The sequence below is a fragment of the Dipteris shenzhenensis genome, chromosome 2 (genome assembly GCF_047967505.1).
Source record: "Dipteris shenzhenensis isolate YYH24624 ecotype China chromosome 2, Dip_SZ_1.0, whole genome shotgun sequence".
In the NCBI taxonomy this organism is placed as follows: domain Eukaryota; kingdom Viridiplantae; phylum Streptophyta; class Polypodiopsida; order Gleicheniales; family Dipteridaceae; genus Dipteris; species Dipteris shenzhenensis.
In genome coordinates, this window is record NC_141597.1 from 57,810,734 (window position 1) to 58,099,091 (window position 288,358).

Here is a 288,358-nt window from a genome sequence, read left to right on the forward strand (position 1 = left end):
TACTGTAGATGACCACAATAGATGGTTAATGCTGCAATGTTGTGTGAAGGAAATTAATCTCTCAATTTTCTCTCTTTATGCTCCTAATTCAGCTACAGAAAGGAGGTCTCTATGGGAATCTCTATAGTGCACAGCTGGCAACTGCATTCTAATGGGAGATTTCAACATGGTAGAGAACAAGATAAACATATGGATGGAAAAGGACACATGCATCAGAGGTTCTGAATTGCTTTCTTGGGAAGAGTGCAACTGATTGATGTGAGCACAAGTATGGATTTTACATGGTGCAATAGTCAAGTTGGGGATAACAGAAGGGAGGCTAGATTAGATAGGTTCTATGTCTCCTAAAGTTCATTAAATAGTCATCTATCTTTGAGAGTGGAAACATACTCCTCTTTAAGCTTGTCAGATCACAAACTTGTTTTCTTTAAAGGTGTGATTTTGGCTCTGGTGAGAGAAGTCCCTCCTAATTTAAAGATGACCCTAAACTCTTCCACCTAAAGAGTCTAAAAACTTTAATAAATAAGGCTTGGCATTAAGCACACCACAGCCTCAGATGCTTGGGCGCTTGCTGTCAACAACAAGGATACTCCAAACATTCTAAGAATAGCTAGAAAGAAAAGGGCACAAATTAGAGCTCAAAGAATGGATTGCATTCAAGATAATATCATAACATTAGAACAAAAAGCTAAAGCTGGAGACGAGGAGGCCCATGCAGAAGTAAATAATGTAAAAAAAGTTCTCAAAAAACAAGAACAGATCAGGTTAAATGATTCCAAACTTTATTTTAAAGATTGGTGGGCTGGCAAGATTGATAGACCCACTAAGGAAACATTCAAAATAATCAGAAGAAAAAGGTGTCAAGAGGAGATTCCTCTCCTTAAAAGATGAAATGGCTCCCACTATAACACAGAGGAGAATATTGATTACATCCAGCATCATTTTCAGGAACTACTCTCTAGTACATGTCCCCTTAATGATGATACTCAAAGAGCAAGACAACTCTGTCAAATTATAAGGGAGAAGGCTGTTAAAACTTTTGATCTACCCTACTTAGAGAGACCCTTTAGTTTGGAAGAGTTGAAAGAAGCTATGGTAGTCATGGCAGATGGCAAGACACTAGGGGAAGATGGGTTACCTAGTGAGTTCCACAAGGCTTTTTGGGAACTAGTTGGCCCATATTTATTACTATTATGGCAAGAAAGTTCAGTGAAAGGTTTTCTTCCCCTTCACATTAATGGTGGCATTATCAAACTGATCCCTAAAGAGGGCCCCAAAGATGAGATCAAAAAATTGGAGGCCTTTAACAATGTTAAACTGCAGCTACAAAATTTTTGCACAAGTCTTAGCTCTAAGGATTCAAGGCAAAATGAATGATTGGATTCTATCAGAGCAAAAGGGGTTTATCAAGGGACATCACCTTCTTGAAATAATATGTGTGAAGGATTTGAGTATGCCAAAGAAAATAAACATGATATTTGCTTTCTTAAAGTTGATTTTGATAAGGCTTATGATAGGCTGGAATGGGATTTTATAATTCAAACTCTGCAGGACATGGGAATGGGACCCTCTTTTGTGTCAAGTGTTAAACTTCTACTCACTAATGCTACAACTAAGGTCGATGTCAATGGAATGATGAGTGACACCTTTTTTCTTAAGAGATCAATCATACAAGGCTGCCCTTTAGCTCCTCTTCTTTTTGCTATAACTGTAGACTCTCTAGGTTGGCTTCTTAGAAGTCAAATTCAAGAGGAAGTCTGAAAGGCATAGAGCTTATTAAAGGTAAACAATTGGTATGCCAATAGTTTGCTGATGACACCAGTTTGACTCCTAGAAACACTGATCAGGATGTTAGATGTGTAATGGATTGTCTTGAAGTTTTTTGTCAAGCCTTAGGATCTTCTGTCAACCACTCAAAAATAGGGTATGACACACTTAGTGGCAAGGAACAAGGTGTTCTCCAATAGCTAGGATGCCTCAAAATTCAAAAAGGGACAATTTTTAGACTTTTGGGAATTCTAATGGGCTTTGAGGTCACAATGAGGTAGAGGTGGGACTGGGTAATGGATAGATTTTAGAAGAAGTTGGATAAATGGAGAAGCTTTCAAGCCAACCTGGTTGGAAGAAAAATGGTTTTTAACCATTGCCTCTACCCCATTGTTGCTATTTTTTATATTTCTTGTTGGTTTCCTTCTAAAAGAGGTTTAGACAGATTCATCAGATTATGCAGATAATTTTTATTTGGAGGGATTAACAAAATTTCCAAAGTGAGATGGGGCTATTGTATCAAGCCCAAGGAAGAAGGGGGACTAGGGGTGATAGATATTTCTTTTGTTGCTAAAAAGCTTTTTGCTACTTGGATTATCAAAGCAACACTTCATCTAGAGGAGGATTGGGAATAGTTGCTTTTGAGAAATATGAGGTATATTAGACCTTGCAAGGCCCCAAACTGGAAAAAATATCCTTTTATCTTTGCTCTTTTTAACCCTAAACCTTGTAAATCCAAGGGGACTCCCCTGTGGAAGTCTATTTGGGGGGCTTTTGAAGAAATAAAAGCTTACCTCCTTTTCTCTGGCAAAGGAACATTTATGGCCATTGACTCTATTTGGGTGTCCTCAATATTTAGATCTGACATTCTGACAGATGAGCAATTTATAGTAGCAGCTATCCTATTCAAGAAAGGTCTTCAATCTTGGGGTCAGCTTTGGAATAAAGAGCTTTTCGTGTGGAAATCTTGGCTTGAAATTAGAAGGGAGTTCTCCTTAACCAACCAACATCACAGATTGATCATGGAAAGACTTGAATTATGGAAAGGAGAAGTGAGTTGGAAGGGAGGCTTAGTACTGTGCATGCACAAAGAGTTTAGCTGGGTAGGGTGCTCCTCTTTACTACCTATTCCAACTCCCACTGCAGATATGGAGGATCTTTTTAGAACCCTTAACAACAGGTGGAAACTGAATGATGATAGATCTAAATGGTATTTCAGATTTCACAAAACATGGAATAGGAATGTGCCTAAGAAAATGTCTTTTCTTGCTTGGTTAATTCTTCACAAAGCAGTGTGGTCTAATTCTAGGGGACTCAACATTGGTAAAGGTGATGGCAAATGTATGAGATGCCTAAAATCTATGGAGGATGTCGTTCATTTATTTGTTGCTTGCCCTCATGCTAGAAAAGTATGGAAGTTCATTTAGATGGAGTGTGGTGAACCTATAAACTAGAAAGCCATATTGCTAGGAGATGCTTGCAAAATAAGGCATGAGCCTTGGTTTCTAATAAGGGCCTATGCTCTCTGGTCCATCTGGGTCTCTAGAAATAATTTTCAATTTAATCATAAAGATATTTGTATTGATGCTATGTTTGCTTCATGGTGGGACAAGAAAAGAGAAGACTTCTTTATTACTGCATTCAATCTTGAACACTAGAGACTAAGTTCAGACATCTCCAAACATAAACGTTCTTGTTTCATATTAGATGATCATGCCAAACTACCCTCCTTCCTACAAAGGAAAGCTACAGCAACTGGTGCTCCCTTACAGATACCCTCTTCTCTATATCAACCTCTCTACATCTTGATGGCTCTTCAAGAAAAGCTCCTACCACTTTTGCTACCTGATGCTACTGTCCCTCCCTTCCATCCTGATGTGGTTAACCTCTCCAGCAAATTCCCCTCCTTGACTGTGGACTCAAAGATCAGCCACATGCTTCCTCTCCTAGATCCCCAACATTCAATTCCCTTGTGTTAGCTTCTCTACTCAATTCCCTTCTACCCTTTCTGATCAGACCTAGGGTCTTGCAGTGGTTCTTCCTATTTTAGGGCATGATTTGGTTTCTATGTCTATTGACCCTTCTTAGGGCCTTGCTGTTGCTCATGGTCACTCTTTAGATTCTACTGCTACTGTTGCTTCAGATTCCAAAGAGGAAACCTCAAGCTTCTCCTTCTATCTTTGAGAAGCCCCTCTTAGGCATTTTTGAAGTTATTAGTTTTGTGTTATTTCATGATGTAAGCATTGATGTAATCAAAATTGACATTCCAAGGGATATCTTTTGATGTATTAAATGTTATAGAGCAATAAAGACACTATATTTTTCTACCAAATAAAAAAGAAGGGGCAACTGTGCCTGACAAGGGACAATGCCATGCGGTAATGATGATGTGGCAGATGACGTGGTAGGTTGATTGGTCAACGCTTATTTACTAGGTCTATTGATGATGTGGCAGTGGGGTGATGTGGCAAGATAAGGGTGACATGGTAGGTCAGTTGCCACATGTCACAGTGTTGACCAAGTGTGGTGACCTTGAGATAAGGTAAGTGATCTACCACATGTTGCAAGGATGGAGGCAAAAGATGTTGCTGAAATCTCTAGATTCTGTCGATGCTAGTTTTCCTCTGTCGATGGCACGTCATGGCATGTTGTATGCTACTAAAAGAGCTAGCGCTCATGCGTCGCCAGTGGATGGAGGCTCGTTTTAGTCGTGTCAATGGAGCCTAAGTGGGAAGCCCATGAACCACGCTCAACATCATGTGATCATATGTGCATAGTACTAACCCAATAGAGTGGTTAGATGTCCACCGTAACCCTAAAAGGGCTTGTATATATTCTACATTTTCAACTAGATCTAGTGTATAGTTAGTCATTTATAATGTGCTCTCTAATTGTGCCCTCTCTCATCTCCACTCTTGTCCTCTCCCCTCTTCATATTTTGTCATGGTATCATAGCTCCCTTGCATATAGCTGCCGAGGCATTGCGATCCTTGTGCAAGAGAGATTGATCGAGAGATTGAGTGAGCATCCTTTCATTCTATTCATGAAAGAAGATTTATGTCATACAATTTCATCCATGTGAGAGAGAGAGACTTATGTTCATTGAGAGTCCATTCCTTTGATTTTCATTGCAAGAGTGTCGAAACTTTTAGTTGAGAAAGATTCATCGAGTTTATGAGAAAGATAGGGAGAGTTCTTCATTGAGAGAGATCTCATTCCATTCATTTCTTGTGGAAGATTCCAATCATTGTTCTTGAGAGATTTCCATTGCACGAGAGAGAGTGAGAGCTCTTTCTTCCATGAAAGAACTGATTCTATTCATTGAGAGACTCTATATGAGTATTTTTTAGAAAAGAAAGAGAAAGAGTTCTTGAGACAGAGATTGAAAGAGCCTCTGATTTCTAAAGCTATCGAAGCAAGGCAGTCTATAAGCTACTACTCTACAAGCAGCTTTAATAAGCTCCCTACAGTACTTGGGCCTCGACTCACAACAAAGCCACATGACTGGCTCAATAATCAAACAAGAGGTGATGACACAAGGATGACCTTCAGTAAGTCCTACAGCTGAACTAACAGCTTCAATCGACCTCAACGACTATCTACACAAGGCTGCCGGCAACGCTATGGCAAAGGCGACCTCCAACCAGACGTCCAATGACTCCTCAATGACGACCTTGCAGCACGACACAACAACAACATCCTTTAACGAGATCAGCTCCCATGACTCTAAATGGTGAGCTATATACAATGCATCCAGCAATAACTGACATACATAAGTTCATGGCTAACAATACTCGATTCCTTGCTTCGGCAGCTTTAGACGTCCACGACTCTAACCCTGCATCACCAGTGGCTCCTGCAGTGCCAACACCTCCATATGACTCTCATCCGCCCATAAACAACGACTCACATGGCTCCATCCCATCAGTTGCCTTGCATGAAATGACCTGCAATCTCGCCTTCTGATTGGCTCCACTAGCACCAGCCTCGAAAGCCCAGCACTCCAAAGGTTCCTACATGGCTCACAGTCCACACAACTCATGATTGACATGCCAAATTCAATTTAGTGCGCCATGCTTAACAGACAAGAGTAGTGAGCTAGAGCCCGCCTCAAGGCAATGTCTCCATCTCCATCGAACGCTGCAAGACACCCCTCAAGATAATGATTATGGGGAATCAAAGAAGGACCGAGCATTACATTCCATCAAGTTCATAATCTCTTCATCCATAGAGACTCCATACTATGGAGCATTTTCTATCCACAACAGACCATGATCATATTGGTTGCCATGGTTTTGAAATTCAGTTATGAAGATATAGTCAACTAGTTTTCCAACAATTGTGTGGTTGTGCTTTAGGGACCTCTTCATCGCTTGGAACCTATTGACGTAGTACCTTGCTGTGGTCATAGGATCTAATCTGATGAGATCTCTTAGTGATCTTTGTGTCTGCGTTCCCTCTGGACTTCACAACGCGTTGTCAAGTTCCTGCAGGCATGTCGTCAGTGGTTCCCAAAGTCTCTCAGTAGAGGAGAAGGTAATAAAGAATGTAGGTCATCCTAATTGTCAAATCATTGTGAATATGTTTTTCTTTAGCTTGTACTTATAATCTAAGGATGTGTGCAAGCATGTGAAGTCTTGATACCCTATGTTTGATTGTAGAAGTTTTTCGATGTTCGTGTCTCGTGTTATGTCTCTTGCTTTGAGTGTTTTCCCTCGTAGTTGTCCTTTTCTCATTCAAACCCACACTAAAGAAAGAACTTGCCTAGCAAGAATTTTCACTATCTTAAAGAATAGGTTCTCTATAGAGTATGTGAAGCGATGATTCTTGTTTGTAAGCTCCCATCAAGCTATTTCTTGGTAACTTGTTCGTGCAAAAATGTTGCATGTTCTCTATTGTCCATAAAATTGTTTTGTCCTCAAAGTCAACAACTTGTTGAGCGGTATATATGCCATGCACCAATGAATCTGTGTGTACCTTGTCTTCATCGATGGCGTTGTCAGTGTTGATTCTCAATTCTTCGTCTTCTTTCATGTACTCTTGCTAGTTAAGTATATGGTCGACCCACAGTGGATTTAGTTTGACATTGTTTTCTTTGTATAGTTGTGTTTTTAGTAGTTCTTTCAAAGCACAGATAATTAACATTGGGCGGACAATTCCACTCATATATTTGTGCATATACTCTAGCTTCCTTCTTATTGTGACTATTACTATTGAATCATCTATAAGGAACCTCGGGAGTACTCTCTATACTCTATCACCATCAACAAGAATGTTAATGATGCTTCCATGCGAACCATACTGCCCATCGTACAACAACTCTCTTATTTGAGCAAATGGAGTTCGTACCAACCTCGTTTAGCCTGCATGCGTATCTTGTTTTGATTGGTAGCCGCATCCGTGATTGACAAAAAAGGGGCATCGTATTACATTTCATCTATGTGGGCAGAGTGAGAATGATTTTATTTCAAAGAGATCGGTGTATTGTTCAAACATTACAACTTGTTCCACTAGGAAAGTGAAACAATCATATCGGTTTTACCAATTGTCACTTGAACATAAGCGGCCCACAGCAAAGGCATGGGAAGCGAGGGGTGTCACGAATTGTTTTTTCATACTCATCTTTAAAGCGATAGTTGCGTGTTCCTCTAGTGTACTTCCTTGATTGGCTTAGATATGAAGAGGGTTCTGTTGTTGGTGGTGCATTGTTTGAATTATTGCTATTAACAGTCTCGTGATTATTGGATGCTGTAAGGGATTTGCGAATTCTATACACTTTTCTCTCTATAGCCTTCATGCTGTATCACTCGTACCAAAATTCATTGCGATATAGTAGTGCTACTTGTGTGGTAGGTAAGGAGGCATGCCTTCTAACTAGGCAACAAAGGTCTTCCTCATCATTATGTGGTGTAGACTCATGAAACTTGATTTCTTGCTAGAGGAAGGATTACCGGATGGGTAGAACTCTGGTTGACTAGGATGTCATAGCATTTAGCACGTGTGGATTTCTTTATTAGAAAAAGTGTTGATAATGCTTTCCCGTCCTATTTTAATACCTTGAAATATACATCAAATGTTGTTGAGAAAAATTTAAGAATATGGAATAACAACTTTGAATTAACTCCACTTTCAAGTAATTGAACAACATTTTGAACGGGCAACAGTTGATCGCTAGGATAATTTGCTAACAACATGTACCATGGAGTTGTTCAATCTTGTTCATTGTAGACGCTCACATAAAGTAGTTCAAAAAGTCAATTAAGTGAATACTCAAAAAAGAAAAATCTGATACAATGAAGGATGTTTCTAAATTTCATCCAATTAATTTCTCTGAATTTTATACAAAGTTGGATGTTCTTTGAATTTTTATGTGTTTTCTTTCACTCATTGGTGAAACAAAAAATTACGTGTGGCAACAACTTAAACAGCTCGGACATAGGCAGTAACACTAAACTCTTTCTGTGCATATCATTGATTTTTAAAGCACAGGGGAAGTGAATGATTTCCAAACCAAGCTTGCCTGATTTGTCTTTGGTATTCCTCCGATGCACATCAATGCGTACTTGCTTTGCCAGTAAGAATTCTGAAGAGAAGAAGGAAACATTTAATGAAGTGAATTTTAACAACTATTGTATATCTAGGTCCATCTGTTAGCCTCCTCTACGAGTGCCAAAGTGCAATGCAAGAGCATTGGTTGCTTTTGCATCCAACTTTGTGCGAGGTGGGAATTCATTGCTAGTCTTATGATAACGGAGCTGTTGGAGTTTAGATGCTTCCGCTCCGTGTTCGAAGGGAGGTTGTTGGTCAAGTATGGGACTTTTAAGGCTAGGGAGCCATCATACCACACATGTTTGAGGTCGGATTTCACTAACGATCAGAATTGTGACATTGTCACAATGGTAGTACCACATGCCTATGTGCCCCAATATCGAGATAGCCTAGTGACTGACTTCTTCTACTGAATCGAGGGTGCCACCATCGTGCAGAAAGCTGTTGGGGAAGGTGGAACATCCAACTTCTCTCTACACGTAGATGCCATTATGAATGCTATCACGAGAGAACCATTTGATGGTGTCATCACAATGCTTCTTGAGACCACAATTGCTTGCTATGTTCCTTGGGCATCATCGCTTGTTTGCACAACAAGGGGTACAATATCCACAATAGATGGGTACCATTGTGTTTGTGATAATCAAGGTAGATGCAGACAACTTGATGATTGCCAATGGATCCCTTGCTGAAGACTGAGCTTCTATAAGTAGTCATTGACTTTAACAGCTATTTTTGCCAACGTTGCAATCTTGCCATTAGCGTTTCTTTTGATTCTTAGAATATCGTGTCGTAGATTCACTTTCATGACGAGTGCAAGAAGGTGTTGTCACGCTTAATCCAGGAGTACCATGAAGAGGGCATTGTGATGTACACCCTCAAAAATGTCTCTTACATGCGTGGCAAGAATTGCTTAGTTTTTTTTTTACTTCACTATCTTGGCCGAGATTCCAGAGGGTCAAAAGAGAGCCGAACTTCAAGAGGCATTCATGAGCCAAGTGTCAGACTTGGGTTATGGGCGAAAGGTTAAGTATTGTGACTTTTAAAATTTTGATGTTGCATACACAATATGTTGCATTGAAATGCTGCTTTATTGGTGGTTGTAGGTGACGGGCGTGTTGCATTTCACTCACCTAAATGTACAACTTATTGATTACCAATGCAATTTGTGTGGTGGGGTCCAAGAGCCAAGCCATCCTTTTTGCTTCACTTGCAATTTTGTGCAGCGTATACTAAAGATCCCTTGCCTCACAGGGCAAATCTTGTTGCCTGATGTGTTTGGCATTATAATTGAGATTCATGGGAACCATGTTGATATGCTTCTAGCATAGGCACTTCATTCCTAAAGCTTCACGCTAATAGCGTTCTCCATACTCGCTCTCTTTTGCTTGACATCAAGCCCAATGGCACCTTCACTATCAATAGCACTGGCTCGATCATAGCATTCGAACCGAATGCATGATGCTACTACGTATCATGATGGAGCAAGTTGCTTGAGCTCCTTACGGAATAAGTTGTATACCAATAAGTGGTTTCACAGCCACAAGAGTGCTGAATTTCTTTTTTTGTTGAGCTAAAGCCTTTGGCTTCTACTATATAAATAGAAGTTGCATGCGTAGTGAGTTCTTTTAGTATGTGTCCTGCGAAGCTTGAGGCATAGCAACCTTTAGTGTTCCCATTTTAATAAACTACAGCCACACTTTGGAAGCCAATGCCACGTTGTATGATTGGAATACTTTAAATTGACGAAGCCTGTTTGTGGTGTAGCAAAAGTCTAATGGTTTACAAGCTTTAACCACTTTGTCCTTCTCGTATTTTGTATAGCAATGACAGATTTCTAATTGTTGACTACTCTATTTTAGTGGACCAGAACTTTGCTGGTCTACATAGCTTCCAACGTTCTATCATTGTCATATTTCTTATGACAATGGTACTTTTCTACTTGCTGAATAGTGTATTTGCTATGTAGCATAACTTTTCCAGTCTATGTGGCTTCGAACACTGTTGTTGCAAGGGATAATCAAACAGTGGCTTGATTCAAATTTGTCCCACCTCACAAAATTGAAGAGAACCTATGTAACAGTCCGCATGCTGAAGCAGTCCTTCTCAACTCAAAAAACTTTGAATTTATGTTCTCAATTTAATATGTGTGTTTAAAAAAGTTCATTGCGCAGCAAACTTTACTGTTGAAAGTGTATTTGTTTCCCCACAAAAATTGATAGTAGCAGTAGCCTACATTCCAACAGCAAAAGCATCTACAATACCTTCTTCAACAACCCCTATGGCAACCTTTGCTCCAACGTAGATTTTGACATATGCCACCAAGTTGCATTCTTCTTCCACCTTCTAGTTCAACCTTTGTTCCGCCCGAATCTTCAGTCTCCAATGAAGAAGTTCCAATCCATTTGGTGACCCCCACATCAACTCCCACTTGACATATCAGTGGAGCATGTCATTGACTTGATTCTAGCATCTTCTCTTCCCAACTGACCTCTCTACAAGAGAAGCCACGTACAAATAATTGATCCCAAACATGGTGCTATTAGTGTCCATCGGCTGCACACACACATCAACCTTCTTCTTGCCTTCCATCGTCACTATAATCCGTGAACCCAAACACAGAGCGCCTGAACTAACGATCAACAGATTTGCTAGAAAACACATTGCGATCGAAGTCCTACAGTAGAAATGTTTATATAGAAGGTCCCCCATCCAAAGATGCATGAACGGCCACACACACCCCCAAGAAACCTCATGCATGATGAAAGAAAAGATCCTGCAGCCACCGACACAAGAGTGATACCTCCAAAATAGGTGTGCAAGGAACCCGAGAAAGCTTGCCATGGAGCTGAGGAGGCAACCGAGCTGAGAACGATCCCGCACAGAACGGTGAGTCTTGAGGAAGCTTCCCCTGAAAACCACGTCAACCCAAGGAGCCAACCTAAATGGAGAGCAAACACCCCCACAAAGAGCGGTGAGGCTAAAAACCCTCCCATTGAAGCTACGAATCTCCTCTTCCTTTGCCTTGGGCACTACAACTTCGTCTTGCACCAACTCGTCCCGAAAGGATTGCGACACAATTATAGATCAACTTGCTTTACTACACCAAGCATCTCACCAATCCATTCACTGATTCACATAGGCCATGAATCCCCCGAGCCATTCACTCATCAAACTTGCCACAAGATACCTGTGCACTGAAGCAAAAAATTAGGGATTGAATGAAATCAAAAACTCCACTAGCCAATAGGAAATTACTACTTTTTAAAAATAAACAAGGTGGATGATTATAAATCATTCGTCAAGGGCCACGGTTGGTGGAAATGAGATCTCCACCATCTGATCTCAAGGCTTTCTAATCTAAAATCGGGTAAATTGACCATCGAAAAAGTGAAAACCATAGGGTGAGTGCCTTAAATAACGCCACCTCACCATTCCCATGGGCGGAAAGAGACCCAAGACTAGATTACCAAGAGACACGTGCCGCAGACAAACACAAATAGTGGCAGACAACTCTAGTTGTCCGTGCCGCGCTGTCATGTGTCGCGCAACCAGCGCCAACTGAGCAACAGTCTGCTCAACGCACAGATGGACCAGACCTGCTCCAATCGCCATGTGTCATGAAAAACTCTAGTCCCGCATCAGTAAATGGTGGCGAAATGGCACCGCCACCCCCTCCCGTCAGCCGGGAAAGGGCCATGGTCACCCTTTTCGATCGGGATGCCGTCGGAAAAGATGGCTCGTGGCCTTTGACTGCTCGCCTACCTTCTTGATGCTTCCCTCCCAGGAAAGGGCTCCTAAGGCCCTTGCCCTTTCCCTCCAACCATAAGGCCTGCCCTAGATTCAAAATAGCAAGGAAGATGTGCAGTGTGGAAAAGAGGGAGGAGATGATGAATTGAAAGCTCATGTGTATGTGTGAGAGAGAGAGAGAGAGAGAGAGAGAGAGAGAGAGGCCTAAAAATGTGGAGGATTTCTAGGCCTCAGCGGAGGATCGTAAAATCATTTCAAATTTTTTGAAAATTAAAAATAGTATTTTGGCTTTGTTGTGAATGGCCTTCACTTAGGGCCTTATGTCATGGAAGGGAAATATGGAAGAAACGTCTTTGTTATGCTGTGCAAATGCACCATGGGAAATAGAAGGGAAATAGGTGTTAAAAAGGGTGGGACCATGGGAAATAGCACTCCATGCTCTAGACCTCAAGTACTATTTCCCACACTCCCGAGAACCATTGATACCATTGATGTGACATTTCCTTTATAGCATGTCTCATTTTCCCTTGGATCATTATGTCATGCATCATAGGACAAAGATCCAAATTAGGCTCTTTCAAGAGAAAAGCATCCAAAATAGCCATCATTATTTCCCCTTTTTTCCTCCACGACATAAGCCGGTTAATCATTCCTTTCGTCGAGAGGCCAAAAATTGAAGCATTTTGCCTACGCATTTGGGGGCAGGACAAGAAAGACAACTAGGCCTACTACTTAAAGAAGGCCAGTGTCGGAGAGACGTTCTAGAAAGTGCCGAGTTCACGAAACTTCCTCTAAGGGCTCTTAAGCTCACAATTCTTAAGCTTCATCCGCACAAGAGGAGAGAGAGAGAGAGGGAGAGCGTGTGAGTTGCTCTTATCTTAAGCTTCATGTTTATCGCCCAGATGGTTAAAACTTGCAAGCTCTGGTTTTGAATTCCATCTCAGTATTTCTCCTCTCTTTGTGTTTTGGCCATTTGGGTTCTCTCTCTTTGTTTTTCTAGTTGGTTGAACCTCTCTGTTTTCCCCCGCTGAGGAATTTGGAATCGATTGCAGGCGTTTTTCTGGGTGCCCAATTCGATAGATTGGACGTTGAATGCCTTTGCTGCGATTAGAGTATCTTCCATCACGGCTGCATTCTCCAAACTCGCTCGCCGGGCTCTCTCCGAGTCCCGGCTTCGCCTCACAGCACCTCCTCACCAGCTTCTGTCCTCCCATTCGCTCCCTCTATGTCGCCCCACTCCGGTGTCCCCGTGCTTTTTACCAGGTACGTGGAGCTCCACGCCGATTGGGTTGGTGAAGTGGGGCCCCCATGCTCACGGGGTCCTTGCACGCCATTCTCTTCATGCAATTCAGTATGCGGATTCAAGATGTGCAGGCCCAAGAGCATACCAGACATCAGCGGAGCGAGCAGAAACTCCGGTAAACCTTTCTAACTCTTTTTTAGATTACAAACAGAGCATACTGTATTAAAATTCTGGAGGACTAATATGTACGTGACCTTTCTCGCAGATTAATCCATCTGAGTTCACGGAGATGGCATGGCAGGCCATTGCCAACTCCATTGAGGTGGCCAAGCAATACAGGCACCAAATTATCCAGCCAGAACATCTTCTCAAAGCCTTGCTAGAACAGAAAAACGGAATCGCTCGCAGGATTTTTGCGAAGGCCGGTGTTGACAATACTCAACTCCTTCAAGCCACGGAACGGTTTTTAGAGAGCCAACCAAAGGTTAGTTTTCTCCTTGCCTTGGACAAGCGATAGAGTGCTGAGGACATAAGCGTTGCTGTGTAGGTTCTGCAATATTATATCAGTACCCTCACGGTACATGTACCAGGGCACGTAGTTTTATTTAGATTTTGATTTAGAAGGTGGGAGATGTTAAAAATGAGGAGGAAATGAATCACTCGATCCTCCACCCAAGATCTCTCCAACTCTTACATACTCAACTCAGATAGATGATCACAGATGCAACAAACACACTCAGAAATAACAGCAAGTATAGACGGAGAGAGAGAGTATATTCATCGGTGGGCAGAAAATGGCTCCAAGGGAGCAATACAAATCACAGCAGGGCACTGGAGAAAACTGATGAACTCTCTCTCACAAAACTGTCCCAGATCTGAGTGCTGAACACTGCCTTGGAGAAGGGCTTTCTGTAATGCACTGGATGCTGGGCTGAATGCAGAAGTGGGCCTTTTATAGGCTCTGCCCAGGCCCCTTTAAATGACCGACCAGCAGGGTCGATTACCCTGTCTGGTGGCCGACCATAGGGCTCCATAAACCGACCAGGGTTGGCCCTGGTCAGTGGCCCTGGTTGGGCTGACTTGGCCAGCCACAGGCCCCTATATAAGGGTGCCCTGGGCGGCCAGGTTGGGGTGGCATGTCATAGGCCTATAAGAGGTCGTCCATCGGGGATGGTATACCTTCCATGTTTTGTGGCCAAGTAGGAAATGAGGGGACTTTGTATGTAGGGGTTGTGGACCTCCTAGACCACTCCTTTGTCCACTATGTCCTGGCATTTGAAACTCTTGGGGTGGTCTAGAACCAAATTCACCCCTATATAACTAGCTTTCCTCAAAGGAGGGATATGGTGGCAGTTCATTGCTAGTAGATACAATGAGACTCGGTTTCCTAGATATTGCTTCTGACACCTCTAGTTAAGCTAATACCTAATGTTCTACTGGCACTCTATTTTGCCTAGCAAATGGGTTTAGCATGTATGTTGGTTCAGATAGTCCAAGCCTCCCCATCATGCTGGAGAAGGTTTCCCTCAATCTACCTACTGTAGAGGGGGTAGAAGACTGTGGATCATTAAAGTTGGTGCTTAGAGCCACTGAGGCTCTAACATTGGAGGGTACTCTCATGTCTCCACCTAGATTCATGGACTCTTCTGAGCTAAATAGTTCACCTTATGGCCCTCATACCTGCTGTTGCAGGCTGTGACCAGCCCGTGTGCTGGTTGCCTCTATTTACCATGCGATCCTCCCTCTGATCCCTGCCTAGGTCTCTCCCCGGCCCTACTACCGCTCACTGCCCCTTGTCCCCTCAAATCGGGGGCTCACAGGTGGGCACAGTGAGGTTCTAACACCCCCCCTCACAGTGAGTCTTGTCCTTGACGGCCTTCGTCTTGGTCTTGTTGAGGATGTGTACTGTTGTATTGACAGCTTCACTCCAATAGGCTTTAGAAAGGTTCCTCGCTCGTATCATAGCAAGCCCTGTCTCCGTGGTGGTTTTGTGCTTCCTCTCGGCTACCCCGTTCTATTGAGATGTACGTGCTGTGGTGAGTTGTTGCTTGATCTCATTGCGACAAAATGTGTTGGACTCATCGGAGGTGAATTCTCCCCCCTGTTTGTACGGAACATCTTGACATTCTTTCCTGTCTCCTTTTCAACTCTGGCCTTTCAATCCTTGAATTTCTTGAAAGCCTGTGACTTTTCAGCCAAGCAATACACCCAGGTCATTCTACTGAAATCATTTACAAAGAGAAGTGAGTACCTGGATCCTGCCCACGATGCTGTAGACATTGGGCCACAAATGTCGGCATGAACCAACTCAAGTGGTTTGCTGGCCCGAAACGAGGCCTCTTGTGGAAACTTGTCCCTGTGCTGCTTGCCTTCTAGACAAGACCTACAGACACCATCATTGCGTGTAATGGGTGGAAGTCCATCCATCATCTTCGACTTTGACATTTCAGTCAAGGTTCCATAGCTGACGTGTCCGAAGCGCTCATGCCAAAGTTTGGACTTTATGTTGTCTCCATGAACCAACATTACACTGAGGCGGTACATTCCGTTTTCTTCGACTCCTTGGGCCACCATCTGTCCATTTGCTTTGGATGTCACGGTGACCTTGCCGTCCTCAAAGAGAATTGACATGTTGTTATTGTCCATCTGACTTACAGACAGTAAGTTTTTGCAAAGGTTGGGTACATAAAGTACTCCAGAGATATCCTTCTCCTCTCCCGCAGTCGTAATGAAAGGAATGCTACCAATGCCCTTTACAGGACATGTATTTATAGACTCGGGCCCCAAGCGCCAAAAATAGCGAAGACCTCTAACTGGTTCGTACCCTTGCCACTTAACCCGAGAATCAAGCCTGCCTAGCTCTAAGCCTCCCCAGGCTACCTGAGCTAGTCTTGTGTACCTAGTACATGTCAGATACTAATCCGTGCACATGACATACTTCCCCTCCTCTAAGAACTCACTCCTGAGTTCGCTAAGAAACCCGGAAATGTTCTTTGGAGGTTTTGTAATGTCTCCCATGTTGCATCCTCCTCAACACGATTTTTCCACTTGATCTTGTATTCCGTGATAGATCGATTACGAATCTGTCTGTCACGAAATTCAAGAATACACTCAGGTTCGCGTGAAATAAAAGTCAAATCTGTAACTTCTATTATCTCTTGAGGAGAAACAAGTTGATCATCTGCACCCAAGACTTCTTTCAGTCTACTGACATGAAAGACTGGATGTACTTTAACATCAGAAGGCAATTCTAGTCGATATGCAACTGGTCCAATTCTTTTAATGACCTTGAACCATAGTATCTGGGGGATAATTTCGGAACCAAACCAGTACTTAGGCTCTTGGATTCCTTGGGAATTCGCAAATATACCATCGTTCTTTCAGAGAACTCTCTAGGTGAACGATGTCTATTAGCATAAAATCTGTCCCGATCTTGGGCACTTCTAATAGACTCCTTGGCAAACTGCAACATTTCCTGCATGTCTTGCAAGAAGTTCTTTGCAGCATCATTTTGAATCCCTTTTAATCCAACCATAACTGGTGACTTAGGTTGAAACCCGTACATAAGCATAAAAGGACTGTAACCAGTACTAGAATGCTTTCCTTCTCTGTACTGCCATCGGATTGTGCATGATCTGAGGAACTCATACTTAGAGTAGTTTCTAACTTCTCAAAAACAAGTGTCCAAAAGTTACTCGTAAACTTTGAGTCCCTGTCACTGACTATGTCAGATGGCAAACCATACAGCTTAAACAAGTGGTCCACAAACTCTTGAGCCAGCTAAACAGCTGAAATAGTTGTTCTAGTAGGTAAGAATCTAGCCATTTTTGTCAAACGGTCGACTATGACCCAAATGGAGTCATGACCCTTGCGCGTTCGAGGCAAACCAGTAATAAAATCCATGGAAATACTTTCCCATTTATTACCTGGAATTTGTAATGGCTGTAATTAACCCACGCTTCTAAGGCATTCTGCCTTAGTAACCTGACAAACCCGGCAACCTACTACATAGTTCTCAATAAATGCACGCATCTTAGGCCAATAAAAGGTATGCTTCACAAGAGACAGAGTCCTATGTATACCCGGATGTCCAGCACTAGGAGAATCATGACACTCCCATAGAATCTTGGATCTAAGGTCTAGAACATCTGGCACACAAATCTTTTCATTCCAGAACAGCAAGCCGTTCCTAATCATCCACTGACCTCCCGCCGCCTGTACCGTAGCCCTCTCAAGGATTGAAATAGGTCTGAGGATATTTCCGTAAATGACATAGCATTTACAAACTTGACTCGACTTAAGGCATCCGCCACACTATTCAACGAACCCTTACGATAACGTATTTCAAAATCAAAATCTTGCATTAATTCTGCCCATCTAGCTTTCCGTCCCCTCAATTCAGATCCATCACACACATACTTAATTGAGTGATGATCAGTCAATACAAGGAACTTCGAACCATACAAGTAGTGTCTCCAAACCTTAAGGGCATACACTACAGCATAAAGTTCCTTTTCTAGTGTGGGCCAACGATATTGGGTGTCGTCTAGTTTCTTACTCTCGAAAGCTACAGGTCTGCCCTCTTGGAATAGAGCTGCCCCAATCGCATAATCACTCGCATCGGCCTCTAAAACATAAGGTCGGGTAGGATTGGGTAATGCAAGAACGGGTGCTTCCTTGATAGAAAACTTCAAGGTTTCAAAAGCCTTGTTCATTGCATCATTCCAAGAGATCGGTTGGGTAGACCTGCGTCCATGACCTTTCAATATGTTTGTCAGGGGTGCCGTGATATGTGAATAATCACGCACAGACTTTCGTAGAAATACCGTAAATCCTAGGAAAGAACGAAGTTTCACAGTCTGAGGGATAGGCCATTCTAAAACCTTCTGGATACGATCCAGATCAATGCTAATACCTTCAGAAGAAATCTTGTGTTCTAAGTAAATGATCTCCTTCATAAAGAAGTCACATTTACTCATCTTGGCATAGAGCTTATGCTGTCTTAGAATAACTAAGACAATCCGGAGGTGTCTTATGTGATCCTCAAGCGTTTGACTATATACCAAGATGTCATCTAAGAACACTACAACAAATTTGCCCAGAAAATCTCGGAACAAATCGTTCATCATTTGCTGAAAGGTGGCAGGAGCATTGGTCAAACCAAAAGGTAATACAAGAAACTCGTAACGACCATACCTAGTTCGGAATGCGGTTCTATCTATGTATTTAGCATAGATACGGATTTGGTGATAACCCGTACGCAAATCAATCTTAGTGAAATACTTCGCTCCGGCCAAACGGTCTATCAGATCATCAGAACGAGGTAGAGGGTATCGGTTCTTAATTGTCACTTTATTTAATCGTTTATAATCTATACACATTCTCCATGTAGAATCTTTCTTCTTTCTTAAGAGGACAGGTGCATCCCAAGGTGATTTACTTGGGCGTATATAGCCCATATTCAGGTAATCCTGTAGTTGTGTAGCTAACTCATCCTCCTCAAGCTGGCTCATCCTATAAGGTGGTACACTAATAGGTTGAGCCCCTGGGACTAAGTCTATGCGATGATCTACTGCCCGTTCTGGAGGTAAACCTTCCGGCAGTTGAGCAAGGAATACATCCTTAAAACTATCTAACAACATTCTCAGTTCACGGTGTTCAAACACACTTAAATCATTCTTGTTATTTACAGAGACAACAAATGAAGAAAGTGGAATCAAAGCACACTGATAAACATCATAATGAGAAGTGGTTAATATATTCTGAAGCTGCATCGCAGATACAATAGGTCCCTGAGAAGAGGGAATTTTATCACACTGAATACAAAATTGGGTGTCCTTATCTACAAAAGAAAGGGTATGCTCCGTCCATCCAATCCGAATATTGTGGGTTTTAAACCACTCTATTCCGATTAACAAGTCTACATGCTCCAAGTGCATAACATAGCACGTAAGAGCCCCTGTGTATGCTTGAATCCGGATAGGAAGCGCTTCAATCTTGCGATCCCAAAACTGCTTCCCAGCTGGAAGCTGCACCTCATAGGTGTGATCGCTAGGTATCGTGGACAGTCCCATCTTCTGCACAAATTTGTAATTAACAAAGTTGTGAGAGCTGCCCGGATCAAAGAGAATGTGAACCTGTTGGTCCCTAACTTCTCCATAAACTCGGAAAAGATCATGGGAACCAAACAACGAAGTATTGAAAGTGCAATTACAAGAAAGTGGGCAGGCAATGACATTTACAGAAATACCTGTCATCGAAACTTGGTTCGCTCTCTTGGCTGTGGTACGTGGACCCGCCTGGAGCTTTGGTCCGAGCGCTAACTTTTGATTCTTGCGCTTTGGACATTCATTCTTGGTGTGGCCCCGCTCCTCGCAGTAGAAGCAACGTCCTTCCTAGCTTCAATGTGCGAAGGAAACGGACTCGACCATTCTTTGCTTGAGTGAAGTGTTTCTTGGAGGCGTTGTCTATAAACTTCGTCTCCCTGGTACCAGTCGTAGGCTGAAAGAACTTTTGTTTGTTCTTTCCACTCATGTCGGAAACTGTAGTTGCCTTTGCATCGGCCATGGTATCATCATAAATACGCGCGTAATTCATGGCCTCTTGTAACGTTGTACAGTTGTTGTTCTTGATTTGCAACTTGTACGAATCTGGCAAACCATCCACAAAGAAACCGAACAAGGTCACTGGATCCATCTTTGTGGCCCTGGTCTGCAGATCTCGAAACCTTTGAAGATAAACTTCAAATGACAAGTTCAGCTTAGACATATCGAGGGCTTTAAGCTTGCCAACGATATCATAGTCGTCCTCCTTCTTCAGGAACTCCTTCCTGAAGACCCCTTCGAAATCTATCCATGTAATCGGCTTAGGTTGAAGTTCCTTCCACCATAGCAAAGCTTTTCCAGACATGAAGCTGGCTGCAAGCTGTATTTTCTTTTCCTCTGGGTACGGGTGGAACTGGAAGTGTACCTGCCACTTGTGTAACCAAGTGTCAACAACCTCCTTAGTTCGAGACTTTTGATTTTGGGAAAAGGGTCTGGAGTTATGTTCGGGCCTAGCACGGAAGCCATGGCATCCACATGCGTGAGTGCCTGCACAGTGCTAGTCAGAAGGGTGAGAGTCGTCTGAATCCCTTGGAGTTGTGTCAACCCCGTTTGATTCGCATTAACCTGCTCGAATTTTCCATCCGGAGCAGTGGTGAATTCACTGAAGGCCTTCTTCGTAATCAGATCGTCATAAAGACCCTGGTCTTCCTCAGCAGGGTAATCCAAATCCTGATCTCCCATGGCAAACTCGGGATTTACAGAATCAGACATGTCTGAAATCTGATTTGAAAAGAATATAAAACTGAGAGAAATAACTGGGGGAATTGAAGCTGGAAGGAGAGTGGAGCAGAGAAAAACCGTCCCAAGTGATGCTGCCGAAAGAAGAGGAGCCAGTCGAAAGAAGATGCTGGAAACTGGCGAACAGCGGGCGTACATGATCCCGGAGTCTTCCCTTGCTGGATTCGCTGCAGGCTGCATTGTACGGAAACCTGCAGCAGACCGTACTGTACGGAATCCTCCCGCTGGCTGTACGGTTACTGACGCAGTCTGTACGGATGCCTGTCGCGGGCTGTACGGATGCTGACACAGTCTGTACGGATGCTGATGCAGTCTGTACGGATGCTGACGCGAGCTGTATGGTAGCCTGTCGCAGGCTGTACCGAGTTCTGACGGAGGCTGTACGGTAGCCTGTCGCAGGCTGTACCGAATCTTGATGGCGCAATCAAATCGATATGCAAGGAGGACTTCTTGCGCAACTAGCTGAGGCTATGGCTGAGCTTGGGTCCTTGCCAAGCTATATTGGGAATAGTGCAGCTAATCTAGGAAGCCATGCTCCCCAGAAAAGCTCACCCTCCCAAACTTGGAGGGTGGTGCTTTTTCAAAAAAAGCAACACCTCCCACAGAGTGGCCGCACCCTGCTCCAGCCCCTAGCGCACCTCCCTGCCTGGCCGAAATCCCTTCCACCATGGCGCGCCACTCAGCCACTCGCATGTGCGTCCTCTACCCCTACGCAGCCCTGACCAGCAACGAAATCTCCACGCCTGCCACCCAACTCTTCTCACGCCTCTCCTACCTGCATCTCCACTCTCTCCTAGCTACGCCTCAGCCCTCTCTCACCTAGTCCCTTCAGCAATTCCGAAATCACATACTCTCTTTCTCCTACCTTTTCCCTACATCCTGACCACCCCCGATAACCAATGAACTAACAAGAACTTGCAGCAGCAAATTTCGAAATTAGGGCATACCTAGAGGAAGAAATCGTCCAAAGTTTTCGCATCAGAAGTTCCTACCTTAGGAGTTGGCTCTGATACCAACTGACACGTCCCAGCACTCCTGAAACCCCTGATCTGCAAACAAATACACACAACGTGAGAAACTGAGCAGGCTGCTCACCACCCAACCATGACATCTACGGGATGTGATCCCGAATCAGGAGATGTCCCCTCCAAGCCACGAGCTGAGCTACTGGCACGAACTCCCAACCAGATCCAACCAGCATGGTGTCCCATACCACCAGGTGGCGCTGTGAAGCCTGGGATCTGCTACTGGGCCTTGGGCTACGCTAAGATGCAGGCGTGCGTCCGCGACTCAATCCAGGATCAGACCTAGCACTTGGGAATGAAACTTGCTCCCATCGGCTCCCTGAGAACTGAACCCCTGGGCCCCTTTTATAGACTCGGGCCCCAAGCGCCAAAAATAGCGAAGACCTCTAACTGGTTCGTACCCTTGCCACTCAACCCGAGAATCAAGCTTGCCTAGCTCTAAGCCTCCCCAGGCTACCTGAGCTAGTCTTGTGTGCCTAGTACACGTCAGATACTAATCCGTGCACATGACAGCTTCTCTCTTCCGCTTCTGATCCGCCTTCGTCTTTCGGCATTCTTTGGCAGAGTGGCCAAGCTTTTCACAATAAAAGCACTTCATTTTCTTCTTTCTGTCTGCACCCTTTGACTTGCCTTTTTCAGGCTTGTCTTTGGCCACTAATGCCTTTTCGTCGGTTTGCGTAAAGAGTTTCTCTCAAGCCTCCTCTTGAAGCAGTAGTGGGCCAAGCTCCTCAAAGGTGAGTGGTGTAGTCCGTTGACCCGCAGTGACCGTAGTCACAAAACTTTTGAAACTCCGTGGCAATTTGTGGAGTGTGAGCATCGCCAATTGACTCGAGTCCACCTTCTGACCAACCGCTGCGAGCTGGTCCCGCACGACTTTCACCTTTGTCAGATGGTCATGCACAGTATCACCCTCGTTCATATCAAGATTATAAAGTTGATGCTGAAGAGTAATGATATGGGCTGTATTGTCGGTTTCGTATAGCTCCTTCAGTATGGCCCACGCCTTTGGAGATGTCTCTGCCAACTGGATATGAGGGATCACAGCATCTGCTGTCGTGCCGATTAGCATTGCTAAGGCTTGAGCATCCCTGTCCTCCCATTCACCGAGTTCATCCGCATTTGCTTCAAATAGAACATCACCTCTTTTGTCCACAATGTCCTCTAGCTTCACCTCGGTCCCAATCACTATCTTCCACAGCTTCCGTGCCACCAGATGGCTTCGGATCTTGACTTTCCAGATTGGATAGTTCGTCCCATCGAGCTTTCCAGCTTTATCAAAATTGGGAATGAATGAAGAAGGAAGATGACTGGAGGAGGAGGAGGGACGAGCAGTGGGTGTAGAGGCTTCTGAACTCAGACCCATCTCGGTGAATAGCAAACTGAAAATCTGAAGCAAAAAGTGTTGAGAATCAGCATCTCCAGGCGTGGCCAGCCGACCAGCCCCCATGCAGCAAGAGGGGCTAGAGGGGGTAGGCTGGTCGACCAGCTGGTCGGCCCAGTTGACCTGACCGACCAGGCTGGTCGGTCCAGCCAAACTGGTCGACTCCCCCCCTGGCCTGCCCTATAAAAGGGCCTCCTTCCCTTCACTTCCTCTATCACTTCTTGCAGCTCCTCAAGGCTCCAGCATACAGCTTGCTGCTCCTGACCATCCCCTCAGAGCCCCCTCTCAGCTGCTCAGTTGGCTGCCCACACTCCCGCAGCAGATCTTGCCTCTTCAGGGCTCTTGCCTCCCCGCTCCAAGCCTCTACAGTTCCCTTGTTCCAAGGTTCCTGCCTCTTCACCCAGGCTCCTTCAGCCTCCTCTTCTCTAGGCTCTTGCCTCCTCAGTTCAGGCTCCTCTAGCCTCTTCACTCCAGGCCCCTGCCTCTTCGTTTCAGGCTTCTCCTGCCTCCGTGCTCTCAGGCTTCAGCTTTCTGTGTTCCCCCCCCTTTTTCTCTGCTTCAGTTCAGCCTCTCCTGCAGCTCCTGTTTTCTATCTTATTCAAGATATCTTGTATTTCAGTTGCTGCCCTGGTTTAAGGGCTGATTTACAGCAGATCAGTGGTGGTACATTTTGTTATCTCTATAATTTCAGTTTGTTTGCATCTTCCGCTGCCATTTTAATATGGTATCAGAGCACCAGGTTACTCTCTGATCTGGGAACTTCTATATTGATGAAGTTGAAGAAGTTTGTCCTCGTCAGCAACTCTCCTTCCCACTGACTACAGAGCTCTCTCTCTTCTCCCCTCCCTATATATATATATTTTTTTGTTTTTTTTTCCCCCGTACCCCGGGCTATCAATAGCAGCCTACTTTTTCATGAAGGACAGCTTCATACCTTCATCATTCTTTATGTGGATGATTTAATCCTCACCGGGAGTCATACCAATCATATCCTTGCCATTAAAGTTGCTCTTCAAACTGAATTTGAGATGACGGATATGGGCCTTCTCCATTTTTTCTTGGGTCTTGAGATTTGGCAGACTAAGAGGGGGTATTTTGTCTCTCAGCAACGCTATGTTCACGAGCTCCTCGAAACTTTCCACATGGCTGACTGTCGGCCCATCACCTCTCCCATGGATCCCAACGCTAAACTCTCTGCTTTTGGGTCCACTGCTTATCCTGATGCCTCCCTCTACCGCCAGCTTGTTGGATCTCTTCTTTGGCTACTTAACACTCGACTGGATCTCGGCTTCTCTGTCGGCACCCTCAGTACCTTCATGCAAACCCCTTCGCTTTCTCATTGGCAAGCTGCTCGACGTCTCCTCCGCTATCTTAAGGGGACCTCTACTTTCGGGCTCTTTTATGCTGCCGGTGGTTCCTCTCCTTCCCCGCTCACTCTCCGAGGTTGGAGTGACTCCGATTGGGCTGGCGACCCCGATTCTCGCCGTTCTACCACGGGCTATGTTTTCTCCTTTGGCTCTGCGGCTATCTCCTGGTCCAGTAAACGCCAACCCACGGTCGCCCTATCTTCCACCGAGGCTGAGTATCGGGCTATGTGTAGTGCCACCTGTGAGGCTGTGTGGCTTCGGCGCCTTCTTCTCGATTGTGGTTTTCAGCAATCCCCTTCTACCACACTTTTTTGTGACAATCAAAGCTGTATTGCCCTTGCTCGCAATCCGGTTTTTCATGCTCGGACAAAACACATTGAAATTCAGTACCACTACACGCGAGAGAAGGTTCTTGACGGTACCATTGTGCTCCTATTCAGCACCACTTCCGACAACGTCGCCGACATATTTACCAAATCTGTTTCTCCTCCCCTTCTCCAACGTCATACCAGCTCTTTGGGTCTTGTGCCACACCCTGGAGCTGAGAGGGGGTGTTGAGAATCAGCATCTCCAGGCGTGGCCAGCCGACCAGCCCCCATGCAGCAAGAGGGGCCAGAGGGGGTAGGCTGGTCGACCAGCTGGTCGGTCAGTTGACCTGACCGACCAGGCTGGTCGGTCCAGCCAAACTGGCCGACTCCCCCCCTGGCCTGCCCTATAAAAGGGCCTCCTTCCCTTCACTTCCTCTATCACTTCTTGCAGCTCCTCAAGGCTCCAGCATACAGCCTGCTCCTGACCATCCCCTCAGAGCCCCCTCTCAGCTGCTCAGTTGGCTGCCCACACTCCCGCAGCAGATCTTGCCTCTTCAGGGCTCTTGCCTCCCCGCTCCAGGCCTCTACAGTTCCCTTGTTCCAAGGTTCCTGCCTCTTCACCCAGGCTCCTTCAGCCTCCTCTTCTCTAGGCTCTTGCCTCCTCAGTTCAGGCTCCTCTAGCCTCTTCACTCCAGGCCCCTGCCTCTTCGTTTCAGGCTTCTCCTGCCTCCGTGCTCTCAGGCTTCAGCTTTTTGTGTTCCCCCCCTTTTTCTCTGCTTCAGTTCAGCCTCTCCTGCAGCTCCTGTTTTCTATCTTATTCAAGATATCTTGTATTTCAGTTGCTGCCCTGGTTTAAGGGCTGATTTACAGCAGATCAGTGGTGGTACATTTTGTTATCTCTATAATTTCAGTTTGTTTGCATCTTCCGCTGCCATTTTAATAAAAAGATGTACTGACCTCCCGTGCTAGCCTGAGCTGAAAACGGAATCGCCTTTCTGCCAAGGGACTCCTTCCTTCAGAGAGTGCTTTGATGAAGAAGAGTTGAGAGCCTATGGCTCTGATACCATGTTAAAAATGAGGAGGAAATGAATCACTAAATCCTCCACCCAAGATCTCTCCAACTCTTACACACTCAATTCAGATAGATGATCACAGATGCAACAAACACACACTCAGAAATAACAGCAAGTATAGACGGAGAAAGAGAGTATATTCATCTGCCGGATGGTGGGCAGAAAATGGCTCCAAGGGAGCAATACAAATCACAGCAGGGTGCTGGAGAAAACTGATGAACTCTCTCTCACAAAACTGTCCCAGATCTGAGTGCTGAACACTGCCTTGGAGAAGGGCTTCTGTAATGCACTGGATGCTGGGCTGAAGGCAGAAGTGGGCCTTTTATAGGCTCTGCCCAGGCCCCTTCAAATGACCGACCAGCAGGGTTGGTTACCCTGTCTGGTGGCCGACCATAGGGCCCCATAAACTGACCAGGGTTGGCCCTGGTCGGTTTATGGGGCCCTGGTTGGGCCGACTTGGCCAGCCACAGGCCCCTATATAAGGGTGCCGTGGGCGGCCAGTGAGGCCTAGAGCCCCCTCATACCTGCTGTTGCAGGCTGTGACCAGCCCGTGTGCTGGTTGCCTCTATTTATAATGCGATCCTCCATTTGATGCCTGCCTAGGTCTCTCCCCGGCCCTACTACCTCTCACTGCCCCTTGTCCCCTCAAATCGGGGGCTCACAGGTGGGCACAGTGAGATTCTAACAGGAGAAGCTTGGTTGATATGTATGTATGTATGAGAGAGAGAGAGAGAGAGAGAGAGCGAGAGAGCGCAAACTCGTTTACATGAAAGACCAAACTTGTATACATGAAAGCAAGTGCAACTAATGTAGTATTTAAATGAAGAGCCTCGAAGCTTCTAAGATTTTCAATCTCTAAGCTGCCAGTATGCATGTATGCTATTATAGTGAGAGCATGTACATGCTCCGGTTCACGTGCAGAGCATCCATGCATATGCACGCAGTAAAGATTTGCGTACGTTGATTTCTATTATCTGTGACTAAGAGTCAAAACCTATCCTCATTACGATGTATCAAATACTTGCCACGATGTAGTAAATCTTTTTTATCCAGCGTTTGTACCAAAAGTGGCCGCCTGAGTCCATCTTCCAATAGGTACAGAGGCCCATACCTTCAAGGTCTCACAGAGTGTTGCTTGGTTAGTTTTTTGTATGAATGGACCCTTGTGCCATGGGATTGCAATATGTGATTGAGTTTTAAAAATGCTGCTACCGTGTGCCTGATTACATTGTTGGGTGGGATAATCACTGCTACTTATAAAAAAGCTTCCAAATGGTGATCTGTATCAGTGAGTCAGTATGTGAAGTGATGGTTCAGAGCAGAAACTTGATAATTTATTATTTTCTGAAGTGGGACCCTCCGAGGAAGTGCTTAAATGATCATTCAAATTTGCTGCTGATAATTGTGGGACCTCAAAAAGCTTCTCGTTGGATTGCTTTGCAATACTGTTTATGATCATCCATTATATTCTCCCTGTATTTTACACAGAGAATTATTTCAGTGACTCACCAATTTCAATTAGCTCAGAGAAAATTTGGTAATCTACATTTAGCTGTTATATTCTGAAGTGAAACCTTCAGAGGAATTGGATGTTGTGCTCTTTTAATTTGGTAATCTACATTTAGCTGTTATATCTGAAGTGAAACCTTCCAAGGAATTGGATGTTATGCTCTTTAAAAGACCTTCCAATAGTTTTGCTAGGAATTTTAAGATGCTTTCGTTTGGATTGCTTATGACGTTACTCTTCCATCGATCATATTGTTCTCTCTTTTCCAGAGTGTGTATCTGACAGATTGATGATTTCAATCACTTCCATGTTCTTTATTGACTATCCTATGTATGGAATAAGGGTTTGTGTATCTGCATCTCCTAGGTTACGAGTGGAGCAACTGGGACGGTTTTGGGACCTGATTTTGCAGCTTTGATAGAGCGAGCAAAACGATATAAGTTAGAGTTTGGAGATTCATTTGTCTCAGTCGAGCATATGCTGCTTAGCCTTCTACATGATTCACGTCTTGGGAAGCAGCTGTTTGCGGAGTTTAACCTGACAGAAGAGAATCTCCGTGCAGCTATCCAGGCTATCAGAGGCCCACAGAAGGTTATTGATCAGAGTATGTTGAACTGCAAAATTCACTTGGTTGAGCAAGTGAGCTTTGGGTGGATGCCTTTTGTATGCTGGATCAGGATTACATATTGTATGACCGATTAAAAAGTGGAAAAAACGTACTGGGCGTGTTTGTCAATCTCATATAAGAATAAAGCCCATGTGTTTTGCAGATCCAGAGGGGAAATATGAAGTATTGGAGAAATATGGAGTTGATTTGACGGAGTTGGCTAGGCAGGGAAAGCTTGATCCTGTTATAGGGCGCGATAACGAGATTCGGCGTTGCATACAAATACTTTGTAGACGAACAAAAAATAACCCAGTCCTTATAGGAGAACCTGGGGTCGGAAAAACTGCAGTTGTAGAGGGGTAAGTTGCTGATATCTGCACTGCATTGTCTTTGCCTTTTGTCTTGAATGTAGTGTTGCATGTCCAAATTTTGCATGTCTCGTTTTTATTTGAAAAAGTGATGAACTATGGACTTAGTTCACTAAATTACCCTTCGGGTAATTTTGGGTTAAGATTTAGTAAAAGGTAAAAAAGAGTGGTAGGTAGACCTTACAAAGGGCCACATGATGTGGAAAGCCTCCACATACGTATATCATGGATGAAGGGGAAGGTTGTCACATGGCACCATTCCATTGGTCTATTGCGTGTGGCCTTGCCACATGTCACCCAGACATTCACTCACCATCTCTCTCTTTCACTCACTCTAGGGCAGCCAGTCAGATGTAAGTATTGCATCTAGTGCATATGTTGATGCATTCCAATGGGTACATTGTGTTATTGTGCCATGTGGGATGGGGCTGAAGCTTTGGCTTCTATTACAAGCTACTGGGAAGCTTCTCCCTCCTCGAGCTGGGCAGGCCTCCCGTTCTTGTTTTCTTTCTTGGTTCCTTGGAAGACCTGTGAACACCCCAAGCAGTCTGGCTTCTTCCAAGAAGTCATGAGCCAGTGCTCGGCACTCCTCTGTAAGCCTCTGTAACAATGGTGTAAAGAAGAAGGCCTAGATAAATCTAGGCAGCTCTTGTGAAGAAAGACCTGCAAAAGCAAGCCTCTACCACTCAGGTGTGGAAGATAAGCACAAATGCCGAGGAAAGGTCCTTCAAAAATTCTACGCAAGTGACCTGCATGGAAGACTTGCAAGAAGTTTATGCTGCAAACAGAGAGGGCATCGAGGTTCAATGCAGCACTTTACTGCAATAATGGCATCAGCAAATGCGCAGCATGTCAGGGCTGTACTTGGGGCCTGGAGCATGGGCCAGGAGGCGCTGGAAATGGCAACACAAGGCAGGGACAGTCCGGGGCAGATGGCAAGGGCTATGGGCAGGTAAGAGGCCTGCAATCTGAGGCAGCAAGGACCTGGCCAGTGGTGCAAAGCCACGTGACAAGCGGAGCCAGCAGCAGCACAAGAAGGGCCAGTGAAAGGCCCTAATACAGGGCAGGGAGGCAGCCAACCAGACCGACTGGAAAGTCAGCTGGTTAGGGCTGTGTAGGCCTGCCAAAAGTCGGCTATAAGGGGCCTGCCTGGGTTGGCCAAAGGGGATGCCTGGGTCCGTCCTCTTTGAGGGGGCCTTCCCTTATAAAAGGAGGTCCATTAGGGCCTCATATCACATCATCTGAGCAGCCCTCTGAGAGCAGACAGGAGCAGCAAGAAGGGGAGCCTTGGGCCTATCCACAGGTATTGTATTTGTCCAGTTTGTGGATGAACGGAAATATAAAGTGTTGCTTCTATATTTGTCTCTGAGCAGAGTCTATTTGCTAATCTGCACATGAATGTTGTGTGAAGTACACACACTTGATGAAGCTTGATTCCATAGTGAAACACTTCCACGTGTAATTCTATCAGTTTTCCGCTGCTGCGGGATACCCCCTGGTGGGATTTCACTTTTCGAACACTACGAAGGTCAAGTTATTGATCGAACTCTCAACTACTGAGGACGGACTTAGAATAATCTGATAGGCTCAATCTAAGTCATGCATTAATGACTAGGACAATCCCAACTGGCAGACAGGAAACCATGAAAGAGGAGTAGGATAGTATCATAAAAAATAAAACTTTAGATTTACCAAGAGGAAAGACTTCCGTCGATAACAAATGGGTCTACTATTTAAAAATGAAGAGTGATAGAACTGTGGAAAAGTATAAAGTGAGGTTGATTGCAAAGGGTTATGCCCAGATAGAAGGCATTGACTATAATGAGACCTTTGTGCCAGTAGCTGGAACATATTACTATTGGAATGATAGTAGCACTTGCTACTCATTATGTTATGGCTGGCCTCTTAAAATCGTTTTTTTGAATGGTCATCTAAAAGGGGACGTCTATATGAACCAGCCACGTGGATTTGAGATCAAAGAAAAAAGTCTACAAACTTCGAAAAGCTTTGTATGGTTTGAAACAAGTACCTCGAGCTTGGTATTTGAAAAATAATGAGCTTTTTTATGAAAAGCACTTCAATAAGAGTTCATCAGATTCTATCCGATACAAAGCATGATAACAAAGGCAATATAATCCTAATTGTCTTGTATCTTGATGACATTGTCATCACTAGTAATAATAGGAACTAATGAAACAGGCCAAACAAGACTTGAACAAAGTCTTTGATATGAAAGACCTTGGCTGTATGCATTATTGTTTGGGAATAGAGGTCTGGAGAGACCAAGTATGCCAATGAAATCCTTAAATAGTCCAAAATGGAAGATTGTTCACATGGCTAATATGAAAGAAATCCATTGGGAAGGCAGCCAAGAGAAACACCCAGATATATCACGAGAACCTTGACTCATGGGATTGAGTACAAAAGAAGCAATGCTCTAAAACTATCAGGGTTTACTCATAGTGAGAAGATCTACTTTTGGATATCTAACATTGGATCTGGCCTGGTATTGTGGAGCAATACTAAGCAAAGTACTAATTGCTGTACCTTTCACGGAAGCTGAATATACAGCATCCACTGATGCAGCTTGTGAGACTATTTGGTTGAGGAGGATCTTAAATGATATTGTACTTATTCAAAAGGATCCAACTCCGTTATTGATCAATAATCAAAGCTCTATTAAATTAGCAGAACGGTAGGTAGACCTTAGGTCCTAGGATGGGACATCCATAACTTTCTATCAAGGACAAGGATTAGAGATTTTTAAGGGGCCACACGATGTGGCAAGCCCCCACATACATCCATCATGGATGAAGGGGATGGTTGCCACATGGCACCATTCTACCTGTCTCTCTCGTGTGGCCTTGCCACATGTCACACAAACATTCACTCGCCATCTCACGCACTGTAGGGCAGCCATACAGATGCAAGTATTGCATCTAGTGCATGTGTTTGGTGCGTTTTGATTAGGTACATTGTGTCAATGTGCCACATATGCAATGGAGGGGTTCTAATTTAATAGGACTCTGGTGAGAGTTAGAGGGAATTGTGGAGGGACTATGTAAGTCCACACCCACCACTTATCCCTCTCTCTCTCTCTCTCTCCCCCCCCCCTCCCCTACGTCCACTCTCTCCTTCCTCTTTTCCACCTCCTCCTAATTTTGCCCCGACTCCTTTTCTACATTGGTATCAGAGCTTGCTTCTAGCACCATTGCTTCACCTTCCTCCTATTCCCAAGCACAATGAATTGCTGATTCTTCCTTGATCAACATCGACCAGGAAGGGCCAACTCTAGCTACACCATTGAAATGCCATGGATGACTGCAACAATGACAATGACAAACAAATTATCCGACATCCATAGCCAGGCACAGCAACAGATGAGGGGAGGAGTTGACTTGCTTCCCTCTCCGAAAAGACAAGCCCTCCTGTGTTTTGACAAAGGCTGTCTATTGAACTCGGTGTCTCTCGTGCCATCTATCAACCGGATGTCGCCTACACTTGCAATTTCAACAATCTTTGAAGCATTGAAATGCCACCTAATTGCAGCACCATTAGCGCAAGAAGGCACTCGGGTGGGAAAGAAACCAACAGAAGAATATGACAATCATCGTTGCCCTCTGTGAATCTAGGATTGTTTTGTTGCGCATATGATTTTCGCCACCCGTCAGCGATTCCGCCCTTGGTACTGCCCGCTATCGCCCTTTGTCGCCCACCTTGCAAGTCTTAGAGGAGTTGCACATTAGGTTAGCAGGCTTTGTTTAGGTTGTAGGTTAGTTGGGTTAACCTAATGGAGTACTAGTTTGGTTGGGTTAGACTAACTAGGGGTGATCCCAGCTGTCATAGTAGTTTTGGGTTAGGTGTCCAAACTGTCTTAGGTGACTTAGTACTTCCTTTCTAAAAGGGAAAAAAACCTCGGGCCTTCACAATGCAATTTTGCAGAGTCCTTTACCAAGCCTTACAAGGCTGTTTTCGGTCCCATTTGGGCACCTTTTCAAAGCTTCTTTGCCGGCCTCTCTTTTAAGCCTCTCTATTGACATTTCTAGTCTTGTGTTGTGCACATAGTATCAAGTGCTTACTCATTGTCTATTTCATTGAGTTTGATCCCTTTCATTGCACCGCGGTCGTACTCACTTCTTGGGGCACAACTGTGTCTATTAGATAGATTGGGACTTTCTTGCAAGAAGCTAGCCACTTGAGCTTCTATTTTCCTATGATGACAGTTCACCATGGCACCCAAGTGTATACACTTTTGTGATGAGTCACTACCTTGCAGTTGTCACGGGGGCGTGAAATTCTAAGTACTTTAATGTACTCAAGACCGTGACAACTTTGGTTTTAAAAGTCCAAGCGTGGGCTTAATAATGTGTAATTAAACGCGGCATGGTGCCTAGCACATAAGCGTAATTAATCCCTAGGCCCAAAGGCATTCCAAGGAATTAAAAGAGTGGTTGTTGGGAAATGATGATGTGGCATTTTTAATGGGCCCCTAGAGGGCCATGTACCTTCAATGGCCCCCCTAGAGTTCCAGGTGGCTCTAGTGCCTTCTACATGCTCCTTTGCCATTTCTGGACCTTCCTGGGTCTTCTAAACTTCACATGTGTGGTTTTCTCTCTCATCTTTTCCCTTTGTTGAGATTTTGGACTGGTTTTTCAGCCTCCTTCAGCTGAATTCCGTTTTTCTTCATAACTCCTCACCCGTTTGGATTCCTCGACTTCCGTTTGGCCCGATGGCTTCCCCTCTGCCTCCCCTTCGTAGTGATATGCTTTTCCCTCCGTGCGTTTGGTAGAACGGGCAGAGCTGAGCACTTCTTTTGTTGGTCGAATTTGCAAAAGTGGCTTTTTCTCGACCTTTTTGCTTCTACCGCCTCCTGGGTCTCTCCTCTTGCAAAGCTACAGCTTTCCGTTGAATTTTGAGTAGTCCCACGCGCTGGTTGACTGGTTTTTCTCAGTTTTGGAGGACTTTCCGGCGATGAAACTTCTCCAAAACCTTCTCAATGCATTCCTCTCTGAAGCACGCTTCTTTTGAGCCCAAGAACTCCCACTTCTTCGCGACAGAAGTGCTTCTTTTCATAATTTTCAGTGGAATTCTTGCTGGTCGGCTCTTGTAAATGCTCTTTCTTCATGCCTTTGCACTCCTCTTTGGCTGAGAATGCAATTGGGCATTGGCTACTATGTCCTCTTCGCGATTGAGGACTTGGTTCGAGTTTTTAGGGCTTGGTGAGTTGTGATTTTGCTACTGTAATTTCTTTTTGCCATAAGCTATTGGTTGGCCTCGTGTGCCGCCTCTTTCTTGGCTCACAGGTGCCCAGGCAGTGCTACATGAGTCATTCTTTGGTTGGGTACTTTGCTGATTTTATTTTGGAGCTTTGAAAAGCTTTGTGAATGCCATTTGGAAACCACTTAAAGAGAGTGCAGCTGAGGTGCAGTGTGATTGCATCTGGACAGCCAATGGAATTGCACTTGGAAAAGAGAATGCCTTTGGGTTGAGCCTATGGGTTGAGTGCACTTATGTGATGGTGTTCTATGCTTGAAAGCCTTGCGAAGGTTTAGTGAATTGGGGCTGCGTGCTCAGTTGCAGGGAAGGTCTCCCAGATGCAACTTGTAATCATTTCACTGTGAAATATAAAGAAATACCGAAAGGGGCGCCACGGTGTTTGGGGCCAATCGGGTGCACTTGTCTATGTCTGTTGAGCAGGGGCATTCTAGCCTCCATCCCTTTTTCAGTGGTTTTATTTGTGAACAAATGGGTAAATGCCAAATGGTGATCATGCAATGGTTAATGGTTGTGATATATGCTTTGTGAGCTGTAAATAAGTGCTGAAGTGATTAAAGGTTTAGTTCCACTGCCCTTTGAGTGATTAGAGGCCGGTTTCATTGGTTCCATTGCCGGGATACCACACTCTCTTTCTTAAGAGGTGGGCCTCGGTAGTTTGGTGGAAGGATATCTTTGTTGCACTTTTTGACAGCTGAATATTAGAACCATAAACATGGTGAGTACCCATGAGCAAGAGAGCTCCACAACTCCTCAAAGGAGAAGGCAGGAAAGCCTTAATGATCCAGCTAGTGTACAGCTGCAGGGAGCACAACAAATGCCTTTTGAGCAGGCCACACATGAAGCTACAACTGAGCTTAACGGTGATACTAGTTCTAGCAGTGAGTCAGATGAGGCTACTATGTTGAATGCACAGCTTGCAAGTGCAGTGACTGCTTTGACTCAGCTGGCTCAAAATTTGGCTCAGATTGTGCAAACAAATGCCAAGAAGAAGAAGAAATCAAGAAAGCACAAGCACGGAAAGAGTGAGTACACACATGCATCAGCTTCTCATGGCGGACCGCACACTCATGCATCAGTTTCCCATGAGGGACAGCCATAAAAAATGACTCAGAAAGTGACTTCCAAGAGAGAGGAATCGCCCAAAAGAGCACTTGAGAAAGAGGTACAAAAAGTACAGCCAGTGCAACAGTATGAGCAGCCAGCACAAGGCCTTGGTTTGGGTACTTCTACTCCTCAAAATAATAATGTGCAGTCCATAAATGTGGCTCAACCACCTCAGCCATATTTGAGGCAGCAACCTGAATATTTTGGTACAGATTCTATCTTTGATGCTATGTTGATTTCACCGCCAATTGGGCATAGCAAGCCATGTATGACAATGTGGGAATGCAGCCAGGCATGCAAGCCATAGCATATGCTCCCATGCCTAATGTTCAGCCAAGCATGGCTCTCCCTAGTGAAGGGAATGCTGCAAATATACAACCATCTTTGGGACAGCCAATATCAAATGTATATAAAGAATTTAAGGATGGTGGTTCTCATGTCAGTACAAAGCCCTCACATTCCTTCAACAGTTTGATGCTGCATTTCTTGGGGGTTTGTTTACAGAAGCATCCAAGATGAGGAAGGTTGCTACATTTTTGAAAGGCAATGCACTTAAGTGGTACACCAACCTTATGCTTCATGGAGATGCACCTGCTACTTGGCTGGAATTTAAGCAAGTGTTCTCTTCTACTTGGCTTACTCCAACTTTTAAAGTTGAAGTACTTTCACACTGGCATGACTTGTCATACAAACTTTGCAAGAATCTTGATGATTACACCTAGAGGTTTTGGGATTTTTTGCTGCCATTGAGCTCTTACAGGCATGTTTCTTTGAAAGAGCAAATAGAGTGGTACTGTTGTGGGTTGCCTAGTGAGCTACGTGATTATTGCATCAAAACCAAGGTGGGTTCTATGACTCAATTAATTGAGAATGCAAGGACAGCATATGCATGGATGCAGGAGAAGAATTTGGGCTTTATGGACAGCAAGAAAGAAGACAACAAACGGGCTGCCAAACACCAAGATAAGGACATCAAATCTGAAAATAAAAATTGTGGCAAACGACCGTTTCAAAAGGGAGGCAAAGCCCAATTCAAAGCTGGTCAACGGCATGGACAGCCTAATAAACAGCCCTGTACCAAGTTATCTGATGAAGAAAAAAAGTCACTCATGGAGCAAAACAAATGTTTTATATGCAAAGGAGAGGGACACCGCTCTTATGATTGCCCATTCAAGAAAAGAGACAGGTCAGATGATGATAAGAATGGTGATAAACAGGCTGATCGGAAGGGCAAAAAGCCTAAACCTTCCGCAGGACTTCTTCCAGATGTGATTGGGAGTTTGCCACATGCACATGATGAAGAGGAAATGAAAAAGACTGAAATGTGCAGAGCATGGGGAAAAATCAGAAATCAGAATTGTTTGTTTTTCTTTGATTCTGGGGCAAAGGCAAATTTCATAACTCCTGATATGGCAGGAAGGCTTGGCATCAAGCCTGAGGAAATGGGGCCATCCGGCGTGTGTGATATGGCCAACCTTGAACTCAACACACCTGTCACTCCTATCATTGGCAAGTTGAGGATGCATATCCAGGGATATCAGGATGCAGAGGACTTCTACATTATGCCTTTGCCAGAGTGGGATGCTTTGCTTGGGATGCCTTGGATGTACAGGGTGGGGGCTGATGTGCAGATGAGAAACAAGAAGATTTCTTTAACTTATAGAGGCAAAAATCATGTACTTGATGTAAAGTTGAAAGGGGAGTCCATCCCTGTCGTTTCAGCTTCTTGTATTTTCAATGTAATAAAGCGTAATATTTCAGCATACTTGATTTTTGTCAAAGAGGACAGCCAACCAGTTCAGGAAGGCTCTACTCTTTCTGCTTTAGATAGAGAAAGGGTTGCTTTTATTTCAGATTTTCAGGATCGTTTCTCAGATGCACTTCCTCAAGAATTACCGCCCAAGAGGCCCGAGGATCATCAAATTGATATAATTCCAGGAAGCTCACCGCCTAATATACCTCCCTATCGTGTCAATAAGGCACAACAAGAAGAGATAATGTCACAAGTGAAGGAACTCTTGGAAAAGGAATTAACACAGCCAAGTAATTCTCCTTACTGTTCCCTTGTGTTGCTTGTACAAAAGAAGGATGGCAGTTGGAGAATGTGTATTGATTATAGGGCTTTGAATAAAGTCACAATTAAGAACCGTTTTCCAATTCCACGCATTGATGATATATTGGATTGGTTGGAAGGTTCCTCAATGTTCAGTCGTATTGACCTTACAAGTGGATACCATCAGATAAGGATACGGCCTGAAGATGTCTACAAGACTGCTTTCCGCACTTCATTTGGCTTATATGAGTTTCTTGTGATGCCTTTTGGTTTGACTAATGCACCTGCCACTTTCAATAGAATGATGGACAGAGTTTTTAGAGCACACAGAAAGTTTGTGGGCACTTTCTTCGATGACATCATTGTGTTCTGTAAAAATGAGCAGGAGCATAGGAAACACCTCACTATTGTGTTTCAAGAGTTGAAAAGACACAAGCTATTAATAAACACCAAGAAAAGTGAGTTCTTTATGCATGAGATTCATTTTCTCACACAGCCAGATATTTCTTATGCAGTAAGTTCACTAGCACAGTTTATGGCAAATCCAAAACAATCTCACTGGAATGTAGTTAAAACAATCTTGAGATACATTAGAGGTACAAGACAGTGACAATGACTATGCCTGAGATCATGAGACCAGGAGATCCATACATCACACAGCCAGATATTTCTTATGCAGTAAGTTCACTAGCACAGTTTATGGCAAATCCAAAACAATCTCATTGGAATGCAGCCAAAACAATCTTGAGATACATTTCATTAAGAAAGGGACATTAAAAAGAAGCTTTTATGCCCAGATACGGCACCATACTTTCCTCCCTTAGATGAGAATGAAGATGGTAACATCCCAAGTGATGTTGTGCTCAAGCATAGGGAGAAGGAAAGGATCAGTAGAGATCATAATCTCAGCAAGCCAGTCTACGCGAAAGAGAAGAGCAATACGTTGTTGAAAGAAGATCTTGCGGCTCAATATGACATGAACTAATATATATCAAGGAGCTTGAAGGGGCTGATTGGGCCGGATGGGTAGGTTTCGAGAAAACATTGCACCTCCTTCATAGATGCCTTTACACTTAGCTTAAAACACTCTACAAACTATCATTAAACACAGAGGCCTATAACTTTCGATAAGCACCGCAGGGAATTGGTATTCACAGAAGGTGATTGGGTTTTGCTGCATTTTCAGAAGGCAAGGCTGAAAAATAAGAAAGGCAAGGAAAGGTTGTACACAAAGCTGAACATGCGTTACTATGGTCCTTTCCAGGTTTCTGAAAAGATAAACAAGGTAGCTTACAGGCTGAAGTTGCCTCCGCATTGGAAGATACATAATGCCTTTCATGTGAGCTTATTAAAGCAATATCATCGAGATATTCCCGAGGATTTACCTGATGAGGTGCAGCCTGAAGTGGAAGAATATGATGAACTTCTTGTCGCAGAGCAGATTCTGGCACACATGGATAGAAAGCTCAAGGGTAAAGTTATCCGTCGCTACTTGGTAAATTTTCAAAATTACCCATCACTTGATGCGAAATGGATGGAGGAAGGTGAACTGGCAGATTCACCTGGGATATTTGATGCTTTCCAATTAGAGCCGACTGCGGTCCAGGCTCCTACAAGTAGTTCAGCAGAGCGAGCGTCTGGAGCATTACCTGGTGTTCGAGAGGGGGTAGCACCTCCACTCCCTCAGTACAGACGGGCTCACTGTGATTTCATGAGGTCGCTTGATGACACTGTATGTTTCATCCGAGATACTGAGCTGACAGTATTTCTGCTATGAGACTTCATGATATTGATGCATCTTGACTATTGATCGCTGAGCATCACATAGATTTTGAGCAGTGTATATGGATGGATGCATGCCTCTCCTAGCCATATTTTCACTGTCTCTGTATACTATAGCTGCGGCTTTCTTGTATACTCTTTTATGCTATATTTCATGCTCGCTCCTGTGTTTTGGGGCAGCAAAACTGTGGTTTGCTGTTTCAAGAGGGGTATGTCACGGGGGCGTGAAATTCTAAGTACTTTAATGTACTACAAGACCGTGACAACTTTGGTTTTAAAAGTCCAAGCGTGGGCTTAATAATGTGTAATTAAACGCGGCATGGTGCCTAGCACATAAGCGTAATTAATCCCTAGGTCCAAAGGCATTCCAAGGTATTAAAAGAGTGGTTGTTGGGAAATGATGATATGGCATTTTTAATGGGCCCCCTAGAGGGCCATGTACCTTCAGTGGCCCCCCTAGAGTGCCTTCTACATGCTTCTTTGCCATTCCTGGACCTTCCTGGGCCTTCTAAACTTCACATGTGGTTTTCTCTCTCATCTTCCCCCTTTGTTGAGATTTTGGACTGGTTTTTCAGCCTCCTTCAGCTGAATTCCGTTTTTCTTCATAACTCCTCACCCGTTTGGATTCCTCGACTTTCGTTTGGCCCTCTGCCTCCCCCTCTGCCTCCCCTTCGTAGTGATATGCTTTTTCCTCTGTGCGTTTGGTAGAACGGGCAGAGCTGAGCACTTCTTTTGCTGGTCGAATTTGCAAAAGTGGCTTTTTTTTCTGGACCTTTTTGCTTCTACTGTCTCCTGGGCCTCTCCTCTTGCAAAGCTACAGCTTTCTATTGAATTTTGAGTGGTCCCACGCGCTGGTTGACTGGTTTTTCTCAGTTTTGGAGGACTTTCCGGCGATGAAACTTCTCCAAAACCTTCTCAATGCATTCCTCTCTGAAGCACGCTTCTTTTGAGCCCAAGAACTCCCACTTCTTCGCGACAGAAGTGCTTCTTTTCACATTTTTCAGTGGAATTCTTGCCGGTCGGCTCTTGTAAATGCTCTTTCTTCATGCCTTTGCACTCCTCTTTGGCTGAGAATGCAATTGGGCATTGGCTACTATGTCCTCCTGGCAATTGAGGACTTGGTTCGAGTTTTCAGGGCTTGGTGAGTTGTGATTTTGCTACTGCAATTTCTTTTTGCCATAAGCTATCGGTTGGCCTCGTGTGCCGCCTCTTTCTTGGCTCACAGGTGCCCAGGCAGTGCTACATGAGTCATTCTTTGGTTGGGTACTTTGCTGATTTTATTTTGGAGCTTTGAAAAGCTTTGTGAATGCCATTTGGAAACCACTCAAAGAGAGTGCAGCTGGGGTGCAGTGTGATTGTATCTGGACAGCCAATGGAATTACACTTGGAAAAGAGAATGCCTTTGGGTTGAGCCTATGGGTTAAGTGCACTTATGTGATGGTGTTCTATGCTTGAAAGCCTTGCGAAGGCTTAGTGAATTGGGGCTGCGTGCTCAGTTGCAGGGAAGGTCTCCCAGATGCAACTTGTAATCATTTCACTGTGAAATATAAAGAAATACCGAAAGGGGCGCCACGGTGTTTGGGGCCAATCGGGTGCACTTGTCTATGTTTGTTAAGCAGGGGCATTCTAGCCTCCATCCCTTTTTCAGTGGTTTTGTTTGTGAACAAATGGGTAAATGCCAAATGGTGATCATGCAATGGTTAATGGTTGTGATATATGCTTTGTGAGCTGTAAATAAGTGCTGAAGTGATTAAAGGTTTAGTTCCACTGCCCTTTGAGTGATTAGAGGCCGGTTTCAGCAGTGATCTACCATCTAAGGTTGCTCAGCATGAGTGCCCTCCATAGTGGGTGCACCCATTGGTGGCACAGATGTTTCTAGTCGGCCCAGATCTCCTACTACATATCTCCTACATCTCTGCATGAGTTTCTTGAGGCATTTTCTTCTATGCTTTAGGGGACGTTTCAATAGTTGGGGCAATAGATTGGTCAATAGATCTCTTTGCAAATTGGCCAACAATTCTACCAAGTTGCCGCACAGGCATTACCGAACATAGACGAGCAGCCTATATTCCAGCACGGGGATCAGGTGGACAGCCTAGGAGTGGAGAATCCCTAACATGTCTCAAAATACATGCTTTCAAGAGGATATTGAGAAAGGAGCAATGTATGCAAAAACATAAACAAAAGTTTTACTAAATAGAAGTTGATGTTCTCCGTAATACGCTGACAATGACATAGCATAATTGAATGAAATGTGAGTACTGAGGGAAACACTTGTTGATATTTTTACCATTCCTTCCATGAAACTGTGGCTGTCATGTCAAGTTTCTAGGTGTTCCCATGTCGCAGTAACACACCTATTTATACTATGTCCAAGATGTTCCATAGATCAGGGATTTTGGAGGGGACTACAGGCTGCACTCGGTTGGAGAGAGGCTGAAATGCTGAGGGACTGAAAATGAGGAATGAGGGCTCCTTCCCTCTTCACTTAGTCCACCCTTCTGGGCTCCTACTCTAGGCTGAGACCGAGACCTAGCTAAACCCTAAGATGGAAACACTAGCCTACTGAGCTCTCCAGTGGATACCAATGAACAAGGACTGATCTAAGGCTTGAGAGACTGACCTAGCTTGTGCGTGACTGTCCTTGGATTAGGGCTCACAAAGGGTTCACGACATACTTCAAAATCACCTAGATTAGGGATCTACCAGCACTTGATGATGTAGGCAGGTGTACCTTGCACCCAATTGCAAGGGTGCATGTGACATTTACGGAAATAGATGATTCATATAGAAGGGAGATACCCTTTCATTAATGTCCCTTTACTCAAGTTCCATCTTCCCATTTACACCTACCATTCAATGCACCTTATTGCACCCTTCCCTTCCTATTGCCCTTAGGACCTAGACACGTGTGTGCACATTTTTATTAATAAAATGAGTGTCACATGTCCAAATTCGATGCCGTCTGAAGTAGTGGCTCCAGCTCGACTAGTCCTATCTACTAAGATGATCCACCGTCATAACAAATTGGTTGGTGTCCATCATAAATACAAATACATGTTACACCATTGGCGTATAATATATAATAATGTTTTAACGTCTACTAATCACATATTATTACTCCTCTTGTCATGACACTCCCTCCTGCTTGAATGGGCAGAAGTCCTCTTCTGGATCCTCTCGTCTTGCCTGAACAATTGGACCTCCAATGGGGAAGAGCACTCTTGTGAGAGTACTTGTTTCTATTTTGACCTACATTCAAGGTGTGAGAGATGGTGGATGAATGCAAGGTGAATAGAGAGAATTGCTATGTGAGATTCACAATGAAAGGGAGATATCCTTTCATTAATGTCCCTTGAGATCACTCAAGTTCCATCTTCCCATTTACACCTACCCTTTATGTGCCCTTGCCAATGCATCCCTATAGCTTCTAGGCTACATTCCTTGTAGAAATAATCGATCTTCCTACCATTTTGTTGTCCCATGCGACCTTTCTTGAAATTGTACTCTTTATAGTGGGCTCTTTGCAAATGCTGATCTACATGTTTACAAGTGGTTGAGGTCTACAAGAGCTAAAGAGCTTGTGGGTGTTGTTTGGTTTTTCCTTTTGAAGAAAGTGCCAGATCTATAGTATTGTGTCGGGGTTTCTATGGTACACTTTAAGTTGGTCTACTTCCGGATATGCACATGAATTTGGACATATAGTCATAGTCGTACCTAGCCATTATATGTACCTTGTGCGTGAGGTTCTTAGACATTATCCAATTCAAAACTCTGAAATTACCACATTGCATCTCCTTATTGTAGATGTTTGTTGAAAAAAAAGTAGGTTAACCCTAGTGGGTAAGTGGGTCCCATTCACACCCCATTTGTGCTACAACACCCATGTAGATGACATTTTTATGGTTATTTGTCTTAATTTTTAACCCAAAACTTGTTTTTGTAACAATGCAAGTGCTACACTACTTGAATTTGGCAGTGGTATCAAAGAATGACTACATCAACTCATGGCAAGTGTAATAGGGTCTTGAAGAGGTTGAATCCCTTTCTGAGCCCAAGTCAGGGGCTTTTGTGTTATTGGCTCATTTTTATTCTCAAACTATTTCAGTTCAGTTATAGCCCTTGAGCGTACACTAGCTACGTATAACCCCTCTTAGAATCCCCATGGATAGATAGCATATGCATTTCTGAAGCAAAAAAGTCGTAGCCCATCTAGAATGATGCTCCAAGTTTATTTTCTGGAACTTTTACACAATATTATTTGCTTCTAGTTGCAGTTGCCTTCATGGTTAGGCACTAATTTAACATTGATGACTTATACACTATGAAACTTTTTTGTTGGCAGGCTGGCACAACGTATTGTGCAGGGAGATGTTCCTGAGGCTATAGCAAATAGAAAGGTTTGAGATTTATTTTTTTCAATGGTCGTCATATGTTTTGTATCTTTGTGTTCTGTGATGGTATCTGTAAAGTATATTGTATTATCTCAGCCTCCTCTCCATGTGTATAGTAACTGTGTACATGTCATAAGTTTGGATTTGCCAAGCCTTCTCTCGACCATTATGTTGACTTCTATGTGCCTCTAGTGTTAGCAAGTTTGACTTTGTGTACATACCATGAATTAATTTATATAAAGAGTTGCAGGCTTGTAATACAGAACTCTGCTCCCTTTCCTCCTTCATTAGCCAAAGCTGTAACTGCTTTAGATAGATTGATTGAACACATCTTTACTCCATAAATAAATACCTTGACTGAATATATTTTGAGTCTATAAAAGAAGATGACATAATATTGGAAGGTGTTGCAGAGAAGATGAATGCAAAAAAAGAGGGAAAGATCAGGCAGCTTTCCTCGATGAAGCTCTCACAATTACAAAGGCATTGGAGTGTCATTGACCCATCTGTGAGCCCCCAAATAAGGACGACATGGGGTCAGGGCACTCTAGGGTGTAGGCGTACCTGGATAGGACAGGTTGGCATCATCTGGAACAGGTTCGGAGGATCAGCAGCACCAGGAACCGCCTCAAGAACTGCCTGTTGACACATGGCAGGTTCTGGATGGAACACAGGATCTGTACCAAGGTTCATGGCCTGGAACAGACCCACAATCTTTGTGACAGCCTGCATGGCTTATATCAGCAGGTGGAGCAGAGAAAAACAGCACGGGATGACCAGAACCAGGTGGGGATCTGCTGCAGTTTTGGGCAGATTCAAAGTGGAAATCAGGGCAGATCTGGTTGGGACAGATCTGCTGGTGCAGATCGGTTTTCCTACACACCAGGTTGGCTGACTTGGGTCTGTTCACTGCCTATAAAAGGGCTGGCATTTTAGCCAGCCGCCTCATACAAACTGAAGCCTCTTCAAGGCCCCGTGACAGCATAGTCTGTGGCTAGTTTTCCTTATGTAGTTATCACTACTTGCAGTCTCCTAGATTGCGAGTATCCTGGCTGGTGGTTTACTGCTCTGTCTGAGTAGATTTTGCCCACGTGTTGTGGACGAATAAACTGAGTTCTACTCTTTCTATTTGCTGTGTATTCTTTGAGTTGTTTCAGTAAGTGTTTGTTGTGATCCTGAGGGAGATTCTTGAGAGATTAGCTGAGAGATCTAAGGTGCTTCTGCTCAGTTAGGGGTTGCTGTCCAAACAGCCCCATATTCTAACAAAAGGGACAGCATGCACGATGAGTGTAAAAGAGATGCGAGATTAAACAAGTCTAGACCTATCTAGGGCAAAATTAGGGTTTTGAATCCGAAATGACACATGCCAAGACATTTTTAAATCATCCCGTTGTGAGCAAAATGGAAGCTGGAGTGCAAGGGGAGGAGGATGGAACCTGTAGTGTGATTGCAGCAACAAAAAATGAGAAACTACACTAGGGTAATCATAGAGACAAAGGCTAGGATGGACTCTAAGTAGGGTTAAGTAGGGTCAAAACATGTGTGATGACTGAATCGCCCACAAACTCAAACCACTGACCGTGGTTAGGAAGTTCAAAAACCTTATGAAGGGAAAAAGTGCTCCTAATCCTTATTACATTGCATTGCCTTAGAGATTAATATTTCTAACAATCCCTTGCGGTGACTATGTCAAAATGTACAAGAATAATATCAATCACCAAATAGATAGAAGTTCAAAGCTCTATCAAAAGATTCAAACTTTTCACGATGAAGAGATTTGCCACATTTTGATGTGGAGGGCAAAAGACCTAGCTGATCTCCCTTGCATGTAGTCGCTTCCTGATATAATGATAATGTATCTCTATTGTTCTGGCTGAAGGACCTCCTCCAGGTCATCCACTTATGGTGGATCCTTTGTTACTGGCTCTGTAGGCTCCGATCCCTGATATTTCTTTAAGAGGCTCACATGAAAAGCATTGTGAATCCTCCAATGCTCTAGTAGTGCCAACCTGTATGTAACCTTATTAATCTCATCTATAACCTTGAAAGAGCCATAATATCTGGGAGACAACTTTGCATACACTTTTCCCCGCCTTTAATTTTGCGAAGCCTAGCTTTCTCGAACTTTAAAAGCACCCAATCCCCTTCCAACAATGTAGAATTTGCTACCTCACTTTGATAATCTACCTGGGGATGGAAAGAAGAAGAAAAATTCAGATTCGTTCCCATATTGTCGAAGAGAGCTCTCTAGAATAGATTGGTCATTTTGGGATCTCGGTCACTAACAATGGACTTCGGCATACCATGGTGCTTAAAGATCGGTGCCATGAAAAGCTTAGCCATATGATTTGCCTTTATAGTTTTGTGTACCGGAATGAAATGAGCTTGCTTGCTGAATCTATCAATGATAGTCCAAATCCCATCATTCCCTGACTTTGATCTTGGCAGATCAAAAATAAAGTCCATTGCGATACTTTCCCATAGTGCTTGAGGCACGGGAAGAGGCATAAGTAGGCCAGGTGCCTTCCATCTGTCATATTTGACTGTCATATTTGACCTTCTGACAGGTTAGGCATTCTGTAACAAACTGATGTATATCTTTTCGCATCGCTGGCCAAAAGAAATACCTCTCTAATGCTTGAGTTGTTGCTGTAATTCCTCTCTGCCCAGCATAGGGAGGTGCATGGCATTCCTCCAAAATCTTTGGAGATACGGTCTGAGCGCAAGGCAACAGTTTCCTTGGCAGATAAGGTTCAAACAGATCAAACAGCATCAAATTGATGGGAACCCGTATTGTGCTGCCTATTCGTTGATCTACGTGAAAGTGTGATCGGCATGGCAAATTGAGGGAGTGGGAATGAGGAATCAGATACGCAGGCGATGGCGTGGGCACTTGTTGACTGGTAGGCCTGGGCCTCATGACAGTGACCAGCGTCGTCAACGAATTCGGAAGGCAAGGGGTAACGTGACCATCGACACCTCTAACGGAAAGTAAGCACAGGCAGAAGTGACCGTGGTGATTCTTGGCCTCCTGCGTCGATTGGTGTGCTAATTGGTGCGGGAGATAGCGCTCGTGAAGGATAGGCAACGAATGCATAGTAAGCCTTCCGCCTTGCAAGAGCACCCATGGAAAATGCAAGGCCAAGCATTTAACGGGATCAGAGAATGCACGTCGACGAACACTTGACGGCGATATCTTGACGATCCCTGACGTCTCCATGCGCAGCGACATTCTTCACGCAGTCGCACGTTGAGAGGCTTCTGTTGTCATATGAGGTGCTGATGTGGCAATCGCCAGCTATGCGCTGACGTGGCATAGCAAGAGCACTTTGCTAACATGGCAAACCAGGGGCTAATTTAACCTAACCTTGGTTAGTGACTTGGATAGAGGTCCAGTTAGTTTGGCTCAACCAAACCAGTCTAGTTGGTGTAACCAGACTGTAACCGGCTAGCCATTCAGTTACCCAATCATTTACTCTGGTTAGAGGGTCAGTTACATACCAACTAGTCTGTTCACGTAACGAAAGCTAGTTTGGTTAGTCTAACCAGACAATTACCCATCCAGTTACTCAAAAAAAAAGAAGAAGGGAACAGTTGCAGAGACAGTTTTGGCCTATCAGTTTCCACCCATCTGTCAATCGATTCCTGTCAGAAATCAGCAGAAAAACACAGAAAATCAGAGATTTGCATGCTTTTCGAGCAGAGAAAGAGGGGTCAGATGCATTCTGAATGCCATTTGCAGTAACCAGTAAAAGGAGCGCACAGTTTTGAGGCTATGTTACAACCTTGACAGCCAGTTTTTGGCATGAATTTGGGCTAAGTTGTGAGTGCATTTTACACCTCTTGTTGAGGTATTTCTCATTCTGAAAAAGGCAGGCTGAGTGCATTGGTTGCATAGACTCCGTGTGTGAGTTTGCAAATCTCAGGGAAAGTTGCAGAGAATGGCTTCACAGCAAGATGTTATACCCTCCCACGAGGAGAGTGCCAGGAATGATCAAGCTATGCAAGAGCAGAGTGTGCAGTCAAAGACTAAGGCAACTTACAGACACTTACTGGCACGGCTCATGGAAGCATTATTTTTTGGGTGTAGACTCTACAGTTAAGACAGATCACCAAAGTCTGAGACATTTCTTGACTCAGACTAAGCTCTCCGAGAAGCACATGAAATGGGCAAACATGCTGTCAATGTACCACTTTCAGATTGTCCATACTCTGGGAGCTTAGAATAGAGTGGCAGATGCCTTGTCTCGAAGACCCGAGGTGAACAATGTATCTAGTGCTTATCATAGGGATCTGGAAGACATGAGGGAGGAATATGCCAATGATGCAGATTTTGGTGAGAAGAGGGGCAGTCCACCAGTCACTATTCTCTGAAAGATGGGTATCAAATGAAAGATGATTGCTTATGCATCACCGAGGAGATTAGGAAAAAGATCTCTCTCCTCTCTCTCTTACACAAGCACACTAGGGCCTAGGACAATCCTCCTGCTGAACCCTCCTGAAGTTTTTTATTAACAGTAAAAATTCTGAGTACAAAGTTCAGCTCACGGGCTGCTTGCTTAAAAACATACTTGAAAAATCTCTTTACAAAGATCTCTCAGCTCATTTCTTTTGGCAACATGCCAAGTGTCAAAAATCTAAACTATCTCTAGTTACATTGCTTAAAGGGCAAAAACTCTAGGGTCTTCGTAGCCCTCGGTCACATGGACATCTCTTGGCTACCCACCATTGGGCTCCATAGCACTTGGCCAATCAGTCCCTCTTAGAACCTGCAACCATTAATTAAAGTGCACATAGCCATGGCATCCATTAATTGTTGACGCTTTTTGCATGCAAATAAATTCTAGACCAATCCTAGTCTCTGTGGGCATTTCCACCAAGCAAACATGTGTACATAAAAAATAACTAACTCCGTGGTTGACCAAAGCCAATCCTTCTAGCCGTAATTAAGGACTTTGACCAGGGGTCAAGGTGCCTTAATCAATACTAGAACTCTCCGACTAGAGTCGGTAATGATCTAGGTTGACCAGAGTCAGCGTGCTTTGGTCTTGTTGATCGAAGTCAACTCTTTTTTACTAGAGTCAGAGGTTCTTTGGTTAACCGCAATTAACCCTCTTAGCATACGTCAAGTCTTCCTAATCGAGGTTAGGCTTACTTAACCGAGGTTAATATAATTGATCGAAGTCAATACTTTGACCAATTAAATGTAACTTTTTGAACATAATTAAATAAACAAGAGACTCTTTAATTATGATCAAATAAATGGTCAATTGAAACTTTGACTTTGGAGTATGTATAATTTGGTGACAATAGCCAAGGGGGATGCAAAGGCACATAGAGTAAAACACCCTTTATAGAACTTAGTTACCATAAGGTTGAGACGATTTCTCAACCTAACGGACACATTGTCCATGTCACTCTAATAGGCAAAGACAACTTGTCGACTCAGGCAGATTTCACCAATGATGCCTACATGGTGCCTCATTCGAGTTCAAAAGCATCTTGATCTCTTAGTGCCTTGGGGTGTGTATTGTCTTATGAAATCTTATTACATTTGGACACACACTCATCTTAAACTTTCTAGATATGGCTAAGTAGTGTCATCATTGATGAATCAAGAGATCATTTAACACTCTCAAATGTGCCAATGTGCCCCCTAGTGCTGTCTGTGTATTGGCTGATAGGATGCAAAGCCATGTGTTGATCTCATGCCCTAGCTAAGCCCCATAATATGTTGGCTCTGCTATAAAAGACCATCCAAAAGTCCTTTTGTCCAGACTCTGGTCACTTGGCCAAAGTATGTTTAAAGAACAACTCTCCCACAAAGAGACCATGCCTACATTAATATCCATCACTAAGATATGGCAGTATCTCAAGCTGATCTAGCTATCACAATACTCTCAAGTTTTTCTAACCACAAACAAAAGAAGAAAAAGGCTCGTATTACATACGCTAGACCAAACTCACGAGATGGTGAGTAGCATTGATCTATCACCCACCATGCATCACCCAATTTTTCATACCTGGGAAATGGCACGAGATGTTCCAATCTATTATGTAATCAAATTTTTGTATACAAGACAAAGTTGCACATCAAAGCCCCTTTAGCTGGCAATCTTTAGAGGTAGACACTTTCTAGCAATCAGTTATCTTCATCCCATTTACACATTTAGAAACCAACAAGTCAAATCTCTTTTCCAATCCCTCAAAGCCCCTTTTAAAAACCGTGGAGACAATGTCTAACCTTACATAGATCTTCTGAATCAAGGATGAGGTCATCAAGACAATGTATGCTACCTATTATACCTGCTTATGCTTGGGCACTAATGATGACATAAGTGTTGCTTTGCTTGCCAAGTACGTCTTTCATCAGCAAATCTTTTGTTTTGAGTTGTCAAATCTAGTTCAAAAAACCACATTACTCCCTTTGTTTTTCGAAAAAACTTGTTACCTCTTTTTTCTTCTCTTTCGTTTTCTCTTTTATTTTTTGTGTAGGTTTTTGGACTTTAGAACATAAAAAAATCTAAATTTGTACGATTGGATATATTCTAGTCTTACAAAGGTATATAATACATGCTACAAAACACTAGCATCTCCTCACCGCTAGTATATAGGTTGTCTCCGATTTTGTAGCCTATGTGTCACAAACCACGAATCAACATTCCTCCCTACCTTTTATAAAGGCCTCATATACAAGTTCTCCACGTGCATTCATCTTCTCAACTAAGGATGAGGCATTGGTAACCATACATGCAACACATTGAATAGAGTCACCAGTCCTAAATGATATTCATAGCTACTATATAAGTTGGCTTCCATTTTTTAACTTGTGTAATAACCATGGATCAAATTTCTCCATGCCTACATGAAGGCTATGTAGACAATCTCCAACCTTGCATAGATCTTTTCAACTAAGGGCCTAGTATAGCTATATGTGTAGCCATTTGCTTGAGCTTCTACTAAAAGAGATTGGGATCCACATATTTTGAGATGAATCTACGAACATGCCCAAACTTGTCCTTGAAAACACAATGCCATGTATATTTTCAATCTCATGACAATCACTTACAAGATTGAAAACCATAAACTCCATCATGCATAGCAGGGACTAGCTACTATTACATCCGCACCAACGTCATCAGCGCCCCAACAATGTTTGTAGCCATATATAAACATATGCTCTCACACATAAATATCCACTCACATTTTGTCACCATTTGGGACTTCTCCTAAGAAAATAAAGGAATAATTCTTAAACAAAAACTGACTTTGGCCAAAGAAAGTTAAAGTGGTTAACCAAGAATGAGTATTATTGTTTTAATTTTGCGTCGCATTAGTAAAAGAGAACTGTGGGGACGCTTACAAGGGATTAGAAATAGTCCAAGAACTAGAATGCATGCATTAGACTAACCTTTAACGGGTTAAATTGTTGGATTTTGGATGTGTAGGTCCAAGAAGGGTGCAAAAAGGGCTCAAAAGCCAAGGGAAAGTGCCAGAAAGCGGGATCTAGGAGACAAAAAGCACCAGGAGGAGGTGGGGCCCACATATGGAGGGCCCCATAGGCTAAAAGCCAAGATTCCGGCCCAAAAAGTAGGCGAATCAGCTTTTAGAAGCTCTAGAAAGCTAAAAGTGTAAAAGCCCAGCTTAGCACTCTTTCTTGAAGGTGACTGTGTCCTCATAGCTTCTTCTTGTAATCCAAGCAATCCCAGCACCAGGCTTCTTCCCCAGATGATTGCGATTTGTCCCAGAGTATTCCTGCTGTGATTGCGATTCAATTGCTGGATTCCAGGAGCTGCCCTAGTGCTGCGATTTCATGCCAGGTGACCTTGTTTGCTGTGATTTGTGCTTTTGGCTGTGTGCTATGCGCTGAGGTACCCAAGAAACATTCCCAAAGCACCCAAGGAGTATTGCGATTTGAGGTGATCCTTTGCTGCCCTTTGCTGTCCAATCAGTCCAAAGCATCCGTAGTTGCATTCCCAAAGTGGACTTTTGAGGTCTAGGTCCAATTTCACATTTATGCAAAGCTTTTTGCACTGAGTTTCTTTCAACTCTTCGGAGGTGAGGGGCAAACTCAGCTATGACAAAGGCTAGCACAAAATGAGAAGCCAATAAAAAAGTAGTCCACATTTTCTTCATTCAAGGTGCAACTACTTTTGAAGACCATACCATTTCATTTTAGTCTCTCTTAAACAAGCATTAGCTGATAGGGCGACACACCGCTTAAGATAGAGAGAATTCATTGCAATATCAGCAAACTGCAACATGGACAAAAACTCCACAAGGTGAAATTTGCATGTCCATTAATACAGCGGGAACATATCTCTAGACGGATCCAAGAACATGCCCAAACCCATCCTTCAAAAACACAACACATAGTGCAGTTTCAATCTCGTGACAAGGCTGAAACCCATAAAAAACTCAATCCATCATGCAAAGCAAGGACTAGCTAACTATGACTCATCATCAGCATCCAACGGAGGGTGTAGCTCATAGTATAAACATATGCTCTGGGACATACATATCTACACACCCCCACACACTATGCAAAAGTGTTCGTACTAGTTTCTATTAGCACTCCAGAAATGAAGGGCATACTAAGCTGTGACAAAGGCTAGAATTAAGGAGAAGGCTAATTAAAAAGTATATACCTAGATGAATCCAAGAACATTCCTCTAATTAAAAAGTAGTCCACATTATCTTCATTCAAGCTACAACTGCTTGTGAAGACTCTACAATTTCATTTTAGTCACTACTAAACGAGCATTTCTAACCAAAAAATGTTTAGACAATCTAGCTGATAGGGCAACACACCACTCAAGACCAAAAGAAATCGACGAGCTGCAAGATGGACAAAGGTGAAATTTATATGTTGGCTAATACAAGGAAAACATGTATCTATATGAATCTAGGAACATGCCCATACTCATCCTTTGAAAACACAACTCACACTGCAATGTCAGTCTCATGAAAGGTTGAAAGCCATTATAAACATATACTTTCACAACATACATATGCACACATACTTGATATTGGATGCAACAGAATATATAGCTATGTTTTGTAATAATAGGCCTGTAAATATTGTGTATATATGTGCCCTGCTTCCTGAATAGCTCTCAAGCTTTTTAAATGCATCCAGAAGCCTCCTTGACCTTCGACTTTAAATGTTCCATAATTGCACAATCTTAAATATCCTCTCTAGAGCTGACGTTATTGTGAGGCCAACTTTATCAAAGCAGTTGCATGTTAACTTGTAAGCAATGCGTACTCTATGCAATTGTTTTATCTGTTTTGAAACAAAATGTTGAAGTTACAAAGAGACCATCTAATGGCTGACATGCAAGTGTGTCCATGCTGAGTTCCTGGACGTAATCAGAATGCTTAGCAAATGTTTCTTCATAAATAAGGTGGCAAAGCAATATTGCTCAGAGTAAGTGTTGTGGCTCATTGCAGATAGTCTCACTTGATATGGGAGCACTTATTGCTGGTGCCAAGTATCGTGGAGAGTTTGAAGATAGATTCAAAGCTGTGCTTAAAGCTGTTTCGGAGTCTGAAGGACAGATCATTCTTTTCATTGATGAACTCCATACTGTTGTGGGAGCAGGTACCACCTTTCAGTTGCATCCCCTATTACCTACCACCTACTGTCTTTACATGTTTCTATTCAGATAATAAGAATCTGCGATGAAACGATATTTAGGAATCATAAAACGAGCAGCGAAATCAACTACAATTGCAATTGTATTTTTCTTTGCTGCTCTTGTGCAACATACAGTGGTCTTTCTACTTCAGACAATACACTTTCATTGTTACGCCTAAACTCTCTACTTCGAAAACTGAACGTGACACTTGGATTCACGGGTGATGGCATGCTTCTTGTTCCACCCAGCCTTTCTCTGTAGTAGCATTGATCCACGTTGAAATTCCTGCATGCTTACAATTCCCTAGAGGGATCTAGTTTGCCACATGTCATCATTCTAGGGAACCTCTTAAATGCATCATTATACCCCTCACTTGGGATATCAATTAATTCACTTGTCCCTAGGCACATTTACACGTTTAATGCATTTAAGACCCATAGCCTTAGACCCATCTAGTCCGTGCCCTATCACGCTCATCAAGGACCTTGACATTGATTCCTTTGACCATTTACCTGAAGCCCAAAAAAATATAATACAAATATTGATCCTCTAAAGGAAAATGTCCACTGACCCTTCCGAGGTCACGTTACCTCAGCTTGAGCGTAAATTCATACAACCTGAGTGTAGCTTCCCTTAGGCACTCATAGCCTTATTATTCATTCCCACAGCTTCTTTGTAGTTACCATATCTAATGCTTTCTTAAAGGCAATGAAACAACAATGATCGTTACCCCTCCTATTGTTTCTTTTATTGTTTTTGTGTACGCATCCGAGAGAGAGAGAGAGAGAGAGAGAGAGAGAGGGGTCCGATGTGAGGGGGAGGTAAATTTGCAAACCCTAAGCCTTTCTTGATGTATACAAGAGACTGTGAATTCCAATAACCAACAACACTAATAGGGCCACAACTCCCTTATATCTTTCTCCAATGCTTGTTGATGTATACAAGAGACTGTGAATGCCAATAACAAGCAACACTAATATCTTTCCTTTGTTTGGCAAGCCTTTCTTGATGTATACAAGAGACTGTGAATGCCAATAACAAACAACACTAATAGGGCCACAACTCCCTTATACCTTTCTCCAGGGCCACAACTCCCTTATATCTTTCTCGAGTGCTTTTTGATGTATACAAGAGACTGTGAATGCCAATAACAAGCAACACTAATATCTTTCCTTTGTTTGGCAAGCCTTTCTTGATGTATACAAGAGACTATGAATGCCAATATCAAACAACACTAATAGGGCCACAACTCCCTTATATCTTTCTCCAGTGCTTGTTTGACAGCTTTTTTGAAAGGTCTGCACTCTATACATGACTAAAAGCTCTGATTTATGAACAAATCCGTTTGTCTCTGTATCCTTGATGATATGTTATTCTTCTCCAGAGATTTGTTCGAATGATAATGATTTGTGTGTATGCATGTGTGGGTCCAATTACCATCCTAGGATTTTGTAAATTTCGACCATTAGGCTCATTGCAGTGTTTTGTGCTGCAGGGGCAACAAACGGAGCACTAGATGCTGGTAACCTGTTGAAGCCATTGCTAGGACGAGGAGAACTTCGTTGCATTGGGGCAACAACAATTACTGAATACAGAAAATACATAGAAAAAGATCCTGCTTTGGAACGGCGGTTCCAGCAAGTTTATGTCGGGGAGCCTTCAGTGGAGGATACTATCTCAATTCTTAGAGGCTTGCGAGAAAGGTATGAGCTACATCATGGGGTTCGGATTTCAGATGATGCAATTGTGACAGCAGCTGTACTTGCTGACAGATATATCAGTGGTCGTTTTCTTCCTGACAAAGGTGAGAGACAAAATTCTTATTGGCTAATTATTTGCAGCTTCAATTAATCAAGATCCCTTCTCACATTCTAGGGAGAAACAAATCTCTTGAATTGTCTAAGGAAATTTCTCATAAAATCTATGAAGTTTATCAAACTTGGAGTGCCAACTAGACTATAGGAATCGATGAATGAAAACTATTTTTTCTTAAAGAATTGTATCGATGCACTGATTATAGCTTTTCCTTTGCTGTAGCCATTGATCTGATTGATGAAGCAGCTGCAAAAATCAAAATGGAACTCACATCAAGGCCCACTGCCTTGGATGAGGTCAATAGGATGGTGCTGAAGTTGGAAATGGAGCGGTTGTCTTTGCAAAAAGAAGAAGATAAAGTTTCGCGTGAACGCTTGAGCAAGATTGAAAAGGAATTAGAAGTTCTGAAGCAGAAACAGAGAGAACTTACCGAGCAATGGGAAAAGGAGAGAGCATTAATGAATCGGATAAGATCAATAAAGGAAGAGGTAAGTCTTCATATCAAAGAAATCTGAGCTGTATTTTAATAAGCAATTGTACTTTGGCGTGCAGAAATCTATATCTGTACGACACATTGGATTGTACAATTACAAATTGTTGTAAGCAGCGTAATGGGGTAGTTGGGATAGTGTATTTTGTAGGATAACATCTCTCTCTCTCTCTCTCTCTGACCCTCAAATACAGTCGCATTCCAACCAACATTTCTGCCGCTCAATTCAAGCTGACTCGTTGGTTGTGGTGTGTACTTAAAAAACTGTGTGTTGTGTGTTCATCCCTGTGGATCGAGGTCTGATGAGTCATGTGTGGCTTCTGGCTTGTGCCCTGACATAAAAAGCCCTTAGACCCTCTCTGTGCAGAGGAAGACGCACATGGGGAGGGGTGGGATTGATTATGGTTTAGAGTATATTACACAACAGAAAATCAATAGCATTTTTTAATTACTTTCTGAAACATGGATGCAAATCAGTGCTTTGTCGGGTGAGTTGCAGTACACTATATTAAGGTGTGTTTGATGAACAGATCGATCGGGTGAACCTGGAAATTCAGCAAGCAGAGCGTGATTACGATCTGAACCGTGCAGCAGAGCTCAAGTATGGCACATTGCTAACATTACAAAAGCGGCTGGAAGAGGCAGAGAAAGAGCTGGCAAAGTATCAAGAAAGTGGCAAGTCGCTTCTGCGCAAAGAAGTGACAGGTGATGACATAGCTGAGATTGTCAGCAAATGGACAGGCATTCCAGTCTCAAAGTTAAAGCAGTCAGAGCGAGAAAAGTTGCTTCATTTAGACGAGGTGCTTCATAAAAGGGTCGTGGGACAAGATCAAGCAGTGAGAGCAGTTGCAGATGCCATTCAGAGGTCACGAGCTGGTCTTGCAGATCCTAACCGTCCTATTGCAAGTTTCATGTTCATGGGACCCACAGGTGTGGGCAAAACAGAACTGGCTAAAGCATTGGCTGCATATCTATTCAACACAGAGGAAGCTCTAATTCGAATTGATATGAGTGAGTACATGGAGAAGCACTCAGTCTCAAGGCTAATTGGAGCTCCTCCAGGTTATGTTGGATATGAAGAGGGGGGACAGCTAACAGAAGCTGTTCGACGGCGGCCATATAGTGTAATCTTGTTTGACGAAATTGAGAAGGCACATTCTGATGTTTTCAATATATTCCTCCAGATTTTGGATGATGGGCGTGTGACTGATTCCCATGGTAGGACTGTGAGCTTCACAAACACTATTATTATTATGACTTCAAATGTTGGCTCTCACCTTATCCTGAGTACTCTTGACAAAGCACCCGTTTTCAAAGACGAGCTGTATGAAAGTATGAAGCAAAAGGTCCTTGAAGTTGCAAGGATGACGTTCCGTCCAGAGTTCATGAATCGCATTGATGAATACATTGTTTTCAAGCCCCTTGACCGTGAACAAATTAACAGCATCGTCAAGCTTCAGGTTCTCTCTCTCTCTCTCCTCTCCCCCCTTAAAAAAAAAAGAAAAAGAAAAGGAAGAAGAAGAAAAAACACAAAAAGAAAAGGAAAATTTCCATGGAAAAAAATAGAATTCTTTTATATGTTTGTACTTTTGACCTTTTGTTCTTCTGAATTCCTATTAAGTCATCCTTCCTCGTCCAAGGTAGGAAGATGGCTTTATTAGTCGATCAAATACTTAGCGGGTCTCTTGGAGATAAGTTACCTTTTGGGTTACCTATGGAAAGGAATCTTTAACGTAAGATTGAACTTATTCCAGGCAAGGGAATGAATGCAGAGAGAGGGTTCTTTTGCCTTGTCAGTATTTAAGTGCACCTTGTGCCTTAGTACCAATGAGTCTCTTCTCTGTTGTTACAAATGAAGCATTTCTTCTTGTATTTGTCACATTTGCTATTTAATGTTTTCATCTCAAAGTGTGGATCTATTGCGAATGACCTTTTGTTTGTTGGCAGCTTGAGCGTGTGCAACAAAGATTGACTGATAAGAAAATTATTATCAAATACACTGACAAGGCAGTAAAGCTGCTTGGAAGCTTGGGCTATGATCCTGTATATGGAGCACGACCAGTGAAGCGTGTGATTCAGCATTACGTTGAAAATGAAATTGCAAAAGGGTTTCTTAGAGGGGAATTCAATCCGGAGGATGTGCTTCTGTTAGATGTAGAAATCAGAGTACTAGATAACGGAGTTCCTCAGGAAAAGTTTGTTTTCCGAAAGTTACCACGGCTTGAAGCATCTGCTGAGGAAGGTGAGATTGATACAGTGGCTTATGCTGAGAGCCATTGAATATCCAAAGCAGATGATGTATGCGAGTCCTTCTAATATTTTGCCATGGCCTTGAATATTTGTCGTTAGATGAGTTCATAGGATTTTGCCATGCGAATTTGAAAATGTCAAAAGTGAATTTGAAGATGTTTGGCAAGCTCATAACATTCTGATTTTATTAGAATTCACCATTCAGGATAGTGTGACAGAAAAATGTATTTATTCTGAATCCTGTTGGAGGAAAAGTAATGTGAAGCCTTTTATTAAAGTTTTGGTAATCTGTACTGTAAGCTCCTTTATTGAAAACTCACATATCCAGTTGTCTTCCATTGATATTTCTAGCCATGAAGGAAGACCAGTTGTACGAGGGGAAAATATTTTAAAGCACACTCTATTATAGATAAGCAAACTGTTAGATATCAATGCTCCACTCTCGTGTAACTATGCGGGAACCAGCTAACTCTACTTGTAAGTCCCCCATATGAGGAGAAGGCATTTGAGTAGCTCGGTTATCCAAGCCCATATTCATTACTGGCTACAACCACCCTGATTCCTTAGCATCCAGCCTCCGTCCTCTACTATTTTCAGCACGCCATCGAAGCTTCTCACACAGGAGCGCACAGCTGGGAGACAGCGCCATCTATTCTATCAGTTTTACAGTAATCAAATTTTTGATTCTCCATACTATCTGCTTTTCTCTCTTGCATACGAGATCCTGTTATCTATTGAGCACGGACGTTGTATTGTTTTCTTTTATGGTATCAGAGCTTGGGCTCTAGCAAGAAGATTTGGTAGTGTGTTTCTGTTTGCGAGGAGATTGTGAGAGATAGATGGCCTAGCTCGCAAGATTGCGAATCCCACCGTTCGGCGAAAGCGAAAAGTTAGACGGCACTAAGTATCCACTTTGGAAGTTCAAGATGAAGACCATCCTAAGCGCATGCGAGCTTTGGGATACTGCTACTGGGATGGACATGAAGCCAGTTGCGAGACCGAATCGAGCCAATGCATGACAACATATAGTATCAACTGCGGATGAGATTCTCGCGTGGACTCTCATCTCGCGTGGACAAGAAGAAATGCAGATGCGCTGTGTTCTATTGTCTGCAGTGTAAGTGATATGTCATGGTGTTAATTCAACATGTCACCACAGCAGAGGAGGCATGGACAGTCTTGAAAAATAAGTACGAGACTATGAATCAGACGCGGATTCAGAATCTGGAGACTCAACTCGCGAACGAGAATCTAAGTCTGAAACGGCAGAGAAGTTCATCACCAGGGTGAAGAATGTGCGCGATCAGATGATTGCGATTGACATCACCATCACCAGCAAGAATCCAGCACGAAGGTGCATATGGATTCTCTCACTAAAGTACGACGGTCTTGTTACGGCGCTGAATACGCATAATAGAAATTCGTACCTCAACTTTGAGGATTTTAGCGCAATGCTTTTGGAGGAGGAGATGCGTCGAAAGACGAGGACTAGAGAAGATTCGGCTTTCTTGGTTGGATCAAAGAAAGGTGAGGGTAACGACTCTGCTAACCCATCTTCTGATGATGATAAAAAGAGAAAGAAGAAGATCAAGTGCTTTTATTGCAACACGGCAGGACACAAGCAGAATGAGTGCCAGAAAAAGATTGCAGATGAGGACGGAGTAAAGAAAGAGTCCAGCAACAGCGCGCAGGCAGTACCAATAGAGCTATTTTTAGCAATTGAGGAGATTTGCACGGAGGCAGTTCATGTAGCTGCGGATGAACCTTAGATTATTGACAGTGGTGCATCGCGTCACATGACCAGTCGGAAGGATTGGTATACCTCTCTACATCCAGTAGGAAATGACATCTTGGTAGCAGTCGGTAATGATGCAAAATGTTCAGCAAAAGAAAAAGGTACGATTGCTCTCAAGTCAGATGGAGTTATAAAACAGTTGTCCGATATTCTCTGTGTGTCAAATATCAAGAGGAACTTGTTGTCCGTTTCTGCGATCATGGATTAGGATCTCAAAGTTCACTTCAATAAGAATAGCGCACAAATTTTGGATCTTCAAGGGAAGGTCATTAGTAAAGGTACACGGCGCAACATCTACGAACTCTCAGCTTCCAGTACTCGAGCTGATGCGAGCAACACTAAGTTGTGGCATGAGAGGTTTGGTTATCTAAACCTTAGTTCTTTAAAGGAGATGCATAAAAGTGGAATGATTGTAAACCTACCAGAAATTACAGACGTGTCCGATGTATGTGAAGCTTGCATGATGAGCAAGCAGCATCGACAGACCTTTCCTAAAGAGGCCAGCAAGGCAAATGCTTCTCTAGAGCTCATTCACACGGATCTCTGCGGAAAGATGGAGACGGAAGCTTTGGGTGGTTCCTACTACTACATGACGCTGATCGATGACTACAGTAGAAGGATATGGATATACTTCCTGAAGACTAAAGATGAGGCTTTTAGTAAGTTCAAAGAATGGCATGAAGGTGAAGAAGTTGAGATCAGACAAAGGTGAAGAGTTCACATCAAGTAAATTCGAAAGTTACTGCAAAAGTCACGAGATCAAGAGGCAGAAATCCCCGTCACAGACACCACAGCAAAACGGAGTAGCAGAGCGCAAGATGCGCATCATCTGCGAAATGGACAGGAGTATGATGAAAGGAAAAGACTTGCCAAAGACTTTCTGGGTTGAAGCATGTAATATGGCAGTTTATATTTTGAATCGTAGCTACACAAAGGTTGTGAACGGGATGACTCCACTGCAGGCTTTCTTTGGTAAAACCTTCAGCTGCATATTTCAGAGTTTTTGGATGTGATTGTTTTGTGCATGTCCCTGATGCTAACAAGATCAAATGGGAACCGAAGAGCCGGAAGTGTATTTTCTTGGGCTACAGTGAAGAGGCGAAGGGTTATCGTCTCTATAATCCTATTACCAAGAAGGTAATAGTAAGTCGCGATGTGGTCTTCTCAGAACAGCCGCATCAACTCGAAGTGCGTAAAGCAGCTTTTAGATGGCAGAGAACCTCCAGCCATTGAGGAGGAACCATCCGAACACCGCTGGTCCAAGAGATTAGAGGAGCAAAGGGCGCAGGAACACTTGGTCAACTACGCTTTGATGATAGAGGTGATCCGTGCTGAAGAACCTAAGTGTCTTGAAGAGGCACATGGTGATGATAGGTGGATGGAGGCTATGCAGTCGGAGTATGGCTCCATAATGAAGAACAACACTTGGGACCTTGTGGATCGACCATCAAAACGCAAGATAATCGGCACCAAGTAGGTGTACAAGACCAAGTACAAGTCCGACGGCACGTTGGATAAGTATAAGGCTTGGCTCGTAGTAAAAGGATTCACACAGGTACATGGTTTTGATTATCATGATACTTTTGCTCCCACAGCTCGACTAACCACAATTCGCGGTGTTTTAGCTTTAGTAGCACACAGAAAAGTTAACCCATGTTTTAAATGGATGTAAAATTTGTCTTTTTGAATGGAGATCTCAAGGAGGAGGTATACGTGGAACAACCACTAGGTTTTGTGATCCCCGGTTCAAAAGGTAAAGTTTGTAAACTAAAGGCACTTTAGGGCTGAAACAGGTCCCATGAGCGTGGTACTATCGGATTGATGCTTACTTTTTGCAAAACGGGTTCAAGAGGATTCCATCTGATGCGAATTGTATATCTACAGAGGAGGCATGTGTATAATCATGGTCCTGTATGTGGACGACCTTGTCATAACAGGGAATCATGAAGAGAATATCTCGCAGATAAAGCCGTTGCTAGGAAGAGAGTTTGAAATGACAGACCTCGGACTGATGCATTTCTATTTGGGGATTGAAGTTTGGTAAGAGCCAAAATAGATCATCTCATAGCTGAAGTATAGAGAGATACTAAAGGCATTTGGCATGGCTGAGTGCAAGACAGTTGGTACTCCTACGAAAGTTAACGTGAAGCTCTCAAACGAGGATTCATCACCACTGATGGACGAAGCGAAGTACAGAAGGCTTGTGGGCAGTTTGATTTACTTGTGCAACACGTGGTCGGACATCAGCTTTGCAATTGGTGTACTAAGCAAGTTTTTCAATAAGCCCCGAGAGAACCATTGGAGGGTAGGGATGCGAGTGCTGAAATACATCAAAGACACACTTGATTATGGCATTACCTATACCAAGGGCAATATCTCTGGAGTTGTCGTGGGTCAGCAAAAAGCAACCCACAGTTGCTCTTTCTACCGAGGCTAAGTACAAATCAGCATGTTTTGCTTCTTGTGAGGTAGTGTGGTTGAGGATTTTAGGGGACATGGGTGTAGTGCAGAACAAGCCTACGCAGTTATCATGTGACAATCAGAGTTGCATGGCAATTGCAAAGAATCTTGTGTTCCACACTCGCACAAAACACATTGAGATTCAATATCACTTTGTATGCGAGCTTATCATGGATAGAGAGGTCGACTTGGTGTACTGTCCAACTACAGAGAATGCTACGGACATCTTCACGCAGGCTCTTGCAAGACTTGCTGGAGAGGCATCTTCATCGACTTGGCATTGGGCTGAAAAAGTAAGTTCACTTGCGGATGGACATTGAGGGGGGTATTAGATATCAATGCTCCACTCTCATGTAACTACGCGGGAATCAGCTAACTCTACTTGTAAGCCTTCCATATGAGAAGGCATTTGAGTAGATCGGTTATCCGGTAAGTCTTTGTTTGGACACCAGACGGGGGCCATGTGTAGTCTGATGGTTGGACGACTTCAGATAGAGTTGGCACACTATTTATCAAGGTATGGGGGCACATTCTCGCTCATATATATATATATATATATATATATATAAAATATGTACCCCTCTCAACAAGTGAAAAAAAAAAGTGGTCTCATAACCATATGCTCAAAGATTAATGTGTAGCCCCCTTTTCCCATGAGAACACATTAACGTCAATTTTCAAACCAAAAAAATAAATGGTTGTTAGCCATAACTTTAAAGGATTGTTATGTTCTTTGAGAAGATTAACCTATGTAAAAACATAGCCTAATTGCAAAACCTAATGGACGAATTTAATGGAGTGAGGCCTTTAAAAATTAAAAGTTTATATGATTGATTAAACAATATTAGAATAAGCATTTAAGAATTATACTCTTTTGATCATGTATGTGATTCTTATGGTCATGAATCCAAATGCGATTAGTAAACAACTCTAATGCTTCAAATTTGAGCATCATGCACTTCTAAGTTTTTAGTTTCAAGCAATTAAAAACTTAAAACACATTATGCATTTCTTGTGTCATTGATGATGTACCAACAAGAATAGCAAATTAAATTAAAACAATCAATGCCCATTAGAACCAACTTCCCCTTACAACATGTTAGGCGCACTTTTTTTGCATTAAGTTTAAGAAACACAATTTTGATTGAACAAATTTACACTTGGATTTAAACGTTGGCCTTGCACTTTGAGGAATTAAACGTTGGCCTTGCACTTTGATATTCATCACTTTTAATCTTCAATTACTCCCTCTGAGTGAGATATATAAACCATAACAAATTAGAACATGTTAGTTTGCACATCATTCAAAAAGAAGAGTATCCAATTATGATTGAAAGAAAAACAACCATTGTAACTTTGGTTGCATAGTATTAACATGAGAAGGTATTGTCATTTTCTACACATCTCCCACTACTCAAGAGCTTGCTCAACTTCAAATGTCATTGTTCATTGATAGCTCTTTTCTTACATTCACATTCAGGTTTATTCGATGTTTATGTTCAGCTAAAGTTGAAAATCAACACTAGCATGTTTTTATTTTTGCATGAAAATATATAACTTTATTACTTGGAAAAAAAAGGCTACCTCATCGAGTGAGTTATAAGGCCAATTAATACGTGTAATTGTTTTTAGGGAATCTTCAAGATCCCTATACGAACTTTCGACCTTTCTATTCTTTTGGAAAATCAAACTATCATGGGACTTCCAAATACAATGCAAAACGCTCTCACTACCCGCCACATCCCCCACAATGCATCGTTCAAGGAGCCTTTATCACCCAGTAAAGCCATTAATGGGAAATTCATAGAGAGAAATCTGTCACTATCAAAGCACAAGTTATTCAAAAGTTTTGTCAAGGGCTTCCATGAAGAAATTAAGGAGCAATTGGATCACTATAACTACAAAAATATAACAGAGGTATATGATGTTGCAATGATGATTAAAGAATCAATTGGTAAGGATCGAGAAAGAATTGAAGCAATATTAGAAAGACATGTTTCCAAATCGAATAATGACACAAGTGAAGTTGTCTCTAACTCCATTGATGCACATAATGCAAAGCCTATAGAATCATCAAATGCACTAAACAATATTGAGGATAATTTGGCAATGGTTTCAAGAGAAACCATTGTCACTAACATGGTAATGGTTTCAATTAGGAAATTTGGCAATGGTTTCAAGAGAAACCCTTGTCACTAACATGTGCACAATGGAAAGTCAACTAACAAGCAAAAAGAAAAAGAAGAAGAAAGCAGCTAAGAAAGGTAATGTGAATGTGCAATCAACTGATGACCCAGAACGAACCTCACAAAAGCAAATTGCACAAAGGGGGAAGAAATCCAAAGCATTATACCAAAATTTTATAACACATGTCTCTTGGGTGATGCAAACCCAAAGTGTGTCATCCAAGAACATCTTGGTCACTAGTGCTCTTTAAGTGTAGCACGTCTACATGAAAAGGATGTACAAAGCATCATCTATGATAAATCTCAAATATGGGTACCAACCATGGAAGAAGAATTACATGTTGGCCATGCACTAGAGGATCCCCCAAAGACAACTACAAAGGTTCTTCATGTGTGAGTGGAGGATCTACCTGTAGCACCTTAGCATCTATCTACGAGAAGATGGGGTCTAATGAATGGTAGTTGTCGATGGTTGCCAATGTCTGTGTCCAGTTATTTACATTGTTTTGTAAATCGCCTGCTATGGCATGCTATTACAAGGGAACTGATTTGCTTGAGATTGTCGTTGAAGATGTGTCATCCAATGCTCTAGGCACAATTGGTTTTATAGCTCCTATTCCCACATTCACCCTAACTACGGTGTCATGATTTTGGATCGTCAGTCTATCAGTTTCCCAGTCATGGAGGGCTGATGTTTCCCGTAACCAAGGACATCCTAGTAAGATTTGATAGGATTTTTTGGGGAGATCCAAGATTGTGAATTGAAGGGAAAAGTGGACTCCTGTGACCTTTGTGGACACACCATTCACTATTACCAAGGGTTTAGCCGGTGAATCATCGGCAAGGCATATGTTGAAATTAGCCTTTTGCATTGGTGGGAGACCCCATTCTTCGTAGAGCTCCTTTGATAGTACATTTACACCTGCTCCACCATCTACCATGGCTTGGACTTCATTATATGCCTTGTGGATCGAAGGCATAGTAATGTTGCGTATGTCATCTCTCTCACCCATCCGCACAGGGATATCTTCGATGTCATTCATAGGTGGAGGGGGATTTATGAGTTCAATCCATCCTTTGAAACTCTCCCAAAGATTGGGACAATTTCGTAGGAGGATTCCGATGGGAATTGACACAGGGCAACTCAGGATGCTAGAGAGTGTGGCTCCTTCAAGTTGACATGGCGGGACATTATGTTGTGGAGTCTGTTGTTGGAACAGAGGCTCGAGTACAGTATCAATACTTTGTGGGGCCAAGTCATGGATTGGGTCTTGAGCTTGTTTCTCAGCCTCAATTTGAGCTTGCTTCTCGGCCTCAAATTGAGCTTGTTTCATTTGTACCCATTGTTGAAGTGCTTGAAAATGAGCCTTCTCCACCTCTGCATTTGGGTATGGAGCTTCCTTTATTTGAGGCTCGAGAGTTGATGTGGATGAGCTCGGCTGCTCATTGCTTGGTGGAGGTGGAGACACTTATGCTTTCTTTTTAAGAAGTCGCTTTGGTTGGATTGGAATGTTAGGATCTTTGGTGGCCTCTTTCTGTTGGCATGTAATTATATTTATAAGTTGTGATATTACACTTGCTAGACCCAAACTTTGATGGTCCGCCCCAATGATGCGATTGGGATGTCAAGCTTAACCTTTGTTTGTTGTGGGGCTTTATTTTTCATGGGGCAATCCATACAGGCATGTCCTATGCCACGATCTTTGCAGAGTGATTGGAATGTAGCGGGGCTACCACGATGAGGGCCACTCTATAATCCTATGATTTTCTCCACAATCGTAGCACTTGATAGGTGCTCGATATGTGTTGGGATGTACTTGATTTGCATAAACTAGTATTAGACACTCTGCACGTTCTAGATAGTACACTGGGTACTTTGTTTCATACTCAAATGACGAGTCTCCTTCCTCAACTTGTAGTTAATGTATTGGAACTGTGTGAGGAGCTGGATTTGGTGCTCTTGGATATGGTCGTGGATTCGGATTCCTGAGTAGTTGTGGGACTTGTGTCTAAACGGGAACAAGATTTAGCCTTGGAGCTAGGGGTGCTTGTGCAAGTGCCGGTTGCCTGTACACTAGCACGGGTGCTGCTTGGTATTATTGAGGTCGAGGCGGGTTGCTGCGCATGTTGAAGATGCAATTGTTTTCATCATGGCCGCCGATGATCCGGATATGGCACCACAACCTTGGCTGTGGATTTGCTTGTGCAGTGATCCTGGCTCTTAGGACCGGGCACTCATTTGCTATATGATTGGCCATGCAATGTGGACTCCAAACATTTTCTCACTGTGGATATGTCTGAGTTGGCAGCTGAGACAAGTGAAGTTTTTGTTCCATGGCTTGCATCATGTCTTCTTTTAGCTTCATGGTCATGGCCTTTAGGTGATCTTCATTTGATGTTTTGGTAGTGGACTTTGATTTGCCCTTTTTGGAGTGCTTATCTCGCACACTAGGTCTACCGTCATCACTGCTAGTGTCTAATTTGGTCATGCCATCCTCAATGTCAATGGCTGTCGCATGAGCAGCACTGAATGTTTCATAGCTGCTTATCTTTTTCATATCCTTTCGGATTTTCTTTCTTAGTTCTGCAATGAACTAGGCCATGAGGTACTTTGCATCTGGGCATGGGTCACATTTGGCAATTAATCTTTTCATCTTACCCAGGTATGTGCATACATCTTCTCGCCAACCTTATTTGATCTTGCTTAGTTGGAGAGCGGGATCATCTTGTAGCCTCTCCATTTGAAAGCATCGTTTAAATTATGTTTGAAGTAGGTCCCATGTGGTATGCTCTCCTACTAGAAGGTCTAGGTACCATTCAGATGCTTTATCAGTTAAGGCCATGGGAAACCAAACCGCCTTGGTTTCATGGGATTGATCTCCACCTACTCGGCATGTGGCATCAAAATGCTGGAGGAATTGGGTTGGATCTCCGCTACCATTATATTTGGGAAGTTCCAGTTTTCCCAAGGGGTTTTTGCCTTGATTGTTATTATTTCTTCGATTAAAGAAATTGTCAACCTCTACATCGAGGTCGATATCCCCATCATTGTCACGACAGCGTCCAGCCATGTTGTGGTGTGTAGGAGATAAAGGGAGTGATTGAATCTCAAAGGGGGATTTGAGGTAGAGGATTGGTGGGGGTGGTGGTTACAGTAGAGTTGTATGTAGATTTAGTGAGCGTTGGAGTTGGAGGTGTTGGCCGAAACATAGCTACATGCAGATTGGGTGAGATTTGCAAAGGGTGTCTCTGTCGCAAGTGCGGGTGTGGATGTAGATTTGTTGGGAGGGTTAGAGTGGTGTTAGTTTGTGTAGGGATTGTCGTGTTAATAATATACCTAAGATTGTCCTACATGTGTAGGGAATTGTGCCGGTGCAGACGGATCGTTAATCGGAGGTCTCGATGTGAAGATACGAGCGAATATATGTGAAACGAGGCTCGCACGGGGGCACGATTGAGCGAGTGCAAGGATGTCAAAATGGTGTGCAATGGGCTGGAAAAATACCCCGTAGCATGTTGTCTTCATGTATGAAATTTTGGTTCAAACGGGGTCCAATTTGGGTCCCAAACGGATGAGTTACGAGGAGTTAAAGTAGGGATAAAATTGGCTTTTTGGGGGGGGGGGGGCTTAAGGGTGGTGTGAATGGACTTTAATTCCAAGAGGGGTTTGAACCAAGTTAATTCTAGTTAGATTAACTAGCCTATATTCTCCTTAGTTACTATAACTGGGAGGCTAATCTAACTACTCTTACTAAACTACAGTTAGTCACTAACTGAAGGTTAGTTAAACTAACCTAGCTGTTAGTAACTAACCTAGGTTAATCCTAACTAAGTTAGACTAACCTAACTTAGGTTAAGCTAACTTAACCTAGGATATACTAACCTATGTTATAGCTAACCTAACCTAAGTTAAATCTAACCTAAGGTTAGATTAAAGGTTAAGGGTTTTTAAATTTTAAATAATAAAATTTAAATATAATAATAATTTTTAAAAATGCGTTGGGGGGGATTTCGTGCGGTGGTGGCAGCGGTTACGGGGGGGATTTTGCATGGTGGCCGAGGGGGGGGGGGGGTTGGTAGGGAGGGTAGAGGGAAGGGGAGGGTGGAGGGGAGAGGGAGGGGGGCGGAGGCAGAGGGTCGAGGGGAGGGTAGAGGGGAGGGGGAGCGTGGGTGGTGGCAGAGAGGGGTGCAGACGGAGGAGGGTGCTGGTGCGGGTCAAGCGGGGGAGGGCATTGGCATGGGGTGAGCAAGTGCCATTGCTAATGGGGCGAGCATCGCTAGCACGTCGTCACCGACGAGCATTGCAAGTGTCGCCACGGTTATAGCGAGGGCTTAGGCCCTTGCTATTAAGAGAGGTTAGGTAGTTTTAGGGGAGAGGGAGAGAGAGAGAGAGAGAGAGAGAGAGAGAGAGAGAGAGAGAGAGAGAGAGAGAGAGAGAGAGGGTGGTGGTGGTGGAGGGAGAGGGGGTGGGGGGGGGGGGGGGGGGGGAGGGTGGTGGAGAGGAAGGGGGGGTGGCGGGGGGGGATGGTAGAGGGAGGGAGGGGTTGGGGGGGGGGGGATGGTGGAGGGAGGGAGGGGGTGGGGGGGGGAGGGGATTGGAGGGAGGGAGGGGGTGGGGGGGGGGGACAAGAAAGGGTGGTAGTGGAGGGGGTGGAGGAGATGGAAGGGGGGGGGGGGGGGAGGGGGTGGTGGAGATGGAAGGGGGGGAGGGTGGAGGGGGAGATGGAGGAAGGGGGGGGGGGGTGGTGGAAATGGAGGGGGGGTGGGGAGGGAAGGGAGGGAGGGAGGATGGAGGGGGAGATGGAGGGGGGGGGGGAGGGGGTGGTGGAGATGGAGGGGGGGTGGGGGGGGAATGGAGGGAGGGAGGGGGGATTTGGGTGGTGGAGATGGAGGGGAGGGTGGAGGGGGAGATGGAGGAGAGGGAGGGGAAAAAAGAAAAAACTTGACTGACAGAATACTTTGACGGAAAATGGAAAACTTTGATGGAAATCAAGTCTTTCTCGATGTAACAGGATTGTTGAGGACCAATGGATGGTGGGTGGATGGCTAGGTTATCACTCTGCGAGATGGGCTTGAAGTAACTTACCATGTGAGGATGGGAGTAGGGTGATGGTCGATGGAGAGGGAGGAGTGTCTTGCATAGGGCTCAGAATGGGGAAGAGGATGGAGGCAAGATGTGAAAGAAAACGTATGAGAGGGATGGGTGCTCTTTTATAGGGAAGGAGGGGGAGCTGTGGATTTAGTCAAACACAGGTGCACCTTTGAATTTGTCCAAGTTTGACTAGGGAGGTGGTTTTAATTTTTCTTTTGGGTTATGGCATTTAGAACCTTTAATCATCAATTGCCCATAACTTTTTGTGGTTGTGTCAGAATGTCCGTAAAAAGGAGAAATGTTTAGAATTTCAAGCTCTACACTCTGACAACCATCACATGGTTTGATTTATTCCTTAAGGTGTTGTTTTTCCAGAAGACATGCATTTTCCTAAACCAATAACGAAGAGTTTCAACTAGGAAATTATTATTATTTTTTACTTGAGTTGGAAAAATTTTGGCTCTCCTAGCTCTTGAGTGATATGTTCATGAAAGTTCAAAGTAGTTTGCTTTTTACACATACTTGTGTATGTTTACTCGTTACTTGAGACGCTAGTCTCCCCGACAGTGGTGCCAAATGTTGGCTCTTTCCCACAGCTTCCACTGAGAAGAGTAGGGTATTTTCAGTATGCAGGGTTGTGAGGCTTTTGTCACCTACGGATATATCGGGGTTGTCGTTTGTAGTATACATGTAGCTTAGGACCTCGAGTCATGTTCCAGTGAGAGACGTAAGCTTAAGTGTGGTAAGCAAACATAGTGCATGCATGTGTAAAAGGAATGTGTATCATCATGGTTGCAGGGTTTACGAGGAGTTTAAGGGTTTAGAAGGAGTTCCAAGGTTTAGAAGGAGTTCCAAGGTTTAGAAGGAGGTTCTAGGGTTAGAAGGAGGTTCCAAGGTTTAGAAGGAGTTTCAAGGTTTTAGAAGGAGTTCCAAGGTTTAGAAGGAGGTTCCAAGGTTTAGAGAGAGGTTCCAGAGTTTAGAAGAGGTTCCAAGGTTCAAGGTAGAGTACATGGTGGAGAACTTATCTCCCTTGTAGATCATGGAGGTTAAGGGTTGAGGAACTAAGAGTTTAGGGGGAGCATAGGAGTGGGAGAGGAAGAAGGTGTAAGAGCATGGGGGAAAGAAGAGAGAGGAGGGAGGAGGAGGAGGAGGAGGAGGAGGAGGAGGGAGGAGGAGAAAGGAGGAGGAGAGAGGAGGAGGAGGAGGAGGAGGAGGAGGAGGAAGAGGGAGGAGGAGAAGGGAGGAGGAGGAGGAAGGAGGAGGAGGGAGGAGGAGAGGGAGAGGATGGATTGCAAGGTTGGAGGAGAGGGGAGGAGGAGTTGCAAGGTTAGGACATGCTTTTGGACGTGGAGTGCAAGGAAGCATGGACACTTGAGACAATTGCTTGGAATACCAAAGTAAAACTCAACACAATGCCCCAAAGAGTGTGGGCTTCATTCCATTATGGGGTATTTATACAAGTTGGAGAGCTTCTCTCTTTGCATGTAGGAATTGTAAGACATTCTCTCTCTACATCTAGAACTCGCATGTAGGAGTTGCATGTAGGAGTCACATGTAGAACTCACATGTTGAACTTGCATGCAGAACTCGCATGTAGAACTTGCATGTAGAACTCGCATATAGGAGTTGCATGTAGAACTCGTATGTAGGAGTTGCATGTAGAACTGGTATGTAGGAGTTGCATGTAGAACTCGTATGTAGGAGTTGCATGTAGAACTCGCATGTAGGAGTTGCATGTAGGAATCGTATGTAGAACTTGCATGTAGAACATGCAAGTTGGATTTCTAAGAGGGATTATTTCTAGCCTTATGCAAGTACAAGTGGAGGTCTGCTGCTACTCTACACACACATTCTATTCCACCTAAGTCCATGTTGGCACAGAGACAACATTGTTGAAAACCAAAACGGATCGAAAATTTGAAATCCAAACTAGTGGGACTACTACATGGTGGTCTTAAAACATTGATAGTTTTTGGTATTGGTATCTAGATTCACCCTAAAATGGAAGAAGTTGAAAATGTGCAATTTGTGCATGTACAAAGTATCTTTTAATAAATCCAACACTACTCATATGCCACTCATCTTCACCATGCCTACTACCACCCTTCGATGCACTATGAACCCAATGTTATCTGCCTTCTCATATAAGGTGATTGTGTTGCACTCACCTGGAGTATAAATGTTGGCACTAGTGGACACCCTTCATTCACACGGTCGATTTTCCCCATATCTACATGTTGCCACCTTAGATGACATGCTTATCTCTAGCCTCTATGGCTGTGCTATATGGGTTCCCCCTAGATGTTGATGAAGGCCTCAATATTTTCATAGTACAGTACTCTCAACTTGTTGGGGGGGCATAATCTGAGTCCTAGCAATGTGCATGTTCTTTGGCCTCTCCATCGTCTCCTCCATTGGCTCCCTAAAAAATTTTGATGCAACAAGCTGGGCTAGTGGAACTACTGAGTTGTACAAATTTCCTCTTGCTCAACTAGGCTCATAACCACTCAGCAATGGTTGGATGTAATCTTTTGGCCTCTAAGGCTCTCAACAATCTTTTGGCTCACTAGATGTAATATTTTGGTCTCTAAGGCTCTCAACAATTGCTGAGCTTTTATTACATTTATGTACTCCCTTTTTGTTCAATTTGAGGCTCTCAGTATGCACTGTTGTTAGCTATGGTTATGGTCGCTAGATGTAATCTTTTGGCCTTTAAGGCTCTCAGCAATTGTTGAGTTTTTATAAATGTAAGATCCTTTATTCAATTTTTTCTCAGTATAAGTTGTTAGTTTTTATATAACATGTTATTGGATGTAGATGCACATTTTAATCGAGTTTTAATCTCTTTTGCTCAATTTTCACTCAATGAATTGTAGTTGATTATCTCGATGGCACCACGAGGCCTCCAGTCACCACAGTGGCTCGATACACTTTTGCCCTCATTTAGGATTTACTGCAACAAGGACTAAAATACTAATAAAGTAGGACTACAATTTCCTTGGTTTAGGACCAAAATAGGATTAAAATAGCTCCAATGTCCCACCATTGTGGTTGCATGGAGATACATCTAGAAAAATAGAATTAAACTTTTAGAAAATCCAATTGACAATATGGACCTTGAGGGGTCCCCTCTAGGGAAAAGGGCCATATTGATATGCATTATACAATATCTAGGATGCCACTAGATAGATATGGCATCTTGATATGGCCCTTGCCCCTAAAGGGCCTAAAGGGGACCCCTCAAGGGCCATATCATTAATTTTTATTTTCCTTGGTACACAAATATATAACTTCAAGAACCATTGTAGTGGCAATCATAGATCTCCTTCTATTGTCAGTGCGGTGGTCATCATAGACCTCCTCCTATTATATGTAAAAATAGGTAATGGAGCTATAACTCTAAGAACTAGTGAGGTGGTTGCTCCAAGACAACCTTGACTGCTGGGCGATGACAAGTCATCAGGCCAAAATTGTGCTGACACCTGATGTTCAAAATGATAGATTGTGTCTCATTATTACATAAAAAACTAGCGTGGTGGTCTCTCCAAGCCAACCTATGATCTACATGGGTGTGCTTCCTAATGGCAAGTGGTAAAGCTATGGTAAAAGGCTATGCGATGACAAGTGGTCAGGCCAGACACTGCATTGTGATAGTGTTCAGAATGATAGATTGCATCTCATTATTATGCCAAGAACCAACGTGGTTGTCTCTCCAAGCCAACCTTGAATTTTAATGACCTGCATGGGTAAGCTGCCCAGTGATAGATGGCAAAGCTGCAATAAAAGGCTGTGCGATGATAGGTGGTCAATAGAGAGTGGACTACATGAAGCAGTGCAGTGATGCATGATGTAGTGCAGAGCTATCGTGTGTCGAGCTCTATGGTGTTCAGAATAAATGGATTGTGTCTCATTATTATGCTAGTGCGGCATCAAGATGTCAAGAAAACTTTTGGCGAGAGCGCGGATTCACGTAAAATTCAAAAATTCACCTAGGAACATGTTGCATCACGGCCCCAAAATGGCCCCGAAAATAGTTTTGTAATTGGCTACACCCAAGCAAATGTTGACCCAGGAGGAGAGAAAAAGAGGATAATATAAGTAAAGTAAACCAAAAGATGAGGGTATGTAGGAGGGGCTAGAGCAAGAGGAGGCATGGAATAGCAAGAGAACACAGAGCAGGAGGGGGCATAGTAAGAGGGAAAAGACCAGGAGAGGATAAATCAGTAGCTATAGGAGGTGCTACAACCCAAATTTTGAAAAGTGGAGGGAGAAAACACTTGGACTAGAAGAGATGAGTAGAGAGAGAGAGAGAGAGAGAGAGAGAGAGAGAGAGAGAGAGAGAGATGGGCACAAAGGAGAAGAGTATTTTTTCAAAAAAAGCCCACAAATACTTGAATGCAATTTGGAGCTAGTGCACATATAGTGACGTGGGAGGAGGGTCAAGATTGGGTTAAGGGGGGGAATTATGGTTTGGGTTATCCCTAGAGCAAGAGGGAAAATAGTACAATAGGGGTTATTTGCATGATTGTCCACCCTCCACATCAACATTGCATCGCCCCATAGAAAGGAGCACTGCATTGGTACACTTTAAATCCCTCACAAATCCCTTGGAATTAGGAAACACTAATTTGAGGCCCTTTTGAGTCCCCACATTTCCCCCCTAATGATAGTTATATCTATTCAATAAAAATAAAGGGATAATGCCTATACTGGTAGATTAACTCGAGCTTACAATGGGGCAACAAACCTCGATCAAACAGAAAAATATCTTACAAAACTTTTCCACAAAATAAAGCTGTGCTAGTCATCTCAACTTGTATCTATGTTTTGCTACCTTTTTTCCTTTCAATATCTCTATGCATTAATTTTGATTCCTCCTATAATTGGAATTCATTTTCCACAACTACTATGAATTCCATGGCTTCAATATCCTAGAGCACATAGTGGTACATGATGTTATTAAAAATTTTCCATGCCCATCCTAGTACATGATGTAATTATTGATTTCCAATGCCCAATCATAGCAATTCTCCAATTTGCATAACATGTGGTGTAACTTTTCTTGAGTTTCCCGACCATAAATATCCCATGAATGTATACTATAATGGTTTTAAATCTTTTGTATCCATTCCTCTCCTTCCTAAATGCCCATCTCAAGGATTTTATCTTTAAGAAAAACCACATATTCTTGATATAAATCCATTCTTGCATACATTTATGGTGCAGATTGCTTCTTCTAGAGCTAGGTACGTGAGTTGCTCTTTCAATACCAATGATGCCCATGTATGACTTCCTATAATTCATATCGTCTTTTGCATACCTTCGATGTTTTCAAGGAATACTTATCCATTAATTTGTAAAAACTTTATATGTGGTATTGAATAGACTCAAAAATCCCCTATTATTGGAACTTACACTCTCAGAATGGGTAGTGATGAAGATAGATCCTGCCTTCTAATTGCACCCTCACATTTTCCCAATTCTAGAATCTACATTACGAGAGATCTAGCCTTTTGTCTTTGCTAATATTCCACCTACACAATTCACCTTTATGTTTTGACTTGGGGGGTATTTGATCATATATGATGTGTCCGAGGACACCAAACTTCACAAGTACATTGGTTGTTATTCCATGCTTTAGTCACATAGTTTTGGATGGAGAAAATCTGACTATTGCATCTTGATAGAGTTTTATTGATCCTATTTGGGAAACTATTACTATGATGTATCATAGTTGTATGTACTCCTTAAGGATAATTTGCTTTAAAAATGATGTGAATTTCCCAAACAATGAAGCATGATCTAGTGTATTTTGTCAACTCAATAAATATTTCATTGATGGAGTTCTCATCTTCAAGACAAGCTTAATTCTTAATTAAAATATGGTTGTTATCTTGCAATCATGTGAATTGCCATGGATATAAATTCAAAAGGGTTGAATCTATGACCATGGTACTCGAAAAAAAAATGTTGTAACGTTAAAAAAAGTAGATATTGTAATGTTGAAATTTTAATAAATTAGATTTGTATGAAAGTTCAAAAGCAAAAGAATATGGTAATCATTTAAAGTTCAAAGTTAAACGTCTACCAATTACACTTTGGTTTTAATAATCCTTATTGCATTGCATCATACAACCCTGATAAGGTGCAATTACTTAGCATTTTATCTAGAACCATAGCCCACTTCTTTGATTTAAACAAAGAGAACTATACAGTTGACATACCATTTTGCTTTAGGAACAAAGAGAACCATTATGCACACAATCTTTCTTTTTATAGTTCCTTTTTTGTTTTGCATAATGCCTCTCCAATTCTCTTGATAGCCCCACAAGCTTGCATATCAAATTTTCCTTCCTATTTTTTAGAAGAGCCATTCTAATACTACACAACTAAGCAATGGGAAACCAATTTACCTTTCTTACTATTTCTATAAACTTTAGGAGATTCAAAAGGCATCAATTACTATTAAATGAAATTTGCAAATAATAAGTTTTAATAACTTAATTTCTTATAATTATTTCTTGCTATGAGCTTTATTCCTCAAAGAAATGGTCAAGAGAAAGGATGCTCTAGTCAAGAGAAAGGAAAGCATCATGTCATAGCATTTAAAAGGAAGGATTATTGCCATTTAAACAAAAGAGAAGTTTATATGCTCAAGTTCAACATGTTTATAGAGTAATACTATTGACAGAAAATGAACAAAGGCAACCAACATTCCATTGACATTATCATTATTGATCTACTCTTTCTAGTATTTCTATATTCTTTTAGTTTTTCAACATTGTATACATGCATCATCTCTTGGCAAGTGTGTTCTCATTAAAAAAATATGATTGGCACCAATTAAGTGTACCCTTAGGCTCTTGAAATTTTGGCACAATGATGTCATTGTAGAAGAAGAAGAATTATATCAATGTTGAACTCTTACAAAAAAGAGGCATATAATGTCACAGATACATGTCTATTGTCCTAAAACAAAGTTAATTTGTTTCCACTCATTTCTTTGTAGCCTCTTCCGCTTCTAAATTCTAATAGCCAATGATGGGACTGTTCTTCCATTCATTCAAGCACTTGAGGCCCATCGATCGGGATGGTGAAAATTTCCGTGACCACTTGAATACAACATTTGGATCCAAGAAGTATAAAGTGGGCTCAACATATGTAGACTTCTTTGAAAGCATTATGATGCTTGTTTACAAAAATTACCCCTGATAACAAAGATGGAATAAGAAAGCTCTTGATCTTGGTTCAAATGATTACAAAGTATTCTTTTCGAGTTTCTTTACCTTGACAGTATGGAAATACCTAATTAAAAGGTTAAAAAAATAAAAACTTAAATATCAAAGCTTCTACTCTCATGTTCAAGCAAAATATTGAGTCCTTGAAAGCCTTTTGCAAGAGATGAGATGTTGATATTCAACTTGGATCTATTTGAAGAAAGATAGAGACATTCATTCTCTTCAATGGCCTTGGAGAGCCCAAGATTAAATATCACCTATTTGTACACCCAAGAATGAATATCACCTATTTCTATACCTATTTGTACATCCTTATTGTACACCCATTTGTAGACCCCTTTTGAGATACATTGACAAATACAAGAATGATCTCTCCTATTGTCACATGGATAATATGATAGTGATTGAAGAGTGAGTATGATTTTGAAATTGAAGCTCAATATTTTTTCAAAATTTCATTAAGGTACATATGTACTTCTATGCAACTAACCAAAGAAATCATGTCTTTCCATAAAAATAATTAGAATTAAAAGAAAAAGAAGAACATGTGTGCCTCAAAAGTGCTTGTCTCTTCCTCAAGTTCCATGCATTTTTCTCTCTTAACCATCTTGTAGACTAGGGCAAGCAATGGAAGCTCAAAGAAACAAGGAATTGAGGCAAAAAATGAGATGTTGTAATGAATGAGTACAACGAAAACCCAATTTAACAAAACCCTAGTACAAGGTGTCCTAACTGGACTAAGTGTCCTAACTAGTGCGTGTACTAACTGTACCAAGTGTCCTAATTGCCTAAAACTAAGTCTACAAGGCACATACCAAGGAATGAGTTGCACCTATGGATAGCCCATAGAATGGCCTGCAAACCCCCCTCCATGGTATGGGCTAAAGTGTCCTAGACATGTCTCTGAATACTTGAAGACCTAATGTCATGGTTGCAAATGTTCATCCTTGTTAACCGCCGCCACGGTTAACAATTCATGTACCATGTAAAGTAAATGGAGATATAGGAGAGACCGTGAGGATTGGAATATGACATTTTCCTTGGAGAAAAATGGGCCCAAGTGGTTGTAAAATGAGAATGGAGAGGTATATAAGAGTACAAAAGTTAGCCCTCCTTTCAAAGGTGGAAATGTATATAGGGCCAAAAGTTTGACTTTGGTATTCATTGTGTACTAGCAATTTTGGAATAGAATCTCTATCTTTCTCTTGCATTGAGTCTTCTTGCTTCCTCTTGCTTAGTTATCTTGTGATTTTCACTCTCTCCATTCCCCATTCCCTTCCCCTTCCTTTCATCCCCTTCTCCCTTTCCCTTTCCCCTACCCCTCTCTCTTTCCCCCTCATGGAATCACTCGCAAACAACCTGGTAGACGCTTGGGTGACACAAGTAAGAGGCTTGTGCATATGAAGCTCCCACAAGGAGTTGTTTGACAGTAGATGCTTTGATGACATTCTTCCAAGATCCCCATGACATGTGAGTCACCATTCAGACTACACATTTTTGGCAGATTGCCAGGAAGTTTGAGGTGTGCTTTTGTATCTCACAATCCCTTTATCATTATCCACCCATTGCACAATTCTACTAGCTTATCTGGAAGCTTTTTAGTGGAGTATAAGCTAGGTTTGAAGGAGGAAAGTGTGAGTTTGGAGTAGGAAAAGTAGAAACTACCACTTCTATCCATAGAGTGTTTTTCACACATTTGAGCTTGTTTTTTATTGTTTTTTGTTGTCATGTTATAGGAATAGCTAGTAGGGATGATTGCTAAAGTATTTGTGTTGTCACATCTCACTTACAAACACTAAAAAGTGACTTTGGATTGGATTGAGCTGACATAAGAATGAGTTCTCAGCCACCCCCTTCAAAAATCTCCTGCTTGATGCTTTTAGGTTGTTTTTTGTGCTTTTTTTGTTTGAATAGGTAGAATAGGTATTATTGCACCCATTTGTGCTCATAAACCTTGCATCAATACTCAAAAATCTTCAGAGAGTACCAAAAACCATTCAATGGACTGTGAATTTTATGGATAACACAGCAACTTAGTCAGTCGTTCCCTTATAACGCAACAAGACTGACATGTGGATTATCAGTTGGCCACCCACCCCCACCCACCTCACCTAACACCACATGGCATTTAATGAACTCACAACTATTACTTCAAAGGTCAACACCCGCCTTAAGGCTAATGCATTGACCTACAACTCGTTGCTATACTCATCACTGCTTTACCAGTTTGCTACTATACCACCCGTCATGTTATTCAATCATGCTACTTTAAGAGTCACTACTATTTTGCTAACGCAACAACTGACAATGCAACGACTCTCTGAGTTGCTTCTCTAAGGCTAACGCACTGACTGCTGCTTTAAGGGACAGAGGGGCATAGAGACTAATTTTGACTGGGTAGCCAAGTGGAGTAGGTGACACATGCACATGAGGTCTAGGAGGGTGATAGGTGTTAAACATGTACCAAATGATAGCACTTCAAACAATGCCCTAACCAGTCCATCTAACATTGCACTATTAGCTCCATTTGAGATCTCAACCTTAAGTTCATACTTGGTATATGGTCCCACACACACGGAGTCCTTGAGCTCGGCGGACGCTATGAGCTTCAAAGCTGAAATGGGAGAAAACTTGAACCTGAATCCTAGGCCCTCCATGGCTCCTAACTCTAGCTCCATAAGACCCCACTCCTTCCTCTGCAGCCTTGCATTTGAGGGAATCATTCTCTAATCTCATGGGATGGTTCGGCTTGTCTAGCCCCGACCTAGTCAATCCCTTTGCCACAGGAAAACTAGAGTAGCCAAAGGACTACAAGACCCCCCATCAACGTCAGTATCAGGCAATGCTCAAAGAAATCCCATACCAATCTCAACTAGGGGACCTACAGGGCACGGGTTCAAGTCTCTGAGGGTGAACCATCCTTTACAAGAATGTCTGATCCCTGGTTACCCAGGTTCTGGCCACTAAGCCCCCCAACGGGTAGGGAAATTATCAAATGGACTTTGGGGAGAGCACCTTACCACATCCAATAGTCCCTCATCCAAATCTATACACCACTTGGGGAGGAGCTTTAGAAGGTACTCCTTTCCCCATGGCTCCAGCTTATAGGCCTATGCCTAACGTACGTGTATCTATGCCAAGGCCCATATCGATGAGACTAGTAGATGCGAGCCCACCACACATGCCATGGCCTCAGGTCCCATGAGGCTAAGACTAGCAAACCCAATTCTTTTCTGACGTACAAACTTCTATAACCGACCTAAGCGCCACCCAACTATGGTAGATACTACAATGCTAGCCTCTCAAGCACCTCCACCTACACTGTAGATAGTGCTCACGGATGAGGCAATGAGGATCCTAATACAAGCACTAGGAAGGGGGGGTGTGCCCCAAGTGGTCATGGGAAGAGACCACAATGCTTCACGAATCCATGCGCCACTATCTCTAAGCTCAGCACTAATTTTGGGGGAAGGAGATCCAGTCTCCCACGTCAAAAGGTTCAAGCAAATCTATGAGACCTTTGGAGACATTGATGACTTGGATAAATTGAATGCATTTGGACTTAGCCTTGATGGAAAGGAAAGCCAATGATACAAATCCTTATAATCTGAGGAAAAGATAACCTGGGAACATTAAGGAAGGCTTTTATAGTGGGCTTCACCATCCCATGGGACCGATTAACCATTTGTACTAGGTTATGCAAAAGGAACACAAAACCCTATGGGAATACATCACCAAGATTAAACACCTAAATTTTTGCTATTAACCGCATGAGAGGATGAGCGATGAACATTTTTTGTCTTGATTCCTCATTGGATTCAGGGATGCCAAGTTACATGACCACTTGTTTACCCTAAATCCCACATCCTTCAAGCTTTCCAGCAAGACCGTAGTGCTCCTTGATGATAATATGAAGGATGAAGCACAACCGGAAAAATTATTCGTTGCTCCTTTTGTAGTATATCATACTAGATATTCATTAGCACTGTCAAGGCCAAGGACACCACCTACATGTTTAAGAACACAAACGTAGATGAGGTAGCCACAGATCTGTTAAATTGAGTGGCTCAATAGCTCAAAGATGAGCTGGATAGAGAAGGTCCAAGTAATTGGCACTTGTTTCCAAGGTGGGACAACTTGTGGTGTGGTATATGTATGGGCAACCACCCTACCAATGAGAGCCCTTGCCTTCGAGCAAGGCCAGTTCTTTATTGTGCCCATTGTGCTAGATGGGGAAACCATAAGACTTCATAGTGTAGATACCCCAAGTCAATTCCCCCGCCCATGTACCAGTAAAGGCAACCATTGCCTCTCTATGCACCACCAAATCAATACAATTAGGGATAGCTAGCCATACAAGGAGCCCCCTTGGCCAACCAAGGGCCACTATGAGATCAAAACCTATCATTTCCACCACCGCTTCTAGGTCCACAATCCCCATTGCCTCGGATTACTCCCATAAACCAAGTCATCATTGAAGAGCCATCGAGCGAGTGGAAGGACCCTAACTATGTTTTACCAGCACCACATGACCCCACTTCTTATGAATTCTTGAGTATTAAACAAGCCAAATAAGTCATTAAGTTATGCAAGATGAGCAATATATTCTGGTGTATCAGATGACTCTCGAAACACAACAAGTCAAGGACATGAACACCATGAATCACAGACTAGCAATCCAATGCTTCACTTGCCAAAGTCTACATTGTGCAAGTGAGTGTCCATATAAGGCAGTTGCCAATCATACCATTGCATGTTATAAATGCTAAGGATGTCACTTTCTTAAAGACTGCCCATTCAAGGATGACCAACCTGCATCCAAAACTATAGTAACCAATTCAAACACCCCCCTTATGCTTCGATTGTGGGCTGGACCATCTTTATAAAGACTGTCCCATGAGGAGGCTCCTAGATTGGCTCCTAACCCTAAAGCTAGCATTAACCTAATCAGTATTGAGAGAGATCGAGTGCCCTCAGTATCATTGAATGTGATCACGAGGGCCCAGGCTAAGGCCATGAGTAAGGAGCTCTACAAAAAGCTAATAGGGAAAAAGAAACCAACTTACAGTCTAAGGGTAAGGTATGAAAAGGCCCAGATCGGACGATTCATCATCCAATGCAGCTTAGAGGAGGAGACCGCAATGGTCTCCATCAAGACCTGCACGGTTGATCTACCTTTCTCCTCATGGCATGAGGAGAAAGGTAGGTCAAGTGAAGCCCAGCCACATAGATGGGATGTAAGACTAGTGGGTCAAAATGGATTCCCCTATCCAGCCATGGAAAAGCATTGCTTGGTAGAGGCACAACAGTTAGTCTGGGAATGTTAGGAGAGATTTGAGTAGCGGCTCAGGACTAACAAAGGCATGGACACCATCCATCCCAAACATCAGTCTAGAAAAAGGGCCTTAAAGCCTTTTCCTGCCCTAGATAAGGTGGATGAGATAGTCGCAAATAGCACATCATCGAGAAAGTCACTCCTACATCATAAGATGTTTGATGAACACCCTACTATGTAATAGACTGTAGATGAGGACCTCGCATCCTTTTATTGGTTTGAAGAACCACAGTCTAAAGGCCAAGAGCCAATTTGCCAACCTCACAATGATTTCCACCTCGACATCATCAGGACTTTCATGGTCAAGCTTAAAGACTGAGAGGACCTGCTTGTAATGAGGAGGACATGAAAGAGGATCAGGATGAGCACTGGTATGCCCCACTGCCAGAACTGGAATTCTCTCAAATTGGATGCATGTCCTAGATACCATCGATGCAGTCGAGAAAACAAGAACCAAGATGGTGGCTTATGATCCCAAGGTGCCAGGAATGGCAGTTCCCCTAAATATGTTGAGTATTTTAAAAGCACATGTGGATGATCAGGGAGTGCGAAAGGTGAAGATGGATCTTCATCACTGGTTGAGGTATCATGAGTTCTCATCTAGTTGGGGAGCCAGGTTGGATAGGATTAAGGCACCCCTTGAATCTCCTAAGGTTGAAGAAGCTCCCCTCGCCAAAGTTAAGCCTCTTATGGAAGCAAAAGCACCCAAAGAAAACAAGGCCTCAAGAACCAAGGCTAGGCATCCTCCAAGGAAAAGAAAATTGCTCCAAAAGTTGTAAAAGAGGATGGAGATGAAGAAAAAATCGATCAACGACAAGTCTCGAAGCATTTCAAGGCTGATATGGTATAGGATTGTAAGATACTCCTAGAATAGGCCAAAAGGTCGACCGAGCAAGGTGACCAATATAGCTATGATGGGCCCTCCAAGGTCAAGTAGGTGGACCATGCTAAGGAAGATGAATACCCTAAGTCAGTTTATGTAGTCGATGATTTGACCCTTGAGCCAGAACAAGCCTTGCTTGCTTTGCTGCATGAGTTTCAATATTTTTTTTCTTGGAAATATATGGATATGGAGGGTGTACCGCCCAAAGTTGTACATCATACCATCCCTATGATGGATGACATCAGACTAGTGCGGCAGCAATCCTATCCAATGAACCCAAAATATGCGATGATTTTTCAAGAAGAGATACATAAGCAAATCAACGCATGGTTCATTTATGAGACGAGCATACGTATTGGGTGTCCCCCATCAGTAAGTGTTGAAAAAGAATGGCAATGTTAGAGTATGCATTGATCTCAAAAAGTAATGTTGCAACTCGTATTTACCCACTGCCCTTCACGGAGCACGTCTTGGAAAGAGTCACAGGCGAAGAGGCATACAACTTCCTAGATGGGTTCTTAGGATACAATCAGGTGTCCATAGCACAACAAGATTAGCATAAAACTACATTTGCATTGGAATGGGTATTCTTTGCCTCAAAAGTAATGATCTTTGGACTTATGAATGCTCCCACAACATTCCAAAGGTTGATGATAACAACCTTCAAAGAGCACCTTGAAGATTTTCTAGAGGTTTTTCTGGATGACCTGTGTGTCCATTCCAAATGGGAGGATCATCTCAAGTATTTGAGACTCACATTCGAGTCTCTACCATATTTCCCTCAATCCCTTGAAGTGACAATTTTGGGTTAAACATGAGGTTATACTCGAGCACATAGTATCTAAAAATGGAATTTCCATTTTAACAAGTTCAAACTTATTACCCCCAGCCACAAATGCAAAGGGTGTACAGTGATTTGCCCGCCCCTTATACAAATTGTTGATAGTATTCTATTGGACAAAAGAATGTCAATTATCCTATAATACCCTTAAGTTAGTCTCGGCATCCGCCCCGATTCTGCGAGCATCCAATTGGGACTTAATCTTTCATGTCCACATTGATGCTTCTAAATTCATCATACGGTGCATATTGGCATTGTCAGGTAAGTTTAACTTGGATTGTCCAATATCTTTGCTAATCTCTAACTAAATGATGCCGAGATGAACTACACTACAACCGAACGTGAAGGACTGGCCATGGTGTATGTAGTTACAAATTTAGGCATTACTGTTAGCAAACAAGTTTGTCTTCTTTCTGGATCACCAAGCTCTCCTTTACTTAGTCAACAAACCATGCATGACTAGTCGCATCAAGTGGTCTATGCTCATCCTCCTAGAATTTGATTTCACAGTGTGGCGATTAGGAAGGGTTGCACACATACTTCATGGTTGATCATTTTTCGTTAATTCCCAATGGAGAACCCACAATAGGAGTGGAATATGATCTTCCAGATGCCTCATTATTTCTGATTGACTTGGTTTCGAATTGGGCACAAGAAGTTGGACACTTCTTGGCCAACGAATTTCCTCAAAACCCTACACTGAACAAAGATAGGGCTAGAAAATTAATCAAGGATGCAGACCCATATCAATTAATCCCTAGAAAACTTACCGAATGGGAAAAGATAGCATTATGATCGATGCATCTAGGAAGATGAATTTGTAGAAATTCTAGAGGAAGCTCATTCACGCATTGTTGGAGACTCCTTCGCGGGAGATCTTGTGACCTATAAAGTATTACAACCTAGATTATGGTGGCCTACTCTCTTTGTAGATGCCATCGGGTTCGTCAAATTCTATTATCCTTGCCAATGCATCTCCATACCTCATAGCCAAGACTATACACTTTTGATCGGAGTTCTCACATAGACCAGCCTTTTGAAAAGTGGGGGATAGATTTTGTAGGTCTGATTAGTCCAGCTACTAAGGGAACTCAAAACTGTTACATTATAGTGGCCACAAACTATTTCACCAAGTCGATAGAGGCAGAGCTACAAGGAAAGTAGATGCGAGAGCAACCACCAAATTCCTATACAAAAATGTAATATCCCGCTTTGGCCTTCCACTTGAAATTGTGAGCGACCGAGCGACGCACTTTGTAAATGACACAATTAGAAGATTGATGAGTGAGTTCCTCATTATGCATTGAAAATCCACCCCATATTATACCCTAGCGAATGGCCAGGCCAAAAGCTTGAATAAGTTTTTGGGCCGCATTATGACATGCATGATCAAGGCCAGTCGCAGCAAAATGACTGGAGCACAAACTCACAACAGCACTATGGTCATACCAGATGGCCTACAAGGTTGCTACAAAATGCACACCCTTTAGCCTAGTGTTTGGGGTAGATTGCGGTTATGCCCATGGAGTTTATTGTGCCAAGCATAAAAGTGAAGTTATGCCATAAAAAATGGTTTGACCACAACCTATGAAACAAAGAACTAAAGGAAGGTGATATCGCACTTCTATATAGCGTAAGGAACATCAAGCAAAAGTTGAAATATCAGGGCATGGGTCCATATCAAGTTGTAGAGATCACACCTCAGGGGTCATGTAGAATTGTGACCCTTGACGACCCATTGACATTGCAGATGTTATAGGCCATCCATTGGGAACAAAAACTTAAAATGGAAGTTTCTCGAATGAAGCAAGAAGCATTCGAGAAAGCTAGAGCATGACAAGCCAAAGCAAAACATTTAGGGCTTATATCAATTTATGAAGTGTCCGTGGAAGGGCTAATTTTTGACTATGTAGAGAAACAATATGCTCAGCCAATGGTGGTTAGCCCATTGACTGTGATGGGAAAATCCTCCATGACCCTTATGGTAGCGAGTCGTCTTCCATCTGCTACCTTGATCCAAGTAGAGGAGCACCTAGTGCATTTTATATTTAACTTTTTCATGATGTGGGGTACCATGATGTTGCATGTGGCACCACCATCGATGCACACATTCTTGATGTACCAGTTATCTATGATGACATCCACGGTGTGTGGGTGTCAATCGATATTTTCTGAGATAGACAAGTGACATTTATTGGGAGAAACTTTCCCTCTTGGCAGCTTGCAACCAAACCTGACTTCTATTCATGTAGAAGAACTTGTGGAATGTGGTTGCTGGGATAGAGAAAAGACCAAAGGAGAGGTCAATGATGCGAACAAAATCCCAGCATGGGAAACAAAAAATGAAAAACCATTGGCTATATGGGCAAATCTTTGCGTTGTGAATATTTTCACCACCTCAATGTGAAGCTGACAGTAGCAAAAAATTGGCAAATTCCAAAATCTCTATTGGGAGTTCGATTTCATTCAAAGGCTAATCTCAAATAAGATTTGTTTGATTTGTAGATGGACCAATCAGAGTCACTTAGAGTATTTCTCAACCGCATACAAGCACTACTATGACAACTGAACGAGCTGGGAGCCAAGGTCGAAGATGAGGATAAAAATGCTATCTTACTAAAGAGCCTGCCAGTTGAGCAGTTTGGCGACACGGTGAAGATACTGTGCCTAGATGATACTATGGACTTTCTAGATTGTGTGGGTCTTTTACTTAGTGAGGAGAAACGTCATTGTTCAACCATCTATGATTCTAGAGCTTATTTGGTCAATGACAAGAAGAAGCGAACTACTCATGACACTCGCAAATGCTCCTACTGTGGCAAAGATGGTCATATAGAAAGGTTTTGCTATGCAAAGAAACGAGATGAGGTTCTAAAGACAGAGAATAGTAAAGAAAAAGCACTGGCGGTCGATAGCAAGGAGGAAGCAACTATGCTAGTCGAAGATAATCTTTTCAAGGATCAAGATTGGGCCTTCTGATGAACTCATGCTCTTTGTGAGCAGTCAAATATTGTGTTCTTTGTGAACAAATACTACAACTTTAGCTCTTTGTGAGCTACTAAGTTCTCTGTGACTGATATTTTGAGACACATTTGTTCTATGTATAAGCTTCTTTATGAGCATATTATTTTGTCATTGTTGTTGTAGCTCTTCATGAGCATTAGAAGTAGTCATGTTTTCGTGATTGGATATTTTCTCTCATTTCGGTTGGGGGGGGGTTTGTTGGGGGTGGTTCTCATCCTCATGTGGTAAAATACAATGTAAGGTTGAGACATAGTTAATTGCATGGTGGAGTTTGTGTATGGCCATGTAGTGAGTAGACATGCAATCAGGTACGTAGAAACTTGCATGTAGTAAGCCGCCTTCACTTGTTCTCTCTAGTCGATTCCATGAGAGTTGACCTCCAAAATTTCAGGGAGGCAAAGAGACTCCTGATGTACTTAAGAGGCTGGGCGACATCAATGATAGGAGTCTTGCTACTGGGAAGCACATGAATGAGGTAATTATCTACAACCTATTAGGTGTGGTCATAGGTCAGCATTGCAACATGTGTGTTGTATGAGTTAAGCCTTTGTGGCTAACTGATGTAGTAGTTTTTGAGGTTGCAACATCAGAACAGAACTAGTTGTGTTTGTTTCTTAAAAAATAACTCCGAGCCCTTTCCTTGTGAGGTCATTGTTTCCCATATTTGAAACAAAAACCAAAAGAAATTAGAGTCTCCTTATTTTGCAAATGATGTGATGGTTTCACAAGGATTTAGGCTAGTATTTTGGAATACAATTGAAGAATACAATTGAAGGGCAAAAAAATTTAAAGATGGCAATTAAAAAAAAATGTTGCCATGTATCCATGTTGTGTGCATGTTGAGTCATTTCTTTGTAGGTTTGTGCACTATCATTGAGGGTTTATATCATGCCATGCATTTGATTTCATTTGCTTGCATCTTGAGATCCATCCATTTGTGATATATTGTGCTATAGAGTGTTTTACCATGCCCTCTAACTCGGCTAGGGCTAAGTAAACCATCATGTCGCCATACCTAAGAAGCCATGAAGCACGTAACAAGGAACCACCATCCTGTTGGAACACCAACGAGCTCCACTAGTCGATAGTGGACTAAAAAGCTAGCGTAAGTGTCTCCACCTCAATCCATACAATTCTTGAGAAAGTAGATCAACATCTCTTAGTGTCACATTTCAAGGCAATTTTAAGGTAGAGCATTATGGAGGTTAATTTGGGATAGAGGATGAGAAGTTCATCTTTTAAATGCTATAAGAAAAACAAACATGCATGGACGAGAAGCACCTTTTCCTTTTTTAAAGGACAACACTTTACACAGACACAGACACAGACACACACACACACACACACACAAACTTCTTTTTTTTTGGGTGAAATCCATTAGACTTTAATTACAGAGAATGGTCCCAAACCAAGGGGCTAACAATTACAAGATCAGAAAATCTCATTATGAGATAAGAAAAGAGTATGATTTGTCTGACGAGCACGCATGCAATTAAAGAAAGATTGCCTCAATGACACCCGAAAGAAGGAGAGCCTAGAGAAAGTGGGATCTTGAAAGACTCTATTATTACGATCCTTCCAGAGACTTCAAAGTTCCCATTGTGAAAATAAGAACCAAGTCTTGCTGGTTTGGATGGATTTGGAACAGCTAGAAAAACTTTCCAAAGGAAGTTGTAGGAAAGTTAGGTGTTGCTATAGAAAATAAAGAAAGTCACGAGTGTCACGGCAATGCCAAAAAAGATGAGCCAAAGATTCCCGGGGAGCTTGACATCTGTGACAAATAGGAGGAGCAATACTACTACAAGCCAATAGTTAACTAAATGGAATGATACCAAGCATCACCCACCACAAGAAAACTTGTTGATGAAGAGAAACTTTAGAAGTCCAAAGTCACCTCAATCTTTTCTGCCTTCATGTAGAATCACGATGCATACAATCTTTTCTAAGTTGTCGTGTGATTGCCACTCTCTCCCTTCCCCTTGCTCTCATCCCCTTCTCCCTTTCTCTCTCCCCTTCCCCCTCTCTTTTTCCCCCTTGTGGAATCATTCGCACACAATATGGTAGACATGAGTGACACAAGCATGAGGCTTGCGCATACAACGCTCCCACATAAGACAATTGAATATCACCTATTGATAATCTCTTTGACATAGTGATAGTGAACCTCAAAATTCTTTGTGTGGGCATGGAAAACTAGATTCCATGCAACAACCAAAGCACTCTGACTGTGAGTGAAGATGATAGTAGGAGCAACCTGACATGCATGAAGATCTGCAAGTAACTTCCAGAGCCAAACACTCCATTGTAGTTGTAAAAGTTGCTCTGTGCTCAGTCTTATAGCTAGAAGTAGCAACTGTAGTTTGCTTCTTATTGAACCAAGAGATGCATGAAGTACTAGGCATGAAACAATTGCCACTATGTGACACACAGGTGTCAGAATAGCCATCCCAATCACTATTAGTGAATCCATGCATAACAAGTGAAGAATCAACATCATATAGAAGGCCCAAATGTTGAGTGCCTTTGAGGTACCTGAAGACACGCTTCAGGACATGCTAATGAAGTGTAGAGGGGCTATGCATATATCCGCTCAACTATGCAATAGCATACTGAAGATTAGGTCTACTGTGGCATAAATAAATCAAACAACTAATCACCTACTAATAGAGGGTGACATCACATGCACCACTACCATCCTCATATGAGAAGCAAGAACCGGGCTCTAATGGTATTGATACTAGCTTGCAATCCTGACATTGAAAATGCCAAAAGCTGTCCAATATACCTGGATTGTGACATCAAAATACCCCTGTCTCATTGCTAGCAAATTGAATGCCCAGATAATAATGCAAAGGACCAAGATCAGATATTGCGCAAGTCAAATTTTGAAGCTGTAATTTGCTCAGCATGTGTCCTAGTCACAAGCATGTCATCCACATAGAGTACTTAATCAGCAAATATGTCCCATTCTTTTGGATGTAAAGAGTAGCCTCTGTAGGGATGTCCTTAAAGCCAAGAGTAAGCAAATGAGCATGTACCTTGGAATGCCAAGCCGTAGGTGCATGCTTCAATCCAGAGAAGGCTTTATTTAAGTGTCATACCTTCCTTTCAGGACTTCAACCTCAAATCTAGAAGGTTGGGTAACATAGACTTCTTCCTACAAGTGCCCATGAAGAAAAGTTGCCTTAATATCAAGATGATGTACCTCCCAATGAAAGTGGGTAGTAACGGCAATAACTATCCTGATAGTAGTGATCCTAGAAGTGGGGGCAAAAGCCTCCTCAAAGCCAATGCCTTGTTGCTGGTGCATAGCCCTTAGTAACAAGACAGGCTTTGTAACGGTCCACCGAACCATCAACCTTTTGTATAATCTTATAGACCCACTTAGTTCCAATGGCATTCTTGCCAGGAGATAGAGCCAATATACCCTTGGCACACACAATAACCTCTGAGGACACAAACTTCATTACATCCTTCATCCTCTCCAAACCAAACTTGGCCCCTAGCCACTCAGTAGCCAACTTTCACCAATGAATCATAGCAATGTCTATGGCATTCAAGTGCACTCGATGCGTGATGGACCCTACAACGTCTCTAAGCACAAGGCACCATGGCATCGAGATGGCCACTCTAAGGGAAAGCCTCTTAGACCTCTTCAAAGTAAGTCTAGTCCTTGCTAGCCCCACACTCAAGTTCTCTCCAAGATTTGTAATGTGACGACTTAGTTCGAGATAAGTTCAAGCAAGTGTTGACCCCTAGCAACCACATGAGAAGACTAGGTCAATGTGGCAACACAAGAAGACAATGGCAATGTGGCCGAGGTGGCAATGGGTGGCATACAAGAGTGGAAAGAAAGAACCAATGTAAAAGTGGAGAGCAACCATTAATGACACCAAAATTCAAAAGTAGACAATGGCATTGGGCATGGGTAGACGGAGGCACTAGACACTTCTATAAAGAGGTGATTGTGATTTAGCAAGGGCTAGCTAGCTAGACCCAACTCAAGCTAGCACCTAAAGGAGACATCAAGAGTTAGTTGTATTTTGTGACAACTCCACCAATGCCACAAGTGTTGCATGCCCAAGAGACTGTACTCTGTAGCTTGAGAGATGGCCCTCGTGAGTAGTGTGAAAGGGATTCATCGCTTAAATGAGCCAGCTACAAAGAGCATGTCATTTGATATTTTGGTTTCCTTTGAAAACAAACATGAAACGGCTTGAGTGCACAACATCAATGATGTTAATCAAATGGACCTAGATCCCCAACTCCCCCCGCCCCCCAAGCCACAAAACTCCCCATCCCCTGTTATAGCATTAATTGCATAGGTCTCTCATCTTCTCCCTAGGTTTCCAATCCTATGTATGCCCCTCTCCCACATTAAAAATTTTTTCCAAATCCCCTAAAATTTATCCCAAACTTCCCTCCAAATTGTCCATATGCACCCAATACAACATCAAAATAGAACTAGTTGTGTTCGTTTCTTAAAAAATAACTCCTTGTAAAGAGCCCTTTCCTTGTGAGGTCATTGTTTCCCATATTTGAAAGAAAGACCAAAAGAAATTAGAGTCTCCTTATCTTGCAAATGATGTGATGGTTTCACAAGGATTTAGGCTAGTATTTTGGATTACAATTGAAGGGCAAAAAAATTTAAAGATGGCAATTTAAAAAAAATGTTGCCATGTATCCATGTTGTGTGCATGTTGAGTCATTTCTTTGTAGGTTTGTGCACTATCAATGAGGGTTTATATCATGCCATGCATTTGATTTCATTTGCTTGCATCTTGAGGTCCATTCATTTGCGATATATTGTGCTATTGAGTGTTTTACCATGCCCTCTAACTCGGCTAGGGCTAACTAAACCATCATGTCACCATACCTAAGAAGCCACGAAGCACGTAACAAAACCATCCCATTGGAGCACCAACGAGCTCCACTAGTCGAGAGTGGACTAACAAGCTAGCATAAGTGTCTCCACCTCAATCCATACAATTCTTAAGAAAGTAGATCAACATCTCTAGTGTGACATTTCAAGGCAATTTCAAGGTAGAGCATTATGAAGATTAATTTGGGATAGAGGATGAGAAGTTCATCTCTTAAATGCTACAAGAAAAACAAACATGCATAGACAAGAACCACCTTTCCTTTTTTTAAGGACAACACTTTACACAGACACAGACACAGACACACAAACTTCTTTTTTTTGGGTGAAATCCATTGGACTTTAATTGCAGAGAACGGTCCCAAACCAAGGGGCTAACAATTACAAGATCAGAAAATCTCATTATAAGATAAGAAAAGAGTATGATCTGTCTGACGAGCACGCATGCAATTAAAGAAAGATTGCCTCAATGACACCCGAAAGAAGGAGAGCCTAGAGAAAGTGGGATCTTGAAAGACTCTATTATTACGATCCTTCCAGAGACTTCAAAGTCCCCATCGTGAAAAAGAGATCCAAGTCTTGCCGGTTTGGATGGATTTGGAACAGCTAGAAAAACTTTCCAAAGGAAGTTGTAGGAAAGTTAGGTGTTGCTACAAAAAATAAAGAAAGTCACGAGTGTCAGGGCAATGCCAAAAAAGATGAGCCAAAGATTCCCGGGGAGCTTGACATCTATGACAAATAGGAGGAGCAATATGTCTACAAGCCAGTAGTTAACCAAATGGAATGATACCAAGCATCACTCACAACAAGAAAACTTGTTGACGAAGAGAAACTTTAGAAGTCCAAAGTCACCTCAATCTTTTCCGCCACCATGTGGAATCACGATGCATACACCAAATCTAATTTGCTCTATCTAAAATCCAAGGTGAAGGCATCAAAACCTTATAAAGCTTAGCAACTCTTATGTGAGCCAACCTTAAAGGACAAGTGAGTGAGGCTTGACATTGCAAAACCCAACCTTCAAGACGATATTGAAGTTCAAGTCTTGGAATGACATGAAAGATTGAAGCATCTATGCAAGGTACTGCCATAAAGGTTGATAATGCAAACCCAAACCATATTTCATGACTGTTGAAGGAAAAGATAGCAAGGTACCATCAAGTTGAAGAACATCATCAAGAGTCCTTATCCCTTTAAAATTGATAAAATAAGAACCTTGAGGCTCTTGCAAGGCCAATGGATGAGCAAACACTTTGGACCAATGAAAACCCTCATCCCTTAGGGAACTACCATTCACAAAATCACGGCCTTGCCATTTAAGATGAGAGAGAGTATCCTTACAGTACGAAAACATGCGAGAAACAAAAGAACATCCCTTAACTTTGCCATCAATGTATCCAAACAGAAAATCTCATTGAGAAGGTTGCTAGTAGTGGACAAATGCATGAGTGGATAAATATGAGAGCAAGTGACGCATCATAGCAGCCCAAGGCTGATTTCCCTGCATAAATTCTAGCATAATCTTGCCTTTGTATGCTAAAATGTGTATATAAATATTGAGAATATTCAAACCACCATGCATTTTTGGTGAACAGAGGTGTGCTGCATCAAGATCAATCTGATGCTCTTATGACCATGTTTTGACCGCCAAAAGGTCTCCATAAGAGTAGACATAAAACATGCAATATCCTTCTTGCCAAACATCATCAATGGCAAAAAGAATTGTATGTAGGCAACCAAAATGGATTGAGGAATATGAAGTCGAACATGAAGTGGCCAAGTAGACAATTTCCAATATGCCAATTTCTTTTTAAGCTTTTCAAGTACCCAATCTGTTTGTTGGCGGCAAGTGACCATCCACAAAAGATGATGCCAATCTTTACCGTGCAATGGCAGCAACTTAGCCAAACCATATAGAGACAAAGCACTCATGAGTTGCGAAAGAGCCTTCTGAGTATTTTTTGGAGTGAAGAAGGAATCATCAGCATAAGCTTGCACAATTGTAGGCATGAAAAATTTTCCATTTGAGAAGATCACACCTCTGAGAAGAACATGATGTAATATTCCAAGGCCCTATTGATGTATGCACACAATCATACAGGAACAATATATGAAAATTAAGTCTACCCTTACAATAAATGTGATTTTCTATGATTCATCTTCATTCTTGCTGAAGTGCATGTCTACAAATGGCCGTCTTTAAATTGTACACAACCTACATTATTTAAGTGTATTTTGAAGAACATGCACACATAGATACTAATTGATAATGTTTGGAGATGTCGTACAAACATGCGAAAATGCTATGTACCAAGTTGGATGTTGGGGCAAACACACACATCTATATCTATATATATCTATATCGTGTTGAAGAGGATGCAACATGGGAGACATTACACAACCTCCAGAGGACATTCCCAGGTTTTTTAGCGAACTCAGGAGTGAGTTGTTAGAGGAGGGGAAGTATGTTCTTTGCACGGATTGGTATCTGACGTGTATTGGATACACAAGACTAGCTAAGGTAGCCTGGGGAGGCTTAGAGCTAGGCAAGCTTGATTCTCGGGTTGAGTGGCAAGGGTACATTAGAGGTCTTCGCTATTTTTGGCGCATTGGGCCCAAGTCTATTAAAGGGGCTCAGAGGTTCAATTCTCAGGGAGCTGACGGGAGCAAGTCTCGTTCCCAAGTACTAGGTCTTATTCTAGATTGAGACTTTGTCTGGTTTGGGATTGGAATTCCTCCCGAGGGTCAGGACAAGAGTGTTGGAGGCTCCTGGGTCCTTGTGATCGCCTTCATTGAGAACTTCCTTGCCTCTTGCTGGTGGTGATACCATGGGGGGAGTGGGATGAAGTTCACAAAGCAGAATTACTGCAGTCCTTCCCCCATTCATGAGAGATGCTGTTCTAGACCTCCAGTCGATTTGGTAGTTCACAGCATAGCACTAGGTCCTTCCTAATATCATCTATTCGTCGGTTGCTTCTTTGGGGAGAACATAAAACAAATCTCTATTGCCTAGCGAACAACCATTAGTTTCAAGTCCACATACCATAATGTGCTTAAGAGTTGACCATTGATGGCACATACCAAAGCCACAATAATGTTTAGGGGTACCTGTACCTGTATCTATATATAGAAATATATAGATATGTGTGCGTGTGTGTATATGTTTTCATCTATAGGTAAATACACAAGGAGGCACAGGCTGCTAGGAGCACTGCCCTCATCCAAAGTGATTCAACATATAAGGGCTGGACACACAGTCATATGAGGGCTACATACAAAAGCCGAGCATGCATTGTAACACTAGACGCAACAGTCCAAAAATAACCATGTGGGAGTGTAACTGGAGTCCTCAAGGATGACCTTAGGAATTTCAAAACGTTTCCATTACCACTGCCTTATGGGCAATGCTAATAAATAAAGAAATAAGCATGCGCACGAACACACGTATATGAGCTAGTACACACATACATGTCTAGTGTCACTTGCAAACTTCACAAAATTCAGGTTTGGGGCTGCTAAGGAAAGTCAAGATCTTAAACAACAATTTTATTCAATAATCCAAGATGCATGAAGTTTTCTAAAAGGAAACCACTATCTAGGGTGGAGGCACAAGAGAAACATATCTTCTAACTGTAGCAGTTAGGAGGATAAAATGATTATCATTAGCATTCCTCTTGCCGAACAGACAGTGGTTGCTATGCCACACATGTATGATGTAAAAAAAAAGGAGACCCATGGTGATGCAAAGAATAGGGGTGAATAACTATTACAGAGTCAACTTTTGCAGAGCTGATCATCCCAAGCCACTTGACATTCATACACAGCTGTGCATGAATACTTGTTAAGGCCAAAGCACTGTCCTTGTAAGTGACTAAAGTTTCCAAGGATGTCTGGCTCTCTGCATCTGCATGATTTGTTTATGTGCTTACGAGCATCACAAGGCTATTTTCTTGCATCGTTGCCACATTTGCTGCAAACTCCTGAAACCCTGTAGTCCCATTCCTTGGCGCTGACATGAAGAGGAAGTGCAACTGTTTCCCGAGTAAAACATCAATCTCTGACTGGGAGTTTCCATAGTGCAGCTATGAAGTTGACAAGGATCGCCCCTTGCATCATTCCCACAATCCATGAATACAAACATGCTTTTGTTTTCCAAAACGCATATATAACGTTCCTCTGCCTGTAAAATCTTAGACCACAACTGAAGCTTTAAGGATACTAATGATCATCCAGAAAAAAAAAGACCCACTGTCATTCAAGTGAAAATAAGTGAAAGCAATCACTTCGATGCAAACAACACGAGCACACAGAGTGGATCTGTCAATGGAAGAGATAGATACTATATTATTCAGAAATTAATTACAATGGTGGAAGTTGCTCTCAACCAATATCACATCATAAGATTCAAGAAAGTAAATGGGAATCCACGATAAACCCTTACCCCTAAAGCAAAAATAAGCTAATTAAATCCTGCATGACACCCATGTTCTGCAGGTACATCAAAGCACCCACCCTACAGATAGCTATGTCCCTGATTCTATGTTCAAATCCAGACATTCTTCATGTGCCTTGTGACACGTTATTGTAGGTCATCAATTAAAAACTAAGTGCTGCAGATAAAGCCCATCAAGGCAATTACAGCCATAAAATCAATTAAAGGGGATACAAAACTTGGGAATTATCCTACAGGCTAGGCGGAAATGTCTTACATATGAACTCCTGGAATCGTTGAGAATAAAAATGAGGATTCACAGCAGATATGGAATCTGAACGAAACTTTAGAGACTTGTAAGCATGTTCAACCCTCTTACGAAAGTTGTATTTCTGCAATACATCAATGATACCAAAATAAAGGATAACGTCATATACTTCAGGAAAGAAATCCTCTGCATATTGAGCTCCGTCAGGATGATGATGTCTATGATCAGCCCTTGCTGGCATATTGAACCCCAGTTGTATTTGTAACCTGGCAAAGACCAAACACCAGTGAGAATATTATGACATGGACTTTTCAAATGCTTCCTGTCTCGGTCCTAATTCATCATCGAATCAATTTCCAATTGAAGCAAAGCACTTCTGTATCCTCACCAAAAATCATGCCTTACGTTTGCAACACAGATCTGAATCCCAAAAATGTCACTGTAAGGAGTTCACCAGTGTACACATACATACAGGTAGCAGAAGTGTTCCAAAAGAAATCAGAACCTCAGTAAAATCATCTTTAAGAAGCACATCAACCTTGAATTGGTTGCTGGAAGCATCAAGTCGACTTCTTCATGCCCAGCTGCCTCTGCTCTGAGAGGGCTACCACGAACATGAGGACCCAATGGGCTCCCTTTACTAGGCTCATGAGGCACGATAACCAAATCTGCTGGATGTGTCCAGCCCTCTTGTATACTCTGGATTGCTGGGAGTGGACATAACATAACCTCTGTTAGAAGAATCACTACTACTGAAGAGGGAATGGTGAGCTGCAAATCAAACAAAGCATGTGTCTTGATGCTACAGTAATACACCTCAGCAAACATACGTCTTTAATTTACATTGAATCTCCAAGCTTGTCTACATATGATAGAGTGGCAGTCTACCCCAGTTTTCGTGTGACAGTATACTGTGTTAGCAAGAAAAAATAAGGATGTACGCAGACAAAAATAGACAAAAACAAAGGAGCTTGTTCTGGTTATTTGTCCGAAGTCAAATTCACTCGTACTAAAACCACATTAAGCCTGAAGATAGAAGCAATGCACTAATCGAGCCCTCAACTCAGAAAGATCAAGGAAAGGGGCAATGAGCTTGTACTGTAAATATTTAACTCAGTTGGTACCTCAGCAAGATTTTAAAATGAGAAATAAGCATGCATAAGCATCCCTCCCTGTCATATTTGACTCGAACAGTACAGGAATACTACAGATATACAAGATCAATTTAGGGTTCATTCACTTCTTATAAACTGTAGAGCTTCTCATGCCAGATTGGAAGACTGTAAAATCATCTCATTCCTTCATCATAAAACATGTCAAAGCCAGATAAACATAAAGAATTACTGTGGTTGACAGATGACCTTCCCAATGTACGCAGTGCCTGTGTCACCAGCATGCTTAATGGTCTTGGAAACAGCCACACTATCTGTCTAGGGATCACTCATGCTCCTTTCCTCTCAACACACAATATGTATCAAACATTAGAGGCGTTTGATCAAGTTGGGTGTGGTGCACAACTCGAATGCTGTTAAAGGCTAGAAGCAAACGAGGTGTTGCTTCTGTATTCATTTGTTTCTTTCAAAGGGGGAGAAAGGAAGAGGAGGGGGGGCGCGGGGGGGGGGGGGGGACATCAAAATTTACCATAAACATGCACACAAAGTCATAGGGAACATTAAAACAATCATGGTGTTAGCAAGAAATTGCTGCTAACATATTACTTCATTCGCTCGGACGTGCATTTGGCTGTCTAAACTCTAGGCGCCATGAAGGCAATTGTTGATTTAGTCTTGTCCTCATTGCTCTGATCTCTAGTTGCCGTGTCATGATTCGCCACCTTGTGTTCTCATTCCTGCTTGGGATAGGCAGGTCTGTGTAGTCGTTCAGCAAGTCCAATATTTGTGTGGCTTCAACCTCTGACAGTCCATACATTTTGTACTAATGGTCCTCAGCAAGCTAAAGTAAATGGTCTACTCCATGTCTGTTTGTGGTGTTGCCATGTTAGGGATGGTGTCTAGGACTGTCATTTGGTGTTGTGCTGCCACTGCCCTAATCTTCTTCACTTTTGATACGGAGCTGAGCCATACTTGTTCTGTGTTCATGGGAGTTCTCAGGGTGATGGGAGACATAAGCTCTCTTAGTTGAACCTCTGACTATCCCATTTTGGGGCAGTCTACTGCCTTGTATGACGCACAAGAGGTGGAAGAATCAGTTTGGCCTCTGCTTTGAGCTCGCCTGTGGTGAGGTAATCGACCCCGATTGCCTCTTGCACACATTTCTTTGCTATACGTATTAGCTCCATCATGACTTCGCTGGCTTGGTCCACAGTGGGAAAGATGCTGCTTCTCTCCTCCTTGTGTCATCTAGGTGTCGCTGGGCCGAAAAAGTTTTAGGTTTCAAGGTTTCTATGGTGGCCCCAATATTGTTTGTCGAACCCCTCTGTGCCAAGTCCAGGTCTTGGTCATCTTTTTGTATGGCACTGAATATGGATGGCTCGGATGGCTTGCTTAAGAGTCATAGTAATCCTCCATTTGATTCTATAGCTCAGCCAACTGTTGTTGAATGCCCTCAAAGATCTCCAAGGATTCATTCACGAACTTGATTGAGTTGCACCTCCTTCAGCTTTAATTTGGATACTGGAACTGTCTGATGCCAGGTTTGCTTGAGCCTCCAAGCACCTTTAGGTCAATATATTCATTCCTTATCTTGTCCATATTTACAACTATGGCCTTAACACAATGCTTCCTTCTCCATCCAATCTTCTTGGCTTTGGTCAGCTTGTCCTTGAGCAAACCGATTTCACAATTTACTTGTTTCTCCCTTTCTTGTACTTCAGAGACTTCTGCCTTTTCTGTTTCCAGTGTAGCGAATTTGACCTCCAACCTTCACATATCAGCCTTCACTTCCTGGAGGCCAAATTCCATGACCCCAAAGGGCTGGAAATTTTTCTACACCACATGGGTTATGACATTGACAACTTTTAGAAAGTAGGCACTGTTGTACTGCTTGAGATCCTTTCGTGCAGCCCTATTGAGGTCAATCCGCAGAATTGATGGCAACCCTTCATTGTAAGTAGCAGTCACGCAAACTCCAACGACCTTCTTGTTCGCCTTCTTGGCGGGGATGCTTCCCCTTTGAGGTCAGTTCGAAGATTGGTGGCAATACTACATAGGGGATCCACATGTCCAGTTATAAGTAACCGACCCGTGAACTCCCTTTCATTCCTTCTTGTTTGTCTTCTTAGATGGGTTGCTTCCCCTTTCCGTTCAGTTTCCTGCAACTCTTATTTCTTTGCATGTAGCTTGGCACTATGAAGAAAAATCAACATGCCTTATATAAATGTTTGCTTTTTGATGCGGCAGTCATGCCACACCTTCCTTCTCCAGGTTGCAACCAAGCTGCCCTCAGTTGCAATTCATTGAGCTTTGTCAATTCGTCCAGCCTCCTCCTAACCATTCCTATGCTACACTGCCTTAAGCTGGGTATGAGAAAACGATACCAGGCCTACACTTGGTACTTGCTCATCTTGGTCACATACCCTTTGCAACATATCTAGATGGTTTTTTCACAATCTGCAGTCCTTCCGATGACCTTTATTTCCATAGAAGAAACATGTAGTGTTGACATTCTTGGGTTTGTCTGTTTAATAGGATCTTTCGACGATTGACACGTCGTAAGAGGCGGCAGGGCTTCCTCACACATAGGATGGACGAGATTGTCAGATCTTTTTGAGGAGACCCGACCACTGGATGGGGGTTTCTATCGGAGGGGAAGCCACCTATTCCCATCACCGATACAGATGTGTGCCACACTTTTGCATGTCCCCTCTATGATGCCTAGATGCAAACACACCGGATATGTCCTCTATGCCCAGGCTCACTACTTGCCACTTGCTCACCACACAAAATGTACGGGCAGCACTTCGCAGATTACACAATCGAAGAGCGCAGGACCATGAGGGCCTACAGACCGAGCACTTCGCACATGGACAAGAGGTCCTAGCTCCGGTCCTAGCACAGATGTTCAACTGTGCTATGTGCCACGGTTTCCCACCTACTTGGAGCACTACTACTTTTGTTCCGATACACAAAGCCGGAGACCCTATGGAGACTGGGAACTACCGTACCCTCATGATCGGTCATACTCTGCCCAAGATTTATGGATCCGTTTTAGAGAGGGAGCTCAGCAGCCACACAGTATACGCCGATGACATAGTCCTTATCTCATCCTCAACAGAGGGGCTGCAGAGACACTTGGAGGCCCTAGAGGTGTTCTGCAAAGAGAGACCTGACAGTCAACCTTGGGAAGACCAAGGTTATGGTCTTCAACACCTCACATGCAATGCTCCATTGACTCAGTTTCACTCATCGAGACAAGCCAGTGGAGATGCAGTCCTACACCTATTTAGGAGCAGTCTTCACAGGACCCCTGTTCACTAGACACATGCAGCCCATGCACGGCTCACACGGGGACGAGGTGCTCTAGCCCGATTGGAGAGACAGTACTTCAAAGCACACTTTCAGGATCCATTGACGAAGTGTTGGCTCTTCGATACACTAGTGCGGCCGTCTGCCATGTACACAGCACCCTTCTGGAGATGTGACCTACCAATAGCAGAGTGGAGGAGATTTGAGCGGCTGCAGGTGACTATGGGATCTAGGATGATTCGGAGAAAGCCCTCAATCCCGCATGAGATAGTACAAGCAGACTTCGCCATGACACCACTACAGACTAATGCCATCTTCCAGACAGTGACATTCATTCACAAAGTTTGGGACTTACCCCAGTGGAGACTATCGAGGCTAGCTCTGAAGTCATCCAAAGGACTAGCTGAGAGCAGGGCGGTGGACACATGGTATGCATGTATATCCACATGGTTTGCCAGACACGGGATTCAAATGGACAAGCTCCCTCCCTTTCAGTACAAATAGGATGCACCCCCTGAGTCGATTCCACGAGATGAGATTAACCGTATCATACAATTAGACCTCCTTCAGCTACATACATCTCAGGCTTAGGGGGGAGATCACGAGCTCCCCACCAAGACCCAGTTCTACCGCGACCATTTCCTGAGAGTCTTGGAGGAGGGATTCCTTATCACACCCCCAATATCTCGAGGACAAAGGAGTCTCATACGCACTGAGGATCGCGATTGGGTAGATGCCGGTTTCATCCCATCAGTTGAGGATCGAGACAGGGAGAGCAGCACGAATACCCAGAGAGCAGCGGGTTTGCATGTTATGCACACTAGGAGAGATTGAGACACAAGAGCACTTTCTCTACAGAGGCTGACCAGAAACAGCAGCATGTCACAGATTTCTATGCATTTCAGGCAGCCCCAGGACACAGTGGGGTGGAGGAGGAGAAACTAGTTGATATGCGGGCGGTATGGATTGCTGAGAGAGGATTGCAGAGGCTACCCGTGACATGAGAGCGACCAGGGCACACTTGATTGAGGTCCAAACTTTCCTCAGAGGAGATCGCCGAGACAAGGGGTCACTCTGAACATAGCTCAGTGGGTTCAGATCAAGGAGACCAATCCGATGGTGGAGGAGAGCCTGGTCATCTTAGAGACATCTTCGCTACTCATAGACAAGCCACCACAGTGCCAGGTTTTGGTTTCTGAGTTCCAGTTCCAGCTCCAGCTCTCTTCTACATACTTCAAATAGCACATGACATGAGATGATATGATACGACATGCTTTGTATTTGATTTCAATTTTTGCTTCAGCTATTGAGCTCTTTATTTCAGCATAGTATAGTACTCAGCAAGGGCCTTAGCACGCCCTTTGCTCCAGCCCTTGGTGGATTGTATGAGTTTTTTCACTTTTTGGTGTTTTCCGCACTTTGTCCCATAGGCCCGCGAGGCCTCCCGCAGACGTTAATTTATCTTTCTTTCTTTCTTCTTTCTCTACATGATGAACCTTTGCAGGCCTTTTTCTTTTGTTGAACCAACACTCTTCACTCGTATGGTCCAAAGGATTCTATATGCAGCGATATCATCCTAACTGCCGATATTTAATGTTGATATGTCCATCAACTTTGCATTTGATGCACCAAACTTCTTTTTCTAGAGCTCCTCTTTGATAATCTTTTTCAACTCTTCCCTTTCTATCTTTGCTGATCCGTTTTAACAACTAGCTCTTCTTCTTCATCGTCATCGCTATCCATGAAGACTAACTTTTTATCTCTCTTCCACTCACTGATGATCCCCTTCTTGATCACAATTGCCTTGTGCAGCAATTTGCCGTGTATCCTTGTCAAACTTATGGTTTTTCCTTCGCATGTGGCTGCAGCCCTCTTTGGTGTTAGTGATTTTTATCATACTATTGCTAGCACAAGGAGGCATGAGATTTTCAGTCGGAAGATGGGCCTCTGACGGCAGTTAGCATCCCTACAGAGAGAAGAGCAAAAAAGGCCTACAAATGCTTGGATTCACAAGCGCCTTGCTGCAGCAAGGGCTCATCAGTAGGTTTTGTTAGACCAAAGAGCGAAGTATGCTTTCATGCGCGGGAGTCCTTTTGGATTCAGATGCAAGGAAGAGTCAATAAATAGTTATTCTCTACTCTTGGCCCGTGATATAGTAGAGAAAGGGTTTCTCAGCTTATTGAATCTGACGAGGTTTGCAAACAGATCCCGACAATGTCTTACGTATAGCTACAAAGTTTTAGGCATCCCTTCTCTCAGTAGATCCTGATAGACCTGCCGCAGATGATGCCAGACACAGAGTTTGGCACGATATTCTAGCATTGGTCGAACCAAACATGAGAGTCTCACTTGATGCACCTTTCAGCAATCCAAAATTCAGGAATGCACTTCTCGCCCTTCACAAGGGCAGATGCCCGGGTCCAGATGACTTGATGACACCTTCCTTTTCCAAACTTCATTGCTTTTTGAGACATCATTGGGGACCATGGTAACTCAGCCCTCCAGAGCATTTGGGACTTTGGTACTATGCATGATCATGCACGGCTTGGTCTTCTGCCCTACACAACAGAATGTGGCAAATACCAAAGCGTTACCTCATCCAAAGTTTGAGGCTTTTCGCAAATATTTAAACTTATATCCGTTTGTTTATTGATGTTTACCTTGTACATTGTGACATTGTCACTGCAAAGAGTATTAGAAATATTTATATTTCCTAAGGTAGTGGCTAATGTTATGTAATAAGGGGCTAGGGGCACTTTTTTCCTATATTAAGGTTTTTTATCCCTAACCTCAATTAGAGGTTGAGTTGGTTGGTGAGTTAGTCACCACACATCTTTAACCCTAGTTAGGGTTCATTCTAGGGTTTCATCACTATGACTACCCTAGCTTTGTAGTTCATTGTTGTTGCTGCAATTTCATTCCAGCTTGCTTCAGCTCCATTCTCTCGCGTTCTCTCACTTCCATATCCAACAATGGGCAAGATGTTTGATCTCATTACCTACAATGGTCTGGAAAGATGGCCGCCTTCCAGCGGGCTCAATGTTGTCCACATGGAGGACATTCTGACGTAGTTGACTACCTCATGGGATCCCTGCCTTTGCCTCTCAGATCATTCTCAATCCCACCCCCACCACTTGAAGCCGACTATACCTACTTGTTCTTTAGCTTGTCCATCCCACTCTCGTCATCGAGCACAAGGACCAATCCGATGGATGGCATCTGGTGGTGTGGCAAAAAGACCGGAGAGCGGCATTATGAAGGGAGCAGGTGATCAGACCGGCTCTATTCTCTAGGAGGAGGGTATCATAAATATCAACAAGCATGGCACAGAGGCGGGCAGCATATGCAAGGCCTAATTTGAAATCAAAGTGGATCTCTTGATAGGTGATGTATGTGATGGAATTGCTGTAGCTGGTATGATGATGAGTGTCAGGCCTTGCGCCATCAACTCAAATTTGAGGCCAGGCATCATCTTTCGATTGAGATGGAGACCAAACAAGAATATCATTATCTATACTAGCAGAGACATGCATCCTACTATCAGAAGGGGAAGCTCTATGCCGACACATCCACTAACTCATTACAATTGTAAAGAATGGACACAAATAGACTTCCCTGCAAGGTAATGGATGCAACAAAAGACAAGGGTTGGTATATGGCAAGGGTTGACTGGATGAATTATTGAGGGGCTAGAAGCATTAGATCTTCATAGAGAGCTTGTAGCATAGTAAGTCCTAAACAAGACATGGCACGACTTGAAGGAAAAGATAGCTTTCTACAAACAAAAAAGTAATCCCATGCAAGAGGAGACATAAATTTTGGAAAGTTATTCCATTGGGGTACTGTCCCGTGCGGACTTTGAAGAGATACTTTTTGGGCCTGTGGGCAACACCGGTCTCTTATGATGCACCTGTAGAATACTCCCATCATGAGTAATGGGGGAGATATAAGGTAGGGCAATTTATGATAGACAGAAATATCTCAATAATGGCATCTCTTCAAGAGACGGCTCATATGGAAACTGAGAAACCATGAGGTTGAGGTAGAAAGGGACAGATGGGATAACATATCAAGAGAGTAGTCTACAAAATATGCCCCTCACAAGTATGAGCACCATACTCATCTTTTGTGTTGTGCTGAACAGCAATCAGGGAACTCTTGGAACACTAAATGGCCAGATTGGAAATGGGAGATAGAAGAAGTCTTGGACAAGGCACAAATCCTGGCGAGATTGGTCATGAGCACAAACACATGAAAAATATACATAAAAGAAGCCTTGGACAGGGCGCATACCCTGGCCAGATTGGTCAGGGCGCATATCCTTTGATACAAGACCACCTTTTGCCCATTGACAGCTATCTGTAGAGCTTCAACTTGTACTCTTGTATCTGATACAAGACCACCCTTTCAACTTGTACCCTGTACCCATTGATCCCATCGGGTCTCCAGTTGGACATTAATATCATCATATCATATCATCTCTCTCTCTCTCTCTCTCTCTCTCTCTCTCTCTCTCACTCGACATGAGCTCAGCCAGGTTATCAGGGCATATTTGTTGCAGCTACACACGTTTCGCACTTGGGTTCATCCCACGGAGCTTCCTACGAAGATGGCCACATATCGTGACCATTTTCTCAGGATTTCAGAGGATGGCTTCATCATATCCCCAGGATATATCGGCGTTCATATGTCGCACTCACTCAGGATTGCCTTGGGCCAGCTCAGGGTATCTTCCCACAGATTAGACGTTGAGGCCGGCAGGATGCGTCGTACAGCTACCGGACATAGACCCAGGCGAGAGACTAGGATATGCCCTTGTTGCACTATGGGGGAGGTGGAGACTGAGGAGCACTTTGTTTGCAGATGCCCTTTATATTATGAGATCCGTGGCAGATTTCACTGTTTATTTGGGCACGGATTTGGACCTCTCTCTCGGATTATGGAGTATGAGGATCAGTATTGCTTAGCGTTGTTCATCAGGGAGATCACCAGATACAGAGAGAGATTCCTCAGAGAGCACCGTCACATCCCTGCCAGAGACCTGGTTATTCATGAGGAGCAGGACGAGGCGCAGGACCATGAGCACAGAGATAGCCCATCTTGCCAGAGAGCACCGATGGTTCCACCCCGAGGATGTACATATGACATGATCCGGCAGCACCGCAGAGGATGATCTTACACAGAGGCCGTACCCGTCGCTTTATTTCTAGACGACGGAGGATGATGGCAGATTTTCAGAGGAGATTGCTCCATGGAGACTTGGCACCGCCAGCAGACCCCTTAGGGAAGACGATGTTCCTCATATTTCATATTTTACATTTTGTATCTAGGCATTTTTGGTACTCTATTTCATTTCATTTTGTATCTAGGATTTTTGTAGCCATTTTTGGCATCTTAGCGGTATTACGATGAGGCCACCTAGTTGGCGCATCGTTGATGATGTATTTTCCTTTGGATGATTTTGTGTCCCATAGGCCATGTATGGCCTTCCGTGGACCTTTAATAAAATTTCTTTCTTTCTTTCTCTCTCTCTCTCCCCCCCCGTTTCACTCTATTTTTATTGTCAATGGGGAGAGTTGAGGCACTACTCACTGCACATACCAGTATCATTCGATGATGAGGTCTCCCTTTCTGACAATTGAGCATCCAAAATGTCTGCATATTGAGGAGCTCTAAAGTGGAGGCCCAACAAAAGACTGTAATCCATGATTTGTTGGGACTCAAGAAAGCTGCAGTCTTCATGAATCTGCCTGTAATATGACCTTTGAGAATCTCTCTCTCTCTCTCTCTCTCTCTCTCTCTCACACACACACACACACACACACAGAGCTTGGAGTTTGAAGATTAAAATAAGCAGAATCTATGAGCTACAAATACTAGGGGTATGAAAGAACTCTTCGGTCTCTAGAATCAATGCACAAAGGTGCACATTTAGAATTCACACACACACAAACACACACAGGAAAGGAAGGGGCATTTTTTCAATTACAGAAAAATCTGACAAATTCAACAACTTGTCTTGTGTGTACTCTTGGTGTACTCGATGTATAACCAAGAACTAGATCGAATAAAAATAGAAAGAGTGGGTATTCATTGTTCCTTAATACAGGTGTGCAAATACCTTGTAGTATGAAGGATATTGTCACCATGGTCCATCCTGGAGATCATGCTGGGTCTTAGAATCTAAATGAGCTTTATTTTCTTTTTAAATCCCTCATCCCCCCCCCCCCCCCCCTCTCTCTCTCTCTCTCTCTTACACACATACCAGAAGAACAGATGGAATTACGCGGTATAACAGCTGCTAATATACCAGAGGATACATGTGAGATCAGAGAACTAGTGACACAAAAGTTCCTACAGAAACTAAGGCAAGACCCAGGTGCAAAAATGCAGTTCTAAAACAGGAAATTCATCCAAAGGATAGCTATTGGATGCAATAATACCTTGGGGAAGACATATCCCTGTTCCAAAGGCATCTAATATGCAAATTGAGAACCAGCTTACATGATTTGAAAGCCGAGAAGGGAAGGTGGACAAGACGGAGGGTCCCAAGAGAAGAAAGAAATCTGCCCCACAGGAGAGGCGGAAAATGAGCAGCATGTACTCCTAAGATGTCGGGCCTATGCACACATTAGAGAAAGATATAATGACAGCAGAGGCAGCCTGGAAAATCTTTTGGAACAGCCAGCTACAAAAGCTAGGGAGCTATCTAAAAGAAGTTTTGGAACTCTGAGACAAAGTACTTGGCTAGCACACAAACTAGCCCAACAAGTACTAACTAAATAGCAGTCTACAATATTATATTTCACAAGATGTAAAAGATCAATATTTGTTGATAGTGATCACCAATCCCATAGATCCTGAAGGGTCTCAAGTGGACTTTAATACAATCATTGGCTAAGAGTGGGGTCAGCACAGGGTGGCATGCACGCATCTCCAAATGGTTTTGCAGTCAGCGTATTCAAATGGACCACCTCCCCCAATTTCAATACAGCCTGGATGCCCCCCACGAGATGAGATCAATTGTATCATATGGTTGGACCTACTCCAGCTCTATACATACAAACTTGGGAGGGGACTAGGAGTTCCCCACCAAGATCCAGTTCTATGTGTGAGCTCCTGGGCTATTCTATCAGTCTTCGGCTGTGCGTACCCTCTGTTGGTCGATTTCTAACAGGCATAGCGCAGCCCATACATTCTATGCAGTGCCTGCATCGGGACATCAAAAAGCGAAGTCGCATATGTGTGCCAGACCCCTAGATCGGCGGTGATAGGAATGGGTGACTTACCCTCAGAAAGGAGCCCCCATGTAGTTGGTGATAGGAATGGGTGAATTACCCTGAGAAAGGAGCCCCCATGCAGAGGTCTTTGGATTCGTGATAGGAATGGGTGACTTACCCGCAGAAAGGAGCCCCCATGCAGAGAGAGACGTCTTTGAAAGGCCTCGCAGGCCTATGACACAAAGTACAATCAAGAGAATAACTCATACAAGCTGTTGTGGGCTGATGCAAAGGGCTCAGTAAGGCCCTTGTAGAGTGCTATACTAAGAACCTCAAAAGCTCAAAAGCGCACACTCAGAACTAGTACTCAAAAGGCTGAAAATGCATAACTAGGTGCCATGGTGGCTTTCCGGCGGGAGACGAGGATATCTTGTGAGTTGTAGCTGTATCCATCATGTCGTCGCACGTTGCAGTGGGGGACATGGTCTCCATGATCTTTGTATCTGGTGTGCCATGTCAAGAGTAACCTCTCTGTGGATCCCCCTGAGGAAAGCTATGATAGGTCGGACCTTTATAGAGTGTGCTATGGGCACTCTCTGTCTCGCGCCGCGCGGTCTTTGCGTCCCTCTATCAACGGCACCATGTCGGCTCTCTTGGCTGATCCAAGCTGCCCTCCTATCAGCTAGCTCCTCCTCCTCTACCCCGCTGTGTCTGGAGCCGACTCAAATGTGTAGAAGTCTGTGACGCGACGCTGTGTCTGGTCAACCTCTATGTCATGTGGTCTAGCCACCTCCTGCTGCTACTTGATCCATCATAGTAGTGTCTCCCTATGTCGGCGCATCTCCATCAAATAGAGCCCAATGCAAACCCGGTCCTCGAAATGGATCAGCCGTGATAGCAGGCCGAAGCCACTCCCCTCCAAATAAAGACAATGGTAGCACCCTCAAATCTCATAGTAGGCTAGGCAAGTACAAATAAAACGTTCCTCTGTCTCAACCGCCCCCATCGTGCATAGCATGCAGATGCTCTGCCCTCTAGGTGTACCTGCATCTCTCCCTGGCTCAATCCTCAGCTAGTGGGACAAAACCCACAACTGTCCAATGGCAATCCTTAGTGCATTTAGACTTGGGGTACTAGGGTTGAGGGAGAGAGAAAGAAACAAAGAAAGTTTATTAAAGTCTTCGAGAGACCATGAAGGTCTATGAGACTAAAGATAACTGATACAATGAGCATAACAGTGGCGGCAGTCTCAAAATGGGCCAGCCAACCGTTTCTACAAAAAAGAGGTTATGAAGGACGGTGTGTCTAGTCCTGATACAAAAAATATGTGTCTACCTCCAGATGATACAAAAAAGAAGGGGGGGGCACCAAAAATGGGGCAGAGGGGGGAGATACAGTATATATGTGCAGGTGGTGATCATCAGAGACCAATCATAGAGGGGGCGTCAAATGGGAGGCCGGAAAAAACCCTGCGATAGATGATTGGCCTCTGACGTCACGCGGCCTAGTCGAGCTCGGTCGTCGGGGGCGGCGGGTGGCCCTGTGGATGAGGGCAACGGTAACCCCGGTGGGGCGGGCAGAGAGCAGAGACGAGATGTCATGGACCCGGATGTGTGAGTCTGTCCGCTGGCGCAGCTGTCGTGGCTCTGGCTCTCGCTCACGTACGCGTCGTCGGCTAGACTGAGGAAGGTATCTTGTGACTGGAAGAAATCAGTAATAGGCCGCTGGGTGTCCTCACGCTGTGTGTGCTGCTCGTGTCGCCGTGCTCGGAGAGAGGTATCTTGCTGGCGAGTCATCTCATGTAAGAAAGCGGCTAGGCATCGCTGATCCGGATACTACAGCATGTGTGGGAGGGGGCCGAATCCGTCGCGGAAGAGGCAGTGGTACCGGCCTCGAATGGCATAATAGATAGGACATCTGAAAGCAAAGTGCTCCTCCGACTCGATCTCCTCCAAGTCGCAAAGTGGGCAAAGGCGGCCCTCTCGTGGGATACCCTCTGCGCGTCCGCTCTCGATCCGTAATCGGTGTGACGAGACCCTAAACTGACCAAGGGAGATCCGTAGCGCATGTGGTAGATGAAGCTGTGTGTAACCCGGAGGTGTGATGAAGCCCTCCTGTGAGATCTGGAGGCAGTGTCGGCGGTAGAAGTCGAGCTTCACAGGAAGCTCAGAGTGAAGAAACCATGTCCGCCAGGTGTGGAGCTGGAGCAGATCCGCTCGAATGAGCCGGTTGATCTCTTGGTCAGTGGGGGAGAGGGGAGATGGTGGAGCGTCGAGGCTGTACTGAAAAGGAGGCAACCGGTCTAGGTCGAGGCCCAGGGTGAACCAACTGGAAAGACGACTATACCAGCATCGCTGGTCCCCATCAACGGATAAGGCCATAGAGGAGGATAGGGCTAGCCAAGGTAGGCGGAGGCGACCGTCGGCGGAGGAGCTGAAATCCCTGACTCTGTGGAGATAGGTGATAGCCTGAAAAGCCGCATCAAGCTGTAGGGGTGAGGCGCCGAACTCTCCTAGAATGATCTGGTGTGGTACCGATGGTTTGCTGCGGATCATCCAAGCAAACATCAGTATCTGTAGGCGCTCGACTCGAGCCCACTCTGTGTCTGAAAGGTCGACTCCCCACCACGGGCTATCGTACATGCCTGCTGGGCGGACCAAAGAATAAAAAAGGAGAGACTTGGTCCGTAGAACCTGGAAGTGGGAGTGGTAGCACTGTCGCTCCAGCCTGGCAAGAGCGGCGTAGCCCCGACTGATCCTGGCCTGCATGGCCGGGCGCATCGTGAAGATCGGGCCTGAGAAGACAACGCCCAAGATAGGTTGGATCTCAATAGAGTGTGCTCTGGGCACTCTTTGTCTCGCACGTGGTCTCTGTGTCCTTCTATCGACGGCACTGTGTCGGCTCTCTTGGCTGATCCAAGCTGCCCTCATATCAGCTAGCTCCTCCTCCTCCTCTACCCCGCTGTGTCCTGGAGCTGCCTCAAATGTGTAGAAGTTGGTGACGTGACGCTGTGTCTAGTCAACCTCTATGTCCTGTGGATTAGCTGCCTCCTGCTGCTTCCTGATCTGTCGCAATAGTGTCTCCCTATGTCGGCGCATCTCTATCAAATAGAGCCCAATGCAAATCTGGTCCTCAAAATGCATTAGTCGTGATAGCGGCTCCCCTCCAGGTAAAGACAATGGCAGCGCCCCTGGATCTCATAGTAGGCTAGGCAAGTACAAAGAAAATGTTCCTCTGTCTCAACTGCCCCCATTGTGCATAGCATGCAGATCCTCTGCTCTCTGGATATACCTGCAGCTCTCCCTGCCTCAATCCTCAGCTGGTGGGACGAAACCCGCATCTGTCCAATGGAAATCCTCAGTGCATGTGAGACACCTCTGTCCTCGAGATACTATGGTCTCATGATGAATCCCTCCTCCGACACTCATAATGGCCGAGCGAAGGATCATGAGGGACTATGCACTAAGTTCATTGCATATGGGATTAACCTCCTAGCCCCGATCTTAGCAAAGCTTTTTAATGAAGCGGTTTGTTTGGGATTTCCACACACTTGGACCATTAACACTATCTCACCCATCCACAAGGCAGGGGATCCCATGAGCCCGGAGAACTACAGGACCATTATGATTGGACATGTCATGTCCAAGATTTATGCATCAGTACTTGACTCCGAGGTTAGCAGACTTGCCGAGTGTCGAGGACTCAGAGCAGCAGGACAGGCCGGATTCCGGCGTGATCATGGAACCATGGACCACATTCTAACGCTCAAATGTATCATCGAGGAGGCGAGATCATGGAAGCAGAGGGTTTATTGTTGCTTTGTGGATTTTTGCAAGGCATTTGACACGGTCCCGAGAGCCCACCTCATACAGCGCCTACATGACTTGGGTTATGACCAGGATATCATTTGGGTTGTCATGGCACTTTACGAGAGAGTTTTTGGTAGAGTTTGGGTAGGATCCGGGTGGACAGACGAGATCATGAGTACCATCGGCGGGGTCAAACAAGGGTGTCCTTTGTCACCTACCTTGTTTGGCCTAGACAGTGATGCAAACACAGGGGGGTGTAGGTTGCTCTCTTGCGGGCACGCTGATCCAGATTTTGCTCTATGCAGATGACGTTGTGTGGATAAAAATGAAAAAATATTTTTCACTTGTTGCATGTTGTTGGGTGAGTGCATAGCTATGTATATAGCTAGTTGGTTGTGGAAATGAGCTATGGATACTCTCATGAAGGACTCCACATTGATGATATATTGTCTTGAGATGGAAGACACTTCTACAGGGACTCTAGGAGATAATGAAGTGCAGTGTGGTTGCAGCAGGCAATCCAGAGCAGTGTGACGGGGTTTTGTTGTGGGATGACATGTACTCTTCATGGTTGTCCAATGCCATATGTGCATGAAAGCTCGAGTTTTTTTGTTGAGAATGCCTTGCTTCCAGTGTGTCAGGATTGGCTTCATGGTTGTGTGATAGTCTGTGGGGAACTGAGCATTACATGCTGGTTAGCAGGTTATGTGCATTGGTGCCTAAGGTAGGAGTATAGGCACTAATTGCCTTGGTATAGTTTGAAGGAAAGAGTGGGAGAGTGGTGAAAAAGTAAAAGGTGACGTGGCTATAATCAAAAAAGCATGCATGCAGGTGGCTACGTGATGAGGAAGAGCAAGCTTCTCGACGACGAGCTGGCATGCTACGTGATGGTTGCTGAAAGGGGAGGTCCATGGTTGCTTCTGGAGGGAAGAGGATTCGATGCGACTCGATAAGAGGGGCAAGAGGCTGCTGGGTGAGGGGGTTTTTTTGGGCCACTATACGAGCTGAGGGAACACAGAAGGAGAGGAGAGCTTGGTGTTCGGTGAGCTCGGGTGGCCGGTGGGAAGCGGAGGTCGGTGTGCTCGGTGGAGCAGAGGGGGGGTTCTTCTGGATGAAGCTGACGGCAAACGAAGCGTAGGGAGAGGAAGGAGGCAGTATCCGACGAGATGGCAAGCAGCTGTCGTGGGAGCTCACAGAAGGAGGAGTCCCTTCGATAACTAGAAAGGAGGACCTTAGACGATAGAGGCTCGTAGGGTGGTGAGAGAACCGTGAGCGACTGAAGGTCTTGAGAAGAAGCAGGTTCGGTGGGCAGGAGGGCTCTGGAATCCGGCTGAGGGAGGCTTTCGACAGAGAAGGGATCTTGATTATGGGTTGCTGGGGACCAAGGCGTTGTGGGAGTTCTGAGAGCAGTCGATGAAGACTGTGAGGATCGCGATTGCATGGTTCTGGAGGGAAGCGAGGAATATACGTGAACAAGGAGGGACCAAGGCATTGTGGGTGCTCTGAGAGCAACAGAGGGGCTATGAGCAGCTATCGTCATGAAGGAGAGGTCGTCTTGCTGGAAGATGCTTGAATAGGTGAAGAGTCTCTACTATGCAATTTAAAGTCCGTGAGCTCTATGAACAAGAGTGAAGCCGCAGAGTAGCTATCGTCGTGTGAAAGGAGATGGGCAGTGAAGGAAAGTGGTGCTTGTAGAGATGCAATCTATGCATGGAGAGAGCGACTGGAGTGGCGACGCAATTATAGACCAGAGGATCGAGTTGGAGGTCGAAGATGGCAAAGAGGAAGGGATACCAGTGACCTTGGAGAGGAGAAAGGGTCCGTGATCCTTGATGGACGGTGGGTGATGGGTTCTTGAGAAGTTGGCATCTCAGTTCGTTGTGGGTGACGAGGGGAGTTTTGTGAGCAATGAAAGCTACGGTGAAGACTATTGTGTGCAGAGAGTGGAAGCACGTAGAAGCGGAAGGTCTAAGGGAGGAAGTAGGTTCGGTAAACATCAGGTGACGGATGTGGAAGCTTCTGAGAGTGGAAGGGCTACGAGAGAGCAGGAGAGGTATGTGAGCTCGTAGGAGGAGCAGAGGTCGAGGAGTTTAGAGGGTGAAGATCCCAAAAGAGAACACATGAGCTGAGACGGAAGGTGAACTCAGTGAGCAGGAAAGAGATATGCAGGGAGATAGACATGAAGGCTGTCTCAAATGATGCTAGACAGTTGAGCTGTAGCAATGGCTGTCGGGAGTTTTCGAATGGGAGAGGGTCTCAACCACAGAGGTTTGGATCAATACCGTGGATACAAAAGGGCCGTGAGTTGGTATGCTTTGTAAGGGAAGCTTGTTTTCCAGAGAATCTGAAGGCCTTGTGAGCTTGAGCTCAGTCATCAGTAGAAGCTTGTGTTGGGCTGTGTGGTCCACTAGGTTCTTTTTGAGTTTCCTTGGCTTCCGGGGAAGTGAGGCCAGAGTGTGAGTTGTATCAGAAGGTATATGTAGAGACAATGATATTGAATGGACGCCTTTTACATTGTGATTGTGTTGTTCGGGTGTTTTAAACGTGGATGTAGGTGGCTGTGAAGGCGGATTGGGCTCTACTGCTTTTGTCCATCCAACGTGGCTCTCTTGTCTTCCTCAGCAGAGGGGCTTTAGAGACACCTAGACGCACTACAGTCCTTTTGTGAGTCTCATGATTTGAAGGTCAACTTGGGTAAAACCAAGGTCATGTTCTTCAATACATCTCGAGCCATCATGCGTCAGGAGCAGTTCACATTTGCGGGGTCATCTGTTGAGATAGTTTCATCATACACTTATCTTGGGGTTATCTTCTCCGGACCGAGCTTCACTATGAGACCCGCGATGATGCAGGCACGCTTGAGTAGAGGGTATGCCTTATTGGCCACGCTAGAGAGGCAGTGCTTCCGCTCACACTTTCAGGCTCCATGCACCAAGGGGTTGCTTTTTGACTCCTTGGCTCGCCCAGCGGGGATGTACGGCAGTCCTCCCGTGTGGAGCGGCTACAGGTTCTCATGCTATCACGGATGATTCGTGGTAAGTCATCCGTTCCTCACCAGCCGTTCCTCACCAGATCATTCAGGCTGAGTTTGGGTCACCCCCTTTACAGCTAGATGCTGCATTTCAGGTCATCACATATCTGTACCGAGTTAGGGAATATGGGGATTATACCTCGGGGCGTAGCAGGCTACCATGGATAGCTTTATTCTCTTCTATGGCACTTGCAGCAGGAGGAGATCAGAGGTGCCGGTATGCACGTACAGAGAGATGGTTTGAGCGACTGGGGCTCCACATGGATAGACTACCTCCCTTCCAGTATAGCATGGATGCTCCGTTCTCTCCCCTCTTATCACACGAGGTCAACCAGGTTATCCGTGAGGATCTACTACAGCTACACGCTTTTCGGACCTGGTTGGAACTGAGTGAACTCCCAGTGAAGCTTAGCTTCTATAGAGATCACTTCTTACATATCACAGCGGAGGGTTTCATTGACCCACCAGGATACACACAGATTCACCTACCCAACTCGATGAGGATCTCTCTTGGGCAGTTCTGGGTCTCTTCACACAGACTTCGCATCGAGAGCGGCAGACCAGAGCGACTACCCAGGGGCAACGCATATGCACACTATGTGACATACAGGAGGTTGAGACAGAGGAGCATTTCATCTGCAGGTGTCCTATGTACTATGAGATCCGAGGACGTTTCCACTGCCTCTTCAAAGATAGTTATGGGATTTTAGCCCATTTCCTCTCCTACCCAGACCAGTAGTGTTTGGCAGGTTTCATTCATGAGGCACTTAGACACCGCGAGAGGATACTCCGAGCACGGAGACAGGAGCAGACTTCTTCCTCGGTTGATCCCTCTCAAAGCTCTATCACGGAGTTCTTTCAGCTAGATCACATGGACCCCAACGAGACGAGGCCTCAACATGACCGTGACCCAGAGCCCGTGACCCGACAGCTCAGACAGAGGGTCGACACACAGATCACACTTGGAGACATCCCCTCCTTGTTTAGAGTTGGAGCCCGACCGACGGGGGTCACAGTAGCCCTAGTTAGACGTAGAGCTACGACCAAGAGACGTGCCAGGACCGCATCTCTAAGTGGCCGACAGCACTCTATTGCCGACTTCATGCCTCCACTGCCTCATCCATCCTGATATCTTGCTGTTACTTGGGATGATGATGATATTGATGATGATGCTGAGATTGATATATAGTCGACCACTGACATGACTATGTTGTACTTAGGACTTAGTACTGCCATTCTGCATTTTTGGCATTTTGCATTTTGCATTGGTATGGACGCTCGTTTAGTAGCTCCACTACCACAGCTCGTTGTATCAGGATTTTCACAGTCTCATAGACCCATCGGTCTTCCGAAGACTTTAATAAACTTTCTTTCCTTCTTTCTTTCTTTCTTTCTTTCTCGGGAGATGGTCATGGTAAAATTGGATCTTGATGGGGAACTGCTAGTCCCCTCCCCAAGTCCGAGATGTATGGAGCTGGAGGACATCTAACCGTATGATACGGTTGATCCCATCTCGTGGGATCGACTTAGGAGGCGCATCCATGTTGTACTGAAAGGGGGAGAGTCTATCCATCTGGATACCATGCCTGGCAAGCCATGTGGATATACGTGCATACCATGTATCTACCCCGCCCTCTGCTAGTCGTCTAGATGACTCCAGGCCAGCCTAAGAAGTCTCTAATGAGGTAAGTCCCAGACTTTGTGTATGAATGTCACTGTCTGAAAGATGGCATCAATCTGGAGAGGTGTCATGGTGAACTCTGCTTGTACTATCTCATGTGGAACCAAGGGCTTACAGCGAATCATCGTGGACCCACTCAAATTTTCTCCAGTCTGTCTTCGAGAGATCGCATCCCCAAAAGGGTGCTGCATACATGACAGTCGGCCACACTAGCGTATCAAAAAGCCAACCCTGGATCTTGGAAGTGTGCCTGGAAACACTGTTGCTCTACCCGAGCTAAGGCACTCCGCCACGTGTGAATCGTGCCTGGGTTGCGTGGGTCATAGTGAAAGGGGGTTCTATGAAGTGAAGTGAAGTGAAGAATACTGCTCCCAAATATGTGTAGGACTGCACTATCTCCACTGGCTCATCACGATAGGTGAAGCTGAGGTGGCGGGTCACTGCATGTGAAGTGTTGAAGATCATAATCTGAGGTGGCGGGTCATTGCACGTGAAGTGTTGAAGATCATAATCTTGGTATTCCCAAGGTTGACTATCAGGTCTCTTTCTCTGCAGAACACCTCTAGGACCTCTAGATGTCGCTGTAGTCCTACCGAAGATGATATAAGGACTATATAAGGTCAGCCAATAGAGATCCCTCGCCTCCTAGGCGGTCTATAAAAAATGTGATCCCATTGATGTAAAGTCCGAAGATAGTCGGTGAGATGGGGCAGCCCTGTTTCACCCCGATCATGCTATTGACCTAATCCGAGAGACCACCCGGGGCACGAACTTTGCCTCTAACTGACTCATATAGGCTCATCACACCCCAAATCAATGTCTTAGGAATCTACATCTCGTGTAGTCTCTTGATCATGTGGGATCATGGGAGCGTGTCGAAGGCCTTCCGAAAGTCTACGAAGCATGTGTAGACTTTTTGGCATCTAGACCTCACCTTCTCAATGATAGCTCTCAGAGTGAAGACGTGATCTAGAGTAGAGTGTTGTCTTCTGAATCCTGCTTGTCCTAGTGCCCGCTGCCCCCGTGCCTTTGTATGACTGTTGATCTCCTTCCCTAGTACCAATCCATAGATCTTGGCCAGTGTGTGGCCAATCATGAGGGTGTAGTATCCATGGGGTCTCCTGCTTTGTGTATCGGTACGATAGTGGTGGTGCTCCACGTCGGTGGGAAGCCATGGCATACAGCATGGTTGAACATCTGTGCTAGAACCGGGGCTAGGACCTCCTGCCCATGTGTGAAATGCTCAGTCCGTAGGCCCTCATGATCCCATGCTTTCCGGTTCTGTAGCCGGAGGAGTGCAGCTTGCACATTCGTGGTGAATAGGTGGCAAATAGTGGGCCTGGGCATAGAGGACATGTCCGGTGGTGCTTGCATCGGAACATCATACAAGGAGCATGCATAAGTGTGCCACAATGCACATGCATGAATTTTCAAGCAAGAGCTCCTGCGAGCCCCCCTCCCTCCCTCCCGCAGCCTCTACCTCCCTAGCCTCCTTCGCCTCTCTCCCTCGCCCTCGCCCCCCTCGCTCTCGCCTACCCCCCCTCGCCCTCGCCGCACACTCCCGCCTCAGCCTGCCTCCACGCCCTCAACCCCTCGCCCCTCCGCCCCTCGACCCTCGCCTCTCCTCTCACCCCGCCCCTCGCCTCACCCCCCGCCTCCCGTCTCGCTCCTCGCCGCGCCCTCCGCCCGCCCCTGCCTCACCCCTCGCTACGCCCCCCCCCGCCCCCTCGCCTCGCTCTCCACCCGCCCGCCCCTCGCCCCTCCGCCCCACCTGCCCCCCGCCCTCGCCCTTCACCCCCCCTCTGCCCTCCAACCTCCGCCCCCGCCCTCGCTCTCCCCCCCCTCCCCCTCCGCCTCCCGCCCTCGCTTCCACCGCCGTCCCTCCCCCTCGCCTTCGACCCCCGCCTCCGCCCTCCGCCCTCCACCCCTTTTCGCCTTCTGCCTCTGCTTCCCCCACCCGCCTCGTTTCGTTTCGTATCGCCTCACCCTTCTTCGTCACACCCAGGCTCCACCCCCTCGTCTATCCCCCCTTTTTTGGGTGGCAGCCTCTTCTTCATCGGAGGTCTCGCAGTTTGTCTTGGCGGTATGGCGGCTCCCTGCCCGGAACCGGAGGCCCAGTCGGACCCTCCCTCTCCAGATGCCTACCGCGTTATCTTGACAGAGCAACAGTCGTCTCGGGTACAAGAGGTTGCCAATGACTTTGCCCTTACTTCCGTCTATGGCAGAGTCATTGGACACTCCCCCTCCAGATCAGCCATTAGGGACTGGCTCCAGTCCACTCTCATGCTAGAGGACAGCCACATTGAGGAGGTGGCCCTTATGGGAAGGGGCATCTTCTGGCTTAAACTCTCCACTGCGAAAGCTGCGAGCAACCTGATTGCTGGTTCCCCCCCATCTGTGGATGGAAAGATCATTATGATAGTCCCTTGGTACCGTGGATTCAGTGTAGCGGATTTTGATGCTCGTTTCCGCATACCTCACCACCCAGTGACGCAAGTTTTTCCAAGCCTTGCTGCTGAGCTGGCTGGGTAATGCATGACACTTTCGCCGACGCGGTTACTACGGCAGGAGCCCCCCGAGTCCGTGTGGTTGTGGCAGACCCTGCGACTCTCCCTGCAGTGATTGAGATCGTGACAGACGCTGGCAGCATTACCCAGAGCATGGTAGTCACAGGACAGCCAGGCCAGTGCTTGAGGTGTCACGGCTTTGGACACCTGGCTGCTATTTGTCCACGATTCTCCAGTTCCTCTCGGCCCCCCCCGCCCCCTCCCCCTCCGCCCCCTCCCCCCCCCTCCGAGCAGCCACGTCAGGAGGAGCAGAGGCAGCAGGAGTCCGGTCCAGAGATGGCTGGCGGCTGGACTGAGGTCAGAAGGAAAAGAGGAAAGAATAAGAAGATTTCTGAAAAGGCAAGGAGGCAGAGGTTACCCAACCTGCAGCAGCGCCTCAGAGACCTGATAGGCAGCCGCCCCAGGGTCCTGGGAGAGCTTCTTCTTCGACGGTAGCCCGCCCTCCGCAGCCTCAGGTCCCCCTCTCTTCCGCTCCCCAGCCCCCTTCCACTCAGTCCCAGCCTCTTCCCCAGTCACACCCCCCTCTTCCCGACCCGCAGCATCAGCCCCCGCCTCTTCCTCTTCAGCCCCCTCCTCTTCCTTCTCAGCCCCAGTCCCAGGTTCAGCCCCATCCCCCTCCCCCCGCCCCTCTCAGCTCTCCTGCAGTGTCAGCTGTACCGATGGTTCCTCAGCCGCGGGCAGCCCCCACTCCCCCTCCTCCGCCCCCCCCGCTAGTCGCCTCCGTGGAGTCTGAGTTGCCTACACCATCTCCCCCTTCCCCTCCCTAGGCAGGACACCCCGAGTCTACACCACCCTGGAGCCCCGACCCCCTCAGTTGCAGACTCTGGTGGGCCTCAGCTTCAGGAGAGAGAGCTTCCTCGCGACTTCTACAGATCTGGCCCCTGGGACTACTTGGATGTGGCCGACCTTGGGACCTTCCCTGCTTGTCTCGACATCAGTATCTTCCTGCTCCGTAAAGGGGCGGATGGGAAGATCGCAGCCTTGGCCCCGAGGGATGGCCCTAGCTTTGCTTTCACATTTCTCAGCGATGGCACCGAGACTTGGACAGACGGCTCGGTCTGGGAGGCTCTCAGAGAGCAGACGCACGCTCAGGTTTGCTCCTGGATAGGCCCATCGGGTGGACAGCTTCTCGAGACTCAGTGGTCCGAGGGTGACGTGCGCCTGCGGTGGCGTTGCGCCGCCAAACGCTTCAGATTGATTGTGATCCTCAGGCCCCCTCTGTCGTGGCCCCTTCCCCAGGATGTCAGAGCCTGGACTCCTCAGAAACTCCGAGCCTTCTACGGGATGACTACCTCAGAGATCTCGAGTTGGCTCGAGAAAGCGTTTGTCCATGGCACTAAAGGCCTTACGCCTTTGCTAAAAGTTTTGAAGAACGGGCAGGACGACCCCGCCTCCCCCTCCAAACCCTCTCAAAAGCGTCAGCGCCTCCATTCCGAAATGTCAACTTCTTCATCGACATCAGCCGCGATCAGACAGTTGTTCGCAGCCTATCAGTCCTCACCATGAGCTTACACCTTGTCTCCTGGAACGTGAACGGGTTTCATTCTTCTGGCACCTGTGGTCCTAGGAAGCTCATCTTGAGACAGGAACTTCAGCCAGCAGTGATTGGTCGCTTGGATATACTTCTGCTCCAGGAGCATAAGCTTTCAGTGGCTCATTCCCGTAGCTGCGGGAAGATCCTCCCTGGACGCTCTCACACTTATTGGGAGCCCTTGATTGGCGCACAGGGGAGGAGTGGCGGTGTCTGTACTTCCGTGTGCAAGTTGTTAGCCCAGGGAGTTTTTGGTCATGGTACGTTGATTCCAAGCCGTGCACTTTGGGTTGGCCTAGAGTTGGAGGGTTCCAAAATAGGAATCCTCAACATCTATGCTCCCACAGACCTCCGATGCAGAGCCACTTTCTGGAGGACACTCACAGGGATTCTCCTAGACATGGATTCCTGGATTGTTGGAGGTGACTTCAACAATTTGGAGACCTTGGAGGACCAGCAGGGCAGAGGACCAGAGTTTACAGGTATGGCCCAGGCAGAGCAGTCCGCTTGGGACTCCTTTATCTTCGCGATAGGAGGTAGGGACAGCTGGAGAGACCCGTCCTTCCGCCGTTGGCACGGGAGCTTGGACTTCTCGTGGGGCTTCCGCAGGGAAGGAGGCAGACTCCTGGAGAGACTGTGTCAGTGATCAGCAGAGGTGGCCAAGCAGGTATAGTGCTAGGGATGACACTCTCCGACCACGCGCCTGTGCTCTTATCATTAGACTCGGCAGCTCAGTCCCTTCCTCCCCGTTCGTGCCGGATTCCCGACTCCATCTTCTCGAGGGAGGAGGTGCGCAGTAGTATCGGTAGCCTTTGGGACAGAGATTGGGGCGAGTGCGTGGATCTGGTTGATTCGGTGGCGCAGGCTTTGCAGGAGTCCAGCCAGATTTGCCAGCTCGCAGCCCTTCAAACTCGCCAGGAGTGGTGGGGCAGAGAGAGAGCTCTTCGTAGGGACCTCGCCTCCATTCAGTGACTCCAGCAGGCAGCCCCGGGCTCGGAGGAGCTTCGGATCCAGGCCCTTCGAGCCAGAGCCCTTCTTGAGGAGACTCTCCAGCGCCGCTCAGAGTTTTCCTATCACGCCTCCCTCTCATACTGGGCTCCGAAGGGCGACCGGATGAGCAGGGAGTTCTTCAGGACGCATGGCCAGAGAGCAGCAGGTGATCAGCTACGGAGTCTTAGGACAGCGGAGGGGCACATCGTTACTGATCCGAGTGAGGTCTTGGGGTTGGCTACCGACTTCTACAGGACTCTTTTCCAGCAGAAGCAGCTTGCCCCTCGTACTCGACGTTCCCGCGAGGAGGTGTGGAGGCACATTCCAGCCCTGGTTCAGCCCAGCATGCAGGCCTTGATGGCCATCGATGGGCAGAAATGCCCTGGCGAGGATGGGCTCTCTCGCGCTTTCTTCACCTCCTTCTGGGATCAGATCCATCAGCCCCTCCTAGCAACCCTTCAGAGGATTTTCAGCAGCGGATATATGCCAGAGAGCCTCTCCTCCGGACTGATTTGCCTCATCCCGAAGGGAGGAGATCGACAGGAGATCCGTCAGTGGCGCCCAATCACTCTCCTCACCACTGCCTACAAAATCCTTGCCAAGATGATCAGCGCCAGAGTTCGGCCTCTACTTCCTGACCTCATTCATGACACTCAGACACGCTTTGTCCAGGATCGCAGTATCCTAGATAATGTCTTCACCTTCTCAGAGGCGACGGAGTGGGCTCAGCACAGTGGGTCACATTTAGCCATCCTACTTCTCGACTTTGAGAAGGCCTACGATCGAGTGGACTGGTCCTTCCTGGAGGGTACTCTGGAGCGACTAGGGTTCCCAGCAGGATGGATTCAGGGTATTTCAACGTTATACAGGACAACTTCCAGCAGGGTCATCATCGGCTGCAGGATGGGAGAGCGATTTCGTTTGGAGAGATCAGCGCGTCAAGGTTGCCCCCTTGCTCCTTACCTGTTTCTCTTCTTCGCCGAGGCCATGACATACTACCTTCGGGCGAGGTCGACCGGGATCCGGGGTGTTCGCCTTCCCATCAGGGAGGACACGGAGCTCTTGGATTCGGAGTATGCAGATGACACAGCACTGTATGTTCAGGATGATGAGATGATGCTGGAGAGGGTGAGGCTGGCCCTAGAGGTCTTCTGTTCGGCAGCCGGTGCGAAAATCAACTGGAACAAATCAGTTGGTTTTCTCACAAACCCCAGGGCGTGCTCACAGTGGGGGAGGTTTTTGGGTTTCAGGTGGATCCCGCGGGGACAGACAGCTAGATATCTCGGCTTTCAGGTCGGCCTGGATATCACGCCGGCTCAGCAGTTTCTCCCGGTGCTAGATTCCATTCGACGGAAGCTAGCTTTCTGGAGCATTGCTAAGCTCTCTTGCAGGTCGTGCTCTTGTAGTCAACCAGGTTCTCCTTGCCACGGCATGGTATGTGGCCTCTTGTTGGTGTTTCTCGAGATCCAGCGTGGCACAGCTTAGGAGGTTGGTCCGAAATTTCCTGTGGTCTAGGGGGGACAGTCTCAGAGATACCAGAGCCAGGGTAGCTTGGCAGACAGTCATTCTTCCGCACGCTGAGGGTGGCTTGGGGGTCATCGATCCTGAGCTTCAGAGTCAGGCCCTGCTGGGCAAGTTGGTTATCCGCGGTTTGACCCCGGGGGGGCAAACGTGGAAGATGTTACTTCAGCAGGGGATCGGTTCTTGCGTCCCGCACCGAGGTGGAGAGTGGCTACCGTCCCTCAGGTGGATCTTCACTTCTTCCCCGCTCACTCACCCCCGCTCCCCGCTCATTCGTAGCCTTCTCATGGTTTGGAGGCGGCTCCACCTCAGTCTCATACAGTCCCCTCCTAGCTGTCAGGAGGAGATCGACCGCCAGCCGCTCATCTGGAACGATCAGGTCAGAGATGCCGTGGGCCTTCAACTGGGGGAGAGATCACACATCAGGTGGGACGGTTGGATGCGGGGGCCAGCCCGGTCCCTTCAAGTTTGGAGGGACACGTACAGACACTTGGAGACCGTTGCTCTAGCAGCCGCAGCTGGAGGTGCCCGTGGAGCTCAAGCGAGACGCACAAAGATAGACGGAGCAATTCCAGCCGGTTGGTTGGTTCCACCTGAGATTCCGATCCTCATGCCTGGTGATGACCGTTGGCTGGGACAGTTCACCCCCCGTGGCATCCCACTGGTGGTTGCAGGTCGAATGGACGACACCTCTGTTTCCTTCTTCGCGGTTTAGGGGGACGGCCGACTCAGGAGAGAGGATGTGCTCATCAACCCCCTCCTCCCATGGCAGAGGGTTCGGGTCGTAGGCCTCGTGGGGAAGGTTTGGCAGACCGATCCTAGTATAGAGCAGGATCAGCTGCAGTTATGGCAACTCTAGCTCTGGGAGGGGCCGGCCTTGTCAGAGCTTGTGATTGGGACCCAGGAGAGTGGAGATGGCCAGAGATTGTGACAGGTCAGGGGCCGACCTCTTTCTTCGCCTACAGCACGACATTGGGCAGGAGAGTTCTCGGGAGGATGCAGAGCCGCCCGCCCACCCAGCGGCCCAGTTGGTATGCTCAGGGTATCTCCAAGCTATTTTTGCAAGCCTTCTGGAAGGCCTTGTGGGAGAGCTGACGGCCGCGGAAGATCTCCTACTTCCTTTGGCTACTCGCCCACAAGGGTCTTCCAGTGGGGAGCTGGTTGCGGCAGGTTGGTCAGGATGAACGTTGTCAGATCTATCATGAGGACGAGGAGTCACCAAAACACTGCCTGTGGAGCTGCACTCGTGCCCAGGAAGTGTGGAGGTGGACCTTCGGGATCCTTACTCGCGCAGCGCCGGAGTTAGGTTTGATCACTTGGGGTGCGTTCTGCTGGTGCAGCACCGCACCTGGCTTTCATCAGTTGTTCGAGGCAGGCCCGCAAGACCCCACGTTCCTTATCACACAGGGGACTTGGGGGCCGCTCGAGAGCATTCCGCCGCACCTAGCAGAGGCTGACACAGGATCTCAGGAGAGGCAGCCAGTCTGGGAGATTATTAGCAGCATCGCAGGATGGCACATTTGGACCTCGCGCTGCGCGCGGATCCTCGGTGGCACCTCCCTTTCGACTGCCCAGATCATGACCGACATCTGGAGTGAGATTATACACACCCTCAGAGGCCAGTGGGACCAGATACAGGGAGACTCCCGGGCTGGCCGGGAGAAGCGGAGACGTTTCCTCCGTGATTGGGATACGCAGGGCCTCTTCTTCGAGCATACTTCGCAGGGCCTTCAGTGGCGCTATTCACCACCTCTCTGGCTGTTCATTCACACTCGCCTGATCCCTCCATGAGAGAGAGCTTTACATTTTTGTTTCCTTTTAGGGATGCGTCCGATTTGTGAACGCAGCCCCGTCAGTTGCAAAGCTGACCTCATGTATCTTGTTTTCGAAGTAATATAATCAGCACTGTTTTTTCGGCAAAAAAAATAAGTGTGCCACAATCATGGATCAGTGATGGGAATGGGTGGCCTCCCCTCCGAAAGAAGCCCCCATCCAGTGGTCGGGTCTCCTCGCAAAGATCTGATGATCCCATCCATCCTGTGTGTGAGGAAGGCCCATCTCTTGCGGCGTGTCAACCGCGTCGGAAGATACGTTGTGTCTCAAATGATGTCAACTGGCCCAGGACTCGCTCTCGTGTGAGGTGGGCTCGCGCCTCTTTGCACTCGTCATCAAACCAAGGGTTTTGAGGCATCTTCCCATCTCGGACCCGTGTGGATCGGGTTGTAGGAAAGGATCTGGTGACAGCGGCCTGTACTAATGAGGTCAAGGTGTCCAAGGCATGGGCGAGGTGTATATCATCTCCCAGTATGGTCGGAAGCTCTCTGGCTAAGTGGCTCACATACACTAGGTCAAGAGCACGATCAAAGTGGACTGGGTGCAAGCAGGCATGGCAGGAGCTCTCTCTTGGCTGGCATAGTAGCAAAGATGTTGAAGGCTATCCCAAATGATGCCATCTCTGAAGGCCATGGTAAATGATGAGATCATGGTCTGCTCCCAATTTAAGTAAAAATCGCATGTATGCTGTCACATGTGAGGTATCTGCAAAATGTCTCACGATCCCAAGCTCTATTGCATCTAACTCCGGAACCATGTGGGGGTCTCTCTCGTATGCAAAGTCTAGTAGGCCCACTTGTCTATCTCCTATCCTTGCATTGAAGTCTCCCAGAAGGAGGGTGTCCCCTTGTCTAGAGAACTCTACGATGTCATCATGTATCGTCTCAAATGGGTTGTGTTCCTCTGTGGTGACCTCATGGGCATATGATGACGTGTCTGGGAGGAAGTAGCATACCGCAATGAATATTGGTCGGGCATCTCATAGCTGAACTCGTATCCACATGTGTGCATGCTCCTCTCTGGAGAGAGAGAGAGAGAGAGAAAGAAAGAAAGAAATTTTATTAAAGGTCCACGGAAGGCCATACATGGCCTATGGGACACAAAATCATCCGAAAGGAAAATACATCATCAACGATGCGCCAACTAGGTGGCCTCATCGTAATACAGCTAAGATGCCAAAAATAGCTACAAAAATCCTAGATACAAAATGAAATGAAATAGAGTACCAAAAATGCCTAGATACAAAATGTAAAATATGAAATATGAGGAACATCGTCTTCCCTAAGGGGTCTGTGATCCAAAGAAATGATGGAAGTCATGGCCATCGACCATGCCTCCTGCCATGAGTGTGAAGATCTGGGCAAGTGTCAAGTGGGCTGCTGGCGGTGCCAAGTCTCCATGGAGCAATCTCCTCCGAAAATCTGCCATCATCCTCCGTCGTCTAGAAATAAAGCGACGGGTACGGCCTCTGTGTAAGATCATCCTGCGGTGCTGCCGGATCATGTCATATGTACATCCTCGGGGTGGAACCATCGGTGCTCTCTGGCAAGATGGGCTATCTCTGTGCTCATGGTCCTGCGCCTCGTCCTGCTCCTCATGAATAACTAGGTCTCTGGCAGGGATGCGACGGTGCTCTCTGAGGAATCTCTCTCTGTATCTGGTGATCTCCCTGATGAACAACGCTAAGCAATACTGATCCTCATACTCCATAATCCGAGAGAGAGGTCCAAATCCGTGCCCAAATAAACAGTGAAATCTGCCACAGATCTCATAATATAAAGGGCATCTGCAAACAAAGTGCTCCTCAGTCTCCACCTCCCCCATAGTGCAACAAGGGCATATCCTAGTCTCTCGCCTGGGTCTATGTTCGGTAGCTGTACGACACATCCTGCCGGCCTCAACGTCTAATCTGTCGGAAGATACCCTGAGCTGGCCCAAGGCAATCCTAAGTGAGTGCGACATATGAACGCCGATATATCCTGGGGATATGATGAAGCCATCCTCTGAAATCCTGAGAAAATGGTCACGATATGTGGCCATCTTCGTAGGAAGCTCTGTGGGATGAACCCAAGTGCGAAACGTGTGTAGCTGCAACAAATCTGCCCTGATAACCTGGCTGAGCTCATGTCGAGTGAGAGGGAGGCGAGGGGCATCTATGCTGTATCGAAATGGTGGCAGCCTATCCATAACCAAGCCCAGCGAGGTGAGCCATGTGGAGAGTGTGTGGTACCAACAAAAAGTATGACCTCTCTCTGCTAACATCTGCGAGGATGTCAGTGCTAGCCACGGTAATCGTGCTCTGCCTGCTGCTGAGTCTCCGAGCGCACTGATCCTATGCAAGTATGTAACTGACTGAAATGCTGCATCTAGCGCTAGGGGTGTAGCTCCGAACTCTGCGAACGTAATCTGATGCGGTAACGTGGGCTTCGCTCTGATCAATCTGGAGAACATGATGATCTGTAACCTCTCTACTCGTCTCCAATCTGCAACACTGAGATCTCCTGCCCAAAAGGGGCTAGCATACATGGCTGCAGGTCTCACCAGCGTATCGAAAAGTAAGGACTTCGTGTCGGGATGCTGAAAATGTGACTGTGCACACTGCCTCTCGAGAAGAGCCAAGGCGGCATACCCTCTACTGATCCTATCTCGTGCTGCATGCATCATGGTGAAGACTGGACCTCTAAATGTGGCACCCAAATATGTATACTCCCTGACTAGCTCCACCTCCTGCCCATCAAATGTAAAAGAGAACTCGCCTCTCCTATAAACCTGGTATGACATGTTGAAGACCATGACTTTGGTCTTCCCAAGGTTTACAAACAACCCTCTGTCCTGACAAAAGCTGTGGAGTGCATGGAGATGTGCCTATAAACCCTGCTGGGAGGAAGAAATAAGAACCACGTCATCTACATAGAGGAGAATCGGTATCGTGGATCCTGCCAGTAAAGAACCTGTACCACCCATCGTCTGTATGTACATCTCTAACTCATCGATATAGAGACCAAAGAGTGTCGGAGACAAAGGACACCCCTGCTTCACCCCTATCGTACTGCGTACTTCCCCCGACAGCCCCGCCCGTGTCCTGACTCTACCTGTGACTCTCTCATACAAGGCCATGATCGCCCATTGAATCTCCCCACTGAATCCCAAGTCACGAAGTCGCTGGAAGAGTCTGAAACGCGGCACAGTGTCAAATGCCTTTTTGAAGTCCACGAAACAACAATAGAGCCGTTGCTTACGTGACTTCGCCTCCTCAATCAAAGCCCTGAGTGTGAAGATATGATCTAGAGTCGAGTGCTCTGCACGAAATCCTGCCTGCCCTCTAGCTCTCATGCCTGTCGCCTCGGCATGGTCATTTATATGTCCTTCTAGAATGGTCGCATAAATCTTGGCCATGACATGGCCAATCATAATGGTCATGTAGTTCGACGTCTCCAAAGGATTCCCCGACTTGTGTATGGGTACTATAGTATTTTCTAGCCAACTAGGTGGAAGACCTGTACAAATGGACTCGTTAAAAAGACGGGAGAGGACTGTAGCTAAGGCATCAATCCCATGGATTACATACTCCGCTTGCAATCCATCATGGTCCTTAGCTCTCCCAGTCTTCAAACGATGAGCTGCTGCTCGGACACTATTGGATGAGAATAAGGCAGAGGAGGTGGGTCTAGGCACAAGAGAGAGAGAGAGATTTGAAGGCACATGGTGGAGAGGGAGAGAGACAGATAGAGGGTAGGCTAGGGAGAGAGAAAGTGATACTCAAAGAGAGACATAATGAAATGACGAGAGCAATGAACCAAAATGAAAGTATTCACATGTAGACCAAAGAGCTTGTAGCTTGATACTTGATTGATTTGACAGTAGACAAGTACAACTCTTATATAGAGCATAGACACACATACGAACACCTATGCATATGGGATAAGTCCCAATGTGACACGTGGCATCCATAGGACATACTAGACTAGAACTCACACTAGAACACACCAAACTGATTCAACTCAGAGAGATTGGCACTAGAGTGATCTATACGACTAGTTGAGAGTGGGGTTAGCATCTTGATACGCATGCATATCCAAATGGTTTCGCAACCAAAGCATTCAAATGGACCATCTAGATGCCCCTGATCCTTTGATCCCACGGGATGAGATCAACCATATTATACAGTTGGATCTACTCCAGCTTTACACATCACGGACTAGCAGGCGGGATCAGGAGTTTTCCACCAAGATCCTATTCTACTGTGATCAATTTCTAAGAGTATCGGTGGATGGAGTGATTATTAGACCCCGGTACCTAGAGGACAGACGACTCTAGGGGTGTGCCTTCCGGCCCTCCCTCCCTCGATCCTCAACCGGTGAGACGAGACCCGCATCTGTTCTATGGCAATCCTCAATGCATGGGACTCACGAGGGCATGAAAAGTGATGTAAAGTATCTTCGTAACTCAACATACGCTTAACCCAAGGTTAACCATGGTTAAGTGCTGTAATGGTTTGGCCGTGAGGGACTGGCTAGAGGAAGTGCACACTTCCTAGAAGTTCCTAGGGGCAAAGTCTAGGTGCACCACTCGATCCTAGGGGCAAGGCAAAGGCTTTAAAAGAGGGGTCTAAAAGTTGGGCCTAAGGACAACTAACGTTGTCCTTGGTATGGGGGTTAGGACTTTAATGAAGGGGCAAATGGCAAGGAGGACCCATTTGTCATGCATGTGTATGCATGCCCTTCCCCCACCTTCCATCCCTCTCCCCTCACTCTCCCAGAGGTGTTGGACGTTTTCAGTTATTCTTGTGCAGTTTTTGAGCTCTTTCAACTGTTTCAAGCCTGTTTTCAGTCGTTTTAAGCTTGTTTCAGCTATTCCAAGGCTAGTACCCACTTATAGGAACTGCCAGAGTCATTTTTCAACTTTCTGTGTATGGGCTGTACGGACATCTATACGTTGTGCGGAATCTGTACAGATGTGTACGGCTTGGCTACCTCTAGCAGGTGCCCGGGGTTGTTATGGACATTTCTGCACATGTTTCTGGCTGTGTGGTGGCTTCTAGAGCTGTTCTGGACCAGTGCAGGCTACAGGAGGAACTTTCCTTGCTGCTTTGGCATGCTCTTTTAGGAGGACTCAGGCACAGATCACGAGGCATCATTTCGGGGCAGATCTATGGACCATATTTCCTCTACAGCTTTTTCTTGTTCACCCTCCGCTCTCTACCTTTATTTTCTCTCTTATCCTGATTGATGGAAGCCACCTGCACCCTGCGGGGAGCCTGGATAGAGGATAGGTGCGAGGAAGGAGCTCGCCCTTCTGCCACTGACAGCAAGAATTGGTTCCAAGTTTTGTTTTTCCTTGTTCTTTCTTGCTTTACAACTTTTTGCAGCGCATCGGTGTTGTTTACAGTCCTTTCAGGACTCCTACAGTTTCTAGCAAGCACCCAGAGCCAAGGGTGTTCCTGTGGTAGCCCTAAGGACAGTGTGGATACATGTGATAGCCTTGAGGCTGCCTTGAGGTCAGTTTGCCAGTGGTTTGGATGTCTGAATGCCTCTCAGTTGGGTTAGATCAAAAGTGAATGCCTGAGTATGCCTTGCCAATGGGAACTCTAGTGGTGCACTTGGATTAGATGCCTTGCAAACAGGTAGAGGATTTGCAAAGAGGAACAGTGAGGGGTTAAATCCATGTTGTAAAGTATTTCCATTCTGAAGCATTAAATAAATACCATAAGGGGCGCAAAGGCAATTGGGGCCAGTGGGTGCACTGTGTACTATTTTCATTGAGCAGGGGGATTCCAGCCTCACCTTTGTTGTTGTTGAAGTTTGTTTCTAAGTTGTGCTAAGTGGTTGAAGTGACTGAAGCTTGCATTGTGGTTATTTATGAAGTTTATGACTGAGGAGAAGAAGATCACTGCCCTTTTAGTTATTAAAGGCCGGTTTCAGTGGTTCCATTGCCGGGATAGTCACCATCTTCCTACAGGGGTGAGCCATAGTAGTGTTAGGTGAAGGACACCTTCATTGCAATTGTTGCTATAGCCATCAATCTTAGCAAGCATGTCACACCGTGAGAGGTCATTGACCATCTCTGAGCAAGGGGCAGGACGAAGACACAACATCAGAGAGCTTTGAAGAGGAGCACAGTATCAACGGGGGTTATGGCCAGCAGGACAGTGGGGCACATCCAGTTTCTCCTGAGCATGCCGCTGAGGACTCATAGGATGAGGTAGATGAGGAAGAGGAGCTTGATCCCAATGCCCTTTTTCAGCTACGAATGCAAAGTGTAGCGGAAGCCCTGTCGCAATTGCAGCATGCCATCACAGAGATTATGCAAGCTGCTCCCCCCATGGTTGCTCCCCCTGGAAGCAAAAAGTCAGCTCAGAAGAAACATAAGAAGCATAAGAAGACTCCTAGGCATGTTTCTTTTAATGGACAGCAGCCTTCGGAGTTTCCCTCGATCACCCCTGTAGCGGGTAATGTCAACAACTTTCATTCAGTCAATCAGGGACAGCAAGTCCTCAGCCCACGATGCATCCAGGTTTTGGAAGGGGCTCAATTTTTCAGGCAATGATGGCACCATCTACAGAGGCACCCAGAATGCCAGGTAGCTTTACGGGCAGCACACAGCCTGGATGCAGAATTTCCAGCAACCTATGATGGGTGGAATGCCCCCTGCAAATGCCAATATGATGTACTCGAACATTGGGATGCAGCCTGGAATGCAGACAGGAATGCCTGGGACATTGTGCAATACTTGGAATTTGCCACAGATGCAGGGAGTGGGACCTGGAATGCCAAACCCCACCATGGGTACGGCTGGAATTGCTCAGAATGCGGATGCTGCAAATTGCAGAAATTTCGAGGACTACAATAAGAAGTTTTGGGAAGCCCTACTGCCAGTGAATTCTTACAGACTTGTACCACCGTCCGAGCAAATTGAAAGGTATTGTTGCAGGTTGCCAAAGGAGATTCGGGACTACTGCACGAAGACAAGGGTTTCCAATATGTCTCAGTTGGTTGAGATTGCCACCACCGCTTATGCACTAATGCAAGGAAAAGTTTCTGGGTGCAAAGGAAGCTCACAGGAGACATCAAGGTCAAAGGACAGCAAGACAGAATCCCCTAATAAATTCAGAAAGTTTTTGCAGCCCATGAAGGCAACGTTTGTTGGAGGACAGAGGCGAGTACTGACCCGCATGTCTGATGAGGAAAAGCAAATTCGGACAGCAAAGGGTTTGCGAAGATCTCAAAATAATCACAGGATCTGAGCAGAGTTTTTCCTTAAGTAGGTCAAAAATTGCAATTTCTTTGGGACCCCATCTGAAAGTGACCCCTTCATAGGTTCCTTCACAACAGTTTGCTCCGGTGTTGGAGAGCATCAGAAGAAAGCTCCTTTTTTGGAGCTATAAGAGGGGAAGAAGGAGATCTGAGGTGGGCTGTGGTGAAAACCCATTTGGTACTATGTATCCAATCATCTCCTGAAGTGGGTGTGCGAGACTGTATGTATCTGATAAAAAAGTCCTTCCAAGGCTCTTGTTCTGGCATAAGTCCTCTCACAACAACCTTGCAAAGTAAAGCTATGCACTGTAGATGTGGGTCAATGATATTCAAACCTCCTTCTCTTGTAGGAAGAATCAAGGCCTCCCAAGCCACCGTGGTTGTAACATCAGTTGTGCCATCTAGACCACTCCATAAAAAATTCCATACGGTCCTCGTGAGCTGAGTGATACAATCCCTAGAGTGGCACCAACAAGAGCATACAAACCAAGCTGTGGCTAGAAGAACCTGGTTAACCACCACCACTCTGGATGCCAAGTCAAGGCTTCAGGAGTACTCTCTTTACCTTCCACCATTGCTATAAGGCTGATTGACAAACTCCCTTAGCATGCCTCACTACAAGACAACCTGAGGGAAGCGATGAAGATGGAACGGTCCCAGTTAAATTCGCCTCAACACACACTCGGACCGCCCAACTTCCGAGAGAAGAGGGCTCCTAGGCTTGGCAGCAACTCAAGAAGGAGTTAGAAGAAATCAAAGAAGGTCTGAAAGACAGAACAAGGGGGGATGGACAGTCACCCTTTGAAGCTCAGATAAGAAGTGGTCTCTGGTGCATCGACTGCAAGGGTTCTGGACATGGCTACTGGGAATGTCCATCGAAGCATAAGGTACCCACTCCGACCTCCTTTTGCACATTTTGTGGAACTCATGGACATGATGCCTCCGAAAGTAGGTATCTTAAGGGGTTGAGGAAGCTTCTACTGGAGTATCGAACTGGGGAACCTTTGGTGGCTACAGTCAACAGAGCTGCACCAACCACTTCGCGGCCAATACCCTTAGTTTCAGCCCCTATGAAGGCACCTGAACCACCTACCCCTCCTACCATTCCACCTCCACTTCTTCCTAATCCTCCTTTGCTCCAAGCTCCTACTCCCAATCAGATTGGGGCTCCATACTTCTATCCTCCGTCCTACTATGCACAATATCAACCACCTATGTCAAGGGGTGGATATGGATCCCCTTATTAACGTGGTCGACGGGGTGGGTTCCGAGGTGGACGTGGAGGTGGATGTAGAGGTACCAACTTTTGCAGACCCATCATGTGCTACATATGTGGCGAGTACGGCCGCTACCAAGATGACTATACACAACCATTCAAGGGACCCTCTTCTACACAGTGCAACACAAACGACCACTACACCAAAGATTGTCCCAATGGCAAAGGGGAATCAACATCCCAAGTCAACATGGTTGACGTAGTAGTGGCAAGGGAGGGTGACAAACCCCATTTGATTGGTGCCGTGTTGGGAGCTGTGACAAGGTCACAAACGAAAGGTGATAGTAGAAAGGATGACTCAACATCAATATCAGAGGCCTCATCACCAACTCGTACCAACTCAATCACTAGAGGAGCATCCCGACCTCCTTCCTTCAAGGTGGACAGTGGACACACGAGTGCATCACCCTTGCCTTCTCCTGTTAACGGATCAGAAAGAACTAGAATGGCTTCACGGCCATCAAGACATGTCACTAGCTCTAAAAGTACCTCATTTCCAAGTGAGCAATCTATGCCTTCAAGATACCAAGAGGTGGATAGGAGTGTCACCAAAGATCTTCAATCCAATTCTGAAGATGAAGGCAGCACACCTCAGTTTCCCTCCCGTAAGTCCAAAACAGTGAGGTTTACGACGGAGGTGATGACTTTAGGACAAAAGCATGAGAAGGAGTCACAAGCAGGCCCATCTACTTTCCCCTTAGGAAGCCCATTCAACAAAGAGAAGGAGATGGGAGTGAAGCCCAGTGGTGCCCAAGAAAAGGGGAAACGGGGAAAAGTCACCACGGGAGACATTGATTGAGAATTCAGAGGTACCTCCTCTCCCTTGCGTGAGCTTCGACCCCCGGCCAGAAGCTCAACAGATGAGGGCACAAAAGGCTATCTATTCTTTGATTGAAGATTTGATGGAATTCAAGCCTAACATCGCCCTACGATAACTCTGTCTATTGTCTCCACAAATCAAGCATCAGACTATTGCATTCTTGAATCGTATGCCAGAAGGTCAACAAAGGGGATCTGTTCAAGGCGGGCCCAGAAATAGTACCGGTTCACAACAGGTTGATGCCATAACACTGCTCAATCTATGTTGCCCTCACGTGTGAACAAAGTCCCAAGCTCGCAGTGAAAATCAACGGGGCAGCAGTGAACATCATGCCGAGAGGTATGGTTCAACAATTGGGTTTGAAATTGACAACTAATGTTCATTTTCAAGTGCGCATGGCGGATCAACGCAAGGTGAAGCCTATGGGGGCTGTCAAAGGTGTTCACATGAAGATTGGGGGAGTTACATTCTTGTCCAATTTTATCATACTTGATATTACGGAGGGTGAGCAGACTTACCCTCTACTTCTCGGTAGACCATAGTTACGGTCAGCAAGGGCCATTCAAGATTGGTCAAGTGATGAAGTTCGGTTGCCTTTGGGATCCACATCCCTAGAAATAGACATGGTTACTGGAAGGGCTCGTCACCAACCTGTGGAACTTGGGGAAGAGGATTTTGAAGAAGAAGGGGTGGAGGAGGAGCGATGGGCACTTGGGGATTGGCCCATACGGGAAGAAGAGATGGCCTATGTGGAGGACTCACCCTTCCAAGATGAAACCTATGCAACAACAGCACGAGATGATGGTGAGAGCTTGATGTACTTGTTGGAACATGCTGGCCAGACGAGGAAGAAGTTGTCATCTTGGATTGGATGGAAGCCCTCGGATCCTTAGCCATCAACATGGTGGAGTTATGCCCAGAAGAGGATCCTGAAGCCCATCTTGGTACTTCACAGAAAGCGCAAGAGGTGAGCTAGGAAGCATCTACACCTAGTTTGGCTAACCTAATGTATGAACGGATGCCTTTTGGTCTTTGTAATAATCCCCACATATACCAGCGGGTGATGACCACAAGTACCAGACAAGGTGGTGGAGAGGTCAGCTGGGTGACTCAAGGACAAGACCATGAAGCAGCAATGGAGACACACGACATGGATGTCTCATACCAGGACAAAGACCATGGGGTTACAACAGAGGAAGAAGATGCTATACAGGAAGATGATGAGCTGGCTGAGCACAGTGACGGTACTGAAGAAGACACTCATGAAATCTACGGAAGAAGAGGATGACCACATAGATGATGAACTGGCTGAGCACAGTGATAGTACTGGAGAAGACACTCATGGATCTACAGAAGAAGAGGATGACCACCTACTGATTGATGTTACCCGAAGGCAGGTGGTGCCGGAAATGACTCTTGGAAGGGTAGTTGGCTCCATTGTGCATCCTGACCAACCTAGGAGGGGCCAAGAGACTAGACAACTTGAAGGAACCGTCCACATTCGCACTGGAGTCTGGAACTTCAGACCTCCAAGGCAAGCCCACAGCATACACAGAGAAGAAGATGTCGCAGACTTTGCCCTGCTTGACTTATACCTATCAGAAGCTGACCTTCCAACGACACAAGACGTTCTCGAAACGACATACGAGGTGGATGGACTACCATATAGAGGAATGCTCAAGCAAGCACAAAAAGGCAAAAAGAGAATGGGCCCAAGTGCTGGCTCTACATCTCAACCATTTCAAGAAGACACCAAGCCATCCTTTTCAAGGTCTTGGATGGAAGAAGTAGTGGGGGATTTTTCCCTAGATGATACTCCTGCGCACCCAGCAGAAGAAGAACGGAACAACTCCACATCAACAAGCATACCTCAGGTTGACCATGCCAAAGATTGGAGGTATCTTAACATTGGGACAAAGGACCAACCACGACATCTCAAGGTAGCCAATTCGGTCTAGGAGCACGATTATCTCCTTGCTACATTGTCTGATTTTTTTCAAGAGTATGTCGATGTCTTTGCCTGGTCATATAAGGATTTAAAGGGAGTATCCGCAGAGTCCATGGAACATCGGATCGATCTGTATCCGGAAGCAAACCCGGGTATGAACTGCTTACGGAGCACGTGTTCAAAACGTTCCCATGTTAACACACTTTTGCCGTCCTTTAAGCGTCTTTGCCACCATAGGAATGCTGTATCCTTAAGGAGGGAGGCTACCAAGGCGATCTTTTTTCCTTCAGTGAGGTCAACAGTATCAAAATACATGCGCATTTTTGCGAGAGCCATTGGTCAACTATTTGGTGATTGCGTTGACCAGTGTAGGCTTCCGGAAGTTTGATGTCAAGTCTTTTAGTTTTGGAAGCTTGAAGTAAACGGTAGAGGGCACGTAGTTCAGTGTTTTCTACCTCTGGTGGGAATGAATCCGCATAGTCGTCTGGTTGTGTCACGTCATCCTCTGTATGTGTGGTACTGCGAGACTCTTGAAGTTGTTGAACTTTCTGGACCAAGTCGGAGATGCTGTCCTGAAGCTGGGAAATTTGAAGTTGCAGTAGTGATTCCCCTTGTACGTTGACTTCAGGGGTCTTTTTTGGACTTGAGTCTTTGATCTCTGGAGAGGCTTCACGCGAGCGTTGCGACATATCGGAGATCCCTGTGAGAAAAGAGCGAACTTGCACTCTAGTTTGTACCATTCCTGGAAGGAAATTCGGGCTGCTCCCTGAGGTTGCTCATATTGGAGGGGGCAGGCGAGGCAGGATGGAACCACCCGTGGAAGTCTGGTAAAGGAGGTCCTGTCTGAGGTAACACTGGTGATGCCGAAAGTGGTGTTACTGCTCGTGAGAGGACAGGAGTAGGTTGAAGAGTCCACGGATCTGAGAAGGGATAAGGAGCTGCTGTCGGAACTGGAGGATATCCAGGAGAAGGAGTGCCTTCGGAGTGTAAATACTGTCTTGGGGAAGGTACAACCTGTATAGGAGGAAATCTGGGAGCTGAAGGAGGTGGAGAGTACCCTGGAGATGCTGAAGGTGAGGGATAAAATTCTCTCCAAAGATGGACAGCAAACTCTTGAGGAATATCGGGTTCTTGGTATCTTCATGTCTCGTGGAACACAACCTGTACTGTGCTGAGGAAGTAATGTAACTAAGGTGCCTCACGCAGAAGATATAGGATGTGGTCCAAATCACTAGGAGGGCACGTGACACAGAAGACCCACGATGAGAAAGCTCCGAAATGGGCTGGTTGTGCAATCTGAACACGATATTGTGTGGTAGATGATGCCTGAGGTGTCCTTGAAATGCCGGGTGAATTACCAGGGGCTTCCATGCTTTAAGGGAGCGTCTTTCATTTGCTGTAATTTGATAATGACAAGAGAATCCTTAAAAGCAGAATGGAAAGACTCCACCTGGCAAGGAGATCAGGCTATCAATGGCGCAACAGGCTGCAAGTACCCGATTCTGGATCACAATAGGGGCTGACGCACCAGGCTGCTGCTGTCATGGCGAAAATCTGTTTGCAGGCTGTTTTGCGACCGAAGGGCTGGCTGGTGCTGTGCTCACGTTGCAGGTTGGAAAGGAGCAGGGCTGCAAAACCAGTGGGGCTGCAAAGGCAAGGAACCTGGCAGCGAAAAAGGCAAAGGGCTGGCAGCGTGATGGCGCGTGAAGGCTGCAGCAGGTGGCGTGGGCTGGCAGCGAGATGGCGAGGCCAAGGCGGGCAGCGAATTTAAGAGGGCTGGCAGCGATATGGCGAGGCCAAGGCGGCAGCGAACCTGAAAGGGCTGGCAGCGAGATGGCGAGGGCTGAGGTGGGCAGACCCTACGAGGGCTGAAGGCGGGCAGACCCTGCGTGGGCTGCCAGCGAAATGGCGATGGCTGAGGCAGCTGCTGCTGCATGGAAATCCGTACGGTGCAAATCCGTACGTAACGTCAAAGAGGTGCACCTCTTTTTCGTTGGGGGCTGCCTAAGGTTGGGTAGTTGCCCAAAAATTAATTGGGGGGTTTAATTAACCCTAGGGTAGCTAGGGTAAACCTAAGGTTAGGGGCTGGGTTTTTTTTTCCATTTTAACCCCTCTAGGTACCCTTTTATAGGTGCTTGGTGCCTAAAAGGTGTGCCTATTCAAAGGGGTGTGACCCTTGGAATAGGTGCACCTTTTCATGAAGGGGTGTGTCCCTATTTTTAAAAGGGGTGTCCCTACATGAATAGGTGTGTCCTTTTGTCCACGATGGGGTGTGTCCCTTGAGTGAGGAGTCAAGACTCTTCATCAAAAGGTGTGTCCGATGGTGGAAAAGGTGCGTCCCTTGGTTTTGGGACAGCCCAAGCACCTGAAAAGACACTATTTTTGTCGTGTCCATTCACATCAACCTGTGATGTGTGGGAGATGGAGAGGCCATAGATGACTTTAGGCAGGGTTGGCGCGAAAAATTTTTACGCTCATCCTCTCCATCTCTTCCATGCACAATGTGCACGGATATCCTTCTAGCGGAAAAGATGTATCAGATCGGCGCTAGAAGGTGGGGGGCATTTCCTACAGGCAGGAGCGAATTTTGCTCTGATACCACTGTAAGAAATCCTAGATTTACTATATTTAGAAATGTGCTAAGGAACAGAAAGGAGACTGAGATAGCAGAGAACAAGGAATAATTGTATTGCTTGAATGTCTGTAGGGTATCTGTAGTGTGTCATCCATACAATTGGGCCTCTCTTATATAGAGAATGAAGAGTCACACATAAAAAGGTGTGTACTCCAAAGGGTATGTGCATGAAGAGGTGTGCACCCCTTGTGAAGGGTATGACCCTTGATGAGAGGGTACATTACAATAGAAATGTCTCTTCAATAGAATGTCTCTTGTGAAGGGTTGTGCCTCATAGGAAGTGTCCCGTCGAAAGGGCAAGGGTTGTGCCTCATAGGAAGTGTCCTGTCGAAAGGGCATACCCTTCCACATGTGTCCATTCATCAAACCATCCATAAGTCTAGAAATAGAGAAAGGAATACGTCACAGATCGTGACATTCACCTCATGTTCACCCCTAATTCACCCATGTTCACTCTCTGTCACCCCTTGTTCACCCCTATTCTCTCCCCTATACTCACCCCTATGTTCACCCCAATTCACCCATGTTCACCCCTCTGTCACCCCTGTTCATCTCATGTTCATCATGTTCACCCCTATGCTCACCCCAATGTTCATCCCCAGTTCACCCATGCTCACCCTATGTTCACCCCATGTTCACTCATCTTCACTCCTATGTCACCCTGTTCACCTCATGTTCACCCTAGTTCACCCATGTTCACTCCTATGTCACCCCTGTTTACCTCATGTTCACCTCATGTTCACCCATGTTCACTCCTATGTCACCCCTCCCATGTTCGTCATAGGCACAAGCCTTGGGTATGTGTGCCCATTTTAGTGGCCCCACCCTTAGGTTTTGTTGTATTTTGTTTCTTTTTAGTCTCATAGACGCTTTGATCTTTCGTACATGGTAATAAATTTCTTTCTTTTCTTTCTCGCAAGTTCTAGCAGTTGACCGATTGATAAACAACCAGGGGATTCTCCTTTGTTTTTGTTCCCTCATTGTGGGTTTCTCATCATAGCCATCAGCCTTGGGTAGGGATGCCCATTTAAGTGGCCCCCAACCTTAGGTTTCACTGTATCCTCCCTTCCTCTCTCAGAGAGAATCCCCCATGCAATAGTGGGCTCCCTTCTCAGAAATATCGTATCACCTCATCCATCCTATGTAAGAGAAAAGCCCGCCTCTTTTGACGTGTCAAGTGACATGGGATCCGCTATGCCTCAACCGTCATCAAATGTCCCAAAGCCCTCTCACGTATGAGGTGAGACCTCTCCATGCACAGGCCCACCACATCCATTTGTTCACTACACAAAATGTGAGAACTGCATTGCGCCAGCTCCACAATCGGAGAGCATAGGAGCAGGAGGGGTTGTGGACTGTTCACTTTGCACATGTATAGGAGGTCTTGGCTCCTATCTTAGCACACATGTTCAATCAAGTGATATGCCACAGCTTTCCCCTTGCTTGGAGGACCACCACCATCAAGCCAATACACAAAGCAGGGGATCCCATGGACATCGGTCATGATTCGCCACACGTTGGCCAAGATTTACGGATCGGTACTAGAGAAAGAAAGAAAGAAGGATAGTTTATTAAAGCCTTCGGAAAACTGATGGGTCTATGAGACTGTGAGAAACCTGATACAATCAAATTGAAAGGGTGGAGCTACTAATGAGCATCAACATACATGAAAAAAACAAAAGCTAAACGCTACATAGTTATACAGAATAATAGTCCTCTCCATCATCACTATCATCATCATCGACATCAGAGAGAGAGAGAGAGAGAGAGAGAGAGAGAGAGAGAGAGAGAGATTGGCTCTTATACAGAGGCACTAGGACAACACACTTTGAGACAACAAACCCGGTTCTAGAGGCAACATTCTATCTTAATCACATTTTTACTTTATGAGCCCTCATTGAGGAGGCGAGATTGAGACCCTAGAAAGCCTACGCAGCCTTTTGAAAGGCCTTTGACATAGTCCCACGAGCTCGCGTGATTAGACACTACAAGAGATGCAGAGCACAAGACATGATTTTGGGATGATGAGTCTATATGAGTCAGCCAGAGGGAGAGTATGTGCCCTTGGAAACCTATCAAATTGAATTCAGCCTTGTGATATTTTGAGCTCGTCGAGCTATGTTGAGTAATCCCTCTAATTGTGGACAAGGGATGCTTTTGGATGTACTATTATTGGCTCTTAGCTTTTTGGAATTACAATTATAAATACTCTAGATGAGAAGCAAGAGCCACCATGTAGGGGGGGCAGATTGGACCCCATGCAGTGTCACTCTCTCTTTCTCTTCTCTCCCCCACTTGTATCTTTGTTCTTGGTTTCTATGGTTTTGGTATTAAGCGAATCAATCCTCATCTTCAGCAACTCTAATGTAATGAATGCCCTAGCAAAAAAGCTCATGCAAAAATAACAGGATCATATTGACAATGCATGGAGAGTAAGCTCTAGAGAGAAACCCCTCGGAGTCAAATATAACAAGGCAAGGCAAGATAGGCTTAGAGGGCTGCCTTGAAAGGAAGCCTATTCTCATCTAGAAATATATCACGAGTATGTGAATAAGCAGCGGAAAGAGAGCTTAAACACAGAGATGGGAGAGTCCTTAACTAGGACTAGAGGCCCTTGGGATATGCGGCCTATGGAAAACAAGGAATCGAAACCACCCCGGCAGCCACCCTATCCACATACTACTATTATGATTTTGATCACTCCCTCAACTAGATCTATGGTAGCTATCTTTCCACGTTCCTAAAGGATATCGACAAACAACCAACCATATTAACCAAAGCTGAAGTCTTACTAATTTCATCCACCTAGCTACAAAGCACTCATTCCCCTTCATGGTCAAGAACACAAGAAAGCCACCCAAGGGGCTTGTTCCTCAGAATGATTGGTACAATGAAGAGTGCAAATTTGCTTAGGCAACGTGGGCATTATGAGACCAAACAAGGCCATCTAGACAGGATATAGATGGGAAAAGAGTACCAGTATCAAGCACACCAACAGAAACTCTTAAGCATGTTGCATACCAATAAGTCCATCAACTCATCAAACAGCGGTCCAAATTGCACCAAAGACCTCACTACCGGTTGCAGATCCGGCATGGTTACAGATAGCCAAATAGCTCATAGAGAATGCCTAGCCCCATGCGAACAAGGAAGTTTCTTAGCATGCCTATGTCTTCGGCGAAATCATCTTGTATAATCCTCAATTTTCATTCGATCATTCTAGAGCAACATTTTCTATTAGGAAGGTCAAAGGGAGATAAAATCAAGGGGCTTAACGAAGCGGTCTGATCGACACAGCTCAATTACGACCAGCGTAAAGCCGCTGAAGAGAAAGGGAACCTTACGCTCATGCGAAAATGGATAAACCATGCAATTTTTGGTTCGGTCAATGAAAGAACGTGAGATCAGTTATGAATGTATCATTTGGTTCCCGTAAGGCAGGTTGACGAAAAGTTAGTTGAGGAGCGTATCAACGAAAATCCAGAGGCGATACGTGGAGCTGGGTGAAAGATAGCGGAACAGAATAGCGCTGCAGCCTCCCCCCCCTGCACTGCAGCCTCCCCCCCCGCGCCTGCTGCTGCTCCCCCCCGCGCCTGCTGCTGCTCCCCTTGCGCAGCAGCCTGCTGCCCCCCCCCGGCATCTGCTGCTGCTCCCCCCCGCGCTGCAGCCTCCCCCTCTGACTGCAGCCTCCCCCCCCCCCGCGCCTGCTGCTGCTCTAGGGATTCCCCGGACGTCACGAGAGACCTGCTACAGGCCGGGTTTCTACTTCTAGGCCACAGGAGGATCTTTTTGTTTCCTTTTCAACTGGGATTTGACCCAGTTGAAGAGGACAAGCAGGGAGTTTCTGTTTTCATCAGGTTCCCTGGTCTTCCCTCAGTCTATCACCGGCTTCTTTCAGTTATTGGCGAGAGGTTTGGTGTGGTGGCAGAGATCCCCCCTCTCCCTGGCGAACCCTCTTCGGTTGCTGAGGCGGTCACGATGGACGGGGTACCCAGGGTTAGGGTCATTGTCCAAGACCCCAGTATCTCAGATGATCACATCATGCTACAGCGACCCGATGGGTCTTTCTTCCGCCAGAGATTTGAGGTTGCAAGTCGGCAAGACCAGTGCAGGATTTGCAGATCCTCGGGGCACTTCGCCAAAGTTTGCCCAAAGAAGAAATAGAGGCCCACAAAGCAACCAGCTCGTACTCGCTTACGACAGAGAGTTGGAGCAGGACCGACCGCTCCATAGACACGGCCTCAGACACGGGCTCCCCCCTCTCCTAGGGCTACTCGAGTCCCTTCGGCACCCCGCCCTACCTCTATCCCACGGTGAGTTCCGGTCGCGGCTAGGCCCTCTACTCTAGTTCACTCCTCCACCTCTTCGGAGGCTACCCCCTTGGAGCCTCAGGAGGAGACTACTATTCAGGAGCCTTGTTCGACTCCACCCTTGGATCAGGCTGTACCTTCCTCAACAGCGCAGGTAGTTGGCACCTCGTCTGCACCACTTGATCAGGATCCAGTATAGGTGCCTCCCTCTTTGGACAGAGGGAAGGGGGTTCTACATTCTCTTCCTGCTTCGGTAGGAATCCTTCGTACCCCTGGACTGGCTCAGCGGAACTCTTTTTCTGCTTTGGAGGACCTATCTAGCCTCCCAAGTGATGATTTTGTACCCTCTACTTTTGGAGAGCTAGTTATCGGCATCCCTTTTGAGAGATCCTTCTCTCTCTCACCTGTGGACTTTCCTCCCCTCGGACCTCGTGTGTATGGCAGGAGGTCTGCTCCGGTAGAGGCTTTTGTTTCCGCCACCAGGTCGGGTAAGATATTCCAACCCACTTCCTCCCGCCGATGAGGATAGCCAGTTGGAATATACAGGGATTGGGCGGCATCCCTCATCGCCGTCGCAGACAGCTGATCAGGAATCAGCTCCATCCAGGTGTTTCAGGTGGTTCCATAGACATTCTTTTTCTTCAGGAACACAAACTGGATTTCAGAGATTGCTCCAAGTCAAGTAAGCTGCTTTCAGGCCGGACTTTTTGGCTTCTTGCCTTGGGAACCAGAGGAGGTACATGCATTTCAGTTCCAGACTCTATTCTCCCTCTGGTCATTGGACACGGTACCATAACCCCCTCCAGGGCCCAGTGGGTTTTACTTCTCATTAACGGACGTAAGGTTGGTTTCCTTAACCTTTATGCTCCGAACAACAGAGGGGACCATGTTTTGTTTTGGAAAGAGTTGCTCTCATGGGCTGACATTGCGGATTCATGGATTATTGGAGGTGACTTCAACATGGTTGAGGCACCTTCTGATAAGAAAGGGGGCAGAGAAGGTGGTATCCACTCCCTTGAGAGAGCAGCCTGGGATGCATTTTTGTTCAGGTTTAGTGGCAGAGATGTTTGGTCAGATGATGCATTTCTTGTTCAGTCTCAGTCACTTTTGTTTTCATGGTCAAACCATAGGGTGCAGATGCCTATCCATGCTCGGATTGACAGATTCTATGTGGATGACTGGGCTCTTGATAGAGGGGGGATAGTTTGCATTGCACCCGGTGTTTCCACTTCAGACCATTTTCCGGTAATTTTGTCCATTTCAGAGCCTCATCTGAGAGGACGGTCTCACAGTATCAGGATCCCAGACGCCTTATACATGGATGAGACTCTCACAGAGGCAGTGTTGGAGATCTGGGTTTCTCATATGCAGGGGGGTGGCCGGTTCTTCACATGTGGCCACAGCACTTGACAGTATCAGCAACTTCTATCACTCAGTTGCTAGTGCTCGACGAGATGAGGTACTCAGGCGAGAGTTCAGTATTCGCCGGCAATTGGTAGCCCTTCAAAGGGAGGAGCAGAAACGACCATCAGATGCTTGGATACAGGAGCGCCTTGCTGCCGCAAGGGCTCACTTGCAGACCTTGCTTGATCAGAGAGCAGAGTATGCCTTCCATGCACGGGAGTCCTTTTGGATACAGATGGGAGGGAGAGTCAATAAACATTTTTTCTCTACACTTGGCCCCAGACATAGTAGAGAGAGTGTCAGGCAGCTTATTGACTCTGACGGCGTTTTGCAGTCCCATTCGGAAACCGTCATGCATTTAGCGACAGATTTTTATACCTCCCTTCTTTCCGCAGATCCGAACTCACAGGCCAGAGAGGCGGCTAGAGGTGAAGTTTGGCAAAGTTTACCTGTGTTGGTCACCCCAGATATGTTATGTTCACTTGATGCACGCTGTACCAACACAGAATTCAAGGGTGCTCTTTCTGCCCTTCATAAGGGCAAATGCCCTGGTTTCGATGGTCTTACTCCTTTTTTTATAGCCTTTTGGGATATGATAGGTGATCATATTACTTCAGCCCTGCAGGGCATTTGGGACTCGGGTGAGATGCCTGACTCACTGACCGAGGGACTCATTCACCTTATCCCGAAAGGAGGCAACAGGAATTTTGTATCCCATTGAAGACCCATCACTCTTTTGGGCACTCTTTACAAAATCCTTGCCAAGGCGATCAGCATCCGACTACAGCCCCTTCTTCCAGACCTGATCCATGATACTCAGACAGGCTTTGTGCATGGCTGGAGCATTTTTGATAACATCTTTTCCTTTTGGGAAGCCACAGAGTGGGCTATGCAGAGTGGGCAGAGGCTAGCAGTTTTACTCTTGGACTTCGAGAAAGCCTATGACAGAGTAGATTGGGGTTTTCTTGAGGGCACTCTTCTACGGTTTGGATTTTCAGATGCTTGGATCAGAGGTGTGGCCTCCCTTTACAGATCAGCCCACAGCCAGGTTTTGATTGGAGGGGTAAGGGGTGACAGGTTTCAGATTTCCAGATCAATTCGCCAGGGATGCCCTTTAGCCCCCTTCCTCTTTCTTTTTGTGGCAGAAGCTATGAGTATCTTCCTTAGATCTCAGGCTGAGCTTTTTGGGCTAAGACTACCCTTGAGACAGGAGCAGGAGCTTTTTGACTATGAGTTGGCTGATGACACTGCTATTTTTATTCAGGCCTCCTTGCAATCACTTGATTCTTTCCGGACAGCCTTGGATATTTTTTGCTCAGCTGCAGGGGCACACATTAACTGGCATAAATCCTTTGGCTTTTGGATCAGTGATGAGGACACTCCAGGCTGAGGTGTTGACATTGGTTTCTCCTGGATTCAGAGGGGTGTTCCTATCAGATATTTGGGATGCCAGGTAGGATTGGACATCTCTCTAGCACAGCAGTTTGCCCCAGTACTAGAAAGTATAAGGAAAAAGCTCCTATTCTGGAGCTCTGCCAAACTCGACCTTGCATCTAGAGTTGTGGTAGTGAACCAGGTTCTCTTGGCCACCTCCTGGTTCGTGTGTTCTTGCTGGTGCCGGTCTAGGGATTGCATCACTCAGCTCATCAGACCAGTCAGGATTTTTTTATGGAGTGGACTTGATGGCACAGCAGATGTTGCAGCAAGGGTGGCCTAGGAGACTGTTATTCTCCCTACATGTGAAGGGGGCCTTAATGTCATTGACCCGGACTTGCAGTGCAGGGCATTGCTTTGTAAGGTGGTGGTGAGGGGACTCATGCCTGGGCAGGAACCTTGGAAGGATTTCTTTTTTGGACGCATTCAGGCCTGCACACCAACCTTGGGAGATGATTGGGTGGACAGACCTCGCTGGATTTTCACATCAGCCCCTCTCAGATCTCCTGCCTCTCCTCTCATGACTGCCATCCTAAAAGCTTGGGGGAGCTTCAGGAACACTCTTCGAAGGATTCCACCTTCTACCGTCGAAGAGAGTGATAGGCAGCCGATCATTTGGAATGATAGTATTCTTGACGAGCATGCCAGACCACTGGTTATATGGAGGTGCACCTATCAGGTGCTTGCAGTGGGACCCAGGAGAGTGGGAATGGATAGATCATGGGCACCGAGAGAGGGGGATTCCCTTCTTTCGTTTCACGGTTGGTAATGCCAGGAGGTTTCAGCTGAACAGTAGGGGTTGGATTCCTTCCAGAGCCCCCCATTGGGAAAGCTTCTTCATCACCGCAGACTTGCGTAGAAATTTCTAGAGGAGGCTCTGGAAATCCCTCAGACATAGAAAGATCACTCTTTTCTTTTGGCTTTCTATTCATGGAGGGATTGCAGTGAACCTATGGAGATCACGTTTTGGGGCTGATCCCACTTGTCCTCGATGTCATTCTGCAGAGGAGTCAATGCGACATTGCCTTTAAAATTTAAACCATTAGCATAGTGTAGATGTATGACACAAAAATTGAATTCTTTTTAAATGGGGACTGCAATCAGGCGAGGACTGTTTGGAAAGGGGTTGCTCGGATACTCAGCATCTTTCACACATCCCCCTTCTTCATGACTTGGGGCTCGGTCGCATGGTTATCTCTTACCGGGCCCCATGTGTTTTATGAGGGTGAGCCTTCTTCTTGGGCACTCTCGGTCCGCCGGCAGGTGATAGAGCCCTGCTCTCTACAGGATGTACCACTTACTCCCTTCAGAGCTTCTCATGTTTCAGTGGACACCTCTTGCGAGATTTTGGCTAGCATTTCCTCTTGGCACATTTGGAGAGCCAGATGTACTGAGGCCTTGGATGGCACCCAGATACACCCGTTACAGGTGTTCACGGGTATTTGGACTGACACGGTTCACACTTTGATAGCCATATGGGCTAGCATGCAGGGTTCTTCACGGGCAGCCTCTTCTAGAAGGACTATTTTTCTTCGAGTTTGGAGGGGTTCTCCCTTTTTCTCAGAGGTTTCTACCGGATTGAGATGGCACTATCAGCCTCAATCCTTTCTTTATGGCTCTTGAGCCTTTCGTGCATTGCATGATGTATCCCATATGGAGCTTGCTCTAACGGTTTTTCTTTAATACTTAATAGAAGTCTTTTTTTGCAAAAAAAAAAAAAAAATAGCCCGTGGATTGACGAAACAGATAGCGAATTAGTCCTTGCATGTGCGACAAGTAGAAGCCACGTGTTTTCTGGTTCGGTCGACGAAAAAAAGTAAAAAAGATTGTTAGTGGTCACGTAACTAGCCCGTACGCTGAGACAGATTCCGAACAGAGAGCAACGCTTTGGCAGAAGAAGCAAAAGATCGTATCACTTGGTATCCAGGGAGTTACGTGGAGGCTGCAGGCTTCGGGACATATGCGCTATGTGAAGACTCCAGGGGTATCAAATCGGGTAGCAGGAGCGATCAACCAGGAAGCTTTCTTTGACATTCATCAATTCTGTGGTTTTTTTTTCCCCCCCCCCGACCTTAGTCTTTATCGATGCTCCGCTTACATGAAAAGGGTCTCATGAATGTTTAGTATGCATGAAGGTTCGATGCCATAACAGGGTACATAGCAGACTTGGGATTTTTTTATTTTTATTTTTTATTTTTATTTTTTTTTTGACTTCTTCAAATTCCTGTGGGCAATCTGGGAGGTTATGCTTGTGCATATGCCTTTGTGATAAAGTCAGAGTTGATTTGCAGGAATTTCCCTAGTATAGGGAAAAGCGGTATTTGGGTTATGCATGTGTCAAATGCCTAGTCAGACTCTTTTTTCCGCCAATGATAAAGTATGGACGAACCTTAGTTGGTGGGCACAGTTTCGTTCTCCCCCCCCCCCCCCCCAGTGGACAGTTTCGTTCTTCCTGAACCTGGAATCACTAGAAAGAACTGTATGTATTTTTGCTCATCTATCTACTGTCAGCTTCAAAGGTATTAAGGCACAATTCTCTGAAAAGCTCAAGGATTTTCTGTCAAGGGCCTCTTCAATTGCGGGAGCGAATTGTTCGACTGAGGCTGTTGTAAGGGACAAGGCTGTGGAGAGTGTTTCTGTTGTCAACATCAATGACAGAAAAGTGAGTGTTGCAGCTGATTCTGATTCGACCTCTCTCTATGTTTTGTGTCGAAGATGAATAAGGAATGATGTCCCAAGGAAAGATCAGAGGCCCCGAGCATTATACGAAAAGCATTTGAGCGGGCTGCAACTTCAAGTCTCCAACTGCATGGTTGCACCGGGATGTGGTGAGCCAGCATACCCATCATAAGCATTCCCTTGTTCATCATTGGAAATACGTGTGGAAGAGGCAAGATTGTTTGGTGAAATGGCTGCCATATGTGAAAGATATAGTGGATTCGCATGAACCATTGTAGAACAGAGCCTGCCAACCCCAGAAACTGTTAGCTACAGGAGCCTTCTTAGAAGTGGATTCAGTCTCCGTCTAGTTTTTACTAGCCATAGGTCTCGGCTTAAGCAGTTTCTAGGTTGTTGCCAATCAGAATAAGCGTCTTGAGAACACTTCTCGAGAGGTACACGCTGAAGGTCCTCTGAGCTGCTGCTCCTCCCCGTTCCCCTGCTGCTCCCCCTGCCTCAGCCCGTCTCTCTCCCCCCTCAGCCTGTCCCTAGCCCCTCCCTGCTGCTCCCCCCCCTCCCCCCCTGCTGCTCCGCCCCCTCCCCCTGCCTGTCCCTCGCTCCCTCCCTCTGTTCCCTGCTTCTGCCCCCTCCCCCTTGCTGTCCCGCCCCCTCTCCCTGCCTCCGTCCCCTCCCCCCTGCTGCTCCGCCCCCTCTCCCTGCCTCCGCCCCTCCCCCCTGCTGCTCCCCCCTGCCCCCTGCTGTCCCGCCCCCTCTCCCTGCCTCCGTCCCCTCCCCCCTGCTGCTCCGCCCCCTCTCCCTGCCTCCGCCCCCTCCCCCCTGCTGCTCCCCCTCTCCCCCTGCCTCCGCCCCTTCCCCCCTGCTGCTCCGCTCCCTCTCCCTGCCTCCGCCCCCTCCCCCTTGCTGTCCCGCCCCCTCCCCTGCTGTCCCGCCCCCTCCCTGCTTGCTCTCCCGCCCCCTCTCTTCCTCTCACTCCTCCCTTTCTTCTCCTCTCCTTTCCCCTCCCTCCTTGCCCCTCTCCCCTCTCAGCCTTAGCCCCTCTCCTCCTTCCCTCCCCTTCCCCCCTGCTTCCTCCTAGCCTCCTTTCCCCTCCCTTGCCCCTCGCAGTTTTTTTGGAACGGAAGGAGCCTTTTTTTCTGTTCGAGTCGGCCTCCTCACCTTGATTGGCGATGGATTCCCCGTCAGCCAATCCTACTCCATCTCCACCGGCCGCGAAAACTATCACTTTCTCTAAAGACGAGTTGCAGCAGCTCAGGAAGGATGTAGAGATTGAGTGCTCTACCACTTTGTTAGCACGCATCTTCGGGTCTCACCCTTCCAGATCCCAAGCCAGAGACTGGATGCTTGCGGCTCTCCCCCCAGACCTCGCTCCTCGATTGGTAGATGTTCGCCTTCTGGGACGAGGTTTTTTCCAGGTTGTTTTTGACACTCCAGAGGCTGCGAGCACGGTGCTCAAGGCCGAGCTTTTACACCTGGGACACAGGAAGATCTTCTTTGAAGCCTTTCACCTTGGTTTCGACCCAGTTGAGGCAGATAAGAAATTCTTCTCGCTCTTCATCAGGTTCCCCGGGCTTCCCCAGGTTTACCATCGACTTCTTTCTGTTATTGGGGAGCATTTTGGCGTAGTTGCTGAGATCCCACCCCTCCCTGGGTTGCCATTGACTGCAGCAGAGGCAACCAAGGCTGATGGGGTTCCTAGAGTTAGGGTCCTTTGCAAGGATCCTAACCTCGAGATGGACCACGTCATGATACAGCGCCCGGATGGTTCCTTTTTTCGCCAGAGAGTGGAGATTTCAGGCAGGCAGGACCAGTGCAGGATTTGCAGGACCTCATGACACTTTGCCAGGGATTGTCCCAGGAAGAAGAAAAGGCCTAAGAAGACCTCTGGTACAGCTACCGCCTCAGGGCATCGACAGGGGGGACAGGGGGGGGGATTAGACCCGGCACTTGCCCCTCGACCTCGACAGAGGGGTGGTACAGGTCCAGCTCCTGCTCCTCATTCTTCACGTGGCGGTCCTGCTCAGTCAGGTGGTGGTACAGGTCCAGTACCTATTCCTCGGCCTCATCAGGGGGGTGGTACAGGTCCTACTCCTCGACCCCCACCTCCCTCAGGCACACGCGACGCTTTACAGTGGGTTCCAGTACGTGTGCAGGTCCCTCCTTCAGTTCACGAGGGTACCTTAGTAGACTCTGCTTCACCTCGAGCTGTCCTTCCTGTCTCACCTTGCACAGTCCGAGACGCTGAAGCTTCGACCTCCTCCCCAGTTGCAGCTTCTTCCTTAGATCCAGCACTGCCAGATGTTCCTCTTGAGGACGGAGAGATTTCCGCGGCTGGGCAGACACCGGGTAGAGAGCCTTCCTCACTCCCTCCCTTGGACAGGGGGAAGGGGATAGCTTACACTGTTGATCCTCTTCCCTCACAAGGGATCCTTCGTACTCCGGTGTCTGGATTGCTCCACAGGAACTCGTTTTCAGCCTTGGCAGAGAGTTCAGATTTCCCAGAGGAGGAGTTTGTGCCTGCTACTTTTGGGGAGCCAGTGGTTGGATTTCCTATTGACAGGGCTTCTTCTTCAGGTGCCAGGATTCTTTCCCCTATTGACTTTCCTCCACTGGGTTCCTTCCCTCCATCCAGGAGGTCTTCCCCTGTTGAGGGGTTTGTTTCCGCCACTAGGTCGGGTAAGGTGTTCCACTCTACATCCTCCCGTCGATGAGGATTATCAGTTGGAACATACAGGGCCTAGGTGGCGTCCCACATCGCCGCCGCAGACAGCTGATCCGGGATCAGCTTCATCCAGGTGTTACTGGGGGTCCCATTGATATATTATTTATTCAAGAGCACAAGCTGGATTATAGAGATTGTGCCAAGTCAGGCAAGTTGCTTTCAGGACATACTTTTTGGTCGCCTGCATTGGGCACTAGGGGAGGCACTTCTATTTCAGTTTCGCAGTCGGTTCTCCCCTTAGTTGTGGGCACGGAGTCATTATCCCCTCTAGAGCTCAGTGGATTATTCTCTTGATTGGAGGGCGTAAGGTTGGCTTCCTCAACCTATATGCCTCCAACATTAGAGGGGAACGTGTCCTTATGTGGAAGACTTTGCTCTCCTGGGCCCCCATTGTGGATTCTTGGGTGATTGGAGGTGACTTTAACATGGTCGAGTTACCTTCAGACAAAAAAGGGGGTAGAGAAGGCGGACTTCACTCTTTGGAGAGAGCAGCTTGGGATGCCTTCCTTTTCCATTTCTGTGGCAGAGATACTTGGTGTGATGATGCCTTTCTTATTCAGCCACAATCCCTCCTGTTCTCTTGGTCGAACAGGAGGCAACAGATGCCTATTCATGCACGCATTGATAGATTTTATGTAGATGACTGGGCACTAGACAGAGGGGGATCGGTATGCATTGCTGCGGGGGTTTCCACCTCAGACCATTTCCCTGTTGTTCTGGCTATCTCAGAGCCTCACTTGAGAGGCCGATCTGCCAGCATCAGGATCCCAGATGCCTTTTACACAGAGGAGGACCTTACAGAGGCAGCCCTACGGGTATGGTTTGCTCATGTCCAGGGAGGGCAGCCACATCCTTCACATTTAGCCGCTGCCCTCTCTGGTATTAGCGACTTTTACTGCTCAGTTGCTTCTACCAGGAGACGAGATATTCTCAGACGTGAGATTGGTGTTCGCCAGCAGTTAGCAGCTTTGCAGAGGGAAGAGCAGAAACGGCCTTCAGATGCTTGGATTCAGGAGCGCCTTGCTGCAGCGAGGGCTCACCTGCAGTTATTGCTTGATCAGAGAGCAGAGTATGCCTTTCATGCACGGGAGTCCTTCTGGATTCAGATGGGTGGTAGAGTCAATAAACACTTCTTCTCTACTCTTGGCCCTAGACATAGTAGAGAGAGTGTATCTCAGCTTATTGACTCACATGGGGTTTTACAGACAGAGCCAGATGACGTCTTACGCATAGCTTCAGATTTCTATGCCACCCTCCTTACTGCTGATCCTGAGACACACGATATAGAGGATGCTAGACAGGGTATTTGGCAGAGTATCCCAGTGTTGGTGAATCCGGATATGCATGTTCTACTTGACGCACCTTTCACCAACACAGAGTTCAGGACTGCACTTTCAGCCCTTCACAAGGGCAAGTGCCCAGGTTTAGATGGCCTCACTCCGTCTTTTTTCATTGCATTTTGGGATATGATTGGAGACTATATTACTTCAGCCATGCAGGCCATTTGGGACTCTGGCGAGATGCCTGAATCGCTTACAGAGGGCCTCATCCACCTTATCCCAAAAGGAGGTAGCAGAAATTTATTGTCCCAGTGGAGGCCTATCACACTTCTGGGGACTTGTTACAAGATTCTGGCCAAGGCTATCAGCCTCCGATTGCAGCCACTTCTCCCTGATCTTATCCACGACACTCAGACGGGATTTGTGCATGGCAGAAGTATTTTTGATAACATTTTTTCTTTCTGGGAAGCTTCAGAGTGGGCCGTGCAGAGTGGCCAGAATCTTGCCATTCTACTGTTGGATTTTGAAAAAGCTTATGACAGAGTAGATTGGAGTTTTTTGGAGGGCACCCTTCTACGCTTTGGATTCACTGATGTTTGGATCAGAGGTGTTTCCTCTTTGTACAGATCAGCCCATAGCCAGGTACTTATTGGTGGGGTAAGGGGTGAGAGATTTCAGATTTCGAGATCAGTCCGTCAGGGATGCCCCCTTGCTCCTTTCCTTTTTTTATTCGTGGCCGAAGCTATGAGCATCTATGTTAGATCTCAAGCTGACATCTTTGGGCTGAGACTTCCTATCAGAAGAGAAGAGGAGCTGCTTGACAGTGAGTTGGCTGATGACACAGCGATTTATTTGGATGCCTCTCCACAGACATTGACTTCTTTCAGGACAGCATTGGATTTATTTTGCTTGGCGGCAGGAGCGCAGATAAATTGGCATAAATCCAATGGCTTTTGGATCAGTGATGAGGACACTCCAGTTTGGGGACTTGACATAGGGTTCACTTGGGTTCAGAGGGGTGTGCCTATCAGGTATTTGGGCTGCCAGGTCGGCTTGGGTATTTCTACCACGCAGCAGTTTGCTCCCATGTTGGAGAGCATCAGAAGGAAGCTTCTCTTTTGGAGCTCAGCCAAGCTGGATCTTGCCTCTAGAGTTGTGGTGGTCAACCAGGTCCTCTTGGCCACGGCCTGGTTTATTTGTTCATGTTGGTGCCGTTCTAGGGACTGCATCATTCAGCTCAGAAGACCGATCAGGAACTTTCTCTGGAGTGGGCTTGATGGCACAGCAGATGCCTTAGCCAGAGTGGCTTGGGAGACCCTCATCCTCCCTACACAGGATGGGGGTCTCAATATTATTGATCCAGATTTACAGTGCAGAGCCTTACTTTGCAAGATAGTGGTGCGAGGACTTATGCCAGGACAGGAACCGTGGAAGGACTTTCTTATCAGCAGCATACAGAGGTGCACACCTTCCTCAGGAGGAGACTGGATGAGCAGTGTTAGATGGATTTTCACCTCAGCACACCTCAGATCACCTTCATCCCCTCTCATGGTTGCCATTCTGAAAGCTTGGGCTAGTTTCAGAAGCTCTCTTCGGAGGATTCCTCCTTCCTCCCGGGAAGAGATTGATAGGCAGCCCATCATGTGGAACGACAGTATTTTAGATGATCGTGGCAGACCACTGGGTGCCTCACTCTACATGCAGTGGGCCAGGTGGGAGAGGGGACCTGCTTCTTCTTTGGGATCTTGGAAAGCCTTCCGTAGGCTTCCAGAGGAAACCAAGTCAGGGTTGACAGGACATCTCAGAGGGAGTGCAGGGAGGATCTTGCAGATTGAGTCAGCCCTTCCAGAGGCTTGGATAGACACAGATGATATGCCTCTCACTACCTCCACTTGGGCAGGTACTTTCTCGAGAGGCGGGGTTCCACTTCAGGTCTTAGCCTTCCGAGGTGCACAGGAGGATGCTTTGGTTTTCAGTGTCCAGGATGGTGGCAGATTGCTCAGATCTACAGATGATATATTGCTTGAGTCTGCTTTTCAGCCTATCAGGGTCGTAGGCCTTTTGATGCAGGGATCAGATTCAGAGTGGTTCTTAGACCCTGACCCCCAGTTACTCTCCACCGGGTCTTGGAGACTTTGGCTCTATGGAGGAGTTCCCATCAGGTATTTACAGTGGGACCCCGGAGAGTGGGAGTGGATTGACGCGGGGCATCGAGAGAAGACCATCCCCTTCTTTCGTTACACGGTCAGTAATGCCAGGAGATTTCAGCTCAGTAGTAGAGGTTGGAGACCCTCCAGAGTTCCTCATTGGGAGACTTTTGGTATTACTGCGGATCAGCAGAGGTACTTCTGGAGGAGGCTCTGGAAATCCCACAGGAATAGAAAGATCACTATCTTCTTTTGGCTTTCTATTCATGGAGGGATTGCAGTGAACCTTTGGAGGTCCAGATTCGGAGCCGACCCTACTTGCCCTCGTTGCCTTTCTGCTTCGGAGTCTATTCAGCATTGCTTATGGGATTGCAGACAGGCGAGATTGATTTGGATGGGGATAGCCAGGATCTTCAGTCACTTTGCCCATTCCCCACTCTTTATGACTTGGGGCTCGGTGGCTTGGCTTTCTCTTACAGGACCTCAGGTTTTCTATGAGGGACTTGACTCCTCCCGGGCCATTTCGGTTCGACATCATCGGGTTGAGCTCTGCTCGTTGGATGTGGTTACACACCGTCCTTTTACAGCTGTACATGCCTCTGTGGATACTTCTTGGGAGATTATAGCGAGCATAGCAGCCTGGCATATCTGGAGATCCAGATGCACAGAGGCTATGGAGGGTACTCAGGTTCATCCCTCGCACACATTGGCTAGTATCTGGACAGACATCGTACACACTCTGATGGCCGTATGGACGGGTATGCAGGGGGACTCCCGTGTAGCCTCAGCTAGGAGGGCTTCTTTCTTCAGGGAATGGAAGGATTCTCCTTTCTTCTCTGAATCTACTACAGGGTTGAGATGGCACTTTCAGCCTCAGCCTTGGTTTCTTTCCACCTCACTCTGAGGGGGTTTTTTATTATCCTCATGATTTCATGATGTATTCCGCTTTGAGCTTGCTCTCGCGGGTTTTTGTTCTTACTTAATAGAAGTCTTTTTCATGGAAAAAAATGCCTAGTCAGTGTGCATGTGGGATTGCAGGTATTCCCTAGAATAGGAAATTGTGTCAGAGTGCCAGTACACTGAATTTTGTCAGTTTGTAGATACAGTGTTCTAGCGGTGTTTTATTATTATTATTTTTTTAAAAACCCCAAAACACCCATTGACTTGAATGGAAGCAGAAGAAGGAGCTTCCACGATGGACCCTGTAGAGTCACGAGACCGGCCGACCCAGCAGGTGTCGCGCCCAGTAGCTCACACCTTATCTGGCAGGATTGCATTACTTGAGGATGCCTTGCAACAGTTAGTAGCGCAACAATTACAGGCAAATGCAGGGCACTCTGAACTTAGAAGAGTGATACACAGTATGTCTGCCAGACCTTCTTGAGATGAGAAAGGAAAGGCTCCAATGGAACCAGAGTCTAGTGTCCATACGGTCGAGCCTGGGAAGGCTAAAGTACCTAATATTGTCAATTATAGGCCAGAAAAGTATTCTGGTCGGATGAATGACCGTAAATCTGATGTCATTGAGACCTGGTTACACAAATGGGACGAGGCGTTCGCCATTTGTGGAATCAGAAATGATATCAAGAAAATCTGCGAGGCCACTCAAATGTTTAGTGAGGCAACGGATCGGTGGTGGATTAAACAACAGAAAGATGGTATTGCATCCACTACCTGGGAGGGGTTTAAAAGGGAATTTAGGAAACACTTCTTACATCCTGGCGAAGCATCCCGAACTTGGGATCAGTATAGAAACCTTCATCAGAGAAATTTGTCAGTGGCAGAATACACTGATAAGTTTCGAGAGAGCATAATGAAGGTTCATGAACCCCTACCTCAATCAAAACAAGTGAAAGATTTCATATTTGGATTGAATGATCGGATTAAAATGGAAGTTCGGGCTAAGTATGCGAACACGTTGGATGATGCAATAGCCATAGCCCTGAACTATGAAGATGCCAAGGGCAGCAGGCCAAGTGGGTTTGCGCAGGTCGGAACCCAGTATGGGTACCAGAAGAAATCTGGGTTTAAGAAGAAGTGGATTAGTAAAGGGAGTGGTTCTCAGCCGAGTGGTTAAGCCAAGCAGGCGAAACCAACTGAAACTCCTAAATCAAGTACCACCATTAGAGTGAAGAGGAAAGTAACACCAATGGCAGCCCGGGCTTGGTCAAAGTCTCCCTTAAACCCAGAGCAAAGAGAAAAAGCGAGGAGAGAAGGCTTGTGTTTTGGTTGCCTTCAGTCTCATCAGTGGAAGGATTGTCCACGAAATAAGGATCGTCGGCGGATGGCTGAGATGGTAGTCTCAGAATGCGACGTGGAAATGGAGGGAAGTCCCAGAGCGGAACAGATGCAGATTCAGCTAGCGAGATCTTCTCAGAGGTTAGTACCTTGTTTATTATGTGTGTCTGTTGCTAAGCTAGTAACAAGTGCACCTGATAACATCCTATCTAGGCCCGCAACAACGGGGTATACAGCCTTTAATGATACGGAGTTAATTAAGATGAAAGAGCATATTCATGAATATGTGACACGGTGTTTTTCGTGTCAGGTAAGCAAGGCCGAGCGGGTGAAGCCACCCGGACTTTTACAGCCCTTGGAAATACCACTAAGTAAGTGGGAGAGCATTTCCATGGACTTTATTGTGGGGCTGCCTACGACACAAGGTGGATATGATTCTATCCTTGTGGTGGTTGATCGTCTAACCAAGATGGCTCACTTCATTCCGACTAGAGAGTCTGTTAGTGCCCCACAAGTGGCGGATTTGTTTATTAGACATATATTTTGTCTGCATGGATTGCCTAGATCCATAGTGTCAGACAGAGATGTCAGATTTACCGGTCATTTTTGGACAGCAGTATTTGAGACACTAAGGACTGAGTTGGTTGGGAATGAGTAGTGGGGATCATCCTGAAACGGATGGTCAGACGGAGAGAATTAACCAGATTTTAGAGGATATGCTGAGGGCATACGTGTATTTGAGGCAACATACGTGGGACAAGTGGTTGCCATTGTTAGAGTTTGCCTACAATGATAGAAAACATTCCTCTACGAAGTTTAGTCCGTTTGAATTGAATTATGGCTATAGACCAACAAATCCAACTACAATTGGAATACCTCAGAGAGTGCCTAGTGCCGCGAACTTTGTGGTTCAGATGCGGGAGATGCTAGCACTTGCGAGAGCTAATATCCGCCAGGCTATGGATAGAGCCAAGGCGTATGCGGATGAAAACCGGTCTATAAGAGAATTTAAGGAAGGAGAAAAAGTTTTTCTCACAGTTCCTTCGCACTCGAAGTCGTTGACTTCAGGAGAGTGTGCTAAGTTATCACCTCGATACTGTGGGCCGTGGTTAATTCTAAAGAGAATAGGCAAGGTAGCCTATAAATTAGAATTGCCACAGGGTTGCAAGGTGCACCCAGTGTTTCATGTTTCTCGTTTAAAGAAATTTTTGCATACTCGTGACTCACTAATCGAAGGTGTGGTTTTGTTTCAGGAGATAGAGGATAATGCAAGGCGCAAACCAACAAGAATCCTAGACTGAGGAACAATGCAAGTGCAAAATCGAAAGATACCCACGGTGTTGGTTGCATGGCATGGTCAGCCTCTATCAGAAGCTACCTGGAAATCCGTATACCAGTTGCGGAGAGTGTTCCCAGACTTTATCATCGAGGACGCTGATGTTTGAAGAGGGAAGGAATGTTATGCTCTAGCTGAGGTAGCATGACCTCGGAAGAATCAGTCGACATTTCCCTTAAAGGATCTATGTTTGTAATATATCTGTTTGCGCTTCATGTAAATGATCGAGAGGGAATTAATGTCAAGGTCCTAGGTGAGGGCTGATAGCACCAGATTAGGTGGATCTAAGGCTAAGGGCCTAATGCGAGCAATGTGCCTAGGGGCAAAGGAAATTAAAGTATCCCAAGAGAGGGGTGAAAAGATGCATTAGGAAAGGCCCTATGATGATGACATGTGGCATCTAGATCCATCTAGGGAGATGGGGCTTGTTGGAGTTAGTGAGAGAAGGAGAATGGACCTTACGTGATTTTGTTGATTTCGATTTCTCTCAGAGCTCTCACGCTTCAACAGGATTTGGCTGGGAGGATATTCTGTGGTGCTACTCCCGTGATCTACTGTAGTAAGTAGGAAATGTACGTAACATGATAGGCTGAAAAGCAGACTCAAGCAACATGTCCTCTATGGATCTGAGCAATCTACCACCATCTTGCACACTAAAAACTAAAGCATCCTCCTGTGCACCTCGAAAGGCCAAAACCTGAAGCGGAACACCGCCTCTCGTAAAAGTACCTGCCCAAGTGGAGCAAGTGAGTGGCATATCCTCTGTGTCTACCCAATCCTCTGGAAGGGCTGCCTCAATCTGCAAGATCCTCCCTGCACTCCCTCTGAGATGTCCTATCAACTAAGACTTGGTCTTCTCTGGAAGCCTGCAGAAAGCTCTCCAAGACCCCAATGATGATGCAGGTCCCCTCTCCCACCTGGACCACTGCATGTAGAGTGAGGCACCAAGTGGTCTGCAATGATCATCTAAAATACTGTCATTCCACATGATGGGTTGCCTATCAATCTCTTCACGAGAGGAAGGAGGAATCCTACGAGGAGTGCTCCAGAAACTGCCCATGCTTTCAGAATGGCAACCATGAGAGGGAACGAAGGTGATCTGAGGTGTGCTATGGTTAAGATCCACCTAATACTGCTCATCCAGTCTCCTCCTGAAGAAGGTGTGCACCTCTGTATGTTGCTAATAAGAAAGGCCTTCCACGGTTCCTACCCTAGCATAAGTCCCCGCACCACCATCTTGCATAGTAAAGCTCTGCACTGTAAATCTGGATCAATAATATTGAGACCCCCTTCCTGTGTAGGAAGGATGAGGGTCTCCCAAGCCACCCTGGCTAAGGTATTTGCTGTGCCATCAAGCCCACTCCAAAGAAAATTCCTGATTGGTCTCCTGAGCTGAGTGATGCAGACCCTAGAACAGTACCAGCAAGAACAAACAAACCATGCCGTGGCCAAGAGGACTTGGTTGACCACCACAACTCTAGAGGCAAGATCCAGCTTGGCTGAGCTCCAAAAAAGGAGCTTCCTCCTGATGCTCTCCAACACGGGAGCAAACTGCTGCGTGGAAGAAATATCCAAGCCGACCTGGCAGCCCAAATACCTGACAGGCACACCCCTCTGAACCCAAGTGAATCCTATGTCAAGCCCCCAAACTGGAGTGTCCTCATCACTGATCCAAAAGCAATTGGATTTATGCCAATTTATCTGCGCCCCCGCCTCCAAGCAAAATAAATCCAATGCTGTCCTGAAAGAAGTGAGCGTCTGTGGAGTGGCATCCAAGTAAACTGCTGTGTCATCTGCCAACTCACTGTCAAGTAACTCCTCTTCCCTTCTAATGGGAAGTCTCAGCCCAAAGATGTCAGCTTGAAATCTAACATAGATACTCATAGCTTCGGCCACGAACAAAAAAAGGAAAGGAGCAAGGGGGCATCCCTGACGGACTGATCTGGAAATCTGAAATCTCTCACCCCTTACCCCACCAATAAGTACCTGGCTGTGGGCTGATCTGTACAAAGAGGAAACACCTCTGATCCAAGCATCAGTAAAGCCAAAACGTAGAAGGGTGCCCTCCAAAAAAACCCCAATCTACTCTGTCATAAGCTTTCTCAAATCCAAAAGTAGAATGGCTAGATTCTGGCCGCTCTGCATAGCCCACTCTGAGGCTTCCCAGAGATAGAAAATGTTATCAAAAATGCTTCTGCCATGCATAAATCCCGTCTGAGTGTCATGAACAAGATCTCGGAGAAGGGGCTGCAATCGGAGGCTGATTGCCTTGGCCAGAATCTTGTAACGAGTCCCCAGAAGTGTGATAGGCCTCCACTGGGACACTAGATTTCTGCAACCTCCTTTCGGGATAAGGTGGATGAGACCTTCTGTAAGCGACCCGAGCATCTCACCAGAGTCCCAAATGCCTTGCAGGGCTGAAGTAATGTAGTCTCCAATCATATCCCAGAATGCAATGAAAAAAGAGGGGGTAAGGCCATCCGAATCTGGGCACTTGCCCTTGTGAAGGGCTGAAAGTGCAGTCCTGAACTCTGTGTTGGTGAAAGGTGCATCAAGCAAAACATGCATATCCGGTTTCACCAACAAAGGGATGCTCTACCAAATAACCTGTCTAGCATCCTCTCTATCCTGTGTCTCAGGGTCAGCAGTAAGAAGGGTGGCATAAAAATCTGAAGCTATGCGCAAGACATCATCAGGATCTGTCTGTAAAACCCCATGTGAGTCAATAAGTTGGGATACACTCTCTCTACTATGTCTAGGGCCAAGTGTATATTGACTCTACCACCCATCTGAATCCAGAAGGACTCCCGTGCATGAAAGGCATACTCTGCTCTCTGATCAAGCAATACCTGCTGATGAGCCCTTTCTGCAACAAGGCGCTTTTGAATCCAAGCATCTGAAGACCGTTTCTGCTCCTCCCTCTGCAAAGCTACCAACTGCTGGCGAACACCAATCTCACGTCTGAGAATATCTCGTCTCCTGGTACAAGCAAATGAGAGGTAGAAGTCGCTAATACCAGAAAGGGCAGCAGCTACCTATGATGGCAATGGCTGCCCACCCTGGACACGAGAAACCCATATCTGCAAAGCTGCCTCTGTAAGGTCCTCCTCTGTGTACAAGGCATCTGGAATCCTGATGCTGGCGGATCGGCCTCTCAAGTGAGGCTCTGAGATAGCCAGCACAACAAAAAAGTCGTCTGAAGTGGAAACCCCAGTAGCAATGCATACCAATCCACCTCTATCTAGTGCCCAATCATCTACATAGAATCTGTCAATGCATGCATGAATAGGCATCTGCTGCCTCCTGTTCGACCAAGAGAACAGGAGGGATTGTAGATGAATAAGAAAGGCATCATCCAACCAAGTATCTCTGCCACAGTAGTGAAAAAGGAAGGCATCCCAAGCTGCTCTCTCCAAAGAGTGAAGTCCTCCTTCTCTACCCCCTTTTTTGTATGACGGTAACTCAACCATGTTAAAGTCACCTCCAATCACCCATGAATCCGCAATGGGAGCCCAGGAGAGCAAATTCTTCCACATAATGACACGTTCCCCTCTAATGTTGGAGGCATACATGTTAAGGAAACCAACCTTACACCCTCCAATCAAGAGAATAATCCACTGAGCCCTAGAGGGAATAATGACTCCGTGTCCAACAACTAAGGGGAGAACCGACTGTGAAACTGAAATAGAAGAGCCTCCCCTAGTGCCCAAGGCAGGCGACCAAAGTGTATGGCCAGAAAGCAACTTGCCTGACTTGGCACAATCTCTAGAATCCAGTTTGTGCTCCTGAATAAATAAGATATCAATGGAACCCTAGTAACACTTGGATGAAGCTGGATCAGCTGTCTGCAGCGGTGATGTGGGACACCACCTAGACCCTGTATGTTGCAGCTACTAATCCTCATCGACGGGAGGATGTAGAGTGGAACACCTTATCCGACCTAGTGGCGGAAACAAACCCCTCAACAGGGGAAGACCTCCTGCTCGAGGAGCGAGGAATGAAACCAAGTGGCAGAAAATCAACAGGGGAAAGAACCCTGCCACCTGACAAAGAAGCCCTGTCAACAGGAAACCCAATCATTGGCTCATCAAAAGTAGAGGGCACAAACTCCTCCTCTGGGAAATCTGAAGCATCTGCCATAGCTGAAAATGAGTTCCTGTGAATCAGGCCAGACACCGGAGTGCGAAGGATCCCTTCTTAGGGAAGAGGATCAATAGTGTAAACCATCCCCTTCCCCCTATAGCAATGCATACCGATCCACCTCTGTCAAGTGCCCAATCATCTACATAGAATCTATCAATACGTGCATGAATAGGCATCTGCTGCCTCCTGTTCGACCAAGAGAATAGGAGGGACTGTGGCTGAATAAGAAAGGCATTGTCCAACCAAGTATCTCTTCCACAATAGTGAAAAAGGAAGGCATCCCAAGCTGCTCTCTCCAAAGAGTGAAGTCCTCCTTCTCTACCCCCTTTTGTGTCTAACGGTAACTCAACCATGTTAAAGTCACGTCCAATCACCCATGAATCCGCAATGGGGGCCCAGGAGGGCAAATCCTTCCACATAAAGACACATTCCCCTCTAATGTTGGAGGCATACAGGTTAAGGAAACCAACCTTACACCCTCCAATCAAGAGAATAATCCACTGAGCTCTAGAGGGAATAATGACTCCGTGTCCAATAACCAAGGAGAGAACCGACTGCGAAACTGAAATAGAAGTGCCTCCCCTGGTGCCCAAGACAGGCGACCAAAAAGTATGACCAGAAAGCAGTTTGCCAGACTTAGAGCAATCACCGGCATCCAACTTGTGTTCCTCGATTAAAAAAATATCAATAGCACCTCCAGTGACACCTGGATGAAGCTGATTCCGGATCAGCTGCCTACGGCGACGGTGTGAAACTCCGCCTAGGCCCTGTATGTTCCAACTGACTATCCTCACCGACAAGAGGATGCTGGATGGAAAGACTTACCTAACCTAGTAGAGGAGACCAGCTTTCCCTGGGCTGAAACACTCCTGCTGAGGGCAGGGAACTCAACAGGTGAAAGGATCCCTACACCTGCTGAGGGGGAGGCCCTGTCAAAAGGAATCCCAATGATCGGGACCCCTAAGGTGGAGGGCACAAACTCCTCCTCATCCATGAAAGTCGCCGAATCAGCCAGTGTCGAAAAAGAGTTCCTGAGAAGCAAGTCTGGCCAAGGAGTGCGAAGAAGACTTGCACTCGTGGAGGAAGGAGGAGAAGGACTTGCCAGGCCTCTATCAGCAGATCTGGAGCTGGGAACTTAGGAGGCCTGTGGCTGGGCTGAAGAAGGATCTGGAGTCCTCATCTGTGCATACACTCCCTCAACTGTGGCATGAACAATCTGAGGAGGATAAGTATCGGTAGCCCCCTCGTGATCAGAAACCAAAATGACTAGGGCTGGTGCATTTAAAGGCCCCTACTGTAGTATCTGGGGCTGCAGCAACATCCACCTTTGGAGTCTGGATGGCATCTGTCTGAACCGGATCAAAGGTCTCCTCCTGAGGTAAAGGAGCCACTCTGACCGCTCTCCAACGTGGTACTGGGAGTGTTGCAGGCTTTGGGTGCCCTGCTGCCCCTGGTGGTCCTGGGGTGCGTGAAGCAGGGCGCCCTGCTGCTCCTGGTAGTCCTGTCTCTGCTCCCCTCCGCTTCTCCTCTCCGTCCCTTCCCCTCTCTCCTACCCTCTCCTTTTCTCCTCCTTCCTACGCCTGTTTCAGGGCATCCTGGGCAGTAGTTTCACGGACGGAGCTTTAACAGTGTTGGAATCGGCCTTTTCACTTCGATTGGCAAATGGATCCCCATTCAGCCAATCTCTGTCCACTTCCACCGGCCGCGAGAACCGTCATTTTTTCAAAAGACGAGTTGCAGTAGCTCAAGAAAGATGTGGAATTAGAGGGCTCCACATCACTTTTCACCCACATCTTTGGGTCACATCCTTCCAGATCACAGGCTAGAGACTAGATGCTGGCGGCGTTACCAGGAGATCTCGCCCCACACCTCAGGGATATTCGACTTCTGGGACGTGGATTCTTCCAAGTGATTTTCAACTCCCACGAGTCCACAATCCTTGTTCTCAAAGCTAATCCCCTGGCTTTGGATTCGAGGAGGATTTTTCTTTTGCCCTACACCTTGGGCTTCGATCCGATCGAGGAGGATAGTCAGGTCACATCACTGTACATTAGGTTTCCTGGTCTTGCTCAGGTTTACCATCGACTTCTTGCTACTATCAGAACCACTTTCGGAGTGGTCACTGAGATTCCCCCCCTTCCTGGCATGCCTTCTTCCTCGGCAGAGGCAATTAGACCGGACGGGGTGCCTCGAGTTAGGGTCATTGTCTCTGACCCTAACATCTCAGATGACCACATCATGATTCAACGTCCAGATGGCTCTCTCTTTCGATAGAGAATCGAGATTGCAGGTAGACAAGATCAGTGCAGGATTTGCAGGACCCTTGGGCACTTTGCTAGAGATTGCCCAAGGAAGAGAAAAAGACCCAAGGGGTCTTCTGGTGCGGCTCCTTCACGTACTACCCCATCTGCACCTCCCTGCAACAAGTAGTGCATTTTTTACATGTTTAAATCGTTTATCATTCATTATCACATAGAAAATATTAGGGATCTTTAGGGGTGATCTAATAGAAGATCCTTGAGTGGAATGCCAAACAGCACATAGGTCTCTCACCCCAACACATGTAAAAAAGTGTTTAGGCACAACTTCACATGCATGGTGTTCCCCCAGAAACAGGGTCAATGTACATCATACTCTTTCTTCTCAATATGCTATGAATCAATCAGGTTGGTACCAATTGATATCAACCTGTCAAGAACAACTTAAATGATACCAATTTACCCTAACCGTGTCAACAATCATGCTTCTCTACAAAAAAAACTTGTTAAGAATCTTACTCAAGGAGAGCTTGCCGCCACGAGCGTTCCAGCTGGAATACGAAATCTAAGTCTAAATCCTTTAATGTAGTTGTCTCATCAATCTCAACTTTGTCAGTTGAACGACCTTGCCAAGACCCTTTGAGGTCAAATCTGCGATGAATCCTCAATTCTGTGCAAAACACATTCCCCATGACTACGAACCGAATCTGTACCAACAAACACATGTTATTTTTTTGCCAATAAATTGAAGACTTTGCAAAGCAGTGTTAATGAAACATAAATTTAAAAATAATCACTAGGGATGAATAAAGGAACAAAAAGACATTGAAAATAGCAAATTATTCAAATAAGACCAGAATCCCAAAAAAAAAAAACATATGAAAAATCTACATCCAGGGCTAGGTACATTTCTCAACATCACAATTTGAAAAATTACATGGTGACGCTTGTTGGAAGCCATTTTTTCTCGTGTGTGTTGGGGGGGGAAGGGGAAAGGGGGGTGGAGGGTGGGCCGGGAGGGGCGGGGGGGGTAGGGGGGAGGGGAAGAGTTTTGCTTGTTTTGAGTTCATATTTGGCTTTAGGGGGCTTAGGGAGAGTGGGGGGGTGAGGGGATGGGAATTCAACAGCCCCTATTGTTTGCTATTCCAATTGATGGGCCCCTCCTACACAATTCTGGCTGCTGAAGTTTCTCTGCTAAGAGCAGCCTTAAAGAGAAGACTGCCAAAAAATGGGCTGTATTTTCAAACGGCCCAAAACACAATAAACACGTTTTTTCTACTCTTGGTCCTAAACATGGCAGAGAGAGTTTTTCTCAGTTGATTGACGCTAACGAGATCTTACAGACCCAAATATTGTCATGTATATTGCTTCATATTTTGATGCTTCCCTCCTTGTTGCGCGAATTTTAGAGCCTGCTTGTTTAAGGGTCTCGCAAACAATACCATTATTGGTGAAACATGATATGAGGACCTCACTTGATGCACCCTTCACCAACTTGGAATTCAGGATTGCCCCTCACAAGGGTAAGTACTGAGGTTTAGATGGTTTGACCCTTTCTTTTTTCATTGCTTTTTGGGAGGATATTGGTGATTGTATCACTTCTACCTTGCAGAGCATTTGGTCTTTGGTGTTATGCTTGCTTCACTTATTGGGGGTCTCATTCATATTATCGCTAAGGGGGTTTCCAAGAACTTGATAGGTCATGGAAATCAACGCCCATCACCATTTTGGGCACTACATATACAACTCTAGCGAAGGCAATCATCCTTTGTTTACAGCCTCTACTTCTTGACTCAGTACATGACACACAAATTAGATTTGTGCATGGACATAGTATCTTTGATACTATCTTCTCATTTTGAGAGGCTCAAAGTGGGCCAGACAAAGTCGACAAGAACTTGCTATTCTACTTTTGGAGTTTGAGAAAGCTTATGATAGAGTAGATTGGGGTTTCTTGGAGGGAATGCTACTGCATATTTTTAATTCTTGGATCCTGTGTGTGTTCTCTTTTTATAGATCAGACCACAATTAGGTTCTTATCAAAGGTGTTAGAGCAGAGAGGTTTCAAATTCCCAAATCCGTCCCTTAGGGATGCCCTCTTGCTACTTTGTTATATTTGTTGGTGGGAAAGGCAATGAGCCTCTTCCTTAGATCTCGGTCGGACAGACGGGATGAGAAGCTTCTACACAATGAAATTGCAAATGACATAGCAGTTCACTTGGATGCCTCTCTTAGACCCTTGGATTTCAAGAAAACTTTGGATTTGTTTTGCCTCTTCATAGGGGCACATATTAATTGGAGTAAATCGAATGGTTTTAGAGGACGCTCCTTGAGAGTGGCTTCACTTCGATCCAGAGAAATCTTTCAGTCTCATATTTGGGCTGTTAGGTTGGTATAGTCATTTATTCATCTCTATAGTTTGTCTGGTGATGGAGAGTATCACGAGGAAATGCCTCCTTTGGAGCCAAACTGGATCTTGCCTTTAGACTACCAAGTCAAGAGCCTTGGAAAGGTTTCTTTCTTCGATACAGTTGTAGGATAAGATTGATAGGCAATCAATTAATTTTCTATTTTCAATGAGACTACTAGACCTCTTTGTGCCTCTGGGTATATGCAATGGTCCAGAGGTATTGCTGCTTCTTTGGACTCTTGGAAGGTTTTCAAGGATCTTCTTGAAGAACATAGAGACTTCAGCTGACTAGTCAACTCAGAGGGAATTGTATGAGGAATTCTTAGATAGGTGCATCTATTCCTCTAGAGTGGGCCTCTACAGAGGGGGATAGCACAGACGTATAAGTTGGATGGGTGTTTTCTTAGGCACAAGCATCCCTCTTTAGGTCATACCTCTCTTGTGGGATAGTGGAGAGGACAAGATGGTCTTTAGTGTGCAGTCAGGGGTAGGTTGGTCAAATCCTCTGATTTTGATATGATTTTTGATGCGCATTGGTCCTAGTCAAAGTTGTAGGCTTTGTGGAGTAGTGTTATTTGGCTTCTAGGTGATATGTAGACCCTCATCCGGAGGATATCCCTCTTGGTACTTGGAAGATTTGACTTTTTAGGGGTCTCCTCATAAAGTTTCTTCAATGAGATCAAGGCGAGTGGGAGTGGATTATAGCAGCAATCTCGCAAAGGGTCTTTCCTTTTTTTACTTTACAATTAATAATGCCAAGAAATTTTGGATTTCCACAAGAGTTTGAAGACCTTCCAAAGCTCATAATTGGTAGAGCTTAGATTCAGTGAGCTTTATGGAGGAGACTCTAGAATTCCCTCAAGAATAGAAAGGTCGCTCTCTCTTTCTAATGGAAAGCGGCTCCAAAAATGCTCCTCCACCACTAATTCACTACAATCCCTCCATGAAAGGAAATCCATGTGGCATTAGGATGTATAGTTTTTGTCAACTTCATGACGTCCCTTATTCTTGTGAATCCATAGAGAGAGCAATGAGGCACAAATGTAAAGCTTTATTCAAAGAGTGGTTACATATATAGGCAACTGCCTCCATGTTGGTAGATCCCAGATCCACAATCATCTCCATGATTATCTCAATCAGTCACCTCCTATGATCACTCACTCATCACACCAACCTGACACACCTAACTGATGAGTCACTAGAACCTTCTAGCACACCTACACTCACACACTCCTTGCATAGGACTCCAAGTCCATAGGCATACACACACACACATCAATTTGCCCCTTCATTCCCCCCCACAAATTCATGACCTCATCCCTCAACACTAGTACATGGGATGCTCCATGGCTTGCCCACCATCATGTGGCAACACACATGGCCCTAACCTGTGACTCACTCTTAGGATTCTTGGTTTACAACTGGGAGATAAACAATGACTATGTATGAAAGCCCAATGAGTCCAACAAGGAAAGAATCTCAAAAGACTAACAATCTTAAGGATGGACTATCCATGGTAGAGAACCATTATTAACCTCACACACACATAACTTAGAAAACATATGGATCCTCACTCTTGTTAGAATTGACTTAGGTGTTGTAAGCAATGAGAGCTTTGACATTCTCTGGTTCTTCTTCTTCTTCAGTTTTTGCTTCCTCAACAAGATTGGCTGAACGTCTCTTCTTGGCATAACATTCCTTTTCAAAGTGTCCAGGTTTGCCACAAAAGTTACATTTCATTTTGCTCTTTCCCTCGAAGTTGCTTTTGGCCAAATATGCCCCTTCTTTGTAATATCACTTCTTTGTTTGATCTTTCTCTTCTCTTCCAAGAGTGATGCTTCAATTTCGACCAGACTTATCTCTGGAATATTGGTGAGTGTGGTTACAATAGTGCCATATTCTTCAGTGAGACTTCTAAGTAAGATGGCAATTGCAATATCTTCATCAAGATTAAACTTGATGCCAGATAACTGTGTCAAAATGCTCTTTATTGAATTTAGATGTAAAGAGATAGACTCCCCTATATCCAATTTTAAGTCAAAGAACTTGATAAGCAAGCTAAACTTAGAGCATCTTCCCTGTGCTCCAAATACATGCTCAAGATGAGTCCATGCAGCATGAGCAGTCTCACATCCATCAATGTGATGAATAAAGGAATCACTCAAACCAAGAGCAATTATAGCAAGTGCTTTTTCCTCTTTTGGAAGCCATGAAGCTTCTACTTCTCTAGTTGTAGGTTTAGTTTCTTTTCCATTTGCTACCTTCCATATTCTCTTTTTCATGAGAATAAACTTCAGTTTTGTTTGCCAAGTGTGGAACCCCTCTCCTTCAAACTTATCTATTTTCAGTTTGGAAGCCATTTTGGGAAGGTCTTACCAATTTAATGGCAGTGTCTAGTCCCTTTATAAAAGATCAATCCTTCTGAACAAAAAAATCACCTTCATCATATAGATGCAAATTGCAAGATAAGAATTCAGAAAATCCTAATTGTTTAGCATATGCATAACCAGTTGGTTTCTCCCACAATCTCTTAACTGGGGTCTTCTTTACCTTGTACTTTTTCTTTGTAATCTTCTTGGCACTTGAAGAAGAAGATTGAGAGTTTGGCATTTTGTCAAGAAATCAACATCAACTGAACTTCAAAGAGCATTCCCTGATCTGAAAAAGAAATCTCTGAATCTCTAATTTGAATTTTAACTCCTCAAGCATCAACTTAGCATGTAGTGTAGCATCTATTTTTCAAAAAAATAGTCAAGAAATGCTTGCAGAAACAGAGTAACCTTGGAGGATTGCTACCTCACACCACAAGGCATCAACCAGAGGGCATTTGCTGCACAATTAATGGTCCTTGGGAGTAGAAGACTCAGTGCAAGTCTCAGACCAAAAGAAGCTTCACACCTCCAAGGGCAGCAGCATCTTCTCCACCTCCAAAAACCATGTCTTCTTGAAAAACCCGACTGTTTTTTCTGTAGTTTCTCCTCATTCCTTAAACCATTTGCTCTCAAAATTCACCAGCAGGTAGCCCATAGGGTCGCCTAAGTGCAGCTCAGACTGTTTTTTAAATGGTGGCTCCAGCAAGCTGTATCATCAGAAATGGCGCGGGATAGGGCGAGTGTAAGCACGGGCTGTAGAGGCCATAATCCTTCAATTCCTCTCAGGTGGAAGGGCGCCCTAACTAGGGGAATCTACACCTGAAAGGGCTGGAGCAATGGTGGCTTGTAGGAGGAGAATAAGCTTAAGAAAATTCATGGAAGGAAAGAAGAAAAAAACTCCATTTGGGAAAGAAGAGAGAATCTAGAGGGAATCTTCAAAGAAACTCTTCAAAGGCACTAGGATCTTCAACAAGCTCTAATACCACGTGTGAATCCATAGAGAAAGCAATGAGGCACAAATGTAAAGCTTTATTCAAAGAGTGGTTACATATATAGGCAACTGCCTCCATGTTGGTAGATCCCAGATCCACAATCATCTCCATGATTATCTCAATCAATCACCTCCTATGAACACTCACTCATCACACCAACCTAACACACCTAACTGACGAGTCACTAGAACCTTCTAGCACACCTACACTCACACACTCCTTGCATAGGACTCCAGGCCCATAGGCATACACACACACACATCAATTTGCCCCTTCACTTCTTAGTACAGACATGCATATGCATCAGTAGACTCTAGAGGCTATTGATGGCACCTAGGTCCAATTAGCTAATACCCTTGCCAGCATTCTGACAGATATTGTACAACTCTAATGGCTATTTGGTCTAGGATGCAAGGTTATCCTAGGTCTCCTTCGACCAAGAGGATAATTTTTCTCAAGGAGTAGAGAATTTGTCCTTTCCTTTTTTAGACCATCACATGCATGACATGGCAATCGCGGTTCTTATCTAGTTTTCCATGTGTTCAGATTTTTGAGTGACGTTTTACCACGGGTTTTTCATGCTTTGCAAGACATCTATTGGTTGTTTCTTTCACACTTAATAGAAGTCTATTTCAAGAGCAGGGGGAAATGAACATTACTTAACAACCTTGAATGGACCATGCATTAACAAGAAATCGTATAGGCCAAAATATCAATAATTGTAAGCCACAAGTAAAATAGGAAGTAAAGAGGCCGATGCTGGAAATTTCAGCAGCATACCTAGCATGGTAAACTCCTCCATGTGAACCTCTTCTTCTTCGAGTGTCATGTGCACACTAGGGACAGGGAGGCAAATGATGGGCTAGAGTGCTATCCATGGGTGGGAACATGGGTCGGTAGGATTGGAGCACAGCATGGAGCTACCAGCACAGACGTCCACCAGACAATATGGGACGCCAAGGGTGAGGTATGGCTTGCAAGGCTAGCAGTGTCCATGGCATTGAGCGCAGATTTCTTCTCAAGTTCTTGAACTATCCCACCACCGATGCCAAATGGGTGAATCATCATTATCTTGTTGATTATTTTCATCGTCTCCAGTTATATGAGGAAACTTTGGAATTGAGTACCCCCGCCAAGGTTGTTGTCAGTTGAGGACAACTGTTTTGGCGATGGAGGGAATGTAAACATGGTTTTTTCTTCTGGCCACATTTTTATTTTTCTATTATTGAGATCTCATGTTACCACTGACACGTGTGTATTTTTTTATGTGAGTTCTGGTTGTAGGATTCACATCCCAGCCGGGCATCTTCTGCTACCATGTGCACATGCTCTTCAACAGCTTAGAGTACTCTCTTTTCATGGCTGATCACCATGCATGCTATCTTCAGTAAAGCACTTGTCACCTTCATTGTAACCTTTTATCAACTTCAAAGCTCTTATCGTCTTCAGTGCGATCTGTCGCCTTCAGTACAATCATGTTCAGTGAGGGGTGAGCCTTGGTGTGTTAGGCTATGATGCTTAGTCAATGAGGACGGATCTAGATCGCATACACTAGTGAGTTGGAAGCGATCTCAAAACCCAATCCTTGAGAATCGAGTTTCAAGAGCTTTTTGAGAGCTAAAAGATGGTTCCATTTTGGTAGAACTTGTCTGAAGTTAGATACGAGATCTCTAGGATCTGGATCCAAAGGCCTCTAAAATAATTAATTATTGTGTATGGGTAGAGTGGTGTAAAGAAAAATGATAAATTATTATTTTGAAAAGAATTTTCTTTGCTTTTTCAAACCAAAGCCTAGCTTTCTTCTTGTAGCATTCCTATTCTTAGCACTAGCTCTCCTCTAAATAAGTGGCGCAACCTGCTCTCCCTCCCTACCCGTTAGAAGCACCTAACTAACCCTAACCCCGAGTTGGGCTAAACCCCCAACCCAACCCGGGGTTTAGGTTAAGCTAGGAGGTTCAAAGAGACAGCCAACTATGAACTACTGGCCTACCCTCTCCTCCAAGTCCCCCTCAACTCCTTCAGCATCCATCAAGACTCGGTACTCTACAGTTGCAACCATGATACCCTCTCCATATGCATGGAATTACCAACAAGAAGGCTCAAAACGACCCATCCTTGGGCAATAGGATCAAATCTTTTATCTGCAGCAGGCAGTGAGAGAGCTACGATTGGAACTGGTAGAAGTAAAAGCTCGACTTCACTTCTGGAAGGGCCTTGTAAGCAGGCAATAATTGATGAGGCTGTAAAATCTTGTAAGGATTCCCCCCCTACCCCACAGCTAGTCTCTACAGTCAAAGATCTTGTTCACACTGAAGTATAAACTGCTAAGAAGGAAGTGATTGTGGAACTGGACACCAAAGCATGTAAGTCAGATATTCAAGCAGAGATCAAAGAACACGAAGCTAGATGTGATAATGCGCTGAAGATTAGAATAGGGGGACTCCCAGAAGATTGGTACAAAGAGGAGGATAGATATAGTGAAATATTGACAAAGATCAAAGCAAGCTTGCCCAACATTGAATGGGTGGATGATGATGAGCAGGATGATGACGACTCCAGGCCAGCTTCTATTTTGCACTATAAAGGTCATGCTATCCTTACAATGAAGTCAAAAGATATGCAGATTAAGCTTCTTCGACAATCTTACAAGTTGAAGGGCACCAAAGTATGGATAGCAGAGGAGCTTACACAAGCTCAACTTAAGATTAAGGCAACTAAATTAGCTAAAGTCAGGGCGGCCAGAAAGGATAGAAAATGGGCAGTTTACCGTGAAGGCATAGCACTAATCAAAGAGTTCAAATCAAAACCAAAAGACTCTCAGTCTTAAACTGATGTATGGCTATTTACTCTTCCAGACTATCATGTAGGTATTCGAAATAATAATGGTGGCTTTTTGCACTCCTTGGGAGCTGCCATGCGCCCTCCCTAAAGCAGATGAACTAGAGGGTTTCTTGTTGTCCCATAGACCTTTTGGTCTCCAGTGGATGTTAATAGACTTTCTTTCTTTCTCTCTCCATCATTCAAAGACTCTCTCTCTCTCTCTCTCTCTCTCTCTCTCTCATCGTCCATCAGCCCGTCGCCTCTCGCCCGTCACCATCGCCTCAGTCGCTGCCTGCCCCGCCTACCTACCTATCTAACCTATCTACCTAGCTAACCAGCTAGCGGGGCCGTTGCCAGAAGCCAGCAGCCCCCAGTAGCCGTCAGTCGCCAGCCACCAGCACCGCCTATTCCCGTCGTCAACAACAACGCCCCCCCCCCCCCAAAAATTTTTTTCAAACAACGACTAACCCTAACACTAACCTCGAGTTGGGCTAAACCCCCAACCCAACCCGGGGTTAGGTTCAGCTAGGGGGGCCTACAGACAGCCAATTATGGACTGGCCTACCCTCTCATCCAAGTCCCCCTCAACTCCTTCAACCTCCATCAGGACTCGGTACTCTACAATTGCAGCAATGACACCCTCTCCGTATGCACACAATTATCAACAAGAAGGCTCAAAACGACCCATCCTTGGGCGACAGGATCAGATTTTTTATCTACAGCAAGCAGTGAGAGAGCTACGATTGGAACTAGTAGAAGTACAAGCTCGACTTCGCATTCTGGAAGGGCCTGGTAAGCCGGTAGTAATTGATGAGGCTGTAAAATCTTGTAAGAACTCCTCCCCTACCCTGTAGCTAGTCTCTACAGTCAAAGATCTTGTTCACATTGAAGTCTGATATTCAAGCAGAGATTAAAGAACACGAAGCTAGATGTGATAATGCTCTGAAGATTAGAATAGGGGGACTTCCAGAAGATTGGTACAAAGAGGAGGACACTTATAGTGAAATATTGACAAAGATCAAAGCAGGCTTGCCCAATTGAATGGACGGATGATGATGAGCAGGATGATGACGACTCCAGGCCCGCTTCTATTATGCACTACAAAGGTCAAGCAATCCTTACACTAAAGTCAAACGATATGCGAATCAAGCTTCTTCGACAATCTTACAAGCTGAAGGGTACCAAAGTATGGATAGTTGAGAAGCTTACACAAGCTCAACTCAAGAATAAGGCAACTGAATTAGCTAAAGTCAGGGCTGCCAGAAAGGATGGAAAATGGGCAGTTTACCGTGAAGGCGTAGCCCTAATCACAGAGTTCAAATCAAAACCAAAAGAATCTCAATCTTAAACTGATGCATGGCTGATTACTCTTTCAGACTATTTTGTAGGTACTCTAAATAAATGGGGATTGCTTTTGCACTCCTTGGGAGCTGCCATGTGCCCTACCTAAAGCAGATGTACTGGAGGGTTTCTTGCTGTCCCATAGACCTTTTCGTCTCCAGTGGACATTAATAGACTTTCTTTCTTTCTCCTGCTAGTCCATCAGCCCTATCATTCAGCCAACGCATCATCTTCTTCTCCCTGCTACGGATCATGTTCCTCTCCCTGCTGCGCATCATCTCCAAGCTGCTGTGCACCACCTCCAAGCTGCCGCTCAGCTGCTGCCCTTCTCCATGGTGATGCCCTACTACCCAGACTCGCTACACTGCTCTTCTCTAAAGGCACCACCCTGCTAGCTGTTTTCGCTGAGCTGCAGAAGCCACTTGCTGTACCTAATTACCGCCTCAACCAACTTTGAACAACCGCCTCATCTCCTACCAACTGACGACTAATTAGTTCCAACCAGCCGCCTTTCAGTTCACATGGTCATCTATCTCTACAATAAATCGTTCATTGAAGGTTTGCTTTCATTTAAGATTTTGTCTCTATTTGCATCTCAATTTCGTTTTGACCTTGGGAGCTCCAAAAAAGAGCCCTAATCCTCTCCATGAGTCCTCCCTAAGCTCTTATCAGTTAGGGTTTGATACATATAAGGATGATTACCATCTTTAGGATTATTCATTGTTTATGCCAACCCCAATGGGTGAACTCTCCTTTGTCTATGTTTTAGGAATAAAGGCGGAGAAGGCTGAAGCTGTTCACGTGGCTACCTTCACCTAGAGCTTTCCAGGGACTGCCAGTGGTTGCTTTTTTGGATTAGTCTCAATCTCTTGTATTTTTGAGCTCCATCTCTGACAAGAGTGTCCTTGTAGAGGTCCCATACTTGAGTCTTGGTCTAGGACTCTGGGATTTCCAAAGTGGGTTTCGTATAAAGATCTGTACTACCATTGTAGTGAGACTAAGCATCATTGAATATAAAAATACAACTGGTTTACCCAATTGGGGGGAGCAGTCTCGTTCTCACCCAGTCGGGTGTCGGTGCACTTGTCTCTCTTTCTTTATCTTCCGTTGCTTCGTGGACATATGTAGTGTGAGTGAATTTAAGTTGTGGTATTTTTATTATGAAGTTCTAAAATTCTAAGTTTATTAAGTTATTCAACTGGAAATCACACTTCCATGTAAGCACAACTCTGACAGTTGCCATAAGGTTGCCTCTTAAGATTTTGACCCACTTGCTTGTGGATGTGATTGTGCGATTTTTATGATTTGTTGCTTATAGACATGAGAAGCTTTTGATTACCAACATAGGAAGTGACCTCTTCGAGGGGTGTCTTCCATGTCCACGACTAATTGTTTAATGAGGATCCTTTTGTAGGGATCTCAAATCTGAAGAATTTCGTCGAGTCCAAAGTTTTGGGAAACACGCTTAGTTTCCAAGATTTGATGGGTATAGGCAGATGCTTTGACTAGGACGCTAGTCAAAGAAGTTTCTAAGTGCACAAAAATGTTGTTTATTCCCTGGACCGTGAGTTGGTTCCTAGTCTCGAATTGAGTTATACTGTTTGAGCGCTTCTTTCAGTTTGTGGTTTTTGGTTAGCCATTGGCATTTACTATTTATGATAGTCCGCGACAGATCCACAAACTAGTGTTGTAACAATCATAGCACATGGGTGTGTGGTGCATTATGGTGGTATGGGACCCCATGATCCATCACATGATGTGGGGTTATAGAGTATCCATATTTATTTTAGGATGCCTACGAACATACGACTATCTTTTCCTTTTTTGGAAGATAGATTCCTTGTACAGACAATTATGAGATGCTAGCTTAAATTATAATGTCCGTTGAAATATTGGCTCTTCTTTGAGATTGACCGGTCAGATTTCCTTTGAGTTAGGACCCTAGACTACGCTTTTTGAGGATGAAAAGTAGATATTTTGACTTTCTAGGTTTGGGAAGTGAGATTTGATTTCACTTCTTACTTTCGGAAGTGTAGATTTGTTGACATTTCCTAATTTGGAAATAAGATTTGATATTTTTTAATATGGGGAGAGACTACTTATGGTTTATACTTCAATAGTAAATTCTAAGGTTTTTTCCGAGAATCAGCTGGTATTTCCCCTATTGTAGAGGACATCTAGATTCAAGCATGCAAGTAAAATGGTAGACATTTTGGGGACAACTCTTAGGGGACAATTGTTGCTACCTTGGGCACTGATAGCATGTACCTACCTTGGGTATTGGTAGCATTGCCAAAGTAGAGTTGCCAGTTGGTTCATTTGCAGAGATGTTGCTTTTTGACCAAGACATGATCATCTGATGTTTCTGAGCAAGTGGATCTCTTGAAATATTGTTGTTAAGCCTATTTGTTTCGACCAATAGTGAGTTATTTTAAGCAAGATGACTACTTCTTCTGAGTTTTTATGAGCTCAGGAGTGAGCTCTTTGAGGAAGGGGAGTATGTCATGTGCACACTAGGGACATGCAAGCAGATGATGGGCTAGAGTGCTATCCGTGGAAACATGGGTCCGTAGGATTGCTTTTTCGGCTCAGGGATGTAATCTTATTATGGCGCAATCTCATTTTGATAGTCTTGAAAGCAACTACTACAGAGGCCTTGTTCCACAATTGATCAAAAAACGTGGGGAACTTGCATTGCAAAGGAAAGCATCCATTGGTATGAACCTCTAGCTCCTTTCGTTACACGATGAGTCTTTTTTATTTGAAAAGTTTCTTGAGCTCATCACGTTGTTTGGAGAACTCTTCTATGAACTTAACCTTGAAATCCTCTTGAAAAAGAGGCACTTCAAAAGACCTTGTAAGCTCCCAGAATCTTAGAGCTAAATACTTGCATTATTGTGCAACTATGAATGAGTATCTAAATCCGAAGATTGATTGAAATATTTTGGATTCTTCTCTTTTTCCCTAGGGGTAGATGCAGCTTCCAGTTAAAAAGGAGAATGGTGGCTTTAAAGAAATAGTAGAAGACCTAGCTTCAGCCCTAAAAAGCAGAACAACATGTTGGGCTAGACCCCCCAGAAGGTCTTTATTCATTCAAAAAATCTGAGTACAAAGTACAATTCAGCCTAGGGGCTGCTTTACTAGAATTCCTACGTGAAATTCCATTACAAAGGAGCTCATAGCTCATTTTTCTTTGGCAACATGCCAAGTGTCAAATTCTAATCTACTTGCTAATTTACATGCCACTTAAGGGCAACTCTGGAGTCTTTGAAGCACTTGGTCACGCGAGTGATCTCCTAGTTGCTCGCTAAACTTTGGGTCTTGAATCCCTCTTGGTACCTGCAACAATTACCTAAAGCGCACAACCATGGCACCCACTAACGATTAGCGCTTTGCATGATCTGTGCACTAATCCGAATCACTGTGGGTATCCCCACCAAGCAAACATGTGCACATAAAATGCTAATTCTGTGGTTGACCGAAGCCAACACTTCTAGCCGAAATTAAGGACTTTGACCGAGGGTCAAGGCACCTTAATTAATGCTAGAACTCTGTGACCGGAGTCGATAATAATCCAGGTTGACCGGAGTCAACCTGCTCTGGCCGAAGCCAAGTCTTGTTGACCGGAGTCAACACTTTCTGACTGGTCAAAGGTTCTTTGGTTAACCGCAGTTAACCCTCTTTGCATAAGCCAAGTCTTCCTAACCAAGGTTAAGTATCTTTTACCAAAGTCAATACTTTGACCAATAAAAGATAACTTTTTGAACATAATTAAATAAATGAAAGTCTCTTTAATTATGATCAAATAAATGGTCAACATGAACTTTGACTTGGAGTATTTGCAACTTGATGACAAGTATTTCCTCAAGCTTTACAGTTGTATCAAGGAGCTTTAACTTGGAGTATTTACAACTTGGTGACAGGTATCTTGCCAAGTCCCTGAACTATTGGGCAATTGATGCCAAGAGAGGATATCTTCTCAAAGTACCCTCAAGTTTTACGGCTGTATCAAGGGACTTTGACTTGGAGTATTTACAACTTGGTGACAGGTATCTTGCCAAGTACCAGAACTATTAGGCAATTGATGCCAAGAGAGGATATCTTCTTGAAGTATCCTCAAGTTTTACAGCTATATCAAGGAGCTTTTCTATTGAGAGGACAACTGATTAGAAGCCAAGGGGATATCACCAATTGGTATTTCTCCGAAGAAATAAAGAGGAGCCTTTATTAGATTGACTATGGTCAAAGAAAGTTGACTTTGGTTAACTACAATAAGTTTTGTTGTTTTTACTTTTGCTTTGCATTGGTAAAAGAGAACTTTGGGGACGCCCACAAGGGACTCATTTCGCTAACTTAATGGGTTAAAGGGTTGATATTTGTGTAGGACTTGGAAGAGTGCAAAAAAGCTCAGAAACGATGGAGCAAGTGCCAAAAAGCAAGCCCCACAAGGGCCAAAAGCACCAGGAAGATGGCGCCATTAAGGAGGGACCCACTAGGTTCTAAAAAGATAAAGAAAGCGGACCCAAGGTGGGCTTAAAGCAAGAAAGATCAGCTTTTGTAAAAATAGCTGCTAGGCCAAGTCTATTAAAGAGGCTCCTAGATTCATTCAAGAGTTGTACTCAACCTAATGCTCTTTTACGAGCCAATTGTACATTCTATTGCAAAAAAGACCTTCAGGGGAGTCCAGCCCTTATTTTTGGGCACTAGTGTGTGAGATCTCTGTTATTTCTCCAGAGGGGGAGTCAAGGACGCGACATTGAAACTGCACAATGGCCGAGCTAAGGATCACGAGGGGTTATGCACTGAGTTTATCGCATATGGGATCGACACGTTAGCCCCGATCCTAGCAAAGCTATTCAATGACGCTGTTTGCCTTGGCTTCCCCCGCACTTGGACACTCAACACCATCACCCCCATCCACAAGGCAGGGGATCCCATGGACCCGAGTAACTACAGGACTATCATGATTGGACATGTGATGTCCAAGATCTATGCAGCTGTATTGGATGCATCGGTCAGCCTGTTCGCACAGATGAGAGGGCTCAGAGCAGAGGGTCAGGCTGATTTCAGGCGAGACCATGGGACTATGGATCACATACTCACACTCAGGAGTGTCATTGAAGAGGCCAGATCACGGAAGGAGAGGGTATATTGTTGCTTTGTGGATTTCCGCAAAGCCTTTGACACAGTACCTCGAGCTCGTCTCATCACACGCCTACAGACACTGGGATTTGATCAGGAGATCATCTGGGTAGTCATGGCACTATAGGAGAGAGTCTCAGGCCGAGTTCGAACAGGCACAGGTTGGACAGATGACATCCTGAGTACCATAGGGGTCAAACAAGGTTGTCCCTTATCACCGACCCTGTTTGGCCTCTACATCGATGAGCTTGAGACTTTCATGGGGGCGTTCGGAGGGACCGGTTGCTCACTTGTCGGGATCATCATCACGATTCTTCTTTATGCAGATGATGTGGCACTCTTGTCGTCCACACCCGAGGGGCTCCAGCGACACCTAGATGCACTGTAGGCTTTTTGTCTATCCCATGATTTGGAGGTCAACCTTGGCAGGACCAAGGTCATGATCTTTAACACCTCTCGAGCAAACATGCAACGGAAGCAAGTTACTTTTACTTTCGGTACTTCAGAATACTTTAATACGTAGAGTGTTCCATGAAGTGAAAGTGGATGAACTGCAAAGGAGAAGCGGGCATGATTGCAAGAAAATTAAAGGAGTTCGTGGTCTGCACAGCATATGGGGCTTTTCAAACAACCAATTGATTAAAACAAGAAAACTATCTTGTTTCTGGAATGCGTGCATCATAGGGGATCATGACGATTGTGAGAACATTGCAACTGTGAAGACATGGGAGTGAGTTCAAGCTTTCCCTCTACATTCAGATGGAGTGACAAAAAACGGAGAGACAAATGACTCGCCATAGTTTGGGGAGAGTTTCGATGACCTCACTGACTATCTGGAAGAGGGGGATAACTTTGCAGTTATCGCAGATTATGGGGAGAATGAGGAAGATGACCCATACTTTCTATTGCAATGCACAAAACCTAAGTACAAGGTTGAGGAAACATTTAAGGATAATTGGAGAATAACCTATGAGAAGTGGGATGTAGTAGTTGGAGCTTTTTGGTACAAAAAAAGTCACCAGTTGAGATCGTATCCTCATACACTTACTTGGGGGTCATCTTCTCCGGCCCGATCTTCACGATAAGACTAGCGATGCGGGCCAGACTGAGCAGGGGATACGCCTCACTGGCTCGGCTAGAGAGACAATGCTTTCACTCCCACTTCCAGGACCCTCGGACCAAGGCTCTTCTATTCGACTCCTTGGTCCGACCAGCCGATATGTATGGCAACCCTTGTTGGGGGCCTGACATGTCAGAGATAGAGTGGACACAGGTGGAGCGCCTGCATATCCTCATGCTCTCCGGATGATCCGGGGGAAACCGTTTGTACCACATCACATCATTCAGGCCGAGTTTGGTGCTTCTCCACTCCAGCTAGATGCAGCCTTTCAAACCATCACATATCTACACCGGGTTAGATCATATGGGGACTACACATCAGGGAGACAGAGGTTGCCATGGTTGGCTCTCGATTCCTCCATGAGGTTGGCAGCAGAGGGAGACAAGCGATGCTGGTATGCACGGACTCACAGATGGTTTGTGAGACTAGGGTTCCACATTGATAGGATACCTCCTTTTCAGTACAGTTTAGATGCCCCTCTGGTACTCCCACCCACCATCCCGATTCCACCAACCAGGTCATTCGAGAGGATCCCCTGCAGCTACACACCTTTAGGACCTGGTTGGAGCCGAGGGAGCTCCCAGTGAAGCTGAGTTTCTACAGAGATTACTGTCTTCGTATTTCGAAGGAGGGATTCATCACACCACCGAGGTACACTAAGCTTCACATGCCTCACTCACTACGGCGGATCTCCATCGGATAGTTTTGGGTATCATCACACTGCCTCCGCATAGAGAGCGGCAGAGCAGAGGGGATTCCTAGGGAGCATCGCTTATGCATATTGTGCGACTGTCAAAAGGTTGAGTCAGAGGAGCATTTTATTTTCAGGTGCCCAGTGTACTACAAGATCCGAGGTCGCTACCACTGCCTCTGTTTTCCAGAAGAAATCTACTAGTGCTCCCCGTCAGATGAAACTATCAGATGCTCTTTTTCCCTGTTAACTATGAAATGCGAAATCTATCTTGGTGATTATCTGCTGTGAATTGAGGATCCAGGCTGCGTTTTTACCAAAAATGATTCGCTTTTTTTTGGGCTGATTACAGATTCGTTTTAGGGTTTTTTGGTCTGGTTTCATGAGCAGGCCATCATGTGGAATGAGATTTTCCTTGATGAATGAGGACATCCACTCAGCTACTTGAAATACATGCAGTGGTCTAAATGGGAGAGGGGACCCACCTCCATGATGAGCGCTAGGAGTCTTCAGGAATCTGCCCTCCGCCAGAGCGTCACACTATAATTTAAGATTTACGAGGCACGCATAGACAGACCCTGCAGATTAACACTACTATACCCCTTGACTCGCTTCAAGGAGCAAATTAGGCAAAGGGTCTACAAGTTTAATGGCTTGGCCTATAGGTCGTCTACATCCTTTGGGGACCAAGGAGGAGAGAGAGCCCTTTACGAGTCTGCAAGGTCAGGGACTAGTTGAACTGCTAGAGCGAGAGCCGATTGAGGATGCTCTTCTTCATATGATCAAAGTGGTCAAGTTCAATGATGGCCGATGGTGGATAGAACCTTACCCATCACTTGTCATGGGTTATTCATGACACCTCTGGCTCTATGGTGGATGCTCATTCCAGCACCGACCATGGGAGCCTGGGGAGTGGGAGTGGACTAATGCAACAACTCCTTTTAGGAGGATGCGTCAATTTTACGAGCAAAAACCTATGAGCAGGTTTATCCGAGCGTGTTTTTCAAGAGATTTTTAAAAATGTTTTTCTTTAGGAAACATGGTTTTTACACTTTTATTTTCACTAGAACTAGATCCCTTTATCATAAAAATATACAGACTAGTCACTCATTCATTTTTACACAACATAATTTTCTTATTTAGAGACATCCCTTTGTACCCCTCTTATTACCTTAAAAAAGTGTTGATTCCTTTAAGAAACATTCCTCATAATCACTCTCAATGTAATAATACTATGCATATATAATTACTTATTAACACATTTATATCATATGGCAATATCTTTTTAGTGTTTTTATAGCATATTTATGGACATGTTTCTAAAGAAGTTTAAATTACTATAAATAAGTATTAACTTGGGCTTATATATCACTCTCATAAAATACATGTAATATTTAATACTATATATGGAAGATTTTCCAAAATATAACTTCATAGATGTGCTCAAATGGGGTGTTCCGATCAATTTGAGTGGTTGAATGACTATATTTGGACATTGGATATGAAAGTTATGTCACTTTTAAAAGTGCTGTCCAAGGTAGTTTCGCCAGCGAAACTACCTTGGGAGACTTGCTTCAAAGGGGTTTCGCTGGCGAAACTACCTGGATGGCTTGCTTCAATGAGTTTTCTTTGAAGAAACTCTTTCATGAAGATAGGTTGAGAGAGGGTTTTCAATGTCACCCCCTATTAAGTAAAAGTTGTAAGAAGGATCATAAGGGAATTTTCATAGAGAAGTCTACTCTACATGTGGGTTTCTTCAAAAGCCATCCCATTATGCTCTCACCATTCCTACAGATTCACCTAAAGATTTTTGTATAAAATAGGCATTGCTATAATACTTTGCATATTTCTAAGTAAAACTATGTTTTCTTCTGATCGATTTTTGCCATATTTATGCATAGTTGGAAGCTTTTTTTTTCCTTTGCTCGGACGCTCGGAAGATTTCGCTCAGAAAATGCTCGTCCCCCTTTTAGGACACTTTCTTTCTTTGACTGCACAATCAAGAATGTCACAAGGCCTCACCACAGACCCGAGATCATACCCGAAGAGAAATTAGAAACATGGTGCGCATTACACACTTGTTTGGCAAGATGAGAAAAGGCAATTGTTACAGCACTTGGGGATCGATGGCCTGGCTGCTTTAGTCAGGTCCGAAGATATTCTATGAGGGAGTAGATTGGACAAGGCCATTCTCGTAGTCAAGGAAGCCCCTCAACTTATCACTCTAGATGCAGTGCCAGTTTCCTTGCATAGATGTCAGGCCCCCTCCATAGACTCCACTTGGAAGAACATTGCCAGTCCCACTACATGGCAGATTCAGAGAACCAGATGCACAAAGACCTTAGACGGGATCCAGACCTATGCCTCTCAATCACTCACAGTAATCTGATTATCCACACTCTCGGGCCTCATGGCCATTTGAAGCAGAGTTCAAGGTTCCTCACACGCTTTTCACGCACAGCAGTGGCCAGGAGAGCGGCTTTTAAAGAGAGAGGAATCATGATCTATTTTTTCACATACATTGCCACAAGACCTTCATGGCAAAGAAGTTCACTTAAAAGCCCCGCCCCTTTTTTCCCTCTTTCATAAAAACTTCAAAAGAAGTTCATTTTTTACCCTTTAAAAAAAAAAATAGAAACCTATTGCCCTTCTCTGAACTCATACAAACTTTGCTGCTTTTGTTGCTTTGACAAAAGTGTGATATGATTGCTTTCAAAAACAATCATCACCAATAGGTTAGAAAGCCCACTCAGAAATATACAGCAACAACAGCGGAGGGCAACAATTGAAGAAGCAGGAACTAATCAACTAGCTGTGATAGTTTGCACAACACCTTCTGGCCACCTGCTGGTGTAACTTCATGAAGGCCAAAAAATTTCGTGATCAGAGTATCAGCATGCTTGCAGAGATGAGCATAATAATGCGGAAGCATTTTCAAGAGGACCTGTGCACAAAGTGGTCACTGAGCATAAGACAATCGATCCTCCCGACAATCTAGACAAATTTGCCAAAAGAAAGAGTCAAACGAATTACAATTTCAATTGCAATGTTGAAATGTGTGCCACATACAGCTCTTATACTCAGTATGAACCATTATCCTAATTTGATAGTATTAAACTATCACAGACACAATCCTTCGGAGTAAGTGGCTAGAAACTGGCTAGTTTAATAGATGTCAGGCCCCCTCCATAGCCACCTACTAAACTATCACAGACACAATCCTGTGTTGATTTGTGTTACCAATTCATTTCCTGACAGACAGATGGCAGCAAAAGATGCCAGCCCCATGTGCATGAACTCCACCTTGGTAGACCTTTCTAGATTATAAAAGGAGCATTTCAACTGATAATGAAAAATGGCAAGAGGAGCAACCAAACACATCACCTGATAACCACACGAGTGAGGCAACATTTGACATTAAGAGAGAGATCAAGTCAGATGCAAGTTTCAGACTAAGAGCTAAAGACTGCATACTATAAGTATGACAACATTCTGTTCAGGATGTAAAATTGATATCAAGCAGGAATGACCGCTCATTGTTGAGGAAGTAAATGTTAATATCACAATAAACATAAGAAGAACATGGCCCATCTTTACTCTAGGAAGAAAACTACATGCATAGTTGCAATCAAAGGCATTTGATTGAATCCCAACTGTCTGAAAGGTTTGCAACTATTCAAAAGCTTTTCTTGCTCTAAACACCTATAAATGTGGATTGCTCAAGGGCAAGTGTTCTTGTTTACATCTTTCATATGATCTAATCATATTAAACAGTGAATCATGACTGCTGCTTGCTTAATGCTAAATACCAATTGAATTTCAAGTTGGTCTGAGTTTTAATGTCTTGGGAAATGCTCACTCATCAAGCATGCTGCATATATGGCATGTTTTTGTAAAATTTCATGCATTTTCTGATGTCTGCAGAGTAGTATTCATCTTTTTTTCCAAATCTGTAGGACAAGGTACGCAAAAGAAACTAGAAATTCCAAACACGTGTGGGGTTTTTTTTAACAATTGCAAAGATTTGGAACATGTTTCAAACCGCCAGGATCCAAATGTCTGACAACTATGACTACATGAGCCCAAAAAGGCTTGTGCCAATAAGAAGAAGAATTTTGAAAGAGGACAAAGAATGGCATGACAAAACCTCAAAGACAGCACCTTGGACCTCAAAGATACACATCAAGCTAGATTAAGGTTTAAAAGACTTGAGGATTCTTAATGTGAAGTACACATCAAGCTTAAAAGAAGACTTGTGATACTCAAGTAGGTCTTTGTTCAATGTTGTCAAGCCATGTACTCTAAGCTTAAAAATCATCCCCAAAAAAAAAATCATGAAAAGGACTTCTATTAATTATGAATAAACCCCGCAGAGCAAGCTCAAAGCAGAAATACCACATGCATAGCATGAAATAAGATGCCAAAAAATAAACACTACTCAGAATGAGGTAGGAAAAATCCAATACTGTGGCTGAAAATGCCACTGCCGCAATCCTGTAGCAAACTCCGAAAAGAATGGGGAGTCTCTCCATTCCCCAAGGAACACAGTTCTCCTCGCGGAGGCGGACCTGGAAGATATCTGTATGCTCATCCAAGTGGCCATCAAAGTGTGTATAGTGTCAGTCCAAATACCGGCATCCCTTTATGCCAGTATGCTCATCCAAGTGGCCATCAAAGTGTGTATTGTTCTAAAAGGCACCGAGGCATGTATTGTTCTAAAAGGCATGTATTGTTCTAAAAGGCACCGAGGCATGTATTGTTCTAAAAGGCAGGGCTGGTACATCATCTAGAGAGCATGACAATACTAAATGTTGTCAAATCAAGAAAGCCAAGGAGGAGTCATGCCTCTCATAAGAGATCTACAGGCTTGAAAGAGAAAGCCAAGCAACTGAACCCCAAGTCATGAAAAAGGGGTGCTTGGAAAAGGTACTAAAATCCCAGCGATCCCCTTCCAAGTGATCTTTGCTTGTTTGTAGTCCCATGAGCAATGTTGAACTGATTCCACCTCAAAGTGGCAATGAGGACACGTGGAGTCCGCCCCAAACCTAGATCTCCACAAATTAATTGCAATCCCACCATGAATAGAAAGCCAAAACAAGAGAGTGTTCTTTCTATCCCTGTGGGATTTCCAAAGTGTCCTTCAGAAAACTTTTTGCAAATCAGCAAAAATCTTAATATTCTCCCAATGAAGAATTCTGGATGGTCTCCAACCTTTGCAGCTGATCTGAAACCTCCTAGCATTACTGACCGTATAGCAAAAGAAGGGGAGACTCTTCTCTCGATGTCCGTCGCAATCCATTCCCACTCTCCTGGGTCCCACTGTAGATACTCAATTGGTGCCCGACCATAGAGCCACAATCTCCATGAACCCAAGGCCAAGAGAAGTGGGTTAAGGTCTAAATACCACTGAGAATATGCACCATGCTCCACAAATCCAATGACCCTAACAGGCTGAAAAGCAATCCCCAAAAGAACATCATTTGAAGATCTAGGCAGACTACCTCCCATTTGGATATCAAAAACCAAGGCATCCTCGTGTGGTCAGGGAAAAGCAATAACCTGAAGAGGAATGTCCAATCCTGAAAAAGCTCCCATCCATGTGGTACAAGAGATAGGCATACCGTCTCGATCTAATCCACTGGAATGGCTGCATCAATCTGCCAAATCTGTCTTGCACTTCCTCCGAGATGACTCACTAATTGCAATTTTCGATCCTCTGGAAGCTTTCTGAAAGCTTTCCAAGATCCTACGAAGGAGGCAGGGCCTCTCTCCCATCTCAACCACTGCATATAATGTGACTGTCCTAGTGGCCTGCCTGGCTCATCGATTATGCTGTCATTCCACATGACTGGTTGCCTGTCAATCTCTTGCAAGGAGACTGGGGGAATTCTCTGAAGAGTACTTCTAAAGCTTCTCCAAGCTTTCAGAATGGTTGCCATAAGAGGAGAGGAAGGAGCTCTGAGGGGAGCTGCAGTGAAAATCCATTTAGTGCTACCCATCCAGTCTCACCTGAAGAGGGAGTACATGCTTGTATGCTTTAAATAAAGAAATCCTTCCAAGGCTCCTTCCCAGCCAAAAGTCCCCTTACCATAAACTTGCAAAGTAATGCTCTGCACTGCAAGTACGGATCTATGGTATTGAGACCTCTTTTTGTGGGAAGGATCAATGTCTCCCAAGCCACCCAGGCCATAGTATCTGTAGTGCCAACTAGCCCATTCCACAAGAAATTCCTTATAGGCCTCTTGAGCTGATTGATACAATCCTTTGAGCTGCACCAACAAGAGCAAACATACCATGCTGTGGTCAGCAAGCCCTAGCTAACAACCACCACCCTGAAAGCCAAGTCTAATTTGGCGAAACTCCAAAAGAGGAGTTTCCTTCGTCCCTTAGGAGAGGTCTCTCTGCCAATCTTCAGATTCCAGATGCCTTGTATGCAGAGGAGGATCTCATCGAGGCGGCCTTACAGATATGGGTTTCTCATTTGCAGGGTACATTGTCATCACCTTCTCTTGTGGCAGCAGCCCTATCTGACATTAGTGAATCCTATCATTCCGTCACTAATTCCAGAAAGTAAGAGATACTCAGACACAGGAACTTGGCCTTCGTCATCGATAGTTGGCAGCCCTTTAGAGGGAAGAGCAGAATCGGCCTATAGATTCTTGGATACAAAAGCGCTTTGCTGCAGCAAGGACTCTTCAGCATGCATTGCTAGATCGCAATATGCCTTTCATGCACGAGAGTCCTTTTGGACTCAGATAGATGGTAGAGTCAACAAGCACTTTTTCGTAACTCATAGCTTGAGACATAGCAGCGAGTGTGTCACTCAGCTTGTTGACTCAGACAAAGTTTTGCAGTCTGATCCAGATGCCATCATGCATATGGACAGTGATTTTTATGCCTCACTTTCTGCAGCAGATCTCGACACGCTGGTTAGAGATGAGGCCAGGTTGTAGATATGGCAGCACATTCCACTATTTGTGAAGGAGGATATGAGCGTCTCGCTAGATGCGCCTTTCACCATTTTGAAACTTAAGACTGCTTTTCTTGCTCTTCATAAGGGCAAGTACATATATGGCAGATTTCACTATTGGTGAAAGAGGATATGAGGATCTCGGTGGATGCTCCTTTCACCATTATGGCACTTAAGACTGCTTTACTTGCTCTTCATAAGGGCAAGTGCCCGGGTTCAGATGGGCTGTCCCCAATATTCTTCATTGTCCATTGGGATGAGATTGGGGATCATATTACCTCAGCCTTGCGGGAGGTTTGGGACTCTGGTATTATGCCGGGATCACTTTCAGGAGGTCTCATTCATCTCATTCCAAAAGGGGGCTGCAGAAACTTGGTGTCACAATGGAGACCCATTACACTTTTAGGCACCTTGTACAAAATTCTTGCAAAGGCAATCAGCTTGCGATTGCAGCCCTATCTTCCGGACCTCATCCATGACACACAGACAGATTTTGTGCATGGAAGGAGCATTTTTTATCATATCTTCCCTTTTTGGGAGGCTTCGGATTGGGCTACGCAAAGCATACATAAATTAGCCATTCTACCTCTAGATTTTGAGAAAGCTTATGACAGAGAGAAAGAAAGAAAGAAAGTCTATTAACGTCCAGTAGAGACCAAAAAGGTCTATGGGAAAGCAAGAAACCCTCTAGTACATCTACTTTAGGGAGGGCACATGGCAGCTCCCAAGGAGTGCAAACGCAACCCCCATTATTATTTAGAGTACCTACATAATAGTCTGAAAGAGTAAACAGCCATACATTAGTTTAAGACTGAGAGACTTTTGGTTTTGATTTAAACTCTCTGATTAGGGCTACGCCTTCACGGTAAACTGCCCATTTTCCATCCTTTCTGGCAGCCCTAACTTTAGCTAATTCAGTTGCCTTATTCTTGAGTTGAGCTTGTGTAAGCTCCTCTGCTATCCATACTGTGGTACCCTTTAACTTGTAAGATTGTCGAAGAAGTTTGATCCGTATATCTTTTGACTTCAGTGTAAGGATTGCATAACCTTTATAGTGCATAATAGAAGCTGGCCTAGAGTCGTCATCATCTGCTCATCATCATCTACCCATTCAATGTTGGGCAAGCTTGCTCTGATCTTTGTCAATATTTCACTATATGTGTCCTCCTCTTTGTACCAATCTTCTGGGAGTCCCCCATCGCTTTACCTAGGAATATAGAAAACCATATGGATTCTTAGATAATTTAAAAAACATGCAAGTCACAAGTGGAGTAAGGAGCGAATGAGAGCATGGGTCGAGAAGGGATTAGTGGAGGTATGGGAGGATTAGTGTGCTTGGTGTGTGGGGTGGTTTAAAAAAGAGTGTAACTTGGGAAGATTTCACGGGGTGTACATAAAAGAACAATTCATCATTGGGAAAGTATACATGTGTGTGTGTGTGTAAAGAAATAAGTGTCTATGTCCACTTCCACAGACATTTCCTTCTTAACAGTTTGTACTTCAATGTGAACAAGATCTTTGACTGTAGAGACTAGCTATGAGGTAGGGCGGGAAGCCTTACAAGATTGTACAGCCTCATCAATTACTGCCTCCTTACCAGGCCCTTCCAGAATGTGAAGTCAAGCCTTTACTTTTGCCAGTTCAAATCGTAGCTCTCTTACTGCTTGCTGCAGATAAAAAATCTCATCTTGTTGCCCAAGGATGGGTCATTTTGAGCCTTCTTCTTGGTAATTCCGTGCATATGCAAAGGGTGTCATGGCTGCAACTTTAGAGTACCGACACCTGATGGAGGTTGAAGGAGTTAAGGAGGACTTGGAGGAGAGGATAGGTCAATCCATAATTAGCTATCTGTTGAGCCCCCTAGCTTAACCTAATCCCCGAGTTGGGTTGGGGGTTTAGCCCAACTTGGGGCTAGGGTTAGTGTGTTTGGGCTGCTAGCCGAGGTAATTGTTGACTGAGGCAAGGGCTGATGGGTGGAGGGCTGCTGACAAGCTACTGTTGATGGGCTGTACGGACAGATACAGACAGAGATACGGAGAAGTATGGACTAGTTACAAGCTGCTGTTGACAGGCTGTACAGAAAGGTACGGAACGGCGGGCTGTACGGACGGGAGGGAGGGAGAGAGAGGTACGGTGAGTTACGTACGGATGGGAGGAGAGAGGTGGAAAGGGGGGAGAGAGAGAGAGAGAGAGAGGAGGGGGGGATGATGGGGGAGAAAGAAAGAAAGAAAATTTTTTAAAGTCTTCGGAAGACCGATGGGTCTATGAGACTCTGAAAAACCTGATACAACAAGCTGTGGTAGTGGAGCTACTAAACGAGCATTCACACCAATGCAAAATACAAAAAATGCAATACTAAGTCCTAAGTACAACATAGTCATGTCAATGAGCGACTATATATCAATCTCAGCATCATCATCATCAGCAACACGACATCAGGGTGGATGAGGCGATGGAGGCATGAAGTCGGCAATTGAGTGCTGTCAGCCACTCAAAGGTGCAGTCCTGGCACATCTCTTGGTCGTAGCTCTGCGTCTAACCAAGGCTACTTTGACCCCCGTCGGTCGGGCTCCGACTCTAAACAAGGAGGGGATGTTCCCAAGTGTGATCTGTGTCAACCCTTTGTTTGAGCTGTCAGGTCACAGGCTCCGGGTCACGGTCATGTTGAGGCCTCATCTCGTGGGGGTCCATGTGATCTGGTTGAAAGAACTCCGTGATAGAGCTCTGAGAGAAATCAGCCGAGGAAGAAGTCTGCTCCTGTCTCCGTGTTCAGAGTATCCTCCTGCGGGGTCTAAGTACCTCATGATTGAAACCTGCCAAACACCGCTGGTTTGAGTAGGAGAGAAAACGGGCCAAAATCCCATAGCTATCTCTGAAGAGGTAGTAGAAACGCCCTCGGATCTCATAGTAAACAGGACACCTGAAGATGAAATGCTCCTCTGTCTCAACCTCCTGCATGTCACACAGTGCATATGCGCCTCTGTGTCACACCGGAGCTGCCCAAGAGAGATCCTCAGCGAGTGGGGTTGGTGAATCTGCGTGTATCCTGGTGGGTCAGCGAAACCCTCCTCTGTGATATGTAAGAAGTGATCTCTGTAGAAGCTAAGCTTCACTAGGAGTTCACTCGGTCCCCACCAGCTCCAAAATGTGTGTAGCTATAATAGATCCTTACAGGTAACCTAGTTGACCTCGTGTGATAGGAGGGGAGAAAACGGAGCATCCATGCTGTACACTGGAAGGGAGGTAGTCTATCCATGTGAAGCCCCAGTCGCTCAAACCATCTCTCTGTGCGTGTATACCAGCACCTCTGATCCCCTCCTACTGCAAGTGCCATAGAAGAGGACAGAGCTATCCATGGTAGCCTGCTATGCCCAGAGGTGTAATCCCCATATTTCCTGACTCGATACAAATACGCGATGACCTGAAATGCAGCATCTAGCTGTAAAGGGGGTGACCCAAACTCAGCCTGAATGATCTAGTGAGGAGCGGATGGCTTACCACCACGAATCATCTGTGATAACATGAGAACCTCTAGCCACTCCACACGGGCCCACTCTTTGTCCGACAAGTCTGGCCCAAATCATGGGCTACCGTACATCCCCGTTGGGCGAACCAAGGAGTCAAAAAGCAACCCCTTGGTACGTGGATCTTGAAAGTGCGAGCGGAAGCACTGCCTCTCTAGTCTGGCCAATGAAGCATACCCTCTGCTCAAGCGTGCCTGCACCGCGGGTCTCATAGTGAAGATGGGTCTAGAAAAGATAACCAAAAGATAAATGTATGATGAAACCATCTCAATAGGTGACCCACCAAATGTGAACTGCTCCTAGCGCATGATGGCTCGAGATGTATTGAAGATCATCACCTTGGTTTAACCCAGGTTGACCTTCAAATCGCGAGACTCACAAAAGGACTGTAGTGCATCAAGGTGTCTCTGGAGCCCCTCTGCTGAGGAAGACAAGAGAGCCACGTCATCTCCGTAGAGCAATATCCGGATCAGCATGCCCGCAAGAGAGCAATCTACCCCCCCTATGTCTGCATCAGTGTCTCAAGCTCGTCAATGTAGAGGCCAAACAAGGTAAGCGATAAAGGACACCCTTGTTTGACCCCGATAGTGCTCATGATCACGTCTGTCCACCCAAATCCTACCCGGTGCCTGAAACTCTCTCGTAAAGTGCCATGACAGCCCAAATGATCTCTTGGTCATAACCCAAGTCATGTAGGCGCTGTATGAGTCGGGCTTGCGGAACCGTGTCAAATGCCTTGCAGAAATCCACAAAGCAACAATAACAAGGTTCCATGATCACGCCGAGATCCGACCTGTCCTGCTGCTCTATGTCCTCGACACTCTGCAAATCTGCTAACCTCGGTATCAAGTACTCATGCATAAACCTTGGACATGACATGTCCAATCATAATGGTCCTGTAGTTCTCCGAGCTCATAGGATCCCTTGCCTTGTGGATGGGTGAGATAATGTTAATGGTCCAGGTTCGTGGAAACTGCAAACAAACAGCTTCATTAAAGAGCTTTGCTAAGATGGGGGCAAGGAGGTTAATCCCATATGCAATGAACTCAGTGCATAGCCCCTCCTGATCCTTCGCTCGGCCATTATGAAGTTTCATTACGGCATCCTTTACCCCTCCTCTAGTGAAGAGGGTGCAGGATGTGGGGCGGGGCATGTGTGAGAGGTTTGGGACTGGCTGATTTGGGATGTCATAAAGTGTGCGTGCATAATCAAACCAGGTCTGAGTGTCGGTGAGGAGTGAGGGGGACCGTCCTTCTAGAAATCTCCACCAGAAGTCCTTAGAGTTGTTACTAAACAAAATGTTCAGTAGATCCTCCTCGTTCCGACGAACGAAGTCTAGTTTCTTCCCCGGTACCAATCTACGGTACTCGCGTAGCATATCTGGTACGCTCAAAAGACTGTTTTTGGTTTCAAATCTGAGCTGACGGTGTAAAGCCTTACACTCATCATCATACCAGCTCGTCAAAGTACGGTCCCAAGGGGTGGTGGGCGGGTGGAGCAAGTGGTGTAGGGGAAAGCGTGAAGAGCAGCCTCGTGTAGTGAGCGGGTGACCAGGGCAGCACGATCCTCTAAAAGGGGTATGAAGTCAATATAAGCGAGAAGTATGTACAAACGGCCAGAGTAAGTAGATGAGTGATCCCGGTCAAAGCGTATATCGTGGTAGGTGGAGTAAGAACTCAATGGGGTGGAAGGTGCTATGCGAAGGGGGGTGGAGATGCTAAAGAAAAGATAGATATGATCAGCCCCTAGAGGGAGAGGTGCTAAAGTGAAGTCCGTGATACGAGATGTGAAGGCAGGGGATCCCATGATGTAATCAACAATGCTGGAGCCTCCCTGATGTGGAAAGCACGTGAAACCATCTGAAGCGGGCCATTTGTCAAGACCATTATAGATAATGAGATCATGTATCCTGCTGAGGTCTAATAGGCCCTGCCCATTAGATGTGAATATACCTCGTCTGTCAGCCGAAATCCGTAGCATACCTGCCTCCTCAAGGTCAATGTTTGGCAGTAGAGTGGAATCATTCCTGAAGTCAAGGAGTGGTACCTGACGGGCGCTTGTCCTCGCGTTGAAGTCCCCCACTAGGAGGACTTCTCCGCGGCTAGAGAAGTCAACAATGGACTAATAAAGAGCAGCAAATGGGGATGTCTCATCCTCACCTCGGATATCTTTGGCAAAGTGGGAGGTCTTAGGGGGGAAGTAGCAAATTGCAACAAACAGATCCTAGCTGTGCATGTGTCGAATACGGATCCAAAGAAACCTGAAATGTGCATCTCTCTGCTCTACTAAAATGGTCCCCAAAAGTATGGATTCGAAAAGGACTGCAACTCCACCTGAACCTCAAACTCCCTCTGTATCCCTCGTCTCATCTTTGTAGGCAGACTCCCATGTATATTCGCTGACTAGTGGAAGTGGGCGCTCTGGACTCTGATGTGTCTCTGTATAAAAGACTATGTCGTGACCTGTATAGGATTCCGAGAGCTACAAGTGGATTGGGATTTCTTAGATGGCACCGTTCACCACTTTGGATTTTTCTGATGCTAGGATTAGAAGTATTTCCTCCCTGTATAAATCAGCCCATAGCCAGGTACTTATCAAAGGATTGAGGGGAGAGAGATTTCAGATTTCCAGATCAGTCCGTCAGGGGTGCCCTCTCGTCCCGTTTCTCTTTCTCTTGGTGGCTGAACCTATGAGCATTTTTCTCAGATAGTAAGCTGGTATATTTGGGAGGAAGCTTCCCCTAAGGCCTAATGAGGAACTCATAGATTATGAGTTGGCAAATATGATACTCCTGTTTTTTTTAATACCTCTCCTCAAACGCTTGTCCTTTCAGGGAAACCTTGGATTTGTTTTGTATTGCAGCTGGTACTCACATTAATTGGAACAAATCCAATGGTTTTTGGATCAGTAATGAAGCCACTTCTGATTTGGGGGCTGATTTTGGTTTTACTTGGATTCAAAGGGGGGTTCCGATCAGATATCTTGGATGTTAGGTCGGTATGAGTATCTCTTCTTCACATCAGTTTGCTCCCATGTTGGAGAGCCCAATCGGCAACATAGAATCTATCAATATGTGCATGAATGGGCATCTAAGGTCTCATGTTCGACCATGAAAACTGGAGAGACCCTGACAGAGTGTGAAAAGCATCATCCAACTAAACATCTATGCCATAAAATGAAACAAGAAGGCATCCCAAGTCGCTCTCTCCGAGGAATGAATACCTCCTTCTCTACCAACTCTTGCATGTTGAAGCCACCCCCTATAACCCAAGAACCGCAATGGGAGTCCAAGAAAGAAGCTCCTTCCAAAGGACACCGTCCCCTCGGTTGTTAGGGGTGTAATAATACCATGACCAACCACTAGATGAAGAACAGAATCTGAAACTGTAATGCATGTCCCTCCCCTAATACCAAGGGCAGGTGACCAAAATGTGTGACCTCAGATCAATTTACCTGTCTTGGAACAATCTTTGACATGCAGCTTCTGTTCTTGAAGGAAAAGAATATCAACAGAGCCCCCTGTGACAACTGTATGTTCCAACTAACAATCCTCATCGACGAGAGAAATAATCCCTTCAATGAGCGAAGACCTGCTCCTCGAAGAGCGAGGGAGAGAAGACAGTGGAGGAAAATCCACGAGTGAAAAACCCCTTCCACCTGAAAAAGGAGAGACCCTGAGATCAAAATGGATGCCAACCACTGCGTCACCAAAGATGGAGGAGACAAAGTCCTCATCCGGAATATCTGCAAGATCCGCCAAGGCCGAAAAGAAATTCTTGAAGTTCAGGCCTGATGATGGGGTATATAATGCCTGCAATCGAGACTGGAGAGAAAGTAGGTGCCACGCCCTTCCCTTTATCTAGAAGGGAAGAAGCGGATGAGGGGAAAAGCATGCTCATGAGAGCCTTGATCTCGAAGATCTACAATAAGGGTAGGTGAGGGGCTGCAAACAGAGCTGCATCTGAAGCTGCAATTGGGGCAACAACTGGAGCAGGAACCTGAGGTGAGCAAGAGGAAGCCTCACGTACCACCTGAGGGACTGAAGATTGGGCAACCTCTTAAGTGCTAGTCACTGGAGTAGTAGCAAGGGAGGTCCCAACGTGAGCTGTAGAAGAAGGCTCATCAATGGGGCCACCCACCAGGACGAGAATGTCTGTCGTCTGCAAAGGAGTGGTCTTCAGAACAAAGGTCTTCTAATCTAGCAATGGTGGTGGTCGCGCAGAGCCCATCGAAGGATCACAGGTGGCGGAGGTGCTGGTCGTGTAGAGCGTGAGGTCGATGCCGAAGGAGCACTCTATTGAGAATTTGTACTAACACCCTAGGGAAGCTTCTAACAAAGTGTCCATAGGTCCTACAGATCCTGCGTTGATCCTGTCTGCCCGCAATTTTGACTCTTTGTCAAAGAAAGGAACCATCCGGGCACTGAAGCATAATATAATATGTTAGGGTCGTTGACAATGGCCCTAACTCTAGGTACCCCATCTAATTTTATTGCCTTTGCTACAGTCGAAGACAATCCAAGGATGGGGGGATCTCACTGACCACCTTGAAATGCTCACCCATGAGGCCAAGGAGCCGATGATAAACCTGAGGAAGCCCGGGGAATCTGATGAAGAGGGATGTGCCAAGCTTATCCGCTTCAACTGGGTCAAAGCCCAAAGTGAAGGGAGCCAAAAATATCTTTTTGTGGCCCAATTGCAAAAATCCCTTTCTGAGCAAAAGACTCACAATCAGCGTGGTAGAGCTCTCTCGAGCTCTACGTCTTTCTTGAGCTATTGCAACTCGTCTTGTGAGAAGGTAACTGTTCTCGTGGCCAGTGGGAATGATGATCGGCCAATCAAGGAAGGAAAGGCTGATTCAAACACTTGGAAGCTTCGTCTGAGAGATCCTTGCTGCATGGGAAGACTAAAATGAGAGGAAAGGTTCCTACTTTTTGGAGGAGGAGGAGGAGACGAGGAGGAGACGAGAGGAGGTGGAGAGGAGGAGGAGAGGAGAGGTGGAGGAGGGGAGAAGAGAAGGAGAAGGTGGAAGAGGAGGAGAGGTGGAGGAGGGGAGGAGAAAAGATGGAGAAGGTGGAAATAGGGGGTGGGGCTGGGCCAGCTGCTGCAGTGAACAGCTGAGGAGGAGGGGAGGAGCTGGCTGCGAGAGGAGGCAGCCAGGGGAGGGAGGAGCACAGGCTGCATCACGGGGCAGAGGCTGTAGCGGGGAAGGTAGTGAAACCAGAACCAAACCCTATTGTGTTACTAGCTTTTTCCAACCAACTCAGAGGCTCTGGGGAGACTGGATACCCAAAACTACAGCAAGAAAACACCTCCTGGATGAAATTGCAATTCACAAATAGCCTCTAAAACAAATCACAATTGACAGAGGGTCTCTTGGAAGCGATTTGTGGGCACTTTAGGCTGGAACTTCAAATCGCAAAAGGGAAAGGAGGCTGGAACAGAAATCGCAGCAACTAGGCAGCCCACGGATGGCCTAGAGAACAAATCGCTTCACCCAAAGCAAGGAGCCTGACGCTGGAAAATATGTACTCTCCTTGGAAAACGTGCTGGGACTGTGGGAATCAAATCGTAATCAAGATAGAGTGCTGGGAGAGAAGGTTAAGGAGCAATACATGGCACTAGGGCCTAAAAATAATGGCTGGACCCCCCCGAAGTTCTTTATTGCAATAGAATAAGGCTTTGTACAACTGGCTCTCACAAGAGCATGAACTGAGTACAATCTTTGTCTGTGATCTAGAGCCCTGAGGCTCTTCTTTTATAGACTTAGCCTCCAACCCAAAAGCAAGAGCTTTCTTATAAGTTGGGGCTAGCTTTTAGCTTTTCCTAAGCCTAAATTAGGCATACTTTTCTCAGAAAGCTCAGCTTTCCCTAAAATCAGCTTTAGGAGGCTTTTATTAAAAAGTGCGCTGGATTTTCTTGCTGATTTTGACTTGTGGGTCATCCAACAAGTAGGCACCCACATTATTGGTGCTTTTTTCTTTGTGCACTTTTCCCTTAATTCTAGGGCCTTTCTGCACTCCTCTTGGTCCTACATAATACCACAAACAAATACTAACACTTTAACCCATTAGATGTTAGTCTAATGCATGCATTCTAGTTCTTGGACTATTTCTAGGCCCTTGTGGGTGTCCCCACAATTCTCTTTTTACCAATGCAAGGCAAAAGTAAAAACAATAAAACTTATTCTTGGTTAACCAACTTCACCATTCTTTGACCGGAGTCAATTCTAATAAAGATTACTCTTTATTTTCTTAGGAGAAGTCCCAAATGGTGACATCCCCTCGGGTTCTAAAAAACAATTGTCCTCAACTGAAAAGCATCTTGATATAATTGTAGAGCTTGAGGATACTCTGAGAAGAATTCTTCATCTACCCACTTGGCATCAAGTGCCGAATAATTCTTAAAATTGACAAGGTATCTTTGGATAACCTTGCCTTTGGGTCCTTTCTTCTCTGTATGATACACAATTTGTTCTGGTTGGAGGATCTCCTCCATCTCTTTCATCTCAGGTTGCTCTTCTTGAATTGGTTTTGTGGGTTCTGGTCCTTGATACTTCTTTAGAAGACTCACATAAAAAGCATTGTGAATCTTCCAAGTCTCAGGCAGCTCTAGTCGAAAAGCAACTTCATTTATGGGCTCACTAACTTTGAATGGTCCATAATACCTAGGAGACAACTTTGGGTATAATTTCTCTTTTCCTTTCATCTTTCTCAACTGTGCTTTTTCAAACTTTAGTAACACCCAGTCTGCTTGAAAATTCACCTTCCTCGAGTGCTTGTCTCCAGCCTTCTTTTGCTTTTGTTGAGATCTTTCAATTGCTGTCCAAACTTGAGTGAAAGTTGTATCTAGGTCTCGGGCATACTGGTTGGCTGCAAATATCTCGTCCTTTGTTCTAAGGATAGGTGGCAGAATCACCTTTCCATAAATAACTTCGAATGGGGCTTTTCCTGTGGAGCTATGAATAGTGTTATTGTATGTAAATTCCACAAGAGAAAGATACTTTTCCCATTCGACCTTCTACTCGGATGCATAACACTTGAGAAGATCCAATACTGTGGAAGTGGCATTCTCACCTTGCCCGTCTGACTGAGGATGAAAAGAAGATGAAAAGTCCAACTTCGTCCCCATGTTATCAAATAATGCTCTCCAGAATAAACTAGTCATCCTGGTGTCTCGATCACTAACAATCGACTTAGGCATCCCATGGTGCTTGAAGATCTGTGGCAAAAACAATCTGGCCATATGGTCTGCCTTAATAGTTTTTCTTACTGGAATGAAATGGGGCTGCTTGCTGAACCTGTCAATGATGGTCCATATCCCATCATTCCCGTATCTAGATCTAGGAAGATCAAAGATGAAATCCATCGCAATACTTTCCCATGGTCCTTGCGGTGTTGGCAGCGGCATGAGAAGTTCTGGGGTCTTGTGCATGTCATACTTTACCTTTTGGCACGTAAGACATTCAGTTTCAAACTTGTGAATGTCTCTCCGCATCCCTAGCCAAAAGAAATATCTCTCAATGGCCTATGTAGTAGACAAAATACCCTCGATCCCCCAAAAAAGGAGGAGCATGACATTCTTCCAAAACTTTGGCTCACATGTCTTGAGTCACACAAAGATGATCATCTTTCGTGAGAAGTCCGTCTTTCACTGTATACTGGCGGCATGATACTCCCTGCTGAATGTTCCTCATGGTATCTCCGAAATATAGATCCTGTAAATGAAGCTCTTTCGTGGCCTGCAATCCCGGTAATATGCAATGGTGACATTATTCACCTTAGGCCTTCTAGACAAAGAATCCGCAACTCTGTTCCGAGCTCATGAAGTATAGACAATGTGAAAATGAAACATGGACAGAAAATTTGCCCACTTCATCTACTTTTCAGAGATCTTGGTCTGAGTCAAGAAATACTTGAGGCTCTAGTGGTTGGTCTTGACTATAAAGTCAAATAATGCTTCCAAATAGTTAAAGCATGAATAACTACTAGCGTCTCTTTCTCATAAACACCCAAATACATCTCGGCACCACGCAGCCTCCTGCTTTCGTAAGCTATAACCCGACCTTCTTGATGGAGGGCAGCTCCCACATACTCTCCACATGCATCGCAGTCCACATCAAACTGTTTTTGTAAATCTGGAACAACAAGAATAGGCTCGATCGTTAGCTTTTCTTTGAGAGCATTAAAAGCTGTCCTTTGTCTTTCTCCCCACCTGAAAACTCCATTTTTCTTGGTCAAGTCATGTAAGGGGGCTGGCGATATCAGCAAAGTGTCTGATGAAGCGTCGGTAATAAGAACAAAGCGCAAGAAAGCTGTGCACTTCATGTACTGAGGTGAGCTCTAGCCATTCCTGTATAGCTTTTATCTTGGCTGGATCCATCTGAATCCCTTCCTTGGAAATAATGTGTCCAAGATAATGAATCTCATCAAGAAAGAATTCGCTCTTTTTGGCATTAATAAAAAGCTTATGATTTCTGAGTTCTTGAAACACCATAGCCAATTGCTCTTTGTGCTCTTCTTCTGTCTTAAAAAAAACCAAAAGATCATCAAAGAAAGTACCTGTAAAGTGCCTATAAGATCTGAAAATTCTGTCCATCGTACAATTGAAAGTGCCTAGTGCATTAAGCCCAAAAGGCATCACCAAAAACTCTTTAAGTCCAAAAGTGGTCCCAAAACTTATCTTATGGACATCTTGTGGATGGATCCTTATCTGATGATATCCGCTTTTTGAATCGATACAGCTAAAAATTGTGGCCCCTTTCAGTCTGTCCAAAATATCATCTATGTGAGGGATTGGAAACCTATTTTTAACTATCATTTTATTAAGATCTCTATAATCCAAACACATACGATAAGAGTCATCCTTCTTTTGAATAAGAGCATTGGTGAACAAAAGGGTGAGGAACTCCGCCTGATAAGTCCTTTGGAGAGCAAATCTTGTACCTGTGCCATAATTTCTTCGGTCTGGGCTGCACTCGCACGATAAGGCGGCCGATTCGGGGGCTTACTTCCTCGAAGGAGCTCTACAACATGATCTTCACGCCGTTCTGGAGGAAGCTCTCCTAGTAGAGAGTCTAAAAAACAATCTTGGAAAGATTCTAGGAACTGAAATTTTTCTTTTTCTAAAGGACTTATTTCCACTTGGGGTTCACCCTCTTTCTCAACAAAGACCATATACGCAGAAATTGCAAATTTTATTGATTTAGCAATGGAAATATTTGATACAACTGGAATGGCCTTGCCTTTTCCCTTGGCCAAAATCTTGTGTTGCTTATTCCGATGCACAAAACTAAGAGTTCTTGCTTTAGAATCAACAACTACCTCCTTTCTATGGAACCACGGCATACCCAAAATAGCATCATATTACTTGAGAGGTGAAACATAAAACTCTTCGTGATCCACATAGTCTTGTACATGAATTATGAGCTTTCCAATCAAAGGTGTGACTTTGATAGGATCCCCTTTAAAAACATGTTCTGCATCCAAAGATAATCCCAATTCTTTCATCTTAATTCCTAGCCTCAAAGCTAGATCTTTTGAGATGAAATTATCGGTAGCTCCTGGATCAAAAAGAATTAAAGCATTTTGATCTCTTACTTTACCCCATGTGAGGCAAAGCTCTCGGTTTCCTGGTTCTGTGGTTCTGCTCAACATATCGGCGACTCCTCCCGCCACAGGCTTTGGCAGTTCTCTTGGAGTTTTCTGCTCCCTTGGACCCGCAGGCCTTTCGGGGCACTGGGCAGCCATGTGCCCTTCCTTTTAACAATGGAAACACTTACCCTCCTTTTGGAAGGCCTTAATCTGTTCTGGAGTAAAATTTGACTTTCCTTTGAAGAGCTTGCATGGGCACCTCGGCTTCTCAGGCTGAAATCTCTTTGAACCTTGGGTTGGTGCCACAGCCCTCTTGCTAGTATCCACACCCTTCCCTTTTTCTACCATAGTTTGAAGGAGGTCTTCCCTTAACAGTTGAACCATGAAAGCTGAATGCACCAAATCTCGGAGCTTCATCTTCTTTGGATCTAGTATCCACACCCTTCCCTTTTTCTGCCATAGTTTGAAGGAGGTCTTCCCTTCACAGTTGAACCATGAAAGCTGAATGCACCAAATCTCGGAGCTTCATCTTCTTTGGATCAATGTTATTTGAGTTTGTATGTTGGGAGGCAATCCGGCTCGATACTTTCGAAGCTGCTTCTTTTTTGAAATTTTTTTGAAGGGCGTGATCTGAAGATAAGCTGTCCAAAACTTTTGATTATATGTCTCGAGGCTGTCATGCACACGCTTTCCCAGGCTGTATGAACATCATCAAAGAAATTCTTGGGCAAAAATTGCTCATAAAACTGTTTCTTAAAGTCTTTCCATGTCTTTGGAGCCTTTTCTGCAACTAGAAGAGCGCCCCACCAAGCACTGGCACTATTTGTCAAATGAAGACTTACAATCTTTAACTTGGACTTCTCGCGACAGTGCCCCATTTTGAAAGCTGACGAACGAACTGCAAATCGTTTTCAGTGGCTCCATACTTTCCATTAAAAGTAGTGATCTTGACCGACTTACCACCTTCCTTGAAGTCTCTGCTTCGAGATCTCGATCTCCTTCTTCAATACTTATGACGAGGGCGTCCTCAGGGTACAGAAGAAGAACAAGAAAATGATGGGCTTGAACTGGGAGATCTCCTTCCATGCTTTCGGCTTCGTCTCCCGTGAGGCTTCGAACTCCTCCCTCTTTTTCCTGAAGTATGCGCTTTTGGTGCAATGCAGGACTACAAGAACACTTCCTTAAAGTATGTGAATGCTTAGAAAGGTCTTTCGATGGAGAAGTGAGAGAAAGCTCTTGATCTCCCTTTTCTTTCAGTGACGTCGAAACTTTCTTGGTCATCATCTCCTTGAATAGATGCTGAAATCGAGGCTTTCGCTTTCACAAATCCTTCGCTAAGGTCATCTTTAGATCCCTTAGAATGCTTCTTATTGGGTCATATAGTGGCTAACTGGGCCTCTTGGTAGCTGAACTCCCTTGCTCCGTAACCATGATGTGGGAGATGGAAAATTGATCCCACTTAATCAACTTGATTGGACCTAAAGCAATCAACTGCAAAGCCCCTACTCCTTTCAATGATGTAAACGCTTACCGTTGAAGACAGGATGCACGATAAAGTATGGGTGGGTGTGGCTCTTAGTTGTATGGTTCAACTACTAGTCCGGGGTATGGGCCAAAAATTGAAAACAGCATATTTCGTCTATTATCCCACGCAACTATCATGTGCCTGCAAGCTCGTTGTGTACCGTGCTCCTAACGGAGGTCTTTACCAAGGTCTCTTCCAAGTAGAGTCTTTGGACCGTTGCTACCAAGAAAAGTAGCAAAACCGCGCTCTGATACCACTAAAGCCGGAACCAACCTTATAAACAGCCTTTAACCCTCATTTACAGCAACTTAGAGGCTCTGGGGAGACTGGATACCCAAACTACAGCAAGAAAACACCTCTTGGATGAAATTCCAATTAACAAATAGCCTCTAAAACAAATCACAATGGACACAGGGTCTCCTGGAAGCGATTCGTGGGCACCTTAGGCACAAATCCAGGCTGGAACTTCAAATCACAACAAGGAAGGGAGGCTGGAACAGAAATCGCAGCAACTAGGCAGCCCACAAATGGCTTGGAGAACAAATCGCTTCACCCAAAGCAATGAGCTTGGCGCTGGAAAATATGTACTATCCTTGGAAAACATGTTGGGACTATGGGAATCAAATCGTCATCAAGATAGAGTGCTGGGAGAGAAGGGTAAGGAGCAATACACGGCACTAGGGCCTAAAAGTAAGGGCTGGACCCCCCCAAAGGTCTTTATTGCAATAGAATAAGGCTTTGTACAACTGGCTCTCACAAGAGCATGAACTTAGTACAATCCCTGTCTGTGATCTAGAACCCTGAGGCTCTTCATTTATAGACTTAGCATCCAACCCGAAAGCAAGAGCTTTCTAATAAGCTGGGGCTAGCTTTTAGTTTTTTCCTAAGCCTAAATTAGGCATACTTTTCTCAGAAAGCTCAGCTTTCCCTAAAATCAGCTTTAGGAGGCTTTTATTAAATTTTATTGGTCCTCCATAAAGTAGGCGCCCACATTATTGGTGCCTTTCACTTTGTGCACTTTTTCCTTAATTCTAGGGCCTTTTTGCACTCCTCTTGGTCCTACAAAATACCACAAACAAATACCAACACTTTAACCGACTAGAGGTTAGTCTAATGCATGCATTCTAGTTCTTGGACTATTTCTAGTCCCTTGTGGGTGTCCCTACAGTTCTCTTTTTCCCAATGCAAGGCGAAAGTAAAAACAATAAAACTTATTCTTAGGTAACCAACTTCACCATTCTTTGACCGGAGTGAATTCTAATAAAGATTTCTCTTTATTTTCTTAGAAGAAGTCCCAAATGGTGACAGGTAGAGGCTGCAATGGGGGTGCAGTGGGGGAGAGAAGAGACTAGGGGCGGGGAGAGCAGGCCCGTGGGTGGGCAGGAGAGCCCACAGGTGGGAGAATAGCAGCCCATGGCTGGACTACAGCTGCCCACACAGTGGGAGAGGGGTAGACAAGAAGGAGGCAGGCTAGGCGGAGTAGGGAAAGAAAGAAAGAAAGAAAGTGTATTATTGTCCACTAAAGGCCAAAATGGGCCCATGGGACATCAAGAACTCTGCATACAAGATAGCACAAAATCAACGTGCCACAAAGAAGAGGCATCGTCGAATATCATCTAAGTGCTACGCAATACAATGCAAGTGAAAGTACATACTGTCAAATCTGAGCCTAAAAACAAAGTAAACTAGATGCAAGGAAACCGCCCCTGGGTGCAAAATGGGGGGATGAGTACAATATGGCAATGCAAAGATACGAGTCCAGGTGTCACGGAGTCTGAGAACCAAAATAATACTGGAAATCCTATCCATCGACTCTGCCTCCTGCTATGAGAGTACAAATCTGAGCAAAGGTGAGGTGAGCGGCTGGTGGGGCGAGATCTCCATGAGTAAGTCTCCTCCGAAAAGCTGCCATCATCCTGGATCGTCTGGAGATGAAGCGACGAGTACGTCCCCTATGTAACAAGATCCTGCGGCGTCTACAAACCATCTCATATGTACATCCACAGGGTGGAGGCATGTGTCCTGTGTGAGCTCTAACCTCCTCGTGCTCCTCCTGGTCTCTGTCCTCTGGTATAGCGTGTGCCTGAGCTCTATCAGGCTGGGCTCTATCACGCTCCGGTCTGCGCTGATGGTCTCTGAGGTAGTCTCGTTGAAGCATAGTGGCCTCCCTAACATAAAGAGCTAGGCAATGCTGATCCTCGTAGTCCATCACTCGTGAGAGAGGTCCAAAGCCATCCGTGAAGAGACAGTGGAATCTACCTCTGAGCTCATAATATAGCGGGCATCTGCAAATGAAGTGCTCCTCTGACTCCACCTCTCCCATGGTGCAACAAGGGCAGATCCTGGTCTCTCGACCTGGTCGCCGTCCATCCTCCATGCATCGCATCCTACCAACCTCTATCTCGAGCTGATGTGAAGAGACTCTAAGCTGGCCAAGGGCAATCCTCAGTGAGTGGGACATGTGGATACCTGTATAGCCTGATGGAATGACAAATCCATCCTCTGAGATCCGAAGGAAGTGGTCACGATATGTGGCCATCTTCGTCGGAAGCTGCGTGGGATAAATCCAAGTGCGATACGTATGAAGCTGCAGCAAGTCTGCTCTCGTGACCTGGCTAAGCTCGTGGCGAGTCAACTCAAGATGAGGGGCATCTATGCTGTATCGGAAGGGAGGCAGTCTATCCATGTCTAGTCCAAGAGATGTGAGCCACCTAGTGAGTCTGAAGTACCAGCAGTATCGGGCCCCAGATCGTGCCAACTCCATAGAAGATGCAAGTGCTAACCATGGCAACCGAGCTCTGCCTGCTGCTGAGTCTCCAAACTCCCTAACCCTATGCAAATACATGACCGACTGAAACGCTGCATCCAATGCAAGGGAAGTAGCTCCAAACTCTGCTAGCATGATCTCGTGCGGAACTGTAGCCTTGGCCCTAATGAGCCGACAGAACATGATGATCTGTAACCTCTCTACTCATCTCCAATCTACAGCGCCGAGGTCTCCTGCCTAGAAAGGAGCTGCATACATCGCAGCTGGTCTCACCAATGTATCAAAAAGCAAGGATTTCGTATCGGGATGCTGAAAGTGGGACTGAAAACACTGACGCTCAAGATGAGCCAACGAAGCATACCCTTTACTAATCCTATCTCGTGCTGCATATGTCATGGTGAAAACCGGTCCCCTGAAAACTGCCCCCAAATAAGTGTACTCTCTAACAAGCTCAATGGGCTGTCCGTCATATGTGAAGCAAAACTCATCCGTGCTATAAATACGATCAGAGGTGTTGAAAACCATAACCTTGGTCTTGCCAAGGTTTACGGTCAACCCCCTGTCCTGGCAAAACCTGTGGAGTGCCTCAATATGTGCCTGGAGGCCCTGAGCAGTAGAGGAAATGAGAACCACATCGTCCGCATACAGGAGGATAGGAATGGAGGATCCTGAGAGAGTAGAGCCCACACCGCCTGTCATCTGTATAAACATCTCTAGCTCATCAATATATAATCCAAAGAGAGTAGGAGAGAGCGGGCAACCCTGCTTCACCCCAATCATGCTGCATACCTCCTCTGAGAGCCCCTCACGTGTCCGAACCCGACCAGTGACCCTCTCATACAAAGCCATGATAGCCCACTGTATCTCTCCACTGAAGCCCATCTGGCGAATCCTCTGAAACAATCTGAATCGCGGAATTGTGTCAAATGCCTTCCTGAAGTCCATGAAGCAACAATAAAGCTGTTGCCTTCGTGACTTCGCCTCCTCTACCAGTGCCCTGAGTGTGAGGATGTGGTCAAGTGTCGAATGATCCTTGCGAAATCCAGCCTGCCCTCTGGCTCTGAGTCCTGTCATCTCGGCATGGTCATTTATACAGCTTTCCAAAACTGATGCATAGATCTTGGCCATAACGTGGCCAATCATGATGGTCCTGTGATTCGACAGCTCCATAGGGTCCCCCGACTTGTGGATAGGTACTATGGTATTGCCTAACCAGGACTGTGGTAGGCCTGTACAAACAGACTCATTGAAGAGACGGGAAAGAACAAAATCTAAGGCATCAATCCCATGGATTACATACTCCGCTTGCAATCCATCATGATCCTTAGCTCTCCCGTTCTTCAATCGGTGGACTGCTGCACGGACACTCTCTGGTGTGAAGAGACTAGATGAAGCTGGCCTAGGGGAATGGGATAAATCGATGGCTGGCTGATCTGGAACATCGTATAGAGCTTAAGTGTATGCAGACCAGACACGTGGATCTGTGAGGGGGCTCTGAGACTTCGAGCGGAGGAATTTTCTCCAGAATTCCTTGGAGTCACAGCTGAAAAGCAAGCTTCTCAGCTCCTCCTCATTCCGGGCTAGAAATTGGCGTTTCTTGCGCCTAACCAACCACTTGTAGTCTCTCTTGGTTTCGGCAAGGAGGGGAGACTTCTCCTTGGTCTCAAGGTGAAGTTTCCTGCGGAGTTCCTTACACTCCTCGTCATACCAACCGTTGCAAGGAACAAGACCAACCGGTGGGGGACTAGACGAATGACATGTGGCAGGGAACGACATGTGAGCGGCAGAAACGAGTGAAGTATGTACAAGTTCCCACCGGTCCTACGTGGATGGTAGAGCATCTAATAGATGAGGACGGAGTAGGCGGCTGAGGTTCTGGCTATATACATCATCGAACTGGTGGTCGAAATGAACCTCGTAATAGGGTTGGCGGTCATGATAACGAGGGGGGGGTGGGTCATGGGAGACATTAGTCAAAGTAAAGTGGATGAGTGCATGGTCGGCAGAGGGCATGAAGGGACTAACAGTAAGGCTATGGATGGAAGGGACTAGAGTCGGGGGACCTATGATGTAGTCGATCACGCTAGTACCACGCCCAGAAGCAGAAGAGAATGTAGACATGGAAGACTGTGGCCACCTGGACAAGCCATTATAAATGACCATACTGTGTGAGGTGAGGAGCTCCAGTAACTGACGTCCCTGATCTGTGGGCTGTACTGTGCAGTCTGATGAAGTCCGACAGAGGCTATCATCGTGAAATGCTGGGAGTATGACCGGATCCTCCATGAAGTCATAAGTGAGGGCCTGTCTGTCTGAGGTCCTCGCGTTGAAGTCTCCTAAAAGGATGACTTCTCCGCGATGTGAAAAATCTGCAATGTCCGCTGAGAGATCCTCAAATATGGACTGGCCTGGTCCAGTGGAAGAATAGATCGACTGCGCCGGGGGGAAGTAGCAAACTGCAATAAAAAGATCTCGCTGAGGGGCTCTGCGGCAGATGCGTACCCACAAGAATCGGGCATGTGAATCCGCTCTCTCCACTGTGATGATCCGATCGAGATGCTCTCTGTACAAAATGGCCACTCCTCCAGATCCTCTCACTCCAAATGTTCGGGTGTGCTGCCTGAAGGCAGATCTCCATGTATACCCTGTCACTCGTAGCAAAGGTCTCTCTGGACTCTCGTGTGTCTCCGTGAAAAAGATGATATCTCTCCCAAAGAATGCCCCCCGTAGATTGCCTGGTTGTGCTGTAAAAGAACCATTGCAGTTCCATACAGCGATGCGTAGACTATCTGACGGGTGGTGTGTCCCATGGGCCCTGTCGCATCAAGCGGTCGTAGCGGGAGAGAGGAGGGGGAGGGGGGAGCTGAGAGGGGAGGGGGGTGCTGAGAGGAGAGGGAGGGCTGAGGGTAGAGGTAGGGGGGGCAGCAGGGAGCTCACGAGGAGGAGCAGCAGCCTCTCCTCATCAAAAATTTGACTACCATCTTGACAAAAAATTTTGAGAGGGCATTTTAAAGAAGGTTCAAGGAAATTCCATTTAGCATGTCACAAAATTGCTTCACAGTGATGGGTAAAATGAAATACCTTCACTTCGGATTTGCGTAGTGTCTTTATCATAAACCGATCATCACTGGAAAGATAAAATACACTGCCGCTTTTTCCTGGCGAAGAAATCTCTCTCAATGCATCATTCCCACATATAGACATCATATAATCTGCTGCATCGATTTTGAATATTTTCCGTAAATTACTGCAATTTAATGAAAAACATATGTAAGTGCAAAACAAGTATCATGTTCAATCACATTACATTTAGAGAAGATATTCAAAAGAATAATCTACTCATGTGCGAGCTTCTCTTTTCAAAGGAAGAGATTTTAATCCTTTAAAAAACAGAAATGCAACTAGCTTTAACCTCGCCGTACTCCAATCAAAAAGAGTACAAAATATTTCCTCTTCACTTCCTTCAAATGAGAAGCAGCTGCATAATTTATCATAGTCTTCATCAAAATTAAGTGTGTCAAAATCTAAAATCATCAATAATTCCTTGTTGACGAGTCACATTAGAGGGGATGGTAGCTTGATTGATTAGATCAGATGCATCAGCTGCATGGGTATCACAGACGCCCTCTGTTTGATGAGGACACTTTGGTCTTTAGTGTGCATTTTGGAGGTGATTAAGGTGTGGTTTTTGATGCGCAGCTGAGCCAATTAGAGTAGGGCACAATAATCCTCGAAGTAGTCTGCCGGCTCGACACTATGGCTCCCAAGGAAGAAGATGACGTCTGAAAATGTTCCTCTGCTGTTGTTAATTTGGTTGGAAGTTATGCTCTTAACTTTTTTTTTAAGCAAAAAATAGACTTCTATTAAGTAAGAAAGAAACTCGCTAGAGCAAGCTCTATGCGGAAATACAACATGCTAAGCATGTAATAAAAAACAACTCAGAGGAATGAGGTAGAAAGAAACCAAAGTTGAGGCTGAAAATGCCAACTCAACCCTCTAGAAGTCTCGGCAAAGAAGGGAGAGTCTCTCCAATCTCTAGGGAAAGTAACTCTCTTGGAGGAGGCTGCTCGAGATGATCCCTGCATGGTTGCCCAAATGGCCATCAGAGTGTGTACCGTATCTGTCCAAGTACTAGCCAAGATCTGAGAAGAGTGAACCTGAGAACCCTCCAAAGCCTCAGTGCATCTGGCTCTCCAAATGTGCCATGCTACAATGCTAGCTAAGACCTCCCATGGAGAGTCGACCGAGGAATGAGCAGCCCTGAAGAGAGTGGCCGGAACATGCTCTTAACTTTGACTTCAGTTCGTATCATATGTCCTTCCCCCCTTTTTGGTGTACCAGGGAAGAGATATAAAGTTGTAATCAATACTTTTATGATATAATATAAACACACCCTCATTTAAAAAGACAACTATGCAAAGGATCTTGCTTTCTTTGACTCCACAGTAAGTGATGCTAGAAAATTTCAAATTATTGCAAGAGGTCAGAGCTCACCTCTACCGTTTAGATTACCTTGGAGATTCAGAGGGAGGTTGTGGAAATTCCAAAAAGTCACTCCCTTCCGCTGCCTTTTTATTCATGGAGGATTTGTAGTGAATTGGTGGAGGGTTCTTCGGGAAGATCCTTAAAAATCGTCCGAGCCCAAAGAAGTAGGACCTCTTTCCCACCTAGACCACTACATATACTTGGGGCACCAAGAAGTACACCAAGCTCATCCAAATAGAAACATTCCACATAATTGGCTACCTATCGATCTCATCCTACAACATAGGGGGAAGCTCCTGCCTAGCTCTAACAATAACAACCATAAGAAATAAAGAAGCCATCCTGAGGTTTGCAAAAGATCCACCTAGTCCTATCCATCCAATCACTACCTGAAGAGAGGGAGTGCAAGACCCAATGCATCAAAGAAAGAAATTTTTCCAAGGCTCTGAACCCAGCATAAGTCCTCGAGAGTAGAGGTCGTAAACAAACGTCGATTGCCTTCGCTAAATTTTTGTAAGCGTTGCCCAAAATTGTGATCAGCCTCCATTGTTTTATCAAGTTCTTACACCCCCCCTTAGGGACAACATGAATGACTCCCTCAATAAGTGAAGCAGGCATAACACCCAAATTCCATATGTTTCTAATACCCTTGATGGGTTTCCTGATTCATATCAAGGCTTTGCTACTACATTGAGGTTGGTTGCAGGGGGTGATGCCAATCATTTCTCATTTGACCAACTAGTTGCTCTTCTTCTTCAGGAGGAGCAAAGTCGTGTGAATCGCAATGCTTCTATGGCTAGTGATCAAGCATTTGCTGCCCATCACTAACACAAAGTTAAAGGCAAGGTTTCAGCTGGAAAACCCTCTCATTCCCATGCTAATCATTCACATGGTGCCTCTTCTTCAGGAGATAACAAAAAGAAGAGGAGATGTAATTATTGCAAGAAACTTGGGCATGATATTTCTGAATGCAAGAAGCGCATAGCATCTGAAAAGAAGAAGAAAGAGTCTGGTCTTGCAGTATCTGGTTCTTCTAGTGCAGAAGATCGACATGAGTACGCTAATTTTGCACAGGACCAGCATTGGGCTTTCTTGGTTACATGTCAGTATAGTCCTGATGTTCATGATGCTTGTATGGCAGTTTCAGATGTTCGTGATGCCTGGTTCTTTGATAGTGGTGCTAGCAAGCACATCACTTCCTACAAGAAGTTATTCAGCTCATTGGAACTTCCATCTCAGGGGGGCAGTGTCACATGTGCCAATAATGCATCATATACCGGCATCATATACCGTGAAAGGTATTGGGCAAGTTGCTCTTACTTCTGTCTCTAGTGGTATTGTTACTCTAGAGCATGTGCTTTATGTTCCAAGCATTCGTAAAAACCTCATTTCTATTTTAGCCATTGCTACATGTGGCTTTCAGGTTCTTTTTTATGGTGTGAGGTGTGCAGTGTTTGATGCTACACATGCCTTTACCATGGTTTTGATTGGCACATTGTCTAGAGGTCTTTATAGACTTGATGCTTATACACTTGCCGATGCACATGCCTTTGCTCTTGATTCTACCATAGCAGATACTCATTTGTGGCATGAGAGGTTTCAACACCTCAATTTTGGAGCCTTGGTAAAGTTATATAAGAAAGATATGGTTGTGGATCTTCCCAAAATGCATATGCCTATACCAAACATGTTTGTGAACCATGCTTGCTTGGTAAGATGCACCTTGCTGTGTTTCGCAAGGATGGGAGAGTTGGTGCTTCATGCAAGCTTTATCTGGTTCATAGTGATGTTTGTGGACCCATGAGGGTTGCAGCTCTAGGGGGGTACTACTATTTTGTCACTTTTATTGATGATTTCACCAGGTACACTTGAATTTTCGCATTGAAATCCAAATCTGAAGTTTCTTCATGCTTCAAGCACTTTATTGCCTTGGCTGAGAATGAGAGTGGGCTGCACATTGCTCACCTTAATACAGACTGGGGGAGTGAATACATGTCGAAAGAGTTTGCTCTTTTTTTGGCTTTCCATGGCATCAATCATCGATGCACGGTGCCTTATACTCCTCAACAGGACCCCGTGGCTGAGCGAAAGAATAGATCAATGATGGAAATGGCTAGATGCATATTGAAAGGCAAACATTTGCCTAATAAGTTGTGGTTGGATGCGGTCATGTGTGCAAATTACATCTTGAATAGATGTCCTACAAAGGCATTGGAGACTATCGCACCTTATGAGGCTTGGACCGGTCGTAAGCCTCGCATTTCCCACATGAGGACTTCTGGATGCTTAGCTTATGCTCATGTGCCTTTACAGAAATGCACTAAGTTTGATGATAAAGCTGTCAAGTCATTTTTCTTGGGTATAGTTCAGAGAGCAAGGGCTATAAGCTATATCAGCCCCGCACGGGCAAGTGTTTTGCCTCTCAGGATGTTGTGTTTGATGAATCTTTCACTATGCCTTTGCTGAACCGGTCGTAAGCCTCGCATTTCCCACATGAGGACTTCTGGATGCTTAGCTTATGCTTATGTGCCTTTACAGAAACGCACTAAGTTTGATGATAAAGCTGTCAAGTCATTTTTCTTGGATATAGTTCAGAGAGCAAGGGCTATAAGCTATATCAGCCCCGCACGGGCAAGTGTTTTGTCAGTCAGGATGTTGTGTTTGATGAATCTTTCGCTATGCCTTTGCTGGACTGTCAAAAACAGCCCGTTGTTGATGCCCCTGACATATTTGAAAGCTTGATGGCTTTGTTTCCATCTGATGCTCGGGATGATGTTCCATTTGAGGTTGTACCTCCTCCATCTGTTGGTCATTTGCAGCCACATGTGCAGCCAGAAATTCAGCCCGATATGCCTCTCATTGATCAGGATCATTTGCACAGGGCTCTTGACCAAGAAAGAGTAGAAATTCAGGAGCCCAAAAAGGCACCCCGTTGGCTCCTTGACACATTAAAAGACAGCAAACAAGATACTCCTTTGCCAGCCCGTATGAGAGCAGCTGTCCGGAAAGAGCATGCTAGTTTTGTTGCTTATGCTTTGGTTGCTACACCATGCAATGAAGAGCCCTTATGTCATCAAGATGCCTTTCAGAATGATTGTTGGATGAAGGTCATGCAAGCTGAATTTCATCAAAATAACACTTGGGAGTTGTGTGATTTGCCTCATGGCAAGAATGCCATTGGAACTAGTGGTTTACAAAATCAAACGGAAAGCTGATGGTTCAGTGGACCGTTACAAAGCCCGTCTTGTTGCTGAAGGCTGTGCTCAGCAGCAGCATGGCATTGACTTTGAGGAGACTTTTGCTCCCACTTCCAAGATCACTACTATTCGCATTGTTATTGCCTTTGTTGCCCACTTTCATTGGCAGATATTTGCAGGATGAGGTCTATGTTTCTCAAACTCCTGGCTTTGAGGTCAAAGGTTCTGAAAGCAAGGTGTGCCGCTTGAAAAAGGCCCTCTATGGATTGAAGCAAGCACCTCGGGCTTGGTATTCGAGAATTCATACTCATTTGCTCACACTTGGCTTTCAGAACAGCTAGGCTACCCTTGGGACAGATTTGCTGATTTTAGTCCTTTATATGGAAGACATGCTTGTGACTAGGACACATGCCCAGCAAATTGCAGATTTTAAACTTGATTTCCAGTAGACATTTGCTATGTCTGATCTTGGTCTTCTGCACTACTATCTGGGCATCCAATTTGCTAGCAATGAGGGGGGCATTTTGATGTCACAATCCAAGTACATTGGACAGCTTTTGCAGTGTTTTCAGTTTGAGTATTGCAAGCCAGTATCCACACCATTAGAGACTGGTTTTCACTTCTCTTCTTTTTTTTTTCCAAAGAAAGGAACCTTCTATTAATGCTTGAAAGATTTCATACAAGACGGCAGCCCCGAAGGTGCTGAGTATGGAAAAAGCTGAGAGAAACCGGCCTGTTCTAGAGAAACCCAGCTCACTGCCTAGGGAATCTCTGGAACTACCAAGTGGGGGGACTATACAGCTAGCAAATCCCTCGCAGAGTGAAGATGTAGAAAACACCTGTAGGCCAAGCCTTGCAAAAACAAGCACGCCTCTCGATAGTCGCCCTGGAGCCTAGAGTCCCGCGCTCCCAGGTGGACCATAGAGTGTAAATGATATCCTGCCATATGGCAACTAGGGTAGCTGCGGGTGGAACCGGGTGCTCACCCATCACAAGACTGCAGCGAGCCAACCAAATGCTCCAAGCAGTGATGCTGGCTACCACCTCCCAAACATTGTCCTCCTTAGGAGAAGGAGGAGCTAGACTGTCAGGGGGGACTGCTCAGTGGAGTGCAATCCTCTGGATGCTTTGACCCTGTATCCAGTAGGTTAGGGAGATCTCATCAATCTGAAACGCGTGTCCTCCCTCTGTCAACCAAGCCACCATCCCCCAGGTGAAGTCTCTATGAAGACTCTGCATATGTGTCATGATCCTGAGGGCTCCCATCCAGATCCTTGTTGCACTACGACAGCTCCACAGGCAATGCGGGATAGTCTCCTTCACTTCTCTTCTGAGGATGGCAGCGGTACATGTGATCTCACTCTCTATCAGCAGGCAGTTGGTCATTTGATACCTATGCCATACGAGACATGATCTACAGTATGCTGTCTCACAGTTGAGTAGATATATGCACAGCCCATCTATGCACCATTGGCATGCCGTGAAGCGTGTTTTCAAATATCTCAAAGACACTCGACATTTAGGCCTTCTTCATGGGGCTGATACTTCACTTGTCATGCATGGATTCACTGATAGTGATTGGGCTGGTTGTTCTGGCACTCGTGTGTCACATAGTGGCAACTGTTTTATGCTTGGTACTTCATGTGTTTCTTGGTTCAGCAAGAAGCAGAGTACAGTTGCTACTTCTAGCTGCTGCGAAGCTGAGTACAGAGCAGCTTTTACAGCTACAGTGGAGTGTGTTTGGCTTCGGAAGCTACTTGCAGATCTTTGTGCATGTCAGACTGCTCCTACCGTCATCTTCCCCAATGCCGACAACCTTGCTGATGTTTTCACGAAGGCTCTCCCTCGAGAGCACCTGAACTGGTACGCTCCGTTTGGGCTACTTGTTTTGAGCGGATTGGAGCTCTAGATACCGTTATAGGGGGTACTTGATGGGTGGATCACTCCCTTAAAATCTTATTCCGATCCGACTTCCCATTTGGGTAGAACGGGGATCCCTTTTTCTCACGGCTTAAGGGTACATTCACATTGGGGGGGGGGGGGGGCAACAGAACACCCCGTTCGCCGTGCTGTTGAAGGCCAGAATTTTTTTCAAAAAAATCCCTTGTCTCAGAACCTCGAGATCGGTCAGTCGTGATCCTTTTCCGCCAACCTCTCTTGCGACTTCCGTCGTTCGCAACTGTCGCCCTCTTCTTGTCCCGCTCGTGGATCGTCGCCGTTCTGATACCAAATGTGAAGATCCACACTTTTCGAAAATGCAAATGTGTGCAATGCATGCATAATTTGAATGCCAATTGGCCCTCCAATGGGGAAGAGCGCCCTCGTGAGAGTACTTGTTTCTTTTTCGACCTACATGCAAGGTGGGAGAGAGATGACGGATGAATGTAATGTGGTAGAAAGAATGCTACGTGAGATTCACAATGAAAGGGTGATACCCTTTCATTAATGTCCCTTGAGATCACTCAAGTTCCATCTTCCCATTTACACCTATCCTTAGCCTATGACCCATGCACCTACCATTCAATGCACTCTAATGCACCCTTTCCCTTTTCTATTGCCCCTAGGACCTAGACACGTGTGTGCACATCTTTATTACTAATCATTGGCCAATGTTACATAGTTTTGGCGGTACTATTTACACCGCTTGATCGATCATAAATACAAGCATATAACCGCACCATCAAATTGGCGCCTAACAATAATAAAGTTCTAATGACTATTAATTAACTAAATAATCATTTCTCTTGTCATGACATCCTCATGGAGGTAGCCTTTGAACTTTTGAGTCTTCACATGAACCTTGTTGAGTAGCTTGAGAAGTCTAGCTCTGTCTGCAGGACTGAAAACACCACTGGTCTGGGTGGGAGAGGAAACGGGCCAAAATCCCATAGCTATCTCTAAAGAGGCAGTAGAAACGCCCTTGGATCTCATAGTAAACAAGACACCTGAAGATGAAATGCTCCTCTGCCTCAACCTCCTGCATGTCACACAGTATGGATATGCGCCTCTCCTTGGAACTATCTCAACCCCAAGATAACCCCAAGATAAGTGTATGATGAAACTATCTCAACAGGTAACCCATCAAATGTGAACTGCTCCTGGCGTGTGATGGCTCGAGATGTATTGAAGATCATGACCTTGGTTTAACCCAGGTTGACCTTCAAATCGTGAGACTCACAAAAGGACTGTAGTGCGTCAAGGTGTCTTTGGAGCACCTCTGCTGAGGAAGACAAGAGAGCCACGTCATCTGCGTAGAGCCATAGTCGAATCAGCGTGCCCCCAAGAGAGCAACCTACCCCCCTTGTGTCTGCATCACTGTCTCAAGCTCGTCAATGTAGAGGCCAAATAAGGTAGGCAATAAAGGACACCCTTGTTTGACCCCGACAGTGCTCATGATCTCGTCTGTCCACCCAGATCTTGCCCGGACTCTGCCTGAAACTCTCTCGTAAAGTGCCATGACAGCCCAAATGATCTCCTAGTCATAACCCAAGTCCTATAGGCACTGTACAAGGCAGGCTCGCGAAACCGTGTCAAATGCCTTGTGTAAATCCACATAGCAACAATAATCCCTCTCCTTCCGTACCCTCGCCTCCTCGATGATATATCTGAGTGTGAGGATGTGGTCCAGGGTTCTATGATCACGCCGAAATCCGGCTTGTCCTGCTGCTCTAAGTCCTCGACACTCTGCAAATCTGCTAACCTCGGAATCAAGTACTCATGCATAAACCTTGGACATGACATGTCCAATCATAATGGTCCTGTAGTTCTCCAGGCTCATATGATCCCCTGCCTTGTGGATGGGTGAGATAGTGTTAATGGTCCAGATGCGTGACCCCAAACAAACAGCTTCATTAAAGAGTTTTGCTAAGATCCGGGCTAGGAGGTTAATCGCATATGTAATCAACTCAGTGCATAGCCCCTCATGATCCTTCGTTCAGTCATTATGAAGATTCATTACGGCATCTAGTGAAGAGGGTGCAGGATGTGGGGCGTGGCAAGTGTGAGAGGTTAGGGACTGGCTGATTTGGGATGTCATAAAGTGCATAATCAAACCAGACCTAAGTGTCAATGAATGGTGAGGGGGGCCGTCCTTCTAAATCTCTGCCAGAAGTCCTTAGAGTTGTTACTAAACAAAATGTTCAATATCTCCTCCTCGTTCCGACAAACGAAGTCTAATTTCTTTCTCCATACCAATCTACAATACTCATGTAGCGTATCTGGTGAGCTCGGAAGACTATTTTTGGTTTCGAATTTGAGCTGACGGCATAAAGCCTTACACTCATCATCGTACCAGCTATTACAGGGTACGGTCCCAGGGGGTGGTGGGCGGGTGGAGCGGGTGGTGTGGGGGAAAGCGTGAAGGGCAGCCTCGTGTAGTGAGCGGGTGACCAGGGCAGCACGATCCTTTAAAAGGGGAGAGAGAGAGAGAGAGAGAGAGAGAGAGAGAGAGAGAGAGAGTGTGTGTGTGTGTGTGTGTGTACCTTCAGAAACTGTAGCATCATTTTTTCCTTGTGAACCAAAATATGGATATGAATATTCAAAATGTTCAAGACACCATGCATCTTCGAGGAACAAAGATGCTCCATAGAGAGTAATCTGAGACTCTTACAGGCATGTTTTGAGCACCAGAAAGTCTCCATTATAGTGGACATGAAAGAAGAAATGTCTTTTTTGTCAAACATCATCAGGGTTTTGATACCTCCTCCTTGGATATCGCATCCAGCTTTGGTCTTTGCATCGTAGTGCCAAATGGTGGCGTCAAAGATTGCAGCAGCTCTGGTCCTGCTAACTTCTGCTTCATCAACAGGTTTTTCTATGGCGAGTGATGGTTGATGTTATTCCTTTTGGCCAACTCTTGGCACGTAGACATATTGCTCCTGCTCTATGTCACAGATGTTTGGCTCCCAAGGAATCCTTGCTTCATCTTTTTTGGAATTGCCCTATCACCCATGACTTCTTGCTATTTCTTCAGCAGTGCCTCCATGCCTGCTTTCTGACTGCTTGCTTTGGCAAGCTCTTTTGGATCTTTGGCATTCACCTACGGAGACCGGAATTTCATCTATTTTTCACATGGGCTCGATACTGGGCACGCTGGACTTTGTGGAGAGACAGGAACCACCGAATCTTTCGAGAGCCTACTTTTATCATGTTCTACAATTTCCGGATGTCACTCAAGCAATCCTTTTATGATTGCATGTCTGTTCATAAGGTAGATTATACTATCTACTTGTCTTACAATGAAGTTTTTTTAGCTTGTATTTGCTGATCTCTACTTTGGAGATAACTTCTTTTAATATAAATATTCATGGATTTCACTTTTTTTGAAACAGTGTGGGTGTACCTTCGTAAGACTAAAATATATTCAGTGTGTGTACACAGCTATGAATGTACATTCTTCTTAATGAAAGGTTCTTTTACAAAAGAAAAGGTTTGTGTGTGTGTGTGTGCCTTCATAAGACTATAATATATTCAATCTTACAAATTAAAAAATTTTGAGAACAAATGAAAGAACAAAGGAGAGAATGGAGTTCGTCAGCAACTTTAGACAAAATTATGACTAAATGAGAAAATTGAAGTTTAGACAAAATTATGAATAAATGAGAAAATTGAACAATAAAAATAACTTAGTAAGCAAAGCTAAGCTTATGTTCTCATCAGTACCCATGCATAGGCTGCCATTTGGATTCCAAAACATTCCAGAATCTCCTGAAATTTTTTAAATCAATAGTATGAGTAAAACCTGACCATAGAACATTTTGTCCTTTACTCACATATCATCTAAAGTCACTGTTATGAATACAGAAAAATCCAGTCAATTCTACCTTGGTCTAAATATCTTAGGTAGGCCTTCCACATTGCAAAGTGAGCTGAAGACATAGATGAATGGAGCAAAAGGAATCAGGAAAAACCTGAATACCATAGGACAATAGTCCTTCCACTCGAAATCAACAGACTGATGGGAAGGAGTCAGTTGAGAACCTTTTCTAGGAAACTTGATCTGCATCCTTGCTCGAGGATTCAAATCCAAAGATTCATTGTCATTCATCAACCCCTGTATGCTTCTCCCAACAGAATACCTGCAAATTTATTTAAAAAAAACATTCACCATGCAGATCTGTCAGCTAACATTGTTCCATGAAACTGTCAATTCTTCAAGGTTACATGTTGTAGATTCTCAATCTTGTAAGAACAAAGCATACGGACTGTAGCAATGAATGCTACTACTATAGATGTGACTTGTTTCCTGCTTTGTGGCAACATGAAGTGGACAGAAAGAATGACAAGCTGAAAAATGTACAGAAGGAAGTACAAGGATGTGACATTTTTATGCAACATATGCATGTGTTTAGATTTGTATCACATGCATTTGTGATTGCATGGTGTGATTTGTGTATCACATGCATTTGTGATTGCATGGTGTGAGTAAAGGTAGTGTAGGATCCTCATCCATGCTCCATCCCCACTACTCCAAGCGTAGGACTATGACAGAGTGATCTGAAATCGTTGTACCTACCGAGCCTCCTCTCTGAATTGCCCTATCTCCAATGTAAAAGCAATACAGTCTCTCCATAAGGCTGTCATATCTGTGCTATCCAAAGGAGTAACTGAGGCTGCCCTGTAGTCTAGTGAACTCTCTCACTCCTGCCGAGGGCGCTTGCCGTTGATGGAAAGATAAACTGCTTCCGCAAAGGGGAAAAGGAAGCTCCCTTGTGCAAACTCTAGGTTGTTGGAGTCACATCTAGCAACCCAAGGGTTTACACTTAGCAAGCATCATGTGAGCTATCATGGAAGTGTCCTCTATCCTTGGGAGCTGCCATGTGCCCTCCCTAAGCAGATGTACCAGCTGGTTTTTTTGCTGTCCCATAGACCTGTTCGTCTCCTGTGGACATTAGTAGGCTTTCTTTCTTTCTTTCTTTCTTTCTCCTATCTACAAGCAAAAGCATACACATTCAAAGTTCTCCAACTTGTCTGGTGCAAACATGAGCTCATGCTCAGCACTCTTGCCAAACACCATCCATAGGGCACAAGAGCTTGGAGAGCCTAGACACTAGCCTATGTCTACATCACCTATCTTTCAACATGGAGTCGAAGAGCTCAGAGGGCCGCTCCTATTTTACTATAGCAATGAACCCTCTTGCCAAACGCCATACATAGGGCACGATGGCTTGGAGAGCCTAGACACTAGCCTAATATCTACATCACCTAATCTTTCAACATGGAGTCGAGGACCTTAGGCACCACTCCCAAAGTATTACCCTTCCTTGGCTAAAGAAGGAGCATTGTAACCGCCATGGCGTGGGGATCATTTTAATGAATCTACATGTAATCCCAAGGACCCAGGGATCAGAACTCCAGCGGGAGTTTCTACCTAAAGGAACCACAGAGGCTGCCATGTAGATGTGCAGATAGGGCAGAAACAGCAGCAGAGTACTAGGGCAGGAGAGGGCTATTTATAGGCCTCCCTAGCCAGTCTCTGGGTTTATAGACTCAGTCAGTCTCTAGATTTACAGACTCAATCCATGGAGCCTATATAAGGGGCCACTTAATTCTCCATCAGCCTTTGTAGCTCCAGTGCTGCCTCAGCAGCCCACAGCCTCCAGCACTTCCAAGAGGACCAGCAGGCCGCCCTGAGCAACAAATAGGGATAGGGAGAACAGGAACAATCAACCTCTCTCCATCTCCACCTACAGAAAGGTATCCCCCTACATTTTCAGTGTCATTTTCTAAGCCATTGGGAAAACAGTTGCATTCAGCTTACGGGCAAACAGTTGTACTCAGCCTATTGGAAACTAGTGAATAAACAGTAAATGTTCTCTACGGAGATGGGGTGGTTGCAAACCAATCTCGCATTCATTCCCACACAGCCACAGACGCACGCACACGTGTTTGTGTGTCTTCTCTCAGTTCAATACATGTTTCTCCATTCACAGATAGATAATGGGCTACAATGGCAAGACCAACCCCTTGATTGTTGATCTCGTGGATGAATCAGTTGGAGAGCTACTTCCACAGAGCACAAGAAGAAGTGCACTGTTGCATACATGCACCGTTTAGTTGAAGCCGTCACATGGTGGTACACGTGGCGAGCCGCTCACTATGGTGCAGTGATGGAAGTAGCCAATTATATGTGGATGGAGTTCCTGAAGGACATTTGGATACACTTCTTTCCACCACAATACCTATCCTTTTGCAGTTCCATGCCCATGATCCCACAAATGGTGGCCACAAGACTCAATGTCAAGTATGCCAGCAGAAGGTCAATTGCCTGGTCTTCTCTAGCCCCTTGATATTCGTGATCAGCCCCTTGAGCAGATTATCACAGACTTTGTCACTCGTCCATTGGTTTCATGAACGTCATGTGCCTAGCTATTGTGGCATGTTTGGCAAATTTGTGATGTTAATTCCATGTAAAGCATGATCGACGCACAAGACACTACCAGGTTGATTCTCCGGTGGTGGTATCCAATGTGTGGCCTTCCCAGGGGCTTGTGTCCAATATAGACTCGAAGTTTACTAGTCAATTTTGGAGGGCTCTGCTCACCACCTTTGGTACGAAACTAAATTTTTCCAACAGCTCATCCCCAAAACCAAGATCTATAATCACTCGCCTTCGGTGTGTTGAAATGCTATTTGCAAATTGTTACATGCACAAGGGTCAAGCCCAGGTTGCATTGACAACTGCCTGCCTTGTCAGCCAATCGCAGCTCCCTATGCAGCATATGTGGCAGGTGTTGGAGCCTCCAAAGGGTAGCAACAAGTATCAAAAGTGGACTGGGGGAGGCACCTTTTGTAGGCAGCCTCAACCCCCTCCAGGTCGGCCCTTAGGGCTGAGGAAACAGCCCAGCCAACCAGCCAACTGGCTGACTGGCCAGTTAGGGCTGGTTGAGTTGGCCAAAACAGGCCCTTCTAGGCCCAATATAAGGAGGGCTTGGCTCCTCATTCCAGGACTCAGCTCGAGCCTCCAGCAGCCCCTATATAAGGAGGGGCTTGGCCCCTTATTCCAGGACTCAGCTCCCAGCCTCCAGCAGTGCCTTTCAACCAGCATATGGGCGAGGTTTGGTGTCCCACTTCAGCAGCGTAGCTCCATCCGCAGTCTTGTATGCCGATTTGCATGTACAACAGTAGACAGGGCATTTACGCCATCAGTATAAGTAAAGCAGTTAGGAAGATATCTGGTGTATCCCATGCTTGAGTTCTTCCTTGTATGTTCATCTAATTTCCGCACAGCTAGTCCCCCCGCATGTTATACAAATACACAGTTCCAATGGCATCAATTCCTTCCATTGGTGCAACGGATCCTTAACAACATCCATTCAACTAGTGTGTGTAGGACTCCCTACGAAGCTGCCTTTGGAAAGAAGTTCAAAACCATTCTCACTAGGACCTCCAAGAAGGTGTATGAACCGAACCTCATCAGGGAGTCAAATGAGCAAATAATGGAGACAATCAAAGACCGCATCGCCAAAGCTCGAAAATCATACCAGACCTAGGCCAACAAGCACAGACAAGATGTTGGTTACAAGAAAGGGCAGTGGCTCTATCTCCGTATCATGAAAAAGACACTCAAGTAGATAGGGAAGAACTGCCCAAAGCTCTTGCATCAAAGCTTTCGACCCTTCCCAATAATCCTGTTTCATGTGTCTTGGCTTAAGCCTGATGTGAGCGAGACACTGACAGTGATCCCAAAAGTAGAGCAGCCAAATCATCGACAAGGCAGAGGTGGTTGAGCTAGAGCATATTTTGCTTCATCAGTTCACAAAAGATACCACTGACTCTAGCACCAAGTTCATGAATCAGGAAGCCCACGAAGCACCATGGGTCGCCCAGGACTTTTTCAGATTATCCTCACCGCGTTACAGCATATAAGGAGGCTTTGTATCTTCCCTAGTCCTGAAACTCATATAATTGAGTGGATAGATAGTGAATTGAGAGCCAGGAAACCCCCTTGGACACCTCCTCCAGTTGGTAAGACACACTGGTTCTTTCACTCCAGAGTAATCATTCCAGGGTACTCATTACGGACACTTACTAAGTAATTGTCCCACATTAACAATGGCAGGTGTGTGATAAACGCCAGCTCCCAAGAACGACGCTTCCATTTTTTGTCATACCAGCTTTCTTCCCAATGTGAGGCCAGAAGGTACATCTTTTGGCAAATAGATGATGAAGCTCGTACAAAAATGAATACTAGAACTCACGGCAGGAAACAAAACTGCCTGTGCAGAGCATTCTATAAGATTATTATGAGTATCACCAGGACATTCATATCAATGATAACATTCATGTACTCATGCATCTTTGTATCCATATGCTTATATTATCCTTCAAGAACTGAAATTAATCATTGTGAGTCCCTACATTTGATCAGAGAGGCATGGAAGGAGCTTTAAGAAATATAAAGATGAGTCACGACACAAATCTATCTATATGGGTGTCAGGCTTTCTATCACGCCAAAAACAATTGTGAAAATGACTAAGATTTCTGAGTACTCATCACACACACACCCACATGCACAGAAGAAGAAGAATACAAAGCTATCCATGTGTCTCCCAACAATCGTCGGTGACCAGGCCGTGAAGAGGGCTGAGCCATATGCTGCCAGCCAAATTTGGAGGGGCCAGCCTCCTTTGTAGGCCTGACCTCACATGCACATCAATAGGGTGTTGTGTTCACATGGGATAGCCACATGTCGGGGGCTATCGACAGGCTGTCATTTGGGAGGTTGGTGACCTTGAGGGCTGCCATGTGGGCAGCCTTGAGGGCTGGAAGGCCTCAGCATTGGGGCTTTTATAAGGCATGCAAATGCCTGCCAAATGAAGGGACCTCATATGGTTGCCTCGCAGTTGGGACAAAACATGCAGAAGGTCGGCCATCAGCCCTCGAGCTGGAGTAGAACAGGTGAGTGCCCATGTGGCACATGCAACATCTGATGGAAACCCAGGTGGCAAGCCCCTTTGCTCTCATTTGAGGGTAACATATATGATGTGGGGCGTAGACCCTTCAGTTTGACAAATTCATCATCTGTACAACAACATTATTACAACATGGCGACGTAGTATATAAGCAGACTGGACAAACAGACGATAATTGAAGACAACAATTGAAGAGAGAGCAGCCTTTCTCATCTCCCACTCTATTACAAAAGTCTGGACAGTAGTCTCATGCAGATTTGTTCTCCTTCGCATTCTAGCTGTAAATCTGGATAGAGCTTGTGCTCTTTGGCTAAACTGAAAAGACAATTTCATACTAACTGCTAACCAAAAAATGCAACGATGCAGTGGCCTAGGCCCTACATATTTCAAATGAAGAGGTTTTAACAATGTGTACTTCTTAGACTTAAATTGGTGGACTCGTAAAGTTCTTGCACCATTTGTCTCATCCATCCACAAAAACCTCAAAGGAATCCATCATTCACAAAGGATTTTTCAATTCTCCGATACAAAAGCCAGACAACATTCCCATATCATCAGTTTTAATTTCATCTGTAGTACTGAACCCAGCATCTAGTTGAGTTCTTATGAGAACATTTAAAACTGCAAATTCTATGAGACTATTTGCAAATGAACAAAATATCCACCGACACAGACCTGATACCAAGCTGCAAATTCAGCATTAGATAGTAGCTCCTGTGCCCTTTTATAATGGCTTCTCCTGGCCTTTTTACATCCTTAGCCTGTTGCCCTTGACAATAAACAGCATTCTTTAATGGAATAGATTGAACATTATCCTTAACAAGTTCACTGATTAGCACACCTTGTGCATATTCTCTTTCAATAGGCAGTGCATTTGCTGTCATCGGACCTTCAGAGCCTCCTTTTACCATACCCATTTCTGAATGAAAAAAAGGCATTCCATCTGATGAGCCACCTAAGCTCCATGGCCTTTCAATTACTACATCCCGTGAAGGTAAAGATTCTGATTTCCTTGGAGGAGCTATGGAGACTTTCTCGAAAGAAGATGTCCGTCTGTGTTTGTGTGACGACAACACAAAACTATGCTCTCTATGAGAGAAAGAGTTCTTGGTCAGTTCATGTGACCCGACATCACCAGATGCATGTCTTAAGTTTTCTGAAGGCAGTGTACCAGGAGGGTAAAACGTTCCTCTCCCATCTTTAAGGCCTCTACTCCAAGTGCCAACGTAACAGCTACCATCTGCCCACTGGTATATCCCATGCCCATGCTTTAATCCATTCTTCCACTGACCATTGTAGACATCTTTATTTGCCCACGTAAAAGAGCCCTGCCCACATATAGTACCTGCTTTCCAATCCCCAAAATACACATTTCCTTTCTTCCAAATGTACCTGCCTTGCCCATCTTGCATCCCTTGCTTCCATAATCCTTCATATACATCACCATTAGAATAGTGCTTCCGCCCAAGTCCATGTTCTACATTCATAACCCAGCTCCCTTTGTAAGTTGTGTTGCTGGCTCCTGTAAAAGTCCCCACACCCTGTATAAACCCACCTGAAAATTCACCCTCATATGTTGCCCCTGAAGGCCATGAAATCTTTCCTCTCCCTGTCTTTTTACCTCTAACCCAATCACCTTCATACATGCATCCAACTGACCATAAATACTTTCCTGAACCATCTGGAAGTCCTGATTTCCATGATCCAACATAGATGTCTCCATTTGCCATTTTTTTTTCACCCCATCCACATGGATCCCGCATAGAATCATTGTCTATCCCAACGGTATTTGCCTCTGAAATCTCCAAGTCCTGGAAACTATGTTTTCTAACTGAACTTAAGTGGGCCTCTTGCACAAGTTCATTGAAATTTTCTCTCTCATGGTCAGCAAAGTCTCCAGAGTCAGACATGCAGGACAATCACCTGTAACCTTCAGGCATGAAGTCCTTGCACAGCATTTGTAAAAGCAGACACCTTCAAAAGGATGTGTCAAGGCTTCTCCGTCCAACTTTACATCCAATTCTCATCCAGGTTTTCAAGAGGCATCTTTTCATGGAACAAAAAATTTCAAACACCTTCGGCTCTTGTTTCTCTGCTATCTTCTCTGAAAGTCCACCAGATCTCACTTCATGAGTTACTTCAACAAATGCAACATTTTATCAGATTTGAATTCTTTCGATGCCGTCTTTCATCAAGAACTTTGTGAAACATGCGATACAATTTTTCCTGAATTGTACCCATTGATTCTTTCAACTCAAAGCCTTGCTATGCCCAGCAATTGCTGTCCCAAGAGTACTGCAAAATTATCCAAACTGGACATGAGATCTTTGTACTCAATAGCATTGAAACCAATTATTCAGACAATGATACACATATAGTTGGGCAAGACAAAGTTAATTTCATCCCAACTTAAACAACCCAAAGATTCTAAAAGGATAGTGACCTTATTAACCCAAAAGACGTCAAGCAAACCAATAACGATATTGCATGAATTTAAAGATTGAAGTATACCATTAAAACCTCTTTTATCAAAACATGCATATATATGCTACATGTACTGGTATGGATGTACCTACAAAAGCGCATGCCCATCAGTGTGTATGAATATGCAAACAGATATCTACACACATATTTACTTGGCAAAAATAAGAGTATGCATATGCATGAAAGTTTGTGCATACAATGGCAAGTGTGCCAAGGAAAAGAGCTACTCCCAAATTATACCACCTTCTGGATGCAGTATTCACAGCAGTCCTGGAAAAATCTAGACCTTGTTTCTATAAAAATTAATATGAAAATATGTCTCAATGGATCATACCTATCATTCCCAAAAGGTGGTGAGTTGCTAACTTACTGCCTAGACTCTGATTTGCAATGCAGAAACAACTTTGTAAGCACGACAAATATTCTATGAAATTGTGATTATGAAGACTGATCTCATGACATTGATAGGGCAACCAAGGCAATCCCACACAGCATTGTGAATCTTCTTCTGCATTAGAATACCAAATGATGTTGCAAATAGTACTGTGATTCCTCATAAACTCACTCAGGAAACTCAATAAAAGCAGTATTTGCAACTTTTAAGAGACCATTGTGAACTGTACAAGCAGGGCACCAAGTGACATACTAGTAAGACAGTTTTGAGAGTGACACCTCCATTGCATGGCAACTTGAAGTGGTCAAAAGGAGATGAAAACCTGACTTCAGTCGTGGTGATAACTTGGATCTTCCTGAATCTAAAACATCTTTGGGTTAGAGCACTTTCTCATCTAAAGAAACATTTTTGCCAATTTTACTTCTAAAATGCTGCTAATATTGGATTCGTGACACCAGCAAGTCCAACGAATACAAAGAATAACCCTGGGTAACAAACCAAACTGAGAAAACCCCCCACCATTACACCGAACTTGGGCTTGTACTTTTTATAATTTTGCTTTTGCTTTGTACTTGTGATCAGGTCCCATAAGCATATTTTGGTCTTCAGGGGACAGTAATAAAATTCATCTATTTATCTCTGCATTGTATCCTTGGTTTGGACCACTTTATCACTGTTTTGCTTTGAGAGCCGGCCTTTTCTGTGTGAGTCACTGCATTCCAATTTAAAGACAACATTTTTTGTTTTTACTTTTGTATTATGCTAATATTGGATCTGTCATTCCAACAAGCCCCAAATACATACGAATAAACCTGGGAGATGAACCAAACTGGATCCCGTCCCCCTCTCTATGTATGCATCCATGTGTATGTGTGTGTGTGTGTGTGTGTGTGTGGGCGCGCGCACACAAGCATGCGCAAGTCTGTGGGTGCGTGAGTTGGTGGGTAGAGGTGTGTGTGCGCACAGACAGAGGCACAAGATGAGGTGCTACTTCGGAAATTAAATAAGAGCTGTATTTGCAACTTGTAAGGGTCTTTGTAAAATGTACAAGCAAGGCACCATGCAGTCTGCATGAAAGTGTGGGCTAAAGCAATTGCTGCATTGTGATTCAGTGATTGTGATTCAGTGGCAACGCTTTTCATGCATGCATATATACAGACACACTTCTCCAAACCTAGAGAATATGTTTGCCAATGGGCATTATCCCAATGATAAAACGGCCTGTAAGTACATATAGATACGGTTTACAAGTCTGTATGCATAGAGGCTGAATGCGGTCAACATATGTATCAGCTGAAGCTAGTAGATGCGTACCATTGCAGCTAATAGTCAACTCTGAATAAATTTGCAGCGCCCTATCAGGTCAAAAGCAAATTGCGATATTCACATCTGGCTAAAAAGTAGAAGCGCAACTACAAGGTTTGAGCGCGGGTGTTAACGTGTGCAAAAACGGTGTGTCAATACATATGTGCGTGCAGGTGTACATATATATATATACATACATATAAAATGTATCTACACTCGAATAGCAGCATCCAGAATCCAAGCTTACAATGCACTATTAGCTTAAAAACCAAAATTATAATGTCTCTGCTAAGAGTTTAAGACTAAGTTTGCTACAGAATTGCTGCTACAACTGCATTGTAATTTTCCTGTCATAATATTGCGGATTTGAGGACAAACGGCATGCTTGGCTGCCTGTTGCCTGACTGCCTCTGTCGCCTAGCTATCAGCGCTGGGAGGCTGCATAATCTATCCCGGCTTTCAACCGTTTCAAAATTTTGAACTTCCTCTAGGCTAGTCCGAGTATTACTCTGACCAGATCCACGTCAGGTCAGAAGGCGCGAAAGAGTGGTGCCTCTATCCTGATGGAATCGTGAGCAAACGCGCACGTGCACAGAAAGCTTAATCATTTAAGTTTCCATCTTTATTCCCTCTCCTTGAGCAATCTTGTCATCGCTAAGATTGATCGCCCACGACAGCTATTGTGCCCGGAAGCCTTGGATCATCAAAGAGATCTACAACGCTTGGACATTCCAGTGCATCCAATATAGCTGCAGAAGCATTCTCCTTTCCGAATGTGCACGTGGACAAGCGTGTTGATTTCCAGGTTGGGGTGGTGATTTCCAGCGTAACTTTACCATAATCTTATTAAGCTAAGGAATGAATTGTATCGTTTAGTCGGCTGATGGTCCATATGATTTCGAATTAGTGGAAGGTAGCTTTCATTTTGCAAAATAGAGCCACAATCTGTTGACAGAGGAAGCTCGCAGCACACCTAGCGTGGCTGGTAACATGCAAAAGCTGCGGGGCACAGCGACGAAAAGAAACCGAATGAAAGCCCAAGCAAGGAGTCGGATGGGTTGACGGTGTTTTGAAGCTGAAGCAGAGCACGAGGAGTGGAAAATGCTAAGACAAAGCTGAAGCAGATCAACGAAGGGTGGAACAAACTTACACATGCAAGATATTGATCAAGCAATGGAAAGATCGTGAAAGATGGCAGAAGAAGATGGAAACTTGAAAGTTTACGCTGGTGAGCATTTGATTTGATTTGAAAACTGGGTGATGTCCATAAGAGCACGCTGCGTGCATTTTGCAAAGAGCTGTTATGAAAACATTTCTTTTCTCTATGTCAAAAGGTGGAACTGACCTGATCATGATCATGATCATGATTTTAAAATGCTCATAATATTCTTAATTGAGAGCTCACGTCTCCTTTCTTCTTCTTTATTTTCCCATTTCACAAGATTTGCCTACCTAGTCTCCCTTGCACCACCTCCAGTCTTGCCTCTCTTTCCTCAGTCTCATCTCTCTTGCCTTTCACTCTAGCATGGTGATCTGTGTTACCAATTGCCTTGAAACTTGTTGGTTGCTCTAAAAAAAGAGCCCATCAGTACCTTATTACTCATGTACAAAGCAATCAAAAAGTGGTCTTCTTTTCCAAGGGGGCCCCACCATCATATACAAAAGAGGGGGTACAATTCGTGTGGATGAGTAAATGGAGGCAATTTTTTGTATATTTTAAATGATAGTTGATGTTGTGCCACTTTCACCGACAAAAGACTAGCATTTTACATTTATTGCCAATTACTTCTTGTGTGATTGCTTCATGAGAAAAAAGTTTATGCAATCTATAGGCTGGAGTAGGAGGATGGTATTTAGTAAAAGAGTAAAAAATAATATAAGGATTTGATAGTTGATCCTACGATCAAATCACCCTCATTTCATTGGCAGCCTAGTGGTAGGTCTACCGACCTAGCGGTAGCCCTCATTCGACTCCCTTGGGGGTAGAGGCAAGGCGATAGCCTCAACCAGGTGTGTGAGTTGGGTGGGTGAGTTTTTTTTTTTTTTTAATCACCCTCATTGCGTTGCAAGACACTAGCATGAGAAAAAAATTCATGCAATTTATAAGGAGGATGTTAGTGGGTAAAAGAGTAAAAAACAATTTAAGGATCCGACTGGTGATCCAATGGTCAAATTACTTTAAATTGATGGCAAGACTCTAGCATGTACACTCCCTCCAAGGTTATCTGTCAAAGGTCAATCTCGATCATCGTGATGGAGCCTTAGTTGTGTATACAAGTAAAATGTTAATAATATCCCAAATTGAATGCACACAATTTCAAAGGTGTCTTTATTTTTTTGTTTCATGAGTGTGACACACTACCCCACCACACAATTAATAAGGATTTGACCCTAGCGTTTCAAATCTTGGGGTTATCCATCGTCATCACTCTTGCCCTCTCAAGCGATAACATTGTGGTTGGAAGAAGGTGCATTGATACCTATCTATTCAAATATGAATACAAAATATTAACTCATAGGAATAATAAAAATGTCATATCTCACTTAACTTATTACTCTTTGTAGTAAGATCCCACGCGTGGCTTTAACGCTCTTCAGCTATGAGAAGGGGGGGAATAGGTGGCAATGAATCTGGACTTTTTTTAGACAATGACATGGAAGAGAGGTTGGCTTAATACTCACATCATGTGAGTACGTGGGTCATGATGAAAGTATTGTAGAGGAGTAAATGGGTGTCCTTTAAACCTAAGGGGGAAGTAATAAAAAAATAAGAAGGACATATCCTAGCCAATTAATGTGCTAGAAACTCTAGAATGCAAATCTATCTAAATTGTTTGGCACTTCATTTCTTATAAATCATCTATCTAACCTCTAGTAGCTGGAAACTCTAGACTGTAAATCTATATAATTAATTGGCACCTCATTCATGTGAATCGATTCATAAGTAGAAGGCTTATATGATTTGCAAGTAGCCACAAGTTGATACAAGAGAGAAACAAATGGTGGTCCATGAAAGCACATTAATAAGCTCCATCACTTTGAAAGGAGTGAAACCAAGGTGAAAGCCAATGGATCATGTGTAAAATGGTGCTATTATTAATTTGATTTAGAACATCTGAAGTTTTCTCCTTTTCAACTATTCTGATAACAATGCATACTCTCTACCTAGGCCCATGACATCAAGTTTCCCTTACATACAACAAAAAGTTCAAGCACATCCTCATGTGATGGAATTGAAGGCCAAATTCTTTTTTTTAATGGTGACCCATAATTTTTAAGTGGCCCTATATATATGTCCATCCAAAAATGTGTAAGGATGTACATCCTTATCCATGGATGCATACATATGCGTATATACAACATGTGTATGCGCATACATACATACTTATATATATTTATATTTATGCATTTCCATACACATGCATGCACTTGCGTGTGCGTGAAGACTCGACAAAACCCTGGTTCATAGTGAAATGAAACCAATTTTGGTAATGGACACAAAAGATAAAAATATTGTGAAACATTACAAGAAAATCTAGAGATGCATAAATTGCAAAAGGTTTGAAGAATGCATAACTATACAAACAAGTTTTGCTTTGATAAGTCGTAGCAAGCATCACTTTTATTGAAGAGGGTGTCTACATACCTGCCACCATCCAACAAGAAAAATGTGGTGAGAACCCGCTTAAACCTTAGTTGGGAAGACAGGTGTCATAAACATCACTCCCTTGTTATCGAGGTCACAATAAAAATTAACTCTTAACCACAAACCTATCAAGTGAGTTTTAATCTTATGAAAGTCGAGTAGATTGAAGTAGCCATGAGTGAAATTCATGCAGAGGGTGAATTGGCACTTTTGTAGAAGGAAAGTGTAAATAATAAGGAAAACAAATAATGGTGGAAGAACTATGAAAAGAGGTTTTAAGATCATGGAAGAAAGATTTTAAATAAAAGGAGAAGAGTTAGGAGAGAAGATAAATCTTTTGATTAAAATAAAATTAATCAATAAGACAAGGATGATGACACAAGCATTGAAAGGGTCATTGCTAAAAAAGAGCTTTAAGAACATAGAAGGAGAAGTTAGAACATTGTAGAGGGAAGTTTAAAAATAAGAAGAAGGGGGAAATTTTATGGAAAATAAGAAAAGAAGTCTAAAAAGCTAAAAACGAGGGTAAAGAGGAATGAAATAAGTGTGAAAAAAAGCGACATTGGAGAGAAGATTTTTTTTTTAAATCGAGAAAAAAGGGGAAGAATGTGCAGAAGGGGAAATTTAGATGGGCATTATAAGGATTAGAAATAAAAATACAGGAGGAGGTGGGAAGGGGGTTAATGAAAATGGAAAAGAGGTTATGGAGGGGTGGAATAAACTAATAGAGGAAGAGGTGGGGAGGTTGTTAACAGAGAAAAAGGGGAATTTGGAAATTTTGGAAATATGAAAAAATTAGAAAAGCAAATTTGGAAAAATAAGTAAAGAAGTAGAAGAATAAGGTGATATTAAATAACAAGAGGGTACTGTGAGGAAGAAAAAAGAAAACATCTAGATGAAAAAAACATTTAATAAAAGATGAATAAGTTAAGATAGTGCAAAAACAATTAGGAGAGGGATGACTAGTAATTAAGAAGTAAAAATAAAGAAAGAAATATAATAAGGGAAGAAGGGAGGGGGGGGGATGATAAAAGAAAAGAGGGCATTAGGGAGCTAATAAAGAAATGTAAGTAAAGGGGTTAGCGATGGGAAATTGAGGAGGAGAAAAAGAAAGAATTAAGGAATCAAGAAATTGGAAGGGGAGAAAGGGGAGGGGGCGCAGTTGTAATTACCTATGAGTCCATCCCAGTGGGAAGAAGGAAGCAGAAATCGAGTAGATAAGTGAAGCATAGGGATGCAAGAGGTGCACGTCAACAGTGGGCAGTCACCAGGAGGCGACAACCGCACGTAGCACGGCATATCGAGTAGTTAAGCAGAGAGGTTGCACGGTGCTTGGAGGCAAAGGGTGAGAAGACGTAGATAGGGAGGCAGAGATGTATAGTTGGAAGCAAGGTAAGCGAGCAGTAGGCCGTGTTGGCACGGACAACGAGGGCACCTCGAGCGAGGGAAAGAGGTTGTAGAAGCGCATGACATAGAGGTGGCGAAAGAAGTACGACGAGGGTAGGCTAGGTTGAGAGGAGTTGGGAGTTGACGGGTGAGTAGAGGTTTGACATGAGGATTTAAATAGTTGAAGGGATGAGGGTAGTCGAGGAAGTCAGGGGTTGAGGCGACACGATACTAGGGGAACTATATGGTCGAGGGGTTGGGGTTAGGGTTTGGGAGGGATAGGTTAGGTGGAATTGGGAAGGGTAGGTTAGGGAGAGTAGTTTATAATTCTGAACGAATTAAGTAAAGCGTAAATATGAATAAATAAGGAAAACAAGATTAATAAAAATAGAAGAAAGGAAATATAAGGATTTAGGACATTAAGAAAGTAAATAGGAAAGGAAAAAAGGGGGAAAGTTCAGGGAAAAGGAAAAAATTAGGAATAATTCGAGGGGAACAGGAAAAATTTAGGGAAATAATTAAGGGGGGGAAATGGGTGGAGTGGGGGGGGCTAAAATAGAAAGGAAACTAAAAGGGAATAATTAGGAATAAATTAGGGAGAGAAAATAAAAATTAAAAAATAGGAGACAAGAAGGTAAGAAAATTAAGGACAATAGTAAAAGGAAATAAGGTAAAAATTAGAAAAAAAAACCGTATTCTTCTAATCTTGTCCGACTAGCGAATTCCAAATAGTCGTAACAAGCCATCTGATCACTTGTTGTCAACGTATCAATTATGATCACCAACTAGCCCTTATAAAGCACCATCAAAGTCCAACTAGTAATGACAGTCATTGGTTGATCAATAGACTATAAGGTCATCAAATTAAGTGTGACTATAAAAGAGCTATGGAACATCAATTAGTCAATAAACTACCTCATCTAATCAACTGTAGTGTTGATAAACCATGCTATGATAATTTGTAATAGGTTGAATGCTAACTCCCGTCTGTGGATGCATTCTTCCTCCTGATTTTACAACCTTGAATCCTACTTTCTTTGAAGTATGGAGAGCCACGTAGTATCTCTGCACGTTAAAGATTTTGGTGGCCGAACCGTGCTCTCAAACTCACACAATCACAAATCCTCACCCCTACCAAGTTACCTTCGACAAAATTGTTGGTCGCAACCTTGATCTCCTCCAACTTGTACCAAATTGCACCCATGTTCAGGTGCATCGAGCTATTCTCAATAGCTTTCTGTTTCATTGTGGATGGATCTCTCGTGATACAGTTGCTACCTCCTTAACGACCACAACCAAATTGCAATTGCAACTATGTTTCCCCCCATGATCACAACTCTAGCTAGTTGCTGTCCAAGGATTAGCCAAACCCAAAGCAATGGAAGGAGGATTGATTAGCTAGTTGAAGCAGTTGGATGGTAGTTGGGAGTGGAGATGAATTTTCCTTGACCTGTAATCGCTAAGATATTGCCTTGCAAAGTCTCGAGTCATCAATGCCCACTCCTTTGGCTTGCTCCGTGGTGGATTTAGGTCATTCTAGGCTCTGCGGGATGTCCCGGACACTTTTCCCTTCTGCGCCACGGTGAAATTTCTCTAGGATTTGGTAGAATTCAAAAGTTACATTAAGATGAATAGTAGCTTCAGTCATAAACATGGAGAATTCACAATAATGTGATAGTGTAGAGAATGTGGATATATTTTATTGAAAAAGATCGTCCCTTGGGCCTCAAATACAAGATTGTGCCTTCAAGGGCAGGGGGTAGTCTAAGTCCTAAGGGTGGGCTCCAAGAGAATTTAGGGCTTCAAGCTTGGGTCCATCCGTAGCCGCTTTGCCAGAGCCATGTCCTTGTCCATGACCGTGACGCGCTTTGCGTGGATGGCACACATTGGTGGCGGCTTTGGTCGTAAAGCCAATGGACAAGAGCAAATTTTCCCCGATTCAACTATCAAAGTTGGGATCTTTCAGGCTGATAGCCTTGTGGCCCGTGGCCTGTGGCTCTCATGAGAAGCCATGACTTCAAGGTAGAATTAAAACCCATGATCCTGTAAGCTGACAAGCTCACCTCGCTGATTTTGTTTTTGCCAGAACAATCTAAAGCTCATATTTATATGTATAGTCAAACTTGTGATGACTTGGTTTTCCGAACATATCGTCCAATGTGCACTCAAATATGTATTCCGAACATATCGTCCTAGGTTCATTGGTTTCTTGCTAGAATCTTATGTGTATTCGAATGATTTCGTATTCCAACAATATCAGGCTCTAATTTATGTGTAATCAATCGAAGCAAAAGCATTACTACATAACGTAAAGCTGAGGTGTACTTGTTTGGGTAGTAGCTATTGCGATAGCGATCAACATGCACAGGGTAAATTGGAAAAGGCCAGAGCAAGCGGTGGGAATTCCACATTTGTTGCTAGGAAGGCTGCAGCTAGGCGGGGTGCATCTTGATCCATATAGATGTTCATTATGGTCATGAGCACATGCCTCCTGCCTTGAGCAAACAAAGTACAACCACTAAAATCAATCATCTCTTCTCCAAATGTATAGAAAAGGAAGCCAAGATAGTTAGTAAGAATCATAGAAGTTTACGTGCCTTCACATGAGGCTCCATCACCAATTGAGAGAGGAGCCCTGCAAGAGAGCTGCTATGGCGAACGAGGTTAGATTTAGTCTTAGGGCCTTAGCACATGGATGGGGCTAGCATGGGTTTAGGATGGGAATCTTTTTGTCATCATTACTCCCATCCTACACCAAGTGGTCTAGGATGGATTTAGAATGGGAGTAGCCACTTTTTCTCCCATCCTGAACCATGGCCTCTAAACCTTGGCAGCTAAAATGGGTTCCCCCTTTTTAGGGATTCAAAAACATGGAAGGATGACATGTGTCCTTGTCCCCACAAGGTCCCCACCTCTTAAACACATGAAATGATGCCATGTGTCCTCTTCCTCCTAAACCCATCCCTAGTTCTTTTTGTGTTAGCACATGGTGGGATGGGAATAGGTTAGAAATATGCATGGGACGACTTGAGACCACCTTTTCCCATTCCCATCCTATTTCTTCCCATGTGCTAAGCCCTGGGGTGGTGTAACTACGTGTGCCACTATCAAAGGCGAGGTTTTCAACTCCAACAGTATCGATGCTATAGCCCTGCTGTCCGTAGGACAGCAAAATTTGGAAAGCTTTTAGCCTCCAGTAGGTTCCAAATGTGCTTGATGTTTGTGCTTTGTTACTCATGCATCAGCTCTTGTCTGATTTATTTTCTTGCCTCCCTCTTCGACCCTCTTTCTTGGTGCTCCTAGCGACGGGATTATGGGGACTTTAGGACCGGTTTTTCAAGATTCAAAGTGTTTCTGCTCAGCTTGGAAAGAGCGGGGGTGGGGGCACTGGAGCTCTTAGCCATGGAAATGAAAGCTAGCTCCCCTCCTTGCTGATGGTGCATTCGTCCACCAATCTTGTTGGATGTTTCTTGCTTGTCTGTTGCTGGACTCCTCATTGGTCAACTACAAGCGTTCTGAGCTAGAGCTTCGGGCTTTCACTCAACCTTGACACAATAACCGGTGCTAATGAGTTTGAAAACCAGAAAGACATAGACATGGCTATACTTTCAACTGATGCAAGTAGTCTGGATGAGCTTGAAAGAAATCGTATGAAATCCACATAAGAATCTTCTTTCTCTTATTCAAGGACTACTCTACAAAGGTGTCAAGAGGACTCCAAGCAAGATTTTGAAGGAGATGAAGCTGACATATATGATGATTATGTATGAAATTCAAAGGTGCTAAATTCTAGAGTACGGAAATTGATTTGGATTTAGAAACGAATGAGAAGGACGCAAAGATGGCCGCATTCTAGAAGGAGCTTCAGCAATTTATCAGGGCTCTTGAATTACGCGGTGGGATTCAGGAAACCAAGGAGAGCAATGCAGCAGAGGAGGGGGGCAAGAAAAAATGGAAGAAAACGAGCCAGCTACTTTGTGGCGAATGTTTAGGGGAAGCCATCAACAATTAGACCTCTCACAATTAGAAACGACTTTCCGAGCAGCTTTGATTGGGCTATGGTGCATCCAGCCAAACCCTTCGCTTCACCCATCCATGTCCCGTGTTGTGCAGATGTTGGAAACAACTAGCCCTGTGGAGGAAATGCCTTGCCCTGTCGCGAGTTGTGCAGATGTTGGGAACAACTGGCCCTGTGGAGGAACCACATTACCCTATCCCCGTTGCACCCATCCATGTCCCATGTTGTGTAGATGTTGGAAACAACTGGCCCCATGGAGGAACTACCTTACCATGTCCCGTGTTGTGCAGATGTTGGAAACAACTAGCCCTGTGGAGGAACCGCCTTACCTTGTCCCCACTACATCCTCGACTATGCGGATTAAGACAATAGCGATGCAAGATGTATGGAGGATGTCTGGCGGAAGGATTCACAGCGACATCTAGTTCTAGAAAGGATTCACAATATTGGGAATGTTCGGCGTTGATTCAAGGAGATAGCAGATTGTTTAACCTGTGAGCAGCTCATCTGCATGAAAAATAGTCACGATGCACACATGGCATGACAACCGTGACTACCGATGGCATGAACATAAACTTCTAGCCTTCTGTGTCACATGTTGCAGCGAAGAAAAGTCTGGGAATCTGCACCAAGATGGCCAAATGTATTGCAATGAAAACAGCTCTGAGCTTTCTTCATTTTGGTCAACTCTGAGTTTAACACTTGTGCATTGAGTAGAAACATTGCACCAGAAACATTGGAAACTCTCTCTCTCTCTCTCTCTCTCTCTCTCTCTCTCTCTCATAAATACATTGGGCAATCAAAAGCAACTTTTATTTTTAAGGCTTTACACAAAGAAGAGACCTCCCCTGAGTGCTTTTGGTGGACCTCTACATTCAACTATTGGATCTTTGTGACAATTAAGGGCTGAGATTACGGCACATGGCTCAACAAGAGCTCAAAAAACCCAAAGGCTCCTTGTTGTAAAGAGGGGGTTAAATTAAGGAAAAAAGGTTTTAAGGGGAAGAAAGTTTTGTGTGTGCGCGTGAGTGCGTGCAAGCGTGTGTGTGTGTGTGTGTTTTAGACTCGACAAGACCCCTTTCCATAGTGCAATGAAAACAATGTAGCTCAAAAGAGAGATCAATTGCCATTAATGAAAAATATTGAACGCTAATGTTTTGTCAAAAGGTCAAAAATTTGTAGAATGCACAATTGTTCAAAAGGTTGCACTTTGATAAGTCGTAGCAAGCATCACTTTTATTGAAGAGGGGAGTATGCATACCTGCCACCATCCAACAAGCAAAAATAGTAAGAACCAGTTTCAACTTTGATTGGGAAGACAGGTGTCGTCAACACCACTCCCTTGTAATTGGAGTAACAAAAAAAATCAATGCTTTGGCCATACACTTATCAATCTAAAGTAGCGAAGATAATGAACCTTTGTACAAAGAAGGTTTGGTTTAATACAGAGTAATGTTAGCACGATTAATCTAAAGGTTAAGAAGTAAAAATAATGATCCTTTGTAGTGAAAAAAAGGGGGTTTAATAAAAATTGAAATAAGTGATGGGGGAAAAAAAGGGGGTTTAATTAAGAAGGAGAGAGAGATAGAGAGGGAGAGAGTGGGGGATTAATGCAAGGGGTCATATGAAGGACCATAGATTAAAAAACCAAAGAAATTAAAGAGAAATAAGGTGCCATAGATTAACAACAAGGTAAGGAGTTTTTAATTCTAATGTGAGGGGAGATAATGCCAAATAGAGAGGAGGAAATTTATAAAAACAAAGAAGGGGGAATTGTATGGGGAATAAAATATATAAAGAGAGGGGGGAGGGGGGGGGGGATTACTATCCTTCTAGTCAATTGGGTACTGTAAGGGGCAGGTCGTCGCTGCACGGAGACACATTGCACTGGCAGTTCTCCAAAGCAAGGACTCTAAAGAAGTACCTGGTAGTCCTTGGTGGGTCAAGTCTTTGAGTAAAGAAGCAAGGATTGCAGCACGTGGGATGTCAATTCGTCGAACACGCATTAGAGTCAAAGCTTGGTAGGAGTAAAGTAGCACAGAGGCCAAAGGAGGCGGGCAGGAAACAGAGTACAAGGGGGCCAGGGGCTGTGGCCAAAGTCAAGACCATAGGAGAAGCGAGCAGCAGTAGGCACTGGGCAGTCACGTAGGCAGGGTTGCACAGGGCTGTAGTCACAGGCAGGGCCGCACGGGGCAAAGCTAAGTAGAAGCAGCCGCACGGGGCAAAGCCAAGTAGAGGCGACGAGGTGGGTAGTGTATAGGGAGGCCCTCCTTAAATAGGCTAGCAAATGGGTAGCTAGGGAGTTGGGGGAGAGCAGAGAGTTTTGGGAAGGCGGGTCATAAAATTGCAGGTCAATCAGGACTTCGAGAAGTGTGTAGAAAGGCAGCAGAATAAAAGAGGGGGGGGGGGAATAGTTATGGTGGTTAGGGGGTAGTTAGGAGGATCATGTTAGTTCGGGTCATAAAGTTGCGGGTCAATCAGGACTTCGAGAAGTGTGTAGAAAGGCGGCACAATAAAAGAAGGGGGGGGGATAGTTATGGTGGTTAGGGGGTAGTTAGGGGGATCAGGTTAGTTAGTGAGTGGAGTTAGGAAAAAAGGGGAGAGAGAGAGAGAGAGAGAGAGAGAGAGAGAGAGAGAGAGAGAGAAGGGGGGTTGTTGAGAGAGATAAAAAAGGTTAGAGAGAGATAAAAAAGGAAGCGACTGGGAAAATTTAGGGGGGGGGGGATTGGGAGAAGAACTAGGTGAAAATTAAGGGGAAAAAGTGGGGGGGGGGGGGGAGGGGGGGTTAGGAAAATTAAAAAAAATCAAAAAAATATATAGGAAGAAGTTAAGGGAAATTTAAGCAAAATTAGGGAGAAAACTAGGAAAAAATTAGGGGGGGGGTTAGGGGAAAAAAAATTAAAGGAAAAATTTAAACAAAATTAGGGGGAATAAAGGAGAAAACTAGGGAAAAATTAGAGAGGGGTTGGGGGGAAGGAAGGGAAAAAGGAAGGGGGGGGAGGGGGGATTTAACATGGAAATAAATAAAGGGAAGGGATAAAAAGTAAATTGAATGTAAAGTGGGAAAGGATAGTAAGTGTGTGTGTGTGTGTGTGTGTGTGTGTGTGTGTACCCAACTTAACCCTAGTAGGATACAACACACTAGGTGAGACTGTAGGTCATCACCTAGTGTGATGACCTACTGTCTACCCGAAGAGGAATAGAAGTGTTGTTTAAGTAGTGGAAAGGATGTATTAAAGTATGGTGAGTTTGTAAATTGACAAGCGAAGGCAATTGTTTAAGAAGAGGTCTATGGTAGGTAGAAAGTTAAGCAATACCGAGGTGGGAGAGGAAGGTGGGCTAACCTAGGATTTATTTGGGATAGAAGACTTTTTTTGGGGGCTACTATTGGCATTGTTTGGGCTAGAAGAGCAAGATCAAAAAGGTAAGTGGGGAAGAGAGAATTGCTCAGCGAGCAAAGAAGTGAGTCAAGAGGCAAGAAGGCCTTAATGACTTAAATGTACTACGTGCAACCGTCCAAAGTTGCAGGGGAAACATTATGTGTGTGTTTTAGACTTGACAAGACCCCTTTCCATAGTGAAATGAAAACAATGTAGCTCAAAAGAGAGATCAATTGTCATTAATGAAAAATATTGAATGCTAATGTCTTGTCAAAAGGTCAAAAATTTGTAGAATGCACAATTGTTCAAAAGGTTGCACTTTGATAAGTCATAGCAAGCATCACTTTTATTGAAGAGGGGAGTCTGCATACTTTCCACCATCCAACAAGCAAAAATAGTAAGAATCAGTTTCAACTTTGGTTGGGAAGACAAATGTCATCAACACCACTCCCTTGTTATTGGAGTTACAATAAAAATCGATGCTTTGGCCATACACTAATCAAGCTAAAGTAGCAAAGATAATGAACCTTTGTAGAAAGAAGGGTTTGGTTTAATATAGAGTAATGTTAGCATGATCAATCTAAAGGTTAAGAAGTAAAAATAATACACCTTTATAGTGAAAAAAAGGGGGCTTAGTAAAAATTGAAATAAGTGATGGGGAAAAAAAGGGGGTTTAATTAATAAGGAGAGAGAGAGATAGAGAGGGAGAGAGGGGGGGATTAATGCAAGGGGTCATATGAAGGACCATGGATTAAAAAACCAAAGAAATTAAAGAGAAATAAGGTGCCATAGGTTAACAGCAATGTAAGGAGTTTTTATTTCTAATGTGAGGGGAGATAATGCAAAATAGAGAGGGGGAAATTTATAAAAACAAAGAAGGGGGAGTTGTATGGGGAATAAAATATATAAAGAGAGGGGGGAGAGGGGGGGGAATTATTGTCCTTCTAGTCAATTGGATACTATAAGGGGTGGGTCGCCGCGGCGGAGACACACTACATTGGAAGTTCTCTAAAGCAAGGACTCTAAAGAAGTACCTGGTAGTCCTTGGTGGGTCGATTCTTTGAGTAAAGAAGCAAGGATTGCAGCGCGTGGGATGTTGATTCGTTGAGCACGCATTAGAGTCAAAGCTTGGTAGTAGTAAAATAGCACGGAAGCCGAAGGAGGCGGGCAAGAAACGGAGTACAAGGGGGCCAAGGGTTGTGGGCAGAGTCAAGACTATAGGAGAAGCGAGCAGTAGGCACTGGGTAGTCACATAGGTAGGGCTGCACGGGGCTGTAGTTGTAGGCAGGGTCGTCGCATGGGGCAAAGCTAAGTAGAAGGTGCCGCACACGGCAAAGCCAAGTAGAGGCGACGGGGTGGGTAGTGTATAGGGAGGGCCTCCTTAAATAGGCTAGCAAGTGGGTAACTAGGGAGTCGGGGGAGAGTAGTAGAAAGGCAGCAGAATAAAAGAAGTGGGGGGGATAGTTAAGGTGGTTAGGGAGATCAAGTTAGTTAGTGAGTGTAGTTAAAAAAAAGGGGGGAGAGAGAGAGAGAGAGAGAGAGAGAGAGAGAGACTGAGAGAGAGAAGGGGGGTTGTTGAGAGAGATAAAAAAGGAAGCAATTGGGAAAATTTAGGGGGGTAAAAATAGGGGGAAAACTAATATCTCCCCTAAATTTTCCCTAATCTCTTCCCTAATTTTTCCCAACTCTGTAATCTTTTCCTAGTTTGTTCTAACTCTCTACATTCCCTATTTTTTCCCTTATTTTTTCTATTTCCCACACTTTCCCCAATTTTCCTTTTTTTCCCCTAATTTCCTAAAATTTTTGTATTTTGCCTTATTTTTTGTAATTTTGGCCTAATTTTTCCCCAATTGTTTGTATTTTTTGTATTTTCCCCTATTTTCTCGCATTCTTCTATTTTTCCCCTAATTTTTCTATTTTTTCCTATTTTCCCCTACTTTTCCCTTGAATTTTCCCTAAATTTCCCCCTAATTACCCCCTTTTTACTCCCTAACTATACTCCCTCTCTACGTTAAAACTCCACTACCCTAACTACAATCCCTTCAAACCAAATCATTGTATTTTCTCCTACCTACAGTCCCCAATTAACCTAACTTCCCCCCCACCTGCAGTTCTCGACAAACTGCCCTTGTAGTGCCTATCCAACTTCCTACTCTCCCCGACTACTATTAACATCCATAGAGTACAGTCACCGAATGTTGGGTAATCAGTGATTAGAGGTGATTGGGATGCATGATCTACTTCAACGGACAAGCTCAGGGAGTTTGATCCCCAAATACCCAAAGTCCAAGGATTCGAGGCACATGTTGTATGTTCCAGCTAACACCCAATATTAAAGACTACAGGCAATGTGCACATTTTAGGTCTACATCCAACGGAAATAGCCACACCAACGAAAATAGCCATGAAAGGAGTACAGCTCAAACTCAAGGAGTTTGATCCCCAAATATCCCAAGGCAAAAGCATCCAGGCAATGTGCAGGGCTGTCGTTGAGTGTCTCATGAAAGTTAAGCCTCGCCACTCTAGGTTTTGAGCCGCATTTACAAGGTTTGAGCCCAAAATGGCTTAAGGCATGAGGGCACTCAAGGAGTTTGAGCCCCAAATCACCTAAGACTAGGAGGCATGAGGCTAACACAAGCACTATTTGGGAACTGGTTAGGACCACCTCCTAATTCCATGTTTGTCCCAAGCGCTTTAATATGGTTAACACAAGTGCTATTTCTGCCAGTAGGGAGAGATGGAAAGAATTGTGATATGCCTTGGCACCCTATGGGCCCAAGAGCCTTTGGTTGTAAAGAGAAGGAGAGTGCTAAAAAGGAAAAGGGTTGGTCCTCCCTTCAAAAGGTGACTTGTACAAAAGGCCAAAGTGTTGACTTTGGTCTTCATTGTTGTTTGCATAAGATTGAATACAAGCTCCCTCTTCTCTTCCAAGAGAGTGTTTTGGGTGTTCCCTTGTTTCCATTGTAGTGCCCTTGTGTCTACCACTCCATCCCCCTACACTCTCCTCTTCCCTTCTCCTTCTCCTTTCCTTCTCCTTCCGCCTCCCTTCTCCCTACTCCTCTCACTTCTCCCCCTTCCCTCTTTCTCGAATGGAGACACATTGCAACAATCTGTGACACTTGTGGATGTCTCGTGCTTTGCATTACTCCCACAAGGAGTAGCTTGGAGTGGAGGATCCATCGACATCTCTTCAACATCCCCACAACATGTGAGTCACCACTGAGACCCATTGAATTTTGGCACCATTGCCGGGGACAAAAGGTATGCTTTTGCATTTGCACTTGTTTCCCTTGGATATCTACCCATTGCACAAGTCTTTAGGCCTAACTTAGAGCTTGTTAGTGGAGTTGTAGGAGGAGAGAGGGAGGAAGGGAGAGTGAGGATAGAAAAGTAGGAAAACTGTTTTTTCTTGTTGGAAAGTCATTTGGGAGCATTTGAAGCTTGTTTTTGATGCTTTTTAGTGTTTTAAGTTGATAGGAACTTAGTGTGTATGATTGCTAAGGAGTGAGTGAGGTCCAAATCTATCAAATAACAACCAAAATGTTAATTCTTACCAAATTTTGAAGTTGTTTTGTGTTCTAGAACTCACCCCTCATGAAATTTTACATTTTTGCTTGCAAAAAGTGGTTTTTCTTCAAGTTTTTTTCATTGTGTAGGTGAATTAGGTAGTGTAGCACCCGCCTAGCATATCAAATCCAAGATAGAAACTCAAAACCTTCAAAAAATCCTCAAAAATCAATCGATGACACTATGTTTTCCTATCCCTCTAACTCGGTGCCGTAGAGCTATCCCATCGACCTGTGCATTAGCCGTATCCCGCTGGTCAAAACCTATTGACCCAGTGCCATAGAGCTACCTCGCCGACCTAACTTCTAACCTGCCACCCCAATTTAATGCATATCAGAGTTAGTATCCCATCAACCTAATAACCGTTGACCCATGGCTTTAGAGCTATCCCATTGATTGCTAACCCGCTGCCCCAATTTAATGCGTGTCAGAGTTACTATCCCGTCGACTTGACAACCGTTGACTCGTGGCTTTAGAGCTATCCCATCGACCGTTGCTATCCTACTACTCCGTCGCCCATGCAATGAACCCACTCCCACGCTCATGGTCATATTTGTATCCCTCCGCTCATCACGTTACGCTCATTCTGCCGCTCATCCCATCATGCTCATTTCGTTGCTCATCGCATTATGCTCATTCTTCCGATCGTCGCTATTTTTATCACTCTGCTGCTTGTCGCTTCACTCCTACCACACTGCCCGTTGCAATTGTCGATCCCCATGCCCATTGTGATAACTATACCACTGCCCGGTGCACTATCCATAGCTTGTTGACTTGTGATCCTGTTGCACACATGGAAAGATCTATCTCGTCGATCGTCGCATTGCATCGATCCCACTACTTGTTGTCATTCTTACTCCGTCGCCGTTGCAATCCGCTTACACCTTCGCCCACCGCGACACTCATATTCCATCATCTGGTGCGATACCCTATCCCTCTGATCATTGCTATAGAGCTATCCTTTCGACCGTCTCGCAATACCTCTGGGGTAGCTAAAGAATTAAAAAAATTATAGAACCTCAGTTCAGCCTGAGGGTGGTTTGCTAGAGGCCTCCCACATGCACTTGAGGTCCGAAACAATTTTGCCAAAGGATCCCATGCCAAAAGAGAGTGCTTTGAGCTACGCTCAACCCACCCTCTGCACTAGTTAGGAATCCGAAAGCTCGATCCCTAGCCTCCACTTGATAGTAGGTCCCCAACGAGAAACTCTATCTAGCTCCGACAAAACAGAGAGTTTGAATGAAGCAATGCAAGACCCCTCGGGTCCAAGGGCATATGAAGCTCCATTCGCAAGTGTAGCCTCTCCCAACTCGCCTGCACCTTTGGTTGCATCCAGGCTTAGAGGTACATTCTCCAACATGTTCAGCTGCTTAGGCCGAATAGAGTCGACAGACATGGAGAACCTCTTCGTCGGCATGTTTGCACGGAGGGAAAGTCAGCAACATCCAGCTTCTGAATCATAGATCAACATGAAAACCACCTTCGGCAATCCAGGACCCTCCGCCTATGCTAGACCTTCCCAGTGGGAACACATGGATGATGAGGATCCATGGATGAGGGAATTTCGAAGGCAAGACCCTAGCCGAAGGGATACTAGGAACTTCCAAGGCGGAGCACCTTATGAACCCCCAATAGTCCTGATGCCGCCAACTTTTGCCAACTATGGGGCACCACAATTTCCACCCTACCACCCATTGCATGGAACTAACATTCCCATGCCCCAGGACCCACCTCCTCCGGGAGTACGTCCCTTCTCATCCATACCAGTTGCACCAATGAATGCAGGCCTTGGCACATCCATTCCAATGCCGATACTAGCAACTACATGGATACCACCACCTGGGTGAAGCTTAAGGTCATCCCTGTGCCCCGTCAGGCCCACAGTAACACCACCTCAACTAGCCGCTCAAACAGTGTTAATTGATGAGGCAATGCACATCTTGGTGAACACCCTAGGAAGGAGGGACACACCATCTCCACCCGCCCCAGTGTTTTTTGCAGGGATTGCAAATCCCTCGAGGAGCCGACCCATAGCCATGTCCAAGCTAGTGACCAAGTTCCTTGGAGAAGGAAACCCGTCTCCCACGTGGAGCGGTTTGATTAGATTTGCGAAGCTTTTGGTGCTCTCGAAGACCTAGAGATGGCCAATACATTTGGTCTCAGCCTAGATGGCAAAGCAGGCCAATGGTATAGGGCTCTCACCCCAGAAGAGAAGATCAACTAGGAGACATTGAGAAAGGCCTTTATTGTGGGGTTCGCCCCCAGTGGCCATAAATGGAGCCCGATCAACCAATTGTATGGTGTAAAGTAGGATGATAAGGAATCCCCAAGGGATTACATTGCTAGGATTAAGCACCTCAATGCTCGTTGTGAATTGTACAAGCGGATGAGCGAAGAACGACTGTTGCCCTACTTCCTTATCGGATTGGTAGACTAGAAGCTACACAACCACCTCATGATGATGAATCCTACCTCCTTCGATTTATGCAGCAAGGTGGCCATCCGCATATGTGACAATATGATGGACAAGGAAAATTCAGATAAAGCCCCGGATCCCTTAGGAATAGCTCCATTGGTTAGGTTTTCGAGTGTAGAAACGATCAAGAAGGACACTAACGACCCAAGGGCTTGGATATGAGTGGGCTAGCTTCCAATCTGTTAGATCAGCTAGGCCAGTAGTGGAGGAGAGGAACCTCCAAGGAGGCACCGAGCAACCCCCATTTGTTTCCATAGAGAGACAATGTCTGGTGTATGCAATGGCAACCACCCCTCCAATGAGTGCCCAGGCATTCTATTGTGCACACTGTCATAGGTGGGGAAACCATGATACCTCCCAACCCCAGTCAATCAAGTGTTGGTAAAAGAAGTGCCCAATTATTGGGATGAGACAGATCCTGATCACAGACCTCATGATTACTACCCCTACGAGGAGGGAAGTGGCACCCTGATTAACTACCTCCTGCTAGAGGATCAATAGGTTCCCATATTCTAGACTGCCCCTGTGAACGCAAGGGTGAGAGACCTAAACTCAATTATGTGGAGACCCCTGCTCCAATGATAAAAATGTAGTGTAATAAAAAAGTGTTGCTCAAAAGAGACATAAAAGGAGTCAAAAGGCCAAAAAGCCATAATGACTTAAATGTATTGTTTGGGAGGTGGGAACGAAAATCAAGGGAGGGCTATAGAGAGTTTTAGATTTGGAGCGTAACATCCGATGAATAATTTTGCAAGGACAAGAGAGGGTTTAGAAAGATGTTTATTAGAAAAAATAAAACAAATAAAGAACAAGTTAAAGAAGGGAGTCAAGAAGCCAAAATGGCCTTAATGACTTAAGTGTACTATGTGCAACCCTATCCAGAGTTGTAGGGGAAATGACCTGTGTGTGGAAGATTTTACAACACCCCTTTGCATAGTGAAAAGACAAAAGAACGAAGCTAGACAATGAAATAGGACCAATTGCATTAACGAAAAAGTTTGTACAAGTTGGTGAATCCCTCTTTATAAAGGAAACTAGCAATGAGCATTTTTGTAGAAATGATTTTGTGAAAACTATATGGAAGTTGAGCTTGGATAAGTCTTGGCAAGCATCGCTTTTATTGAAGAGGAGAGTCTGCCTATCTGCCACCATCCAACAAGCAAAATAGTGAGAACCATTTTTGACTTTATTTGGGAAGATAGGTGTCATAAACACCCCTTCCTTGTTATCGGAGTCACAATAAAAATCAATACTTTGCCATACACTTATCAAGCTTAAATGTAAAAACAAGATTTGTTTGGGTGACACGATCAGTCTAGAGAGAAGTTATGAACCTTTGTAGAAAGGGGGGTTATGGGAAGGGGGGAGAATTTTAATATAATTTAATAGAAAAGGAAGGGGGAGGTTGTAATGAAGGGAGGGGAGAACGAGGAAAATATAAAAGTAATTTCATTATAACTAGAGAGGGGTGTTCGGATTTTAATTTTAAAAAGGGAAGCCCCAATTGACTTGAATGAATAAAGTGGGTGAGAGGGGTAGTAGAGAGAGAGAGAGAGAGAGAGAGAGAGAGAGAGAGAGAGAGAGAGAGAGAGAGAGAGAGAGAGAGGTCTAGGGGGAGAGAGAGTTTTAGAGAGGGAGTGATAGAGAGAAAGGGATTTTTTAGGGAGAGAGGAAAAGGGGAGAGAGAGAGTTTAGAAGAGGCTAAGAGGGAATAAATAGAAGGGGAGAGAGAGAGAGAGAGAGAGAGAGAGTGAAAGGTTTGAAAGGGAGAAAAGGGGTTAGGAGTAGGTTTGTAAGGGGGAAAGGAAAAATAAAGGAAGAGAACAATTAAATAAGGGATTTTAATAAAGCTTTAGAGAAGGGTGGGAGAGGGTAGCATGAGAGTTTAAAGGAAGAGGTTTGGGAGGGTTGGGGGGGAAAGGCAAATGCATAAGTACAAAGGGAGAGGAAAGGACCTATGCATGTCGTGTCCATTCATGTGGGGGGCATGGATGGAAGGTCATGTAGTTTCAGTATCAAGAGGATGGGAGGCATGAGTAAGTGGTAGGCCGTGAGGAAAGATGGTAGAAGGTACTGCCAATAAAGGAGGTCATGTGAGGGAGTACATTTTCTAGTAGGCGGCGCAGGGGTTTAAATAGCTGGGTATTGGGTGTAGTCTTAGGTAAGAAAAGACTCAAAGTGCATGCACCAATTGGGGGAGATAGCAAGTAGGTGCATTAGAGAGTTAATGTGAGGGACAACCAGTTAATATTATAGTTTGCAACAACATAGTCGAGGAAAACAGAGTATGACGTGGTCTAGCAATCATGTGGCATGGAGATTGAGAGTCTAGAAGCCCAAGGGACCAAGGAGAGCCACTGCGACAGTGAGATTGAATGAATGATTGGGGAGAGGGTTATATCAATAAGGGCTTAGGATAAACATGGGAAGCGAGAAGAAAAAGGGGGGGGGGTAAAAAAAAAGGTGTGAAAGAGTTTTAATTTTAAGAAAAAAGTAGAAAGGGGGAAATAACAGAATTGTTGGGGTGGGGGTGGGGGCAAGCGAGAGGAGGGGGTGGGGAGGGAAGCGTTGGTGGTTTAGAAAATCAAAAAAGAAAACATAGTACAAAGTTAGAGTAATAATAGAAAAAATAAGGAAATTTAGGGAAAATTAGGGAGTGTTAAAGAGAAAAAAAGGGGGATTAGGGACAAGATAGGGAGATTTTTGAGAAAAAATATTATTAGGAAAATTAGAGGAATTTAGAAAGGACTTAAAATAGGGGATCAAGATTATAAAAAATAAAAAAACTTGGATAATAGAAAGGATAAGATCATTTAAAATTTTTTTTAAAGGAAGGAAAAAATTTAAGGAGGAGGTAGAGCTATAACAAGGGAGTTTAAGAATTTAAGGAGACCTTTTAAAGAGATAATTTGAAAAAAAGAAAATAGAGAGAAGTTTAAAGGAATTTTTTTTTAATTAAAAAAGGAAAGAGTAATAAAAGTAGGGTCAAAGGAGATAAGGAGAAAATGGAAAATGGGGTGTTAGGGAAACATTATAGGGGAAAACCAAGGGCAATAAAGGGGAAAATAAAAATAAGGGAAATTTTAAGAGGAGCTAAAAAGGGAAATTTAAGGAAAGGGGAATTTTAAGGGGAAAATAAGGAGGGAGAGAGAGAGAGAGAGAGATATTAGGAAAAACAAGGGAGATCGAGGCAAAAATACGGAGAAAATTAGAGACAAATGAAGGGGAGAATAAGGGATTTTGAGGCAAAAGAAATAAGGGAAATTAAGGGGGGTTTGTCGAGGGGAGATCTAATGAGCAAGTGGCCAAACCAATGGAGGAAGGGATAGTAAGTGTGTGTGTGTGTGTGTGTGTGTTCCTTGTAAAAAAGATAGTGTGTATGTGTGTGAGTGTGCATTTGCAAAAAAGTTGTGTGTGTGCATGCGCATGACTTTAACTGCCACCACCCAATACTCTTATGGAGGGCCTATGTTGCACACTTACTTAAAGCTATAGTCTAGAGAATGATAAGAACTTGTTTCCTACTTGGTGGAGGCACCAACTCCAAGTAACCAATATTAGATCAAGACTCCAATATCCACATGGGTGGTGTTTATGGTTTTCAACCTTATGAGTGAGTATCATGAGATTGAAACTGCACTATGTTGTGTTTTTAGAGGATGAGTTTGGGCATGTTCTTGGACTCATCTAGGTATATGAGATGGAAGAGACCTTTGTCTCTGCATTTCCTATAATCCCACATATTTATTCATGGTATGATCTTATGCAGCATGTCTTAGTTAAGGGCTACACCAAGAAATCATAGAGATTATTAGTATTGTGAAGGATGTTGTTGATAAGAGGAGAATGGTGAAGTTCATCCATGGTTGCAATGAGTAACTAAAGTGGATTTTGCAAAACTAAGCTCCCTCTCATGGATGAATTAAGGCAATTAGAGTATATGACTAAGAAAATATTGGCTTATAGGAACAAGCATTTCAAAAACAAAATAGCGGTTGAGCAATGCTCAAATGGAAAGGTCTTCCAAGCAAAGAGTTTACTTGCCAGTTAGCATCTAGTCTTGAAGAGCATCCAAAATTTTGAATTCTATAATTTTCTTCAAATTGTATAATTTTGTAAAATCCTTACAAGAAAATGGAAATTTTGTTTTCTTTATGCTTTTATTTGGCATAGTAAGAGAGAGATTTGTTCATAGCCTTTTTAGTGCTTTTTGAATACAACATTGTATTTTTGCATTCATTTTAGTTTGCCTTTTATATTTTAATACTATTGGACAAATCATAGTAAAAATTCCATTTCGTCTATTTTGTATTTGTGAATAGGAATATTATATTTTATAATTGAATGTGACTCAATGGATCATGTCAAATTATTAAAGAAAAGAAATTGTGATCTTTCACATGTTGTATTAACATATTGAAGCTTGCATGTCAAAAAAATTCAAATTTGATATTTTTTAAATTATATTCTTGATATTGAATTTTTGTTCTTTTCTTTTAAAGAAATGGAAAGCAAGAAAAGTCTCTTACCTCCATGGAGTTAAAGGGATCCTCAAGATTTTAGAAGGGGGTTGCAAGGTTCAAAAGGGGGATAAGGTAGAGAGAGCTATCCAAGAGTTCCAAGGTTCAGAGAGGGTTGCAGAGTTCAAGAGGAGTCCATGGTTAAGGGGTGGAGAGTTAGTGTGACTTCAAGGGGTAAAGGGTTGAGAAGGAGGATTAAGGGAGGAAGGAGGAGGTGGAGGGAGGAGGAGGAGGAGGAGGAGGAGGAGGAGACCAAAATCATCATTGGCAATGTGTTTCTTGGAGAAAGTTCTATCATGTTGGTCTTTGGATTATTTTGAAGCTTTACTAGTCTTGTACTTGGGTCGATAGGCATGTTGGCAAGTTGGACTAGCATAGGGAGTTGACACTTGAGTTCATATCTGGATATGCTTTTGGCAAAAGTGCAACCTCTTCATTTTGTAAGATGGATGGTTGCATTGTGTTCCATCCTTCAATGATGCATGCCTCTATTGATTTGTATGTCTTTGGTGATGAATGTATATCTGTATCTATTTTGTTGTGTTTGATTCTTTTCATGTGTTGAAAGCATTCCATTTGTGGCTAGAATAGGCTAGAGATATTCGTGTTGAGGAAAATTTGTAAATGATGACTCCATGCTTGGCGTGTGTCCAATTTTTGTGGATATAGACTCACTCTTTGTAGGCTCTGCACACTATCATTGAGGTACCCATAGTTCTTTTAGCACGTTGCATGGTCTATTAATAGTTGTTAGTGTTGTTGGGACAGAGGAATTTCCCACTTTCTTGATACATATTTTGGGAATCCATGCCCACCTTAATCTTATATCGAAGTGTTGATGTCTATTGGGTACAAAGTGGTGCACATCTTTCTTTTTAACCTAGATAGATTTTTTCCTTGGTTGTTTGGATTGCATATGAATGTAAGAATATTCATTGTTGTTGAAGGACCAATGCCTTTTCTGTTAATGGTTTCATGTTGACATTTTGTTGGATAACCATTTGATTGAGTAATTTGCTTTGGATTCCTCTTTGATATTTATTGTTGAACAAATCCTTGCTGGAGAGCCTCCATGCCATCTTGATATTGTTGACTCTCCCTCTTGAATTTTGTCAAACTATGTAGATCTTTGATATGATCCGGTATTAGTTGTGCTAGAACTTGTTCGAGTTTATTGAGCTCCTCTTTTAAGTCCCGTATCTCATTGTTTTGCTCTACGCAACATGAAGTAAGTTTCTTTTGATTCTACTCTTGTTGTAGTTGTTACCTGAGCCGTGTCAACTATTGTTGCCAAGTATTTTGGAATTCGTGCATTAGTTGAACATGATCTTGGAAAATGGTCTTGAGTTGCAGATTTTGTGGTGGGCCTATTCTCTCTTGTTCTAAACTCTTAAATATGTCAAGAACAGGTCTCCGAGGGTTTTGAGAGTGGATCCGACTGTTGATATTGCTTCAAAATCAATCCTTGCAAACATTGTGGCAAAAACAATCACCATGAAAAGTATTGTAAAGCCAAAAAGGAAGCAACTACAAAGTCAGAAACTACCAATCTACTTTCAGTTGATGTGCCTCCACAAGATGAGGCCTCCTATGAAGACTATGCTTTTTAAGCACTTTGTCATTTTTTGTTTATCATCACTTGGTCAAATTTTGAGGTTCTCTGCCTGGAGTAGTACTCCAAAAAGAATATCATATGTTATGTGTTTTGAAAATCACCTTTGGTCACCATATGATGTAGACCATGTGATATGTGTTTTGACTATCCCATTTCTGTGAACCTCACACCCTTGATCTAGAGGTGCCATTCTTTATGGCTGACCTCAAGTGGGATAATGAACCTGAAGAAGGTACCCATACCAATGATGACTTAGATTTTCCTTGGGACCTTGAAACTAAGGTTGAGAATGTTGAAATTGAAGATTAAATATTTGATAATGACTTAGCCATTCTGCATGCCCTAATGACAGCCGAGCTCCCAAAAGTTGAACCTCCAAAGTTGAATAATAGTAGAAGATCTCGCAAGAAAGCTGAAGGAGGAAATTGCAAAAAAGCCAAGGCCACACACTTCAATGAATTTGAATGAGTCCAAGCAAGGATCATCGAATTGTATCTTGCAAAGCCAGCTCCCTCTGAATCAGAACCACCACCTCTTGAATGGTCCCTAGAGGGACTAGAAGGAGTATGTGCAGCAAATGAACCCTTACTGGGAAACACCTTACCAGTGAAAAAGTTACCTCACAGTTCCAGCGTAAGAAGTTTAGAAAGTATAAGCCACATGTGTGTATGAAGATCAATCAAGAGAATTCACCCCAAAAAAAAAAAAGAAAACAAAAGAAAAGAAAAGGTCTCCAAGAGCCAAGCAAATTGGTTATAATACTATGCCACCCCATACACATGGCACATGCCAAGCTAGTTCAACACCATCAAAGGTTGATCTTCAAGAAGTGCCGGAGTACTTCAAGAATTATACAAGTGGCAATGTCCCCATAGCAATGCCAAGACCACTAAAAGAATCTGAAGTTCAAGCTGTGCTACTAGAAACATTGGACGGAGTCCAATTCAACACAACCATAAACTGGAGCCGATTGAAGCGATACAACATCATCACGCAAGCCATCCCCTACAATAATGAAGTTTTGGGAACCCCGGCTCTTCAATAGTTTGCACTAGATTGTTACATGCACTCACTAGCATATGCGCATTTTTGCACATATAGTTTGCACTAGATTGTTACACGTGCACTCACTAACATATGCATGTTTTTGCACATATAGTTTGCACTAGATTGTTACATGCACACTCACTAGCATATGCATGTTTTTGCACATTTAGGAAGACCTACTCAATTTTGTATTAGGGATGATTGAGTCTTAGTTTCCCTATTAAATCCCACAAATAAGCATATAGTTAGTCCCTACCTAATTGACACATCACATGCGTTCATACGATTTTGCATAGGTACATAATATTTGCATCAATAATAGTATCACACACTTTCATTCCATACTCTCAAAGCATGCAATGAATTCACAACAAGCAGGACAAGAAGCTATGCCAAAACTCAAGATGAATTGGCAAAAGAGTCCGCAGCCTCAGCAATGAGACTCTGCCAAACATCACAGCCGTCTCCTAAATGCAAAAATATCAGACTTGCATACAAACTTATCTACAAGCTCAATGATACAGGTGCAATCGCATCCAACATGTATGCAAGATAGCAAAAAATGCAAGCCTCAACAACGAGACCCCCACCAAACCTCTTCCCAAGAAGATTTGATGGCAGATTCTATAACCTCAGCAATGCGATCCCCTCTGAAATTCATAGCTGTCTACCCTCCTTAAGAGGAGATAAGCTTCTTGACTACAGACCACAAATTGTATGGTGCAAAGACATTACAGCAGGAATGACTCGCATGCCACAAGCTCAACAGCCACTGAATTATGCACATGGCATCCTAACTTCGAAATTAAAATAAGCCATAAGCCGAGGATGGGTAATCAAATGGATCCGGGAGTATGTTGTCTTTGTGCCAACATGGACTTAGGTGGAACAGAATGTGTGTGTAGAGTAGCGGCAAAGCTCCGCTTGTACTTGCATAAGGCTAGAAATAATCCCTCTTAGAAATCCAACTTGCATGTTCTACAAGCAAGTTCTACATACGATTCCTACATGCAACTCCTACATGCGAGTTCTACATGCAACTCCTACATGCGAGTTCTACATGCAAGTTCTACATGCAAGTTCTACATGTGAGTTCTAGATGCAACTCCTTCATGCAACTCCTACATGCGAGTTCTACATGCAACTCCTACATGCGAGTTCTACATGTAGAGAGACAATGTCTTAGAATTCCTACTGTAGAGAGAAAAAATCTCCAACTTGTATAAATACCCCATAATGGAATGAAGCCCACACTCTTTGGGGCATTGCATTGAGTTCTACTTTGGTATTCCAAGCAATTGTCTCAAGTGTCCATACTTCCTTGCATTCCACGTCCAAAAGCATGTCCTAACCTTGCAACTCCTCCTCCCCTCTCCTCCAACCTTGCAACCCATCCTCTCCCTCTCCTCCTCCCTCCTCCTCCTTCCTCCTCCTCCTCCTTTCTTCTCCTCCCTCTTCCTCCTCCTCCTCCCTCTTCCTCCTCGTCCTCCCTCCTCCTCCTCCTCCTGTCTCCTTGTCCCTTCTCCTCCTCCCTCCTCCTCCTCCTCCTCCTGCTCCTCCCTCCTCTCTCTTCTTTCCCCCATGCTCTTACACCTTCTTCCTTCCCCACTCCTATGCTCCCCCTAAACCCTTAGTTCCTCAACCCTTAACCTCCATGATCTACAAGGGAGATGAGTTCTCCACCATGTACTCTACCTTGAACCTTGGAACCTCTTCTAAACTCTGGAACCTCTCTCTAAACCTTGGAACCTCCTTCTAAACCTTGGAACTCCTTCTAAAACCTTGAAAGTCCTTCTAAACCTTGGAACCTCCTTCTAACCCTAGAACCTCCTTCTAAACCTTGGAACTTCTTCTAAACCTTGGAACTCCTTCTAAACCCTTAAACTCCTCCTAAACGCTACAACCCCCAATGAAGATGAAAGTCTTCATGTCCTCAACTATGATGATACACGTTCCTTTTACACATGCATGCACTATGTTTGCATACCACACTGAAGCCTACGTCTCTCACTGGAACATGACTCGAGGTCCTAAGCTACACGTATACTACAAACGACAACCCCAATATAGCTGTAGGTGACAAAAAGCCTCACAACCCTGCATACTGAGAATACCCTGCTCTTCCCGCAGAAGCCGTGGGACAGAGCCAACAAACAAATTAAAAAAACATTGTGGAGCTTGCCATCAAATGGGTGTGCATCACTCTAGCACAACATTGGAGGCCCATTAATCCATGCCTAATGTTCTCATTTAGGTGTGTCCTTGGGTTGAGGAGAAGCTCACATAGTGTACTTTTGAATGATTACTTGGTTGCATGTATATACATAATTTCTTTTTATGTTTTTGAATAAATTGCTATATCCTATAGTCTTCAGGATGCATGCTTCAAATGCAACATAGCACTTGTAATGCTTTAACACTATTATTCCAAATCCTTATTCCATAATTTTTTGATGCGCATGTTGAAGTTTGAATGTGTACTACAACTTGAAGACAAAGTTTGTCGAATTCTATTGAGAAATGCATAAGTTATGGGCCACGCAAGATGATCTACCTATATATAAAAAAGTCCCTAAACCTCACCAAAAATGGCTACACTCAAGCAAACAATGACTGTCCTCTTCTCTTTTTGTTTGGTATAATTGTTTCTCCCTCCATATATATATATATATATATATATATATATATGTAGGTTAATTTATTTATTTTGTCTATCCATCTATCTAATGAAGCTGCTCTTTCTATCCAAGATGCACCTATCCACAATCCATATTTTTTCGGAGGTCCATTCTTGCTGTTATAGCCTCTATTCCTCTATCTTCTTCCTATTATGAGGTCTTCGTTGCTCTATATGAATGGTGAGGAACAATAACAAAACCACTACCAAAAAATGCATTGGATGAGTGGATGCCTTGCACCTATAACTTGAATGATTGGATAGTAATGAAATGATTTGCTAGCATCCACAAAAGCTTCTAAAAGGAAGCTAGGTGATGTTTTGCATGAGAGAAGTGGCCACATTTTGAAGTTCAATTTTGAAAAGAAAGGATGGCTGGCAAAGGTGCAACATGTCTACATGGGAACGCACATGTGCTAGGATACCATCACATTGTAAACTATTCTCTTCATGTACATACCTTCTAAGTTACCTACGAGTGTAATGAGCCCATTTGGAAATTTATGTTGATTCTAGAAGAGCACTTATTCATGGTAGATATACTTCCTTTAGACTTTGAGGAGTGGGAACCTATGAGTCTTTCATAGGTAAGGTTGTTGCCATTCATGACGATTTAGGTAAGAAAATGCATGCTAGAAAGAAGTATTCCTCTTTGCGAAGGAGAAATGTGTATTTATATGATGCAATATACATTGCTAAGACATTGCTCCTAGGATTGTATCAAGCCATGTCCAACTTCGAATCATTATAACACCATTACAACTTCAAGTAGAGTCTTTCATAGGTAAGGTTGTTGCCATTCATGAGGATTTAGGTAAGCAAATGCATGGTGGAAAGAAGTATTCCTCTTTGCGAAGGAGAAATGTGTATTTATATGATGCAATATACATTACTGAGACATTGCTGCCAGGATTGTATCAAGCCATGTCCAACTTCAAAGCATTACACCACCACAACTTCAAGATGTAGATTGCAACACATGTAGTAGACTTAAGGACAATACAATCAAACAAGGACAAGATCACAAAGGATGTGGGAAGTTCACAGTTGGATCCAAATGGGTAATATTGTCTTGCTTTATGGCTATGTATAATTTTGTATCTCATTTTCAAATTATCTAGATGCATAGAATAGAAACCATGTAGTCATGCAAGCATGTAGATGTTCAAATGCCCTTGAAGATTTGATTGGTATGAATTGGGAAATGAGATAGGGTGGATAGAATGGGTCATGTGTTTCAATGTCATGTGTGGTTGTTAGGTATCAAGTGGGTACCACATACCATGCCAAATGTTGCATTTAGGTTCCAACATTGGCAATGGAAGAAAATAAGGTAGTCGTTGGCTTCTCGTTAACTCTAACAATGATGAAAATACATGGGTAAGTTTAATATTGATGTTTATTATGGAGATTTCAAGAATGTGACCATCGCACTGAATATGCAAGAACACCTATTAGTCATAGAGGATGGTATGTCAACATCATTCAACTTTATCTTAAATGGTTAAAAAGGGAGGCAAGCATGTAGAGAAGTGCATGCATAATGCCAATTTCATCCCTCTACAACATTAAACATAGTAAACAATGCATTTGACTAGTACAGGCATTTAGATTCATGATTGTGGATTTTGGCATTCACACATCTTTACAAATTGCTTCATGAAGTAGAAGCCTTAGAAAATAGTGGTGCAATTTATTTTGATGTTTTTCTATGTGGTTTCATGCCTAAATTTTTAAAATAACATTTAGCATTTGATTTACTATGTATATTTATTGGGTTTGTCTATATAAAAGGGTAAAAGAGGCACTTTCACTTTTCCTCTAGTAGCAGTCATTATAATGCTTTGACTGTACAGCATCAAAAGATCAATCAACATTGGAAGAGAGGAAGACATATAACAAGACAACTCTATGTTGGTAAGCAACCGCATGAGCTTTGAATTGAGTTGTTTTGTTGGTTTTGCAATCTAATGTGTTTCTTGGGTCTTCAAACATAATGGTTGCTGAATTATTATAGGAGACAGTTGAGGTTGATGAGTTTTCTTCTCAATGGCCCAACATTTGGTTGAGATTACTCATTGATGCACTGCAGTGGTTGAGCAAGAGGACACATTCTGGCCTTTCACAATACCATGAGGGCCTATAGAATCGCTAAAGTGTAAGGCCTTGTAACAGATCATTAGAATTCTAACATCACTTAGGACGCTAACAAGGTCATTTTGATCCATGCCATCAAAGAATTCACCTCAAATATTCATGGTATGGAAATGAAAAAAACAAGTATGTGCTTGGCTATAAAAGAGGAGAGCCTTGGTCCTATTTCTATTAGGTTTAGACCCAGGAACTTACTTGGGGATTTCAAAGGCCCTATTTCTAATGGATTAGACATAGCAAAGGAAAGAGATAGGATTGTGAAGCCTCTTTGTCATTGAATTAAGAAATTGTAATACAAACATCTATTTTTTATCATGTCCCATCCTTGCGAAACACATATCATAAGTAAATTGTCTCATTCATCTATGGTTAAATGGTGAATGCATTATTGATGCAATATAAGGTAACTTAGCTTTCAAATTCTAGACTATTAAATACATCGCCTCCAAATTTATCGCTTAGAGAAGTTGATGTTTTGTATGCAAACCTATCCCTTTTCCTTCTCTTGTATTGAAAGTTGTCGCAAAATTATGACCACCGCCAATTTTTGAAGGTCTTCTACATCGAATTAGAAGATTTGGCCCCATTTGGGGACAAATATGAAAAAGATACTTGTGCTCTCAACTTTGAACTAAGAAGCTTTGAAATTGGAAGTGCAAAAGGTATTGCTCTCTTCTCATCATTTTCCATGCAATTACGTGCTATCATATTGCATCTAATTGGGCAATATGATGAAATTCCAAGTCAATAGAATGATCTCAGCTAGCTTTTGCCAATCCAATGATCATTTCATACAAATCTAGAAGAAATTTGATTTTAAAAGTTTTATCGGTGTGGCATTTACTATTTAAAAACACCAAAACCTACCATTGCATGAATTTTTCCATTTGGATAGTGTCAGCCAAATGGCCACTTTGCACCTTGACAAGTCTTGGTGTTATCGAACACTACATACTTTTGCTTCTATGACATAGTTAAATTCCTTCGTATATCTATGTTTCTTCAGGCAAAATCATGAAATCATCAAGTTCAACATTAATAAACATAGAAAATGAAATATGTACAAGGGGATGTAGAAGAACATCAAAATATTTTATGAGAAATTACATTGACATAGCAAAGACAAATATATAGTTCTTAGTCCATAACAATAACCCACATTGTGTAGATGTTACATAAGTTGGCGTCTTCAAAAAGACCACCTGTCACTTTCTCTTTAGCCTTTGGCTCCAATAGCACTTGTACTGAGTCATACATCCAACTTGTAATTTTTGGGGATTTCTTGTACAAACACATTGGAATGGAGCATGAGGAATCAGATTGTGGATAATGGTTTGGAACTTTTTGATTTCTTGTAGTGACTTCATGCTTGGTTTTTATGTCTCATTACCTTTGGAGCTTGCATTGGTGCTTACACATGATTCCCTAGCCTGTTGTCTACCTTGGATTTCCTCCTATCCTCATCTTCCTCCAATACTATCTATTGATTGGTTGAAGAGGGTTAGGGGATGGCTAATGGGCATTAGGCAATGGTGGACGAGGGTCATGGGTTGACTAACAAAAATTCTCTCGATCACTAGGTTGCGTTTATTGGATGCCTTGGGGTTGAAATGTGAGTTTAGGGCATGAAATTGCCTTATATATACTTTTTAAAAAGTAGTCTTACATCACCTCTTTAGCAGCTACACGCAAGTGGGTCCTTCACCATTCCAATGATATTACTTGGCTTCAATAAACCTTTTAGAGGGTATGAAGAGTCAGTATTATCCATGTCCATTCTTCCCATTACATCCTCCATGAAGTTCGTAAAGAAGAGCACAAGTGAATGTAAGTAGAAACAATGCAACACCATGGATATTTAAGAGTAAGAAATTTCATTGAAACACTACGGTATCCTAGATTCTCCTCTTTTGGCAAGGTCTATAGAATATAAGCTCCCTTCCAACCAAGGTCAAGATGCTCTTTTCCTTGCAAATGAAGACCATGGAGCACATAGTCAGAAGCTTCCATAAATCCCAATTTACATGTGCTTGCATATTGAGCCTCCAGCTACAAGTTCACATGGAACTTGTCGGAGATGTCCTCAACTAGCTCCATGAATAGTCACAAAGTGTAGATAAAGTGTGGGAGGTACTAATAGAGGGTAAGGTAGGAAGGAGAAGGAGGGAGAAGAAGGAGTAGGCTTGAGAAAGAGAGAAGAGGGAGGAGCAAGGTATTACAAGCATGAGTAAGAGGGGGCAAGAGCAAGGGGGGGGAGGCGGAGCTGTGGATGTGAGCAAGAGGGAGGAGGAGTAGGTGACAATAGTAGGAGGAAGGAGAAGCAGGTGAGAAAGGGGGAGGCATGAGCAAGAGGAAGGACAAGTAGGCATGAGGAGGAGAAAGAACGAGGGGGGGGGGGAATGAGGAGGCATGTGGGAAGATGGAGGAGAGAGGAAGAGCAAGATGGTTGAAGGAGGGAGGGAGGGAGGGAGGAGAGAAGGAGGGAGCACTTGAAATTTTGAAATTGCATTGAAAGGAGTGTCCCCGTCCCATGGTTTTGTGTAAAGGTAACATGTTGTGAGTTCAATTATGGGCTTAACCCACCTAAGTAGGGGGGTTAGGCCTCGTTGGTGCCCAAACATGGGGCTTGAATTAATCTACTAATCCTCCCTAAATACATTCCTTACTAGGCCCTTTTGAGAAACCATTTCTCCCTTAATGTTTTTTGAAAGAAAAGTAATTAGCATGCATCATAGATTCAATATTTATTTGTTGCATTCTATATTATATTATTAGATTGTTTTTTTTTTGGGGCAAATCTAAGTTCTTAGTCTTATTTTGAGAACACTACATAATAAAAACTCCTCTTCACTTTACTTGCACTTGTGTAGACATGGCATGTCCATGGAATTTACCTCATGGCATTGTAATTACATACGACTCACGAGTGAAAACTTAATAATGTAACATATTCTCTCTCTTCAATGCATTTCAAAAGTAAAAATAGGCTCTCTCTCTCTCTCTCTCTCACACACACACACACACACACACACACACACATGCTTGTGTGTGTGCACATATGCTTTGCTTGCCCCTTAAATTGGCATAAATAGAGACACGGGCCTACCTAGAACAAGTGCAAAGAAACCCTATATTTCCACTCTTACAAATTGTTAGAGTAACGTTGAAGGAGCTACAACAAGGCTACATTTTTCATGTCTAAGTTTGTTTACAACCATGTGTGAGGTCCCTATCTGTGTACAAGAAACAATAAAAGGTATACTTCATGCTTATATACAATTGTAATTTATCCACATTCAATCATAAGAGTTAAGGTGGCAAAGTTTATCTTGGACCCTTGTAGTATAGGACTAGGGCCTCATATTATTCTGTTCAGCTACTTTCTAAGATTTGGATCAGCAAAAGGCCACCTGAAACTTGGACCCTTCATGTTAATTTATTTATTTTGTCTATCCATCTATCTAATGAAGCTGCTCTTTCTATCCAAGATGCACCTATCCACAATCCATATTTTTTCGGAGGTCCATTCTTGCTGTTATAGCCTCTATTCCTCTATCTTCTTCCTATTATGAGGTCTTCGTTGCTCTATATGAATGGTGAGGAACAATAACAAAACCACTACCAAAAAATGCATTGGATGAGTGGATGCCTTGCACCTATAACTTGAATGATTGGATAGTAATGAAATGATTTGCTAGCATCCACAAAAGCTTCTAAAAGGAAGCTAGGTGATGTTTTGCATGAGAGAAGTGGCCACATTTTGAAGTTCAATTTTGAAAAGAAAGGATGGCTGGCAAAGGTGCAACATGTCTACATGGGAACGCACATGTGCTAGGATACCATCACATTGTAAACTATTCTCTTCATGTACATACCTTCTAAGTTACCTACGAGTGTAATGAGCCCATTTGGAAATTTATGTTGATTCTAGAAGAGCACTTATTCATGGTAGATATACTTCCTTTAGACTTTGAGGAGTGGGAACCTATGAGTCTTTCATAGGTAAGGTTGTTGCCATTCATGACGATTTAGGTAAGAAAATGCATGCTAGAAAGAAGTATTCCTCTTTGCGAAGGAGAAATGTGTATTTATATGATGCAATATACATTGCTAAGACATTGCTCCTAGGATTGTATCAAGCCATGTCCAACTTCGAATCATTATAACACCATTACAACTTCAAGTAGAGTCTTTCATAGGTAAGGTTGTTGCCATTCATGAGGATTTAGGTAAGCAAATGCATGGTGGAAAGAAGTATTCCTCTTTGCGAAGGAGAAATGTGTATTTATATGATGCAATATACATTACTGAGACATTGCTGCCAGGATTGTATCAAGCCATGTCCAACTTCAAAGCATTACACCACCACAACTTCAAGATGTAGATTGCAACACATGTAGTAGACTTAAGGACAATACAATCAAACAAGGACAAGATCACAAAGGATGTGGGAAGTTCACAGTTGGATCCAAATGGGTAATATTGTCTTGCTTTATGGCTATGTATAATTTTGTATCTCATTTTCAAATTATCTAGATGCATAGAATAGAAACCATGTAGTCATGCAAGCATGTAGATGTTCAAATGCCCTTGAAGATTTGATTGGTATGAATTGGGAAATGAGATAGGGTGGATAGAATGGGTCATGTGTTTCAATGTCATGTGTGGTTGTTAGGTATCAAGTGGGTACCACATACCATGCCAAATGTTGCATTTAGGTTCCAACATTGGCAATGGAAGAAAATAAGGTAGTCGTTGGCTTCTCGTTAACTCTAACAATGATGAAAATACATGGGTAAGTTTAATATTGATGTTTATTATGGAGATTTCAAGAATGTGACCATCGCACTGAATATGCAAGAACACCTATTAGTCATAGAGGATGGTATGTCAACATCATTCAACTTTATCTTAAATGGTTAAAAAGGGAGGCAAGCATGTAGAGAAGTGCATGCATAATGCCAATTTCATCCCTCTACAACATTAAACATAGTAAACAATGCATTTGACTAGTACAGGCATTTAGATTCATGATTGTGGATTTTGGCATTCACACATCTTTACAAATTGCTTCATGAAGTAGAAGCCTTAGAAAATAGTGGTGCAATTTATTTTGATGTTTTTCTATGTGGTTTCATGCCTAAATTTTTAAAATAACATTTAGCATTTGATTTACTATGTATATTTATTGGGTTTGTCTATATAAAAGGGTAAAAGAGGCACTTTCACTTTTCCTCTAGTAGCAGTCATTATAATGCTTTGACTGTACAGCATCAAAAGATCAATCAACATTGGAAGAGAGGAAGACATATAACAAGACAACTCTATGTTGGTAAGCAACCGCATGAGCTTTGAATTGAGTTGTTTTGTTGGTTTTGCAATCTAATGTGTTTCTTGGGTCTTCAAACATAATGGTTGCTGAATTATTATAGGAGACAGTTGAGGTTGATGAGTTTTCTTCTCAATGGCCCAACATTTGGTTGAGATTACTCATTGATGCACTGCAGTGGTTGAGCAAGAGGACACATTCTGGCCTTTCACAATACCATGAGGGCCTATAGAATCGCTAAAGTGTAAGGCCTTGTAACAGATCATTAGAATTCTAACATCACTTAGGACGCTAACAAGGTCATTTTGATCCATGCCATCAAAGAATTCACCTCAAATATTCATGGTATGGAAATGAAAAAAACAAGTATGTGCTTGGCTATAAAAGAGGAGAGCCTTGGTCCTATTTCTATTAGGTTTAGACCCAGGAACTTACTTGGGGATTTCAAAGGCCCTATTTCTAATGGATTAGACATAGCAAAGGAAAGAGATAGGATTGTGAAGCCTCTTTGTCATTGAATTAAGAAATTGTAATACAAACATCTATTTTTTATCATGTCCCATCCTTGCGAAACACATATCATAAGTAAATTGTCTCATTCATCTATGGTTAAATGGTGAATGCATTATTGATGCAATATAAGGTAACTTAGCTTTCAAATTCTAGACTATTAAATACATCGCCTCCAAATTTATCGCTTAGAGAAGTTGATGTTTTGTATGCAAACCTATCCCTTTTCCTTCTCTTGTATTGAAAGTTGTCGCAAAATTATGACCACCGCCAATTTTTGAAGGTCTTCTACATCGAATTAGAAGATTTGGCCCCATTTGGGGACAAATATGAAAAAGATACTTGTGCTCTCAACTTTGAACTAAGAAGCTTTGAAATTGGAAGTGCAAAAGGTATTGCTCTCTTCTCATCATTTTCCATGCAATTACGTGCTATCATATTGCATCTAATTGGGCAATATGATGAAATTCCAAGTCAATAGAATGATCTCAGCTAGCTTTTGCCAATCCAATGATCATTTCATACAAATCTAGAAGAAATTTGATTTTAAAAGTTTTATCGGTGTGGCATTTACTATTTAAAAACACCAAAACCTACCATTGCATGAATTTTTCCATTTGGATAGTGTCAGCCAAATGGCCACTTTGCACCTTGACAAGTCTTGGTGTTATCGAACACTACATACTTTTGCTTCTATGACATAGTTAAATTCCTTCGTATATCTATGTTTCTTCAGGCAAAATCATGAAATCATCAAGTTCAACATTAATAAACATAGAAAATGAAATATGTACAAGGGGATGTAGAAGAACATCAAAATATTTTATGAGAAATTACATTGACATAGCAAAGACAAATATATAGTTCTTAGTCCATAACAATAACCCACATTGTGTAGATGTCACATAAGTTGGCGTCTTCAAAAAGACCACCTGTCACTTTCTCTTTAGCCTTTGGCTCCAATAGCACTTGTACTGAGTCATACATCCAACTTGTAATTTTTGGGGATTTCTTGTACAAACACATTGGAATGGAGCATGAGGAATCAGATTGTGGATAATGGTTTGGAACTTTTTGATTTCTTGTAGTGACTTCATGCTTGGTTTTTATGTCTCATTACCTTTGGAGCTTGCATTGGTGCTTACACATGATTCCCTAGCCTGTTGTCTACCTTGGATTTCCTCCTATCCTCATCTTCCTCCAATACTATCTATTGATTGGTTGAAGAGGGTTAGGGGATGGCTAATGGGCATTAGGCAATGGTGGACGAGGGTCATGGGTTGACTAACAAAAATTCTCTCGATCACTAGGTTGCGTTTATTGGATGCCTTGGGGTTGAAATGTGAGTTTAGGGCATGAAATTGCCTTATATATACTTTTTAAAAAGTAGTCTTACATCACCTCTTTAGCAGCTACACGCAAGTGGGTCCTTCACCATTCCAATGATATTACTTGGCTTCAATAAACCTTTTAGAGGGTATGAAGAGTCAGTATTATCCATGTCCATTCTTCCCATTACATCCTCCATGAAGTTCGTAAAGAAGAGCACAAGTGAATGTAAGTAGAAACAATGCAACACCATGGATATTTAAGAGTAAGAAATTTCATTGAAACACTACGGTATCCTAGATTCTCCTCTTTTGGCAAGGTCTATAGAATATAAGCTCCCTTCCAACCAAGGTCAAGATGCTCTTTTCCTTGCAAATGAAGACCATGGAGCACATAGTCAGAAGCTTCCATAAATCCCAATTTACATGTGCTTGCATATTGAGCCTCCAGCTACAAGTTCACATGGAACTTGTCGGAGATGTCCTCAACTAGCTCCATGAATAGTCACAAAGTGTAGATAAAGTGTGGGAGGTACTAATAGAGGGTAAGGTAGGAAGGAGAAGGAGGGAGAAGAAGGAGTAGGCTTGAGAAAGAGAGAAGAGGGAGGAGCAAGGTATTACAAGCATGAGTAAGAGGGGGCAAGAGCAAGGGGGGGGAGGCGGAGCTGTGGATGTGAGCAAGAGGGAGGAGGAGTAGGTGACAATAGTAGGAGGAAGGAGAAGCAGGTGAGAAAGGCGGAGGCATGAGCAAGAGGAAGGACAAGTAGGCATGAGGAGGAGAAAGAACGAGGGGGGGGGGGAATGAGGAGGCATGTGGGAAGATGGAGGAGAGAGGAAGAGCAAGATGGTTGAAGGAGGGAGGGAGGGAGGGAGGAGAGAAGGAGGGAGCACTTGAAATTTTGAAATTGCATTGAAAGGAGTGTCCCCGTCCCATGGTTTTGTGTAAAGGTAACATGTTGTGAGTTCAATTATGGGCTTAACCCACCTAAGTAGGGGGGTTAGGCCTCGTTGGTGCCCAAACATGGGGCTTGAATTAATCTACTAATCCTCCCTAAATACATTCCTTACTAGGCCCTTTTGAGAAACCATTTCTCCCTTAATGTTTTTTGAAAGAAAAGTAATTAGCATGCATCATAGATTCAATATTTATTTGTTGCATTCTATATTATATTATTAGATTGTTTTTTTTTTGGGGCAAATCTAAGTTCTTAGTCTTATTTTGAGAACACTACATAATAAAAACTCCTCTTCACTTTACTTGCACTTGTGTAGACATGGCATGTCCATGGAATTTACCTCATGGCATTGTAATTACATACGACTCACGAGTGAAAACTTAATAATGTAACATATTCTCTCTCTTCAATGCATTTCAAAAGTAAAAATAGGCTCTCTCTCTCTCTCTCTCACACACACACACACACACACACACACACACACACACACACATGCTGGTGTGTGTGCACATATGCTTTGCTTGCCCCTTAAATTGGCATAAATAGAGACACGGGCCTACCTAGAACAAGTGCAAAGAAACCCTATATTTCCACTCTTACAAATTGTTAGAGTAACGTTGAAGGAGCTACAACAAGGCTACATTTTTCATGTCTAAGTTTGTTTACAACCATGTGTGAGGTCCCTATCTGTGTACAAGAAACAATAAAAGGTATACTTCATGCTTATATACAATTGTAATTTATCCACATTCAATCATAAGAGTTAAGGTGGCAAAGTTTATCTTGGACCCTTGTAGTATAGGACTAGGGCCTCATATTATTCTGTTCAGCTACTTTCTAAGATTTGGATCAGCAAAAGGCCACCTGAAACTTGGACCCTCCATGTTAATTTATTTATTTTGTCTATCCATCTATCTAATGAAGCTGCTCTTTCTATCCAAGATGCACCTATCCACAATCCATATTTTTTCGGAGGTCCATTCTTGCTGTTATAGCCTCTATTCCTCTATCTTCTTCCTATTATGAGGTCTTCGTTGCTCTATATGAATGGTGAGGAACAATAACAAAACCACTACCAAAAAATGCATTGGATGAGTGGATGCCTTGCACCTATAACTTGAATGATTGGATAGTAATGAAATGATTTGTAAGCATCCACAAAAGCTTCTAAAAGGAAGCTAGGTGATGTTTTGCATGAGAGAAGTGGCCACATTTTGAAGTTCAATTTTGAAAAGAAAGGATGGCTGGCAAAGGTGCAACATGTCTACATGGGAACGCACATGTGCTAGGATACCATCACATTGTAAACTATTCTCTTCATGTACATACCTTCTAAGTTACCTACGAGTGTAATGAGCCCATTTGGAAATTTATGTTGATTCTAGAAGAGCACTTATTCATGGTAGATATACTTCCTTTAGACTTTGAGGAGTGGGAACCTATGAGTCTTTCATAGGTAAGGTTGTTGCCATTCATGACGATTTAGGTAAGAAAATGCATGCTAGAAAGAAGTATTCCTCTTTGCGAAGGAGAAATGTGTATTTATATGATGCAATATACATTGCTAAGACATTGCTCCTAGGATTGTATCAAGCCATGTCCAACTTCGAATCATTATAACACCATTACAACTTCAAGTAGAGTCTTTCATAGGTAAGGTTGTTGCCATTCATGAGGATTTAGGTAAGCAAATGCATGGTGGAAAGAAGTATTCCTCTTTGCGAAGGAGAAATGTGTATTTATATGATGCAATATACATTACTGAGACATTGCTGCCAGGATTGTATCAAGCCATGTCCAACTTCAAAGCATTACACCACCACAACTTCAAGATGTAGATTGCAACACATGTAGTAGACTTAAGGACAATACAATCAAACAAGGACAAGATCACAAAGGATGTGGGAAGTTCACAGTTGGATCCAAATGGGTAATATTGTCTTGCTTTATGGCTATGTATAATTTTGTATCTCATTTTCAAATTATCTAGATGCATAGAATAGAAACCATGTAGTCATGCAAGCATGTAGATGTTCAAATGCCCTTGAAGATTTGATTGGTATGAATTGGGAAATGAGATAGGGTGGATAGAATGGGTCATGTGTTTCAATGTCATGTGTGGTTGTTAGGTATCAAGTGGGTACCACATACCATGCCAAATGTTGCATTTAGGTTCCAACATTGGCAATGGAAGAAAATAAGGTAGTCGTTGGCTTCTCGTTAACTCTAACAATGATGAAAATACATGGGTAAGTTTAATATTGATGTTTATTATGGAGATTTCAAGAATGTGACCATCGCACTGAATATGCAAGAACACCTATTAGTCATAGAGGATGGTATGTCAACATCATTCAACTTTATCTTAAATGGTTAAAAAGGGAGGCAAGCATGTAGAGAAGTGCATGCATAATGCCAATTTCATCCCTCTACAACATTAAACATAGTAAACAATGCATTTGACTAGTACAGGCATTTAGATTCATGATTGTGGATTTTGGCATTCACACATCTTTACAAATTGCTTCATGAAGTAGAAGCCTTAGAAAATAGTGGTGCAATTTATTTTGATGTTTTTCTATGTGGTTTCATGCCTAAATTTTTAAAATAACATTTAGCATTTGATTTACTATGTATATTTATTGGGTTTGTCTATATAAAAGGGTAAAAGAGGCACTTTCACTTTTCCTCTAGTAGCAGTCATTATAATGCTTTGACTGTACAGCATCAAAAGATCAATCAACATTGGAAGAGAGGAAGACATATAACAAGACAACTCTATGTTGGTAAGCAACCGCATGAGCTTTGAATTGAGTTGTTTTGTTGGTTTTGCAATCTAATGTGTTTCTTGGGTCTTCAAACATAATGGTTGCTGAATTATTATAGGAGACAGTTGAGGTTGATGAGTTTTCTTCTCAATGGCCCAACATTTGGTTGAGATTACTCATTGATGCACTGCAGTGGTTGAGCAAGAGGACACATTCTGGCCTTTCACAATACCATGAGGGCCTATAGAATCGCTAAAGTGTAAGGCCTTGTAACAGATCATTAGAATTCTAACATCACTTAGGACGCTAACAAGGTCATTTTGATCCATGCCATCAAAGAATTCACCTCAAATATTCATGGTATGGAAATGAAAAAAACAAGTATGTGCTTGGCTATAAAAGAGGAGAGCCTTGGTCCTATTTCTATTAGGTTTAGACCCAGGAACTTACTTGGGGATTTCAAAGGCCCTATTTCTAATGGATTAGACATAGCAAAGGAAAGAGATAGGATTGTGAAGCCTCTTTGTCATTGAATTAAGAAATTGTAATACAAACATCTATTTTTTATCATGTCCCATCCTTGCGAAACACATATCATAAGTAAATTGTCTCATTCATCTATGGTTAAATGGTGAATGCATTATTGATGCAATATAAGGTAACTTAGCTTTCAAATTCTAGACTATTAAATACATCGCCTCCAAATTTATCGCTTAGAGAAGTTGATGTTTTGTATGCAAACCTATCCCTTTTCCTTCTCTTGTATTGAAAGTTGTCGCAAAATTATGACCACCGCCAATTTTTGAAGGTCTTCTACATCGAATTAGAAGATTTGGCCCCATTTGGGGACAAATATGAAAAAGATACTTGTGCTCTCAACTTTGAACTAAGAAGCTTTGAAATTGGAAGTGCAAAAGGTATTGCTCTCTTCTCATCATTTTCCATGCAATTACGTGCTATCATATTGCATCTAATTGGGCAATATGATGAAATTCCAAGTCAATAGAATGATCTCAGCTAGCTTTTGCCAATCCAATGATCATTTCATACAAATCTAGAAGAAATTTGATTTTAAAAGTTTTATCGGTGTGGCATTTACTATTTAAAAACACCAAAACCTACCATTGCATGAATTTTTCCATTTGGATAGTGTCAGCCAAATGGCCACTTTGCACCTTGACAAGTCTTGGTGTTATCGAACACTACATACTTTTGCTTCTATGACATAGTTAAATTCCTTCGTATATCTATGTTTCTTCAGGCAAAATCATGAAATCATCAAGTTCAACATTAATAAACATAGAAAATGAAATATGTACAAGGGGATGTAGAAGAACATCAAAATATTTTATGAGAAATTACATTGACATAGCAAAGACAAATATATAGTTCTTAGTCCATAACAATAACCCACATTGTGTAGATGTCACATAAGTTGGCGTCTTCAAAAAGACCACCTGTCACTTTCTCTTTAGCCTTTGGCTCCAATAGCACTTGTACTGAGTCATACATCCAACTTGTAATTTTTGGGGATTTCTTGTACAAACACATTGGAATGGAGCATGAGGAATCAGATTGTGGATAATGGTTTGGAACTTTTTGATTTCTTGTAGTGACTTCATGCTTGGTTTTTATGTCTCATTACCTTTGGAGCTTGCATTGGTGCTTACACATGATTCCCTAGCCTGTTGTCTACCTTGGATTTCCTCCTATCCTCATCTTCCTCCAATACTATCTATTGATTGGTTGAAGAGGGTTAGGGGATGGCTAATGGGCATTAGGCAATGGTGGACGAGGGTCATGGGTTGACTAACAAAAATTCTCTCGATCACTAGGTTGCGTTTATTGGATGCCTTGGGGTTGAAATGTGAGTTTAGGGCATGAAATTGCCTTATATATACTTTTTAAAAAGTAGTCTTACATCACCTCTTTAGCAGCTACACGCAAGTGGGTCCTTCACCATTCCAATGATATTACTTGGCTTCAATAAACCTTTTAGAGGGTATGAAGAGTCAGTATTATCCATGTCCATTCTTCCCATTACATCCTCCATGAAGTTCGTAAAGAAGAGCACAAGTGAATGTAAGTAGAAACAATGCAACACCATGGATATTTAAGAGTAAGAAATTTCATTGAAACACTACGGTATCCTAGATTCTCCTCTTTTGGCAAGGTCTATAGAATATAAGCTCCCTTCCAACCAAGGTCAAGATGCTCTTTTCCTTGCAAATGAAGACCATGGAGCACATAGTCAGAAGCTTCCATAAATCCCAATTTACATGTGCTTGCATATTGAGCCTCCAGCTACAAGTTCACATGGAACTTGTCGGAGATGTCCTCAACTAGCTCCATGAATAGTCACAAAGTGTAGATAAAGTGTGGGAGGTACTAATAGAGGGTAAGGTAGGAAGGAGAAGGAGGGAGAAGAAGGAGTAGGCTTGAGAAAGAGAGAAGAGGGAGGAGCAAGGTATTACAAGCATGAGTAAGAGGGGGCAAGAGCAAGGGGGGGGAGGCGGAGCTGTGGATGTGAGCAAGAGGGAGGAGGAGTAGGTGACAATAGTAGGAGGAAGGAGAAGCAGGTGAGAAAGGGGGAGGCATGAGCAAGAGGAAGGACAAGTAGGCATGAGGAGGAGAAAGAACGAGGGGGGGGGGGAATGAGGAGGCATGTGGGAAGATGGAGGAGAGAGGAAGAGCAAGATGGTTGAAGGAGGGAGGGAGGGAGGGAGGAGAGAAGGAGGGAGCACTTGAAATTTTGAAATTGCATTGAAAGGAGTGTCCCCGTCCCATGGTTTTGTGTAAAGGTAACATGTTGTGAGTTCAATTATGGGCTTAACCCACCTAAGTAGGGGGGTTAGGCCTCGTTGGTGCCCAAACATGGGGCTTGAATTAATCTACTAATCCTCCCTAAATACATTCCTTACTAGGCCCTTTTGAGAAACCATTTCTCCCTTAATGTTTTTTGAAAGAAAAGTAATTAGCATGCATCATAGATTCAATATTTATTTGTTGCATTCTATATTATATTATTAGATTGTTTTTTTTTTGGGGCAAATCTAAGTTCTTAGTCTTATTTTGAGAACACTACATAATAAAAACTCCTCTTCACTTTACTTGCACTTGTGTAGACATGGCATGTCCATGGAATTTACCTCATGGCATTGTAATTACATACGACTCACGAGTGAAAACTTAATAATGTAACATATTCTCTCTCTTCAATGCATTTCAAAAGTAAAAATAGGCTCTCTCTCTCTCTCTCTCTCACACACACACACACACACACACACACACACATGCTTGTGTGTGTGCACATATGCTTTGCTTGCCCCTTAAATTGGCATAAATAGAGACACGGGCCTACCTAGAACAAGTGCAAAGAAACCCTATATTTCCACTCTTACAAATTGTTAGAGTAACGTTGAAGGAGCTACAACAAGGCTACATTTTTCATGTCTAAGTTTGTTTACAACCATGTGTGAGGTCCCTATCTGTGTACAAGAAACAATAAAAGGTATACTTCATGCTTATATACAATTGTAATTTATCCACATTCAATCATAAGAGTTAAGGTGGCAAAGTTTATCTTGGACCCTTGTAGTATAGGACTAGGGCCTCATATTATTCTGTTCAGCTACTTTCTAAGATTTGGATCAGCAAAAGGCCACCTGAAACTGCTACTGCTTTCTGTCACCTCACCTCCATTCACGTCATTGTTTTGATCTTTCTGATGGTGCTGACTCGTGAAGAATCGGTGTTGAAGACCCAACTGCAAGTTATTTCTTCTCTGCCCGTCGTGATCTCTCCACAATTCTTTGAGTGAGCTTGGATCGCAGCTTGAAGCTTGGTATATGTCCTTTATACTGAAAGCGTTACAGCTCGAAACCAGGGGCGAATCCAACTGTGCTAGACTAGTCCAAGAATTACGAAGATGATCCCCAACTCCAGCCAAGGAATCGACATTAGGAGTCAGATTTCCACTTGCCGTTGCCATCTGGTTTGCTGATTCGGCTGCAAAATTCTCGAAGAAGATCGGATCAGATGCTCCCTGCTGCATGATTAACCTGCCAAAGGAACCCAACCTGGGGAGCGCATTTGCATCGGCATCCTCCATATCTGGCAAGGACGCAAGTACCTCCTCTACGCAAGACGAGTCGCTTCCCATATTCAGTCTCGGAGCGTGGCTGCTCTTCTTATAAATTCGACAGAGAACCCAATCGTCTAGCTGGTGAACATAGGGAGAATGAGTTAATTTGGATGAAAAGGGATGCCATATGTATAAGAAATTTACTGCTCTGGCTACATGAAGAGGGATGCCTGTCTAAGCGTGCTGAGTAAGATGGCGCGGAAAGGGATGCCTAACTGAATAAGATAATGCACTTTGCAGCAACTTTGATCTGTACAGAAAATCTGAGATGAAGGTCAATGATTTTGCTACACACGGGGAGCTTTCAGTGTTTGAGGACCTTACTCTCAGAGACCTTCTGCTGGTGAAAGAGATCGGCTTGGGCGGGTGGTCTGGAACAAGGCGGTACTCGTGCATGATCCAGTTGGTTTTTATACCCTTCGGTGGCCTGCCCTTATAAAAGACGAGAGCCTTCTTCACGCCCAGCTTCTGAGCACCGCCGGCGGGGACGATCGGCTTATCGGTTCCGGTGGCTTTCCAGTATCCTGATGCTGCTGCCCTATTAGGACGGGCTCCATTAGGGTACTTTCTGTCTCGGGGTGTGAAGAAGTACCATTCATGCTCACCGAAGGCTGCCCTGGCTACAGGAAATCCAAACCCCAAGAAAAGTTACAACGTGAAAGAAGCTCCTGTCGCATGTGTCTTAAGCAGGAAAGTATGTTTTTAAAAATAGAACGGGCCAACGGCAATCGTTCTTTATGCCGTTTGCGCATAGCTTAAGAAGACAGACGATGTAGAGTAAGAACCTGGAAGGTCCCAGGGGTCGAATTTGTACATGTCGATCTCAGCAATGATTGCCACGGGCAAAGGGCGCGAGGAAACCTTGTTTTTGAGGTAGTGAACCACCAATTCTTCATCAGTGGGATGAAATCTGAATCCCGGGGGAAGATCCAGACGATGCCCCGACGAGCGAGCTCCCGACGTGCCGTCCATACTTAGCGGCGATGATTTTTCTCAAAACTCAAAGAGAACGGCCCAGCCTCTCATGAGTGGAGAGTCACACAACTAATATATGCAAAAGATTCATCCGCACTTGCCGTACTGTACATCCCGTACAGTTCCGCGAGGTTGAGTGTGTCCGGTATGCTTTCGGAACACGGGAGCTTCGATTAAGTGATCTCTTCAGTTCGAGACGGCAACCAGAAAGATCACGCCTGGCTACGTGACAATGATGCACAACGCCACACGGCTTCTTGTTCTCACTATTGGGATGCTTACACGACGTGCGTATGATCAGGCAAATTAGCTTTGCAGGTGTGCAAATTGACCAGAAAAGAAGCTAATAGAGAGAGGGCACTGCAGAAATAGAGGGAAGAAGGCGGCTAGTTGCAGGACTACACAGTTTATGGAGCAAAAGATTGTCCTTTTAGGTGGGTGGGAAGCTGGGCGGATTAGATATGAGAGGAGGCAAGGGTGGGTACAGGGAAGCTAGATGGCAATCTACAAGAAGCGTGGGGAAGAATGAAGTTGGATGAGGAGGAGGAGGTGGGTAAATGATGGGGAAGGGGGGAGTTATAGCAGGAGAGAGCTGGGACGGAGAAAGAGAGAGAAACGAATACCATTGATGCGTGATTATCGTCACACGAGAAGAGAGAGAGGGAGAGAGAGAGAAATACCCTTGATGCTTGATTATCGTCACGAGAAAGAGAGAGAGATACCATTGGTGCTTGATTATCGTCAAGGGAGAGAGAGAGAGAGAGAGAGAGAGAGAGAGAGAGAGAGAGAGACGAAGATACTGGATGGTTGATGATCGTTATCGGCTGCTGCTGATGAGAAGGTTAGGGCATGGCAAGAATCTATGGCATCGTCGACGATCATCGACGTATGAGGTGACGGATTATCGTAAGAGATTGATTATTACCGTTTTGGGGTGCCTCTGGTGCTGGTTGATGATCGCAAATGTGAAAGCTTGCGTTGCACTCAAGCACCCGACTCTTCCAAAGCCTCCTCTCTCGCGCGCTCTCTCAGCTTGCGAATGTAGCCATTGACGATCGCGGGTGGCGACGCAGCTGCTGGTGCTGCTGGAGAGTGGCGAGTGCTCATATAATATCTTTGGCGGTGTTGCTGTATCACGACGATGGCATGGGCAGTGCACCCGGGACCGGCGGGGAAGTTGCGCAAGCCCCCTTCAACATCCCCTAAAGCCCCCGATTGAGACTCCACTTGAGACTGAGACCCCATGAGAGAAATCTCTCTCTCTCTCTCTCACACACACATACACACACACACAAGATGATGCATGTAGCATCGATTTATGCACACATTCATACACATAATTGTGTGCGTGCGCCCGTGCTCACGCACACACAAAACTTTCAGTGTTTATTTGCCTGTCACCCACACGCAATATCAATTCATGCACACTGCAAGTGACGAATGGAGAGTGGTGGCACGCTTTCTCTCCAGTTATTATCATACGAGAGAGCATGCCCCTCTCTCATGACGTTTGATTTCAGCTCTAAATTTTTCTCAGCATTTCGTTTCGCTTTACCTCAAAAGTTTACTATAGTGGTTTACATGCATATAATTGTGTGTGTGTGTGTGCGCACGAGCACACGCATGTACATTCATCCAATGAAAAAGTGAGCACACATGCACACGTGTACATGTGCATATATATCTTTGCATGTTTAGATGTACATACATGTCACTCTTCCATCACCTCCCAATGCTAATCCCTATCTAATTTGACAACATTCCCATCCCTCCATGTTAAATTCATCTTTGGATGCAAACAAAATTCACAAATATGAATTCATGAATCCATCCACTGCTTAAGGCGTGGTACACACCAACTGCTGTGTATGGTTACACACAGTGGATAATTTATCTTAATGTATGATTATGTATGATTACACACTAAAGGCGAGAACTAGGTAATGTGTATCCTATGTCACCAAGACTCCACAGTGAAGCAATGCACTCCCTTGAGCCCACCCTCTCTTTTGACATTACTACTCTAATGGGACAAAATTCTCATCTTAATTCATGTGGCACGAATGTAAGCATAAAAATATCTCTCTTTCTACTTATTTATACTACCTCTATAATTTTAGCGATTGATTTACCCCTTAAGGCCCCCATTGCTAACTCCAATTATAAATAAAGCAACATATCTTGAATTCATGAGAGAGAGAGAGAGAGAGAGAGAGAGAGAGAGGGGTTGAATAGTCCATTTTTGAAATCTTTTCAATATAGGACAACTCTGATATGAAACTAGTTCTTGCTCATGTTTTGGGGCCCAACCCATGCAAAATATATCATTGACTCTTCAAATCTACCGTCACAAGGTTTCATTTTCTATAGAAATGTTGTAGGTTAGAGATTGTAATCTGCTTGTAATCCTAGCAAAAAGCAGGTTTATAGGTGGGAAGAGTGAGTGAGGAGTAAGTAAGTCATGTTATGAATGTGTTAGGTAGGATTTTAGGATAGTGGGAATTTATTTCTTAAGGGGCATGAATGTCATAATGAGAGTCCAAGGTGCTGCACCCAAAATAATATACAAGTTTAAGACATAAAAGAAGAGCCAGATATAATGGGATTTTAATTCAATCAATAAGAAGCTATATAGCTTTATATCAAGATTGGAAGGTAGGACTTGTAGGTGTTTTTATTATTGATTCAAATGCACATGCTTAGTAAGGTTTCCCAGTATAGTGAATGACCTTGAACAATGAGTACCCTCTAGGGCGTGCACCCCAAGAAGGTAACCATAGGATGTGGATTCAAAAGGAGCTTTTTGGTCAAAAAATTGACATACATGTACAATACATTTAAAGTTTTATAAGGAGTAAGAAGGCTAGGCCTCATACGTAAGTAGGTGCTTAATTATTATGAGAAACATTTGTTTTAAATTGAATGTGCACTTAAGTGGTAGGTAAGTTGGTATCAAATGCAAATCATGAAAGGATGTCAATTCAAGGTATTCCCATTAATAGAATCTAGAATGAGTTGCTTATGAGAATAAGTATTGGACGAGTATTGGACTTAAACAGACTAACATGCACTTACTAGCATAGTCTTTCGATATACTTGAATATACTAAATATACTTGAAAATTGATAATGAGAACCTACATGTTAAGCACCCTTTAAAAGGTTCTTGAAAGGTATAGAGCTCAACTAGATTTGTTTAGGGTAATTTATAAAATGTATCTCTCTTTGAAGCAATTTAGGAATTGTTTTAAATTGCTTTAAGGAACTAGTAATTGCCCCCGCCCATCCTCCTCTCTCTCTCTCTCTCTCTCTCTCTCTCTCTCTCTCTCTCTCTCTCTCTCTCTCTCTCTCTTTGTGTCTCTCTCTCTCTCTCTCTTTCCAAGATCGATGTCTCGCTCTTGATCCCTAAGATCGATGTTTGATGACCTCGTCATGGCCCTGCCTTGTGGCCCGATGTTAGAAAACTCTTCTTCTTCTTCTCACGCACACACACGCACGCACGCATGCACACACACACATCATTTTAGCATGCCAGTTTAGATCCATACATATTTCATATACAAGCTAATATATATGCTATTGAGAGGAAGAGAAAGAGGAGAGAGATCAACACAAGAGTTGCTCCGAAGAAAGTGATTCTATTCATAGATCATAGGCATATATATAGTTGCAGACTAGGCTAAGTTAGGGCAAGCTATATACAGCTCTAACACCCCCACTCAAACTAGGCCCTCATATATACAAAGGATGGCCATATGCCAATTTGAATGATACAGTGTAATGCTGGATGATATAGTGCAAATTGCATGTGGATAGTAGAAGGGCATAAGACAAGCACTTGTCCATAGTACAGTGCAAAGTATAGGCACTATGTTTGGTGCATGATACAGTGTAAAGTATGTATGAAAATTAGAAAAATCTTCATGGAAATCTCACCTTGTTTGACATAGTGATGATGCATAATCAGGGCTTGAGATCTTTAAGTCCGATGTTTGAGCTCTTCATTTGAATAGTAGAGCTTGTTGTCTCCAAGTTCAATCTGGTCAAACCTCCTCAAACCTTTATAATCATGTCTTCATGTTCTACATAATTCATTCAGTGCATAAAATGACTCATTTCATGCAGTGTATATGAACACAAAAATATTCACGTCTCCATTTCTATTGTACCAATGATGAATGTATGAGGAAATTGCTTCGATCACTCCAAAGATGAGTATGGAGGGGTGATTTGAGATGTCCACAAAGCCAAGGCTAAAATGTCTCTTGGGTAGTGTAAGAAAGTCTCAATCAACTTTCTGGTCTATTGAATGTATATAATTATCACTACAAAAGCATGTTTATTGGGCTACCTTACTCTTAATGACAAGATTGAGACTCTACTTGGCATCAATTAGATAAGATCTTGATCCCTAAAGATTGACTATGCTTACAACAATGATCCTACGCTCTTGGTTTTTATGGATATGACCAATGGGTGTTGGTTCTCCTCTTCATCTAATTTTTTATGGAGTCCTATAGCTAAAGAAGTTTGCTTTATGTGATTGAGCATCTTATTTCTTCATGTGGGAATGTAGAAGCATGATATGCCAATGTGTTAAATCTAAGGAAATGTAAATACTGAGTGCAAGAAGATGGTGTGATCAACTAGTGGAGACTGAAAGCGGGAGGGCAACATCGTATTAGGAAGCTTCTTATCATTAACTATATTTTTTCATTGCTTTTGCTTTTGCTTCAAATATTGTTGATTCTATGAAAGTATGAACTTTTTCCATCCTCATGTCCTAGATCAATTCTTCTCTGTTATGACTGTTCATCTTTCTATCCAAACACTCTTCTACCAATTTATTGACAGCAGGCAACAAAAAGAAATAACCAATAAGTTTCTTACCTGATATCGAAATATAGTGATCCAACCAGTCAAAATAACCGGCGCATAACTTCATCAAGCCAACGTGGGTCGTTTTCATCAATCATGACCATAACGCTGATTTGTGATGCATCTTTGATAAATTTTGCATATCAACTCAAAACCTAGCGATCAAGTAGTCAAAACGATCAAAAAGAACGTTCTACAAATGATCGTGTTACCAAATTGACAAAAAACATGTCGCTTTCTCCTTACAGTCATGCTAGAACATAGCCAGGCTCTAATACCATGTTGAGAGGAAGAGAAACAGGAGAGAGACCGACACAAGAGTTGCTCCCAAGAAAGTGATTCTATTCATAGATCATAGGCATATATATAGTTGAGGACTAGGCTGAGTGAGGGCAAGCTATATATAGTTCTAACATATCCCTTATTGTTAGCTTTGTATTCAACAAAGACTGAGGCTTAAGACATTGAAGAGATGTACTCCTAAAACAATATATACATGGACCTAAAAATTCTCAAAGTCATTTTATTTTAAAAAGTCAAAGTATAGACGATTTGGTCAAAAGGTCAAATGGTTGACTTTATTTTACCCAATCAATTCTATACTTTGGCCAATCCAACTAATTGTCTGACTTTGATGGTAAGAAGACCTATATAAGGATACCCAAGAATCCTTTATTTCTAATTCTTTACTTAAAACATTCAACCCCTTCTAAGAAAAATAAGTAAGATGCTCCTAGAGCGTTCAATATTTAAAACCCTCATATATCATGTGCATTTCAACAAAATGGTTCTAAATACCTCTTCTATTATGCTCATGTGCTATCTTACAGATTTCTTAGTGAACTCCTTGGGGGATGTTTTGGTTTTTTGTTGTTGTTTGAGAGAGAGAGAGAGAGAGAGAGAGAGGATCAACCAAGTTAGAGTGAGTGCCTTGAGTTATAGTTGTAGCTTGTGTTCATCATGTAGTTTCCTTGTATCCTCTTCAACTTTTGAAATATTCATGAGTGTATGCTCATCACATTTATGTATATAGCTTTTTCCTTGCCTCAAGTTCTATCCTTCATCATGGTTGAGTCTATTCCTCACCTCCTAAGTGCTTATAGGAACATGGTACGAATTAGTCTTTTATACAAAACCCATACAAGAAAATTACTCATGGATATCTGAGGGATATTTAAACATGATCTTATCTGCGTAGACGTGAGCATAAGTTTATACATTGGATTGCATAATGGTGAACTACATAAGGAAGGGTGACTCGAATACTCACTACTACAATTTACCCTATTTGAGCCCTATTTTTGACTTTTTTTTCCGACAATAAACATCTTGGAAAAAAATTTGCATTTTTTATTAACATGAAAATAAACAGTGAAAAAGTGTGATTATAAAACTATTAGAATTAGCATCAAAATAATTGTGGAAATTAACATTCTGATCTATGAATGTGCTTGTTGCTTTTATGGATGTTTTAATGAACATTTTAAAGGATGTTGTCGCACTCAGTTTTTGACGCTTATATCTAGTTTTAGTTGAAACTTTTAGGATGGAAGAGGGGATATCTAGGGGATATCTAGGCCCTAACCCACCCTTCTATTTGTTTGTGTATATGTGTGCATACAAGGACCCAAAAGAGGGCCGAAGTTGCATTTGAAAGTAGCTAGAGGCATTACATAAAAAAGAGTATTATGTATGAGAGCAAGGAGGGAGAGACTATAAAGGAGTCCACCATCACATTACATCAAAAGTGTATGCATGAAAGTGAGGAGGGAGAGACTAGAAAGGATTCTATCATTGTAGCTACATGCTATTCATTTTCCAAAACTTGGCTCCCATATGATCACTACTAGAGCCATTGCTCTCATGTGAATCCTTGTCCTCTCCTTTGCATTTCTCCTTGCTTTCATCATCCCCCCCATTGGTTTCTCCTATGTCATTCTAAGCATTCCTCGACACTATATCACATTCTCACTCCTATTGAAAATAGAAATCCAAGGTAAGTGCTCTCTTTTATGAAAGATGCATATCTCAAACTAGTGCAAAGAAATTTCATGAAAGGTTTATAATTAGAAGCATAGCATATATGTGAAGTTTCACTTATATCAATTACAAATCAAATAACATGCTCTATGAGATTATATATTCTCTCAAATGCATGCATCCCATTATCATGTGAATATATGTACTCCTCTCCATGCAATCCTTATTCATAACCTAGTAGTGGAAGCAACATTACACACAATTTAAGTCATACCTTGAGCTTGAAAATACTATCTAGAAAAGATAGGGAAAGATGATTCTTGAAAGATCATAATATCTTGAGATTGAAAGTACTCTCTTGGCTTTAAGTCATAAAAGTAATAGGATGGGGATAGACAATATACTCTCTAGAAAAGATCTAATGATCACACTTGCAAAATCATGATCTAGAGAGAGAAATATTAAAACCCTACACTTTTTGAGGTCCCTTACAAAAAGGGTAGAGATCCCTTTAGGTCCACTATAAAAATTGTAGACCCCCAAGAAATCCCTTATAAAAGTTGCAGACACCCCAAGAAGTCCCCTACAAAAAAGTGTAGATACCACAAGAAGTCCCCTACAAAAACTATAGAGACCCCAAGAGGTCCCTAACAAAACTTGTAAAGGCCCCTGGAAGTCCCCTACAAATGGTCTAGAGACCGACATGTATAAATATCTCTTAATGGAAACTCTTTGAGGTTTGATGTTCAAGTCATTTTTGTATTAATGTGCTTGATCTCCTTGTGTCCATGCTCCCTTAACACTATTGACATGTAATAGCATGCTCTCTCAACAATATCAACATGTGATAGCATGCTCTAACCTTGCAGTCTCCCCTCCTCCTCCCTCTCTTCCTCCTCTCTCTTGCTTCTCCACCTCCCTCTCCTTCTCCTTCCTTGTCCTCCTCATCTTATCTCCTTTTCCTCACCTTGTTCACTCCTCCTCAACCCTTAACCCCATGAATTTGTAAAGGAGACTAGCTCTCCATATCTCAAACATGAACTCTTTCGAAACCCACAACTCCTCTTGACCTTAAATACCTAGTTATGTTTCTCAACCCTATCCAACCCTTTCCTAAACCCTTGAGCCCTGGGGGGAGTAGTTCATTAAGAAAAAAGGGAGCTCATTTTGGGGCTTTTTGGCCAAAATGAAAAATAGCTCTCAACCAATGGCCATAGGGCCAATATAACATGGTGAAAATTGAAAATTTCGAAAAAATTCTAGAATGTTAGAGCAAGAATTAATATTTTATGCATGTACAACTATCAATAACAAAAAAAAATTTTGAGTTATTGACACGGTTCTACTATCTAACAATGTCTTATTCAAAAAAGATTACTAAGTGAATAGTGCTTTCCCTCCCAAACTACTCTCCGCTCCCAAAGTACTCTTCCTTCTCTCTTTCTCTCTCTCTCTCTCTCTCTCTCTCTCTCTCTCTCTCTCTCTCTCTCTCTCAGTTGCTTCCTCGTATGTATTCCTTCAACCTCTAGATTGGGTTGCCTTCTGCGAGTTTTCGGTGGCGATGGCAAACTAGTAACTCAAAGTTACCCCTAGGAGCAAGGTACAAGAGCAGGCTCTTTGTTTTGTTTATATCTCTCTTTGAATTTTCAGAAATTGCGATGAGCAAGACTATGCTTTTGCAAAATGGTGTGTTTATCAAAATGCTACAAACTGGAATGTAACTTTAAATTTGCAAGTTTTTCATGGGGACGGCAAACTAGTAGCTCGACCTCGCTCTATGAGAAGTTGTGTTTATCATAATATCAAGGAGCAAGGTACAAGAGCAAGCTCTTTTCTTTGGTTGGATAATATTCTTTCAATTTTTGATGAACAAGAGTGTGCTTTTGTGAAATGGTGTGTTTATGAAAATGTTGCAATCTAGAATATAACTTCTGAAAATTTTTCATGGGGATGGAAACCCAGTAATTGAACCTGGTTCTACGAGAAGCTGTGTTGATCATAATATTGAGGACCAAGGTATCAGAGTGATCTTGTTGCTTTGTCAAACTCTCTCTTTGATAATATTCTTCAAGTTTTTGATAAGAAGGCCATGCTTATGCAAGATGGTGTGTTTATATAAAAATGATACAGACTAGTATATAATGTGTGCTCCTTGATATGTCCATTGTTTCAAGTGTTCAAGTATAAGTTGAGATACTAGTCTCAATGGCATCCATAGAGAATCATAACCATTCTTGTGCAAAACATCATGTTGATCAGACTGTCGAGGACAAAGCTATAGATATGAGCTCCCTCCCTCATCAACCTCTTTCCTTTATACCTTCTATCAATGTTGCCAACAAGGTTACTGTTGTGATGGCCACTGGCAAAGATTGACTGTATCAAAAGGAGGTTCATGCAGCTAGACTTATGCCAAACGGAATGAGGGAAACTCGAGAAGGAGAAGTTGGCCGTCAAGCAAAGCGTAAACCCAAAGAGCAGTTAAGTTGCTACATGCTAGGCAACCAAGCAATTGTCGATAGGCATAGAGCAAGAAGGTAAATGAGATAAGAGACAATACAATTGAGAACCACGAAGTAAGGAGATCAGCGAACGGTGCAATTAATGAGAAGGGAAGCGAATGAGAGCCTTTACAAGCCAAGAGAAAAGGCTGCCTAAAGACTGACGGGAACATGAAGAGGTTAGCCATTAAACCAAAAAAACTCATCCTGAGAGAGAAAGAGTCATGAAGAGAGACCATGTACTGTCATGACGGGTCGGAGCGCAGTAAGAAAGATGATAAAAAAAGTGTCGTTCAAGCCAGCCAAGCTTAAGGAAGCCAAGGCTACAGTGGAGGAAAAGGATAGTGAGTGTGAGTGGAGACGCAGAAAAGGAGCACGCGCTCAGTAGTTCTATTAGGCAGTATAAGGGCACATAAATAGGGGGTGGTAGGATGGAATTAGATAAAGAGCATAACGCTCTATCAAGAAGAGCGAGTAGAAAAACGTCATCTACGAGGGGAGTGGGTAGTGGTGGTTAGAGGTTGGGCGGTGGGTAGGGGAAATTTAAGGGTCTATTACGTGGATAGTTGGTTAGCAAGAATAGGGGGTTAGGGAAGGTAAGGCATTGGTTATGTGAATGGGAAGCTTAATGTAGGGGTAGTTTCTTTTAGATGGGTTTATTAAAATCATTAAGAGGGATTTTAAAAGGAGGCTTTAGTTAAAATCAAAAAATGAAAAAATAAAAGGAGTTGGAAAAAGGCAAAAATAGTTTTAAATGAAAGTATTCAGAGGGTTTCTTAGGGATTAAAAAACTCGACTAGAAAAGGGGAAATTATTAGTTAGGGAATTATTAAAATGAAAAATAATAGGGATAGGCTAACCTTACAAATTTAGCTCTAGGTTATCAGTGCATTGTTCTTAGACACCCCCATGACGTAGTCACAAGCTTTTAAAGGATTATTGTGAACCATAGACCAAAGGATGAAAACAATCTTCAATTTTGAGGTGGTAAAGATAATTAACTTTGTTTAATAAACATAAGCATAGGAAATTCTAATTTTATATCTAATATATATAACATATATTAGCAATTATTCATTAAAGGTGTGCACAAAAAGAAATAGTGTGATTGTAAACAAATGATGATTAAGGGTGGAGGTAACTTTATTAAATGGAAATTAAAATAAAAATAAGTAGCGAAATTAAATTACTAATAAAGTTTATGAAGAGGAGGTTAAGAAGCAAGTAGAAAAGGGAAAATAATACAATTAAAACTTTTATTTTTATTTTAAAGGGGGGATAATAAATTTAGGGGGGGTTTGAAAAGATTACTATATTCATTAAAACACGGTGTGTATAAAAAGAGTCAATGGAACAAAATGTATAATTTGTGTGTGAGCAAAAGGAGCCAATGAATCAAATATTTAATGTGTGTGTGTGTGTGCACGCACATGCGCACGCATTTGTAAAGTTAAAAAAGTGTGTGTGTGTGTGTGTGTGTGCACGCATGTGCAAATAATTCAGTATCCCATCATATAGATCAACCATATATTTATTTCCAAGTAATATCACCAATAGTTGAAATAAGAATATATTTAAAACATTATATTGATTCTTGCTGGAGTAAAAGAATTTTTATTTTATTTTTGATGAAATCCAAAGGAGATAACAATGTATATTCAAGGGGTAGCCATGGTAGTTATGTTCTTGATAACGATTATTCGAAGATGGAAGAACTATACCTTTTGCCAACCAACCACACAATAACCAAAGTTAGAACTTTGTAGATTATTAAGTGGGTGACAGGTATCCAAGCATCCTTCCCCCGCTTGTTATTGCTGTCATGAATAATACTCATCAAAACAACAAGTACCCAGGCTTATATTAGAAAAAAAAGGGAGTTAGAACATATACAAACGAAAGGAGTCAAAAATAAATTAAATTCCTAGCCTTCCATGAAGGAGGCATGCTAAAAGTAAGCGAAAAAAAGGCCTACCATATAGGAGGCACAGTAAATTAAAGGTAAGTGTACAAAATTCCTAGCCTGCCATAAAGGAGGCATAAAAGATTAAGAGAACTAATGTAGTTGCTACACCATCCATAGAGGAGGTACAATACTTGTTAGAAACAATTAGCGAAAATAATTAACAAGCACTCCATTAGGAAGCAAATTAAATATTGAAAATATTGGCAACATAGTCCCATTATTTCGAGGGGACATGTCATGAAGTAACTTTAAATGTTTAAATCGTTGCAATTCAAAAGTTAATACCGAATTGTGTGCCTAAAGCAGGGAAATAGTTAAAGTAAGAGTTACAAGGGTGCTCCAAGGGTGACAAGTAAGGTAGTATAGCCTTATGTCTATTTATTGATTATTCAGGGGAAATCTCAACTGCAATTACACCGTTATTTTAATTGTGTCTTGGCCTTTCTAGCGAGGTAGGGTCTAGTCCTAATAATTCCGCCACATTGCTCAAGTTCCTTTTGGGCCTCCTCCATTTTTTGGTGATGAAGGCAATTTTGGCAGGGTCCTAGCTAGCGGACATTTTAGCAGTCTTCTTATATGTTGGGGTGTTTGGTCCCAACTTTGTCTGAACATAATCATAAAGGGTTATAGAGATAATGTGTTTTGGTAATAAATATTTATGTGATCCTAATTTTTTATTTTTTAATAAAAAGACAGATATTCCACTTAAATTCAACGGTGAAAAATCCAAGAAGGCAATGACAAAATGTGTTAGTGCAACTAGGAAGGACATATATTGACAAATTTATAGAGAGGAAGAAGACTCCAATTACAAATTTTCACATGATTGAGGATGACATAACCAAGCAAGAGGGTAACACGAGTTATAATTTTTCTAATGGTGGAGGTAAGTGAGATTATCATGCACTAGAAAATAGTCCACCATGTAAAACACCGTAAAGGTGAACATGATAGAGCAAATAGAGATTCAAAGATAGGTAGAGGAGTAATTAGAAATAGTGTCAACAAGATCTAGTAGTTCTCTCTATGTAGCACCTATTCTTTTATCAAAAAGAAGAATGGGACTTCCTATATGTGCATTGACTATTGTGTGCTAAACAAGGTTATGGTAAACAACGACTCCCGAATTCCTACAAGAGATGATGTTCGAGACAAATAAAGAGGGCCCTAGGCATCTAGTATAATAAAACACCATATTAGATAATTTGAGAAAATACCATTCTTAGAATGGTAGTGTTGGGGGAAATTATATCCTTTCTCCATGAAAACTCAAGATAAATAGAGAAAATAATCTACATTCTCATTCATAGCAGTATGAAATATCAACTACATTCTCACTCAATAAATGTAATCATAAATTTATTAAATACATTGTGATTCACCAAAAGCATCAACTCCTAAAATTAATTGAGCGAGAATCATTAAATGAACCTTAGGAGTGTTCATAAACACCTTTAAGTTAGCTTTTACATTATCCATACTTTGTTCGCTTGAAAATATTCATTTCAAAATTTGCAAAGCTACGCAGAATCTCCCATATCATGTTGTGACCCTTAGTGGTGTTCTACAATTGGTAATAACCATCAATTTTGAATCACATTATATCAAACTTAAAATGTTAACAAGTAATGAAAATTTTAAGGAATGCAATATTTGTAGTTGATATAGAGTTATGTTGTCTGATAAACATTTATTATGCACTTCCAAACCTTAATACTAATGGGATTCATTGTAAAAAGATAGCTTTACATGTTATGAGAATTGCATAATTTTTCTATTGAAAACATAACATTTCATTGATATACCATTGGCAACTCTGAAATCAAACATCATTTAGGATAAATTCTGACTTTATGGGGAGAATGATACTAGAGCCATGATGGCACTATTAAAGGCAAATTTGATTCACCTACTCCCATTTTTGATGCCATCTACCTCTCTTGTTGGATGGCACAAACGAAGGCAAATTTGAATCACTTACTTCCACGGCTACTACCATTTGGCTCGAACGTTACTCATGTGTGTATTGGGGTGATTACCTTGGCTACCTCAGCATTGACATCATTCAAACTCTGATCCATTTAGAGGAGCTATATGCAACATTGTTAGTAGCCCAATTGAGGGGATATATACTAGTAGCCGGAAGCAAACCTGTTATTATCTCCATGCAAACCATTCGCAAACTCTACTACACAATCTTGGCCATTGTTATCTTGATACTTCTTAAACATTGTGCTTGCAATCCCAATCCGCTTGGGCATCTTTCTACATATGAAAGAATTTTTCATACTTTAATCATTGGAAGGCTTGCCTATTAAGTCAAAAACTCCAAGGGACGGCCACTCCCCACATTGAGGAGACTTAGGCTCCACCCTTGTGATAACTTTAGCTTGACTATGTCTACCAACTATGAGCATAGGTGGCGGCAATACTGCTTTGTTGATATCTATAGCGGAGCTGCCTCCCTGGGAGCCTCGGC

At 44.1% G+C, this 288,358-nt stretch overlaps 3 protein-coding genes across 5 annotated transcripts; 1 reads left to right on the forward strand and 2 right to left on the reverse strand.

Moving 5' to 3' along the window:
- Positions 1-13,113: 13,113 nt before the first annotated feature.
- Positions 13,114-57,452, forward strand: LOC147905044 (chaperone protein ClpB2, chloroplastic-like). Its single transcript, XM_087389537.1, has 10 exons — positions 13,114-13,484; positions 13,575-13,793; positions 27,680-27,917; positions 28,084-28,279; positions 42,850-42,904; positions 52,352-52,502; positions 54,035-54,343; positions 54,577-54,842; positions 55,375-56,304; positions 56,792-57,452. The coding sequence occupies exons 2-10, from the start codon at positions 13,599-13,601 to the stop codon at positions 57,122-57,124; spliced, it is 2,673 nt and encodes an 890-aa protein (XP_087245663.1). The 5' UTR covers positions 13,114-13,484; positions 13,575-13,598; the 3' UTR covers positions 57,125-57,452.
- A 37,850-nt stretch (positions 57,453-95,302) lies between these two features.
- On the reverse strand, positions 95,303-229,330 carry LOC147905045 (phosphatidylinositol 4-phosphate 5-kinase 9-like). 3 transcript variants are annotated; one of them, XM_087389556.1, is made up of 11 exons: positions 229,284-229,330; positions 226,388-226,448; positions 224,552-226,171; positions 218,872-219,039; positions 208,362-208,527; positions 183,736-183,846; positions 164,534-164,721; positions 106,073-106,108; positions 105,553-105,701; positions 96,066-96,234; positions 95,303-95,793 (listed from the first exon to the last, which is right to left on the reverse strand). In XM_087389556.1, exons 3-11 carry the CDS (start codon positions 225,784-225,786, stop codon positions 95,511-95,513), a joined length of 2,505 nt encoding a protein of 834 aa, XP_087245682.1. In that variant the 5' UTR covers positions 225,787-226,171; positions 226,388-226,448; positions 229,284-229,330; the 3' UTR covers positions 95,303-95,510. The 3 variants fall into 3 exon arrangements, with proteins under 3 accessions (XP_087245682.1, XP_087245674.1, XP_087245689.1); XM_087389548.1 differs by lacking the exon at positions 226,388-226,448 and having other exon boundaries at positions 229,210-229,305; XM_087389563.1 differs by lacking the exons at positions 106,073-106,108; positions 226,388-226,448 and having other exon boundaries at positions 229,210-229,305.
- Positions 229,331-272,895: 43,565 nt separating this feature from the next.
- LOC147905046 (NAC domain-containing protein 2-like) lies at positions 272,896-275,083 on the reverse strand. Its single transcript, XM_087396638.1, has 3 exons — positions 274,366-275,083; positions 273,905-274,200; positions 272,896-273,658 (listed from the first exon to the last, which is right to left on the reverse strand). The coding sequence occupies exons 1-3, from the start codon at positions 274,550-274,552 to the stop codon at positions 273,068-273,070; spliced, it is 1,074 nt and encodes a 357-aa protein (XP_087252764.1). The 5' UTR covers positions 274,553-275,083; the 3' UTR covers positions 272,896-273,067.
- Between the last annotated feature and the right edge of the window lie 13,275 nt (positions 275,084-288,358).

What these genes read in the sequence shown, in the direction of transcription:
- LOC147905044 (XM_087389537.1), top strand. Translation starts at nt 13,599, where the DNA reads ATGGCATGGCAGGCCATTGCCAACTCCATTGAGGTGGCCAAGCAATAC. An exon ending in AAAACTGCAGTTGTAGAGGG is followed by an intron (nt 28,280 to 42,849) that starts GTAAGTTGCTGA and finishes TTTTGTTGGCAG; the next exon opens with GCTGGCACAACGTATTGTGC. An exon ending in ACAGCATCGTCAAGCTTCAG is followed by an intron (nt 56,305 to 56,791) that starts GTTCTCTCTCTC and finishes GTTTGTTGGCAG; the next exon opens with CTTGAGCGTGTGCAACAAAG.
- LOC147905045 (XM_087389556.1), bottom strand. Translation starts at nt 225,786, where the DNA reads ATGTCTGACTCTGGAGACTTTGCTGACCATGAGAGAGAAAATTTCAAT. An exon ending in AATTTGCAGCTTGGTATCAG is followed by an intron (nt 219,040 to 224,551) that starts GTCTGTGTCGGT and finishes ATAAATTTGCAG; the next exon opens with GTATTCTGTTGGGAGAAGCA. An exon ending in TATTGTCCTATGGTATTCAG is followed by an intron (nt 208,528 to 218,871) that starts GTTTTTCCTGAT and finishes ATTAAATTGCAG; the next exon opens with TAATTTACGGAAAATATTCA.
- LOC147905046 (XM_087396638.1), bottom strand. Translation starts at nt 274,552, where the DNA reads ATGGACGGCACGTCGGGAGCTCGCTCGTCGGGGCATCGTCTGGATCTT. An exon ending in CGACCCCTGGGACCTTCCAG is followed by an intron (nt 274,201 to 274,365) that starts GTTCTTACTCTA and finishes GATTTCCTGTAG; the next exon opens with CCAGGGCAGCCTTCGGTGAG. An exon ending in CCAGCAGAAGGTCTCTGAGA is followed by an intron (nt 273,659 to 273,904) that starts GTAAGGTCCTCA and finishes TATGTTCACCAG; the next exon opens with CTAGACGATTGGGTTCTCTG.